The following is a 288,358-nucleotide window of genomic DNA, read 5'->3' as shown; positions in this document are numbered from 1 at the left end:
TCGATGCTCGGGTATGGGCAGGATCCATAAGTCTTATCCAAAGCTGCTCAAACTGGCGACACGACTTACGTCCTTTATGTCATAACGGGATGCACAATACAGTGAAACTGCTCTCTTATCTTCATTATTATTTGTGACCTACCAATGTCTGCAGCCAGGATCAATCGATGACAGTCCTATTACCTGCAGATATATTTAATAGATGCGATGCGTTGCACCGTTAATTCCTCCTGTTTGATAACACTGGTCAACACACTTTTTCTGGCATAAGGTATTCCAACGGTTTCATTGTAATTTTGGGGTGCTGATTCCAAATCTGGCATCAGTTTTTGTTTATCACATCAAGTTTTTGAGATATCAAATATTGCATTTTCAATAAAAACTGCAGAAGAAACATATTAAATAAATGTGGATATCTACATAAAATAATATTATAAACACACTATCCTAAAAATACAGCACCATATTTTAACACTAAAGCAGTCACTGACTCGCAACAACTTGCAATCATAAGTGACAGAGTTAATTTCGGGTAAAATCAATGAAAATGGGGTATGCCGATAGCATAAAATGAGATGTGATAGAGCAAATCTGAGATCAGATTTGGAATCAGCACCCTGAAATTAGTCTAAAACAGCTGCAAAAGTCCAGGTCAGAAAATTTTTTTTTTTGTTGACCAGTGTTAACAGCATACCGCTCGTAGCAATGCGGATAACAGGAGCGGCGACCCACTACTTTGTAGAGTCACATTGGTAAAAACGTTTGTTACAATATGAACAGCGCATTGAAAACGTGTACTATTGTATGTTCATCTGACCAACTGCCAAATCGCTGTCCGTGGTGCTGACGTTAAGAAAAAAAACGGCACTTTTTTAAATTTCCTTGCTGCGGATTTCACACCTGATGATTGCTTGTGTTGCAGTCGAAACGTCGTGATAATTTTATTGTTTGATATTTTTATTATTTTATTATTTCCCTTCTACGTGACTTTACCGAAAGAACCAATAATATGAATCCCTGCAGTCACGAAAGCTTTAAATAAAAAAAATATTTTACTCACTGTTTACAAAGTGTGTTCACAAATCCACACTGAGGAACACGATGATTGATAGAGTCGTGTAAATTATTAATTTTTTCGATAGTGTATTCAAATAGAGGTAATGCAGGTAAGTAGTTTTCAGTTTTAAAGGCATATTTTAACAAGACAACACTTGCCACCATCCATTAAACCCATTGGTGAAAAAGAGCAAACATTTTTGTTTACATTATAATATCATGTTTATGCGAGAGCCGGGGGCTTATGGGACCCCGGGGTCCCGCCATGAGGTTCAAATGTGATCCAGGGAATGTTGTTGAAGTTCCACCTATTGTGCGCTGTATTGGACTCAATATGTGCTCCACTAACAGCGCTTGCGGGAGGAGTAATGGCACAACGGTGAGCAACCATGAGCTTTGAACCCAGCAAACCCAAGTTCAATTCCCGGCTAGGGCTAACGTCAGTGGCCGAGCAATATCTGAACCTATCATAGGTGGCTTGAAAAAATTAACCAAATTGTTATTGTAATATTATTATTGCGTCCAAGTGAAGCGTTTATATGTGTTGCAAACGCTGCTTAATTACTGGTAACTTTTAGTTCTTTGGCATGCGTTGTGCGGAGTAAACATTGAAGGTTTGATTAGACTACAAATTCATGATTATGGATATCGTGAAATGTGTCTGCGTATGTTTGTAAGAGCACAGCGCAGGATGTAAAAATGTTAATGCCCGCCTTTTGTTTAAATACTTGCCAAACATCTGTTATCACGAAATGGATGCTGTTAAAGAGACATTCATTTTATAAACAAAACAGTGGTAAATTGTAACAATATTACGGCTCAATGTCAAATGGTTTATTGGTTGTCGCACGTCTAATCTATTTTCTCTGTCAATAATAATAACAACTTTTGCTGCATATGCTCTGCATTAAAACCTCGACTTGCTGTGTACAGGATGTGAATAAGCACTTAACTTGCGAACTGCAATAATAATAATAGTGCTTTGAAAACGATCGGCCCAAAACTCGCTGAAATCGAGTCCGTTGCCCAACTCGAATCGAGATCGAAATTGTTCATTCATCAGTCGAGGTGAAGAAACATCATTCAGGAAAATAAAAACACTTCGTAGATATTTAAAAGGCCGGTTTTCGTGACACGATTTTTTAAATTACTTTCTGGATTGTTATTCTGACTTTCGGGGTACGATTCCTGACGTTCTTTCAATCTTAGGCAAATTTAATTGAGGAAAGCGAGCTTAACTTTGGAAGGTGATTTGATGCAATCCATTCGTGGCCGGGCTGCGACGATTGACCCTTCGCACTTGCGAAACGAATTTAAATATTGGCGGCTGAAACTGGGCTTTAAACTCCATGGTTGTCTGCAGTGCTGGGCTCAGTGCTCCAACTCAAGGAATAATTATTGTGGAGCGTAGAAACAACATAGAGAGACAAACACATACCTGAAAACTAGACCTTTAAGAAACAAGTGTCCAACCTCAAAGAATATGCATGGGTTTTCCATTAATAATTCATTTCTCCAAGACACCCAAATGCCACGTATGGTTTAGCAATTTCCCACAACTGTGTGTTCACAAAAGCAACCATACACACGCTGACAATGAAAGCAAACAGCAAGCAAGGCATCGCGGTGGTGGTGGTGGTGGTGTTGTTCGCTGCAGTGTAGGGGATAACAGTTTTTCATTTCTCAGTCTTTTCCATTCTGTTATTTTTTCTGAACACGTTACACCCAATTTAACGCCTTGGATAGATGCGCAATTTGTATGTGTATTTTTTTTATATATATGCTATTCGTATGCAAATATGTTCACGTATGCGTCTGTTTTCCCCCCTCTCTTGTTAATTAAGACATTTTCAAGAAAAAAACGTACCTTTTGCACAAAGGTGCACAATAATAATATGCACACATCACTTTCACTTGCAAATATTTGGGTACCAATGCATTCATTGATTTATGGATTACTATCAATTCTCCAGACTCCCAATGGACAGATTTAATCGCACGTGTGAGGATTTATGCTTTTACAAGTTGTGAAATTATATAATTTGATCCCGGTCACGTGAGTTTTATTCCTTGGCCATCTATCTTAACCTATCCTGGGGGGGGGCACCCACTTCACCAATCAACTTCACCAACTCACTTCACCAACTTCACCAACTCACTTCACCAACTTCACCAACTGACTTCACCAACTCACTTTACCCACTTCACCAACTCAATTCACCAATCAAAGTCACCAACTCACTTCACCAACTCACTTCACCAACTCACTTCACCAACTCACTTCACCAACTCACTTCACCAACTCACTTCACCAGCTCACTTCACAAGCTCACTTCACCAACTCACTTCACCAATTTCACCAACTCACTTCACCAACTCACTTCACCAACTCACTTCACAAGCTCACTTCACCAACTCACTTCACCAACTTCACCAACTCACTTCACCAACTTCACCAACTCACTTCACCAACTCACTTCACCAACTCACTTCACCAGCTCACTTCACCAACTTCACCAACTCACTTCACCAACTCACTTCACCAACTTCACCAACTTCACCAACTCACTTCACCAACTCACTTCACCAACTCACTTCACCAGCTCACTTCACCAACTCACTTCACCAACTCTCTTCACCAACTCACTTCACCAACTCACTTCACCAACTCACTTCACCAACTTCACCAACTTCACCAACTCACTTCACCAACTTCACCAACTCACTTCATCAACCCACTTCACCAACTCACGTCACCAACTCACTTCACCAACTCACTTCACCAACTCACTTCACCAACTCACTTCACCAACTCACTTCACCAACTCACTTCACCAACTCACTTCATCAACCCACTTCACCAACTCACGTCACCAACTCACTTCACCAACTCACTTCACCAACTCACTTCACCAACTCACGTCACCAACTTCACCAACTCACTTCACCAACTTCACCAACTCACTTCACCAAATCACTTCACCAACTCACTTTACCAACTCACTAACCAACTCACTTCACCAGCTCACTTCACCAACTCACTTCACCAGCTCACTTCACCAACTCACTTCACCAACTCACTTCACCAACTCACTTCACCACTCACTTCACCAACTCACTTCACCAACTCACTTCACCAACTCACTTCACCAACTCACTTCACCAACTCACTTCACCAACTCACTTCACCAACTCACTTCACCAACTCACTTCACCAACTCACTTCACCAACTCACGTCACCAACTCACTTCACCAACTCACTTCACCAACTCACGTCACCAACTCACTTCACCAACTCACTTCACCAACTCACTTCACCAACTCACTTCACCAGCTCACTTCACCAACTCACGTCACCAACTCACGTCACCAACTCACTTCACCAACTCACTTCACCAACTCACTTCACCAACTCACTTCACCAACTCACTTCACCAACTCACTTCACCAACGCACGTCACCAACTCACGTCACCAACTCACTTCACCAACTCACTTCACCAACTCACTTCACCAACTCACTTCACCAACTCACTTCACCAACTCACTTCACCAACTCACTTCACCAACTTCACCAACTCACTTCACCAACTCACTTCACCAACTCACTTCACCAACTCACTTCACCAACTCACGTCACCAACTTCACCAACTCACTTCACCAACTTCACCAACTCACTTCACCAACTCACCTCACCAACTCACTTCACCAACTTCACCAACTCACTTCACCAACTCACTTCACCCACTTCACCAACTGACTTCACCAACTCACGTCACCAACTCACGTCACCAACTCACTTCACCAACTCACTTCACCAACTCACGTCACCAACTCACTTCACCAACTCACTTCACCAACTCACGTCACCAACTCACTTCACCAACTCACTTCACCACTCACTTCACCAACTCACTTCACCAACTCACGTCACCAAGCTCACTTCACCAACTCACTTCACCAACTCACTTCACCACTCACTTCACCAACTCACTTCACCAACTCACTTCACCAACTCACGTCACCAACTCACTTCACCAACTCACGTCACCAACTCACTTCACCAACTCACTTCACCAACTCACGTCACCAACTCACTTCACCAACTCACTTCACCAACTCACTTCACCAACTCACTTCACCAACTCACTTCACCAACTCACTTCACCAACTCACTTCACCAACTCACTTCACCAACTCACTTCACCAACTCACTTCACCAACTCACTTCACCAACTCACTTCACCAACTCACTTCACCAACTCACTTCACCAACTCACTTCACCAACTCACTTCACCAACTCACTTCACCAACTCACTTCACCAACTCACTTCACCAACTCACTTCACCAACTCACTTCACCACTCACGTCACCAACTCACTTCACCAACTCAACTCACTTCACCAACTCACTTCACCAACTTCACCAACTCACTTCACCAACTCACTTCACCAACTTACTTCACCAACTCACTTCACCAACTCACGTCACCAACTTCACCAACTCACTTCACCAACTTCACCAACTCACTTCACCAACTCACTTCACCAACTCACTTCACCAACTCACTTCACCAACTTCACCAACTCACTTCACCAACTCACTTCACCCACTTCACCAACTCACTTCACCAACTCACTTCACCAACTTCACCAACTCACTTCACCAACTCACTTCACCAACTCACTTCACCAACTCACTTCACCAACTCACTTCACCAACTTCACCAACTCACTTCACCAACTCACTTCACCAACTTCACCAACTTCACCAACTCACTTCACCAACTTCACCAACTCACTTCATCAACCCACTTCACCAACTCACTTCACCAACTCACTTCACCAACTCACTTCACCAACTTCACCAACTCACTTCACCAACTTCACCAACTCACGTCACCAACTCACTTCACCAAATCACTTCACCAACTCACTTCACCAACTCACTTCACCAACTTCACCAACTCACTTCACCAACTCACTTCACCAACTCACTTCACCAACTCACTTCACCAACTTAGCCAACTCACTTCACCAACTTCACCAACTCACTTCACCAACTCACTTCACCAACTTCACCAACTCACTTCACCAACTCACTTCACCAACTCACTTCACCAACTCACTTCACCAACTTCACCAACTCACTTCACCAACTTCATCAACCCACTTTATCAACTCACTTCACCAACTCACTTCACCAACTCACTTCACCAACTTCACCAACTCACTTCACCAACTCACGTCACCAACTCACTTCACCAACTCACTTCACCAACTTCACCAACTCACTTCACCAACCCACTTCACCAACTCACTTCATCAACCCACTTCACCAACTCACTTCACCAACTTCACCAACTCACTTCACCAACTCACTTCACCAACTCACTTCACCAACTCACTTCACCAACTCCCTTCACCAACTCATTTCACCAACTCACTTCACCAACTCACTTCACCAACTCACTTCACCGACTCACTTCACCAACTCACTTCATCAACCCACTTCACCAACTCACTTCACCAACTCACTTCACCAGCTCACTTCACCAACTCACTTCACCAACTCACTTCACCAACTCATTTCACCAACTCACTTCACCAATCAACGTCACCAACTCACTTCACCAACTCACTTCACCCACTTCACCAACTCAATTCACCAATCAAAGTCACCAACTCACTTCACCAACTCATTTCACCAACTCACTTCACCAATCAACGTCACCAACTCACTTCACCAACTCACTTCACCCACTTCACCAACTCAATTCACCAATCAAAGTCACCAACTCACTTCACCAACTCACTTCACCAACCCACTTCACTAACCCACTGGCCACGTTGGTGAAATATGGTCAAAACTACTCTCACCATGGCCGACACAGTATCATCATCAGGGGGCCTTCATCAAGCAGTCGATTGATAAGTGGATGCTAATTACATACCGGCGGTTACATCTTCGCTCATTGATGCAAAACACCTACAAATGAGAGAAAACAAATTAATGAGAAACGTTAGAAACGAGACGGAATGACGAGTGAAAAAAAAAGAATTATTTGGCCCAGAATTGTGGAAATTCATCGGATCGTTGGGGGAGCAGCTCGGTGAGGAGGAGGAGGGGAGTGAATCATTGTCCCGTCATCACGTGAGTAATGGCGTAGTGTGTGCTCCTTACTGTGCCACGAACCTTTGCCACCCGAGTTCGATTCCCAGCCACGCCGATGTCAGTCGCCAGCGATATCTGAACCAGGCAATTCCCCCTCACCTCCTTCACCCCCGTCACTTCTTCACCAGCCTGGCACCGTCCAGCGTGGTGAAGTATGGTCAAACACGGCAACCACAACCGACACAATGTGTGGGGAGAGGCTGTCCTACTTCAACGGTGAATTGAGAGCAGGTGGGTCACGAATGCACCGATGTCACGATGGTGCACCAAAGTGCGAGGGGTCTACGTGACTTTACCGAAAGAACCAAGAAGATGAATCCCTGCAGTCACGAAAGCTTTAAATCGAAATTTTGCGAGGGGTTGGTTCGGCGATGGTGTTAAGCATTGAGAGAGAGCGCATCGCTCTGTAATGAGAAAGCATACGCGGAGCGGCGAGTGTGCGTCGATATTGCGGCAATTAAATGGCATCAAAGGATGGCCATTTTGCGTCTTGACATTGTTCTCACGAGGTCCGACGGCTTATCGGCACAGCCAAAAAATGTGATTAATTAGTTCCGTGCCATCGCGACCTTTCAAACAATAAACATGTTTTCTTAGGTCTTACGCTCATCATGCACTCCCCCATTAAAAATGAATATTAATAATAAGAACAATACATTGATTGGCAATTGGCAGTTTTCACCACCATTCAGTTGAACCGTAAACATATTTTGGTTCATTAATTCCGTGCGCACCATAACAAGTTGAAGTGTTTTTTTTTTGGTTCTCTCGACCCGCGCTCAGTTACTAAAATAAATACTTAATACGCTTTATTCGAGGGAGCTTTGTTGTGCCCCCTAATAACACGAACATTTTTAAACGCGTAAATGCTAAGTTAAAATTATTAAGTTATTTTGGTTGAAACCTGTTTTTCTTATCTAAAAGTGCTATTTTTGTTGGTCAAATAAAAATGTGAAACATAACAAAAATACAAATTATTGAACCAGGAAAGCTTCATTGAGTTTCAAGTCCATTACAGGAATGTCCTGCACTGGGATGTTTGGCCAATTCCACGAATGACCGTTTCGGAGAAAGCCCACGGCGAAAATATCAGTCGCAAATAATTGCTAGTTGCAAACTCTCCGGGTTTTTTAAGGATCGCCCTCTTGTCGAGGAGGCAGCTGAAATGTATGAAGTCTTCCGGGGAACATGAATTGGTTACGGTTTTGATCAGTCGCGTAATGCATCCACAAATAGCCATGCCCTCTTCCCGTGCTGCCAGATATCTTACCATGAAATCTCCCGGTTTGACCAGACGTCGGTGAAAACGACCTTCATAGGTCATCGGATTTCTTAAGGAAAAAAAAAACCGATTCTGAAAGATTCAGTGTTTTTGTTTTTACCTCGTCAAGATGTGGGCAACCCTCATACACACGCACGCGCTCGATACAAAATGTCTGCGGTCGGAGCTTGACATGAACGTGAGCGGTGAGTCTCGGCTGGAGAGGCGATGAAAACAAATTGGGAAACGTTTCTTTCCGTGGCAGAGGCTTTTCTTTTGCAGCAAATGCTCACCACGTGCCCTCTGCTGCACGGATATGAAATGGCTGGCTCCAGGTCTGCAGAGTTTCAACGGACGCAAACGCCACTTAGTGGACACACGCGGTGACTGCACCGTGGCCACGCATTGCGATTTTTACTGGTAGGAACCTCCTGGTTACACCAGCCCACAGGGGATTATTGTGTCCGTCCGTCGTGCAGGGAGGGGCTGGGTGGGGAGGGGAGGGTGGGGAGGGGAGGGTGGGGAGGGGCTGGGTGGGGGAGGGTGGGGCTGGGTGGGGAGGGTGGGGAGGGGCTGGGTGGGGCGGGTGGGGAGGGGCTGGGTGGGAGGGGGTGGAGGGGTGGGGCTGGGTGGGGAGGGGCTGGTCACCCCGTGGTGCCCTTATAAAACTCAACGTTTAACCTACTCACGCCGGCTTGTGCCCGCCCGAATACACGACGCCGCCGTTGACCCTGGCCATTGACCGAGCAACCCAACGTTCCTACCAGCTCCCTCCGCAGGAATGTGTTAACTCTCAAAGATTCAACACCGATATCTTCACGAAGTAAAGTGGTGCTCGGTTTTTGACCCCCCGCTCCCGGAACGGATGATGGACTGAGTAAATCCCAAACCACGATTTGAAGTTGCAAAACTTCTCGATTGGGAGCCGCCCGCTGTTACCACTGAGTCACCTGGTCGGTGAAGAGGTCGCTAATGCTTGCCATGCAGTTACATACAACAGTGAATGACCGTGTATTAAGTAATGCCACTCACGTTATCAGAGGGCACGTAGTGGCGCAAACATTATATCTGCACATTTTTGAGGGGTTGTCTAGAGCTTCGTCAGGTTGATTTATTTTAACTTATTTCACACCGTACGTACACCGTACGTAGCCAACCACGCGAATCAGTGGAGGCCTTTTCGTCAGCAGTGGCGAGAGCGGGGAATTGCAGGGCTGCACCTTTTTACCCTTGTTACTGTCATCTCATTCCAAAATAGAGCAGCATATTAGAAAACAAAATTTCTGTACGTTTTTGTGATGTGTTTGCACATATGGGAATTTCCAACTGACGCTTGCCCAATTTAGCAATGCGTTCGCATGGATTCTGCAGTTCAGTCATGAAGACATGTTGTTGGTATATCAGTCAAGGAGTCAGCACTTCCATTCCTAACTTGTTTTCGTCAGCTGCAGGTTGCAAAAATGCATCCGAAAAATGGTTCATGTATAGAAGGTAGGGCTCATGGACATCACCGGTAATAAGCATATCTCACAATACCAGAAGTTGGGAGAACTACATGTACATGCATTTTCCCTAGTGGTGTAATATTACCCAACTGACAAAAAGCAGGAATATTAATGTCCTGGAAAGAATAAGACATTTGAAACTGTAATAATAACAACAACATATGTGCAGACCTTTGCCAATCCACTGCTTCGTGGAGTTCTCCCCATGCAGCGTCAGCCTTGGGGGCTGTTTGACCATCCTTCGCCGCACTGGGCAGTGGCGGGTTGGTGTTGGAGGCGACGTTCAAATATCACTCCCCATGGCCAGGTAATCGAACTCTGGGTCACCTGGCTAAGCACGGTTCGGTAAAGTCACGTAGGTAAAAAAAATAAAATAAAAATTAATAAAAGTAAAATAAAAATCACGACGTATCGGAGGCAACACAAGCTTCCGTCACCTGAAGACGGAATCTTGTGTTGCCTCCGAAACGTCGTGATTTTTATTTTACTTTTATAAAAAAAAAATTTTTACCTACGTGACTTTCGATTTAAAGCTTTCGTGACTGCAGGGATTCATCTTCTTGGTTTTTTCGGTAAAGTCACGTGACTTTACCGAAAAAACCTAACAGTATGAATCCTTGCAGTCACGAAAGCTTCAAATCTAGAATTAACCACTGTTCTTCCACTCCACCCTACAATTAGTGTGCTTGTACCACCGCATGGCTTGCATGCATGTATGTTGAACTTCTTTCGCACGATATGTCGCCAGCCATGATAGTAATTGCATAACTGCACCTTGTTGTTTATTTACAAGCGCCTGTGTCTACTTTCAGTAGAGCAGTGTGCGTATGCATGTTGAACTTCTGTTGCACCACACGTAGCCAACCAACCGTGGTAATCAGAGGTGCAGGGGATAGACAACAACACAAAAAAGGTGCTCTAAAGAAATGAGTTTTCAATCTGGATGTTAAAGTGCATAATACGTAGCCCTAGCGTGCTTTTACCGGCACTCGGAAGGGACATGTGGGGGCAACAGTGATCTTTTTTGGGGACAACCAGCGTGGTTCGTAGCAGAGCTGAGCATTTATCGCAGGGCATCACATACAGACGACGCCTTTTTCATATTCCCCGCTAGAGCTGTGGCCGATTTAGGTGAACGATGTTTGTCGCATATTCGTTCTGCGGGCACCCTGCACCCTGCCCCAGTGTTCAAGTCCAGGTTCAAGAATACGTCTGGAATTATAGCGGCTTCCTAGCCTTACGATACGCATGCAATGTCGCGATAAAATTATGTATTTGTTACCATTATGGTGACTGTGGATGTCCATTAGTGAGCTGCAGAGGGTCACGTGATTTCATTGCGTACAACACATGCGAATCCAAGACGTCTTCATTATTTGTACGAGATTCTCTGTATAGCTTTTCACACTTGGGCTATGTAGCCCTCTCAGATGTTTTCGAATTGTACTGCAGGAATTCATATTCTTGGTTCTTTTGGTAAAGTCACGTAATTAGAAAAAAAATATATAATAATAAAATTACAATTCAAATAATAAAAATAAAGTAAAAATAACACGTTGAAAATAATAAAAGCAATTTTTTTTAAAATACATTGAAAATAATAAAAGAAAAAACCCACGACATTTCGATCGCACCACAAGCCGTCGTCATCGGGCGCTTTTATTATTTTAAATTTATATATATATTTTTAATTTGTATTGTTACAAATTTTATTTTTATTTTATTATTATTATTCTCTTTTTTTTTCTAATTACGTGACTTTACCGAAAGAACCAAGAATATGTACTGCACTATGTTTGTCACGATTTCTCTGGTTTGTTGGAGGTGCTTTTATATTGACCCGTATCTCTCTTGAAAACGAGACTCCCTCGTCTCAATGGTCTCTCACCTGGTTACCAACAAATGAAATCTCTCCGTCTTTCTAACCAGCCCCGTGGCTCAGCTGCGGAGAGTGAAGCTCGCATTCGAAAGGTTTCCAAGTTCAAAAGCCCCTCTTATCGGGGGTTTCATTCAGTCCCATCATCATCCCTTTGGGGTGGATAAATAGGAGTACCACTTTGTGAAGAAGTCATCAGTGGTTGTCTTACAAAAATACTCGCCTCTGTCATAGGAATGTGGAATTTCCACCACTGCCCGAGCGCTGTAAACATAAAATGAACACTGCACCGTGATCAATAAAGCAGCACACAACGTAACGTTTACATTTGTCTTGTATGTATGTTGAACTTACTTCGCACCGTACGTAGACAAACGTGCTATTCATTGTTTGGCTTGAAGTTTAGGAGGAGGTATACATGGAGGTGAGAAGTAAACCATCTATTTTCTAAGGCATGTAATTGCTTGTAATGTTTAACACAGGCTGTAAGGATATCAGTGACCGGACTATATACACTGCTTGGATGAAGGCCTTCCCATAAACACAGCAATTGTCTTTAAATTTAATCACAAGGGTTACGAGTAAAACGTTTAGTCGGATAGGTTCAACCCAGCATCCTTCCAAAGATCGATAAAATGAGAAAGCACACCGTGGGAATTCAACAGTTTTGTCATAAGCCATTGGACTACGATGGGAATGAGGAATTCGCACCACTGGATTCAGGACAGCCACCCGAGATGATTACCCAAGGCTTATAATGTTTGTAACTTCCACCCTGCAGCCATAATTAACACTCATGCCTCTGCCTTGACTTCTTTGGTCTACGTCTGCGTTGGTAATGCTCCTTCCACTACGCTTGCTTTGGCTGGGTTTCCATATCTCCTTGTTAGTAATTAGTAGAATCTGTAAATTATGATGATGATGATGATAATAAGAAAAAACATCGTAATAATGCAGGCTGTAAAACCATTATTTTCAAGCAATTCACGCAGTAATTGGTCGCATTTCTTTTTTAATGAAGATCATTGGCTCATCTTGATAATTGGCACAATGTCTCAGATCCAAGCGGCTCATTCAACAACTGCATATAATGACGAATTTCATGGCGTAAGGGCACATGTCAGAGTGTAAGGGCACGTATGTTGTGACATGCCAGCGCTTAAAATATACTTGGCAAAGATGAGCCTCAAATCCAAATAGCCAGCTGCCCCTTCTGTCTGGCCTCGCTATATCTGATTCAATTCGGTTTAAGACGATTTTTTAATTACCTGTAAAATGATGGGTGCTAATGTTCGGCCATAAATAATAGGAGATTATTGGAAGTACTTTCATTAAAAAACTTTTTGCCACTTTGTAATTATGTTCAGACTCTTGTTGAATTTGAAATTTGACTTCGTTGTATGTTTTTTTTTGCCTCATGCAGTCAGTTGATGGGCTCAGTCCAGTCACGAACCAAAGCAAAATTGTCGCGACATTTTTACATCCACGTATTTTTGCACAAAAAACATAACTCTTGAGAATTCAGAATATCAGTTTGACTGTCGTAAAAACGGACACTTCTCTGCATCATAATGCATGGGGAAATTGTAGTGGTCCCTAAGTGAATTAAAAACGTCAGTTGAGAAAATATTAATGAGTAGTTTTAGGACATCACCTTCCGCAGACTCTTCTCGAACACATGGAGATCCAAATGGATCTTCGCAATGCGACACCAATTGCATAATTGGATTAAATTATGGAAAGGTATGAAGGAAACACATATTTGAAAGCATTTTGTATATTTTTATATGGTTCTATGGAGAAAAGTGTTACACATTTCAGAGCTAAATTTCACCCTTGTGTCATCATTTGAGTTATGAATGTGCATTGTCTTACACCTTATAGCCATCAAAAAGTGTTATTTATTCATGCAATTGCGCGAATTGGCTGTTGATCATTGTGCTGGCGTGTGTGAAACCGTTCTGGAATGCAGTCTCACGTGCTACGCAATAGATTATAAGCATACTCTTTGTTTTAAAGCTTTCGTGACTGCAGGGATTCATCTTCTTGGTTCTTTCGATAAAGTAACGTAGAAGGGAAATAATACAATAATACAAATAAAACATAATAAAATAATTCTCACGACGTTTCGGCCACAACGCAAGCAGCCGTCCTCAGGTGAAGAACAGGTCTGTCAGAAAGACAGCGTCTGAATGAATGTTTCATGAATGTTTCACCTGAGGACGGCTGCTTGCGTTGTGGCCGAAGCGTCGTGAGAATTATTTTATTATGTTTTATTTTTATTATTTTATTATTTCCCTTCTACGTGACTTTACCGAAAGAACCAAGAAGACATACTCTTTGTTGTTTTCGGTAAAGTCACGTAGGTAAAACAATCAATGAAATAAAATAAGTGAAAATAACTACATTAAATCACGACGTTTCGGAGGCAACACAAGCTTCCTTCATCAGGTCCTCCTTGGCTCCTCCCTCTCTTCTTACCCTATATAACAATGTCTCATCACAAATAACTCTCGCTACAGTTATTTTGCTGTGCCTTTTTTACACCTGATGAAGGAAGCTTGTGTTGCCTCCGAAACGTCGTGATTTAATTTTGTTATTTTCACTTATTTTATTTCATTGATTGTTTTACCTACGTGACTTTACCGAAAAAACCAAAGAGTATGAATCCTTGCAGTCACGAAAGCTTCAAATCTAGATCATAAGCAACCCACGTGACTAAAAAAGGGTCTGGGTTCACAGCTCGAAGTCAATATTGTGCACGTTGTATGTAAATCCATCCGTGAAATTTTTATTCGACGAGCTCACAGAGTGCCATGCTTGAATTGCTCTGTCTCGCCTGATGTAATCCCAAACAGTGCGTTCATTCTCTTGGCTGCCTTATTCCATCGCTCATTTTATTCGCATGCCGTCAACTCTTCGCCCCGTCCTTCTAAAGTCCCGCTTGTATACACCTCGCATATTTGAATGTGCAATGACCGAGGCAACAGACCGCTTACCGAAGACAATCCTACAGGCAAGACGGACAGTCAGGAAGGCGTTCACGGCCTCCGATCGGTGCAGAGAGGCCTACAAGGGTGATTGGTCGGGAGGCGAGGTTCAAAAGGGGATTGGAGGGGAGATTAAAAACGTTAAAGGTGGGAAGTGAGGGTCGACGGTTGAGGCGACGGTTGACAACCGTTGGTGGAGGAGGACGTGGATTGGCTGAAAGGAGTGGGGCGAGCGAAGCTTCCAGAGAGGGGGCACGAGGGGTATGAAAGGGGACAGCACACGGGGGATGGGGCGGATGTAGAGAAGATGGAGTTCAAGCACCAAGATACAAGCCTGGGCCTCGATAGTGCTGGGTCTGAATAAGGGCTCCTAATAAAGGACAACGTTATGAGATCTCTTTTACCAGTGGCAAAATATAGTGGTAGGTTTTGTACCAGTTTAAAAGGGTTAAAACCTACTACTAAAGGACAACGTGTGTCAGCGTCACTACACATGCATTTTATGGGGAATGGTGGAAATGAGAGGTTCGGACAGAGCCTTAGAAAACTGAAAACCCCGAGCTTCCATTCCCTGGTCACACAAGGCAATAACAAGGCAGCAGCCGTACAATATAGCTTGGGATGTTTCTCCCACATATCTAAGGATCTTTGAGTTCCTTTAATTTTTGGGGGTTTGTTGGCCATACTTCACCACACTGGACCATGCATGTTGGTGAAAGTAGAGGCCAGAATTCGCGCAGATATCACCCGTCTCTGATGTTAGTCGTCATCTGGAATCAAACTCAAGGTCACGGGTTCATAACCACTGCTCCCCGGTGCCGATACATATTACAACCATAATGCACTTAGGCTGTGTTGTGTTCTTGTGCTGTATGGATGATCCAGGTTATTTGGTATCTGAGCTGTGTCGAGATAACTTTGTGGCTTCAAAGGCTATTGCCAATCTAAGCACACTAAGCCTTCCGTTTCGAGAACCCAGTTGAATTTTAAAGACGAACAAAGGCTTTTGAAATGTGCAGACTATTTTACAATTTCAGCCCCAACACTGATAGCGCCCAAAAACATCCACTGAATTTGGTTGAAGCTTCAGCAATGAGTAATCATATTACAGATGAATTGTCATGTCACTTATTATAGTAGACTTATATGCATACGTATATATGCAGGTTTCCTTCGCTTCATGTGGGTTCGGTTGTTCAATTCTGCATATTTATGCGGCTAACCTACTTTTATGCCCATCACACCTCATGTTATCGAATAGTCACATGCAGTAATTAGAAAAATAACTGTCAAAAATGTTTAATGAATTCGGGAAGGATCGCACAGTTTCGTAAACATTGTGGCGCGTTACTTGACATAGTAACGTTTGGATCTATGAAGTGTGTGATTGCAATGCTTTATAAGGAGAGTTTGAAAGAAACGCAATGTTAGTAGGGGGTGGGAAGGTGGTCAGGAACAGAGGCAGCATGGGGAAAAGGAAATAGACGATCTTGAGCTGGGAATTCCCACATGCACAACGCCCACGACCAAATTGTCCGATAGGTGCCCGATTTCATCAGAACTCAGAATCTAAAGTATGTATGTATGTTGAACTTCTTTTGCACCGTACATAGAAAACCTTGTTCGTCAGAGGTGCGGGGGAAGGACAGCAACTTAAACAAAAAAAGCAGTTCTAACGAAATGTATTTTTAATCTAGATAATTTTAAAGTGCATTGCTCCAGTGGCATCCTAATATCGGAAGGAAGATCGTTCCAGACGGCCCGCAGAAGCGCATCTGAAAGCGCGCAATGTGGTGGCCACCGTCTTTGTTCGATGGTGAGCCAAATGCCCTTGCGAGGATGACCGGAGTTTGCGTGATAGTTTATGCTCCTTGACGAGAAACAGGCTCCAGGTTGGGAAGGTTTGGAGACCACCGAGCATAACAGGCGTTGTAGGCTGTGGGGCAACTTGATGGGATGTCGAGGGCAGTGCAGTCAAATTCAGAGTTATACTGCACTTCTACGCTCTACTTTCCCTGGCTTTACCAACCCGCACTGATCGGCGTGGCGAAGTATGGTCAAATAACCCCGACGATCCACACAAGCACAGGGAGGCCCTCATCCAGCAGTGGATTAACAAATGGCTGTGTAAATATATATTAATACATGTGCATACAATTACAAGAGCCCCTATTTTTCAGAGCATGGAGAACAAGTTTGCAGCTGGTGAAGGGGAGCAGGTAAAATAAACTGCAAGGGAGAGAGAGAGAGAGTGAGCTAGCGAGAACATTTAGCAGAGGAGAAGAGAGAAGGTCTGATCCGTAACAGGGCGTGAGTTCGATTTGAAGATGGTCGGGAATTTTAAGACAATGTAGTCCACCAGAAAAGAATGAGTGACCTCCCAATTGATTGATTGATTGATTAGGTGGTGTCAAGAGGTGTCGACAGGGAGGCCTTGATTGCAGGGGCAGAGGGCACGGAGAGAGGAGTGGAAATGAAATGAGAGGGGAGAGATAGGCGAGGGGACAGGTCTATAGAGGCTCTTGAAAACATTGAGGGCAATCGTGTAATTGATGTGGGATTGAGGTGAGAGCCAGTGCGGAAAATAAATAAAATAAATGTGTTTGGTGTTTGAAGAAGTGTTGCGATGGGTTCCCGAAGGGTGCCTCGATCTTTTTATTTCTTTCTGAGCAGCCATCGGACTGGCATGTAATGCCACCGGAAATGGAATAAAATGCTAAAATAAAAATAAAATAAAAATCTCCAGCTATGACTGTTCCGATTTAAATGAAATGTGCCCATTTCCTGGCAGTACGGCGTGAGAGAATTTGCTCTGCGCTCCAGGAAAAAGGGCACAATTGTGGAGAGTATATTAAAAGCCCATTAATCTGGGCATCGAGAGAAGAAGAGCGAAAAAAAGTGACGCAATCTCTTGCGGAAGCTGCAGGAAGCCATGAGCTGGTTTTACTGCTGCCATTCTCACCTCTCTCTCCCCCCGCAGGCGAAGAGGGAGGGGGTGACCATCTCTTTCAAGCGTCAATCATTGTCAAGCCCCGTATCGGAATGCATAAAAGATAAAGATCCCCCATAAAGCCTTAACAGACTGTAGGGGCAAGTGCTGTTAGCGAGCACCTATGAAGGCCGCAACGGTACACAAGGGGGTGTGGGTGGCCAGCACCACGCCCGACCGCCTTTGTCTCCCTAGTGGTGATGTTTACACACCGCACCGGGTACTCATTTGAGGCTGAGTCGACCTAAGGGATGCCCAGGAGCGGTTCAGCTAATCGTCACTGGTGTTGGCCGTGAGCGGGAATCGAACTCGGGTTCATAGCGCAGCGCGCAAACCGCTACACTATCGCTCCCCACAATAGGAATGCATACACACACTCACACGTGCACACACCACCACCAAGGCCTTATAGATTGTCCGGGCCAAAGTGAGCAGCTATTAAGGCCCTGTCCAGGTTTTTGGGGTTTGTAGTTCAGGTTCACGGGTAGGTTTGTGTGGGTTCGTAGTCCCGAGTATCAGGATTCTCAGCCTGGCTCCTGCGTGTAAGGGGTATCTATTGTGCAGAGTGTTAAAATCTAAATTGACATTTTTTTAACTGCTTTGTGTTTAGTTTGGTGTCCTTCCCCCGCACCTCTGTTTACACACAGGTGGAGTAAACCATGAAGGTGTTGTGGTTTCTAAAATTAGGCAAATATATATTTTTTTATCTCTTTTATATACTCTGAATTTGGTATATGTTTGCAAGAGAAGCGCTCTCTATGTACGTAGCCAGCTGGGGTAACACTGGTCTAAACATTATTTTGGACGTCGTCTGATTCAGAGATGAAATGTGTTGTTCATTATGGATTTTGATGTGCTGAATTCAAATTTGACAATTAAAACAACTGATTGGCTACTGTTCCCAAGATAAGTTTTTTTACATTTTACGTCTATGTATATTGTGTAAATAGTAGAGTTTTACTCATAAATTGTAAACCTAGGTCTTTTCATGTGTTTATGGTTGCTTTACATGGTAACATGTCACCTGGCCTGTTCATGTAACACTTAAAAAAATCAGCAAAAGGTTCTATAAATAAAATGTATTATGAAAAAAGGCAAAAAACGATTCTTTATATATAAGTACATAGTTTAGTCCTTATTCAGTGTCTTCTTGGTGCTTCTTGGCTTGTCTCTTGTATTCATTAAATGGAGCATCTCTTGTCACTGTCCAGCAAGAGTCTGCAAGCATTGATGGGCTCCGTTTGCCCTGACAGCGTTTCTCCATTTTCTTGGTTCTTTCGGTAAAGTCACGGAGAATGGAAATAATAAAATAACAAAAATAAAACAATAAAATAATTCTCACGACGTTTCGGCCACAACGCAAGCAGCCGTCCTCAGGTGGAGAACAGGTCTGTCGAGAAGACAGAGTCTGAATGACACACCCCAGGCTTGGAGCGTCTATTTAAGCTGGGATGGAGGGGGGAAGAGCGCCTTGACAAAATAATTTGCATATCAAGAGGAATTTAGCATATTTATGGGAAATGCAAATATGCGATTAGTACTACTTGTGAAATGCGTAGAAAGAACTAAGAAGAGGAATCCCTGCAGTCACGAAAGCTTTAAATTTCACAGTTTCTCCATTGTTGCAACGTCCTGGCGAAGTCGTTCACTGCTCTGCAGTTCGGTGAGAAAAAAACTCTCGATGAGACTGCAAACATTTAATTTTTAGTGACGTGTTGCAACCAAGGCTTTTGTATGCCATGAGGACGTTTTCCACCAACTCCCTGTAGTTGTCTGCCTTGTTGTTTCCGAGAAAATGTGTTGCCACGAACTGGAAGGTTTCCGTGCCGTTTTTTCCTTGCCACGCAGTGCACTGTCAAATGCAACATTTAGAAGAAGTTCATGAATCTGAGGACCAACAAAGACACCTTACGTCATCTTAGCTTCACTTAACCTTAGAAATTTACTACGGAGGTACTTGAAAGCTGCTTGTGTTTTGTCCACTTCAGCAATTGTTTCTTGTTGTGGTTGTCCCACCTGATGACGGACGCTTGTGTTTTGCGCCCGAAACGTCATGATTTATTTTATTTTATACCTACGTGACTTTACCGAAAGAACCAAAGAGTATTTTTGTCCATGACTTTGACAAAGTTCTTCATCAGACCCAGCTTGATGTGTAAAGGTGGTAACAAAATCTTCCTTGATTCAACAAGTGGTGGATGCCGAACACTTTTCCTCCCAGGCTCCAATGACTGTCGGAGTGGCCAATCTGTCTTGATGTAGTGGGAATCTCTCGCACGACTATCCCATTCGCAGAGAAAACAGCAGTACTTTGTGTATCCGGTCTGCAGACCAAGCAAGAGAGCAACACCCTTCAATTTGCCACAAAGCTGCCACTGATGTTGGTTATAGTTGATGCACCTCAAAAGTTATTTCATGCTGTCATACGTTTCCTTCTTATGGACTGCATGACCAACTTAAATTGATGGCAAAACCCTGCCATTATGCAGCAAAACAACTTTAAGACTCATCTTTCAATGAACAAATGAACAGTCGCTTCTCATCTGGATCATGAACGATGTTGAGGGCTGTCATTACACCATCGATGTTGTTGCAAGCTACATGATCACCTTTCATGAATAAGAATGGGACAATATCATTTTGACGGTCACGGAACATAGAAACTCGAACATCACCTGCCAGGAGATTCCACTGCTGCAGTCTGGAGCCCAACAGCTCTGCCTTACTCGTGGGTAGTTCCAAATCCCTGACAAGGCCTTTCAGTTCACCTTGTGCGATGAGGTGTGGTTCAGAGGAGGAGGATGGGAGAAAATCTGGGTCATGTGACCTTGAGGGTTCAGGACCATTAGTTTCATCCTCTTCCTCGTCAGACTCAAGTGAGAATTATTCTGGTGCATCAGGAACCAGCAATCCTTATCTGTGGGGTACTGGGCGTATAGCTGATGGGATGTTTGGATATTGCACAGTCCACTTTTTCTTCTTTGACACACTTTTCCCAACTGGAGGCGCGTTGCAGAAGTAACAATTGCTGATATTATCTGTTGGCTCTCTCCAAATCATTGGTACTGCAAAAGGCATAGATTTTATTTTCCTGTTCAACCACTGGTGATGATTTGTTGAACAAGTGTTGTAGCATATACATCTTTTCCTGATCTCCAATTTTGCAGCCAAAATAAAAGTGATAGGCTCTCTTAACCATAGTGGTTATACTGCGTTTTGTGATGCAAAAGTCACTTCTCAAACATAGCAGAAGTTTTCTGCTTTGTTCACACAAGTACGAGGCATCTCTGCTCACGTTGGCTAAACAGAAATGTGTCCCTTTGTAAAATCAAAGACTGACAAATAAGAGAGCACGACACTGTATGATTTCTAGAGCTGATATAGGGCAATTTGTTCAGCAGAGTTATGATTGCATCATCCATGACTTCTAGGAATAACATGATGCAATTCATATCATGTATGATGCAATACAAGGTTCAGATTGCATCATTCATTGTTTTGCGCAGAACGATGAGGTTTATTACGTCATGTGATCACTTTGACCACTGGAGCCTGCACGGCAAATGTTGGGAACGCAATGGGTTGGAGCCCGTAACCACGTCTGCGCGCCCCATTTGCATTCAAAACAGCTTGAGAGTACTGGACATTGTTTGGTTTCATGTTCAGGTTGACCTTAACGATTTACATTTTTACCAAAGCTAATCATCGTTATCGTTAAATGCTTATTTAAACCGGAGATCCAGTCTTTTGTTCCTGGGTCACGCAATTATAGTTTCGCAGTGATTTTGGTGTAAACAAATGCCAAGTGGTTAACAATAATTACCCAGAATAAACATTTGCCCGCAACACTTTGGAATTATTTAAAAATGAACATTCGGGCGGAAAGTATAAACAGACAATGTTATTTACGGCTGTTAAAAGTCCACAAAATGTTTTGTTTCACTTTAAACAAATACATGGACAGGATTCCATTTAGAAATCTAGGTCTGTATCTTGCAGCGGTACACACGTGCTATATTTGTCTTCATATGGCTTTCATGCACAAATATGAAATTCTTTGTTCATGGGCAAAGGGAAAAAATACTTTCAAGTGACTTAGAGAAGTAATAATAGAAATAAAATAAAATAATAAAAATTACGACGTTTCGGAGGCAACACAAGTCTCCGTCATCAGGTGGGACCGTCACAGCCAGATTTGCTGCGTCAAGTGATTAATTTTAATTTCATTTTTTACCTACGTGACTTTACAGAAAGAACTCAGAGTATGAATCCTTATTCATTGGCTGTGTTTGTCGACGCGTAATGGCACGAACGCTCGACACACGCTGTGGGGTACAATATACACCATGGCACACGTGCCTCCATCGCCGCCACAGCCCCAAGAGGTGCTGGCCTTCCACTCTCACAACCCCTTCGTGAGAGATGCAATTACCTCCGGGGCTTCTGTGTATGCACCGAGTAACTGTCCACTTGTCAACCAGACGGCAGCGTGACTTCTCGTGCCCACACTCCTTTCCTGTGATGGCGTTCCTGCGAGTAATCTACTTACAATTAAGAACAGCAAATTTTTTTTATTTTTTTTTAAACTCATTTATCTTAAAAAGAAAATGTCAAGATGATGAGCCCGAGTATATGAAACAATACTCATCTGGCCAGGTGGCATTGCGATTTAAATACTGTACTGAACTTGCGATCGTCAGGGTTGTGAGCTGAAATCCCGCATTGAAATCTATTTGTGCCATTATCTCTACAGGGTAAACACAAATGAGTACCACTTCGTAAGATCTTATCAGTGGTCTTCTTATGGATACTTTGGTCTAGGCCATTATAATGCAATTCTCTTTAGATTCATGCATTGCATAAATGTGACCGCATCACAAAACGCTGTGCTCATGGGAAGACGTGCATGGAGTTTAATGGAAGCAATTTATTTTTGTTTAATGGCAGGGCGGGGAACTGAATAGCAAAAGGCTCCTGGGTAGGGAAGGAAGGGAGTCGTGATGGTAAATATGCAAATTAAATCCATTCATATTGTGGGATAATCCTTCCAGTTGTAGGCAGAGGAGGAGGGGAAAGTCTTGAGCCTCGATCTGAAAATCGTCAGTGCGATGGGTTGCAGGAAGACAATTCTTCACAAAGGGGGCAGCAACGGAGATGAAGCAACTTCCCATTGAATGAAGGGGCAGTCTTGACAGTTGCTGGGCACGTGGAGGACATTGGAGTGCAGTGGGGTAGTTATCGAGTGTGCAACTGCACCGGGCCCACGGGTCAGACAGAAGGGGACCAAGACGCCGGGCTATAAAGAGGGGTACTTTTAGTTCTTTCGGTAAAGTCACGTAGGTACAAAAAATGAAATTAAAATTAATGACGGAGACTTGTGTTGCCTCTAAAACGTCGTGATTTTTTTCTTAATTTTAATTTCATTTTTTATCTACGTGACTTTACCTGAAATAACTAAGAGTATGAATCCTTGCAGTCACGAAAGCTTCAAATCTAGAAATAATATAAAGAGGGGGCCAATTGGATGACAGTTGGGAAGACCCCGTTTCATCCCTTGCAAGAGGTCCCATGCCAACCACACCACACGACTTGTTAGAGTAAGATGAGAGGGGATGGGGGGGGGGGCAAAGTTATACAGCGGCAAGTCCATGGAGGATCTTTGTAGTTGATACAGGATTCAATTGGAAGCCACAGGAGGGACGTGAGAATGGGGGTGATGTGGTCACTTTTATGAGTGTTGGTGAAGAATAAAGTCCTTCTGTGCCTCCACAAGAGACCGTTGCTGCCAACTCTCCTTTGAGCAGTGCGCCACTGTGACTTGACTTTTTTCAACAATAACAAACAATAGAATGTAAATTTCCTGACTAAGTTTATTTACTTTTTCTCAAGGCAATGGACAGGCGATGCAGTGGATTGATATGCCATGGGGGAGATTAGCGGTGGTGCGGTTATGGTAAAGTTCAAGTGGCCTGGGTTCAACTCCCAGTCATGATCGATTGCTCAGTTGTTGCTCAATTGATATGTGAACCTAGCCTTGCTTGCCTTAGGTCAACTCGGCCTAAAATGATTCCCACTTAGTGTGGTCAATAGGAGCACTGGCACAGCCTACGTGTTTCTGGCCTCTCCACTTACTCTTGCACCACCATGCAGCATTTTCATTGCTTTCATGGCTTTATTTTGGTGATTTCGAAAAGTGTATTGGTTTAGCCATGTTTGTTTGTTGTAGTACAGAGTTAGACTGATGGCCTTAATCTAAGTTGTCTTATGGTTGTTGTTGTTGTTGTTTGACTTGCATCCCACTGGGATTTTTGCACACAGCGTTGGTGTACGGTGTTTTTTCTGCAATATTTTGCTGTCTTTTCTTGGATTTTCTGTTTGCACTTCGTCACATATTCACTTTAAGATATTTTTTGTTCATGTTTTTTGTTTGTTGCGGTTGCACCCGATTCAAGAGCAGAATGGCTCACAGGGCTATACCTAATAAATTAACTTGAACTTGAACTTTAATTTAACAGGTGTTCACTAACAGCACTTGATTCAACAGCGTGCAAAGCTATCCACCCGAGCTACGTCTTACATTCAATTTGATGTCATTGCATTTAACCTCTATTTCTCTCTCTCCCTTTATCAGTCAAGGCAGCTGTGTAAACAAGCGATCGGCGAGCTTTGCACGAGGGCAATTTTGCACAAAGGCGATTTTAAAACTTGCCATCCTTGTTGAAACTGTTGGTGCCGCCAGCCGGCATTATCTCCTCTGGTCCGGCCCCACAGATTGAGCCTCACAGATTGAGCCACCCACCAAGATTCTGGCTGAATCTCGCCCAACTCAGGCCCTATTGTACTCTTTCAATGATGCCTCCTATCTGAAATATTATTCTCCCTTTTCATAAGCTGTGTGAAATTATAAAAATAGAAAATCAAACTGTGAAATTACGGAAAAAATACCACCTTCGATATGGTAAATGTACTTTCGTAATCCTGGGTATTCTTGAATTTTGAAGGTGATTTCATTTTGGTTAAATACCTCGGATCCTGTACCGATGTGTGAATCTTAAGCGCAAAAGCAATACGAGTGCTGCTTTAGGGAAATACAATCATTTTAGACGATGGGTTTTCAAATTGACTTTTGTTTTACTATCTATTTCAGATCTTGCAGCAAGATAACCACTTTCGTATTTTACTTTCTTCTTGCGGTCCAAGTATTACTTGAGATGTGGAAGCACTTAATACGCTCCCAGTGGTTGTTATAATGGCCATGGCGTCAGGAAATCTGGGATGATTGATATTCTCGTTATTTATGTTCGCTCCTTTATTTATGCAATGCACTTTTTGGAGAGAAAAAAAACCCCATCTTATAATGTCACTTTCAGGAGCTTTTGTGAGAGCATATCTCCATGCCTGACTTTATTGTACGGTGCCAATTTCTGCATGTAATCCCAGTATAGCTCTTCTCTCTTAATACGTTATGTTGATAATTTATATATATATTTTTAAGGCAATCATTTGCAAGAACTTGAATGTGTGTATCAATTTCACTGAATCGAATGCATTGTCTACAAAAGCTAGGCACAATGGTATTTTGGTATTCGTTATAACAACTGGTATAAACTAACCTTCCGGGTATTGCAGAGGGACCTAAAAAATAAGGCTGCGTGACATTGGAACAAAGATGAATACGAGCCAAACTAAAGTAATAACGAGTTCTCGAAACATAAAAAAACAATTGTAGGAGGGACACAACTGGAAAACCCAATGAAATAAGTAAAGCTATGGTAATTAATGAAGTTTAACTAGAATTAAACGATGAAATAAAGAGGCAAGGGAGATAAGCTCCCCCCCCCCTCCTCCCCCTTAACTTGTATTTAAGAACTTGCATCTTGGATTCCCTGCCTCACTTGATACAGCAAATCTAGCTGTGAAGGTCCCGCCTGATGACGGAGACTTGTGTTGACTCCGAAACGTCGTGATTTTATTATTATTTTATTTCTATTATTACTTTAATTAATTTAAATTTCATTTTTTACCTATGTCACTTTTCCGAAAAAACTAAAAGTAGGCAAGGGAGAGCTGGGTGAAGTGCTTTTGTCAAATGATATTTCATGAAATGAAAAAAAAAGTTTATATCGAGCAGTGCGCTCAATAAAGAAAGTTTTCGATCGGTGCATATTACCTCCCATAAAATGTGGATAAGGAACGTGGACTCTATGACTTGCCAAGCGCCCCAAGCGTCCACAAAGCGCAGAGAGCGACACGCGGGCGGGGAGAGTTACACCGAGAGAGCGGGAGAGGTGCACGCGGACTCTGGCGCAGAACACAAATTATACTGGTCAACACACTTTTTCTGGCATAAGGTATTCCAACGGTATTAAGGTAATTTTGGGGTGCTGATTCAAATCTGGCATCAGTTTTTGTCTATCACATCAGGTTTTTGAGATATCAAATATTGCATTTTCAATAAAAACTGCAGAAGAAAAATATTAAATAAATGTGGATATCTACATAAAATGATATTATAAACACACTATCCTAAAATACAGCACCATATTTTAACACTAAAGCAGTCACTGACTCGCAACAACTTGCATTCATAAGTGACAGAGTTAATGTCGGGTAAAATCAATGAAAATGGTGTATGCCGATAGCATAAAAATGATGTGATAGAGAAAATCTGAGCAAATCAGATTTGGAATCAGCGCCCTGAAATTAGTCTAAAACAGCTGCAAAAGTCCAGGCCAGAAAAACATGTTATTTTTTTGTTGACCAGTGTTATAGGCATCACGTTGTCGCTTAAGGAAAGTAAAGTAGGCATCCTGCTGAGATGGATTGGAGATCGGTTCAGTGGCCATGACTTCCCAACATGTTTTCTCCAAACTACCCTGCCTTTACCTCCTGCTTGCTGGTTAAAATGACCTGAGGGATGATCGCAGATGGCGTTGTCGGAGTCATAACTGCCTCGGCGGAGAGGTTCTTGGTGATTTAATGCACCTAACTCTCCGCTTTAATCTAATGCGCAATCTATAATGGGAGTGCTAATTTACTCTTAACCAAATTCCTCCCATTGAATGTTTCAAATAATTGTGTTTAACTAGGAATGTAGGGTCCCACCCCCAACGTAAAAAAAGATAACAGTTCATGTGGCAGAATGACAAATCTCCGGGTGATCCTTTCCGTGTCGATCTCGCGAATCCAAGATGCTTATTTGCGTCTGTGCAATTGCGTTTGGTTCTTTGCAGCCAGTGGCTGTTGACAAACGGGCAGAGATTCTGACTTCAAATGTTGCAGTGTGCAGACATTAAAATGGAGCCGCGGGGCAGTTATGTGTAATTTAGCCTTGTAAAGATAAATGTAACGATAATGAATAAGTTGCCGTATTGCGGATGGAGAATGCTGCATAAGCCGTCGAGCAATGCATCGTTCTGCGTGTTGTTGTTTTTTTTCCAGGAGGGGAAAGAAAACTTTGCTAAACATCACAGACGCCTCTCAGGTCAGTAGGGAAAGGAGTAAAAAGGCAAGGGGGAGGGGGGGAGCGGGAGCTGAGTCAAGTGAGGTACCACAGGAGGGAGGATCGCGGGGTGCGGGAGGGGAGAGATGGCGGGGGTCACGGAGGGTTGGAGGGGAAGGGATGGGTTGCACCGGAATAAAACACATTGTCCTGCGGAGGGAGCTGGTAGGAACGTTGGGTTGCACGGTCAATGGCCAGGGTCAACTGCGGCGTGGTGTATTCCGCAAATATGGCCGACTGTGAGGGCGGGCACAAGCCGGCGTGAGTAGGTTAAACGTTGAGTTTTATAAGGGCACCACGGGGTGACCAGCCCCTCCCCACCCAGCCCCACCCCTCCCACCCCCCACCCAGTCCCACCCTCCTCACCCAGCCCCTCCCCACCCAGCCACGCCCAGCCCCTTCCCACCCTCCCCTCCCCACCCCACCCAGCCCCTCCCCGCACGACGGACGGACGGACACAATAATCCTCTGTGGGCTGGTGTAACCAGAAGGTTCCTACCAGCAATAAGGGTTACAGAAAATAAAACGTTAACAAACTTTTGTTTTAATATAACAAAGCTAACGGGCGAATTTGAGGGGGGGGGGGGGCAACAAAGGAGGGGGGTGAAGGGGAGGAGAAGAAGGGGTCAGAGAAGTGGGATGGGGGTATATTTATGATTTAATGACCTCGAGTTGGTATAAAGAGTCTGCCTATGGTCCTGAACCAGTTGTGTTAATTCCTCAGTCCCGTGGTGATGGATGTAGTCAACAGATGACCAAACAGCTAAGCAGGTATGAGTGCGGATGTGAAACCACCTGGCAATACCAGGTATTGTAGATTCGGACAGCAATGTGGTGCGGAAATTACACGACTCAAATACATTAATGAATCTATTTGTTGGGAAATTTGTGGATTTTTTCTGCGTATGCTGGTATTCTCTTATTTGCCAAAGCATTGATGGAATTAGACAACATCCGAATGCAGGAGCCTCCTGAAAAAGGGCTATTGAGACTTCTGAGTAAGGCCTGCCTGGGTTAAAATCACAATGCGTCAGCAATATTAGGGAGGACATCTAATCAATTGCATATCCTGGTATGCGAGTAACGTGCAGTGGAAACCACTTTTCACAAATTTGCAGAGACTGGATAGATCGTCTTTGTCTTCCGGCTGAGACTGAATACATCTGCAAGACTCCATTCTTGAGTTACGATTTCCATGTTAACCAAATATATATCCTGAGTTACGTGATTTGGTCACGTATAATGAACAGCCAATACAGTGAACATTTACTTACGTACATAAACGCGCAATAAGACGGTCACTGCATCGCCGATTTGTATGTCCATATAAATGACGGTTTACAGTAATCAGCTTTGGCCTCTCGGAAATGTGTAGCTGAGTGCCCTCCTACATAAGTACATAATGGAGCATATAATAGACGTATATAATTATCCTCATTTATGTTCCTTTCAATTTTGCGACCATGACATAAGGATGCTGGTGCCAAATCGTTTATGAAGAATGCAAACAAAGGCGAAAATCCCCAGTATAGCCTTCAACAGACTGTTGGGGCAAGTGCTGTTGGCGAGCACCTATGAAGGCCGGCACGGCACACGAGGAAGTGGGTGACCAGTACCCCGTCCAGCCACCTTTGTCTATGCAGCGGTGATGTCTAAACACCATACCAGGCGCTAATTTGAGGCCGAGTCGACCTAGGGGGAGCCCCGGGAACCTGGTTGAGATATGTCACCGCTATTGGTTTTGAGTGGGAATCGAACTTGGGTCGCTGGGTTCGTAGCGCATTGCGCTAACCACTGCACCGCCACTCATACATATATCGCCGCACACAAACACACACACGTACAAATATTAAACTCATCTGTATAGCCATGGAGGCTATTGAGGGAAGTGCTGTTAGCGAGCGCCTATTTAGGGCAACACAACACATCAGGTCATGGCGTGGTCAGCACCAGATGCGGCCAACTTTGTCTCCCCAGTGCTGATCATTACACGTTAAATCAGGTGCATAGGGGGCAGCGAAGGGCCGTTTTCTGACAATCATTTGCCTGCCACTAATGCTGGCAATGGCTGGGAGTTAAACAAAGGTTAGGGGCCGTCCATAAATGACGTCACGCGATTTTTGACGATTTTTGACGATTTTTGACCCCCTCCCCCCTCGTCACACGGCTTGACGAAAAGTCAGACCCCCTCTCAAATATGACGTCACAAAGCTCTGCCCCCCCCCCCCAAAAAAAACATGCTTCAAATCGGTTTAAACTATTGTTATTGTAGTGCGTATTTAATTTGGCGCTGCACTCTGATGTTGTAGGAGAAAGCATCTATTAAAAAGTATATTTAATTAAGTAGAACGTGTTGTCTATATTATTTAAAGTTGCGCATTTTGATGTAACGTCACATATCTCAACCCCCCCCCCCTTGTCACACATCGTCACAAATGTCTGACCCCCCCCCCCCCCCAAGGTGCGTGACGTCATTTTTGGACGGCCCCTTACCGAAAGATCCAAATAATATAAAGATTATGAGATTCATAATCGAGTGCGTTAGTCAACATGCTAAAACCAATGTGCATGGACACGCACACAACAGACACTTACCCAGGTACCCCCTGGATCGATATTATCACTCATCACACAAAGGGTGTTTCAGGGCGCACACACGAAATGGTTGTGTTAGCCATCGTTCGTGGGTGTCCGTGTTTGCTAAGCGGCTGCAACAGTCATGCACATTGAGACGCGGATCCCCGATGCAGTGCTTACGACTGTTGGAATGAGTGCTGTTAGTGAGCATCTATTTAAAGCCAGCACGATGCATGAATTGGTCGTTTGGGCAGTGATACTCCCAGCTGCCGATTGTCTCCCCGGTTGCTGATGTTTGCACATTAAATCGGGCATTTGTTTAAGGCTGAGTCTACGTAGAGGGTGCCCAGGGAAGGTTTTGATGCCACTTAAGTTCGCCGTCGCGAGGAACCGAGCTCAGGTGATTTTGTAACGGAGTAGAGGGCTAATAAGCGCTAAAAAAAGTGCACCCAAAGCCAAAGCTCCCCTTGTATAGCTTTAGCGCTTTTTTAGCGAGCAGCTTAATAAAGGCCGGCACGGCACACGAGGGGGTGGGTGGCCAGCACCACGCCTGGCCGCCTTTGTCTCCCTCGTGGCGATGTTTACACACCGCACCAGAGACTCGTTTGAGTATAAACTAAAAACTTTTATTTTACCAGGTAAGGCCCGCAGAGCTGTTATATAATAGCTCTTTTTCAGAAGCGACCTGGCAACAAATGACAGCTCAATTCAGTGGCTCATCGTGTGGGAATTTCTAGCAGGCAAATACTCTAAATGCGTGTCTCTAAATTTCGGGAGAAAAACCGGCGGACCTCGGGAAAATTCAACACGACCACGGGGGAGAACACGGAAACTGAAAATAATACGACGTCGGGGTTGGGATCGAACCCTCGACCTCCTGCATAGCTGGCGAGGTAGTCAACATCTCGCCACATTGGTGAGCCGACCTTGGGGGAAAGGGCCCCAGGACTGGTTCAGATCATCGTCGCTGACGAGTTTTGCCGAGCGAATGACCACAAGTGTTTGGACAGGTGGTTAGCGCTACGCTGCGCTATGGACCCGGTCACCAGAGTTGGATTCCCGCTCACGGCCAACACCAGTCATGGTTATCTGAACCGGTCCTAGACCTCCCCTAGGTCGACTTAGCCTGAAATGAGTACCTGCTGCGGTATAGCGACTAGGGAGGCAAATGCGGCCCGGCGTGGTGTTGGCCACCCAAACCCATCGTGTGCCGTCCCGGCCTTCATAGGTGCTTGGGGCCGTCCATAAATGACGTCACGCGATTTTGGACGCTTTTTGACCCGCCCCCCCTCGTCACACGGCGTCACAAAAAGTCAGACCCCCCCTCAAATATGACGTCACAAAGCTCTGCCCCCCCTTCCCCCACAAAACCATATTTCAATTTTGAAAATAAAACATGCTTCAAATCGCTTTAAACTATTGTCATTGTAGTGTGTATTTAATGTGGCGCTGTACTCTGATGTTGTAGGAGTGTTGTTATAACAATTAGTGTTGATATGTAGGGGTGTCAGGGGAAGGATTCCCACCAATAGATGGGTTAGTGGGAGGGGTGATCGAAGAGATATAAGGAGAGAACGGGCGGGAAGAAAGGGCCTTTGGCGGGGAACGAGATTGGGACAGCTGGGGACAGGTGTGGATGGAAGGAAAGGAATAAAGGACGAGACCCCTGCAATCTGGTGTCGGCTCCTACTTTACATCTGGTGGCAGCGGTGGGATCTCATGGCTACAAAGAAAAATCCCCGCGGGAAAGAGCCAAGGGAGGAGGAAGCAGGGGCCGGGAGATCCTTCCCATCCCGGGCAACAAGGGGGCCTGCTATCAGAAGCAGCAGCAGGGGGCCCGGATCGCCTGGAGGACCCCATGGAGGACCGCATGGCCCGCGTGGAGAGGGCACTCCAGGAGCTCCTACAGAGGCTCCCTATGGGGGGCCCGCCAGCACCGGGACCCCCACTCCCACGCGTACTACGGGAGGAGAGAACACGGGACTCGGAGGCCGACCAGCCGGCCGGGCAAGAGCCGCAACCAACCTCGTCACGCCAGCCGCCGCCGGTCCCGCCAAAACCCCCAGGGCTAACCACCCAACAGGGAGAGCAGGTGGCCGGACGGCTGCGTCGGCTGGGGCCCGTCGACAAGTTCGTGGCTGAGGAAGAAGACTGGGAGGAGTTTGTCCGCCGATTCGAGGCTGCCTTCCACGCTCTCGAGTGGACAGACGAAGAGGCACTACGAGGGCTGCCATCCGTTCTGGGCAAGGAAGCACTCGCCTCTTACACCTCCCTTCCCTCGCACAGCAAGACCACGCTACAGGCGGCCTACGAGGCTTTGGGGGAGATCTATTGCCCAGCGGAAGGAGCCTTTAAACGGTTCCAGGATCACCAGCGAGGGGCTAAAGAATCCCCTTTAGCCTACAGGGGTGCACTGCTCGTGTTGGCGAGGAGAGCTTTCCCTCGCCTGGCTGAAGAAGCACTCGAGGACCTCGTGGTCGAGCACCTCATCGCCTACGCTTGCCGCGCCGGCGTTGTAATGCCCGTGGTGACGCCGGGGGAACGCACCTTGCTGTGGGCTGCCCGGACCATCCAAGCCCACGAGCAGGTCATGGGCCGGGCGCCACCCGTGGGCCCGGTGGCTGGCGCGGCGGGGGGGAACAGCCGAGCTGTTGCCGCGGCGCTACTGGGTCCAGCGACACCAACCGCCGAACCTGCACCGTCGCCACAGGCTGCCTGTGCGGCAGCTGGGGACGGACCCCCGACGTCTGAGACGGAGCCATCGCTGCGGGAGGTGTACGCGGCGATCCGGGGACTGGCGGAGCAGAGGGACCAGGGGCGCGACCAACCGCCGCGTCGCTGGCAGCCACCTCTACAACATCGCGCCGAGCCCCCCCGATGGAACGCCCCGTGGGTCTGCCACCGTTGTGGTCGAGAGGGGCATGTGGCGAGGTGGTGCCGCACAGAGCCGGAGGCCGCCAACGTCACCTGGAACCCGCCGGGGCCGAACGCCGACAGGATCCAGGCGAGTGACGCCGTCCCGCCCGGCCTCTCGGTCGGGCCGAGCAATTATAATTCCGACGCCGCGAACTTACCGGGAGTCTCCTCGGGGTGGCCGCCATCGGTGTCGTTCCCCGGTCCCCATTGTCCGGGTCGGGGGAAGGGGATCGCGCAGGGGATAGCGCCGGGGCCTCGGATTGTGTCGCGACCAGAAGTGGCGTCGCGACCCGGAGTGGCGTCGCGAACGGACGTGACGTTGCATCCGGGAGTGACGTCGCGGCCAAAAGTGGTGTCGCGGATCGCGCCGGGAATTGCGCCGGAGCCGTGGACCACGTCGGGGATCGCGCCGGGGCCGGAGACCGCGTCGGGAGTCGCGCCGGGGCCGGAAACCGCGTCGGGAGTCGCGCCGAGGCCGGGAGGGACGTCGCGGGCGGACGTGACGTCGCGGGCGGAGGTGACGTCGCGGGCGGACGTGACGTCGCGGGCGGAGGTGACGTCGCGGGCGGACGTGACGTCGCGGGCGGAGGTGACGTCGTGGGCGGGCGTGGTTTCGCGGGCGGGCGTGACGTCGCGGGCGGGCGTGGTTTCGCGGGCGGGCGTGACGTCGCCGGCGGGCGTGGTTTCGCGGGCGGGCGTGACGTCGCCGGCGGGCGTGACGTCACGGGCGGGCGTGACGTCGCCGGCGGGCGTGACGTCACCAGTTGCCTGCGACGCCGACGAGTTGCCAGGGGCAACGGCCCGGGGGCGGAGGCAGCCCACAAAATTGACAGTGCGCCCTGGAGCAGTTCCACGGGCCGCCTCACCACCGCTTTGCGGCAGAGCGAGACGGAACCAGGGGGACCACGCCCCCGTGACAAAGGGAAGGGAGGGGAGAAGGGAGGGGCTCACGGGAAGGCCCACCCCCCAGTCCCCACTGCCCCCTACAATGGGGGGGGGCCCCCCACACCACAAGGGGGGCCCATCCTACGTCACCAAAGGGGGGCAATTTGCACCACATAGAGAGCCCAGCCCGCAACCCAGGGGTAAGCCCACACTATGTAACAAGGGCGCGTTCACCCTGCTGCGACGCACTCCAAAGGGAGGAACCTCATCTTCAGTCCATTCACATCCATCCCCCATCATTTCACCATGCACCACAGGATAACGAGACGCCGCCTGGTCAGTGGCCGGACTCAGCCACACAATGGAGGAAGCTGGCAAGGCGGGTGGTAGCGGCCACGTCAGGAACCTCGGTCCTGGTCGGTGAAATCGCGCGAGTGTCGGCACGTATCTTGGTGGATAAGGGGGCATCAGCCACGATCATCTCGAGCACCATGCACGAGATGCTGCCGGATAAAATCCGACCTTTAGTCCCCGTCAAGACAACGTTCATTGCAGCAAATGGAGGCAGCATGGGCTTCCTGGGCCAGGTTGAAGCCCCGATACAGATTGGGCAGCTTTCGGTAGCAGGACCCATCCTTGTCTCCGCAACGTTGCCCGTACCCTGCCTGTTGGGGACGGACTTTCTGAGGCGGATGCCAATGAAAATCGATCTGGCCAATGGGCGGGTGGAAGTCCAGGGAACGCATCTCCATTTCCTAAAGGCGGAGGGGGCCAGCCGGGGTGTACCCTACGTGCAGGCTCTGGTCAGTAAGTCTGTCTCCATTCCCCCGGCAGCCCAGATGCTGATTCCGCTGCAATATCGGTCTCCCCTCGTGACAGCCCGACCAGACTCACCCATCCTGGTGTCTCCGGCGTCAGCTGCCATGGATCGCCATGCGCTGGTGGGAGCCGAAACTATTGTACAGAGGAACCAGCATCTGTTCATTCAGGTGCTGAACACCTCCGATAGAACAGCGACGGTGCAGGAGGGAACAGTTCTGGCCCACGTTAGTCCCTTGTCACTAGGAGCCCCAGGGACAAAGCCCGAGCTTGTAGGCAGCATCAGCCAGTCCGAGGACAGAGGGGCCGAATCGTGGATGGACCAGCTGGCGGGGCCTGAGCCGGGATTGCCGCCCGACCAGAAACAGCAGCTGCACTCATTATTGCATGAGTTCTCGGACGTGTTCAGCCGGGGACCGTTCGACCTAGGGCGCACAAATCTGTCGCAGCACCACATTAACACGGGAGATGCCGCACCCCTGCGCCAAAACACATATAGAATGAGCCCAATGGAAAAAGGGCACATTCAACAAGCGGTGCAGGAGATGCTGCGGGCCGACATAATTTCTCCATCCTCGAGTCCCTGGGGGGCACCGGTGGTCCTAGTCAAGAAGTCAGACGGGTCACTGAGATTCTGTGTGGACTTCCGACGCCTCAATGCCGTCACGCTGGCCGACGCATATCCCCTACCACGTATTGACGACTCATTGGATGCACTGGCGGGAGCAAAATTTTTCAGTACGCTGTATTTATTGTCCGGGTTCTGGCAGGTCCCACTAGACGCGGACTCCCGGCCTAAAACAGCGTTCCGGACACCGCAGGGCCTGTTCGAGTTCAACTGCCTGCCTATGGGCCTCCAGACTGCGCCGGCGACGTTCCAACGCATAATGGAGTTGGCCTTAGCAGGCCTCCAATGGGAAACGTGCCTCATCTACCTGGATGACGTCATTGTCTTCAGCCGATCATTCGAGGAACACATTGACCGATTACGTCAGGTATTCCTGCGGTTCCGGAACGCGAACTTGAAGCTCAAGCCGTCGAAGTGCCACCTTATGCAGTCGTCGGTACGCTACTTGGGCCACGTCGTCAGTGAGTCTGGAGTGGCTACAGACCCCGAAAAGATGGCCTGCGTGAGGGCCTGGGCTGTTCCCACAACGGTTCCAGAGGTACGCCGGTTTGTGGGTTTCGTTTCTTATTACCGCCGGTTCGTACCCAACTTCGCAACCATTGCCAAGCCCTTGCACGTGTTGACGGCGAATAACCAGAGGTTTTATTGGGGCCCTCTGGAGGAAGAGGCATTCCAGCAGCTGCGCTCACGTCTGACAGATGCACCACCATTGGCCTTTCCGGATTTTGGCCTCCCCTTTATCCTGGACACGGACGCCAGCGATGTGGGCATCGGCAGTGTTTTGTCACAAGTCCAGCAGGGTCGCGAGGTGGTTATCGCCTATGGTAGTCGCGTGCTTTCATCAGCGGAGCAGCGCTACTGCGTCACACGTAGGGAACTCCTGGCAGTCGTTCACTTCGTGCAGCAATTTCGACCCTACCTGTATGGTCGCAAATTTACGGTCCGCACTGACCACGCGGCCTTGCAGTATTCGCTCCGCATCGACCAGCCTTCGGGCCAGCTGGCCAGATGGATAGAGCGCCTGCAGGAGTACAGGTACCAAGTAGTGCATCGCAAAGGGACCAGACATGCCAACGCAGACGCATTGTCCCGACTGGCGCCCCAGGGCCCTTGTGCATGCACCACAGGCGGGGCACGCTGCAAGGAGGCGAGGCCGGAGGGGACAGTCATCGCTCCCGTACGCACGGCGGAGGACGCACAGGGTGAGGTCCAGCTGACCGACCACGACCTGGGGCTGACCTTGGACGATTGGCGACGGCTACAGCTGGAGGAAGCCCCACTGCGAACGCTACGCGCCTCAGCAGAGGCAGGGGGGGAGGAGTACATCGTATGGGAGGACCTCCTCATGCGATGGGACCCGACAGGGCGCCGACGATGCCTGGTAGTTCCGGAGTCGCTGCGTCAACAATTGGTTATGGACGTACACGGCCGCCAGCTGCTGCACCTGGCGGGGCGGAAGACACTGTACACATTACAGAGTCGGTACTTTTGGCCAGGTATGACCGCTGACGTGCATCGATGGGTCGCTACCTGCGTCGAATGTGCGCGGCGAAAGCCGCCACCCCGGGTAAGCCGGACGCCCCTACAGCCCATCACGGTGACCAGGGTCAACGAATTGGTTGCGTTGGACATCCTGGGACCACTGCCGGTCACGCCACGGGGAAATAAATACCTGTTGGTCGGAGTCGAGTACTGCACGAGGTAGCCGATGGCGTGGGCCCTCCCGGACCAAACGGCACAGACCATCGCCGATGCCTTCGTGGGAGGCTATGTCCTTGATAAGGGGGCACCGGAGCGGTTGCTCACGGATCAGGGCAGGAATTTCTCCTCACAGCTATTGAAGGACGTCTGCTCTATCCTGGGCACTAAAAAGGTCCGAACATCTCCGTATCATCCCCAGACCGATGGGATGGTAGAGCGGCTTAACCGCACCATAGCGGCCATGCTGTCCCAAGTGGTGGACGAAAACCATTCCGACTGGGACCTCCACATTCCATCTGTCTTAGCGGCGTACAGGGTGGCCCCACACGCGGCGACGGGGTTCTCGCCGTTTTTCCTAATGTACGGACGGGATCCCGTTCCGCCTATTGAGGTGCAGCTGACGGACATTCCCGCAAGAGCCGACGCATGGCTGAAGGCACTAAAGACCTCCCTCATTTATTTGAGAGAGGCCCGCCAAGCAGCCGAGGCCGCATCGGCCACGAGCCAAGAGAGTAATGTACGGATACGGGAGAGGACAGTGACAGCCAAGCCCTTCAAAGTCGGGGACCAGGCATGGCTACACTGTCCTCAGGTGCCGGTTGGCCTCTCACCAAAGCTGCACCGACCCTGGAAAGGGCCGGTCGAGGTCATTAAAGCACTCCGACCGCAGTGCGTCCAGGTCCAACTGGGTAAGCGACGATGGTTTGTACACCCCACCCGCCTTAAGCCATACATCTCTCCACCGTCATCTTCACCAACATCACCACCAACATCACTGCCAACGTCATCATCATCCCTACCCAGGCCAAGGTCGCCGACCACCACGCGCCGACCGGCAGGGGGTTCGGTGCCCTGTGTTCCCTTGTCACCTACAGCACCCCATGTGAGGCCTGACGGAGCGGCGGCACGAGCGGGGGCCGGAGAGACAGCGGCGCCATGCAAGGCGACACCGGCACCACCGAACCAGGGACCGCGACGAGAGGGCCTTCGAAGGAGGGGGCCGCCACGGTCATCTGCTGCCTGTGGATGTCCGGGCTGTTACGGGATGCTGGCTGGAGACCTGGGCAGGCCGCGCAATTGATTTCGTTGTCTTATATTGCATTGTATGGTTGTGGGGGGGGGGGTAAGGGCTGTCGTCACTGTCAGTGGTGGGAGGCATGGGGAGATTTAAATGGTCCATGGGGGAGGCAGAACCGAGGACGGTTATTTTTTCTCCGGGGGGGGGGGGGGTGATGTAGGGGTGTCAGGGGAAGGATTCCCACCAATAGATGGGTTAGTGGGAGGGGTGATCGAAGAGATATAAGGAGAGAACGGGCGGGAAGAAAGGGCCTTTGGCGGGGAACGAGATTGGGACAGCTGGGGACAGGTGTGGATGGAAGGAAAGGAATAAAAGGACGAGACCCCTGCAATCTGGTGTCGGCTCCTACTTTACAGATATAACAATTCTATATTCCGATTTAAAGCTTTCGTGACTGCAGGGATTCATATTCTTGATAAAGTCACGTAGAAGGGAAATAATTAACACAAGCAATCATCATCAGGTGTGAAATCCACAGCAAGAAAATGTTCTTGCTGTGGCTTTCACACCTTTGCAGTCGAAACGTCGTGATAATTTTTTTATATTTGTATTATTTTCTTTTATCATTTCCCTTCTACGTGACTTCACCGAAAGAACCAAGAATATCATTCTATATTCATTTCAAGTTGCGCATTTTGATGTGACGTCACATTTCTCAACCCCCCTTCATCTGACCTCCCCCCCTCCTTAGGTGTGTGACATAATTTATGGACGCCCCCCCTACGCGCTAACGGCACTCGCCACAACGGTCTGTTACGCGCTACACGGGGGATCTTTGTTTAGGACATGCAGAGAGGAGGAGGAGGAGCGGGTGCGAGGGTGGGAGGGAGGGAGGGTTAGAGTTGTGCGCTGGCTCCCCGCGTCGGCGTCTCGGAGTTGACAGCGCGACTCGAGGGGTGGACACACGCCGTGCATCTGTGTAGCCGGCGTAAATGACTCAGCCGGGCGAGTTCACAGCTTGGACGCGTTCTCCCCCCCCACCGCCCCCCCCCCACCCCCCGACTTCCTCCAACAACCGCGTCGAGTTGCAAACAAATAGAATATTGAAAAAAACTTTTTTTAAAACACGCTTTAATGAAATGTACCGTGGGAGTCAAAGGCAGAAATCCACGATTCCAGGAGGTGGCCCCGAAGCTTGACATAACGTAAGGGGGCCGTGGTGATTTACAGCCAACGTCAGTTGACCGTGGAGAATTAGAGCCAAGCAGAAACATAACGTATACAAAATATCGTTTAAAATATGTATTTTTTAGTGATATAATATAGTATTGTCACCATTATGACATACGTATATCAAGTTTGCAGTCGATACCACATTGGGAAGTGGGTAAAAATTTAGTTACAAGATTTGAGAAAACTACAACAACAACAGACATAGTGAGTTAAATAAAAACGTGTAAAACAATTAGACCCAAGTCGAAACATAACATAAAAAATAATGTTTTAAAATATATGTGCTTTTAATTTTTAATGATAGAATATGGTATTGTCATCAGTATGACATAAGTATACCAAGTTTGCAGTCGATAGCACATTGGGAAGTGGGTAAAAATTTAGTTACAAGATTTGATGATACAACAACAACGACAACAACAACAGACAGTGAGTTTTTTCGGTAAAGTCAAGTAGGTAAAAAATTAAAATAAATTAAATCACGACGTTTCGGGCGCAACACAAGCCTCCTTCTTCAGGTGGGGACAACTGAAGAAGGACGCTTGTGTTGCGCCCGAAACGTCGTGATTTAATTTATTATTTAAAAAAATTCCTACGTGACTTTACCGAAAAAAGCAAAGAGTATGAATCCTTGCAGTCACGAAAACTTCAAATCTCAAAGAAAGCGTGTAGTAATAAAAACATCAACGACTCAGCTTGGCTCAAGTGTCGCGCCCAAAGCCCCCAGGTACGTGAGGATGAGCACACGCGGATTTGGGCAGGTTATAAAGAGAGCTCACGGCCACCGACACCAGCGACGATGATCTGAACCGGTCCTGGGGCCTCCCCTAGGTTGACTCGGCCTCAAATTTGTTAACTCGGTGCGGTGTGAAATGATCGCCACTGGGGAGACAAAGGCGGTCGGGCGTGGTGCTGGCCAACAACACCCTCGTGTATACGTGCCGGCTTTCACAGGTGCTTGCCAACAGCACTTTCCCCAACAGTCTGTTAAGGCTATACCGATGGGGGGTGGGATCTTTGTCTTTGTACACATATATACCCATCACATCTGCTTCAAGCTTCATTGGGTATGCATCTGAAGCCCTGATAAACTGGCAGCTCATATCATATTCGGTGATCGCACCTGCATGTTTTACGGGTCCCATCGCCGTTCTATGTCTCGATCCGCCGCGAGAGGGGGCGATTCGAATTGCTTCCGTGCAGCCTATTTTTGTCGTTGCGTCTTCATCTGCGGCGTCATTCGCTTCGCGTTTTATTTTTAGGTCTAAAAACATATTTTGCGTATAGGCCGCCGGCAATGTTCCACGCCGCAATGCGTTGCAGCTTTAATTGCGAGTGCGATGGGCTCTGTTTGTAAAACACACAGACACACACACAAAAACCCAGTCTGGTCGTAGCAAACAGCAATTGGAAAGTATGGGGCCACAATCTCTGTTGCTCTCTCTATCTATCTTGGTGATATCTGTCTGCTTATATGTCTGTCTATAGTTTTCTGGTTAGAATTTTTGTCGCTGTTTCATTTACACCTGATGATGATGATTGCTTGTGTTGCAATCGAAACGTCGTATGTTATTATTTAATTTATTATTTTATCTTTATACGTGACTTTACCGAAAGAACCAAAGAATAATATGGGGCCACACTTGTGTTTAACTTATCCCTGTGCAGGTCGCGAGCGTGCGGCACACACACACATGAGGTTCACAAGGCGCCGTAGAAGCATCCGTAACAATGCCCGCTGGGACGCAGCTTAAACCCACCATCGTATAATGAAGCCCATTACGACAAGCCAAGGCTGCTCTCTTCTCCGACGTCGTTTCTACCGATCGATATGACCCCCCCCGCCCCAACTCCCGGCCTTCCCTCCCCTACGCCGAGCATGGCACTGGCTAATTTCTCCTAGTTGCCTGCTTCTTATGGCAGCCTAATTATGACAGTCGCTTGTACGCAGTGACATTATTGCTCCCCCTCCCTCTCCCTCAACCAACCCCTTGCTGTTACCCCGGCTTGCCTTACGAAACGCCGCCGCGCTGAAACGAACACGCAAACGCCTTTTACCGCCTGTCAATATTTGAACCTTCATGGTGGGACCCCGGGGTCCCGAATTAAACGGGAGTCAAAATCGTAATGAATGCATTCATTGTTTGGCGACTCCGTCCCACTTTAACACGTAGCAGGCTTTCGCGACCAATATTATTCATAATCAACGTTTTTGGGTTTAGATCGCGTTATTTATTAATGTGTCGTAACCCTCCACCACCCGACACGGCCAATCAGTAAAAAAGTGTCACGTTGACAAAAGACAATTAGTTCACTGCTTTAGCCCACCGGTGTGTTGAAGCGTGAAACCACAACAATTTACAATTTGAGTACGACGTTTCGCTGGTAATTGCATCCAGCATCATCGGGCAATTCGCCACTGCGCACACAAACGCCGGTGACCCGCCTGGCGCGGATCATTCTTGTGGTCACGTCGTGTCCCACGTGCAGCAGCGAGGACGAATGCGCTAGAAGAGCTGAACAAGCGAATGCACTCCATGCTCGGGCATGGGCAGGATCATGAGTCTTACCCAAAGCTGCTCAAACTGCCTACGCCCAACTTACGTACTTTGTTTGTCACCACGGTAGGCATAGTGCAGTGAAACTGCTCTTTAATTTTCATTATTATTTGCGACCTACTAATGTCTGCAGCCAGGATCAATCGATGACAGTCCTATTACCGGCAGATATATTTAACAGATGAGATGCGTTGCACCGTTAATTCCTCCTGTTTGATAATACTTATCTTGTCCGTATGCATCTGTGCAGATAGTTTTTTGTTGTTGTTGCGGTTAAGCCATAGTCCCCGTATACCGCTCGTATCAATGCGGATAAGAGGAACGGCGACCCACTACTCTGTAGAGTAACATTGGTATAAACGCTTGTTACAATATGAACAGCGCATTGAAAACGCGTACTAGTTTATGTACTGTTTACAAAGTGTGTTCACAAATCCACGCTGAAAAACACGATGATTGACAGAGGGGGGTGTAAAAAATGTTTTCGATAGTGTATTTAAATAGAGGTACAGCAGGTAAGTAGTTTTCCGTTTTAAAGGCATAGTTTAACAAGATGACCCTTGCCACCATCCTTCAAACCCATTGGTGAAAAATAGCAAAGTGTTTAATTTCGATTTAAAGCTTTCGTGACTGCAGGGATTCATCTTCTTGGTTCTTTCGGTAAAGTCACGTATAAGGAAAATAATAAAAAAATAAAAATTAAACATAATAAAATAATTCTCACGATGTTTCGGCCACAACGCAAGCAGCCGTCTTCAGGTGGAGAACAGGTCCTTCTACGTGACTTTACCGAAAGAACCAAGAATAGCAAAGTGTTTGTTTACATAATTTCATGTTTATGCGAGAGCCGGGGACGAATGGGACCCCGGGGTCCCACCATGAGGTTCATTTGTCGTGACCAAATGGTCATTGCTCGCTTGTCCTGACCAAATGGCCAGGAGAGACGAGCTATTCGGAGCCTCGCGCTGTAAATGTACGACGAGCTATTCGTTCCCATTACGCCGACAGACGCGGGACAAGAGCGGCCGCCTATTTTGCGGGATCGCGTGAGAATTTGGACGAATGCGACTGATTAAATTGGCACCGGCGAAGGAAGAGAGATGGGCTCGCGTGCGGTACAGACGGACGCTGGCTATGAGTGGGCTTGCTGGTTTCAGCTGCATCAGGATCAGCCCCTGTTGCGTGTACAACGGCAGGCATCTCATGAATAGCAATGCGACCCGACAGTTGCCCTCCAGCAACAACTGGAAAGAAAGTGACGCTCGTAACAATGATTAGAGCATCGGATGGATAAAAAAAAATGTATCATAGCGGGAGCAGATATTGGGGAATCTGGCAGTTACTTCGGTGTGTTAACCGATAACACGCTGGGCCTGTCCTTTCATTTCCCGTCTCGCCTGCATTTGCCATCCTACATCATCTAACAGTGCACCCAGGCTGGCACGGGCAATGTCGCTGATCCTTGTTTACCGTGGTGCAAGCTCGGGTTGTCGTTGATTTGGATGCAGTACGCGGGCCGTATTCCGTTTCAGGGTCTTGCAGTGGCTATGTTCGCGGGCGGTAATTTTTTTTATAATTTTATTTTATTTTCTTCTTCGCCGCTGCCGGCAGATGGGGAGGGAGAGTGACTGGGCTGCATGATTGCCCTCTGGGAGGGAATACGTTGTCACCGCGGCAGATGCTGCGCGTCCCATCAGCATCAATACGCCCATATCTAGGGCTTCATCTGGCCCACAGAGGAATGTATCGCTCAGCGAATGGCTGCATATGGACCCTCTAACCTAGCCGCTGATGAACTCATTTCCGTGTTTTATGGGCCGACCGCTTGTTTAATAACCCCTAAAATGCATCATCAGTTTATTTATTATTGGTGTACATTTTAGATGCGGGCACTGTATATATGTAAAATATGGTCTTACGCTCAAATGAACGCGGGGTGGTGTAAATCTCATGTTTGCAACACCGAGTCTTGTAAAAAAAAAAATGACTTACCAAGAAGTGGTGTATTTCATCAACGGCTGGATGGATGAATGGCCGAATGCCAAGCCAAAATTGTAATTGAATAATTTTATGATCACACCGGTTATCGTTGAACAATGTTTCCCGTCGGTTTTGAAATGTAATTGTTAAAAACAACTAATTTAATATTTTTGCCCGAGCTTGATTTCTGGCCATGGATAACATCAGTGGCAGAGTGATGTCTGAAGATCTGAACCCAGTTGTGGTCCCCCCCCCCCCACCCTTTCAACTCCAACCCCCCCCCCCCCCCCGCATTGACCAGCATCCTGTTATGGGTGGTCCTGATGTCTTGTGACATCTGGTTTGACTCTTAAATTTTTTTTGCCATTTGGATATTGATTTCTGTTTAAAATAAGCCATATTTAAAACATATTACGTTTTAAAGAATTAAATGGAGGTCAAAAGACATCCGAACCAATCTGTACAATACTGTACAGTATTTTGAAACCTACAAAACTGATGTGGAATAGGAAGGCCTTGAACGAGCAGTGCAATGACAAAGGGCTGTGAAAATGTATGAAGCAATGTCTAGGGGGGGCGGGGGGCGGGGTACAACGATTAATGAAACATTGATGTCGTCGATTTAAAATATTAAATACTCTACAGTATTGTTATTCATGAACGTAAGACTTGTGGAAATATCGACGTTTACAAAACATTTTGCTGAGCAATCTGGAAAATAATCAATGAATACAGATGTGATGTTTTATAAAGCGTGTACACGTTACCTTTGTTCCCTACATTCCATGGGGCAGTAGTGGCTAAGCATGCCTGTAATCCAGCACTGTGGAGGCGAGGGCTTGGTGGATCTCACCAATGTTGCGAAACTCCTTTGTCGCGGGTATAGAGGAGGAGGCCCCCGCACACTGCCTCGCCAGCAGAAGATGGCACAGGAAATGCGGACTCATAACTGTTTCCCTCTGTATGGGATTGAGCAGTGGTTTTTAACCCGGGGTGCACGGCAACCCCTTAGGAGGTGGGATATTTCCTTTCTAGGGGTGCGAGACGTGGTCAGATTTTTTTAGAAGGTAAATAATCGAAAAACAAATTAAGCACGGGCACAACTACTTTGTTTCATCAAACCGATGTATTTATGAACATTCTACTTTGTTTTACGATTGAGAACCAAAGGGGTGCAAGGCTGTAGTAAATGTGAAGAACCACTGGGATAGAGTGTTGTCCCCTCGCATGTGTAGACTTTCTCGTTGGTGCTTCCGTTTCCTCGCGCATGGCAAACGCTCATGAATTGGCGGATAACACCTCAATATGTTCAGCACTGCAGAGCTTGGATAATTGTTGGCACCGGCTCACGACGTGATTGCCTTTCCCGCTTGCCTGCGGCTCCTCGCACCTCTTGAGTCGTACCCTCCCGCGTTGAGAGTGAGCCAATACGGAGCAGCGGGTTATGCGCACTCGCTGAATTAATAAATGCACACTCAGAATACGGTCATTGTTCAGTGATCAACATCAATTTATTAATTCGTACACGTGAACAATCTTTGTGCATGGGTTGTTTAGAAAAGTAATGTTTTACAAAAAAAACGTGTAAACAATGCTGTCGACGCAGGATAATGGAACAAATGCCAACATGTTATAGAGTAACATTTCTATTGAATAAGTCGTCACTTTAAACAATTAGCCCTTTTCAATTTCGGTACTCATTCATTGTTTTAGGCATGGTGATATTTTATAAAGCAAATAATTAAATAACTCGTTTACACACAGAATGGAGCGAGCAGCCTGATGAATAAAGGCCTTTGAGATTAATAAGTGGAAAATGTACGACTTTTTTCATCATTTTATTATTGCTACGAGGCTTGTTTACCCATCTTAAGCCTCTTGTTCATGAGGGCTGTTGCCATAGGAGCTAATGTGACTGTGTGCCATTCCAATTTGAGCAATTTGCAGGTGATGTTTTTTACAACGGTGGGATGTTTTGGCGAACGTTAGCCACATTGTACGTTTCTTTTGGCTATTAGGGAGGGAATTGGAGAACCCTGGGAGGAAACACATTTACAACAGGGGGAGAACATTCAAACTCCACACTCTCACTCAGCAGATCAAGGGGAGAACATTCAAACTCCACTCTCTCTCTCAGCAGATCAAGGGGAGAACATTCAAACTCCACACTCTCTCACTCAGCAGATCAAGGGGAGAACACACGAACTCCACACTCTCTCTCAGCAGATCAAGGGGAGAACATTCAAACTCCACACTCTCACTCAGCAGATCAATGAGAGAACATTCAAACTCCACACTCTCTCTCAGCAGATCAAAGGGAGAACATTCAAACTCCACACTCTCTCTCAGCAGATCAAGGGGAGAACACACAAACTCCACACTCTCACTCAGCAGATCAAGGGGAGAACATTCAAACTCCACACTCTCTCTCAGCAGATTAAGGGGAGAACACACAAACTCCACACTATCTCACTCAGCAGATCAAGGGGAGAACACACAAACTCCACACTCTCTCTCAGCAGATCAATGGGAGAACATTCAAACTCCACACTCTCTCTCAGCAGATCAAGGGGAGAACACACAAACTTCACACTATCTCACTCAGCAGATCAAGGGAGAACACACAAACTCCACACTCTCTCACTCAGCAGATCAATGGGAGAACATTCAAACTCCACACTCTATCTCAGCAGATCAAGGGGAGAAGATTCAAACTCCACACTCTCACTCAGCAGATCACGGGGAGAACACGCAAACTCCACACTCACTCAGCAGATCAAGGGGAGAACACACAAACTCCACACTCACTCAGCAGATCAAGGGGAGAACACACAAACTCCACACTCTATCTCAGCAGATCAAGGGGAGAACATTCAAACTCCACTCTCTCTCTCAGCAGATCAAGGGGAGAACATTCAAACTCCACACTCTCACTCAGCAGATCAAGGGGAGAACATTCAAACTCCACACTCTCACTCAGCAGATCAAGGGGAGAACATTCAAACTCCACACTCTCACTCAGCAGATCAAGGGGAGAACATTCAAACTCCACACACTCACTCAGCAGATCAAGAGGAGAACATTCAAACTCCAAACTCTCACTCAGCAGATCAAGGTGAGAACACACAAACTCCACTCTCTCACACAGCAGATCAAGGGGAGAACATTCAAACTCCACACTCTCAATCAGCAGATCAAGGGGAGAACATTCAAACTCCACACTCTCTCTCAGCAGATCAAGGAGAGAACACACAAACTCCCCACTTTCTCTCAGCAGATCAAGGAGAGAACACACAAACTCCACACTCTCTCTCTCAGCAGATCAAGGGGAGAACATTCAAACTCCACACTCTCACTCAGCAGATCAAGGAGAGAACACACAAACTCCACACTCTCACTCAGCAGATCAAGGGGAGAACACACAAACTCCACACTTTCTCACTCAGCAGATCAAGGAGAGAACACACAAACTCCACACTCTCTCTCTCAGCAGATCAAGGGGAGAACATTCAAACTCCACACTCTCTCACTCAGCAGATCAAGGAGAGAACACACAAACTCCACACTCTCTCTCAGCAGATCAAGGGGAGAACATTCCAACTCCAACACTCTCACTCAACAGATCAAGGGGAGAACATTCCAACTCCACACTCTCTCTCTCAGCAGATCAAGGGGAGAACACACAAACTCCACACTCTCACTCAGCAGATCAAGGGGAGAACATTCAAACTCCACACTCTCACTCAGCAGATCAAGGGGAGAACATTCAAACTCCACACTCTCACTCAGCAGATCAAGGGGAGAACATTCAAACTCCACACTCTCTCTCAGCAGATTAAGGGGAGAACATTCAAACTCCACACTCTCACTCAGCAGATCAAGGGGAGAACATTCAAACTCCACACTCTCTCTCAGCAGATCAAGGGGAGAACATTCAAACTCCACACTCTCTCTCAGCAGATCAAGGGGAGAACATTCAAACTCCACACTCTCTCTCAGCAGATCAAGGGGAGAACACACAAACTCCACACTCTCACTCAGCAGATCAATGAGAGAACATTCAAACTCCACACTCTCTCTCAGCAGATCAAGGGGAGAACACACAAACTCCACACTCTCACTCAGCAGATCAAGAGGAGAACATTAAAACTCCACACTCTCACTCAGCAGATCAAGGGGAGAACATACAAACTCCACACTCTCACTCAGCAGATCAAGGGGAGAATATTCAAACTCCACACTCTCTCTCTCAGCGGATCAAGGGGAGAACATTCAAACTCCACACTCTCACTCAGCAGATCAAGGGGAGAACATTCAAACTCCACACTCTCACTCAGCAGATCAAGGGGAGAACATTCAAACTCCACACTCTCTCTCTCAGCGGATCAAGGGGAGAACATTCAAACTCCACACTCTCTCTCAGCAAATCAAGGGGAGAACATTCAAACTCCACACTCTCACTCAACAGATCAAGGGGAGAACATTCAAACTCCACACTCTCTCTCAGCAGATCACGGGGAGAACATTCAAACTCCACCCGGAAAGGTGCCCGAATTGGTCATCGTAAGCCATGGCCTTCTTGCTGTGGTGAGGCTCAAGTTTTACCACAGCGCCACCCTATTAAACAAAGTTGTCATCTGAAGGAAATTGAAAGTTCGTGACAAACAATATCTCCCATGTTCATTGCTCAAGACATGCAACTACTTCACATGCGTCATGCCCTCCTCCCCCAGCCCCAACAACAGATATATATATATTCATTCAACCCACGCACCTCGCACTCCTGCCACCCTGCCATATGATCGCATGTCATCATCCCACCGTGCCCACCACTTGTAGATAATTCAATTAAACGTTGCACACGTGTACGTTTGTGCATAGACGTAGGTGATTTGCCAGCTGTTGTGCATTGCCAGAAATCGTCTTCGATTGCTGGCAATGGGCAACACATCGGTTGAAAGGGATCTTTTGTCCCTTTGTCCCGTTCTCCTCGACGGTTTCCTGTAAATAAACAATCGTCAAGCAGTTCACCAGCATTGGTCCAAGCAAGTCTGGCAATGCTGATGAGACACTAAACGTCAACACGGGGCCAGGGTTTGCTTGCTTTGAACCAATTGCTGCTGAAATTATGCATGCCCACAAGGCTGTGCGGCTATCGGGATGTGTAAAATGTCACCGTTACATTTCTTCACTTGGAGGGACATCTATGGCCAAGAGTAAGTATCTGCTGATGTAATTTGCTATTAATAATCTCCACGACTGATAATAATTAGTTTGTCCATGAGGTTTAATCATCTTCACATGAGTTCCTCATATGTTGTGTAGACATCAGCACTGTGTGTTGTAAGGGCCACACCACTCCGTCCTGGACTGTGCTGCCCTTAATTGGTGCTCACTAAACATCACTTTCTCCTGCACTCTATAAGGCTAAATGGGGAATCTTTGTTTGACATGTTTTGTGTGTGTCTCTGTGCATACGGTAGGATGATACATCATTTGAAAATGCATTTTTTTTTAATGATGATGAAACAGTGTTGAAGCAGGGCCAGAGTTTTCTTGTTTTAATAAGCTTTGCTGCTGAATTATATTGATCTGGAAAGCCTGTGGGCTCATTCATTTATTACTTTAGTTTTTAATGTAGACAGATAAACTGAGGTCAGTTATTTTATCGCACATGTTGTCTGCAGCATCCGCTTAAGTTATTCGAAATTAATTGTTGCATTTATAACGTTGCATCATGCTGATTGCATGCTGCGATGTTAAATCAAATTCCAATCGCAAATATGAGAGGGATAATTAAGCAAAGTACTCTAGAAACGTTTACCATCACGTAATATTCCCCCCCCCCCCTATTTTTTTTCTTCTGACAGCGGCATTTCAATTTTTTTAGAAGGTTGTTATTGTAATTAGAAATGCTTTCTGTTCGGAGTGCTCAACTAAAGTATCTTAATTGGGCAAAATTATATCCCGCAAGACAATTCAAAAACATAACCGTCATCATTATAGCCATCATCAGCAGATTATTGCAGCTTATCATCAGATTGATGTCTGGCGAACCCGTGCCAACAATAATTTCAACGAGCAGTTAATCAAATGTATTTCTGCAAGGCATCCCCAAGATAATGCTCGCAAGTTTGAGTTGTTATGGTATCATGCACCATGTCCACTATGGTGGGACTCACGTTTTATACCTGTCAGGATTTTGTGTGCCGTGGTGACGGAATGTTATCTCCCTCGCCAGCTATGCACTTAGTCCGTGGGTTCGATCCCAGACTCTGATGATTTCTATAGTACACGTGGAGTTTGCAAATTCTCTCTCCCCGTGGTGGTCACCTGGATTGTTCTCCATATCTTCCGGTTTTGCCCCTTCACATTTTAGAAATATGTATTTGGATTATTTCGCTGCTGCTAGAAATTGCCACTTGTGAAGGTATATTAACCACTCAGCAGATCAAGGGGAGAACATTCAAACTCCACACTCTCACTCAGCAGATCAAGGGGAGAACATTCAAACTCCACACTCTCTCACTCAGCAGATCAAGGAGAGAACACACAAACTCCACACTCTCTCTCAGCAGATCAAGGGGAGAACACACAAACTCCACACTCTCTCTCAGCGTCTCCAGGTTGCCTCTGCATATGAGCTGACAGTTCCGTGGGCAGTTTGACCCAGATAGGTGGTAAATCGACATCTGTGTGCAGGTAGCAGAAATCCATTCGCTTATTAATTTTTAAGTTAGTAACCTGCAAAACTTTAATTTAAGGGCACGGAAACATAATTAACAGATATATAGAAAAGTCTTCAGATTCTAACAGAGGTTGTGAGATGCATCGATATCTGGAGGGTGGGTTGGGTTGTTGTTTTAAACTTTAATACGGTATGCGCACACAGTTTTGATTGATATAGACCAGGGGTCTGCAACCTACATAAGGAGAAGAGCCATTTTTTCTCGAATTCGGTAATAAAAAAATGGCCTCCGCCCCCCAACATCTCGAGAGCCGCAATGCATTGTGGTGAATACGAGACGGTGGCTCCTCAACAAATGATGCCACGAAGCGACTCTCCCTTAAATAGACACCACATGCGACTGCTCCAGAGCCGCAAGTTTCTTGTTGTTGTTTTTAAATCCTTTATATTAAGTTCGCTTGCTTGCTTGCGTGCTTGCATGCTTCCTTGCTTGATTACGACCGTGCAAATCTTTCGGTCGTTTTTAACCCACTTCCCGTGATTCCAATCGAGCTGACATTTGCACACAGACTCGTTGTGCGAGACAATTAATGTCCGTGAAAATTTTTTTCAAAAATGTTACACTGTTTAGGGAAAACAAATTAAATATTTAATTACCAATTGCTTAATACTGGCAGACAATCATCTGACCCATAGGTGGCAGCCATCTCAAGCCAGAGGACGAGAGGACTCTAGCCGCCACGCATATAACGGATTTATAGTGAAAAACTTTGTTTGTACGGGTTATACTTATTTTTGTTGTCAACCCGCTGAGCTAGGCTGTGACTGAGTCCCCGGAGGAGGTGGCAAGCCAAAGGTGGACCGCTACGATTTTTTGTTTTGATAATAGGTTTATCCCCTTTTTATGGTAACAAAACAGTTGTTAAGATTTTTTTTCAGACGCTGTCTCCCCGACAGACAGACCTGGTCTTCACCTGATGACAGGCTGCTTGCGTTGTGGCCGAAACGTCGTGAGAATTATTTTATTATGTTGTATTTTTATTATTTTATTATTTCCCTTCTACGTGACTTTACCGAAAGAAGCAAGAAGAAGATGAGTTGTTAAGATGTTTAAACACCAAACTGAAACCTTTTACAAGGAATCATGTCTGCATTAACCACAATGTTTGTGGTCAGAATTCAAACAAAAAAACACTGATAATATATGCATTGTGCTTGAAACTAATTGGTCCACACCAGAGACAGCTTTCTTTTGAGCCTCGTCTCAAACGGCGTTAGATAAGAGGACGCCAAAGGGCGTTTCCGACCGCAGTGCAAAGCGCCTGCAGTCGTTTCACATCATTCATCCATCGTGGCAACCCCGCGGTGGACAATGTCTCGCGCCTGTCGCGAGAAAGCATTTGCACATATTTCGGGAGTCGCTTCGATTAAGCTCACAATAACCAAACCGAACTCAACCTCCAAAAAAATAAATGAAATGCTTTGCTTTTAAGTTTAACGCGTAGGCTTAGTTTGACCTGCCCCCCGCACCTCCGGTTCAATACGGTTGGCGATGTACGGTGCGAAAGAAGTTCAACGGACTTGATACATACGAGGGTTAATGATAATGGTTTGCCAACAGGGCTTCACGCACGCATTACAAGGCGCGAGCGTGTACCTTCTGAGTCGCCGACCAGCGCATGATGATTGACTTCTAACCTTTAATAATCATAATAATAATCTCCCTTGCTCGCTTAGGTGAAACAATGGCTGTGGCAGGAACCCGTTTGACATGAAAGTCTGAATGATTACACTAAGCAGTGACTGCCCTGACCTTTTATGAAGTGCTCCGTGTATGATTTCCCTTTGCAATTTACATTAGAGCCCCCTTCTCCCCGATGAATGTAAGACATTAAAATTTTTTTTAATTCCCTTGCTCTTTGTACGCACACACTCACACTCTCTATTAGCTCTGTGCACCCATATGTAACTTTTGACACAAGTAATGAATTCGGTGGACAGCTGGGCGATGCTGCAGCTATAATGCCCTCCAAATGTTAAGAGCGACAGTTCAAAACTCTGTGCGGCAGAGTCAGACGAGCCTCCTATCTCCCTGGGGTTGGGAAGTCGGCAGTGGTTGTGATTGTATGAAGAGTCTCCCGTTGGGTTTGAGTATCCGACCCTTAATTGATTTAGGGTTCGGACATTGTAAATGATCTGTACGAATTTGTGTGGTTAAGAGCCTCCTCTATGCGACAGTAGACAAATGAATGAAATCGTCACAATGGGTGTACAGACGTTCATCAATGCACCAATTACGAGCTCACCAGTGGATTAGGGGCCGTCCATAAATGACGTCACGCGATTTTGGACGATTTTTGACCCCCCCCCCCTCGTCACACGGCGTCACAAAAATGGCGTCACAAAGCTCTGCCCCCCCCCCCCCAAAATAAAACATGCTTAAAATCGCTTTAAACTATTGTCATTGTAGTGCGTATTTAATGTGGCGCTGCACTCCGATGTTGAAGGAGAAAACATTTATTAAAAATTATATTTAGTTAAATAGAACGTATTGTCGATATTTATTTAAAGTTGCGCATTTTGATGTGACGTCATATGTCTCAAACCGTCCCCCCGTAGTCACACATCGTCACAAATGTCTGACCCCCCCCTAAGTGCGTGACGTCATTTATGGACGGCGTAACCCAAACATCCATTTCGATTCGTCATATAGGCTGCGACCGCCTACGTGTTACCTTCGACAATTTAATGTCGGTTTAAGATCTGCGAGGATAATGTTATCAGTATCTTGCTTTTAAATATCATCACATTGTGATTCTCGTATCACTCGTCTTACATATTACATTTAACGAAGAAAAAATATTATTCCCTGAATCGCAATAACCACGGTAATGAATAATTATGGAAGAAATACACATATGGGAGATTAACACATTGAATTAGTGCCTTGTAAAAACATGTCTAGAGGAAATTGATACGGCAATTATATGACGTCATGAATATCTGACATGCATGTGCGCTGCAAGCGTATTCCAGAGTTTGAATGTTCAACAATCGGATGTTACACGGCAGGCTCGTGTGAAATGACGTTAAATCATTGCATACGCACTTTTATTTGTACCCGATGTATACGCAGAGCACAGCACAAAAAGTTTAAAAAAAAAGAATAACACGCAAAAAATAAATGCAAGCCCATGTTGGAAATAATTGTCATGTGAGAAATGTAAAAATCGCATTGAGGCGAACCCTAATTATCACAGTGACCCCCCCCCCTCCCTCGCATAACAATGTATAATTTCCACAACTGCTTTCATGGGCCAAACAATGGGTATAATCGCCAGGTGTAATCGCTGCTCGCAACGTTTCTTTTTGTCCGAACAGAAAGGCGACTTGACTTTGACGTGAATGTCGGTAATGACATAGTAAAGCGATTTTTTTATTTTTTTCAAAACCTCAACAATCACCGTCTTCTTTTACAATGTTACAATACCATTTTTATTACTCTAGCCTCCTCAATGCTGCAGCTGCTGCATCACCCTGACCCCCCTCCATAATGGTGATAATTTTATCTTTTAAACCAAAAAACCCAATCACTTAATCCATCATTCGTTGTAAAGAAATTGACGAGAGACGGACAAAAGGACATTGGCAGAAGTGGGCCACTATAATTTGTGAAATAATGAATAAATATCCGCAGGTAACTATCATGTCCCTTGTTAAAAAAAAACCCCATACCGGGCTGTCACATGGATATATATAAAGAGAATACATTTGAATAAAAAATTGATTGGTGGATAATGATAGTGCTTCAGAATAGGGTTCACATTAGCATGCTGCAACTCTTGATATGAATGCTCGAACATAATTTTGGAGTGCCACTTGTGCACAAGCATCGGCAATTGCCGTTATTTTCATGTTCCCACAAGTGTCACTCTCTAGCTAAGTGTGATGGCTGTGAATAGTCGAGGAAAAATTGACACTTCCGAATCGAGAATTAATTCGTGAGGAGTCTTTAGGAATTGGGCCCTGTCTTGCTGTCATCAATCTCCTGGATTTCAATCAAATAAACTTCATTTGTAGACGTTGGAAACGCCGCCACGATATAGTGGCTAGCAACACTCCACACAGGTGGGACGGGGGGGGGTAGATTTAAGAAACTTGCACCGTAATTTTAACTGCCACGCCGGGAAATCGAACCAGCAAACCTCTGGGTAGCAATTCCAGCACTGCTTAACCATTGTACCACACCAGCATCCCGAAATACAAAATAGTTATCGTAGATTCCCAAACAATATATATTTTTTGGGGAATGTACGATTTTATGCGTGTTATTATGAGCACAAGCATCAACTTGAGTCGAAGAAATTGTGACGTACCTATTGCTTAGCCTGCCTTGTGCATATGGCGAGCTCCTGGTCGCTTATGCGTCAAGGCAGCGAGCAGTGGAACACGTGGCACGTCGGGCCTGCTGTCGCAAACACGGTGTCTTTCTTGAGGTTACTGGGACACATCTGGCAAAGGGAATTTACAGAAGGCACGGCATGTGACGGTGCGTGCACCTTAGCTTCACAACTCCCATCCTCGCATTCCTCAATCCCACCCCCATCTGTCGCTCTCCCCGTCTTTACTAATTCCCAAGCCTCTATTGAATCCGGTGTTCACGTGAGCTCTCGGTGAGCATGTAGAGGCAACGATGAGACTGGCCGATGCCGTTGCAGACATGCCATCGTGGGACTTGGGCATTGTTAGACCGTACTTCACCACGCTGGTCAGTATGGATTGGAGATGTTACTCGCCACTGATGTCAGCCGCGGATGGATCTGAGTTCGTAAAGTGCATTCCCATGACCATTGCACCATGGCTCCACTCGTGGTCAACAGTGTGCGCGGGCATTATTGGGGGCTAAATGTTGTTAACCGTCATTAATAATATAATAATGTAATGTACATTAATGCGAAAGCAAACACACCTACATAATAATTTTAGCCGTACTTATAGCTATAGTAATATGTCATTCTTTGTTTTTTTCGGTAAAGTCACGTATAAAGATAAAATAATAAATTATATTAAATACTAGCATACGACATTTCGATTGCAACACAAGCAATCATCATCAGGTATAAATGAAATAGAAACACAAATCTAGTATCCTTAGAAATGTAATGTAATACAACAGAGAGTCGGATAACATAACAGTCAACACCCTATCTGGTTGATTACGTTCTTCCTGAGAATGCTAAATTTGAGAGAGAGATTAAACACAGAACCAGAAACATAGACAGACATATAAGCAGACAGATATCACAGAGATACATAGAGAGAGAGCAAACATATGTCATATTTAGTTTTTTTTTATGCATGCAACTGTGCAATCCGCGAACACTGAGGCACGTGTAGGTTACGTTGCTGTCTGCCCGTCAATGTCTTTGTTTCGTGCGTGTGGGAGCAAACGCGGAGGAAACTAAAGCACGGCCGTTGGGGTGACTCGATCCCATACAGATGGGACAGATGGAGATAAGTCCACGCCTGCCGCTGCTGCTGCACTGCCTTCTACCGGCAAGCCAGGGTGCGGCTTACTCGACGTCCATGGCGAGGGCAGTTTCACGACACGTGTTGTGTTTGCCTATTCCCAAGAGGCATTTCACTGCTCACATAGTTGAGTGCATGACACGCACCCTGTATTTTACAACACTCGCGCGCACACATACAGACGCGCGCACACACACACAAAAAATAAAACAAAGACACAGATCTCCCACATAGCCTTCACAGACTGTTGGGGCAAGTGCTGTTAGCGAGTACCAACGAAGGCCGGAACGGCGCACGAGGGGGTGGGTGGCCAGCACCAGGCCCGGTCACCTTTGTCTCCCCAGTGGCGATGTTTACACACCAAATACTCATTTGAAGCTGAGTCGACCTAGAGGAGGCCCAGGACCGGTTCAGATAATCCTCACTATTGTTGGCCGTGAGCGGGAATCAAACTCGGGGCTTCAGGTTTGTAGTGCAGCGCGCTAACCGCTACACCACCGCTCCCCAAAGACGCGCACACACGGCCCTCTCTAGAAACATGAAATCATTGGCATACGTATTTTACGACATGCACATGCTGCATTACACCCGTGAAATCGTTTTGTTAGTGCATTTGCTTACGCACGGCACAGACACGTCTACCCCGAACCCCAGAAGAACCATATAGACTTCTGGGGGCAAGTGCAGTTCGTGAGCACCAGTCAAGGCTGGAGCTGGTATTCTTCCCCACGCACCTCCGATAAGCACGGTTGACTAGGTATGGTACGAAAGAAGTTCAACATCATACATACGTATAGCCTGCCACGTGTCAGAGATTTTACAATAGCCAGCCGCTCACTTGCCCGCCACATTTCACTGCACGCGCCCTTTGAAAAAAAAATATTTTTTTTTTCAAGAGACCGGCCATTTGGATTGCATTAGTCGTTAAGTTGCAGATTCACTTTGACAGGGAGTCAGCATTGCCTGCTGCTTCTTTTTTTGCAAAAGGCATCTGGCAAGGAGGCAAGGGGTTGGCTGTGGCATCGGGTCATCAATAAATTAAAACGCAGTCAGGAACGGAGTGGTGTTTTCCGTTAGCTTAAAAGTCAGTAAAATAAAATATACATCAATTTCCTACAGACTCTGCCGTTTCGTGCCACTGAGGGGTGCTTAATCACTTTGATTATATGCAAGGTTACCTTGCGCTAACACGCACGTATACATAATAATTTTTAATTAATTAGCACTGCAATTGTAATTCATCTTTGGATGTATAACTAAGTTTAATGCAGGATATTTGTTGTACAGTACATGGTGGCATGTATTGTGGGTGTTTTATAAATATACAGCACAGAATTCTGTAATGCTGGTGTTATGCAGAAGAAAACTGTCGAGGAATAATTTTTTTTTTTCCAAAGAACACAGGATGAGATGTTACTATCCTTTGTGCAAGCACTTCCAAGAGTTCATGAACAGTGAGCCTGGTGAAATTTGGGGAGCGCATCGTCAGTAGTGACCCTTTGGTTCCTAGGGTGTTTCGGCCTTTCATACTATACACCCTCCCCAAAGGCGGCCAGCGACAGGGTGATCAATCCTACGCTTGCATCCCATTCCCAATTAGTCATAGGAGTTGCCTTGTTGTTGGTAGCCAACATCCCATGGGACTATGCATGGCAGGGGCGTCCTCCTCCCTGAGTCAAGCATTGTTGACTGCATACCTCCTGGCCCTCTCACTTTGGGGCCCAGCTGGGGTCTTTCCTCTTCATCCAGAGCCACTGACTGCTCCCTTCTGCCGCCTCCGATACAGCTTTGATTGCCGAACGCTGGCTCTGGCCCTTAATTCCCAGGTCTCTAAGCAGTCTGGTTGTAGATGTTGCCACAGGGTAATGTAATGGGATGGTTAAATTTCTGTCCGGAGATATTTTGTATCGTGCAGCTCTGGTATAGCTTTCCAAATTCTTTTAAAACTGAAGGTTGATATTGTTTCTACTATTTTACTTTTACCAGGTAAGGCCCACTGAGCTTATATATCTATGTTTTTCAGAAGCGATCTGCCCACAAATGATAGCTCAACGAAGTGGCTTATTGCGTGGAAATGTATGGCAGGTCAAACGATACTCCGAGCGAACAACCGAGCCAATCAACACACGACACCATTCGCTGTATTTGCACAACCGTTGCTCTTTGTACACACGGAGCGTTGGCACGGAGCCACAACCAGACATCGTAGGATGCAGATAGTGGCACGGTACTGTAGGATGGAGAAAAAAAAAAACTAGGAAACGATATCAGTTTGGAATGTTCCGGCACCAAAGTGTGGATGCGGTATTCGGGGACACGTAATATTGTGCATGGCTGAACACAAAGAGACTTACGGTTCTGCCTCACTTGGGAGTGGTAGTAGTGATTTATATAAATGTATGTATGTATGCATCTACGTGTGTGCGTATATACATGCATAAGGGCGGGATATATAATGCATGCATGCACTGGAAACATTAAAATATGCACGGCAACGGAATCCACTTAAAAATGACACATTAAGTGCTATGTTATATCGTGAATATAACTATCAGTTGATGGGGAGGGGGGGGGGGGTGACAGTGGTTTGAGCACTGCACCATGAACCTAGCGACCTGAGTTTGTATGTACACGATGTATGTGTGTTGAATTTATTTGGCACCGTACGTCGCCAACTGTGTGGGGGAAGGACAACAGCGTCTCTGAAGACACGAGTTCGAAATCTTTATGGCGTGAAAGGGCATAACTCCCAGTGGCGTCCTAATATTGGAAGGAAGAATGTTCCAGACGGCCGCAGAAGTGCGTCTGAAAAGGTGCGATGCGGGGCCGTCCTTGTTCGACGGTTGGACAAAAGCCGCCACTGCTGTGACGGTCATTGGAGATTGCGTGATGGTGTACGCTCCTTGAGTGACATGGTGTGGTTGGGAGTCCTTTATCCAGCAGCGTATAATATCTAAATTACAGTCCATCAATGACCTTTATAAGAAACAATCTGGGAGACTATTGAGACTGATCGTCTCTTTTGCAGGGGAGACTTGGGGGACACATACATACGAGGAGGCCAAATGTCACAACAGAGAAAATACCACGGACGAATACAAATATTAAAGGGTATGATGTAGAAACAACACTGAGAATAATTGGTTTTGCCAACCATGAGAAAATCGCATCAATGTACGTGTAATTTTAGTGTCTACTAATACTTAGACATAGCTTCAGTCTCGATGATGTGTGGGTGAGTGATTGTACGGATGCGTCTACCTGAGCCCAATTCTCGGCCACGCCTAACATCAGTGTCCAATGATTACACTGGTCAACAACAACCAAAAACATTTTTTTTCTGGCCTGGACTTTTGCAGCTGTTTAGAGACTAATTTCAGGGTGCTGATTTCAAATCTGATCTCAGATTTGCTCTATCACATTATTTTTATGCTATCGGCATACCCCATTTTCATTGATTTTACCCGAAATTAACTCTGTCACTTATGATTGCAAGTTGTTTCGAGTCAGTGACTGCTTTAGTGTTAAAATATGGGGTTGTATTTTTAGGATATTGTGTTTATAATATAATTTTATGTAGATATCCACATTTATTTAATATTTTTCTTCTGCAGTTTTTATTGAAAATGCAATATTTGATATCTCAAAAACCTGATGTGATAGACAAAAACTGATGCCAGATTTGGAATCAGCACCCCAAAATGACATTAAAACCGTTGGAATACCTTATGCCAGAAAAGGTGTGTTGACCAGTGATTATCTATACCTGTCCTGGGTCTCCCCCTAGCTTCACGAAGTCTTAAATGAGTGCATGTGGTGGCTTGGGAACATTAGCAATGGTGAAACAAAGGCAGCCAGGTGTGGTTTGCTACCCACGCCACCCTGGTGCACGCTTCTGGCATTATCACGTGACCACTTAACAGCACTTGACCCTTGTGTCTGGCCAGGTTATGCAGGGAGTGGTCTTTGTCTTTGTTACGAACTGAATTGCGTGCATAATTGATCGTGCCCGTAGCTGCCCGAAACGATGCGCTGCCCGATTGGGTCCAAGACCGGCGGCATCTGCAGTGCTCGCACGTAAGTCAGCGGCCAAGAGGGCACGGTGTGTGTAAGTGGGGAGCGGTGGTGTAGCGATTAGCGCGTTGCGCTATGAATCCGGCGACCCGGGTTCGATTCCCGCTCACGGCCAACACCAGTGACGATTATCTGAACCGGTCCCGGGCCTCCTCTAGGTCGACTCAGCCTCAAATGAGTACCCGCTGCGGTGTTGTAAACATCGCCACTGGGGAGACAAAGGCGGTCGGGCGTGGTGCTGGCCCACCCACCCCCTCGTGTACCGTTCTGGCCTTCATAGGTGCTCGCTAACAGCACTTGCCCCTACAGTCTTTTAAGGCTATACGGGGGATCTTTATCTTTGTCAGTTTAAGTTAACCCTCCGGGACATGACCGACCAACTGCTGCCGATGCCCTCTGGAGCGCTTTGAAAAGAATACGCGCCGTCTCGGTTAAGAGTCTACGAACGCGGGCCGCAATTTTCAGGTTCAAGAGGCGCGGTCCGGCTCCTGTCACCGTCGTAGATCCTAGAATTACGGAAGGTGAAAATTGAGAGGCTTTTGGGCACCACACTTTCTCATTGGCTGTTGTCGTCGTTCTGAGGACTGCCGGCGAAGGGTTAAGGCCGCAAGATGTATATTTGATAGGACCCGCTGATGAAGTGTATTTAATAACCTTTGGAGACAAAAGACGCCACTCTAGAACGAACCTTATAGACCTCGAAATTTAGTTTGCTCCATCATTCCCTGTAGAATTAAAGAGTGGAAATGTGCTGGAATATATAAAAATACTGTTCCTGATAAAAAGTCTCCTCGCTTGCTTTTACCTCTTCAGAAAAAAAGTTTTGCACTGCGTATTATTTACGATTACTCGTTATTATCGTTTCCATGGAAATACATTTGATAATATTGTGCGAACATTCTTGTACAATTTTTTTTTATCATTGCTGTTTTTAAAACTCATAAAACCAATGTTCCTCTTGCCGAGTGATTTTGTTGTTTATGTCAATTTATTTAAATCACATTTAATTTTATTATCCCTTTTACTCTTGCTCTTCATAAATGTTGCCAAATATTAAACACAGACAATGCAAATTTAACTGTACAATTGGTATGGGTAACTTGAAAAGGATAAAATTAAAATAATGCAACTCAACAAACGCTTAAAACGGGTATATATATACATATATTTCGATGTATGTTTAATAAACTGTTGGATGAAGGCCTCCTCTATGTCGTGTTAGTCGTGAATTTTTTGTTTGACCATACTGCACCATTTTGGTCAGTGATAGCAGGTGAAGGGAGAGGATCGATGACCGGTTCAGACATCATTCATCACTGTTGGTAACTTTAGCCTGGAATCCAACTCAGGTTGCCGAGTTCAGTTGCAGTGTGCTAACCACTTCACCACCACTCACCGTACATTTACATACAAAAAAAAATCTAAATATATTTTGGGCAGCCCTGAAGCAGTTGTGGGAATTCCACGCTCCCATGACAGTGCCAGTTCTCCGATTGCTCATTGCTGACTTCACGCGAAGGAGTCCTTAAATGTTTCTGTGAACTATAAAAAAGGACCAATAAAATGCCCAAATAAAGAACCATGAAATAAATGGCCAGACTGAGTCACTCTGTTGAGGGCCAACAGGGGGCAAGAGAGATGAGGCACATCATAGAGAAATGAGAGATGGGGGAGGAGGAGAAGGAGGGGGATATGAGAGCAGAAGAGAAGTGAAAAAAACCGAGGATCCATCCACAGTGCAAATATAGAGGCGAACGGTTCCGAACTCCTACAAGCGAACATTGCAAGTTGTCCCGGATCTAAGGGATTAAAGACAACCGAGGCGACGTATTATATTCTCATGTATGTCACTCGGAGTGTGATATTATTTCGTAACGTGGCCACGATTAATTGGTCTCTGTCGGTGTGGGGGGTTCAAGGGGCGCCTCAGATTTGGGTTAAAACCCGTCCACGTCGTCCCGCGCGGTACATATATCCGTGTGTGTTGAACTTATTTCGTACCTTACGTAGACGTAAGGACAACAAACTAAACATGGGCTTTGGTAGCGGTGGCAACTCGAGCAAAATCCAGGCAAAATTACAAACCTACGTGCCTCGTGTTCCTTGCCGTGTTTCAGGAACAAGAGTCGAGCTTTTGTAGTGCAGCAGCAAAGAGGCGACATTGAAGTCAAAGATTCCTCTCTCTCTTCTCCCTTCCTCTTGGGAATTGTCCACCACTGGCTCGGGGTCTACAAAAAACAATCGCCATGAGTGAATAGGTGAAGCTTTTTGACAATGGTTTGACACGTATTGGGCCTTCCGAGACGAATATTATCCGTGAAAACAATTTGTTGGGATTGGATCGCGTGAATATAAATGTGTCGTTAAACCCGCCACCACCCGACACAGCCTATTCAAGTTCAAGTTCATTTATTAGGTATAGCCCTGTGAGCCATTCGGCTCTTGAATCGGGTGCAACCGCAACAAACAAAAAAAATGAACAAAAAACATCTTAAAGTGAATATGTGACTGAATGCAAACAGAAAATCCAAGAAAAGACAGCAAAATATTGCAGAAAAAAACACCGTACACCAACGATGTGTGCAAAAATCCCAGCAAGGTTCACCGCCGTTTTTGCTGGTGATTGAAGTTGGTTGTAATCACCAGCGGAACGTCACGTCTCGCGAATTGCAAATGTTGTGTGGTTACTCTCCGACACACTGGTGTGCTGAAGCAGTAACGAATTGGCACGTTTTGTTTACGTGACAAACCTTACTAATTGGCTGTTTCGGGTTTATATCCATGCGTTCTAACCCAAAATACCTTTATTATGGATGTTTGAAAATGGCCTTTCTTCATGACTCTGACGAAAGAACATTTCCCGAATCGTATATTATTATTATTTTGCCTGATCCGGGCAGTGTTACCAATGAGTTGAGTGTTTTTTCTTGTCCATCACTGCCAATGTTGTGCCGCAATGTTATTGTTTTCCCTTGTGCAGCACATGTGCAGGAAGGTAGAGTGGGATATTGGTTAATGTAGTTCCTGATGTGAGGTTAAGAAGGCACGTGTTTTGGGGATAAGCAAAAAAGAAACTCAGTACGTCTGGTTGAAATGACGGATTACATTGTCATGTAGACTTTGAACGTACGGGCATCGGCAGTATGCATTTTCCTACATTTTCCATCCCACCTCGGAAGCATCTTCAACATGCAGTGTAAGATAGGGGGGGGAGGCAGGGGCAGAATAATTGAATAATTGATGCACCAGTCATTAGTATAATTATTCCCATGTAGAAATTTGAATTGCGAGTGTCTGAGAGATTGCTAATGGAATCCAGCTGAAGGAGGCACTCCATGTGCTGTAGTCAACGAGCCCAAAGGCGTGTAAGATAGAAAATCTCGTTACTATTTCTAAAGCATTGCCAGTTGTGACTTCGGGAGCAAATTACAATCGAGGAGATATTTTGGGGCGAGGGGTGGAGGGGTGTGGTCGTGGTTTCTGGAACATTTGGGGTGCCGAGGAAAAGAGGCATGCTTCATTTGTAGATCAGCAATTAGGTGATTTTGGTAATACGAATATTTATTTCTTAACTCCTGGAGGCAGCGCAGTCAGATGTCCTGAACCGAACAAAGTTGATCGTTGTCAGGATTCCTCCTGCCAGCCTCGTAGGCCACGTGACGCCCTTGCCATCCCGTGCATTCGGGACAAACGAGCGAGGCCTTGCCAATCGGCAGGCGTCCAGTTGATGAATCCGTGATGAGAGTTTATACATTCTGCTACACAGGAGCATATTGAGAGGCTTTCTTAGACTCTTGTCCATAGCCGGATCTAGGACCAGGTTCCAATTTCCTCTGAATGAGGTTCTGCAGAGGGTGTAAATGGAGAATTTCAGTTAACATCTTTGAACATGGTCAAAATTATTGGGGGAGGGGGGGGGCGTCGGTTTTCAATATTGACTATTCTGTATCTGAGTCACATAGGAATCCTTCCAAGAAGATGCATTGCCCCACGGGGTCACCGGTCATTATAACTGGCTGTAAAGCCATACATTTACAGACCGGGATTGCTACCCCCCTGCTGTTAAATGCAAAGAAGAAGAGATGACCCTGCCTCACCCAAGACCCGCGTGGCTAATTGGCCTTAGGTGTCCCTCCTTAAGGGACACGAGATCTGTGTGAGCAAGCGGGGTGGTCGAACCCCGTTGACGCTAAGAGAGATGAGATGAATATGCTCTGGCTAGTGGAGCGGGCAATCCAACGTGCGTGCAATGCAATTTCGACTGCACCTGAGAATTGAACGGGGCCCATGTGAAACATTCAGGACGCGGCAGCAATGCAGTTACAGATGAATGCCTAATTTAAAAAATAACCCTTTTTTATTTCACCAGGTAAGATCCACACAGCTCTTTTTCAGTAGTGACTTGGCTATCACAAATGATAGGTCAACAAGAAGTGGCTTATCATGTGAGGCATCTATAGAAGCCAAATACTCGAAAAGCATGTTTATAAATGTGGAGAGAAAAACAAGAGGACCCGGAGAAAAATCCATTCGACCACAGGGAGAACATGCAGACACCAAATATACAGCAGGCCTAGCAGGCAGTTGATGTCTCGCCACCGCGGCACCCTATAAGTCAGAGACAGAATTGAGCTACATTCTGGCAAGACCCAATACAGGAAGACTCCTTTATCCGCTGTTCCAACCCATCGGACGTAAAGGGAGAATAAAGGAAACATAATTGAGGAGTGCGATCCGACAAGGCACTTCCGACAAACGCCGGGGAAGCCTTGTACGAGTCCTCCTTTCCACACGAGACCTGCCAAAATAAAAAAAAGTTCAACGGTCGACGGTAAATAATTGTATCTGCCACCGTGAGCCTTGAACCGTGAACGGGCGGTGAAGAGTTCACCGCTGCTTAATGGGAGACGGGTCACGAGAGGGGGCAGGAGACGGGGCAGGACATGGATGAAGAGACGGGTCAGGAGACGGGTTAGAGGACACTGGTTATCCACGTAGAAAGTCACGAACCTCCTACGATGACATTCCAGCGGCTGGTGGCTGTTGAAGGGCACTTGCCGCAGCTCGTCCAGGTAGAGCAGCCGAGCGTGAACATCCTTGTGTTCCTGCAACGAACTTCTGGAGAGGAGAGAAGCGCGGCCCTTCTCTGTGATTCCGACGGATGATGTTAATGTTCAGTGTTAATTACCTTGTTATACCCATTGGGACAAAGAGACAGTCTCTTGCATTTTATCGCCCGGCCAATGGTATCAGTAGCTCAAGAGACAAACTCGGCAATGATGAAAATTGTCTTTTGGTGCTGCGCTGTATGAGTATCCATGCCGTTATGTATCGGGTGCTGGTTGCAACCTGCTCTGCTTTGTTCCGGGATCATCCTCTTGTTGAGGTAGCTGTCCTGCTGAAATCAGCGTCGGCTCCCCAGAACATGAATATCCCCTGTTTGTCTCACAATACGCCACTCAAGACAATGGATTTGCATGGAGAGTTGTCCCATTCCGGTACTGTGAGATATTCTCATTCCCATGACAAGTCCCTTTTTCTTTGTACCTCAGAGGTAGCAAGCTGAATGGGGGGGGGGGGGGGGGGGGCACACTAGGCTTGAAATAATCGTTGACCCGAGAGTGATGGTCTTCTTCTCAGGCAGGGGGTGACGGTGCCACTGAAGGCAGGGGTGGCACTCAGAGAGGAAGCGGTCAATCCGAACATTTTTAGATTTGTGGACAGTCCAAAATTTTCGGCCAAAATTATGACATTTTTAAGTCTGTGTTTTTTTCTTCTTCTTTTACAAGAAGGTGACGTAAATGCTGCGTATTTGGCTGCTGTAACTTTCCTCACGGTGAGCCACTTCGTTTGTGGTATCATTTGTGGTGGCCAGGTCGTTTCTGAAAAACAGCTAAGTAGCTCAGTGGGCCTTACCTGGTAAAAAAACAAAAATGGTTCACATGTCACATCCACAGTCGCGCACACACAATCGGCTCAGTACAGAGCCAGCGGCGGTGTTGAATGAATGCATTTGCGGGACAATGCAATAGAACTCCTCTCATTCACGATGACGACGAAGAATATCAGCGTTGCCACTTCTTCTTGGTTCTTTCGGTAAAGTCACGTCGAAGGGAAGTAATAAAATAATAAAAATCCCTTCTACGTGACTTTACCGAAAGAACCAAGAAGATGAATCCCTGCAGTCACGAAAGCTTTAAATCGAGCGTTGCCACTTGTTTGACCCGGACAGTTCAGAAATTAATATTTGTATTCGGGTGGCGGAAATTGATTTGTATCGACATCCGGTACCGGGTTTTGTGTTGTTGAACCTTTCCAAAGTCAACTGCACGGTTTACTTTTCATAGACCAAGGCTGATTCTACGTATGTACGTATGATGAGCTTCGCTCGCACCGTACATAACCAACCGTGCAATTCTGACGTGCGGTGATTGAGAAATCCCCGGGTTTGGTCTGCGTTGGAAGAAGGTGGCAGCCGTCGGAAAGAGCTTCACAAAGGGGAGGGGGAGGGTGTGGGGGGACATTCACTTGTCGAACACCTCCCACAGTGGAGATGCCCCCCCCCCCCCCGCCCAGGTAAGGCCGTCTTAACTGACTCGTGCAGGCCGTGTGACCACCGGAGCTGCTGATGCTGCTGCTGCTGCAGCAACTCGCGCAAACGCGGGACTCTGTTCGGTTGACCGCCTTGTCTGCCGCCGAGATATGCCGATCGCGGGGTGCTTATCAGATTTCCAGCGAAGCGTCTATCTTGTTGCAGAGGTCCAAATTATCTGCCGAGCGGCTCTCCCTGGCAGCTGTAAGGGCATTCATCTTTTGCACGCGAGATGCAGGAGTGGCCCGCTGCTGATTTCACGCTGTTCTTGTGCAACTGCTCAATGTTTTTATTTTATTTACTGGTCAGTCACCTCATTATTCCTCTTTTGTTGTCACTAGCCCTGGTTGCACTTCCAAAGAACTTCACTCATCGCTTCCTCCACCCATTGCCGAGGACCCGGGTTAACCATAGTGGCTTTCATCTCACTCACACGAAACTAAACCATTTTTATCTTACCAGGTAAGGCCCATTGAGCTATATAGTTTTTCTTTTTTTTCCGAAGCTACCTGATCACAACTGATGTCTCTACGAAGTGGCGAAACACGTGGAAATGTATAGCAGCCAAATACCCTAAACGCGTGTTTCTAAAATGTGGAGGGAAAAACCGGAGGGCCCGGAGAAAAATCCACGCGACCACGGGGAGAGAGACACGCAAACTCCAAACATGCAGGCGTCGTCAGGGTCGTGATCGAACCAACGACCTCCTGTATACCAGGATAGGTAGTTAACATCTCCTAGCCGCCGTGTCCAGCCACCACACTGCAGGTCATAACAATTATGTTCTTCTTCTTGGTTCTTTCGGTAAAGTCACGTAGAAGGGAAATAATAAAATAATAAAAATAAAACATAATAAAATAATTCTCACGACGTTTCGGCCACAACGCAAGCAGCCTTCATCAGGTGAAGAACAGGTCTGTCGGGGAGACAGCGTCTGAATCTCATTCTCATTCGTGATAATTATTTTATTGTTTTATTTATTTTATTTTATTATTTCCCTTCTACGTAACTTTACCGAAAGAACCAAGAAGATGAATCCCTGCAGTCACAAAAGCTTTAAATCGAAATTTAAAATTATGTTGTTTCCTTCATTACACTGCTCGATTTTGTAATTCCTTCCCATCACCATGCCCCCCCCCCTCCCCACATCCTTACAACCTCGCTTAATACAAGAAACACAATACTTACATTCTATGGCACCTTCAGCCGTGCTATTTGTTGCTGGCCACTTGCCATTTTGGGCTGTTGGGCCCTGCTCAGCAAGCGTGATTGTAATAAAAAAAATAATACATATTTGATTAATGTCAGGAATCGCACACTCCAAATGTCTGCAAGGGCTGAATTCATCTTCGGACATTCGTCCCCGCTGCTGTTTCAAAACTGGGATGACCCAGAGACAGAGAGAGAGAGATTGGAGGGATGAGGTGGAAACGCTGGATCAATTATACATTGAATGTAGCGGCCTCGATCGTGAAACCAGTGACACGGTGATGCCAAAAATAATACGTCTATTTATATTATTTATGTATTAGAAAAGAAGCCGAGGTAACGCAACACCTTATGATAAGAACTGTAGAATATATATTCAACAAAAATATATATATCCACCTTTGAGTAATACGTTCTTATTACAATTAAAGTGTGAGTATTATTAATGCATTAGTTAATGTAAACAGTGAATTTACCTTAACTTTTCCCTTGATATGAAGGGCACTTCATTAGTTTTGTAAATATGTTGCTTTAATGTAGTGGTCAAATATGTTTTATAAATTATAAATATGCAATGCGTGTGAATAATGCACGATCATCGTCAATTCAACTGCTCGATGAATATTAACATCGGTATACATCCATAATATAGTTTTTTTTGGGTTAGATCGCGTAAATATATATGTGTCGTTAGAACCCGCCACCATCCGACACAGCCAACTAGTAAGGGTTGTTACGTAAACAGAACGTGGTAATTCGTCACCGGTACAGCACACCGGTGTGTTGGAGAGCCAAGGCACAATATTTACAATCTGAGAACGACGTGGTTAAACTGATCAGTATATATACTATACGGAATAAATTCCAGACGTGGCATTCATCTTACATGAAAGACAACAACAAAAACTCGTGACACTGCGCTATTAATGAACAGAAAAATTACTCCTCATCAAAGAGTTTTTTTTTCAATTATCAACTATTTGAAATTAGCACGATTCGGATTAAGTGTGGCATCTGCCGCCGTTACACAAAAAAAACGTGACGAACGCAACCCGTCTCTCGAGACGATAATATTTCCAAAATCAATTCCACTATGAACGTACGGCGAGCTTGTTTAATGTAATTCCTGTGCAGTGCCATTCATATGTGTCACCACCACCACCAACAACAGGGACGTCACTCGTAAAACCAGCGCGCAAGATAATTTCATCCCAGCCACCTCAACCCTCCAATTCGCCAACCCCTGTGGCGCGCACATGCACACACACACACACTCCCGCCTATGTACACTGGGGCTCTGCAGTTAGCGGCGGCGGTGGTAGTGGTGGTGGTGGAGGGAGGGGGGAGGGACTCACGGGGGGGGAGAGCGGAGAGAAGCGAGCGAGGGAGGGAGACGGTGGGAAAGGTGCAGAGTCGGATTCTGACACGCTGCGGAATCCGCCTTGCGAATGTCCCCTCGCCAGGCGGAAGGAAGAGAGAGGGGGCAAAAAAAACAAATCCACGCGCGACGGAGGCGTTCGGAAATGGGACCGTGACACCCCTAAGTACGCTTCGACGGGAGGAAGCGATGCTGTCATCCACGCAGAAAGTTTCCCCGTTCGTCGGCTGGTAATTCTGGCAAGCAAGGGCGGACCTGAGCCACTTCATCCAGACAGGTGACACGGATTAAACGTTTACACTACACACATTTGTGTCGACGCTTCATTGTTGTGTTGTACGTATGGTGTTTTGCTCGGCTGTGCTGAATTGCAGCTCTGTTAATCTGCGTGCTTAATATCCATGTCCCCCTTGTAAAAGCGACCTGCTGTGTACAAGGGCTTTGACTCCGTTAAATAAAGATCACTCACTATCGGGACTGATATGTCGATCAATTTTAATTGTTACATTTCTTGGTAAACTCTATACTTATTTACGGGTCTGTAGGGTCAATGTACGAGTCTTAATCGTGGAAGAATACATATACAGAATTTCAATATGTATGTGAATACGTATTAACATTGCCCTTTTTTATATTCAATGATGATAAGCATGTGTTGAAAGTGGCAGTGGCATGTTCATTCAATGCATATGGGGTGCGAATTATATATTCAAATGGGGCACCATGGTGGCAAGATGTTAACTACCTCGCCTGGTGTGCAGGAGGTCATGGGTTCAATCTCGACCCTGACGCCTGCTGCTGTATATTTTGAGTTTGCATGTTGTCCCCGTGCTCACGTGGATTTTTCTACGGCTCCTCCGGTTTTTCCCTTCAAATTTGGAATCAACATCATTAGAGTATTTGGCTTCTATCAATGTACCACGTGATGAGCCACTTCGTTGAGCTATCATTTGTGATATCCAGGTCGTTTCTGAAAAAGAGCTGTATATAGCAGCTCAGTGAGCCTTACCTGGTAATTATCTAAACGAGTCCTGGGCCTCCCCTAGGTCACCTCGGCCTGCAAAGAGTGTGGTGATCTCGATGTTATCCAGGGCCATCACAGTGCACACTGCGGCTCAACGCCACCCTTAAATGTACAAACTTATCCGTGTGTAACTACTCTATAGATATATAGAGACACACAGATAATTAAAATTTACCTATAAATGTGACGTGATATGGCTAAAGGAATGAATGACGGTTTTTGTAAATGATTGTTCCATTTAATAATTGTCATGAAGTTGAGTGACACTACAATTATACATCAAAGGAGGCAGGCTGATTTCGAGCATTTGTAGACGGATTAATATGATCATTATCGTTGTCGTATTAATCATGATTTCTCCACCATCAACCATTTAATCATCAGTCATTGACTACATCCGTTGCTGTATGAAAGCCTGTCCGCTCCATTCGCAATCTGCCGTGGTCCTGCCGTTTTCACGATGCATCTCTGCTGCCTCGGCCGACAGTCCTGCAAGTGCCCGTGTCCGTCACCTATCATCCTATCTCAGCGGTGTGTGTTCTGCCAAGGCCCATTTTTACTTTGCTCTCCCCCCTCGCCCACCAGCCAAACGTCAATAAGGATTCCCTTGATTTGCGCTCGTTCACCGGATCTCTGTTCCTCTCGTCCAGTCTCGCACCACGAAGTTGCCCCTCTTCCTAGATCACTCTCCTTATTTCAGCTTTTGTGACCATTCCACTTAATATTTCTCATTCGACACGACATGGTCAACTTTTGTTATTGCAAAAATACAAAAAATGCAACTGATTGACTGCCTGGTACCTTAATTATATAAAAATCCATTAAAACGGCTGATTAACTTTCAATGCGCCATCGCTTTGGAAAGCATCGCTTCGACATTAATAATTGGACAGAGATGTGCGAGTGGGTGGGGGGAGGGGGTTCTTCACGCTGGTAGAAAGAAGAAAAAAAACTGATGGGAAAAAGCTTTTAACAATAATTACGGTCTGGAATAAGTAGCCCATAAAATTAGAGGCACACTTTGCTGGCCTTTAACATTCCGGCAGTGCAGCAGGATATTGGTCGAGAAAACAGAGTTAAATGTTCGACAATAAACCACGAGTCACGACCGTTGTTAGGGTCTATGGGACCTTTTAGTTTTCTCCATTATCTCAGCAGTATATGCCATCACCAACGCAAGTACGATGGACTAGACGGACAGGGTTAGGCAGCGTCAGTTTCACATTGATTCTCTTGTTGTTATGGAGTGACTCATGCAGCCAGCTATGGCTGCAAAATAAATTAAATCACGACGTTTCGGGCGCAACACAAGCGCCCAAAACGTCGTGATTTATTTAATTTATTTTATTTTCTACCTACGTGACGTTACCGAACGAACCAAAGAGTATGGATCCCTGCAGTCACGAAAACTTCAAATATAGATTATGGCTGCAAAGTTTGGTAGTACATGTTATGTCGTTTATTGTAAAATTTCAATCACAGTTCATATGATCACTGTTACATTGCTTTTATAGCTTTATTTTGGTGATTTCGAAAACGTTTTGGTTTAGCCATATTTGTTTGTTGTAGTACAGAGTTAGACTGATAACTTTAATAAAAAAATGTCTTATGGTTGTTATTGTTTGACTTGCATCCCACTGGGATTTTTGCACACAGCGTTGATATACGGTGCTTTTTCTGGAAGACTTTGCTGTTTTTTCCTGGATTTTTCTGTTTGCGCGTAGTCACTTTAAGATGTTTCCTTGTTCATGTTTTTGTTTGTTGCGGTTGCACCCGATTCAAGAGCCGCATGGCTCACAGGGATATACAAAATAAATTAAACTGAAATTGAAACACGCGTAGGCTTCTGCGACCAATGGAATTCATAATAAAGATTTTTTTAGGGTTCGATCGCGTAAGTCTAAATGTGAAGTAGTAACTAATTTTTTTCGATTTAAAGCTTTCGTGACTGCAGGGATTCATCTTCTTGGTTCTTTCGGTAAAGTCACGTAGAAGGGAAGTAATAAAATAATAAAAATAAAACATAATAAAACAATTCTCACGACGTTTCGGCCACAACGCAAGCAGCCGTCCTCAGGTGAAAACCAGGTCCGTCGAGGCGACAGAGTGCTGTTTCATTCAGACTCTGTCGCCTCGACGGACCTGGTTTTCACCTGAGGACGGCTGCTTGCGTTGTGGCCGAAACGTCGTGAGAATTGTTGTATTATGTTTTATTTTTATTATTTTATTACTTCCCTTCTACGTGACTTTACCGAAAGAACCAAGAAGATAGTAACTAATTGGCACGTTTCGTTTACGTGACAAACCTGACTCATTGGCTGTGTCGGGTGTTGGCGGGTTCACGACACATTTATACTCACGCAACGCGTCACTACTTTTGTGGGGGAAAACACATTGTAAGTTCACAAATGTCTGCAGTTGCCTGCGTGCTGATTGCGATTTTTCTTTGATCACGTTCAAACGTTGTTTGCAGTGGTGCTCTCACAATATGAGCATTTACCACATTATTCAATAAACGTGCTCAAAAAAATTTGAAATTAAAATAAATCATAGGCGTCCTTTTTTGTCTAATGCTCCCTCTTCACAAGCACGACAAATTGATGACGTTATTGACAAATTCCACAGCATTATAACGTGTGATAACAGAATCCACAACATGCTAATGGCTTTTCTCACCACTTAAATCCACACAGGACACACTTTAATTACACATCTATGTCGCTAGCACATAATGAATGTATAGAAGATTGATACAAAACACTTGCTGTTAAAATCAGGGTAGACGTAATAATAGTCACAGTCCAGCACCAATCCACCGCTGGATGAAGGCCTTCTCATGCTAAGTCGGTCGTGCGAGTTGCATGACCATACTTCACCACGCTGGTCAGTACAGATTAGTGAATGGGGGTGGGGGTGGGTGGGGGTTGTGGGCTTGGAGGACCCAGGACTGCTTCAGAGACTGCTCGGCTACTAATGAAAGCCGTGCTTGGGAACCTTATTCCGGTTCGCTGTGGTCACGGGCATAGTGCCGCTTACCACTGTGCCACTGCTCCATCCGGTCGTTAATTTACCTTGTTCGACTCTTCGCTGCTGCGGAAAGTGTTTATGCCATCTGGGTTGACCCACGGTAGATCCGTGACGACATATTAATCCGCCACTCCGCAGTGATGTTAGCCATGGCGGATAATCAAATCTCTCGCCCCCCTTGAACGCAGCCGTGTCCTGAAGAGAGCTCGATGATCGCGCAGCCAAAAGTTGCAATCCCGCAGCTTGATCATTGCGAGCCTAAATTGCTGCAACCTTAACACGGCCGGAATCTGAATGTTGCTGTCGCAGAGACCTGGAGGTCACACCGCGTGCTCGTCACGTGACGCACACGCAGTGGCAGACAAATTCACGTGCGGCACAAATAACGGGCTTCCTCGGGGTTGTGTGAGAATTATGGTTATGAATGAAGTGGCCCCCTGCCATAGCGACGTGGTTATCACTCCAACGGTCCGGCATTTCTGTGCGATGTATTAACATTCAGAACTGGTAAGTGGATTTCTTGAGCATTCATTAGGATGAGAGTGAAGTGGTGTCGCAGCAGTTCTGATCTGAACCCGGCGAAGTGAGTTTGATTCTTGGCCACGGTTAACATCGTTGGCGAGTAATAGCCGAACTGACTGGCACTGATCAGTGGTGTGGTGAAGTGTGATCAAACAACCCCCGAGAATGACAGTGTGGAGAGAGGCCTTCATCCACCAGTGGTGGATCGATGCAAAGCTGGCATTTATGGGTGTGAATTATACGTACGCATTGTTATCAACTCTTCCACCCAGTGGATTCTCTTTGGTAAGTGCAGAGCCAAACACGATATCATTGCAGTGCTTGGAGAGATCATTGTACTTTCGCACCTAATCCTGTGTCAGGCTCAACAGAGGACAAGCTGAACGATCCAATATTTACTGCTCCATTGCTGCTTGTTGTTTTGTGTGCGTGCATAAGAGTGTGTGTTTGGGGAGCGGTGGCGCAGTAGTCGGCGCTCTGCACTATGAACCCAGCCACCCGAGATCCATTTCCGCTCATGCCTATCACCTGTGACAATTATTTGCACCGGTCCTGGGCCTCCCCTAGGTTGACTCAGCCTCAAATGAGTACAAAAAGTCTGCTACGACCTTACGGGAGGTATTTGTGGTTGGGGAGTGGTGATGCAGTAGTTAACACACTGCGCTATGAATCTGGTGGATTGAATTTGATTATCTGCCATGGCTAACATCACTGGGGAGTGCCGTATGAATCTGTCATGGATCTACCGTAGGTTAGCCCAGCCTTAAAATGTGCGCCTGGTGCCGTGTGTCAAACGCATGACTGGGGAGACAAAGGCTGATGGCTGTGGTGCGCGCGAGAATATGTCCCCTTGTGTGCCATTTTTCGGCCCTAATGTGTGCTCGCTGAAAACACCTGCAACCAACCGCCTCAAAAGGTTACACGGGGGGATCGTTGTCTGTGTGTGCTTGGGGAATGGCGATGCGGTGGTCAACAGCACCGTGAACCTGGTGCCTTGAAATCTATTCGGCCACGGCTCTCATCGGTGGTGAGTGGTGGAGCATGTCTCTAACCTGCCCGATGTGTCCTGCACCCGGTAAAAAAAGGCAAAGATGCTGCACTGCCATTGCTCGCTCATACCATTGCTGGTAGAAGGACCCCGACCAGAGGAGGCACTGGAGAGTCCCTCGAAGGTATTTTGGCCTACTCTTCCACGATAGCCAGACAACTTGCACGAGGTGGGGAGTGCCACACTTTATCCCACCACAAACAGCCTGCCAACAGACGAGCCGTTGTGTACTCATTTATTTCTGCGGGTAGAGGGGTTGGGTGGGTGAAGATTTACGAAGTCCTTGACCATTGTCTCACCTGCCGTGTCGGGTGATCGAACCAGAATTTATCTGGAGTGCAAGAGTCCAGTTGCGCCGACTGCTTCCACCAACGGGAGCGCCCCCAAATATCCGCGCTGTGTGTTCACATCGGCACCGGGGACACGAAGGCCGCTGAGTGGGATGCTAGGCAGGGTTCATCCCCTCGTGTGCTTTTACTGACCCTAATGGGAGCTTCTAGATTTGAAGCTTTCGTGACTGCAAGGATTCATATTCTTAGGTTTTTTCGGTAAAGTCACGTAGGTAAAAAAATTTAATTAATAAAAGTTAAATAAAAATAAAATAAAAATTACGACGTTTCGGAGGCAACAGCTATCGTGCTGTGACGATTCCATCTGAAGACGGAAGCTTGTGTTGCCTCCGAAACGTCGTGATTTTTATTTTAATTTTATTTTACTTTCATTAATCGTGGAAGAGTAGGCCAAAACCTACGAATACTAATGGAAGCTCACTAACAGCGCTTGCTCCAGCAGACAGTAAGACTCGGCGAGGGATCTTCGCGTTGGTGTGCGTGTGTGTGTGTGAATTTTGTGTCTATATTTCCCCAACTTTATTGCCTCTGCGCGACCAGCATCTGTTATAGGACAGAGCTACAGTCCATCATCAGAAGTGCTGACAGCAGAGACATATGCGGGTTCAGAATAGGACTACCGTAAGCCTCCTGCGAGTTTCTCATTTATTCATTGCCACTCACCTTCTTTATGTAGAACACCACCTAGCAAGGCAAGTGTTTGTGCTATCAATCATGCCCATTTTATAACCATCAGCATGGTGTGAGGCCAATCAACAGCCAGTTTTCTCTGGGTCCAGGCATCTTACAAAATACAGCACCTGAAGACGATTGCTTGTGTTGCGATCGAAACGTCGTGATTTAGATTTTTGTTATTTTTTTCTATCTACGTGGCTTTACCGAAAGACCCAAAGAATATGAATTCCTGCAGTCACGAAAGCTTTAAGTCAAGATTTAATACAGCAAATGTCTGCGAATCCAACTCGGATGAAATCAGTTTGGCCGAGGCAGTGCTATCCCTCTCTGCTTCACCATCCTCCAGCATCCCGTGACTGCATTTAAATAGTCTCTAAAACTACTCGGGAAAATTGTTGTGCATGTGTGTGCGTGTATGAATGTGTCTATATGGATGAGCATGTATGTGTGTACGTGGGTATGAATGAGCGTATATCCACGTGGGTGTTTGTGGTGTTTAGCGGACTGCATTGTGAACCCGGTGACATAAGTTTGTGTGCTAGCCGCACAGTTAAACATGAATAAATTCGACCGATTACAGATTACCACAAGTGGGAAACTCCACGTAGCACTCCACGGGAAGACAAATACCCACTCGTAGTCTGGTGCTGTGGTCAAATTGTACCACACAGGGACAGCTGCCACTGGCAGACTGCCGATCGAGATGTACTTCATGCGAGTGTAAATGTTAAGTGATGAGCCTTTTTTGCCCGTCCAAGGACGGGTGAATTGCGATAAATGTGAAACTTGCAAGCGAAAAGGCAGATCGTGACGTGATATTGATCGCATGAATGCGTGTGCAATTTGTAAGGGCGCGGTGACACAGACCTATTTCATTTGAAGGTTATAATCCCTTGTTCATCGTGACGTCCTTTTTACTCTGATGTCTCAATAGCGTTACGGAGATCACGTGATGACGTGAGTGTTCTGCCTTTGTAGTGAGGGTTGTGCAGTTGACGCCGAGGAGGGGGGAGGAGGCGCCTCGCCCCCCCCCCCCATGTGGAGTGACGTCAGCCGCTAATTATTATGAATGGGGGGGGGGAGGTGTCCATTTAGAGGACGTCACCTTATAATGATTATTAATGAGGGGGGCTGTTCGATGTGGAGTCACGTCACCTGCGCATGATTATTAATGAGGTGGGAGGGTGCTCCATGTTGAGTTACGTCACCTGCTCATGATTATTAATGAGGTGGGAGGGTGCTCCATGTTGAGTGACGTCACCTGCTCATAATTATTAATGAAGGGGGTTGTTCGATGTGGAGTGACGTCACGAGCGTTGCACACAGACATGCTTGGCTCATTATAGTAGGCAATAATAATGGAGGGGGAGGTGTCCATTTGAAGGACGTCACCTGCTCATGATTATTAATGTGGGGGGCTGTTCGATGTTGAGTGACGTCACTTGCGCATGATTATTAGTGAGGGGGGGTACTCCATATTGAGTGACGTCACCCACTCATGATTATTCATGAGGAGGGGTAAGGGGAGTGTTCATTTGGAGGTCGTCACCTGCTCATGAATATTAATGAGGGGGGCTGGTCAATGTGGAGTGACGTCACGCGTAGGTATGATGGCAATGGTAATGGCCATAATTCCACCGAAGAGTGGTAGCATTATTACCAGAATATTAATCTCAGTTTGGCCTATGCCGTTTTCTGCAATGTCCATGCAGGGCGGGCTTGTTCTTTGGATCCGATGATAGAGTTATGAATGCAGCTGCGTTCGAGAGACATTGTTTAACCCTTGGGAAATGTATGGTCTCAACCCCCGAAATCCTCAAATGTGCTGGCTCTGCACTTTTGAGCCACCCAGCCTTCTCGGATCTCGTCTTGATAGCGCAAATGCATTGGGGAGGGCAATATTTGGATCAAAATCAACAATTTTTCACAACCCCAAGAGGAGGCCGATCGTTGACCGGTTCCCTGCAGTTATTTAACAAGTATGGCTTCTTCCACTTGAATTAACCTACAGATGTGTTTGGTCCAAACAGCATGTTATTTTCGAAATGTTTCAAGTATTTATGCTACTTTATGCAACGCAGATATGTTCTAAGAGTCCCCCCTTTCCATTACATTTACCTCGATATGTTACAGTTATTTTAATTAAATGTTTTGACTTATTTCCTCTTCTTCAGCCAGCTTTTTGTGCACGTTTCACTATCTAAAATATGGTCAAATAAAAGCAAAGGCTATTAAAATTGATGGTGTGTAAGTTGTTATTGCAAACATTTGTTATAGATGTGCACAATTTTGCAGCATGCTGGGCCAGGATTCTATCACAATAAATATTGCATTTATCACTTTGCATGCAATACAATAATTGTATGCCATTTGCTATGGATTTGTTTAATGTAATGAGGCACAATTTTGGATATGAATTGATTTCTCCCCCACCCCACTGTCATATTTTACCATTTAAATAAAAGCCATCGTGGTGAGATGTTAACTACCTCGCTTGGTATACAGGAGGTCATGGGTTCGATCTCGATCGTGTCGCCTGCTGTATATTTGGAGTGTGCGTGTCTCACTCACCATGGTCGTGTGGAATATTCTCCGAGTCCTCCGGTTTTTACCTCCAGATTTAGAAACGTGCGTTTCTAGTATTTGGTTGCGATACATTTCCATGTGATAAGCCACTTCATTTGGCGATCATTTGTGGCCAGGTCGCTTCTGAAGAAGGGCTATTGTAGCTCCGTGGGCTATTCCTGGTAAAAGAAAAAAAAAGTTTAGTTCATTGTCCATGATTTTATGAAAAGGACGAATCGGGCCATTTGACGGATTTTTTTGGAGAAGTTCAGTGACAAATCTCTTCAACGATCGTGATGTTATCTCTCTCGCATGTTCTCTCCCATGGTCACATTTATTTTTCTCCGAGTTCCTGCAGTTTTAGTTGATTATGGCTGCTACTTTAAATTGTCACGTGATAAGCCACTTACATGAGCTGTCGTTTGTGGGCAGGTCAGCGCTGAAAATAAAATAGATTAGTTTAGTTTTTACTTTAGTGAGATTTACAGTTGGATTCCCCATCTTGTCTGACGTGACCTTGTAAGCATGACCGGAATAATTAGTGGAGGGGAAAATAGAAATGCCGCAAGTGTCTTCCTACTCAAACGATCATTAGATGGTGCTCATCTCTTCATTGGTAGCCCTAAACCAGTTTGGAAGAAAACAAATCCACATATAAATGGTAGCAATCCATCTTGCCACAGCATAATAATTATTGATAAGCATGCTTTGATAATGACAAACAAAAAATGTTGAAGCATTTGCATTCAAATAAAATCATTGCAATCGGGTAAATTCACCGCCTAATTACCTACAGCGCATACATAGATTCACATGGACTCTCGCACGAATGCACGTGACCTAAGCTTCGCTTAACAGGTTCGGCAATTTAACAGACATCGCAAAAAAATATATAATGCTCACAATATCTGGCAAGAAGCTAGATATATATATTTATTTTTCTCTCCTGGCCAAAGCGGTGAAACTCAAAATTCATGAGAAAAAAAAATAACGTTACGAATGTAGGGAACAGATCGTGGAGCGAGATAAATGGAGAGGAATTGGAAGACACTGATTTTTTTTTCTCCCCTTAATACATTCGGGGCCCGAGCACTGCAAGAGCACGGGAGTGGGAGCGCGATTTAAATTGAAACGTAGAAAATACATTACCGCCGTTTTAATGGGCTGGACTATATTATGAAACGCCGGAGGAAATCGCTATGTGGACCTTCGCGACGAATAACAAATTAACAGCCGTGTCAATATTTAAGGGACGGGAATGTGCAATTCTACAGGTGTAATAAATTACAATTCGCAACTTTTGATGGTATCTCCTTCTTGTGCATGCAAGGGTGGAATCTAAAGGTGAGAGCGTAAATCCACGTATGATTTAAATAGGCTTTGCAATAGGTGAGGGACAGCATTGCCGTTGGCAATAATTCAGAAATGCTGTCTTGATGGGTTGCTTCATGGGGGTTATTGTGTGTGGAATGTCAAACAGCAGCGTTCTAGACATGCCTTCTTCTGCTGGCTTTTCCCATAAAGTTAACGAATCAAGACATTACGATGTTTGCACCACTAACATTGAGTTATTTCAAGGCCCCGTCTTTACGACTGTACAAGATGTGGCGTTTGATTCGTGAATCAACAACTGTTTCAACTCAAATGAGCACGGGGGCGATGCTCATCTTCCTTGCCTGGCGCCGGAACAAGCAGTTGAAATTCCACATTTCCAAGACAGGAACGAGTCTGTCCATTGCGTCACTTCTGTCTTGCTAATGTTATTATCTCAGTAGGGATGAATTGCTTTGTATCCCTCTGCTAAAGATCCCACAATTATACTCGCAGTCTGTTGGGCCACGTGTTGCTAGCAAGCACCTCTTCATCTCAGCACGACGCACAAGGGTGCATCAGCCCCGCGGCATGCATTTGAAGGCTTGCATCAGCCTAGGGGGGGGGGGGCAGGTTTGGTTCAGAGGCCTCCCTGCACCATGTCGGTTATGGAAGATTTATCACCCATACTTCTTCACCTTGTCGGTCAGCGCATGCTGATGAATGGATGTGGGTGCGCCCCCAGGACTTTACACGGATATCACTCGGCACTGATATTAGCCATGGCCGGAAATCCAACTCGGGTAGGGTTTGGATTCATAACGTGGTGCACTAAAAACACTGCGTCACCACCGCACGTTACATATCTATACACGCACAGTCACGCTCGCTTGCTAAAATATAGATACAGGGAATGTACGTCCAAGAGATATTTACATTTTTCACAAGTATTGACGTGAGCTCAGAGGTTTTTCATCAAACGGCAAAGCCTAGAAGGGGATACCCTTAATATCAAAGCAATTTCAAAGGGAAGTCATTACCTGTGATGTTTGTTCACGTTCCTGGAGGTGTGATTTTTTTTTTCTCCGTGATGCACACCGGAAAAGTTTGCGTTCACAAAATAAACCCTGAGCAAAGTAACGGCTGATTGATCATGCGCCCACTTTTTCCACGGATGCTACGCATCGGCAGGGCTAAGTACTGTACTATGTCACAGTAACACATCAGTATTTGAATTTGGATTTCGGCCTCGTGTGATTACAGTGTATATTCAAATGTTGAGAGTTTTGTGGTCTCTGCCCAGTCACTCATGGTAAAGGTTAAAACTAAACAATTTTTTTTATTAATAGGTAAGGCCCACTGAGCTATATATCTCTTGTTCAGAAGCGACCTGGCCACAAATGATAGCCAAATTAAGTGGCTTATCATGTTCAAATGTATAGCAGCCAAATACTCTAAAGGCATGTTTCTAAATGTGGAGGCAAAACTGGAGGACTCTGAGAAAAATCGATGACACCACAGGGAGAACATGCAAACTCTAAATATACAGCAGATGCAAGGGTCAGGATCGAATCCACGATCCTCCTGTATACCAGGTGAGGTAGTTGACCTCTCGCTACTGTCGTGCCCCCTATGCAGCCCTGTAATTGAATACTACAGGGAGCTCCTCGATACAGTATATTGGCCTACTCTTCCACATTGGCCAGAAATCTTGGAATAGGTTAGAGTCCAGTATTCCCTTGTTACACAAACTTGCTATCTGCGATTTTGGCTGTCTACGAATCGCATCCTGGAACTCTGCACGACTGCATCGGGAGGCGGAGAAAGAAAGAAAATGATGAGATAACGTGATGGGAGAGAATGTGGTAGATGTCCATTGCAAATAACGAGGGGATACTGCACCGCAGGTCTATCGGCTAACTGTGGTGGTACACATTTATATTGCAAGGTGCACGAAAGTGGAGGGCGCTGTGGAATTTTAAGAAAGGGGCCCCATTGTTTCAACTGCCATGTCGTGCACAACAAACCAACGGTCTCTGGGAAATAAAGTCCAACGTATGAAAAGTGAGAAGAGGTTTTAACCCTTTCTGGCAAGATGTTCAAACACCAAAAAGAAACCTTTTGCAAGGAATCTCGTGTGCGTTAACCACACGCACTTGTGGCGAACATGCCAACGAAAACATGCTCCGATAACACTGGTCAACACACTTTTTCTGGCATAAGGTATTCCAACGGTTTTAAGGTAATTTTGGGGTGCTGATTCCAAATCTGGCATCAGTTTTTGTCTATCACATCAGGTTTTTGAGATATCAAATATTGCATTTTCAATAAAAACTGCAGAAGAAAAATATTAAATAAATGTGGATATCTACATAAAATGATATTACAAACACACTATCCTAAAAATACAGCACCATATTTTAACACTAAAACAGTCACTGACTCGCAACAACTTGCAATCATAAGTGACAGAGTTAATTTCGGGTAAAATCAATGATAATGGGGTATGCCGATAGCATAAAAATGAGATGTGATAGGGCAAATCTGAGATCATATTTGGAATCAGCACCCTGAAATTAGTCTAAAACAGCTGCAAAGTCCAGGCCAGAAAAAAATATGTTTTTGTTGACCAGTGTAATATATGCAGTGTCTTGGGAACTGATTGGTCTACGCCAGAGACAGGCTTATTTAGGGCCTAGTCTCACCAGTGTCAAACCAGAGAACGCCATAATGCGAACAGTACAAAAAAAAGGTCCCATGTTGTTCACGTCCAATGTGATAGCACCACGATACTATCCAGTCACAAATCACCTTGCAATATAGGCTTATCGTATGTCATTTGGCAGATCACTTAATTCGTCACATTCTCATTCTGCGAATTACAATATGTCATCCTGATTACCATGCCAAAGTCGCTCATTACAGGTCGCGTGTGACATGAATGTGAATACCAGGCAACAGAAGGGACCACAAGTGTGACTCAAAGATGATTCTATCAGAGACCATATTATTATACGAGGTTGGGCACAGCTTTAACACATTGTTCAAAATATACCGTATACGTATACATTTTACAACGTGAGGCTTGTAGCACAATAGAAATATAAACTAAAAATATACATTGCAAATATTTTCCAATCCACTGCTGGATAAGCGCCTCTCAAAGCTGTGTTCATCAATAGGACTATTTGACCATGCTTCACCAACCTGCTCAGTGCAGGTTGATGCAGGTGAAGCGTAGGCCTTGTTCTGATACAACTCATCAATTATATTAGCGATGGCTGGGAATCAAACTGAGGTCACTGGGTTTGTAGCACAATGCTTTCTTTGCTGCAACACTGCTCCTCCAATTGCTATATCATTATTCATTTTCTCTGCGATGATTATTTCTTGTTATGTGTTTTTTTCCCTCTCGTTATTTACGTATTATTTTTTTGGGGAGGGGATGGATAATTTATGTGCAGCGTTATGGGATGCAATTGCATGAATGACGCTCTAAAAAATGAAATCATTAACTAGTACACTCACAAGTAGAGATAAAGACAAAGATACCCCGTATAGCCTTAACAGACTGTAGGGACAAGTGCTGCTTGCGAGCACCTATGAAGGCCGGAATGGCACTTGAGGAGGTGGGTGGCCAGCACCACGCCCGACCGCCTTTGTCTCCCCAGTGGCGATGTTTACACACCGCACCAGGTACTCATTTGAAGATGATTCGACCTAGGGGAGGTCCAGGACCAGTTCAGATAATCGTCACTGGGTGTTGACTGAGAGCAGGAATCGCTCCCCACTAGCGGAGATACTCATAGAGACAGACACATCGCCTTCATTACCAGTGGGTAACTAACTCACTAACTAGTACACTAACCAGTTACACTCACTAGTACACTAACCAGTACACTCACGAGAACACTCGCCGACTCTATGTTTCGTCTCGCTGTTTATGTATTCATCTTTTAGTTTTTTAGTTGCCAATTAGTGGGGCTTTGTTTTTGGATCATCCGTGTAAGGGACCAACCAGTTGATGTGAAGCGTTGTGCGACGCAGTTGTATGAATGACGCTTTATGAAATAAAATTATTATCATTAACACTCCACTGCTGAATCAATACCTCCCCATGCCATCGTAATATCTGACAACTACATGGCGGATAATCGGATGTGAATATTTGATTATCCTGGTTGCTTCACAGGCAATTTTGGACGCTCACCTCAACCTCTCTGGCATTTGCGATCACGCTCATGTCTCTTGGTGATAGTGGTGGCAATTTTAAATTCCTATGACAAACCACTGTTTCTATACGTGGCGAAAAACGTCGCCAGAAAGGCAGCGGCTGCTGATTAATGAACCGATCGCCCCATCGAATCACGTGACAGATTTCACTGTTGTCTTTTGCTGCTCGACTGCCAGAAGCGGTGATTCAAATGTTATTGTCAAAACATTTACAACCAAAAAAAAGATGACTTTGCCCCTGGCCCATTGGACACAATAACATCAGTTCCGTAGAAGCCCAGAGCTTTGATTGCAAAAAAAAAATGTCATTCATTGTAAAAAAAAAAACGTTGACACGGGAGTCGGTTTTCTTCTCTGCCCTGTTTGCGAAAAAACTCTGCACAAAAGGAAACGTCTCAGTTCGTGCAGCGGTTCTGTGACATTTAAAACGACCCCGGGTTACGTGTGTGGCACAGTCAAATGAGACTTGTTATGAAAAGGTAATACAGAAGTAGGCAATTCAGCGAGTCCCATTTTATATAGTTATGACTTTCTTCTGAATATAATTGCAAGGTAATGCAATCACATCTAACGCAATAAAAATATGGGATGGAATTGTTTTTTCCTCTCCTCTCAAAGTTTTGAAATATCAGTGGAATGTCAGAATCTGAGACATGGCTATTGTCATTTCGAGCAAACAATGGTCAAATGTTAAAGGTGTAGCGACGAAAATTGTGACAATATTGATTAATATCAGCAATGGGAAAGAAAGAAAAAAAATGCATTTTAATGAAGAATAATTATAAGTGCAGCACAATTACTTATCACACTGCTGGTAGAAGAGCCACCACTAGAAGGACATCTAAGAGACACTCTAATAGTGTATTTGGCCTACTCTTTCACACTGGCCATATGTCTCGGAAGAGGTGGGATGTACCCATGCTTTTCCCCACCACATGTAAACTGACAATCGACTAACTGTGCAGTACCCGATAATTGTTTTTTTACCCTTCTATCTGGCAACAAAACTGACACCTTTTTTACAAGGAGTCATGTTTACATAGACCACAATACCTGCAGTCATAATGCAAAAAAAAAACATAACACTGATAATGTGCACTGTCCTTGAAGTTGATTTACTGGCAAATGAGGTTCCAATGGTGTGCAGTACTCGTTTATAATTCTGGGTCGACAAAGGCGGTGGTGGGATTTGAGAAATTTGCCAGGAGATCAAATCGAACCGGAAACCAGTGGATCGTAAGTTGTGTACTCAACTTCACACCACGACATCATTACGACCGCGAATATTTTTCTTCTTTCGTATGACATATAAGCAACATTTTGCGTAGATGGCATTGTTGAATGTTGAGGTCCTTCAACAAATACAAGGCGGCAGTAGACGCCGCATGGATTGCAGCGATACCGCCAGCGTGCGCACGGATGGCGCACTTGTCGGCAATGTGTTTGACGGTGCTAATAGTACTAATAATGCCAATTATTTTACCCATTAAAGGCTCGCTGAATCTCAGCACTCATCGTCAGTCGGGATCCCCATTGGGGTGTTAGGCCTCTGCCGTTCTTCGAGTGTTTGGCTTCACGTGGCAGGAAGCCGGAGTGGCTGGAGAAAAGCCACGCACACGCACGAATAGGCAGCACTCAGTCCTTCTAGATTTGAAGCTTTCGTGACTGCAAGGATTCATATTCTTAGGTTTTTTTCGGTAAAGTTACGTAGGTAAAAAGTTTAAATTAATAAAAGTAAAATAAAAAATAAAATACAAATCACGACGTTTCGGAGGCAACACAAGCTTCCGTCTTCAGGTGGCACCGTCACACCACGATAGCTGTTCCAATACAGCTGTATCAATACAGCTGTATCAATACAGCTATCGTGCTGTGACGGTTCCACCTAAAGACGGAAGCTTGTGTTGCCTCCGAAACATATAATACATATAATTAACATATCACGTCGTGATTTTTATTTTACTTTTATTAATTAAAATTTTTTACCTACGTGACTTTACCGAAAAAAACCTAAGAATAGCACTCAGTCCTGCCATTTCGAGGCAAACCCCATGGCTTGACACCATCGGCACGCATGCCATTGCCAGGCAGAGACGCCCCTTCAACGCACGAGCACGGCTCGAGGCTATCGACCTTGCCGAGGCCTGATGAGATTTTGACACATTCAGGCTGATTTTTTTCAGCGGTGGGTAAATTGTACGATGATTTTTTTTTGTTTTAAGTTGTGGGCCTCCCCCCCCCCCCCCCAAAAAAAAAAAAACCCTCATCGGGAGAAAACGATTGATGTCTTCGGAAAATGTCAGCGTTCAGGAGTCGCACTAAATAAGTGATCAAACGCAATGTTTGAATCGTGTCAGTGCATCCCTTAAAGGCCATGCTTGCTGGATTATTGAACGTATCGAGGATGGGTTGAGCGGGAAGGCTCATCATTAAATTTTTGTGATTTTTAGAGGAGGAAAAAAAAGGCAAAAGAGTGTATGAAAGTGCAGTGAATATGGAGAAATTGCAGTCTGGAAGCTCCCTGGAAGTGAAACATATATACAGTACATATAATTAACATATCATGTTCAAACAAACAATTGCGAAATATTTAACAACCAGTTCATCGTGCTCGTTCTCATGGATGATTCTCTGAGCCTTTGTTAGAAATTCCACGTTATTATAGCGAGGCCGAAAAAAATCATAAAACAGCTGCTGCTGACTTCTGTGTCAATAGGTTATGATTATGCTGATGGCTGTTATGCTGGGTCGAGTTCATCTTGACCCATCTCAAAATCGTAAGCCACCTTCTGCTTCAGACAAGCTACTTGCTGGACAGTACAAAGAAGACAAAGATCCCCCGTATAGACTCAACAGACTGTTGGGGCAAGTGTGGTCAGCAAGCACCTATGAAGGTGGGCACGGTACACGAGGGGGGTGGGTAGCCAGCACCACGCCCGACCGCCTTTGTCTCCCCAGTGTCGATGTTTACACATCACACGATGCACTAATTTGAGACTGAGTCGACCTAGGGGAGGCCCAGGACCAGTTCAAATAATCGTAACTGGTATTGGCCGTGAGCGGGAATCGAACTCGGGTCACCGGGTTTGTAGTGCAGCACGCTAACTGCTACACTGTGGAGAGAGTGGAGAGGTTTCCACACCTGGACAGTGTGCATTTCACCAACTCTATTTTAACAGCACTCTAAATCAGTCGAGCGGAATTTTCTTATCATCGGCTGCATAACGCTGTGCGGAAGATACCTGGTCTGTCGCTCCTCTCGAAGCTTCGGATCTTCTCGGCCACAATCATGCCCTCCCTTCTCTATGCTTGCGAAACGTGGAACCCCCTAATGGAAACATTCAGGCTGGCCTGTCTGCTAGCCATCCTGGGTTTAACCAGGCTGGATTGTGTGAGGGGCTCACAAATCCTTGAAAGATCTGGACACATACCCAGGTAAGGCTGCGTTGGCTGGGTCATGTAGCCCACATGCCCAGCCACCGCATGCCCAAATAGCTTTTGTTCGGCCAGATAGAGGGGGCTAAACAGGCGCGGCATGGGCTAAAGAAGAAATTAAATTACGTCGTATGCGAGGATTTGTAGTGGAGTGTACTTGTTAATGACGGATACCAGCTACTGGGTGGGCAAAGGAGCAACGCTCACAACAACGAGCGAAGCGCCGGACGGCTAAAACACAGCACGTTGGCACAGTCGGGGAAACAGGTGGTCTATCTGCGAGTCATTTCAGTCAGTCAACACATGGCACCTTGGTCTGTCCCGTGACCTCCTGCCAGTGAGCGTTCGACATTTTACGTGGCCTTAAAGTGCGCATCTTATCTTGGGCGTAGTGCCCCGCGAATGCCGGCTTGCTTGCGTCGCTGCTGCGTGGCTGCCGAATGTCGAAATAATAAGCAGCAGAATGGAAAGGTGCTGCCGCTGGATAAATCACGCTCCGTAATCTTCCGCCAGAATCCCAACGGAAAGTTATTCCAGCTCGATGCGTTTTATTTTGTTGTTGGCGGGAGGCGGTGGCGGGTGGGGCGATGCTTGCTCTGCTCGCAGCCCGCTCAAGAATAATTAATCGGAGCGTGTTCGTGTGTACCCTCCGCGGTTAACGACAACCACGGCGACAGCCTGCGGAGTTTAAGTCAGGCCCGCCAAACTTCGTATTGAAATTTGAAATCCGACCAGAACGCGTGGCGGGGGAAATTGCCTCGGGGAGATTATCCCACGGACAAAGCGGGGCCGGGTGCCGTCTGATCTTTCCGTCATTAGCGCCGTCTGGCCATCTCTCGATTAGATAATGCATTGCGCGGTGTGCACGTTTCTTTTTTAATGTGCGAGTGCGTCCACGTACATACGGATGTGCAGAGTCCCTGTCGCGTCGTGCGCGTAGGGAATTGAAGGCGGCGTTGGTTGGACTGACCGAGAGGCGCAGATAGAGCCGCTATCGTTTTTTGGTCATCGCAGTTGCATCGGTGCAACACTGCCTGCCAGGCTGTGCATCTTGGGATAAGGCTGCCCTGATACAGCTAAGACCGCAAAGCTGCAGCGCACACAAGACCCTGAGCTGCTGAGCTGTGCGAGTTAAAATGAGGATAAATCTGCCCTGAAAGTCTGCCGAGTGAGTAAGCCCTACAGCCCCGCACTGAGTACAGCAGATGCCTGGAGATGGGATTGCAAAGCAAATATACACGTTTCCATTTCGGAACGGACATTCAGGTTGCCCACATGTTGCCAGTTCTATTCCCTTAGCTGCTTGGTTAATTCATGCCAGAAGTGATTAGCCTGAGCTGTCTGGGCGACAAACAAAATACCAGGATATTAACAGTTAATCGACTCGTTGGTTTAGATCAATACTTAAACTCATTACGCGTGCGTAGAGTCACACGTCTCTAGGATTTGGTTAAATACCGTTCGTGCAATTTGTTTGCTGTGCGTTGCAACTGTGCTTCGAACAATAATTCACGCGAATGAAAAATTAGACGAAAACTGATACAGCGAATTTTTATAACAATTACTCACTTCTGGGCCATCCAAATGATTGGTTAGGAGTTCTAAAGCCCGCGTGGAAATGTGGAACTCCGAGTGTATTACGATTTTAAAAAAGGCCATTTGAAGGATTTTTTGCGGGAAAACATCGGATGAAACAGCGGTGCACGTTTCTAAAATACCCCCACCCCTTCCCCAACCGCCTCTGTCCACGCAGCAGCATAAACGCATTCACCGCACCGTAGTTGATCAAGAGGCTGCATACGGTGCGGCGAAGTGCGGATGCCTCCAAGCGACGTCTGGCCAGCGTGGGAAGAGTAGGTCAAATACCCTCGGGAGGATGGGCTGTCTGAAGCGCCCTCTGGTGGCGACGCTTCTTCCAGCAGTGGCGTGAGCAGGGCTGCAGCAGAGTGGACGCGATAGCAAAGTACGCAAACAAAGTGTCCGCACGTGTCAACGCATTTCGAGAAATATCTCCCGCACCTCGGGTTAGCACGGGTGTCTACGTACGGTGCGAACGAAGTTCGGCACACACACATACATGCATACACCCACGAAAAAGACACCAGACCGAGTATGTTGTTCCAAGGCCTTAATTATAATATATGTCCCCCCCCCCCCCCCCCCACTATATCGATAAAAAATTGATTTCTGTTGATGTGATTGTGGTTATGGTTGTACTTTATTAATCAAAATCTCTGCCATTACATACAATGAAACAAGAAAAGGTAAAAAAGAAAAAACAGAGCAATGTAATACAATACACTATTAGACATTATTGTAAAACATAAATAAAAAGTCCATCCTATGTGTTAGTGAATTTTGTTTTATTTTAAGCAGGAAATTAGTTTTCAAATTTCGATTTTTTTTTCTGGGGGGGGGGGGGGGGCGACCCCCAGACCCCCTGGAAGATTTGCCCCCCCGCTAATGTTGACTCCATGGCTACGGCCTTGTGTTGCTCATACAATGAGTTTGCATGCCGGCGACTCAACGCAACGAGAGACCGAACGACGCCGAGACGACATGTTCGGTGGCCGCGTGCGCGAGAGGAGGCTTCGTTTTTTTTATTTTTTCGCGCAGGACTCCGACGGGTGATGTGGCAGCGGGGGCTTTGGGACGAGGTCAAGCACAAGTGGGCAGGTGGCCACTCGCCCACGTGTTGCGGGGGTGAGAGGAGCGCTGCCGATTAGAGCTGGAGCAGTGGGATGAATCACGGCTGGTTTTTTTTGTCCCTTTGATAGCACTGTGTAACAATGTTTTTTGTTCCTGGGTAGTAAGTGTTATTTTCTAATTGCTTATGCCTCAAAAGTAGAGAAAATGGCTATTATTTCTCAATAACTTTGCTTTTGTGACCAGTACAGTGATATTTAGAAATGTACCTATTTTCAATGAGAAAACATGTGCATTTGTGTCATTCCTTCACGTAAAGTCCTGGTCACAAAAGCAAAGTTTGTGGACAATAATAGCCATTTTCTATGCTTTTGAGGCATAAACAATTAGGAAATAACACTTACTACCTGAGGAACAAAAATCGTGCTCCAATTGTGTATCGTCCGGTCGCTTTCTCTCAAAATCTGTTGGCTTTGCATTCATTTCCGTTGGCCACCGACAACGTGCGCTTCTCATTTCACCGTGCGAGAGCCAAGACGCTCATTGTGTGTGTGTGTGTTAACTTTCGACGAGTTTCTTACGCTTGTGCCGACCGGTGAGCGGTTCCTTTTGCCTCGAGGTGGCCGAGACGCACGTGGACAACTTCTTACGCTGTGAAACACGAGCACTGAGCAGGCACTGCACAGCACCTGGGTTCGAATACAGGCTTCAACCACCACAGTTGAAGGCATTAGCCCAGTCATGTGATTTTCCAAAGAAAGAAAATAATATTTGCTTTGGTGGTGTCTTTGGCATGGATGATGAATGGTATGCAATCCCCACACTCTCTCTCTCTATTCGCCTTGTCCTACATTGATTTTGTTGAGCACTCCCTGATATTTCCTTCAATGTCTTTCTCTTTTGCAATCCGCAGGTGGCCGTGAGGTGATGGTCACTGAGCTCTTCGCTCTCTACATCCCAGCTGCAGTACAATGTCACGGATCTGATTCACTGTTGGGACTGGGGTGTAGGCGGACATGTGAAAAGGTTTGATGACGCGAACGTATGTAGAGAATGACCTTTACAGTTCGTGCACGAAGAGGTCACTGGGCAAAACTAAAGCACGAATCTGCTTTAAGCATGGGGCAATGCTTCGCTGTGCTTTATAAATGAGCACACGTGCAAGATATGAAGGCTACATAACATTTCCAGTTACACCACGCATGGATACTGCACTGGGTGCGTGGGCTAAATTGGTCAGGGTGGATATGTGCCGGTCGAATATGCGATCGTAGCGTTGTGTATTTAGATTATTTGGCTGCTATAAATTTCCACGTGGTAAGCCACTTCGTTGAGCGATGATTCGTGGTCTGGTCGCTTCTGAAAAAGAGTTACATAGCTCAGTGGTTCCTTACCTTGTAAATACAAAATATAAATATGGTTTTATAGTTTATAGTGTAGTTAAATTTCGATTAAAAGCTTTCGTAACTGCAGGGATTCATCTTCTTGGTTCTTTCAGTAAAGTGACGTAGAAGGGAAGTATTAAAATAATAAAAATAAAACATAATAAAATAATTCTCACGACGTTTCGGCTGCTTGCGTTGTGGCCGAAACGTCGTGAGAATTATTTTATTACGTTTTAATTGTATTATTTTATTACTTCCCTTCTACGTGACTTTACCGAAATAACCAAGAAGAGTTTATAGTGTGTTCATGCCTCCAACAAAAATGCAATTGGGTAGTAATTATATTCTTAGTAATGTTCGTCTCGCAGGTGCTTGTGGATCAAATAATGAGATGCTGATAATGTGCATGGGAAACAATCTCCATTTCCTAGCAGTGTGCAACACATTTGTTGTCTTTGCGCAATTTGGGAATGCCCCTGCGCTCACGAGGGCATCTTGGTGGGAAGGTTGGGGGGGGGGGACTTGTACACTTTTTTTTTCAACGTTGCAGATTGTTTTAAAGTTTGAAGATAGTTACAACTTAAAAAAAATAAAAATGCGTTTTCACGGATCCAATTATATTTGAAGTGATAATACGAAACCAGTCGAAAAAAAAGATGCACGCACATTAAAAAATTGTCAAGTGTAAAATCCAATTGGGTGCAGCAAAGGAAATAAATAAAGTTCCGTGTTTTTTTTTTTTATAAATGTGGGGCGAGATAGACCGATAATGTACTCATATTTGATTATAAATGTCAATATCTTGTGAGGCGTTATCGTCCAATTTATATAATGGCATTTGTACACACGCTGCACACGCAGAGATGATGTTCTTGCAAAGCACGTTTTTTTTGTGCAAAATAAAAAGAAACGCTTTCACCTTCAACAATGAATTCAATTAGACATCAAATTAAGTGCTGAAATGAGCCATTTCGCTGAAAATTAATTCCCAATGTTAACACCGGCCCAAAACCCAGAACCAACGTCTCCAATCCCCCATCTCCTTCCCTCCAACAATAAATGATAGTTCAGTAATAGGCCCAATAAGGTTCCTCTGCCTTTGAGTCTGCCAGTAATCTGCACATTCACACCCTGCCATTGATACCTCGCTCTGCACGTTCTCATCCTTCTGTGCAAATGGAGATAGGGCCACTTTGCAATTTTCTCATTCATTCGCCCCGGTGCATGGAGACATCCCCACGGCTCTCCGATATGAGAATACAATAAATAACGAGGCGTCACATTCGGGCGCCGTGAGCGAGCCTTCGCCAACATCGCGAATGAGACAGCAATGTTTGGTGAGTGCAGATATGAATTTTTGCTAAATTATTCCTCTTGTAATGTATTGGGGCCGGCGAGATACTAATCTATGAACGTCTTCCACTATTGATGCTGCCATGGTATAATGATCAGTACACTGAACTTGCAATACTGAGGTTGTCACTTCCGTTAAATTTCCCAGCGCTTCTGGTTGAAACGTTAACCAATGAGCAAGCTACCTCGTTCTTCCCCAACCGATGTTCGACCAGCAGTATAAATTGGTTCGCCACATTTAGGCGATGTTCAGGTCGCACGTGGTGGAGTAAAGTGTGGGCAACCTCACCTCTTCGAAGATACTCTTTAGTTCTTTCGGTCAAGTCACGTGGGTAAAAAAAAAAAAAGAATATATCACGACGTTTCGATCGCAACACAAGCGGTCGTCCTCAGGTGGAAAAAAAATATCCAGCAGTGGAACTGCTGAACCAGCGAGAGAGCTGTTTTTAGAACGACCGCGTGCGTTGCGATCGAAACGTCGCGATACATTATATTTTATTTTTTACCTACGTGACTTTACCGAAATAACCAAAGAGTATGGATTCCTGCAGTCACGAAAGCTTCAAATCAAGATTTATCTTCGAAGATCTCTGGCCAGTGTGGAAGAATAGAAGGCCAAACACCCTCGAGAGGGCCTTTCCTGAGCTCTCTCAGGCAGAGGCCCTTCAGCTAGCACCGGCCTGAGCAAGCCATTGTAGGGCTGCAATGCCACTTTCACACTTTCACGTTTATAACACTGTTGTGTGGTGGGAGTGTGTGAAAACTAAACCAAACTATTTAATTTTTATTGTACCAGGTAAGGCCCATTGAGCTATATAGCTATTTTTCAGATGCGACATGGCCACAAATGATAGCTCAACAAAGTGGCTTATCCCGTGGAAACTTATATCAGATACATGCTCTAAACACAAGTTTCTAAATGTGGAGGGAAAACCGGAGGACCTGGAAAAAAAAATCTACGTGACCACGGGGAGAGATGACATGCAAACTCCAAATATACTGGCGTCAGGATTGCGATAAACGTATGACCTCTTGTATATCAGGCGAGGTAGATAACGTCTTTCCACCACAGTGATGGTGGGAGTCTGGAAGATAACACTGTTGCAGCTGCAGCAGTCTGTGTTTTCATGCGCACACGTATTTCAGAAAAGGCAAAACGCATTCTTATTTTTCGTGCTTTGGTACTGGCAAAAAGGTTGCCACGATGTAGCTGCTCACCGGAGCTGTAAATGCTCTGATACGCGTATTGTCTTTGTGCTTTTCGCCTTTTGTTATTTTGTAGTCTGACACTGGACAAACTCGGCTCTAAAGAGAAGGCTGTCTCTGGTGTATAACAATCGGTTTCAAAGACAATGCCATGTATTATCGGAGCATGTTTTCGTTTGCATACCGCGTGTGGTTAATGCAGACGAGATTCCTTGCAAAATGTTTCTATTTGGTGTTTTAACATCTTAACAACACCTGTTTCATTTCCAGAAAGGGGTATAACCTATGCTTATTTTTCATGCACATTTCAGTTTTGAATGGGGGGTGGGTGGGTTAGGAGAAGGGGCGGTGGAATGGACACTTTGCCGGTAACATCAAACGATTGCATTTGTCTATGCAGCAGCTTGCTCTTATCTCCAAGCTCTTCGGATGTACGCGAACGCATCGCCAGTATTGGCACCTCGCTCGATTGCCCATTGGCGCGCGCGCTATCACGACCGCTGCCCACCCCCACGGTGACATTCGTCCAAGAAGTCCCTTGGGATTCGCTTCTCCATCGCGATCACACCCTCCGCCAGCGTAGGGGGAGAAAGACGACGTGCTCACGTGGTCAGGAGGAGAGCGAGCCATCCAAGGCGCAGGGGTAGACGGCTTGATAGAACGTGCTGGAATGTAATCGATATGGGGGGGGGGGGGCGGGAATGATGTCCTTTTGCGGCCAGCGACGATGGTGCATGGGTCTTGCCCTTCGAAGATCTCCTCTTGTTGGTGCCCGTCACGTTAACAACACCTGCCTCGCCATTGGTGGCCACTTGACGCTGGATCACTCGTTGCTGGGACCTCGGGTGGAATGGCAACAAGTCGCTTTGGGATTTTGGCCTAAACTCCAAATCAAAGCTGTTTCCCCTTGCTCAAGTGAGCGTGGTGGAGGCTGTTGCTCATCTCAATTGTGCGACCCCTGAAGTCAGAGGGTGGAAATTCCATGGTGGGTGCCAGCTGCTTCTCCGTAGGAGAACCGCTCTTGACCCCCCCCCCGAGTGTGTTTTCAGAAGGATGACGAATGTCCGAGTTGAGCCCTCGTGGAGGGGCATTTGACCTTAAAACTTTGCCAGCCGGAATACTGACAGGTAAAGGTCCTGGACCTGAAATGTATTACTCACGTCACTGGTGGCATACAGTAAGGGCCTGCACCAGTAGTTTGCCTACTTTTCAACACACTGGCCAGATCTCTTGCAGGAGATTGAAATTCCCGCACTTCATACCACCACGTGAGGAGCTGCCGATCGATAGACTGCCGTGTAGACGGGGGTGCGGCGATGTGGGGGAAACAAATAACGCGTGCTCCTTGTTTCAGCTGCCGTGCCCGGCAGAACGAAGGCAGCGTACCTCCGGATTTACAAGTCGAACGCTCGAACCACTACGTCAAGACGGCGTCGCATGGCTTGTGCTCTCTGCACTGAGGTCCTAAAATCCGACGCCGCTCTGTGTGGCCAGGTATCTGAGGAATCAAGAGAAGAGGCCAGCATCTTGGCAATTGGGTCAAGGAGATATGGCACCCGGGTTAGCACTTGAGGTGGAAAAGCTTCACACGTTTGACGGCCATCAGTCCATTGAATGGCCATAGCTTCTAACCTTTCCTCATTTATTATTCAGCTGTGAGTTTGTGCCCGAAGAAAAACAAAGGCACCAAAGAGCGAAGTAACATCCTGTGTGACTTACTTGCGATTTTCTTCTGTATTCATTGGGGAAGCCCAATTGTCTAGAGTTGTGAGTTTCATTTTATCCTGTCGGATGGCATTGCCTCACCGTCAGGCACAAGAGCGATATTTCGTGAAAGAGAGATGTTCTGTCCGTGGGAACTGCATGCGACAGAATTGTGTCCATGTATGATGAACTTCTTTCGTGCCATATGTAGCCAACCATGCTAATCAGACGTTCGGGGAAGGACAATAAACTAAACACAAAAAGCTGTTCTAAAGAAATGTGTATTCAATATAGATGGTTTAAAGTGCATAGCTCCAGCGGCTTCCTAATATCGGAAGGAAGAGCGTTCCAGACGGCGGAAGAGGCGCATCTGAAAGCGCGCGATGCGGTGGCCGTCTTTGTTTGATGGCCAGCAGTGTGAAAATAATGAAAATACCAACAAGAACTACAGAATGTCTTCATCATCACACACACAAAAAAAATCTGCCACCATCAATTTTCTTTAGTAGTTACATAAAATCCACAGATGAGGGAATGAGACTAAAGGTTTCAGTTATTAAGATTTAAAATATCCATTGATGTTCTGCCACCTTCTCATCACCTCACAACCCAAGCCCACAACACCTGGTGTTTACAGGCAAGCTCCCACCTAAGCACAAAACCGGACCCTGCTTCGCTTCCAAGGCCTGACTTAGAGTGGTCATTCAGCTTTAAATTCTTAATTCATGGGATGTTCAAGTTCAAGTTCATTCGGCTCTTGAATCGGGTGCAACCGCAACAAACAAAAAACATGAACAAAAAACATCTTAAAGTGAATATGTGACTAAGTGCAAACAGAAAATCCAAGAAAAGATGTGTTTGTCTCATAGGGTGATCTCTGTATTTCTTAAAGTTTTGTTTTGGCACTGGAGTCAATTCCGAGTCCAAACCTGGTGGAAACAAAAATAAAAACTCCCTACTCCTAGAAGTGAATAACACTCGTGATTCCACTCGCTGTCCTGCCATCTTCTGACCACTTCGCAGCCCAAGCAAGGTTGTGAGTTTGTAAAATGTAGATGATCCACCAGACATTGCCTCCGACAGTGCTGCACTAAAAACGTTGGTGAATGTGGGACTGACTCGAGAACAGAAGATTTCGTGAAGGACTCTCAATATAGCGGCCACGTAAACCATATTGAGCACGTGGGTGAATCACAAACCTCCCACACATAATGGCTGTATTCATTAGGGCCCAATCTCAGCACTGGGACATCTAAGCCATAAGCTCAAAGACTATGAAAAAGAATGCAGCACGTACATGGGGTCCATTCCTAAACCTTCGACCTGTTTTAAATGCCTGAGCCCAGAACCGCAATGATCTGGCCAACCGCCCCAGCTACCCTCCCCTAAAGGCAATCTCTTCCTCTCCCCCACCGCCTGCTCTGATGAGTCCGGCGTGCAAGCTGATACCATCGATGCCCCTGGTAATGCCGTCCAGAACGTCAGGGTGTTGCAATGTATGATGTGAGGGAGGATGTGGAATAACAATATTTTATCTATATATATAAAATCGCAAATCTGTCTGTCTGTCTGTGTGTCGCCGGACCATACGCAGTTTCATTGGACGAAATGTGAGGGATTTGCGAGACGCGATTGGTCCGTTTGGTTTTCCACGGCGGTTGCCCCTGGCAACGGGTAGCGACGCATTCGCTGCGGGGTGGACGCCATTTTTAATTCCCGTTAAAAATATGCGCACGCATTAACACGCGACTCTGAGGTAAGTTCATCAAAGTTTCACGTCCTCTTCACTCCCCCCCCCACCCCAATGTGTGCAATTACTATTATAGGGTCGGTAGATAATGAAATTATAGCGATTAGACAGTATTATTGTAGCGCGGGGGGGGGGGGGGTGTCAACGGCCCCAGTACCCAGCCTCAGCCGGGTGGGCAATTTAGGCGAGGCCGGAGGCTCTGCACGGTACTAGGCCTCGACACCCCACCACACTATAGGCCGTACATATTACTGCACAGCGGCCGAGGAGATCGTGGCTGGGGGGGGGGGGGCAGGGGTAGCAGCCCATCTGTGTATATATGTAAGGTTATTAAGAAATATATTTTTCACCCGGGCAACGCCGGGTACTTCTGCTAGTATATATATAAAGAAAAACAGTTTGTGAATGCCCACCGCATTCAAATGCATAGTATCTGTACTTGTGTATATGTTGCAGCCTTTATCAATCCACTGCTGAATGAAGGTCTACCCCCACACGGTGCGAGTCGTGGGGGTATTTTCGACCATACTTCACCGCACTGGTCAATATGGGGGTTGGTGACAGTCCTTGCTGTCTGCATTCCACCACGTAGCCTGCTGTGCAGAGTGGTGAAGCATCCAAACACTATCCAGGTTCAAACCGGGTGATATTTCTGAGATCTAAAAATATTGGGTGCATTGCGAACATTGTCTCATGTGGATTAATTGCACTCTTTTTGGATGCTTGTGCAATGAGAAGACAAATTGGCTTTCAGTGCCTCCGGGGTTGAGTAAAAAAATGTTACGCATCGGACACCGACCCTTTAAGTAGAAGAAATGGCGACACCACAGATGACTCACCGTTGGCTCTTCATGTTTGGATAAGCCTTTCCTTTATTGTAAAAATATAGCCGCATCAAGGATGGTTGTCACAACTTGATCAATAGCATTACTGCTTGAGGTTTTTCGCTATTGCGCTCTACAACTTTCTCGTGTGTTGTGGGGTTGTACTACGCCTGTTGATCGGCACGATGTTTGATGTTTTTTTTGTTGAGCAGCTTTTTCAGGAGCATTCAGTTCCAGGATCATTCAATTCCCAACGAAGCGCCAAGCATTTGGATTGTTTTTACAGTAGACTCTCGATTATCCACGCTCATGATGGGAAATGATAAAAAAAATCGCTGATAATCCAAAAATATCAAATTTCAATGGATCTTTATGCCAAAAAACACCAATATAGGTATAAATAATGTTCAAGTTAAGACAATTGAGTTTGTTAATGAACAAAAAAAATTGTAGTCAAGAATGTATTGATCTTGTTTCATTACAAAAGACCATACAAAAACCCACTCACTTAAACAGTTGAAAAAAATCTGATTTAAAGATAAAACAACACTCTTCTATTTCTTTGCCACCAGACAGCTTCGTGAGTTAAAACTCACAAAATAAATGATCGGATAAATCACTCAACATGAAGCACCATTGACGATTTCGATTGTTACTCTTTCAATTCAGAACGAATACTAACGATGGACCGATCGATGCGCCTGCTCAGCTATAACACTTTACTGACTCCCGTGCAGAAGACTCGGGCCACTAAGTGGATAGCAGGGCCACGCCAATCAACATCAATCAAACTCCGCCCACTACTGTGGAGATATTGCAACTACTGTACTGTAGAGGCGATCACGTGGATTTCGGATTAACCGGAGAACATATTTTTCGGATTTAAGCACATGACTTGTAATTCACATTTCCAAGAATAACAACGTTTAACTGTTTTAGATGATTAATTTGGGCTTAAGGGAAAATCCATGCGTTATTAATTTGTCAAAATCTCAGGTTAATCTGCAGATATGATAAACCGCACACGGATAATCGATAGTCTACTGCATATAACCTTTTGTACCTATGATTATTTAAAATATGTTATTATATTCTACTTTATTTTACCTAACCAAGGTCACACTTTGCTAGAGAGACAAGTTAACACGTGTCTCAGTGGGACAATATTTGAAAGAGACTACATTTCATTGCTTGGTTAAAGGATCTTATTATTGTTGTTATCCTGCCAAGCAAGGGGGCAAACTGGAAACACATACGGAGGGCTATGAATAGCATTGCTGCCATTATAATGATCAAAAGAAAAAAATTTGACGTGCAGGTGCCATGTATATTGTTACATCGCAGGCTTGTGAGAGGTGGCGTTGGCTCGGAGGGGGGAGGCCTCCATCCAGCAATGGATTGATCACGGCCGGTGGGGCCAAGACGATGATGAACAAAGGTTGCGTAAATCGGTTCAACTTTACGGGCTCACGTGATGTTTTTGTTTACACCTGGATAGCTGGACAATGAAAGAAGCTAGCCAGTGGGACGCCAGGCAGTCTCCAAGCAGTCTCCAGGCAGCCAGTCACCCAGCCGCATGGCCCGTCGGAAAACGTGGAGGCAAAATGTGACTCCCGCTAAATGAGACACGCCGAGGGGGCAATTTCACAATAGCAATAACGGGATGGATGATGGCACCCGTAATGGAAGGGAACAGGTTAAGGCAATAGGAAAATAATGAAATGCAAGATAAGGTAACTGAGCAAAAACTCTCTGGAAGGATTGTTACAATATTACAGTGGAGCCGGATGTAAGCCCACCTTAAAAAACGCAGAGTTCTGATACATGCAATTCACCCTTCCATTACACTCGCAAGGTGGAGATACACTTCCAATAAAAGCTACACGGTTTCTGATATGAGTGCCACCTGGTCTTGCTCCCAAGGGCTGTATTCAGCTTCTGCTATGACACACATACATAAGACATGCCTATATATTTTCCTTTTACGTGGAGAAACATACGTACGAAGGAGACGTTGCCTGCTTCTTTTATTCATATTCTCCACAACAACGTACATTATAATGTAGAGTTGCATATTGCTCTGTCACCATGTTGTCAAACTGGGGCCCGGATCGTAAAGGGAGGGAGGGCTCTTGTCTACGAACATCTGGCAGGTCTAGATTTGAAGTTTTCGTGACTGCAAGGATCCATACTTTTTGGTTCTTTCGGTAAAGTCACAAAGAGTATCTGGCAGGTCGCTATCATTTTGGTTCAAACAAGCCTGACTGCTGATGAGACACTGCATGTCAAAACCGGTCCAGAGTTTGCTTGTCCTGAATGAATGCTGCTGAAATGAGATACTCCCAGAAGGCCGTGGCGGCCAATGCAATTGTGTGAAAAATTAAATTTTCAATGTATTTGAAGGGACAGCTATTGAAATTAGAAGTTGCTTAATGGTGGTTGGGTGAATGAGAACTGAAATGTAATAAAAATATTTTTTTTCGTGCAAGTCGTCGGGGTCCGAGCCGAGACCATTACTGTGCTCGAGAGTGCGGGTTTATCGCCGCTCGCATGTCACTGAGACCCAGATTGGGATCGAGGCTTCTCACCGGTGCTGGCTCAGCGCTTGTGACCCCAGGAGTCACTGGGCCATCTCACCCAACCCACCCCCACTCCCGCCACCGTCACCATCCCTTCTCACTTATTTTATATCACTGAAGCTATATATATATATAGAATGTGAAACTGAGATTTCCTAATGCAAAATCATCATTGAGCGTCGCTATGGAGGGAACAGACAGGGGAAGGATGTGTATTATCTGCATAATTATTTGACCATTTCCTATTAGCTGTTAGGGCATGTGATGTGATTTTCTGTTGATAATTTTGTTGCAGTAGGGTCTTCGAGATAGAACTGCACGTATGTGTATGTTGGATTTATTTCGCACTTTACAGTACATAGCCAACCGTGCTAATCAGAGGTGCGGGGGAAGGACAACAAACTAAACGCAAAAAAACATTTCCAAAGAAATTAGCTTTCAATCTAGATGTATACGTGCATAGCTCCAATTGCATCCTAGTATCGAAAGGAAGTGAAGAAGAGTAGTCCAGACGGCCGCAGAAGCACATCTGAAAGTGCGCGATGCAGTGTCCGTCTTTATTTGATGGTTAGCCAAAAAGCTTTTCGCGAGGATGATCCGAGTTTGCGTGATGGTTTATTCTCCTTGATGAGATCAGCATGATACTACAGGCACATGGAGCCAGAATGGCACATGTGCAGTAAATGTGTGGGTGCAGTAGTGCACATGCTGTTGCGAAACCTTAGACCCAATTTCAATTCCCAGACACAGCATACATTGGTGGCGAGTGATATGTGATATCTTAACCGGTCCTGTCGGCCCCCCCCCGCCCGTCTTTACCGTTGTGCATAGGACCGGTCTGGTGAAGTATGGTCAGACACAACATGGGTTGGAGGTCTATGAACCTGCGGCAGATTAACAAACCTGTTCAAGTGATAAAAGCCAGTCAATGAAAATCTCACGAAAGGCTGGTAACGCCAGAGTTTCGTCCGTCATATTTGACAATTATATTCTGAAATCATGGTAAAATCACGAATCGGAAAAGCTTGCTTTTCCTTTGCGTGCCAAAGCCTTTGTCTTTAACGCCAAAAAAATATTACCGCAAACCATACAAAGCAATGAATCCAGTAAAGACATTTCTTTGGTCTTGTGCACGGAGACTCTGTTTGTTTAATCATGAAATATATGTACAAAAAAAATATTTTCATTAGCTTTCAAAACGAGTGGCTGGCTCCCTTTCAGAGAGGAGACAACGTAGCACTGATACATCTCGCAGAGCACGGTAATGGCACATGGCACGTGTGCTTTAGAAGTGGTGGGGGTGGGGGGAGCGAAGGGTGGGGAGCAGGGAAATCAATTGCACAGCTGCTTGTGAAACAGCAGACAACTGAGCTGGTTCCCTGCGAGAATTCCTTCCCAGACAGCTGTGATGATTTGGCAGGCGTTGCAAATTTTCACCGAGAAATGTCGTCGATTGATGTGGAGGGGCCAATGGTTCACGTTCAATTACATTACCCTACGGTCAGTGGCCTGTGAATAGAAAACAGTTGTTCAATGTAACCTTGAAATGATTCTGTCCATAAATGGCAGCCTGGTTATTGATGGAGAGTCAATCGGAATATTTCCAAGGTAGTGCCGTGCCATGCCCTATTTTTGCATAATGGTCCTGCAAGATTCCGTCTGTTGGTTGGAACGTGACTTGACATTTTATAGAGCTGTTTTAATTAGCCACGTCGTGGGTCCCGGATTATAATGCAGAATTTATTGAGCAGAGAATGTAATGTTTAAAAAAAGTCTAAGTCTACATGTTCAAGCGAACATTGGACATTGGCGTTGGAATGAATTATATACATATATTCCTAAGCTAACGATATATGCAAGCAAATCACATGTGCAAGCATCAATATTTTATAAAATTCACAATATGTTATAAGTAATGGTTTTTGGTCACCACTGCAGCCACTGGAGGCGCTATCATTCATTGCGAGGAGAAAAAAAAGTACGGAATAGATTCTTGATTTATTATAATGTTGAATTGTGTGTATTGTCCCACCCCTATTGAACGGTATTCAGCTCTGCTTGTGATTCTGAGGCAGAGGTGGACATTCCACTTGCCTAATGCTGGCTTTGCAGCAAGTGCTGCATCCCTGCCAATGGGACCTATTTTAGCCACCCTAGAGAGATGATCTTAACGATGACGGTGGTAAAACGTTAATCTTGGCCATTATTTAAAATCAAGTTCGCATTTGTGGGAGCACTGTTGACTTATCAATGGAGGTACTGTACATCCAATCATTAATTGATGAATTAAAGGGGATATAAGACTTGGGATATTTAACATCCAAATGTAAAATATGATACCAGGTTAATTGTTACAATACAATGTGGCAAATTGATAGTGGTGTGGCCTGGATTCCCACTGGGCCAATCCAGCAGCATGACAAATGCCTAACTGTATTACAACAATATCAGATTATTGCCCAAGGGTAAGAGTAATACTGGTGCAGCCATGCTATATTTTGCTCATGCCGCTTCTGGCAGAAGGGTTTCAACCAGAAGGAGCTCACCCCTTTAAAGGGCATTTGGCCTACTCGTCCACGCAGGCTATGCGTCGTTGAACAGGTGAGAGTACCCACACTTTACTGTGAAACTAAACTTTTTTTTTTAATCCTTTATATTAAGTTCACTTTCTTGCTTATGTAAAGTAGTAACTCGGCAGGAGACGACTTCACGGGTAGCACACTCTTTATTTTCACCAACTTGTAGTTACACGGATGACTAACACCCTACTTCGTTACACGGGTGACCAACACCCACTTAGCTACACGGGTGACGGACACCCACTCAGCTACAACTTCGTTACACGGGTGACCAACACCCACTTAGCTACACGGGTGACCAACACCCACTCAGCTACACGGGTGACTAACACCCACTCAGCTACACGGGTGACCAACACCCACTCAGCTACACGGGTGACTAACACCCACTCAGCTACACGGGTGACCAACACCCACTCAGCTGTACTGACACGGGCTCTTACGCCCCGTAGCCTTCCGGGACACACCCAGCCGGGGTGCCCGTCTCGGCTCTGGGTACCACCGTCCCGACCCACACGGGCGTCGGACTACGGTCCCCCCAGTCTCGGCTCCGAGCCACACAGGGCCCCTACCTCCTCCACCCCGTCTTCGGTCTTCAACTGGTTAACACTGACCACGAGTGCTCTCGCGCGTCCCCCTTTATACCCCTCCTGCGGACGTCGCTGAGAGTACTCACTTATCTGACCAATCACTGCGCACTCGCTACGATCCTCTTTTCCCAGCTTGTGTGAGCGCGCCTCACCACCGGCGCGCGCGTCCATGCCACGCCCACACCGCGTGCCCAACCCCGCGCCCCGTGATCCATCACTGCCGGCGCACGTCAATACCACCACTACACTTAGGACCATGCAAATCTTTCGGTAGTTTTTTAACCCACTTCCCGTGATCCAATCGAGCTGACATTTTCCACACAGACTCGTTGTGCGTGACAATTAATGTTCGTGAAATTTTTTTTTCCAAAATTTTACACTTTTTAGGACAAAAATATAATATTTAATTACCAATTGCTTAATGGTGCAATGCAATCATCTGACCCATAGGTGGCAGCCATCTCAAGCCAGAGGACGAGAGGACTCTAGCCGCCACGCATATAAAATATTTATAGTGAAAAACTTTGTTTTTACGGGTTATACTTATTACCAAGTAAGGCCCACTGAGCTATGTAGCTCTTTCAGAAGCGACCTGGCCACAAATTACAGCTCAACGAAGTGGCTTATCACGTGGGCATTTTAGCATCAAAATACTCTGAACGCGTTTTTTTAATAAACGTCGATGGGAAAAACCGGATGGCCCCCGAGAAAAATCTACGCGACCACCGAGAGAGCACGCAAACTCCAAATATACAGACATCAGGGTCCGGATTTGACCCATGACCTCCTGCATGCCAGGCGAGGTAGTTAACACCTCGTCACTTGCACTGCCGATGGACAAAAGCGGTGGGGATGCGAGACACTTGCAGCGTTGTGTCAACGGCGGCGCCAGGAGGTCGCACCATGGAAACCCCTCGAGATTGCAAGTCCAGCGCGCTAACCGTTCCACCATGGCAGCCAACCCCACAGAGTTTACAGCAAAGGTTGTCTAAAAAATACATATTTTACAATCATTTTCTCGGGCCATGGAGGGTATGGAGAGAGTGTGGAGGGGATAAACTGGATGGGCTAAGCCCAGGGCCTCATTGCTCACAGGGTGTGGATGGGGTGAGGGGGGGGCAAGATCTGAGTCAAACTGGAACCACCCAGGGCCATTCCTGGACCTGCCGAGCCTGCTTGCCCAGTGGTCAGGGAAACATAGCGGCAGACGAGATGGACAACCTCCAGCTCATCGTGTGGATACATCGTGTTGTAGTGGCCCATCCAAGGACCGAAGATGATATTCAAAGGTTGTTTCGGTAAAGTCACGTAGGTAAAAAATAAAAAATAAAATTTATTAATTTTAATTTTTTACCTACGTGACTTTACCGAAAAAACCTAAGAATATGAATCCTTGCAGTCCCGAAAGCTTCAAATCTAGGACCGAAGCTGACCCGAATCACATTGACCTTTCTTGCTCTTGGCGAGATCTGCGGCCAGAGGGGGGGCTGTCGTGACAGGCAGTAAACATCGACGCCAACGCAGCGTCTTTGTTGTATACTCACGCTTTCCCACACTGCAAACTCAATTTTGGAAATCACTTTTGAATTGGTGCTGTGATGCGTTGTTGGCTGGACGGCACAGGAGGAGCAAGCACGTGACCCTTCGTGAGCACGTGATCATGAAACACAATCGTGCGTATGCCAGATATTGTGAAGGACTCGTGAAAATGTGGCATTTAAAAAGAGGAACAGAATTGCAAGTGCATTATTTTTCTATCAAAGATGCTATATTCAAGCTGATAATTGGTTCACAAAATGCGACTCGATGGCAATGTTCAAGAGCTGCATACTTTAAGGTTAGCTAAAATTGCAGACATTTCTCATTCGTGTCGTGTAGACAATGAAACTTTTAAGAAAAAAAAACATATGCGCATTAAGAATCATGAATTAGGCATCAAAATGGTTCACACTTTGAGGACTAAGTGTTCCGAATATATAGCGAACGCGGTAGCACACTGGTTAGCTCACTGCAAACATCAAATCGGGAAACCACAGTTCAATTCCGTAGCCATAGCTAACGTTAGATAGCGAGTGACATCTGAAATGGTGTTGGCCATCCCCTTCAGAAACTCGCATGTGAAGCAGCTTGGTGAAGAACTGCATAGGCTCGGGGCTCTTTAAGAAACTGCTTAGTTACGCGTTATTTATGAAATGACCACCGTCACGAATTCGCATATGCTTTGCGGCTCTTGAAATATAGATTTGTTTTACGGAATAAAAAAAAAAGTCTCTTCTTGTTATTTTGGTTTCCGACCCCTGGGTTAGGCCATTGCAACGAAACCCTCAACGGACGTGGCATGAGTGAACATAGGGCTAAACACATTTTTTATTATTATTATTTAAATGTATTGTTGTTGTTAACATTGTTACAAGTTATTAATAATTAAATGTGGAGCAGTATTGAATTGTCAATTGTTGTTTATTACACATAAATGTGGCATTTTTAATAATTTGTCCAAGTTATTTGAAGGCTTGAACGGATTAATAAATAGGCCCCTGACAATGCACCCACCATTCCGATTCAATTAATTCTCATTATTCAGTGTCGATGTTTACACCACCCCACCAGGTACTCATTTGAGGCCGAGTCGACCAAGGGGAGGCCCAAAACCGGTTCAGAAAATCCTCACTGTTGTTGCACGCGAGCATAAATCGAATTCGCCGTCGCAGGGTTCGTAGCGTAGCGTGCTAACCGTTGCGCCACCGCTCCCCGCAATGTTGGCACGCGCACAAATAGACGTCTTTTTTCAGTGGGGTTTGTTTGTGGTTTCACCCCGCGATTCGGAGCCTCGCTGAAATTAATGCAGCGGCCGCATTCAATGCGGGCTTGTTACTCGCCGAAGCGATTGTACAATAATCCAATTAACGGAAATAATTATTTACTTGCTTTGCCCAATTATTGACATAATTTTTTATATACTGCATAACAACCCCGAGGGCATTCGCTCCGCGTGATTATATCGAGGTCTCAGTGTTTTTTTTCTTCAAACACCCTCCACGCCCCCCGTCCATAAATTCGCTTTTGAATTGAGTTCATATATTATCCTGTGCGCGCCTTGTTAAACAATAAAAGGGACCCACGTTTTTTTAATGCTCATGTTGGGGCGAATCCCGTTAAACTGTGCGTACAACAAAATAACCTGCGCTGCACGCTCTGTGTACACCCTTGTTACCCGGTGTAGTTTGGATAGTGAATGGGTCGATGACGATATTTAAGTGTCGTCAGCTCGTGAGAATCATATTTTTTTGTTAAACAAGTTAGTAAAATAAAGAAGTGTTGGTGGCTATTTTGCTCCCAGAACTCGGAAAGGTGAACTTTTCCTCTGATGCTATCCACGTCGTGCAGAACCTGCGATATTGTTCTTTGAATTCATGCAGAGGTGGGAAAGAAGAACACTTGCTGTGACCGTAAAAGCAGCAACAACACTCCCCTCGGCACGTGGAGGATTTGACGCCTAATAACCCAGCGTCTCAGACTGTTTCCCGGGACCGACGGCCAATTACCTCGCCCCCCCCCCCCCCCCCCCCCCCCATCAAGGTACGTGGGCTAACCGATTGCTAATTAGCAGTGAACCTAAATCATTAAAAAAGGCATTTTTTTTCACATTCCATCAAAACATGTGTTCAGGTCTATTTCCATTCGTACAATACTTGCTATTGTTCTGATGATGATTTTTAAACACTAAACGCAACGCGCAATTTGACATCCCACGTCCGTTTTCCTATGTATGCGTGGAGTTCTATAAATGTATACGGCATAGGGACAATGTCGTGATGCCAATGGTTAGCACGCTGGACTTGCAATCAAGTGGTTGCCGGTTTGATTTCGCTGTGCAACAGTTGAGACAATTGGTTTCATAAATATCCCCCCCCCACCCACCCCCTGCCTCTCACCCGCCCATACTGAACATCTGTGAAAAGAGCTTTATAGCTCATCGGATTCCTCCTACTGTAAACAAATTAAGATTCTGATCAATGTATACACCACAGTTGACCGGCAGGGCGCATATTGCGGGGATAGTTATAATCATCATCATCATCATCATTCGTTTGCTTGGCACGTCTGGAACTCCTGACTCGTAAATAAAAGCTCGCGAGCTCAAATCCTGCTGTCGAGGATCATATTTCTAAGTTTACAAATCGTGTTGATGGATTTCTTGTGCTCTTATCAACACAGTTAAGTAAATGACGGCCCGGTGCGTGTAAGAAGTGATGAACAGTTGTGGACTTTAGGGGAGATGAACTCGCTCCATGGGAATGTGGAATTTCCACCGTTGCCTTGGGGAAGCCAGTGGAAATTGAGCAGTGTGCCCATTTAAAGCCGAGATATTTTTTTTTACTTTTTCAATAAAAATAGCGAAGGACGAAGGAGCGACTCCCCGCAGCTTGTGTTTACGTTTTCAACGTTTCAATTTTCCGAAAAAAAAATCGAAATTATTTCTTCTTCTTCTGAAAACCATGGACTGTTGCCTGTGGCTCTACCTTTGATACTCCGGTACAATGAAAGGGTGACTCTCCTTCTATGGAATAGCGAGTCATGCAGCGTTTGCTTCCTCTACTCACTCTCCCTCCAGACACGAATGTGATAATAACACTCCGTTACATTTTTTTTTATATATATGTGCCTGGGAGAAATAAGAGATTATATCGACAAAACAAAGCAGCGGCAATATCTTGTTGTGAACTGCACCTTTTGAGAGAAAGAAATGCATGTTTGCAAAAGGAGACTCATGCACAATTGCACACGCACAGACAAAGATCCCCCGTATAGCCTTGACATATTGTTGGGGCAAGTGCTGTTAGAGAGCACCTATGAAGGCCTGCGTGGCACACGAGGAGGTGGGTGGCCAACATCACGGCCGACCGCCTTCGTCTCCCCAGGTACTCATTTGAGGCTGAGTCGACCTAGGGGAGGCCCAGGACCGGCTTAGATAATTGTCACCGGTGTTGTACGTGAGCGGGAATCGAATTCGGATGGCCGGGTTCTTAGCGCAGCGCCACGCTCACACACACGCACAGACTCACACGTGCACACACAGACACATTCACACGAGCATGCACATACACGTGTGTCCATTTTAATAGACTTCATTAAGTTGTGCTGTCACGTCTGTTTTTGAGGGATGGCTTGGAGTGAGACAGGATTGGAGAGGGGAGGGTGTGATTTTAATCCTAAGCAGAGTGATTACAGCCACCAACTGTTGACCTTCTCAAGATTCTTAGGCATTTAAGGTTACATCCAAAGTCAAAGAAGAGGACTGTTTTGATGTGTACCTTGCTCGTGTCGAGACGGTGCATGTTATTTTTAACGAGCTGGGACAATGTCGTGCCATACCTTGTACAAGTACATACGGGCGTGATCAGATATATAGTCACTTTGTAAGAGGCTTTGCCCGCTTTATTTTGGCGTCAGAAATAGAACTGTGTCCAAAAGTCCACAATTCAGTTGTGTTTCTATCCAGATCCCTTTAAACATATTTATACAAATTTCGTAGGCCCAAGTGATGATTTAAACTAAATACATGGGGCATCCAAAATGGATTTTAAATTGAGCACCATCACGGATGTCCAGATTTAAAAACTGATTAATAGGCATATGTGTAATGTTTCTGGTTCAAATTTCGAAAATATTGGTTGTAAGGATAAACACAGCTATGTGCCAACATTTCAGCTTTCTATGCCTTTGAATGACAAGTCTCTCCCATAGTAATCTGGCATTTCTGAAATAAATCTTGCTAGAGTTGGACTTACTGCCGCGTTGTCATGAACGATGCGTTATGAGCTCTTCATCTGTGAGAATTGTGTTGAGAACAGCAATCTGGAAGGAGTGGTGGTGCAGTGGTTAGTGCACTCCGTTCCTTGGCGGTGGATTCCAGCTCATTGGAGGCTCTCAGTGGAGATTATGTTCGGATGGCAGACAAGCAACAATGTAATTATATCACAGTTGTGTTAAATAATTAAAGTAATAGACTAATTGCAATGAAAAATAATTGTTGGTATTCATTAGAATGAAGAGCTTTTAAAATGTATTTTATAAGGATCTGTGTTTGAGCTGATATTTACCTTACCCCTGATATTTGTTCTTAATATTGGTCCCGTGAGCTACGTGCATTGATTAAACTTTTACTTAGTTTGCTTATTCCTAGTATCACCGCTGAGCGCGCTGCGAACCTGCTCCTACCTGAGTTCGATTCCCTGCCATGGCTAACAGAGAGTGGCGTGCGATATCTGGTTCTTCACAGTCACCGAACCCGCCTTGACCGGTTGTTGCGAAGTATGGTAACACAATCCCTACGAACAAGCACAGGGCGGAGGATCGACTTCATGCAGCAGCAGATTTACAGGAGAGCAAGACAACGTTTAAAAATATATTTTATAAACCGGCATAATTTTATATATTTTGGAAATTTCCGTTCGTTTTCGTACGTACGCCGCTTCGCGACACATTGCAATAAAGTGACACTTTTAAATTTCATTAAAATTATTTTTACATGTGCATCAGTCAACCCTCGGTTCTAAATTATGAACACACAAGGGATCACAATGCACGAGCGATGCATGTGCTGTTATAGCCTCAATCGTGCGTTTAAAAAGAATAATGTCAGTATGAAAAATAGGAATTAGATCGTGATTTATTCAGAACAATCTCGTTGAGTCCCAAGGCTCCGTTTCAAGAGGTTCCTGCATTGGCATGTCGAGTCAGTTTAACTCGCACATGTTTCACACACAGGAGGGAAGTAGGTCTTTCCAGAGAGAGCCGAGACACGGTCTCATTTTATTTTATATTCGCCTTTGTTCAAAGGTCTGCACAGATGCAGTTAAGGATGCAATGCTATATTGCCCTCGCCTGGCGGGGCTTGCAGCCCAATTTAATGAGAATCGGAATATTGTATTTATTTACGCAGACCGGAGGAATCCGACGGGCTATGAAGCTCTTTTTCACAGATGTCCACGCGGGGCTAATCAGAACGTCGTTAAGCCCCCGGTGTTTCCGTGCGGCTTCCCATTAAGGCGTTGACAAATCTGTCTTAAGTGACCAGATCGCGTGCGGCTGATCTGTGCACTTGTAGGGTCCACAGCAACTCGACAGCCGCCACAACCAGCACAACAACAACAACATAAACAAGAGTTCCTGCTCAAATGAACATTGGTGCATTGGTTATTTTCACCTGTTTACAGAGCATTCCACAGCAGGTGGTGGAAATTCTACATTCCTATGGCGGTGGGGAGGGGGGGGGCAAGTACATCCATTTAGACACGGTGGCGAGATGGTATCTGCCTCGCCTGGTATGCAGGAGGCCGTGGGTTCGATCCCATCCCTGACGCCTGCTGTATATTTGGAGCTGTGTCTCTCTCCCTGTGGTCACGTGGGTTTTTCTCCTGGTCCCTCCAGTTTTTCTCTCCACATTTAGAAACACGCATTCAGAGTATTCGGCTGCAATACAGTTCCACGTGATAACCTATCCATTTGTGATAGCCAAGTCGCTTCTGAAAAAGAGCCACGTAGCTCAGTGGGCCTTGACTAGAAAAAAAATATATAGTTTTAAACTGCTTCACAAAGTGGTACTTCTTCTTGGTTCTTTCGGTAAAGTCACGTAGAATGGAAATAATAAAATAAAAAACATAATAAAATAAAATTCTCACAACGTTTCGGCCACAACGCAAGCAGCCGTTTTCAGGTGAAGAACCGGGCTTAGAGTACGGCTGCTTGCGTTGTGGCCGTGATAATTTTATTTTATTATGTTTTATTTTTATTATTTTATTATTTCCTTTCTACGTGACTTTACCGAAAGAACCAAGAAGATGAATCCCTGCAGTCACGAAAGCTTTAAATCGAAAGTGGTACTTATTGTATTGACTCCCGGGAAGGATGATTGACTCAGTCAACCCCCAACAAATATTTGAATTCACAAGCTTCCGCTCACTCTGCGGCCCAAGCAACGTACACAGCGAGAAAGAGGAAAGGAATGAGCGGTAGGAGATAAAACCAGGGGAAGGAAGAGGCAGTTGTTGAATGGGTTGAGCTCCAATGTCTTGCAGGGTGATTTTCACCGCAGTTGATTCACAGTTTAATTCTTATCCTTGGCCTTTGTGTTTCAGGCAATGCGATTTCTCCGTAGTGCCGTGCGATACGGTGGCAATATCGAAGGTCAGCTTCCAAGCACGCAAGAGATAAAAGCGAACAAATGCAAACGTGTACAAAAACAATATTCTCTGCTTGGCATTTCTCAGGAGAGTAATCGCTTTTAGTATAATTACATTCCTCTATCGTACCATTTACCATTTTACCATTTGTAAGCCTCCTGTCACTACGTATGTGTGTGTGGATGTATGGGGAGCGGTAGTGTAGTGATTAACACGCTGCACGACGGCACCTAGCGACCCGTGAAGATTATCTGAACCGGTCCTGGGCCTCCCCTCGGATGACTCAGCCTCAAATGAGTACCTGGCGCGGTGTGAAAAACATCGCCGCTAGGGAGACAAAGGCGGCCGGGCGTGGTGCTGGCCACCCACCCCCTCGTGTGCCGTTCCGGCCTTCATAGGTGCTCGCTTAACATCACTTGCTCCAGCGATCTGTTAAGGCTCGACGGGGGATCTTTGTCATGTATGTATGTTGAACTTCTTTCGCGCCGTACGTAGCCGACCGTGCTCATCGGAGGCTGCTGGATGAAGGACTTCCTCTGGCCGCTATAGGTCATGGGGGCTAATTCACCGCACTCCACCACAGTGGTCGGTTGTGGGCTCGGCAAAGGGTGGGTGGGAGGAGGAGGAGGAGACGGTCCTGAGACGAATTGAAACGCGACTCACCGCCGATGTCAAGCCGTGGCCCGGAATCCAACTCGTGTGGCATCGCTAGCGCCCTGTGGTATACGCGCAGCGATAGTCTCATGGGGGGCATGGCCCTGCCACAGGAACGTGGCGTCAACGACACTGCGCTCAGAGGCTGGCAAGAGAGATGCGTGCCGCGCCGTGCACATTTTAATCAGGGGGCACTTTTACATGGCCGTTTGCATTTCGAGTCATCATTGTGCTTGTAAATTGGAGGCGGTAAAGCAAGTAGGTTTTATTGACCTGTCAGAGCAGACGTGGAGCGTTGTCCCCCTCGCACGCATGAGTTTTCACCATAACCGTAATTTTAGCTCCCACGATCTCGTCCGTTTTGTACACGTGGCACGGGTACGTCCACAACTGCTCAGGTTTATTTCGCTACACTTCAAGCTGGTCAGTGCGGGTTGGCGAAGGAAGGATGCGGTGGGTGCATAGATTGGAGCGTAGTACAGGATAGCAGCGGATTTGCCTGCACCCGCTCTCTACCTGCCTATTGAACTCCATGGTAAACTACAATTCCCGTGCATTTTTATATTTTGTATTCTTGTTGTTGTCATGTACGGTGGTCACCCATTGATGTAGGATCCAGGCTCAAATCCTGTTTAGCTGCCGAGGTCTGAGGAGATCTGGCGTAATCCGGGTGGATTCTGGTCACGGTCTTCTCATGTAAATTCATAATAATAGCGATGCTCTTCACCCGGAATAGCCTCACCATACGGCATGCAATAAACACGTAATAATCATAATAATAATTCCATTTTTTTATATACATAATAGCCTCGCTAAGACTCTGGCCTCTTTATCCTGGATGGTTCTGCATTTGGGATGTTTGGCCAGTGACATTAGTGAGCCTTTTGAATTGAGTTAAATACTATTTAGCGTTATACGTTTAGGATTGTTCAGATAATATTTGCTAGCAAAAGACATCCTCATAAACTATTCAGTGTTGTGAATTGTCTGCCATAATATTTTTTAATTAAGTAATTTCAAACACTGCAGGCCCGCTGATTTTTTTATTAGATTTTCTGACATCGGACTGCTTATATTCCGGCCAAGCAGACCATTAATCAATAAATATAACGTTTTTGAAAACTACTGGAGACATTTTAATGAAATTTGCATACAATTTCGAGATATGCGTGACAAAATGAGCAAATGTTTTGAAATTAAAAAGTTGTGACTGCAACTTGCGTTGCACAGTTGCGCTGTGGTTAGATTCCTTGACTGTGAACCCAATGACCCGAATTAAATTGCCTCCTGACCACGGCTAACGTCAGTGGCGAGTAAATGCTGGACTCGTCCTGGCCACCGGCTCCTCCCTTCACCAATCCGGCGATACTGGTCGTAGTGAAGTCCGGTTGAACATCACCAATGACCGTCATGGCATTTATGGCCCTTTAGAGGGCTTCGATAGTGGATTAACAAAGGGTTGTACAGTACGTGATTTTATTATTATTATTAACCACCTTTACAAACTTTAATTTGTACAGCATCTAAAATGAACCACATTCTAAGATGATGTCTTGACAATGTCTTAATCGTGAATGAAATTGATTAATTAAAGCACCGTCTATGCCACGATGACTTTATTCGATGACTTCCAATTTCTCATCACAAACATGAATTGTATCACCGAGGGTCATAATCATCAGCCATTGTCTATCCACTGCTGGATGATGGCTTCCCACACAGGGCCTCAAAAGAGGGGCCTCACCTGCTCTTGAATTAACCAAAGTGTTTCTATTTAAAGCGTTCGTGACTGCAGGTATTCATCTTCTTGGTTATATCGGTGAAGTCACGTAGAATGGAAATAATAAAATAATAAAAATAAAACATGATAAAATAATTCTCACGACGTTTCGGCCACAATGTAAGCAGCCGTCCTCAGGTGAAGAACAGGTCACTTTACCGAAAGAACCAAGAAGACAAAGTGTTTCTGTTATCCAGAGATCCCGTGCCAAGGATATATTGTATTTTATTTGGATCTCAAAATCAACATGCCAAAGCCGTTGATGCAATCACACCCTCCCCAATTCTTTCGACACGACCTACAAGATCCTTCCGTAAGACTATCCCACCGGCTGCTCTTCTGTCTTCCCGTTGGGCTTAGGACTCATGGCGACCACTCATATACCTGTCTCAGCATTAGCCCCCGTCAAATCCAGCAGCACATAACCGTTTTATTTTGTATATAATCACGTCTTTAACCTGACACTTTTCCTTTTGGACTTTGCTCACCTTGTCGTGCCATGACATTTCTAGCATCCGTCTTTGCGGATACCTGTGCTCAAAAAGCCAACTGGAAGCTAACATTGCTATCACTGCCAAGGAACAGTTCCTGGGCGGTACACTATACATGTGCTTCACTGATCAGGCAGCTGTGGGGCCGGGCGGAGGCCCTTTCTGAACGTGATCATGAACCCTGCGCTCGGAGTTTCACATTCCCATGGCAAAAAAACATCATCAGCAGTGTCTCCAGGAGGTGGCCACTGTTGACTTGCCATGAAATAGTGTTAATTGTACGAGCTCCCCAAGGGGGGGTTCATGGCCTGTGTCAACACTCCGCCAGGATTATACGGCGATAACGATTGCTACGGCGGGTAAGTGTTTTTACATTTTGTAAAGATAATTTTAACAAGTTTTTTCTATGTATGTTGGACTTCTTTCGCACCGTACGTAGCCAACCATGCTAATCGGATGTGCGTATATATATATAGATATAGATGCCATGTTTTTGTTTTGCTACGGCTGATCCATTGGTGAGCGGTGTTACGCGTCGTGTACACTGCGTCACACACGCGCGGGTTTTTGTCAGCCTGTCTCGTTAGTGTTATTTATTTATTCAGCTCAGCCCCGGCTGAGCCAAGTGACATCGGACAGATCCGTGGCAGCGCACCCACAGAGACCCCTCTGCCTCGCTGGCAGGCGCTCCGCCTGCAAACATGTCACCAGCGCGGCCTGAAGCTCGGCAAGGAGGCCAGACGACAGAACAGGAGGCAAACGAGGCATTGTGAGGCTTACCGAGAGGAGTTATCAACGGGGGAATTTCGTGGCTCGGTCAGAGGCACCTGCGGCCGAGTCGGACACTCCGAGCGCCTCCGTTCAAGTCCCGCAGACTCAGACAAGGTACTGCAAAAAATGTTCACGCGCTATTAACCGCAGTTCCCTTGACCCTCTGTAAATCGGTCACTGATCAGGCAGCTGTGGGGCGTTACGAGGGACATCCGCCTTTGCCCTCCGTGGGGCTTGAGTCCTCCGCTTGTCCCTGACCGCTGCGAATGCTGCCTCTTTGCAGGGGCAGTGAAGCGGTGCCTCTTGATCGGGGGCGGCACACTGTAGCGTGGTGTCTGGTGTCCTTCACTCTCGGTTTCATCGACTCGTGGTTGTTGTTTTTACTTTTTGTTGTCGGCGGCTTTCCAACCCGCCCACCCTCTCGGGTGTCCTTTTGTGGCCAGAGTGAAACCAATTTCGATTTAAAGCTTTCGTGACTGCAGGGATTCATCTTCTTGGTTCTTTCGGTAAAGTCACGTAGAATGGAAATAATAAAATAATAAAATAAAACATTATAAATTATTATCACGACGTTTCGGCCACAACACAAGCAGCCGTCCTCAGGTGGAGACCAGGTCTGTCGGGGAGACAGCGTCGACAGACCTGGTCTTCACCTGAGGACGGCTGCTTGCATTGTGGCCGAAACGTCGTGAGAATTATTTTATTATGTTTTATTTTATTATTTTATTATTTCCATTCTACGTGACTTTATCGAAAGAACCAAGAAGGAGAGTGAAACCAGTTTGGTAGAAGAACCGGCAGTGACCCCCCCCCCTCCCCAAGTTGTATGAAGTTCGATTCCTAGCCGAGGTCAGCTCAGCCCATCATCCCTCCAGGGTCAGTAAAATAAGCAACCGCACGGTGAGAAACAACATCTGCTGAGCAGTCAAGAGAGTGCTTTGTGTAAAGACTGGGCACTGCCATAGGAATGTGGAGTTTATTTGTTTAGCTCGAGACTGATCCTGAAGTGAGCCCTGCCCAAACATTGTGCCGTCGGCGAAGGGAAGGATCGATTTTTACTGTGAAGAGCCCTTGTGTTTCTGATATTGCTCGTGGGTATTGTGCAGTGGGGGGATAACTATTCACTCTCCACTGGCCCACGACAATTTGATAATTTGGTGTGTCTCGTTTGTACCATCTCGTTTGCATTGTTTCTCCTAATGACCTGTCTCGTTTGTACCGTACCGGACGCTCCACCGGCCAATGAACGTAACAGGAGCAAATCATTTCCGTAACATGAAAGAATGAGTCGTACGAACGCGTTTTAATACAAGCGTCGTGAGCCTTCGGAATCAATACAAATCAATAATTGTTACAACAAGATTGTACGGCACACCTCCATCTGTTTGGCTAAATTGATCAAGATGCTTTAAATAGACACGGAATCGTTCACCTAGCATGGTCGGCTACATTCATACAATTAAATGCACTCCTGCAATTAACATGAGGCTAACGAGTGAAAACATCTGTTGTAATATTGTATTACTCTTCTTTTGCAATATATGTTTGTGCTACTGTATTGCATTTCAGTAACATTTTAAATTCTCTCACATGCTTACACAGTTTTTAAAGACTACGGATGGGTTTGGTTAAGTCTCCAAATTACCTTTTGGGATAACTTGATATCGATCCAAAAGGAAAAGTCAAGTTAAAAAAAAGTTCTTACATTTTTGTTTAATTCAGTCAGCACCAGAACCAACGTGTTTCAAAGTTTCATTGTTCCAAGCCATCAAGAGCATAGTTATACTTTTAACGCCTAAGTCCATCATGAGCAGCTGTTTAAAGTGGTCAGATGGCGTTATGGTCAGTGAATTGAACCGCCATCACAGAGTTTCTGGGTTTGAATCTGGAGCAGCCCCCTGTCATTAATAATATCCGCGAAACAATTTGTCGCGTGCACACATTTCACGAAATGGATATCTCGTTATTCTATTGCGAGCTCGGAGGTGCGGAGCACAGGCTCGCGATTCTCATGTGTGCCAGCTTGAACATGACTACTGCGGTGGCTGAGATGTTAACTACCTCGCCTAGTATACAGGAGGTCGTGGGTTCGACCCTGACGCCTGCTGCTGTATATTTGGAGTTTGCACGTCTCTCCCTGTGCTCATGTGGATTTTTCTCCTGCTCCTCCAGTTTTTCTCTCCACATTTAGAAACACGCGTTCAGAGTATTCGGCTACTCTCCATTTTGTTGAGCTATCATTTGTGGCCTGGTCGCTTCTGAAAAATAGCTACATAGCTCGGTGGGCCTTACCTGGTAAGACAGAAATCGTGTAATAGTTTCAAGTGCGGCACCTTTTGCTGACTCCTGGAGGTAGAGGGGGTTGGAATGCTTATTATGTGCAAGGGGAGAGTTCCAGGAGCCACGGAGAGTCTCCACTTCGGACTGTTAAATATTGGGTTTTCAAGTCTAGGATGTTCATATTTTCATGAATTACAACACGTAAAAAAACACCTATAGTATCAAGTTTGTTTAACACTTCTTGTGGAAAAACAATCCAGCTCTGTGGATTACAGAAAACACAACCTGGGTTTGACTGCCATGGGACGAACATCACATGATCACAATATCAATTCAATGCATAAGCTTTCACGACCAATATTATGATTCATAATTGGTTCATCTTGGCTTAGATCGTATAGGTATAATGTCAATAATATGGAGGGTTATGGTTTAACAAAAATGCATTACACCTACACGATCGAACCAAAAATAAACTAATTGTGAATTTCTCCAGCAGTGCGTGTGAGAAATTGCGGTATCCATGAAGGTATCTAAAACTAGTTCTGTGATGCCTCTGCCTGGGGGTTGTTTGCCAACATGGGGTGATGCACTGCTTCCCGAGAGAGTTTCTAATGGACATTTCCTCTAATGAGATGACACTACCGGTGCAATAATCGATGTAGAATAGATATGTAAATTCAAGTCCAGTAAAGCTCGTGTCTGTAAAGCAGCCCAAGGACTCATTTTGTGTTGGTATACAGGCATGTTGATTGGTTATGCACAAAAACAAAGACAAAGATCCCCCGTATAGCATTAACTCACTGTTGGGGCAAGTGCTGTTAGCGAGCACCTATGAAGGCTGGCACGGCACACGAGGGTGTGGGTGGCCAGCACCACGCCCGACCGCTTTTGTCTCCCCAGTGGTGATGTTTACACTCCACGGCTGAGTGGACCTAAGAGAGTCCCAGGACCGGTTATAATAATCGTCACTGATGCTGGCCATGAGCGGGAATACGAACTCGGGTCGCCTGGTTTTATAGCGCAGCGCACTAACCGCTAAGCTACTGTTCCAGACACGCAAACATACACACAAACGTCTGGACACGTTTCGTCAGCAGCTCACACGAGGACATTTTAACGAGTAGAGTGTCCTCCGAAGGTTTGCCCACTTCAGCGCCAATTTATTCCACGCAAGTACAATTTGAATAAGTGCGCCAAACACAATTAAATTGATGTTCATGATTTGTGGTCAGTGGCAATTAGGCTGACGTAATTGTTCACATGCCAAACTCTATTCAGTTTCGCGAGCATGTAGAAATGGCGTTATATAAAAAAAAAACGAAATCAACTTAGCTTGGGGTACCTTTTGTAGAATGAAATGTGCTGAATGTTTTAATAAGTCACAAGTGACAATGAGCCCCAGCTCTGGCTTAAAATCATCATCTATCTTTGTGTTCGTGTCGTAAACGCTGCCTCCGGAACGCAAATGTACCGTCACATCCCTCGAGCGCTGGATTAAAATTAAGTTCTGATTTAAGGACAGCGCATTTAGCACACGGCAGAGTGTACGTTGGTGAGTGAGAGAAAGAGACTGCCCGAAGGGAGTTCCTGGGAGAGAGAGAGAGAGAGACAGGGAGCAAGCAAGCAAGAGAAAGCATTTTCTTGCTGTGGTTGTTCCACTTGATGATGATTGCTTGTGTTGCGATCGAAACGTCGTGATTTGTTTTATTTTATTTTATTTCCACCTACGTGACTTTACCGAAAGAACCAAAGAGTAACCGCACAATGTGTTTTGGTAGCTAAGCTCATCAGTTTGCAAACTGCCTTCCACGTTTCATTCATCAGACGCGCGCGTGTGTCAAAATATGTACCTGGTGCGGTGTGTACACATCGCCACTAGGGAGACAAAGGCGGCGTGGCGCTGGCCACCCACTCCTTTGTGCGCAGTATAGGCCTTCACAGGTGCGAGTCGCAAACAGCACTCACCCCACAACTCTGTTGAGGCTATTCGGAAGATCTATATCTTTGTCCCCCCCCCCGCCTCCGCTCCAAAGGGAGAAACTGCCCAGGTTTGCGTCTTTGCGAGGCGATTGTGAAAGGGTGCACGAGTATTCATATTCTTAGGTTTTTTCGGTTAAGTCACGTAAGTAAAACATCAAAATAAAAATAAAATAAAAATAAAAATCACGACGTTTCGGAGGCAACACAAGTCTCCGTCATCAGGTGGGACCGTCACAGCCGAATTAGCTGCATCAAGTGCACGAGTGAGTGCGAATTTCAAAGCCGGCTTCCCCATGCAGCGGCACCGTGCGACAAAATCGACTTAATCCAGTGGCTCTTCACCTGGTGTGCTCCCTGCACCCCCTGGGGGTGCGAGATGCCCTCTCTGGGGGAGGTGCGAGAGAAAGCAAGATTTGTTTTTTAGAAGGCAAATAATCGAAAACACAAATTAAGCACGAACAACGTAAGTGCAAGTTCTTTGTTTCATCAAACCCGGTGTATGGATTAACATTACATATGTTTTTAACGATTGCGAACCGAGGGGGTTACAAGGCTGCAGTAAAGATTAAGAGTCACTGGGCTAAGCAATCGCTAAGGGAGGAAGGGGGGGGAGACAAGCAGCTGAGAGGGGTCCCAACAAAAAAATGGGGGAGCGGGTGGCTTCCATTGTTATGATTATAATTAATTAGCTGGCTAAGGATCGTTTGTTTTGATTGGCAATCGTAACCATCAATCACGATTCTAGTTGGGGGGGAGGGGGTTAGGCAACAGTCGCACGATGATGTGATTGATGGCCACATCGGGAAGAAAAAAGTTCCGCAAACAACACTTTCAAATGGAGACGTGCCATTGAAGTGTTTTCTTACTGTCATTATAGATTCCCCACAAGTACCGTTCATCTTATTCAACGTGGACTTTTTAAATCCTTTATATTAAGTTCGCGTGCTTGCTTGCTTTCTTAGGACCGTGCAAATCTTTCGCTCGTTTTTAACCCACTTCCCGTGATCCAATCGAGCTGACATTTTCCACACAGACTCGTTGTGTGTAACAATTAATTTTCGTGAAATTTTTTTTCTCCAAAATTTTACACTGTTTATGGAAAACTAATTAAATATTTAATTACCAATTGCTTAAAACTGGCAGACAATCATCTGACCCATAGATTGCAGCCATCTCAAGCCAGAGGACGAGAGAACTCTAGCCGCCACGCATATAAAGGATTTAGAGTGAAAAACTTTGTTTTTACGGGTTTACTTGTTAACAAGTGCATTAGTATGTCTATGGGACCTTTTTTTAGTACTTGCTGTGGTTTGTGTCAATCACGCAATTAGTGTTGTTTTTTGGCGTGTTGGGTGACGCGTGGGGATATACCCCCTCTCCCAATGAGCCAGGATCCCACCTCGCACCACCCACATTCTCAAGGCTTCTCTCGCTAAGAAACTTAGTTTCTCACTCTACCATTGGATTGTTCCTTGAACTGTGACCGACTGGGTGAAAGTGCCATACGAACTGGCCAGCACTGCTCTGGAGAGGAGTCCAATTCGGAGGCCTCTCACACGCTGGGCAAATCCTATAGATGTGTGTTTGATCTGAGCTGGTAAGCCGATTAATCCAAACGCGGAGAAAATCGCATTATCAAACTTGGGCGTCTGTCCAGTTTCATAAGTTGTTCATTTTGCTCCGTTATTAGTCGGAGTGGTTGTCACACAGCGGTGCTTGGTTTCACGCACTGTGATATGAACCCGGCTATCCGAGTTCAATCCCAGGCCACGTCTGACATCAGTGGCGACTAAAGTTCAATCCAAGTTTGATTTTTTTCTGTCGTACTGTGCTACGAACCCGGCGACCCAATTCAATTCCCGACCACGGCTCTATATCGTCGCGAACTTTATCTCAACCCATCTTGGCTCCCACGCCACCCTCCTTTCACCAACCCGTACTGACAAGCATGGTGAGGTATGGTCAAACAACCCCGTCGGTGTGGTAAGGGTTTCCATCCGTTAGCAGACTGACAAAAGGGTGTAAACATCGGGATTATTGGGTCGTGAAATGTTTGCAATCATTTTAGAGGTGACGTGTAATTACAGTCCAAAGAGTTGCTGTCGAGACGATGGAAATATATAGGCAAATGCACACGCCATGGAAGTAAGGAGCAAGTGTGCACATATACAAAACTTGCTAATCGCATGGGCAGACATCTGCTGTGATTCAAAAAGCCCTCCGATGAGTGTGATGGAATTGATTCGATGTTGGAATTAGAGTGTGCCGTGAGCAGCAAATCAGAATTAATCCTGCACAGGATATTCTTCCGAATCTGAGCTCGTGGTGTGATTAAATGGTGCGGCTTAATCGAGGGAAATGTGCAGTTCTGAGAAAAAGAGCGTATGAACATTTTTGGGGGTGAATCTTTTTCAAAAGATATAAGTAGAATCGTGAAATGGTTTCATTGAATTTTGTTGTGTTCTTTCGAGGAGCCGAACGAATAACGAAATGATTCGGAGCAATAGCGGGGTGGGACGCTTTCGTACAACAATGTTGGTGCGAATGTTGATGAGAGACAATAAAGTTACACTCATAAGGGCTATTGAGATGCCACCAGTGCAAGGCAGAAGGAGGAGGGGGAGGAGCGAGACCCGAGGGTGAGAAGGGAGGACGGCGGAGAAGTTCGCGGAAAAAGCAAAACCCCAGCAGCTGATCCCATGCAATGGAAGGACTTTGGGCTTCGAAGGAAAAGGTGACGCATATTAAGTTCATACATTTTAATTTATTCATTGCACAACAAAAAAAAGGATGACATGAAATAACCGCATTAGCTTTACATTCTAGAAATTAACGGTCACTGAAATATAGCTCGTCTATTTAAATGGCACCGTGATTTTAACTTGCTATGATGAAAACAACTGGTCATGAATTTTAGGCTTTACTCCAACCATTAATTTGCTACATCTGCCTTCCATAACCTCTTGTGTTACCCTCCACAGGAAGCAAATTACAGGAGTTGGGGATCTTACGTTTTTAAATGATTCACATGATCCATAAAGCAATTTAGAACTCAAAGCTGACCCTGCCCTAAGAGTCAAACCGCATCGAGCACCGGGCCATCATTCTTCAGGACAAAAACTGCGGTTGTAAGAATAGGAACAGCGAAAGGCATGGGCTTGACTGCATTTGTGCCACATTGCAGCCATCCAGGCCTTCTATAAATTCACAAAAATTCACGTCAATCAGTCAGTCACGCTTGCCATATGTATATACACAAAGTGGCATAATGCGTGTTGCTTTCACTGCTTTATAGGATAGTAAGGGGGTGACCTGTAAACCCCACTGCCCTATTTTTTTTGGTATTTTAAGATTCGCTCCTGCATAGGTTTCCGTGTTTGTGCTCGACAGCTCTCCGATGCGTTTGCAGGTCGTACCGTGTTGTCGTTTGTCACGATGTCCGACGTTTCACTCCACGCGCTGGGAGCTTCTTCAGTAACTGACTTGTTTCAGTTTCTTGCGGAAGCTACCAACAAGTGGAGCAAAATGCTGGACACTGCAGAATGTCATCGAAATTAAACAAATCATCTGGTGATGCTGCTGTTGGCAGTGGTGCACGAGCACAAATAATGAAAGGCTCAACAAATTCGTCAACTCCACTTACCTTGAACAGAACCAGTGCCGGCAATGGCATTTATTCACAGCACATAGACATTTCCTCTTTGGCCTCTCTGATTATTCTATACGAACAGAAAAAAAACACACGATCAGTCAGGGTTATTGATGAATGTGTTGAGTTGTTTTTGTTATATCATTTACATTTGTAAATATACATGCATATTTTGTTGTATTCTTAATGATTTCATCCAGGGTGCCTGTGCAAAAGAGGCGATGTTTCATGTAGCTCAACAGGCCCGTATATCAAAGTGACTAAACAATTTCATTACCTGGTTAAGGGATCTTATTACTATCACGTCGAACAAGGGAGAGGGGGGGACTAGAAACACATCAGGAGGGATATGAATAGCATTGGTGCCATTATGATGAAACGAAAAATCAGTTCACGTGCAGGTACTACGAATGTTATTACATCGCAAGCTTGTGAGAGGTGGCAGCAGCTTGGGGGGGAGAGGGAGGTGCCTTCATCCAGCAGTGGATTAACCACGGCTAATGGGGGCAATATCAAGATGAGCGAAATGTGCGTGAAGGTTCAACTTCACAAGGTTAAAGAAAGGAGCCAGTTACTAGCACGCCGAACAACACGTGGCACCTCAGGCTATTTATTTATTCAACGTGGAATGAAGTTAACTTATGCGTACAATGCCCTTCGGTGAACGCATGCAACAGTCAAGGTAAAAGCGCAGCCCTGAGATTTCTTGTCACGCCACCGCTGTTGGAAGGAGCTCACGGAGTGCCGCGCTCGGGGGTGATATTTTGGCTTACTATCGCACGCGAGCCCGGAGCCCCTGCACGTGTGCAGGAGGTGTATGTTGCGTGTGGAACTTCTTTCGCGCACCATACATCGATAACCGAGAAGGTAGTCGTTGCCTCGAGCATTATCCCACCACACCCGAGCCTTGCCGAAAGACTCTGGAAAACAATCTAACACGGCAGAAAATCTTGAGTAGCATATGGTGTCATTTTTTCATAAGAGGTTTTTTTGGGGGGGGGTTAGATCGCGTAAATATATAAATGCGTCGTCAAAACCCGCCATCATCCGACGCAGTCAACTAGTAAGGTTTGTCACGTAAACAGAACGTGGCCAATTCGTCACTAGTACAGCAACACCGGTGTGTTGGAGAGCCAAGGCACAACATTTACAATCTGAGTACGACGTTTCGCCAGTAATTACAACTAGCTTCATCAGGCGACAGCCAGATTTGTGGAGAAGTCCACCTGTTTCGTTCCCTTATAAAGAGGCGTAGATGTGGTGACCACGCTTCTGCGCTCTTGCGCAAAGGGGGGGGGGTGGGGGGGGTTACTGAGTCAACGCACATTATGCATGCTGCATTACGCGAGCCCTTTGATCTTACTCTTTGATTTTTTCGGTAAAGTCATGTAGGTAAAATAAAAATTAAATCACGACGTTTTGGAAGCAACACAAGCCTCCGTCATCAGGTGTAACCGCTCCAGTAAAATTGCTGTAGCGTATGAATTGTACAGGAGCGGTTACACCTGATGACGGAGGCTTGTGTTGCTTCCGAAACGTCGTGATTTAATTGAATTTATAAAAAAAAAATACCTACGTGACCGAAAAAACCAAAGAGTATGAATAATTGCAGTCACGAAAACTTCAAATCTAGAACATTTTCATCTTGTCCTTATGCTATAACACCCCAAAAGAAACTCTGTTATGGATGATATTGTTCGCGAAAGTTTGGGTGTCATTTTTGTTCACACGTTCCCGTCTTTTATCGGAGTGGGAGACCCAGTGCAAAGGAGCAGCAAACGGCTCACATTTCTATCGACGCCCTCGTTTCCAACGCAGATTTTCGCCGCCCGAGTGAAAAGCAACTCTAGTTTAAAGTCACTCCAGTGAGTGCCGCTAAAGGCACCGTCACGTCACGGGGGGCGCACCGGCGTTGGATTCATTCGCGAAACTGCATTCTTACGCTCACGATCGATGCACTGTGCTCTACCCGCCTTCACCAATCCACAGTGACCCGCGGTATGGGGAGATAACCCTGCCACGAGCCACACGGGAGATGCTCATCCAGCAGCGGGCTGACAAAGTTGCCGTACCTGTGAATTGTACGTGCATCCATACGCATCGCATGAGCGCCTGTGATGAATTGTTCAAGCCAGTTGCATGCGAATGATGCGATCGTGTTTCAATGTAGGTCAACTGAGCGAGCAAGGGTGTAAAAACAAGAGAGAATATGGGCTAAACAATACAAGCAAGATGTTCAAAAAGAGGCAATCCATTTTCTGGATTGTGTGACTGATTGCATGCCTACCGCCAACACCATCATTGTGATGCACAGTGCATGCTGGGAGACCGGACCACAGCCATGTCATTAGGCGTGGTGCATGATGGGAGAAAGCCATGTAGAAGTTCCTGGAAGTCTGAGCGTGCTGGGATTATTCATATGCGTGATGATGTCGCACCATCAGGGAGTCATTATAAAAAGTGTTTCTCATGCGAAATATCAGGGCGTTTTTATTTTAACTCGCATAATGTTTTATTTAAATTGTGCAATTGGTTTCATGTCACGAGATGAAGTGCCCCTTACAGAAGACTCATAGGGAGCTTGGCGTCACCCTGTAATAGAGAATAGCCCACGGCAGTGGATATTACAGAGCTACATCCGAGTTCCCTTCAATTGACCTCAGGTCTACATAGTAGGGAAGCAGCACATCCTCACTTGCTCGAGCTCTAATGGTTATGCTTGTCACGTAACAGTCAACCTAATCTGTAAAATATATATATTTGAGAACTGGAATTTAGCTAATTTAAATGCAGTTACAAATTCAGTGTGGTTAGGTTTTAAAATTGTGTGCAGTCATTTGGTAACTGGACTCAGACAAATGACTCGCTACACTGGCAAACCCATTTTTACCAATGCGTGGCCGAAACCCTAATTCCAACCCAGCCTGTCAGCACTACTGGCTTAGAGGTTCTGACTTCTGAGCCACACAGCCACCTAACATGTTTAGCCGTGTTTTTTATTTTTAGTTACAGGAGCCGATTTAACCTGTCACGTTGCTATGGATCAATCATGTTTTGGCACCCAAAATGAGAAACGATGCAAATTCGACTACAGCAGCAGCAAAACTAGAATAAAATAGTGTTTCGTTTGAACTGCCTTGTGGCTTTGGAGAATGAAGCAAACGAATGTAGTTGTATGTGAGACAGAGTTTGAATATTGTTATAAATCTGTTTTTATGCAGCAACACACTTGCTCTGTTGAATAATGAACTGGAAAGTGTTTGCTGCTGCTTTTTAATTAACGTCTAAACTTCATTGCATTTTATATATATCTTGAAAAGTGCATCATGTATAAAAAAACAGTGTACTTACAGGAGTATAAATTGCATACAATGTATATATGTTTCTTTTTTATATAGCATATAATCATCATATGTCCCCTTGGCTTTAGTTTGACCTTCTTTGAGACACATAGGGAAATGTGAAACACTATGTGGTCCATCATGGATATGCTGCTCCAAAAAATGTGTTTCTCAGCCTTGGGCAATCACACTGAACCGTAAAAAAATCTCAAGGGTTAGTTAGCCTGGATCTATATGAGCTTCGGGAATTAAACTCTAAACCCTAACGATCTTCAAGTTACATTAGTCTCAATTTTTGAGCCTTGGCTACTAACACTGAACCCTCGGCATCTTAAATATGGCTTTGTGTGGCTGTATGAGCCTTGGCTATGAATATTAAAATGTACCGTCAGTCTCAACGTATTCAAATCTTGAATCAAAACTCACTCGCATAATGGTTGGAATTCTTACAGCTCGCGAACATTCTAAATCTACTAGCGGTGTGATCTTGATGAGTGATGCCTTGGCCATTTGTTCCTGTTCTTGACTCCGTATAAGTATACTTGAAATTGCGTTAAACGTACATTGTATGTATTTGAGATTGTATAGGTGTAGTCATTACGTGTTTGCTTTGTGTCATGTGACACCCCAAAAACCTTTGTAAGTGAGATGTTCCACTTATTTATTGTAACACATAAGCGAAAACAATTGATACACACCCTGTCCATGCATGCGTTCTTCAATATTTGTCCCTATGTATATTATAATGCTAATTGTCTACCAAGCCTCAGGACTCTCTTTCGGGAGGGTCCTACGTTGAGATGTTTGGCCAAATCCTTTTTAACGCTTTGCACCTAAGGTTGATAGTGTTCGTTCTTGAGCTCTGTACGTCTGTCTGTCTGTATCTGGGGGTCATGATAACTCTGATAAAGATGGTCCAATGTAAGATATATCTCGTTATAAAGTTGTGTTACTATGAGGGACATATCCGATTGAAAAACAGCCAAGTTGATGAAAGGGTTTGCCCAAAACTTGGCGATTAGTTAAATAAATGTATAACGATGTCGAACGCCATATCACATGTTCATCTTCCCATGACGTCATGATGAGCAGTCATCTTGTGACACAATGTTACATGCTTTCTCCTTGTGCAGCATGGAATGTAGTGTTATTATCGATAATTAATTACTTCCAAAGCCAACTGCAGATTGAGAAGTGTTATTATAATCCATGCATATGCATTAATTGCATTTATTGTTTAAAGAGTTTTTTTTAATGAAGAAGACTAAAGCACCTTTAATATCCATTTAATTCATAATCATTAATTCCAGAGGTTCAAAGTTCAGGCAAAGTCATATCTAGAATTGTTTGTGGAGATACATTTAATTCCCAAATCTCAGGGGAACCAAACTGAACCATCTTTATAATTGTTCGCGCTCACTGTTAATGCCCGAGGCTGCTAGAGGCATGATAAGTTAACCTTCGAGATTACGAGGTTACCGTGTTAATGCCCGAGGCTCCCAGAGTCTAAGCCACCTGTACGATTCGTAAGGATTCGCCGTTAATTCCAGAGGCTCGGAGAGCCAGACAAAGGCAACCTTTGCAAATAGGTGGAGTTTTATTGTTTACGTCCCGATGTTAACAGAGCCAAGAGAAATAATAAACAACAGCAACATTAAAAAAAAACACCTACACGGATTAGCTAACAAATTAATAGTGAACTGAGAAGTGGGGCGAAAGATGAAACAAAATACGAGCGAGAGAAAAATCACGCAACGAAAAGGTTTTCACGGAAAAAAATAAAATTGGCGACGACGAAACTAAAACGGCAAAAAACAAAGCAGCATGCGAATGATTTGAGGGCAATTTGTGAAGGTGGACCGGCGATCAATTTATGGAACGGAATGAGTCGTTGAGAGTGGGGGAGGGGGTGGGGGCTCGAAAGCAGGATTGTGACATTTCACACTTGAGGCTCGCGTGTCTTCAGCAGGGATGTGAGTGATGTTTGTTGACCACGCTGTGAAACCACTCAGTGATGTGCTCAGGCATTTCCACTGCTACACGCGGTGCCTGGAAATTGGTGGCATAGCTGACAGTCAAGGTCAACGCTAAGAGGTTGTCGTGGCCAACGCTGTTGATGCCACTGCACCCCATCATTGCTGCCTTCCTCCTGATAGGGTGCGACAGTTGTGACAAAGTTAACGTTTGAGATCGACAAAAGACCACTCTTACAGTTTCATAATAATCGTCATCACCACCACCGTATGGTTTCAGGGCTTCCCCTTAATTCACAGTTAATCCATCTTTCAAGCACCACTCTTCATCATCATTTCCGCCATCTGGCTTTCGATGTTTCCCTTTGTCACTGACCAAAGTGTGTCGCTCCAATGCCTCTCGGGCTGATATGTTGCATGTATGAGTGTATGTTGAACTTCTTCTGCATCGTACATAGCCAACCGCGTAAATTGCCGGTGTACTCATGTCCCACCCATCACAACCTCACACACATAACACGTTGCCACGCTATATTTCGACCTCGACGTTGCCTACTCCTTTCCATCCACTATCCCGCACACGGGCCTCGCCCATCACAACCTCTTATTTTTAAATCCTTTATATTAAGTTCGCTTGCTTGCGTGCTTGCGTGCTTGCTTGCTTGCTTACGACCGTGCAAATCTTTCGGTCGTTTTTTAACCCACTTCCCGTGATCCAATCGAGCTGACATTTTGCACACAGACTCGTTGTGCGAGACAATTAATGTTCGTGAAAAAATTTCCAAAATTTTACACTGTTTAGGGAAAACAAATTAAATATTTAATTACCAATTGCTTAATACTGGCAGACAATCATCTGACCCATAGGTGGCAGCCATCTCAAGCCAGAGGACGAGAGGACTCTAGCCGCCACGCATATAAAGGATTTATAGTGAAAAACTTTGTTTTTACGGGTTATACTTATTTTGGATTACGTCTGCGACACGTTCTTGCCGTGCTATATCTCAAACTCCCTAGTTGCTTAGCCCGTCCTGCCTACAGAATTCCTGGCATCCCCACCCCTTGCACCTTTCGCTCAAAGGCATAGGCAGTTTATTTTCTTCGTAACTGATGGTGGCTTATAAGTTAACAGTTCGCAAGCTCGCCTTCAAGAGGTGGGATGTTTTTTCTTCTGTTCACACTCCAGCACCCCGTGATTTTGGAAGTCTATTTGGCACGGCTCTTAAAGAATTCCGCGTGTGCTCCACACTTCATTTCATGTTACAAGCTGGTGCAGCTGCAAGAGCCACAATGCAACCCATTTGAAACCAGTCAGTAAATCGCAGGCAAGGTTGAGGTAGCTTACACCTGGGATGGTGCCATCTGTCATCGTGCCACACATTTAATGGGTGAATTGATGACAGACGCTTGTGTTGCGCCCGAAACGTCTTGATTTATTGTATTTTATACCTACGTGACTTTACCGAAAGAACCAAAGAGTATGGATTCCTGCAGTCACGAAAGCTTCAAATGTATATTTTACATTTTTTTACAAATTTTATAACGTAAAATTCCGAGTGACAATTGTCCATATTACCTTACAGAGTTATTTAGCATTGCTCGCAGGTGAAACGAGGTGCCCAGGGTTTGTCTTGATCCCTGACAGGCATGCCGAAATATGTCTTTTAGGCCTCACACATCTTCGCAGATGTTTCCACAGAGCATTTTTTCGCTCTTGTCTTGATAAATTGGCCACAGACATAGCAACATGCGTCTGCCAGATGCTTGCAGCCTATTCATGCCATCTCAGAAAAATGCAGACATGTATCCACTTAGGCAGCTGGAAATAAACTGAACTGGTGGGCTTAATACTACTATTTATATTACTGCAAAGATCTAGAATGTTCTAGAAGTTACTCCAAGTTTACTCAGCACTGCATCTATCTGGAATATACAAAAGCAAAGTTTGTGGGGTATAATAGCCATTGTCTGTACTTTTGAGACATAAGCAATAAGGAAATAACACTTACTACCCATGAACAAAAAAAATATAAAAACATTGTTACACAGTGAGAATAGGTTTTCCATTTTTTTCTGGAAACACCTGTTTTGTTGCCAGAAAAGAAGGGGAAAACCTATTGTCATATTTTGGTACTGGCAAAGGAGGTCCCATGATGTAATTTTTACATGGTGTTATCATCATCATCATCAGCCATTGTCTATCCGCTGCTGGATGAAGTCCTCCTCATCAGTCTCCCACTGTCCCACGATGCCACAATTAAGCCGGCTCCTGCACACGAGTTGATCGTTTCACTGTGGTCATCATCCTCTTGGCCAACTCTTCTCTACTTTGATCGCCATTCATCATCACTGGTCCCTTCCATCATGTTTAGTTTGTTGTCCTTTTCCCCCCCCGCACCTCCTCTGAGCATCGTCGGCTTCATCCGGTGTGAGAGAAGTTCAACATACATACATGCGTACATACATCAGCCACAATTCGCTTTCGTGATGTGTCCGGCGCAAAGGAGACTTCATTTCTTTTAACAGGCAATTTGTGGTATCTTTGATTTGTATGCATTCCCTGATCCATTTGCTCCCTTTTCTGTCTCTTGTAGTAATTACAACCATTCATCTCTCCATTCTTTCTTTGGCACACTTTTCAGTGTTTGCGTTCGTTTTCCCTGCCAGTGTGTTCACGTTTCTGACCCTTATGTGCCGTAACTGTAATGTGCACTGATTTATTACGAATCGCTTAAAATGAATGTGGATTAAAATTATGACGTAAAGAGGTGAACGAGAGCAGGATGGAGTGGTTCTTTTTTGCGCTAAAATGAAATTTTGGTCGTGAAGCATGTCAATTTTTCGCGTATGAAAAATGAACATGTTAAAGTAACTCGTTCAATCTGATGTCAAGATGGTACATTTGAAATATGCAACCATAGGCATGGAGTGTGAATTAATACATAACAAGTACAAGGTCAGGCAAGCCTGAATAATTCACTGTTAATATGTACATGATCACATCTAGCATAAAAGTACTTATCGACTCTTATGATTTGCAATATTTCAAAATGATGTAATAATTTCGATTTAAAGCTTTCGTGACTGCAGGGATTCAGGTGAAGAATAGGTCTGTCGGAAAGACAGCTGTCTTTCCGACAGACCTGTTCTTCGGAAAGACAGCCGTCCTCAGGTGAAGACCTGTTCTGAGGACGGCTGCTTGCGTTGTGGCCGAAACGTCGTGAGAATTATTTTATTATGTTTTATTTTTATTATTTTATTATTTCCCTTCTACGTGACTTTACCGAAAGAACCAAGAAGATGCAATAATTGGCAACTCTTTGTCGAGCAACCTTTGCATGAAGGCACCCCCACAGCTTCTCTGTCATGTAGATGATTTGACCATGCTTCACCACGCTGGTCAGTGCAGGTTGCTGAAGTGGGATAGGCTCCTGACCGCTTCAGATATCGATCCCCGCCGTTATTAGCCGCGGTTTGGAATTCAACTCAGGCCAGGGCTGGGTTCATGACGCTCGATCGCTGGCGTCGCCAACTCCGTATAGCGTAAATGCGATTCGAACTCAGCTCGCCGGATTCAAAGCCTAGCGCGCCAGCGTTACACTTCAGGGCATAAATATCGGCGTAAAAAAAAAGTCTAATATTTTTTTAAGTGCATTCATTATTTATGTTTAATTCAGGACGACACGGCTAAATTTATTCGCGAATACACAACTCTGATTTTAATACGTGGATGCAAAAAAAACCAACCCCCAAAAAGCTATTTCAACGGCGTACATAAAACTTACCTCGGTAATACCTATTTCACATTACAAAGGTCTTGCAATCGCCACGCAGATATGTCGCCGTCATTGTGGGCGATATTTATGGCCCATATTTATTTCTCATTTTAAGGTAGGGGTCCTCGCGTTCACTTTTTACGACCATTATTACCGCGATTGATGAAGCACCCCACCCTAGTGTCAGGGAAGCAAGGCCATCGAAACTCACGCTGTCACAATCCATCCATTTGATTTAATATTTTATATTCTAATAGCTCAAAAGGGGGGAAATGTGCGCGTCAGGCGATATATATATATATTTGTTTATATATTTATCGCAGCCGTGAATAATTCAGTTTGTATAAACCGATTCCCATTTACCACAGAGGACTTATACGCTGATGCGCGGGTTTTTCGCCAAATTATACACCCACTCGTGGATCGCTCCCCCCTCGTTGACACGACATGACAGCGTCGTTCCACGATAATGAAATGCCCCCATCTTCCTGGCCCTTCCCCTTAACGCTTTGCTTCTGCGCGAAATTCTACAGCCGCGTTCATTTTTGTTATCGCCACTGCACCACGCCACCGCCATCATGGGCGCAATCAAATGGACGCGCGTGGGGATACGCGGTGGCCGTGGGTGAACGTGGCGTCTCGCGGTTTATTTTTAAGGTTGTGAGTTCAATTTCACCCCCCCCACCCCACCCACACACACCGGTTTTGGTGGTGGGGGAATGTGGGACCCCGTTTATCTCCCCAAAAAAAGTTCCGATGAAACAAATGCCGTTTACACTATGAGACATCTCCTTTACCAGTGGCAAAATATAGTAGTAGGTTTTCACCCTTTCAACTGGTACAAAAACTGACACCTTTATACAAGGTATCATGTTTGCAATAACCACAACACAAGCAGTCAAAATGCAAACAAAAAGAAACAACTCTGATAATGATGTGTGGACCAATCAACTTCAAGGACAGTGCATATCATTATCATTATCATAGTTGTTTATTTTTGTTTGCATTTTGACTGCTTGTGTTGTGGTTATTGCAAACATGATGCCTTGTATAAAGGTGTCAGTTTTTGTACCAGTTGAAAGGGTAAAAACCTATTACTAAACAAAATGCCGGTTGAAGTGCTTTGTCCGGAAAATAAAAAAAAGCAAAGCAAGCGCCTCACGCAAGAGTCTCACAACTCATTTTACAGGAGTGTCCTGCGTGTGAAATGGTTGGCCATTTCCATTATTGCAGAATGGCCGTTCCAAATCACCTGACACTCATTTACTCAATTTGGAGCTTTCGTGACTGCAGGAATTATTCTTTGGTTCTTTCGGTAAAGTCACGTATAAAGATAAAATAATAAATTTAATTAAATACTAGCATACGACGTTTCGATTGCAACACAAGCAATCATCATCAGGTATAAATTATATAGAAACACAAATCTAGTATACTTAGAAATGGAATGTAATACAACAGAGAGTCGGATAACATAACAGTCAACACCCTACCTGGTTGATTACGTTCTTCCTGAGAATGCTAAATTTGAGAGAGAGATATTTACTTAGCTAATGCTATTTCACGCGACTTCCCACAGTCAAAACACCGGATGAATTTACAACATATATAGATAGAATTTTTTTCTTTGAGGTGGATGTCAGCTCACGTAGCCACAGAGCCCCTTGGCAGCCTCTGCCTTCAGCACATGCATGGCAGCCAGCCCCCCCCCCGCCCCCCCCCCCCCCCGTGGCTCGCTCTGACGCACTTCACAGCCGACGACGACTCTCACCACGGTTTCCTGCTCCCCGCATTCACACAGTAGTGGGCACTCATTGAAGATTAATCGTATTTGAGCGTTTTCTCAAGTTGTTCCGATTGTGCTCTCAACATCATTTCGTGAGATGAACAAATTCCATTTGGAAATTTCGTGTTGCAATTGGGGGGGGGGGGGTCGGGAGGGGGCTTTTTCAGAGAACAGCTGTGGAAGATATTTTTTTTCTCAGGATTTCACTCAAAGATCCTTCAAGTGACCTCTTTATCCTTTGCAAGGGAGGGTTCAGACTTTTCCATATGCTCTGATAGGATAGTGTTTGTTTGCATGCCACTGAAGATACCTGCTAACTCTTGTCTATGACATTTTCATTGGTGCTGTTTGTTCCTGTCCATTTTGATATGTTTTGCCTTTATGGGCTTGTACTCAAGCAAACTAATAGATATTTTAATTTTCAGAACTGGTATTTAAGCAAAGTTTCGTTGCAAATTAAACGTAATATTTTTGTGTGTGCACCAATCATTGGTTATAGGGCTGTTACAATAAACTCGCTAGACTTGAGAACGTAGTTTAAAGTACCAGTGTCTGAATTCCAGATTCGAACCCAGGATCTCAGCAGTGCCAGCTTTCTGCTCTTTACCCATGCCATGTGACCACCTCCATGCCACACTCATTTAAACAGGGAACACACATTAACTGACGTGCGCTATCTCTTGTTGTCAGATGCATACCAATCCCCTGCCACGGGAATGTGGAATTTCCATCGCTGGCTCAGGGTTCGCCAACAGACGCTTTCCTTAAGCTCAGAGTCGCTTGGGTTTGACTGGGATGTAGGACTGTGACCCACAAAGGTGGAAAATACGAAGAAGCCTGCAGGGGTTATTTTCTTTTCTGGAGCTGTCGTTTTCGAGATAATCAGTGCAATGCTTTGAAAATTATTTCTGAAGGGAAGAGCCAATGGGGAACAACTTTTTTTTTAAATGACGAGCAGCAGCAAACGCCTGTCGCCACTATGTATATACGAACCTCTTGAACCAATGCCTCACATTCGAAAAGTTGAGCCCAGACGCGAGGCAAGGTCAACTGGAATTTGTCTTCAAAGTCGGACATCGTACACCCAGCCGGCAAAGAGTACCCGTCCAAGTCTACAGAGGTATCTGCAATGACGTATAAAAGAAAAAAAATAACGCGGCACAAAGTGTGACGAGGCGAAACCGTGGCCGAGTTCTCGGCTCGCGATCATGAGATCGTGACTTTGAGTACTGGTCAAGGTTCCACTTAGTCCATCGGCCCTTTATGGGGAGATAAAATGATTACGACCATTGTCAGTTACCTTATGATTTATCTGCAATGTCATAAAACCTGGACATCGCTTGCAGATGAGATGTTCGACCTCAACTATATATATTTTTTATAGGTGAAATGTTCACTAAAATGTAATGAAGGAACACAATTGTAATATACAATATATTTTTAAACGTGTTCTTATTCCCTGCAAAGCAGACAACAAAGAAACACTTTCTTTCAGAGGGCTACCACGGTGGTGAGATGTTAACTACCTTGCCTTGTATACAAGAGGTCGTGGGTTCCATCACACAAACAAATAGACGGCAAAAAACTTTTCCCGCATTGAAACGGCTGTACACCGTATGGACCTGCAAACTCAATTTCCCTGTACAAGAATACGGGTAAACCGTATGGGTTGACAGGTATGAATTAAATTGTGTATGTTCGTATCTAAACTAATTAAGACAAATTGTGGGTATACTTAATTTTTTACATGATGAGCCATTTCATCAAGCCATCATTTGTGGCCAGGTCGCTTCTAAAAAAAGAGCTGTATAGCTCAGCGGACCTTACCTGGTAAAATAAAAATAGTTTAGTTTTAAACGTTTCCCTGGCATGGGTTTTGTTCAGATGTTCCAAAGTAAATGTCCAATTTACATAGGACCGTTAACCACATCACCCATGGATCTGGCCAATCATGGCAGACCTCGGAAGCTAAGCAGGTTTGAGACTGGTTCGTGCTTTGATGGGGGACCACCATGTGCAAAATACATGCATATAAGTATGTAAAAATCATCAGCAGTCAAGACTTCACAGCTTGACTAAACCAACGCTGGTGAATTGCCAGATGCCCGATAGGCAATCACCGTCTCCATTAGCTATGTATGTATGTTGGACTTCTTTTTCACTGTACGTAGCCTACCGTGCTAATCGGAGCTGTGGACAGTGTAGGCAGGAGAGGGACACGCAGAACAATCCTTTATTGTCCTTCACTCCCACGACCTTCATCAACCGCCACTAACCAGCATGGTGAAGTACGGTTACATATCCCTCTCATGGCCAGCAATGCGTGAGGGTCTCATCCAGCAGTGGATTGACAAAGACAGACTCTACGTATACAGTCGATTGGCGATGTTGCTGCTATGTGCGATCTCAATAAAGTAATTCGCAGGTACATTTTTCAGAATTGGTATTGGCCAATAGCAGTTACGTTGGGTTTTTTTTTCTCAGCTGTGGGAGGAAACCACAGGACCCAGAGTAAAACCCAATCAGCACAGGGGCAGAACAGACAAGCTCCTCTCAGACAGATGCCCGAGTAAGGGATTCGAACCCAGGCCCTCCTTGCTGCCAAGCACAAATGTCACCGCTTCACCACCCCTACCACACTCACGAAAACCGCGCCATTTTGTATTACCTACCTACGTGACTTTGCCGAAAGAACCAAAGAGTATGGATCACGAAAGCGTCAAATCAAGATTTTTGTTTACTAGTTCTAGCCGGGTACTTCTTCAGCGCGGGCATTGCTCAGCCTCGCCACGGCGATTTCCGTTTTCACAAACGCTGCAGAAATTAAAGGCGACGACGATGAAGAAACTCCCCGCCCGACCCTCCCACGCCCTACCCCCCCGTAAGCCCTCCAGGATTTGAAAAGTCCCCCCTCCTCTCGTCGATGTGACGACGAGAGAGGTAAACGTGTCGCGTTCCGCACGGTTGGAGAAGCGACCTTTGACATAAACTCTGGGAAAACTTTGCTGCCACCCGGGGTGGATTCGTGCCATCGGCGGCCGAGATAAAATGCCAAGCCCGTAGCTTTAGGGCTGCAATCACGCCGTTCAATTACTAAGGAGCAGTCCCGTCACAAATTAAAATGTCACGTTTTTCACGGACGGTGCGTAGCAAAAATCGGCATGCTGTGAAAGTGCTCAACAATTAATGAAGACGCTAACGGCGCCGGCAACTTCGCCGGTTTGTGTGGCTCTTTTTTTGCGTTTTTATTATTTGCTCTTGGTGAGAATGGCTGCCAAAGGCGTGACGGGCAGCCTGGTCGGTTTGATGTGCCATCTCGAGTTTCTTAAATCTTCCACTGCCTCTGTCCACGCAGCAGGATAAATGGGTGGGGTCAAATGTTTGTACTCCCACCGGTCTCAAAGGTGTTCTGACTAGTGTGGAAGAATTTCGATTTAAAGCTTTCGTGACTGCAGGGATTCATCTTCTTGGTTCTTTCGGTAAAGTCACGTAGAAGGGAAGTAATAAAATAATAAAAATAAAACATAATAAAACAATTCTCATTTATTACTTCCCTTCTACGTGACTTTACCGAAAGAACCAAGAAGATAGTGTGGAAGAGTAGGCCAAATACCCCCGAGAAGTGCTCTCTAGAGCTCACTCAAGTGGATGCTCTTCTGCCTGCAGTTGTAGGGTTGCACATTTATCGATTTTATTGCTCTTGCAATTTGTTTGCCGAATATATTATTAATATTGCGATGATTTTTGCGCAGAGATGTTAACTACCTCGCCTGGTATGCAAGAGGTCGTGGGTTCGATCCCGATTATGACGCTTGTTTGCGTATTTCTCCCCACATGGTTTAGAAATATGCGTTTTAGAGTATTTGGCTGCTATAAATGTCTTTATTATTATAAGCTTGAGTTATCAAGCTTATAAAAAAACCGATGTAGCTCAGTGTGCCTTACCTTGTAAAATAAAAATTGTAAAAAAAATCCGGTAATTTGAATAGTAGGGAGCCCTGTATTACTCTGAATGTGAAGAGTGAGTGAAGGTTGGTGGCACTCACACCGTGCAAACACGCTTACTGTCCGCCTTATCGTTATGGAACTGACGAGCAGCGTTCTCGTAGCGGCGGTTGAGGGCGACATGAAAGTCAACATACGCCGCTGTCACGTCTAAATAATGCACGCTGTTGTCACACGCGGACAATTAAGGCCCGCTCGCACGCCTGCTGGACAACACCGCGTTGGCGTGCAACTCACGACAACACGAAGCGCGCACCACGGCTGCTTCACAGTACACCCTCGCTGCGCGGTTAACGCCGCACGGCTAAAGTCCGTCTGATGGCACACACACAAACAACGGCGCAGAATGGCGGTGGTTAGAGAGGATGAGTGCCGAGGCACAGGCTCAGAGTGATTGCTGTGACAAGTGGAGCATCGAGGCGGCGGTGCGTATCTCGTCGTCACGCCCCTGAGAGAGTGGTGCGGATTAGTCGTAAGGTCAGAGGGGAGTCCATCCATAGGTCAACCAATGGTTGACTCCCCCCGCGAAGTGACATTTCACTGTATTGAGGCCGGACTGACTGACGAGTCAACCCTCCCCACCCCCCAAACCAGGATCTGCCGATTGCGGGGGCCGCTCGCTCAGCCTACCGCTGTGCCACCTGGCCAGATTGCTCTGTTGAAGCCTCCGTGCTCAGTCGCGTAATGAGCGTGGGGGCAGAGGGTGCCTTGGGTCCACCCTGGTGGCCAAGGTTACGAGTTGGGGCTCCCTGACAATCACCCCGAGATATGTTTTCAACAACAGTGTAAAATAACTAAAAAGGTATTGAAAACGCGGTTTCAAGATTTTTTTAAGTGAAAATTCTTAATGATGTGATTAGGCAAGAGGAGCAGCGATAATTAATAGCCTCGAGGTGCGACCGTGCAAGACAAATCAAATATTGGGGCCCCACCTAACAGATTGCCGCACCCCCTGAACTGAGAATGTCGTTACTACGCCACTGCTCATAACCCACGTGGCAGTGCCAGTCGAGAGCTTATCGGGCCATAGGAATGTGGAATTTACACTGCTAGGTCAGGACTGTCGATTGAGATGAGGGCAGCGATGATACACTGTCGTATTCTTTGGTTATTTCCGTAAAGTCACGTAGATAGAATAAAAATAAGTTAATAAAAAATAATAAAAACAAAAACAAAAACAAAAACCACGACGTTTCGATCGCAACACAAGGGGTCGACATCAGGAAAAAGGGGGTTAGCCTCTAAAGTCAAACTGTTTATAAAGATTTAACACATTCCTTTGGAGGGAGCTGGTAGGAACGTTGGGTTGCTCGGTCAATGGCCAGGGTCAACGGCGGCGTGGTGTATTCCGCAAATATAGCCGACTGTGAGGGCTGGCACAAGCCGGCGTGAGTAGGTTAAACGTTGAGTTTTATAAGGGCACCACGGGGTGACCAGCTCCTCTCCACCCAGCCCCACCCCTCCCACCCCCCATCCAGCCCCAACCTCCCCACCCAGCCTCTCCCAACCCTCCCCTCTCCACCCAGCCCCACGACGGACGGACGGACACAATAATCCCCTGTTGGCTGGTGCAACCAGGAGGTTCCTACCAGTAACATGGGCGTAGCTCAGGTGTAGCAGCATGGGCGGGGCAGCTAATGTTAATGTGAGTGATGGTAGTGTGGGCAACGGCGGTGCTGGTGGTGGGTTTCCACCAATTAAAGGGCTGCCAGGTAATCATTGCACCTCGCTTTACACAATCACACTGTTGACGGTGTAGGTTGCTGCTAGTGGTGATGGTAGTAGTGGGTAATGATGGTCCTGGTGGAGGGCTTCCACCAATTAAAGGGCTGCCAGGTCTAAAATGTAAACATTAAAGCCAGTTATGACTGGAAATGGTTGAAATGGTCGCTTTAAAATTCACACGTTCACGAGACCAAAGCCTTTGGTTACAACATGCATTAACATATTTCATAAACAAGGTGAGGTTCTCTATGTGGAGAGCATCTATCACTATTCAAAACCTGTATTTGTCTTGGTACTTCGATTGCTGGTGGCTTGGCCGAAAATCAGAGTGTAAAGATGACATTTATAAAATGTGTCCATTCTTTCGCTCCTAATGCGTTAATCAGATCGCGTGAATGAATGGAAAGGTTAAATTCTAAATTAGTTATGTTGACCCTTGCAGTGACTAGAAGTGCTACGATGCACCACAGTTTTCGCAATTTACATTTATTCTTGAATACAATTATCGCCACCCCCCCCCCCGAATATGGACAACTCGCAGCGAACACAAAGGGGGGGGGGGTGAACTGTCAAAGACTTATCAACCCTCCTGTGGGGGGGGGGGGGGTAAATAAGGTACGAACTTGTGGAACATCGACAGCGGTTAATCCTATGCAACCCCCCCCCCCCCAGCATGGGAATGTGGAATGTCCACCTCTGACTCGAGGCTAGATATGTAAATGAGCAATGCCCCATTTCTCATTTGAGCAGCGGGACACACACATCGGCTTTGACGTATTAATGAGCACATCACATGAGCAACATTTGCAGCGCAGAAGCGTAATCTTGACGTATCGTATTATAATTTATTTGGGGCTGACTTATTTAATGATATTTTTTTTTGCTCAAGACAACGTTGGTGGTCATACGAATAGACTGGTACCTGCCATGTCTGTTCGTTTCTCAGTCCGCATGTCCTTGTCAGGGTCACGGCGGCAGCATTTTGAGTAAGGCGGTCCAGCCCTCCCTCTGGCACTACTATACTATACTTTACTCTATACACTACTATACATTACACTACACTATACACTTCTATACACATACTCTCCTCTCGAGCGACATGGTCTCGCCAGCGTGTCCTGGGCACGCCCCGGGTTCTTCGTCCCTGCCATGGGAATGTGGAATTTCTGCTGCTAATGATGAGTGCCAGCGGACGCAAATGTGACCAGAAATAACGTTGACATATTTAATTGTGATACTAATTAATTAATTCGATTAGACAGCCATTTGTAAACACACAGCTTGATGAAGGCCTCTTTGCACTGTGTGAGACGTGGGTTTTTGTTTGACCATACTTCACCACGCTGGTCAGTGGGGGTTGGTGAATGGGGTGGGAACCCAGGGACCAGGTGAGATCTCACACTCCACTCATGTTGGCTTTGACCAGGAATCAAACTTAGGTTGCCGGGTTGCCAGTTTAGTATGCTAATCAGTGGGCTACCACTACGGCCCTATGTCTAATAGTGGGTATCATTTTATAAGTATAATAAGACGGATTGTTGTTATGATTATCGTTATTACGCAAAGGCAGCTTGGTCCAGAAACGTCATTCCTAACTCAGTGTAGAGGTGACACTGAAGCACAAATACGGAAGAGACATCACGGCGGTGCACTCCGCTGCTCCTGGCCCGGTTATCTGGCTTGACGATTATCTGAACCGGTCCTGGGCCTCCCCTAGGTCGACTCAGCCTATATTGAGTACCCGGTGCGGTGTGTAAACATCGCCACTCGGGAGACAAAGGTGGGCGGGCGTGGTGCGGGCCACCGACCGCATTTCGTGTGCCGTGTCGGCCTTCATAGGTGCTCGCTAACAGCACTTGCCCCATCAGTCTGTAAAGGCTACACGGGGCTCTTTGTATGCGTGTGCATTTGGGAATGAGTCCGTGTGGGGTATGGGGAGTTGGGACGAAATTTCCCGGCAATTTCCTTTTTAGTGTCTCCTTTTAAAGGCAGTTCAAAGCACGTCGAGGGTGATGTGGCCACGACAGCTCTGCCTGCCTGATTGCCTCTGCCTCTCCAGCTGTGACGGAGGCGCAAGATCACAGGTACACAATCTAGGGCTCGGTGCACTCAGGGGAAGCCCAAGCCCCGGTGTATGCCCCAGTTGCCTCTGGTGTTGAACATCATGGCCAGGAATTGAACTCACGTTTCCAGAGTCTACTTTTTTTGCTGTCACGCACGCACACACAAGAAACCAAAACGCGAAGACAAAGACCCCCCGTGTAGCCTGGACAGACTATTGGGGCAAGTGCTGTTCGCGAGCACTTATGAAAGCGGCACGGCACACGAGGGGGTGGGTTGCTAGCACCATGCCCGGCCGCCTTTGTCTCCCCGGTGGCGATGTTTACACACCACACGAGATAGTCATTTGAGGCTGAGTCGACCTAGGGGAGGCCCAGGACCAGTACAGATAATCGTCAATGGGTTTGCAGCACGCCAACAGCTACACTACCGCGCCCCCTAAGGCACTCACATGAATACTACTTTTTTCTTTGTATATTCTTGGGGAAAGTGCTGTTACTGAGCATCTATTGAGGTCAGTTTCGTGCACAATAGGGATGTTTGCCGGCACTATGCCCAAATGCCTTTGCCTCCCGAGTGTCGGACGTTTACGCATTTAAGGCAGAGTTGATCGGAGTGAGCTCTGTACCAGTTTTACCTCTGGTCGAGAAACACATTTTGGTTTCTGGCTTTCGTAACACAATGCGCAAACTGCTGCACCGCCGCTCTCGACATGTGCTGTTTTTCAACACAAGCTGGATGCTGCCGTGGTGTGTACTGCTTCATACACTGGACCTGCACTACTTCGATTTGATCTCCCGCAGCGGCAGCTGGAACAGTGGGGCAAGTTTCTTAAATCCCGCCGCCTCTGTCCACCCAGCAAGTGTGAATTGGTTCCACCGCGAGTTAGATGAACGACAGGTCGTGTGTCGTGGGATCAAGCGTGGGTGCTACTCACCTCTTCCAAGACGTCTGGCCCACCGTGGAAGAGTAGGCCGAACACCTGCCGGAGATTCTAGATTTGAAGCTTTCGTGACTGCAAGGATTCATATTCTTAGGTTTTTTTGGTAAAGTCACGTAGGTAAAAAATTAAAATTAAAATTAATAAAAGTAAAATAAAAATAAAAATCACGACGTTTCGGAGGCAACACAAGCTTCCGAGATAACAAGGTAATACCCATCGCTTTATATATACGGAGTGGTATCTCTTGTAATCTCTCATTTACTTGATACAGCTGTCGGGCTGTGACGGTTCCACCGGAAGACGGAAGCTTGTGTTGCCTCCGAAACGTCGTGATTTTTTTTTACTTATATTAATTTAAATTTTTTCCCACGTGACTTTACCGAAAAAACCTAAGAATATGAATACCTGCCGGAGAGGCTGTCGAGAGCTCCCTCGAGTGGGTGACCTTCTGCCAGCAGTGATATGAGCAGGACATTGCAGGCCTGCTACTTTACCTTTACCAGCTTAAACATTAAGACAAAGATCCCCCTTGTAGCCGTCGACTGTTGGGGCAGGTTCTGTTAGCGAGCACCTATGAAGGCCGACATAGAACACGAGAGGTGTCGGTGGCCAGCACCTCACCCGGCCTCCTTTGTCTCCCCAGTGGCGCTACACACACACACACATTCAGCCAATGTGCATTAGTGGATGTGTCACATAAAGTTTTGAGGACAAAATACGAAAAGTAGCATGAATATTTAATGTTGGGCTTATGTTGAATTCGAATATTTATTTACGAACCATCACAGCATTGAAAATAGGTAGCATATTGATGTGCCACACTTGAAAGTCTGTTATGTTATTCCGGCATGAAATGACTAACGCAATCTCTTACCGTAACTCAAATCCCTCTTTACTCAAGCGCATATGCATCATAGTGCAGGCACGTGCATTCACACATTCGCCCTTGAGTAGCGCCATGGTGTGGCAGCGATCATGCTGGGCTCGCAATCCCAGAGGTCGACCGTTTTGATCTCCCGGAGCGGCAGCTGAAACAAGTTTTTTTCAATCCCTCTGCACGTGTCCACCCAGCAGCGTTAATGGGTAACACCACAGCGAAGTCAATCGGCAGGTCACGTGTGGTGGGTTAAAGCGTGGGTGCCTTCCCCCACCTCTTCAACAACATCTGGCCAGCGTGGAAGATTAGGCCAAAATACCCTCCAGAGGGGCTTCCCAGAGCTCTCTCTGTGCCATGAACAAGGGCCATGGCAATCTAAGCGTCGCCCATCATATATTTAAATTTCCATTTCAGCAAGTGTTACTGACGAATGTGTTACGTTTATTTTATACGTATATCTTTTTTCGAAAAGCACTTGCCCCAACAGCCTTGACGATAACAAAGAACAGCATACATTCTATTCGGGGGTAGAGCTGGTGGTGTTTGCCCCCCTCTACAGCCCTTGCTAATGATCAGAAATTCCACCCTCCCCCCAGTCAACTTGAACTGTGCCCTCCGTTCAGAGACAGATGCTGGTCCATGGGTCGCCCGCGACAGCATTTGAGGTCACATAAAAAAAAAAGTCCAATTCCATCACTTCCTTTAAATCACTTCTGGCACACATTTCGAAAGGGCACCCCCAGTGCCAGCTGTCCATGTGGGGCACGAGGTTATTTCTCGTGTGTTTAGTTTGCTGTTCTTTCCCCGCACCTCAGATTATCATGGTTGGCTACGTACGTTGCCAAAGAAGTTCAACATACATACAAGGTGACTCGGTGCCAGGCCTGAAAACTGGCATTCGCCTTGATAGTAGCGGACGATGCTTGCTATGTATAATCCCAATTGAGTCATTCGCGAGCACCTTCTCAAATTTGCCAAATTTGAACTCCTGACCAAGAGCACGCAATGTCCCGCTCCGGCGAACGACGTCGGGGGCAATCGTCAATGTCCCGCACGTGATCCAGACGGCACGCAACGGGGGCGTCGTCGCGGTCAATGCACGCTGCAGCAATCGCGCTCGGGTTTGCTGCCGCTGGATTTCGAGGGCGCGGATGCGAGTGCAACCTCGGCCACGTGGCGTTGCCCGCGTTGGCCGCGTACGCAGTGCACCGCTACACGCGACGGTCGCAAATGAAGACGGGCGCGAAGTCCAAAGGGCGGTTGCGCGAAATTCCTCGAGTGAGATTTCCACCACGTTCTCGCAGCGATTTCCCCGTCGCGAACGACGGAATGGTATCGCGTAATAAATATCGCGCGCCTGGCCACAGGCACTCTGCCCGCCGTTGTGTGTAGTTTTACGCTGCGTAAAACGCAAAGCCATTATGCAAGAAGCCAAGCCGCACTTTATTTGCCAAGGGCGAAATGTGAACACTGGAAACCAGATAAGCATGCATGTTTTATGCGTGGCAGTCAAAAGATGCATCGTTGCCTCCTGAATGTTTCACGATTTTAATGGGATCCCTTTTTGGGACACGTTTCCGTATAAGTGGCACGTTTCCACATAAGTGGCACCGATCAAAAATGTGAAGAAGAAAAAGCGTGCGCGCTTATCGACAGCATCTTCCCAATGTGTTCGTTGGGTTGTAGCTCACAATCATCACTCACACCCCGTAAGAAAAAAAAAATAATTAAACATTTACTAAATAACCCGTCTCTAAAATGTTTATACTGGCTGTCAGCTTTGGCTGGATATATATATATATAAATAACCTTGGTACAGTTTTTTTTATATGATATCATTTTTAATTAAAAATAGAGAGAGGTAATCATGCTGAAACAAGGAGGTTTAAACTATTCATTGTAGATAATTAATGAAGGCCTTGGCTTTCATTTTTACGCAATTCGTTTTCTTTTTAATACATGCAAAGTACACAACAACAAAATATCCCCTGTGTAGCCTTAACAGACTGTTGGGGCAAGTGCTGTTAGCAAACACCGATGAAGGCCGGAACGGCACACGAGGGGTTGGGTGGCCAGCACCACGCCCGACCGTCTCCCTCGTGGCGATTATTTGAGGCCGAGTCGACCTAGGGGAGGCCCAGGACCGCTTCAGATAATTGTCACTGGTGTTGGCCGTGAGTCAGGATCGAACTCGGGTCGCTGGGTTTCGTAGCCCTGCGCGGTAGCTGCTACACTACCGCTCCGCAAGCACAGACACATGCACACACACATAAGCACGCATGCCCTTGCACACGCATGCACACATTAAAAACGTGCCTGTCTGTTATATATGAGCACGCAGTGGAAACATTTATAAATGCGTGTCATATTGTGATGGACAAACACACCCAGAATAAGAACGGGTGCTATGAAACGGAACTTAATCCCATTACAACGCATAGCCCGTAAATTATGCATTGTTTATATCCATTCTTTAATATGCATCGTTCCACCGTGATGCATGGCAAGTATTACACATTAAACAGCTTCATTTGGTATCGTTTTCCTCCTCGGCGACAATGTGATCACCGCCAAAACGCCTCAAACAGTTGCATATTCACCATTACCATCATATGCAGTGACCCGAGGAAAGATGGAAACGCCAGATACCTGGCATTACATGACAGGAATGGGATAAACAGCTGAGAAGCTCAGAATAGAATGTGGCAAACAAAACGGTAGATATGATCATGAATAGTAGGGGGTTGCGATCTGTGGGTCACGTGTGGAAGTGGGCGATGGGTGAGACGCGTGTGTAGGATGCAAAAAGTCGCGTTGCAGAGAGAGAGAGGCGTTGGAGTGGCACCCAGAGAGGTTGGTGACAAAGTGAGAAAAAAAAACAATTCAAAGCAGACAGTGGGGGTGATGAGACGTGTCAGAGCAAACCTTGAAGGCCACGTGCGTCAACTTGGCACAAACGGTTGGATTTAGCAAAAAAAGCAATGAGCTGGTGGCATCCAACGGAATTGACCATCGTGACCTTTTGACCTGAAGCCTAAACGCATGAAACTGCAGTTCTATATCTGGAACCTATTGTGGCATTCCAAGACCCCTGGATCGAGTCCCCAAAGCTCCTCCTGGAAATCCAAGCCCTCGGCTTGGGTCCCAACGCTGCTCCTGACAAAACATTCAACCTTTGCCACACATTCCTTTGCCCAGGACAGACCGCTGTACATGATGCCGTTTGTGCAAACATTCACCGTGACAAAGACGCGCTGAGTACTGTAGGCACTAAAGTAAAACAAAGTGGTATGGAATGTTTAAAACATCCAATGATCTCTGTGTTCTACTGAATGCTGATGCATTGCCCATCTTTGTTGATGACGTTGGGCCATTCTACAGTCCTATGGCAGGAGCCAGTCACTCCGCAGAATAACCCACTGCTGACTTTTAACAACGCTATACTTGTTTTATCTACCCCAAAGGGAAGAAGGGCTAAGGCAATCCCTCATCCGGATTTTGAATTCTGATTATGCACCACTGTACTAACTATTGCCAAATCGATGCGAATACTCACAATGCAGGAGTTGAATATTGCAAGTAATAATAATTTGTTATAAAAAATATATAAAATTCGAATTATATACTATTGCTATTTTTAATAGTCAACGTAATATTTAACATTTTCCATAATAGAGGTTTCAGGGATAGATCGCCTAAATATTCACGCGGATTTCACCAAAAAAACACTCTATTATGGATAATATTGGTCACGTAAGCCTACGCGTGATATTTAACATTTATTGACTTAATAACGATTAAAGATTACGTGGGCTTGGGCAGGACGCATCGACTCGGAGGGATGATGGCCAACGGACAAGTTTAGTAATGGAATGACAGCCAAAGGGGAGTGTACCGTGCCCATCACGAAGACTGCCGAGGAGATGGAGCCATTTACTTCAATTCACACGCAGGAGCGAGTTAGATTGCGGTATTTTGGGTCGTGTGTATCCGTGTCTTCTTCTTCCTAGCGTTGTTCCCGCTGTGGCGCAGGGTCCGCTTTTCGGCATTGTCTTCTCCATTTGGCTCAGGTCCAGGGCATCTTTGTGTATCCGTGTATGTATAGTAAACTTTTTTCGCACCGTACGTAGCCAACCGTGCTAATCTGAGGTGTGGGGGAAATACAACACGGGTAACCGTGAAGCTTGATGATAATGGTGATGATGGATGATTATGGTGATGTTATACAATTAGGGAAATGTAAAAACGAGACCAAAAATTGTCCCATTGAATTGAATCGCGATTCTGGTTTGGGACAATTCATGGAATCACTGGGTGGATCAATTGCCTGTTGTATTTATGGAAAGTACTATAATAGTGTTAATGATGTCCAAGGCTAACATTGAATGTATTATTAAAAATAGATTGCATTAAAGGTATATTAAAGTACATGGGAGGATTATACTTTTTTAAAAAAATCTTGGGTGCTAAGAGGATTCATACCGAATGATAATTTTTTGCAATAGATTGTCGCCCTTTTAGGTGATGCCAATGGCACACTAGCCTCCGAAAAGTCATCCCTATCTCACTCGGCAAACAATTAATCCATATCTCCCACGCATAGGAGGAGCTTATCTATTCACTGGTTAAATGCAGTCGAGAATTTATTCAGCCTTTTCTGTAAATCAGACACAAGCGCCCTCTCTTCCTCGCTCCGGCATGGCAAGCGCAGACTTTTATTCCAGTGGGAAATCGCCCAAGAGAACGAGCGAGCGAGGAAGCGCAAGCAAAAAAAAAAATTATACAACACCGCACGTGATTTGTTTAATTCAACACCGCACGTGAAAAAAAATTATTCAACACCGCACGTGGAAAAAAATATTCAACACCGCACGTGAAATAAGAATAATTGAACACCGCATGCGAAAAAAAAATATTCAACACCGCACGTAAAAAAAAAAAATCAACACCGCACGTGAAAGAAAAATTGCCGCAGTGCCAATAAACGCCGCAGGACGCGACGCTGACGTTGCAGCGGACGATGAAACCTAATCAACCGTGAATAAGAACGTTACAAATTCAAAACCTTGTGCCGTGGGAAAGTAGGTCACTTTTGATTTTCAACAATATCGATTCGGCGCCCAGAGCAAGCAAGTCCTTATAAACCACACGAATCACTTTATTATTGACCTTCTGAGAAGCTCTGGGACTCTCAGCAAGACAGGCCATGGGATGGCTATTGCACGTGTAATAATAATAATAGCGTCAATTATAATTTACCCAGGAAAAGTCTCAGTGAGGATCACAATTGGTCAAATATCACCGAGATATTTGGCCAAATCTATTGAATGAAGGTTTGGCCTCACGTTAGAGGAAATCGGATTACCCGGGAAAAAACGCACGCATATGGCAGGATAATATGCAAAGCTCTGCAATCATCGATTAATGGCAACATTTCAGCTGGGTTTGTCAAATTAAGTGACCTATGAAAATATTTACTCTCCTGACACACTGCATTCTGTACACCCTTCTTTATGATTGTGGCTATTAGTCATGTGCCAACTCCAGTCGACCAGTGACCAGGAAAGGAATTCGGTGAGAAAGTAATCCCTGGTGCGGTCCAATCGCCCGACAGACCCAGTGCCCTGAGTCTATCTGTGGACCAAATGTATTGCTGTTCAATATATCGGTTTTTTTGGGTTAGATCGCGTAAATATAAATGTGTCGTTAAACCCGCCACCACTCGACACGGCCAACTAGTAAGGTTTGTCACGTAAACAGAACGTGGCCAATTCGTTACTAGTACAGCACACCGGTGTGTTGGAGAGCAAATCCACAACATGAACAATCCTAAAATGACGTTTTGCCGGCAATTACAACGAGCTTCATCAGGCGACAGCCAGATTTTTGCGATCTAACCCAAAAAACCTATATTATGGATACATTTGGGCGCGACAGCCGATGTGTTTAACTGTATTGCTGTTACATTTCGATTAAAAGCTTTCGTGACTGCAGGGATTCATATGCTTGGTTCTTTCGGTAAAGTCAAGTAGAAGGGAAATAATTTAATAATTAACATTAAACATTATACAATTCTCACGACGTTTCAGCCACAACGCAAGCAGCCGTCCTCAGGTGAAGAAACAGAGCTGTCGGAAAGACGTTCTATTAGAACGCTGTTCTATTAGAACGCTGTGAAACAGAGCTGCCAAAAAGACGTTCTATTAGAACGCTGTTCTATTAGAATGCTGTCTTTCCGACAGCTCTGTTTTTTCACCTGAGGACGGCTGCTTGCGTTGTGGCCGAAACGTCGTGAGAATTTTATTTTATTACGTTTTATTTGTATTATTTTATTATTTCCCTTCTACGTCACTTTACCGAAAGAACCAAGAAGATGTATTGCTTTTCTCTCAACTACTGGCCAGCAAGTAGACCAAGCTTACACCACCCGGTATTTCCAGGCGGTCCTTTATTCAAAAACAGACAGGGCTCAATGCTGTTCATATTTCACGACGAGATGAGATCGGTCGCATTCATGGTGCTTTGGTCATAAGCCAAAAAAATTGGTCTTGGCTGGAGCTGAGTTGGAAATGCATCACATTTTTTTTTAATGATATTTTTTGTTTGTTCAGATTTTGAGCCAGGTTTGACGTCAATGATATAATCGGTAAAAAAGAAAAATCATCAATAGTCAACCACCATGCCCAGCCTACGACTAAAAATCAGCAGCTTGTGGCTTCAATTCCTGCTTGGGAGGTTGACTCAGACAAATATCTGTCGAGGGTTGATACAATTAATGCCATTTTGCTGCAAGTCAAAGGTGGTGCTTGTAGGAGTAGACTTGTCCCTGTCATAGGAATGTGGAATGTCCATTACTGGCTCCGATCCTTGAATTGTAATAGGTGTCATCACACATGCATTTTAATAGGAATAACTTGTAAAAATGATAATAATTCACGGTCAATTGTGTATCTATTGCCGAATTAAGGCCTCCTCACGGTGTGTGGATCGGGGCGGGGTGGGTGGTTTGATTGGCCATGCATCGCGATGCTGGTCAGTGTGGTAAAGTATGATGAAGGCGGTACCAAGGACAAGTTCATCGAAATCACTCTCCATTGAAAAGTTTTTGTTTGTTTTATCAGGTAAGGCCCCCTGAGCTAGATAGAAGCGACCTGGCCACAATGTAATAGCTCAAAGAAGTGGCTTATCATGTGGAAATTGATAGCAGCCAAATACTCTAAATGCATGTTTCTAAATGTGGAGGGGATGACCGAAGGACTTGGAGAAAAATCCACTCGACCACGGGGAGAACATGAAAACTCCAAATATACAGGCGTCAGAGTCGGGATCGAACCCACGATCTCGTGTATACCAGGCGAGGTCGTTATCATCTCAGCACTGCCGTGCCATTGATGTCAGCTATGGCCGTAAAGATTTACCCAGGTCGCCGAGTTTCATAGCGCAATGCAGTATCTGCTTCAGCACTGCTCCCACGGTACACAATTATATAATTATTGTTATAACAAAGGGATTGCAGATGTAAAATGTTTCTCTTAAGAAAACAACATTACAATTTGACCCATTATAGACAACAAACGCCGAGACATTTTTATTGTCGCTGTTATTGATATCGCAATTTGACATTCAATACAGGATGCTTCATTTTTTTTTTTCAAAACATGCGCATCGTACGGCTCCTTTTGCGGTTAAAATATAAATCAACGGGGGCCCCTTCGACTCCGCGCTCGCAATCCCACCTGCACGCGCTGGGAGGTTTAACAATATACTCGCTTTCCAATTTACCAAACGCTTATCTATTCGCCTAAGCCCAATGCTATGACTGTCTTACTGTGGACATTTATATTGAGCTATGGCAGCGGTACATATAATAGCAATTGGTCTTCGGAAATCTGGCCGACCTGCTGCCATGATTGAATGCCATATCCCATTCGAGACTTCCCCTGCCCCGCGTCCTTGCACATACATTTCTTGGCTAGACATCACTCACGCGGATTTCTCCGTGCTTTTATGCACATATGCTTCGCCGCGATACGGCGCTGCGAAGTACTTGCATTAACGCCGGGGGTAATTTATTACAGCAGTAGTACAATTAAAAGTGCGCGCGAATGTAGAGAAATATACTTCTTTCATTTTTAAAACGAATGTGTTTACACGTAACAATTAATCCCCGAGCTTTAGTCCGACAGTAAAATATTGGACGCTTCATTTAGCTGATTTGTACGCGTCACGCGCGTTAAATACGCATAATGCATAAAAAGCATTGACATAATGAGCAGTTGTTGTGGCTGAGAGACGAGGTGATGGAGTTCGTGTTTGAGAAGCATGCAGCCAGCAAAAAACTGAGAAGCATGTTGGTACTTTGAAGATAATTTTTAATCCGGCATGGTTTTTTTCCCATTCAACAAGGTCAAAACTGTTCAATTTGCAAGCAAAAGCTTTGCAAATCACCGTTGCGGTAATTTCAGCTGCTGCCAAACTTTATAGGGAAGCTATATATGGATATGCATAGCACCATTTGTACCTATAATTCAACGTCGTATTCTCCGTATGGCATATACATCACGTTGCACATACACGGAGACGTTGTTTTATTATTGCTGCCGTGGTGTGATGGTGATCACGACCGCACCCACAATCCAGAGGTCGCCAGTTCAATTTGGATCACGACGTTTCGGGCACAACACAAGCGTCCTTCTTCAGGTGGGGACAACTTAGCCAAAGCCAGAAGTCGCAAACGGGTTTTGATTCCTTACCCGTACCCGGCCGCACCAGGGTCGCAAACGGGTACCCGTACCCGGCCGGGTACGGGTAGCCGGGCATCGGGTAGGGTATGGGTATCGGGTACCCGATTGCGACCTCTGGCGAAAGCACACCGCTCGTGAAAAAACAAAAATATTTGGGGGAGCTGAGCTTTCAGTTGGTGGGCGAGATGTTAACCACCCTGCCTCCTCGTATGCAGGAAGTCGTGGGTTCGATCCCAACGCTGACGCCTCTACATTTGGGGTTTGCAAGTCTCTCTCCACCTGGTCGCGTGGATTTTTCTCCCTCCACAATTAGAAACACGAGTTTTTAGAGTACTGGGCTGCAATACATTTTCACATGATAAGCCCCCCCCCCCCCCCCCCCACTTCGTTGAGCTATTATTTGTGATGGCCAGGTAGCTTTTGACAAACAGCTGTATAGCTCAGTGGGCATTCACCTGGTAAAGTAAAAATATTAATAAATAGGTGTTGAGAGGCGTCAGCGTTTGCCAGCGCCCACGCTACAGGACTGGCTATCAGCGTCACCACGGCCACCGTTGGGAAGCGCTTGCCGCGTGTGCCCTTTGTCCGCAGAGAGGGAGGTGGACACAGAGCAATTAGCCTTCCCGCACGTTAAACCGGTCACATTCTACCCCAAACGCTCTCTTTCTTTAGTTACAAACGAGATTGGTTTTCCCTTTATCTGGCCAAGCTGCTATGTGGTGTGGAAGGCAACCTCCCACCCACCCACCATGCAATTCTTGGCAGGGAGAGTGCAGTGTTTCCCAGTCTCTCTCACCACCGGTGGTGCTGGCTCGAAGCAGCCCCGACAATGACTTTTTTTTACCTACGTGACTTTACCGAAAAAACCCAAGAATATGAATCCTTGCAGTCACAAAAGCTTCAAATCTAGAATGACTTTGTCACCCAACTGCTGGCAGAAGGGCCGCCACTAGAGGGAGCGATAGAGAGCCAACCCTCCAAAGGGTGCTTGGCCTACTCTTCCACACTGGCCAACACCACGCGCGGCCACCAGGTACACATTTGAGGCTGATGCGTACACCTACACGCACTCATATAGATTTAAACGATTTGCATATTGCCACTATGACAATGGAAATTGTTGCTGCATGACACATTTCACTCTGCCCCCCGTGTGCAAGCACGTGGGTGCACACGTGACGAGCTCAATTGGGTGCAACAGAATGGTCAGGTGTGCACAACATGCCCCCCCACTCCCACCCCCCTTGAACTCAGTGATGATGCATTCAACAGAAGTGAAATTAATTCCGAGTGTCTTGACATGATTACCAGGCGTTGTGCTTCTCATTAAACAGATATGTCCGTGGAAGCCACCCGCAGCGATCATTCCGAGCGGCTTCCACGTCAGTGCAATCAGCAACGAGATGCAACAACAAAAACGTGAATTTACCACCGAGGATTTCGGTGATGAGCGACGGTGTACCGCGAGGAGTATACATATCCAGGGGCGCCTGTGTGATTTTACGTGGCGACCAAAAAAAAAATAACCAGTTTTAACACAATGATACATCCTGAGATTACAAAGTGCAGTTTGAAAAGAGACTCGGAGATTTCGAACAAAGCATCGTTTTCGATGACATCTTCCAAACATCCGAAATGTCATATTCTTGGATCTTTCGGTGAAGTCACGTAGAAGGGAAATAATAAAATAATAAAAAATAAAACGTTATAAAATTCTCACGACGTTTCGGCCACAACACAAGCAGCCGTCCTCAGGTGAAAAACAGAGCTGTCGGAAAGACAGCGTTCTAATGAACACTGCTAAGCTTGGCAGCGTATTTTAAGCTGGGTGGGAGGAGCAAAGCGCCTTGACAAAGGAGTTTACATATCAACATGCCAAATTCCTCTGCTATGTAAACTTATGTTACGTAAACTCCTTTGTCAAGGCGTTATGATCCTCCCACCCAGCTTAAAATACGCTGCCAAGCTTAGCAGTGTTCATTAGAACGCTGTCTTTCTGACAGCTCTGTTCATCACCTGATGACGGCTGCTTGTGTGGTGGCCGAAACGTCGTGAGAGTTTTATAATGTTTTATTATTTATTATTTTATATTTCCCTTCTCCGTGGTTTTCCCGAAAGATCCAAGAATATGAATCCCTGCAGTCGCGAAAGTTTTAAATCGAACAAAAAATCAGGAATGTCACTCGTGATTGCGGACACGGAAAGTAGTCAAAGCTAGTTCGCGTACAAATAGAAATGGTGGCGGCGATCATCTCCTGGTTTGGTGGAACTTCCACATTCCTATGGCAAGGGCGAGTTTATCCATAGTGCAGCCACAGAGTGGCACTCATTGTATCGACCCCGGGAGGGAGGTATGATGAGCTGAGCCAACCTCCGACCCAGGATTTGAACTCGCAACATCACCACCATTAATTAACTCGTTTGTTACGCGTGAAATGCTCCTTAGAGACCCTGGACTCATTTTCTGCAATGTTGACGTCGTTTTTGTTGTTGTTGTTGTTGTCGCTGTGCCAACGCACAACGAATCTCCCTAGCAATGTAGCCGGGCAACTGGTTAAATGGGATACATCTTAGTAATTCTTATTAGTAATAAATCTTAGTAATAAATGCAATCAGCTGAGATGTAAAACTTAGACTCTCCTCTTCTTGGTTCTTTCGGTAAAGTCACGTAGAAGGGAAGTAATAAAATAATAAAAATAAAACATAATAAAACAATTCTCACGACGTTTCGGCCACAACGCAAGCAGCCGTCCTCAGGTGAAAACCAGGTCCGTCGAGGCGACAGAGTCTGAATGAAACAGCACACGAGCTTGGAGCATATATATAAGCTGAGGTATATGGCTGGTAACAATGATGATGGTGATGATTATTGCGGCTTAAATATGACAAATCTTTAAATCTTCAGATATTATTGTCATCATAATTCAATGCTTTTTGGCGCATTATAAAATTAATAAACCCCCAAAAAATCTACAAAATGCCTGTGAAATCCATTGGATGATTATACACGATGTGATCAGCTGATCAGGACCGGATCCGATATCGATTGCACCACATTCTGATCCAATATTGATCCAGACAGCGAGTGCAGAATAAATGAGTTACCAATTACGAGTATATTCTTGGTTTTTTTCGGTAAAGTCACGTAGAAGGGAAATAATTACATCACCTGATGATGAATTGCTTGTGTTGCAGTCGAAACGTCGTGAGAATTTTATTGTTTTATATTTTCATCATTTTATTATTTCCCTTCTACGTGACTTTACCGAAAGAACCAAGAATATGAATCCCTGCAGTCACGAAAGCTTTAAATCAAAATTCAATTGAGAGTAGTTACTCATTTTAACTTCATTGAGTCTCACAAGTCAGTCCCTATCAGGAGGATCCACACATTTGGGGGAAGAGCACTTCACCTCTGCACGCAGTGGGTTTGCTACCAATTTTTCTGTGTTTGCATGTCCCTACTTGTTTTTGGCTCTTGCGTACGTAATTAAAGTACAATCCACTAGCCCCCCGACAGACGTATGCCATCACGAGATGGCATGTTAATGACTTGAAAATAATGTGGCTCAAAAATTTGCAACGGTGGCAAGTTCGATTTTTTAGCCACTTTGTGTAATTGTGAACTAATTACGAGGGACTTTGCAAAATGACAATTTGCTGGATTTTGTTAATAATATAAACAAGCATGCTTACTGGCCTTGCAAAAAATAGCGTAGAAAATATTATGTTATTAGATTATGTTGTGTCCAGATGGCACTTTGTAAATATTATTCACAAATTACACGTTTGAGCTCATTTAATGCAATTGATCTGACAACTATGCAGACACGTATTGTAATTATTGAGCAAATCTCGCCTCGATTTTAAAAGCTATGCAAATGTAGACACGTGTTGAAAAGAAACCAGTTAAATAATTTCATCCAGTGCTATAAATGTTCAATGGTTGCTATGCTTGTTCCATTATTTAATGAATTGGCCCGTATCAATCTAATGCATTAATGCTGTCTGGCTTTCTACGTCAGTAGTAGGCCAATATTGGAATATGGATGTGCAGAGTTTGGGGGCGATTTAAGATATGTTATCCGTTTCAACTGCCGTGCCAGGAGATTGAACTCGCGCCTGCCATATTCTTACCATGCCACCATGGTAGCATCTCCATTCGAACGAGTGGGACCTTTTTTGTTACAAACGTTAAAGACTTATAATCTTTTCCAGTGGGGTCATTGCCTGAGTATTTTTGGAACAACTCTGTCATAAATCTTTACGTAAGTTGTCTGTGATTGGCAAAGTCCAAGTGACCTACTTTTAGCTTATCACAGAGGGGCACATATGGATAGTTTGGGGCGATGGCCAGTTTGCAATGCAATTATGTTTTAATTGCATTGCAAACTGGCAATGCAATTAAAGTACGACATTCTTATCAACTCATATATCGCATAATACATGAATGCATGTACGGTGTAAAAAAGAATACAGAACATTTTTAATGTTACATCTGTCAGGCATTCTGATTTCAAAACACACAGCATGCATTCACACTATTATGATGACAGGTTCAGTTTTATGATTTCATTTGAATATTCTGTTTATACTGTCAAATAAGGGTCTTCCGTAGCAGCCACCTATATAGTATAAGCGACGCTACTGTGCATAGAGAGCCACTTATAATACCTGCAGTGTAATACAACAATGCATGTACTCAATAACTCATTTTGCAGCATTGTCCTGCATTGAGGTGTTTGGCGAGTTCAATTTAAAGTGTACGGCTGTTTTCATGAAATTACAGTTTACTTCCATCATCATCACCATCACCACCACCAGGCACTGGAGCATAGTAGAGTACAACAATTTGTATTTTCCCACACTGTCCTCCACTGGACCAAGTGGTCCTGAAGCAGCCCACAATATTATTTTTTTGGCGCAGCATGGCAGGTGTCCTTCCATCCACAATCCTGGCTCAACCCTGGCGTCACTTCAGAGGTCTGAAGAGATCGGCTGCATTCCGCGTGATTTGGTCAAAGGCTAAGTCACTTATAGTAGATTCCAATTTTTTTTTTCAGTTACTGGCCCAAGACCGCCAATGTGCTACCCTGGAGAGCCTGACAAAATAATGTGTGAATTCAATCTCAGTGCTCTGGATTTAAACCCTGTGCTCCAATACGGCGGTTGAATTTCCTGAGCCACCCAGCTAACAATTTATAAAGGCCCGCTGAAAGTGACTGCGTTAATGTTTTGAGACGAATTTATTTTCATATCATCATCTTTAATGCATAGTCAATGACCTCTGGGTGACCTCTGAATGCCAACATTTTTCTCCGCTACCGGGAATTATGCTCTTGCATTCAGAATCTGAATGCTTCAAAGAACATGCTTTCATCCGTTCATTCATTCATTCATTCCAAGCCCGAGTGTGCGGCATTGTTGGTTTTCCACCTTTTGTTTTTGAAGGTCCAATGCACACACAAGAGGCTCGGAGGTAGTTTTCCAGCCTCTTGAGCCAAGGATTTGGTTGGCAGCACCACAGGCAGTTTATAAAGTGCATGGTCTATTAGGGGGATCTCGAGCGAGCCCGTTTGTGCTGGAGTCACTGGCTGCCCCGTCTCACCACAAGAAGGCAGATTTGTGAATTTTTTTCGTTGCGTTTTCTGATTTTAGTTTTTTGGGTTGCTACCGTGTTGTTCGGCACGATGTCCGGCGTTTTTGTTCGTGCGCTGGGAGCTTATTCACGAACTGAAGGTCTAGTCCATAGATTGAGGATCAGAGGAGCCAACTAAATGATATGCCTCAATACTGATTGCCACTCCATCTGGGAAAATACCCAGCCTAAACTAAACTTTTTATTTAGCCAGGTAAGGCCCACTGAGCTTTATGGCACTTTTTCAGAAGTGACCTGGCCACAAATGGATGGCTCAATGACGTGGCTGATCATGTGGAAATGTATCGCAGCCAAATACTCTAAAGGCATGCTTCTAAAGGTGGAGAGAAAACTGGAGGACCTGGAGAAAACCCATGTGACCATGAGGAGAGAGACACACAAACTCCATAAATACAGGCTTCAGGGTTAGGATCGAACCCACAACATCTTTCATACCAGGCGAGGTAGTTAACGTCTCATCACCTCGGCTGTGATGTCACACACGTGTTCCTAGATGTTGGCATCACCAACTTTATACTTGTGTTTTGTTTTCTCGAACATAAAGTGCAGGTTAACCTTCAAACATCATTGTAGCTTTCTAGAAAAACGTGGAATGTCTTCAAGTGGGCAGACAGACAGACATAATCATTCCGGGCCATAACATTCAGTGGCCTTACAGCTCTCTAAAAAAACATCACTCCCCTTTATGCAAAGGATATGTATTATTTAAATTGTATTTCCAAATGAATTCAGAAATTCTCAAGCATTATTTAACGTGTGCATTTTCCCATTAACTTAGCCTATATGTTCATGGCAGCCAATGATACAATGTGTCTTCCGAACAGCAGTTACAATCCAACATTTCAACTTTATTATGCAGCTGAGAACGCGAAGGTGTAATTTTCCTTCTCTATACGTGCTATTGTAGTTTTTTTTTCGTTCTTGGGAATGTAATTAATTAACTGTCAAATTGTCCACAATTGACATTGATTAACGGATGATCTGGAATTTCCCTTCCTTTCTTTTGAATGGCTTTGATCTCCAAACTTGTGCTCCTTGATTAACGTTGCATTATGCATTCCATTCCCTCCTCTAAAGTTGTAAATTTATCACCCATCTGGTTCAGAGCGTTCTAATGAATGTATGGGCTGTTTGAGTGAATGGGGTCAACAGGCACTGGTTTGGATGGAGAATATTAAGCAGGGGAGTAGAGGACACAACGCTGAGACTCATCTTAGCTGCATAGTGGAGTCTCGCACGAAATTGAGCCAACATTCATAGTGGAGAGACCCACATTTGGAAACTGCTTAACGTGAGGACATGCCACTGATAATATAGAAATTGCGTTACTCGAGGTCACCGGGTTCCATGAGGGGCTAATGCCTTGTCAGAGACCCTGAGCTTGCACGGCCACAATCCCAGCTTTTATCTGCAGGGGCTTGAGCCACCCGTGATTAAACTGGCTTCCCAAGTGCAAGCATTACATATATCTGTTTGAAACAAGTCCCACGGTTTAGCAAATTAAATGTCAGATGAGGAGACCAGATGACCCAGAGGTCACAGCACCGAGTTGGCACTGCTGAAAATGAATCCGGGTTTCAGACGACCACGATTCTATATATTTTTTTCTCAAGTACGCAGTTAGTTGATGGTCTCAGCGCAGTCGCAAATCACTCGGTTGGATTTTTCAACCAATGTGGCAAAAGTTTGGCTCTGGGAGATATAAAATTCTATTTACCTGTCACGTGAAAAACATGCCTAGAGTAGTCCACGTCAGACACAGTAGTGCCCCTAGTGTGGATGATACATTCATTTGAAGGGATCTTACGAGTAGTTTTGTGATACCCTATTCCACGAGCCATTCTCTCACGTGGGATGACACACCACTGTGGACGTACTGCACTGAGAGTTCTTCATCACACGATGTGACGCTGATCACGTAATTAAAATAAATTGGGGATTCTTTTTTAAAGACTATCCACGCTTTGTTAATTAAATGTCAGATTTGCATTAACCTTTTAAGGAAACCAATTCGCGATATGTTTATGGAATAGTGCTCTTTTTATAGCTTTGGCCAAACGTGCAACGTTGGGGGGAGTTGGGTGGGGGGGGGGAGGCAAGGCAATGGTAACACCCGTACCTCATAATGGTAACACTCGTACCCTCACAATGGTAATACTCGTGCCTCAGAGCAAGAAGGGCCTGAGTTGGAGTTCCGACTTGGCTGCATTTCTGCACAGAGTCTGTATGCCCTCCCTCATATTCTGCACGGGTTTCAACCAGAAAATATCCACCAAAAACAATGAACCATATACTACCAGAGCATGTTTTTTGTTTGCATGTTCCCCACAAGTATATGTGGTTAATGCAGACATGATTCCTTTGCAAGAGTTTTCAGTTTGGTGTTTTAACATCTTAACGACTGTTCCGTTGCCTGAAAGGGTAAAACCTATTCTTAGATTTTAATAACTGGCAAGAGAGCTCCCATGATGATACAGAAAATCTCGAGTTTCCTCCCAACGCCTAAGCGAGTGGTATAAACTGCTCCCTTCTTTGTCAAGGGTTATTCTTTTAACAAAGAACAACTATCCACCTCCATAAAAGTGGGGCTGCTTCACTAGGTAGCTATATCTTCTTGGTTCTTTCGGTAAAGTCACGTAGAAGGGAAGTAATAAAATAATAAAAAAAAACATAATAAAATAAAATAATTCTCACGACGTTTCGGCTACAACGCAATTATTTTATTTTATTATGTTTTATTTTTATTATTTTATTACTTCCCTTCTACGTGACTTTACCGAAAGAACCAAGAAGATGAATCCCTGCAGTCACGAAAGCTTTAAATCGAAATTTAGGTAGCTATAATTTTGCTGACCACAGAGGAATTGCTGATGACAGCCTGAATTAATTTTGGCCAGAGTTTTAATTCAAGACTTCGTCATAGGGCGCGTTATAAACTTAGCTGTCAGCATGTAACAAGCATTTAACGGTGCATTGATTAATTGATTTAAAATGTATATAAAAACAACTCACGATATATGAATTGAGTGCTGCGTGTGAGAACCAGCTACTTGCAGTTCATGAAATTGACATGCAAATCATTAAATACGTATTTGGCGATGCTGCTGCTGCGTTGGCAGTGGTGCACAAGCACAAATAACAAAATAAAATAAAATTAACCCGTAAAAACAAAGTTTTTCACTATAAATCCTTTATATGCGTGGCGGCTAGAGTCCTCTCGTCCTCTGGCTTGAGATGGCTGTCACCTATGGGTCAGATGATTTCCTGCCACCATTAAGCAATTGGTAATTAAATATAATTTATTTTTCCTAAAAAGTGTAAAATTTTGGAAAAATAAATTGTCACGCACAACGAGTCTGTGTGCAAAATGTCAGCTCGATTGGATCACGGGAAGTGGGTTAAAAAACGACCGAAATATTTGCACGGTCGTAAGCACGCAAGCAAGCAAGCAAGTGAACTTAATATAAATGATTTAAAAAAACGCACTCCTCAATAATACTGCGGCCTTATAAAGAAAAAAATAGATATAATCGCTCCTTTTCTGTGTGCCATGTCCATTCTCAAAGACGTTGGCGATAATGGTCTTCCTTCTGTGTAGCTCTGCCCATGATATTTACTCAAGACCTGTACAATATACAATCCCGGTTGCATCCTATTGTTCGCCAGTCAAAACATGACGTTCAGTCTCTTGTTCTCTCATCACGTGTCCAAGAAATGTCACTTACCTTTGTATAATTATAATTTTAATTTGTACTTGCTACTTGTATTGCACGCAGTTTGTATGCCCATTAAAGTTTTACATCCTAAGGTATATGAATTGAGGTGCTGTGTGTAAGAACCCGCTACTTGCAGTTAATGAATATGACATGCACATCATAAAATACGTATTTGGCGATGCTGCTGCTGCGTTGGCAGTCGTGCACGAGCACAAATAACAAAAGAAAGAAAAAACGTAAAAAAAAAGAAAGAAAAAACGTTAAAAACGTTATGGTCACGGTCCCTTATTGATAGCCGCTCATCAAATCGTGTTGCATTCTGGCTCATAGAGAAAACTAAACTGTACTCAAGAGACAGACATTCTGCAAACTAATGCAAACGAGACAGGAAAAACACAAGGCAGGCAAATTATAGATTTTTGAATCAAATCATGATCCGAAATCAAGACACATTTCGACATCGCTTGGGAAGAGGGGACGTGGTGAACCTTGGCATGGTTTATTGATGCGCGTCATAGCCACAACTTTGTCCATGACAAAGCAATGTTTACTACATATTTAATGGCCTATTTTGACGACGAGTTTGTTTTACAGGTTCTGTAAGCCTTAAGATACACCACATGTTCATAATTAAAGCAGTAAGTCAATCATCACTTAGACACTGCTTATTCTACCTTTTTGGGTTGTGTTTACATTTTTTTCTAAATCCAGACAAAGGCAATGCAACTTCATACAGTCACATCAAGGCCGCTGTACTTACATGTGAAACGAAAATTAAACAAAGACCCCGATTTCGATTTAAAGCTTTCGTGACTGCAGGGATTCATCTTCTTGGTTCTTTCGGTGAAGTCACGTAGAATGGAAATAATAAAATAATACAAATAAAACATAATAAAATAATTCTCACGACGTTTCGGCCACAACGCAAGCAGCCGTCCTCAGGTGAAGACCAGGTCTGTCGGAAAGACAGCGTCTGAATGACGCCGTTGTGGCCGAAACGTCGTGAGAATTATTTTATTATGTTTGATTTTTTATTATTTTATTATTTCCCTTCTATGTGACTTTACCGAAAGAACCAAGAAGAAAAAAGACCCCGATGTCATGAGCTCTCTAATGCGTTTTACGATTGTACCGAATGTTGTCTAGCACAATTGGCCTTCTTCGGAAACTGAAATTATTCAATTCTGAAGAAGGTCCCAGAATATGGTCCGAAACGTCAGACATGGTACCGAACGACGCACGGTACGACCCGAGAACGCATCCGAGGGCCCTACGGCATTTTCAAAACAAACGAGGCAGTCGACTAAACTAAGCTAAAACTATTTTTTTGATTGTACCAGGTAAGTCTCACTGAGCTATACAACTCTTATTCTTAGGTTTTTTCGGTAAAGTCACGTAGGTAAAAAATTAAAATTAAAATTAATAAAAGTAAATAAAAATAACATAAAAATTAGGTGGAACCGTCACAGCACGATACATACAGCTACTTTTATTAATTTATATTTTTATTTTTTACCTACGTGACTTTACCGAAAAAACCTAAGAATATGAATCCTTGCAGTCACGAAAGCTTCAAATCTAGAACTATACAACTCTGTTTCAGAAGCGACCTGGCCACAAATGGTAGGCCAAAGAAGTGGCTTCTGTGGAAATTTATAGCAGCCAAATACTCTCAACGCATTTTCATTTGTCTTGCATGGAGGATAAAACCAGGGAACCCAGTGAAAAATCCATGCGACCACGGGGTGAACATACAAACTCCAAATAAACAAGCATCAGAGTCGGGATCGAACCCATGACCTCTCGTATACCCGTTGAGGTAGTTAACATCTCATGAGCACGGCACCCCCTTATCAACACTAGACCCCCTAATCATTATTCTCGATACGGAAACAAATATTTATCTTGCCATTCTGTGAAAATTAGTGCGTGAATAATTAATCAGTATTCGCCTTATTATTCCATGTCTTAATTATATTCCAATTGTGCAATGAGCACGATGTTGTCATGGAATAAGTACATTTCCACGTGGAACTCTTGTAATGAGCCATGCATCACTTGATCGAGAATGATTTCTGGAATACGATGTCAAATAACTACTTCTGAAATCACTTCAATATCTCATTATCAACACTCGGGGCACATCGTTCATGTGGCCTGCAAATAGTGTTTGTCGCAAATAGTGTTTTGTCAATCATACCAACATGTTTAACTCATAGAGTGGGACCATGTTGAATCAAATTTGTGTAAAACCAGATGGGACCATTAACCTCACTACACTTGAAAACTCAGTTTTAATCACAGGTGGTGCTGAAACCCGCTCTTTAAATTTAAGGATCTCAGTGCGCTGCACACCTCCGAATGTGCCTTGGTGTATCGGATCGTGATACCATTCTAATGCGGTTGTAAATATATCTCGGGCGCACACTCTCGCGGGACATCGTACGGGGTGACACTGCGTCCCAGCCCTCGCTCGCTCGTAGCGACGAGCGCAAGTGGACACGTCGCCTCCCTAAGATTTAGGGAGCGGAATTGCGATGAGAGGTCACAACTTTGATTGGGAGGGAACCTCCGCCAATGACGGGCCAACAACTGCGAGCCTGGATTGATTGATCAGTAAATAGCAGAATATTGACAGGGCAATTTCACGCTGTGGAGTTATTTGACCTCCACAATGATGCATCTATGCGGTGCATTCATCATTGACACGACGCTAGAAAAACGCCATGTGTCTGGCATTTCATTAATGTATTGATTGCAGAAATATATACACAAAATGTAAGGATTTTTTTTTTTACTTTTGTAATTATTGCGGCAACCTGAATGTAATTCCCAGCCATGGCTCATGCCTATCGTGAGTGACATTTGATCCAGTCCTTTGCCCTCCCCTTCACCAATCTACACTAACCAGTGTGGTGAAGTATGGTTTAACAACTCCCATTACGGATATAATTTTTGCGGCTAGACTGCTATCCAGATGTTTATTGTGAAATAATTTTAACTGTTCATCTTCACGGTACTCTTCATCTTCATTGTACGACTGTGTGTGTGTTCTTCGCGTCCGTGCTGTAATGCAAAACGATGTGTTTTTCACGTTGTAACGGTTTGTTTGGCACGGTGTCCGATGTTTTGTTCCACAGGCCAGCAGAGCATTTCCCAATTTTATTCCAATTGCGTTGTTACTGTCATGTCACGAGACAGAATCCATTTCAAACATTCTCAGGGCAGTCAGAACACAATTGTATGATTTGTAAGAAATTTTAAAATATTTTTCTTCTGAAAAAAAAACCTCATTAAAAATCGGCCTTTTCATTTTCACGGCACACAATTCCTCCCCCCCCCACCCCTCAACACACTCTGCTATGACGATTGCCACATGGTTGTCGAACTCATTGTTTTTTTAATTCTCAGAGCTGAAATGGAGGCAAATTAATTACAAAACCCAATTCAAGAGGATATATATTGTTTCTGTGCAGTTATTGGAGACCAGTCTGAGACCATCACCGCACCGCGCTGTAAAACCCATTTTTAAATCATTTATATTAAGTTCGCTTGCTTGCTTAGGACCGTGCAAATCTTTCGGTCGTTTTTTTACCCACTTCCCGTGATCCAATCGAGCTGACATTTTCCACACAGACTCGTTGTGCGTGACAATTAATGTTCGTGAAAAAAAATTCCAAAACTTTACACTTTTTAGGACAAAAATATTATATTTAATTACCAATTGCTTAATGGTGCAATGAAATCATCTGACCCATAGGTGGCAGCCATCTCAAGCCAGAGGACGGAGAGGACTCTAGCCGCCACGCATATAAAGGATTTATAGTGAAAAACTTTGTTTTTACGGGTTATACTTATTTATCGTACGTCGCTGAACCTCCGATTCCAACCCAGCCTGTCAGCAGTACTGGCTCAGACGCCGGACCTCTGAGTCAACCATCCTTCTCATATAACATTCCACGCATGTATTGATTGCAATATTTGCGAAAAACTTGGAATTTTTTGTTTAACCATATGGAACTCTTGCAGTGTGTGAATTGTATTACTGTATTCTAAATGCGTAATGAGTCTCCTCTTCAGTTTAGAGGCCATATATAGGTCATAACAAAACAATGCTCCGGGGAGGAGAGGAGTGGGGAAAGGAAAGAGACTGATTAACGTTGTCTTTACGTCTCTGGTGGTGCATACATAATCTGGTTACAACTCAGCCCAGCAACCCTAACCCGCTCTTTAGCCACGGCCAAGTGTAGTGAACCATTTGATCTGCGTTATTTGTTTCGCCAGTGTGCGTGCGTGCGCGAGGAGTGGTGGCACAGCAGGTCCACGCATCGCGTAAACGGTACCAGAGGCCTAGGTTCAATTTTCGGCAAACGGCTTTAAGTTTTTTTTTCCATTCAGTTTTCAGTTTCATTCATTAGGTATATAAGCCTGTGAGCCATACGGCTCTTGACTCGGGATGCAACCGCAACAAACAAAAACATGAACAAGAAACATCCTAAAGTGTCTGCAGGCAACAGAAAAAATCCAGGAAAAAACAGCAAAGTCTTCCAGAAAAAACACCGTATTTCAACGCTTGCAACATTGCACCTGTCCTGGGCCTCTCCTAGGTTGACTCGGCCCTGAACGATCGCCTGGTGCAGTGTGTAAATGATCAGCACTGGGGAGACAGAACCACAGTTGGCTGTGGTGCTGGCTAAATAACTTCCCGGTGTGCTCTGCTGGCCCAAATAGGTGCTCGCAAACAACCAATCTGTTTTGAGCAAATAAGATCTTGGAAGTCGCGTGTCTACTGTGCAGCAGCTGTGGGATCTGGTGGCGGGTAAGACGCGTTGGCAAAATGTGGTGGTGGCATCATCAGTTTTGGCCACGATAACGTCTTGATCTTGACCTTGAAAGATCACGTGCCCCTTCGGTGATGTTAAGAACAATGGCTGCAATGCCTGACGGTGCACAGCATCAGCTGTGAACCTATTCTGGGCTTCCCCTAGGTCGATTCACCTTTAAATGATTACCTGGTGCAGCGTGTCAAGATCAACACCGGTGAAACAACGCCAGCCAGGTGTGGTAGTACCTACACGACTCCCTCATGTGCCTGTTCCGGCCCTAATGGGTAATCGATAACAGTACTTGCCGTGCAATGTGTGCGGTGAAAAATTGGATATTCGTATCGCGTGCGAGTGTTGGGCAGACTTGTGCGCAATGCTCTACGAACCTCGAGGACCGGCTCTTGTCCCACGGCGAAAATCAGGAGCAAGTGTTATCTCAACCTGTGCTGGGTCTCTGCTCGGTCAACATCGCATGTAAGTCGGTGCGGGAGAGACAAAAGTGGCCAGGTGCAATTTTGGCCACACCCACCTATAGACGCTCGCTAACAGCGAATTGCCTTTCCCATCTGTAACGCTATCCAAGGGGGGGGGTCCTTTTGTTTTTTGGATGCGCATGTGTGGCCACGCGTGTGCGCGCGTGTGCGCGCGTGTGTCTTTGTGCTCTCTCTCTCTCTACTTTCAAAGCCACGCTGCTCGAATAAATACTACATTAGAAACATTCTTGGGGGTCGGGATTGTTTTTTTTAAGGATTGGTTTCGGGTCCCTGATAGGGGGCTTAGCTATCATCTGGCGCCTACCTTACTCGCCAACGAAAAGCGACACCGAGCGGCGCGTGTAAGCTTTCCGACCCAACTTGGCCTTCCGTGACCTCCGCCCGGGGACGTTTGACTTGCCGGGGCAGTGCGATGGCGCGGAACGGGGGTGGGCTACGGGGCACGGGCCAAGGGGGTGGGCCACGCGGCCCTGCCACAGGGTGGGCCATAGGGGTGGGCCAAGGGGGTGGGCCACGGAATGGGCCATGGGGGTGGGCCATGGGGTGGGCCATGGGGGTGGGCCACGGGGGTGGGCCACGGGGCCCGGGCCATGGGGGTGGACCAAGGGGGTGGGCCACGGGGTGGGCCACGGGGTTGGGCCACGGGGGTGGGCCACGGGGGTGGGCCAAGAGGCCCGGGCCACTGGGGGGTGGACCAAGGGGGTGGGCCACGGGGGTGGGCCACGGAATGGGCCACGGGGCCCGGGCCACAGGGGTGGGCCACGGGGCCCGGGCCACGGGGGTGGGCCATGGGGGTGGGACCATGGGGGTTGGCCACGGGACCCGGGCCACGGGGATGGGCCATGGGGCCCAGCAAAAGCCGCGCTGTTGACGCCGGGGCAACGCTGGAGTGGGGGGGGGTTTAGCGGAGCAGGCAAACTGTACGACCGGCTCGTTCGCTCGCCCGGCGCTGCTTTAAGAGTCGCTTAATTATTGACGACGATTTGATGCCCCCCGCCCGTGGCTGCTTGACGGCTTGTAAAGAAGAAGGAGGAGAGAAAAAAAAACCGCCTTGGTTTGATGAAGGCGCGTGGGTGCGCACCTGCGTTGCGCCGGGAGGGAGCGGTGGCGCAGCGATTATGTACGTGCTGTATGTTGAACTTCTTTCGAACCGTACCTAACCAACAGCGCTAATCGTCGCCAACCGAGTTCGATTCCCACTCACGGCCAAAACCAGGGACGATTATCTGAACCGGTCCTTGGCCTCCCCTAGGTCGACTCAGCCTCAAAGGAGTACCTGGCGCGGTGTGTAAAACATCGCCACTAGGGAGACAAAGGCGGCCGGGCGTGGTTCTGGCCACCGACCCCTTCGTGTGCCGTGCTGGCCTTCATAGGTGCTCGCTAACAGCACTTGCCCCAAAAGTCTGTCAAGGCTACACGGGGGATCTTTGTCTTGGTTGAAGTGGGGTTTGTGTGGGGAACGGTGGCGCTGACAAACCCAGTGACTTTGAGTTCAATTCCAAGCTCACGCCAAATAACAGTGGCGCATATCTGAATCGCTGCTGGGCCTCTTCTAGGTCGACTCAGCCTTAAATGAGTACCTTGCGTGGTGTTTAAATAACAACACTGGGAAGACAAAGGCAGCCTGGCGTTGTGGCAGCCACACCACCCCCCCCCCTCCGAGTGCCATATCAGCCTCAATAGGTGCTCGCTAACAACACTTGCTCTCAGCTTTTAAAGGCTACATGGGGGACCTTTGCTTATGTTTGCATGGTGGCTTTGTGGGACATCAACAGTCTGTGTTTATTTGCACCTGTCATAGGAATGAGGAATTTCCACCATTGGCCCGAGGGGCCAGTGGGCTCGGTTCCGAGTGACGATGCACAATATCGGTGACAATGTCTACCTCAGCTTAAACTGGTTATGGTACTTCGTGAAGCATCATTAACACATTCCTGCGGAGGGAGCTGGTAGGAACGTTGGGTTGCTCGGTCAATGGCCAGGGTCAACGGCGGCGTGGTGTATTCCGCAAATATGCCCGACTGTGAGGACGGACACAAGCCGGCGTGAGTAGGTTAAACGTTGAGTTTTATAAGGGCACCACGGGGTGACCAGCCCCTCCCCACCCAGCCCCACCCCTCCCACCCTCACCCAGTCCCACCCTCCCCACCCAGCCCCTCCCCACCCTCCCCTCCCCGCCCGGCCCCTCCCCACCCTCCCCACCCAGCCCCTCCCCACCCTCCCCTCCCCACCCGGCCCCTCCCCACCCTCCCCACCCAGCCCCTCCCCACCCTCCCCTCTCTACCAAGCCCCACCCCTCACATTTTTGGATGCACGACGGATGGACGGACACAATAATCCCCTGTGGGCTGGTGTAACCAGGAGGTTCCTACCAGTATAAGTGGCAGCACTGTGGAGACTTGAGCAGCAGCACCCCATCGGAGTTTTTTGCCAAAATGACCTTATTAATATGTCCTTCGCAGCTACATTCATTCCCCAGCCTACAATAAGTTCATTGCACGAGTGTGTGTATGCATTGCACGTGTGTGTGTGTGCATTGCACGTGTGTGTGTGCATTGCATGTGTATGTGTGCATTGCACGTGTGTGTGTGCATTGCACGTGTGTGTGCGCATTGCACGTGTGTGTGTGTGCATTGCACGTGTGTGTGTCTGTGTGCATTGCACGTGTGTGTGCATTGCACGTGTGTGTGTGCATTGCACGTGTGTGTGTGCATTGCACGTGTGTGTGTGCATTGCATGTGTGTGTGTGCATTGCACGTGTGGGTGTGCATTGCACGAGTGTATATGTGCATTGCACGTGTGTGTGTGTGTGCATTGTACGTGTGTGTGTGTGTGCATTGCACGTGTGTGTGCGCATTGCACGTGTGTGTGCGCACGCGTGGATGTGGCCGAGCGTGGTTCTGGGCACAAACCCCCTTGCGTGTCATCCCGGCCCTTAATAGGTGTTCGCAAACAGCACTTGCCCAAGCAGTCTGTTAACGGCTCTATGGGGGATAATTTTTTTCTCGTTGTTGGAATGAGTCTATGCATGTGTGCGTGCGTTCAAGTGGCGCAGTGGTTTGCACGCAGCGGTGCCGAATATCTGAACTGGTCCTGTCCATTCCCTATGTTGACTCGGCCTCAAATGTGTACCTGGTGTGGTGTTTAAATATCTCCACAAGCGAGACAAAGGTGGCTTTCATAGGTGCTCGCTAACAGCACTTTCCCTAACAGTATGTAGGCTATATGGGCGATATTTGTGTGCTTGTATCTCTGCAGATACGTGCGTCTGGACATAGTGGTTGGCGAGAACCACTATTCCCACTGAAGCGCGGTCACGCGACTTCGATTCTGAGCAATGGCTAACATCGGTGGCAAGCGGTGTGAAAACTTGTCACGTGCCACACATCATTAAATGATGTGCCACACTTAGCCTTAAATTAGCACCTGGTGCAGCGTTTAAACAGCAGCACTGGGGAGACAAAGGCAGCCCGGCTGGTATTGACCATATTTCCCGCTTCCGCTAAGCCAGCCTTGTATGTGTATATGTTGGTCCTCTTTTGCGTAGGGAAAGACTTAATCAGCTTCAGCCTTGACTTTTATTCACAAGCTGCGCTTGACCGCAAAAGTCTGCATGACTCTTCAGGGGATTTGAGTAGACGCGTCTGTGCCGTGTGTCAACAAGTGTACGAACAAAAACGTTGCGCACGGTTGTATAGCAGCATGTGCATGTACGGTAGTTAAATACGTGTGCAAAATGATTCAGGTTTGTAGAGAGAGGGCCGTCTGTGTGTGTACGCGCGTATTTGCGTGTGCGTGTGAGTGTTGCAAAATACAGGGTGAATGAAATGCATTAAACTATTTGAGCAATGAAATGCCCTTGGGAATAGATCAACAACTTTTTTTATGTTATTATTCAAGTCTTGCTTTCTTGTTGTAACAGACAAAACGTGTATACGGTTGTAACAGTTGTGCCGGTAAGTGCATATTGAAGATGAGTTTTAATGATTTAAGGCTTACACTGCCGTGATGATTGCGCTTTTAGAATAAATGTGTTCAAAAATTAGAAGCACTCACTTTAAATTATCTTTTTGTCCCGATGCACGAAAATACCTTTAAATATGCATTACGTACACAGTGAAGCGTGTATTTTAACATAGCAAAATGTATGAAATTAGATTGTTTTTGCAATTTCATACATTTGGCCAAAAGACAGAACACTATTTACCATTTCACTTCGGGCCTGGAAACCAAATCACTCTTCACGTGTCCAAAAATCCATTGCTGATTCATAATCAACGTTTTTGGGTTTAGATCGCATTATTTATAAATGTGTCGTAACCCTCCACCACCCGACACGGCCAATCAGTAACAAAGTGTCACGTTGACAAAAGACAATTAGTTCACTGCTTTAGCCCACCGGTGTGTTGAAGCGTGAAACCACATCATTTTACAATTTGAGTACGACGTTTCGCTGGTAATTGCATCCAGCATCATCGGGCAATTCGCCAGAATGGTGAGGCTCTGCTGTGTCTGATGATGCTGGATGCAATTACCAGCGAAACGTCGTACTCAAATTGTAAATTGTTGTGGTTTCACGCTTCAACACACCGGTGGGCTAAAGCAGTGAACTAATTGTCTTTTGTCAACGTGACACTTTTTTACTGATTGGCCGTGTCGGGTGGTGGAGGGTTACTGACACATTTATAAATAACGCGATCTAAACCCAAAAACGTTGATTATGAATAATATTGGTCGCGAAAGCCTGCCGTGTTAAACTGAGTCCATTGCTGAGTTTAACACGTAGGCTTTCGCGACCTATATCCATAATACAGCTTTTTTGTGTGAGATCTCGTAAATATATAAATGTGTCGTTAAGCCCGCCACCACCCGACACAACTATTTAGTAAGTTTTGTCACGAAAACAGAAGATGCCAATTCGTTACCAGTACAGCACACCGGTGTGATGGAAAGCCAAGCTACAACATTTACAATCTTGAGTACGACGTTTCGCTAGTTGTAATTACTGGCGAAACGTCGTACTCAGATTGTAAATGTTGTGGCTTGGCTCTCCAACACACTAGTGTTGCTGTACTAGTAACGAATCCATTGCTTGTACTGTCATTCCCTTGACTAGCTTGTGCTCCAAGCCTGCAACACTGGGTATTCCCAGGGACTGTCCTTCCATCAAACTATTAACCAGGCTCGGCTAGGTGAGCTTTGAGGCCACGTGAAGTGTCAAACGCTCTTATTTACGTTCTTGGCGATGACAAGGAATGTGTCAATTCATGGTCATGGATCTTTTCAGGAATTTTATATATAATATTTGTGTGAGCGTAGCTGTCGCTACTGACTACAAGGGTCACAGGGTCCCATGACAGTCAATACATCACCTAGAGATGTATTTATTTATTTAAACATGATATTATAATACATTACACTGATGTGAATATTAAAGCCGAAAGACAAAATAAATGGAAAATCATTGTCGCCATCGAAAACAAATATTGAGGCAGTGGCCCTCTCCATCCATTTGGCACAGCAGTGGGTTGAGTGCCGAAGGCAGGAAGAAGTTAACATCGACTCAGCCCATCATCTCTCAAGTTCAAGTTCATTTATTAGGTATAGCCCTGTGAGCCATTCGGCTCTTGAATCGGGTGCAACCGCAACAAACAAAAAACTAAAACATGAACAAGAAAACATCTTGAAGTGACTATGTGCAAACAGAAAATCCAAGAAAAGACAGCAAAATATTGCAGAAAAAGCACCGTACACCAACACTGTGTGCAAAAGTCCCAGTGGGATGCAAGTCAAGACGTACCAACTTGTGGGAAAAACACAGCAGCTGCACTGGTGGACTGACTCGCCCTGTCATGATAACGTGGAACTTCCACCTCTGTTCTCAGATTTGTTCTAGCCAAACGAGCATTATGTTTGGGGGGGGGGTGGAAGAGGTGACTGTCTCGCCCATTGGCACTCAACCACGACTGGATGGATATTCCACTTCCCTGTGGCACGTGCTCTAGTCTCAAACTACCAACAAGCATATTTTGCTCTTGCAGTCCCTACGTTACAGGGCTAATAATACAATGGCGTGGCATTTAAATAATAATGTTAAAAAGTCGCGCAGCGCCTCCAGGGACGTTTAGAGAGGTGTCGTCAGGAACTTGTAACAATATACCGGTGGTTGTAGCAGCTGGTGTGTAAACACCTGGCATTTTCCAATCCCATTATAGCCACGCTGCCGTGAGTCACTGGGCTCGCTGCCTCCTGGGTCCACAACATACAATGCCACTTTAGAGTGACTAGGGGTTCAGAGGAGGCAGCGAGACTGGCTGACGGCTACTCCACTTGTCACAACGGTGACAACCGGCAATTCGCTGTGAAGGTAAGCGGAATGTTTTAAACACGCGCCGCACTTCCTATCGCTGGCGTTATTCAGTTGTTCGTTGCGAACGAATTATGTGCAGATTGTCGGAGACTAAACACGACCGTCGGGATTGAACGACTCTTGTGTTAAAAAATACTGGGGTCGTCACATTATGGCAATGCCGTGATGTATATTAGGCGTCACGGTGGCGAGATGTTAACTGCCTCGTCTTGTATACAGGAGGTTTGTGGGTTTGATCCCGACCCTGACGATGCCTGTATTTTTGAAGTTTGCACGTGCTCTCCATAGTCGAGTGGATTTTTCTCCGGGTTTTCTGGTTTTTCCCTCCACAATTAGAATCGACTCGCGTTTCGAGTGTTTGGCTGCTAAACATTTCCACATGATACGCCACTTTATTGAGCTGTAATTTGTGGCCAGGTTGCTTCTGAAAACGAGCTATACAGCTCCGTGGGCCTTACCTGGTAAAATAAAAACAATTAGGTTTCGTTTGATAGTTTATATTGGCCGATATAAAATGCGTGACGATCGTATGTTATCTTTTGCCAAAAAATATATATATATACCGCGATGTATTGATCGTCGTTGCTCGTGAAAAAAGGTGTGTTTTACCTCCTAACAAAATAATTACGAAGTCACAAAAGCACAGCAATAACGCTTCTAGATAATCGCTCTCATCTATTAAAATGGGTGCTTTTCATACCGTTTTGTGGCGTAAACTGATGGCACACTTACGTGACACGTGCTCAGAATTTTTAGCAGTCTATTTAATTGATTCCCATTTAATTAGCAGCGTGCGAGCTCTAAGCTTCACAGGCTGTAAAGTTGCAGTGATTAAACGCCTTGTGGCAGGCTTATGTTGGGTTACCCGCGGCAAAAGCTTTCTTCAAGTTATCTGTATTGATTCTGGAAGCACAGTGATGCACGACAATAAAATATAGAGTAACACGATTACAAAGTTATGGGAAACTGATGTCTTCATAACCGTCTAATCGTGAAAATGTAAATTATTGTATTTGTGAAAAAAAATATCACGGTAATTCTACCTACAACTGCAAAATATTTTATGAAACTATCCAAAAAATCATAATACATTCCAGCAAGTGTACTTATTATTCGTAAATGTTCCATGGCGATGGCAGTAATTAGATGATGAAGCTTTTGGCCACCCTCAAAGAGTCATTGGATGCACTCGGGAGACGGACGTGGCAAATGAGATGGCATTAAATTTCGATTTAAAGCTTTCGTGACTGCAAGGCTTCATCTTCTTGGTTCTTTCGGTAAAGTCACGTAGAATTGAAATAATAAAATAATAAAATAAAACATAATATAATATAATAATCATAATACATTAGTTTGTTATGTAAATAATATAATATCATAATCATAATACGTTATTTATTTTTATTTTATTTTTTTATCATTTCCATTCTACGTGACTTTACCGAAAGCACCAAGAAGATGAGATAGCATTGTGAAGAAAAAAACCCAACAACAACCTCGATTTGGGCAGAACACACACCGCTCGCAAGGGCGACGTGGCCGATGAGACTGGCGGTGGAGTGACAGCCAAAGGAGAGGGAATGTTGAGAGGTCACCGCCGCGGAGATGGAGCGACGAGGGGTCACGGCAGTTAACGTGACGGGAGTGCGAGAGGAGCATACGGCATTGCATGATTGATTGCGATGGCATGGAAAGGCCTTCATCAAGCAGTGGATAGACAATGGCTAATGATGATAACGATATGAAGTAACGTATTTTCAGACTGTAACGTCCCACTGGTTTTGTCCTTTACATTGTTTTCAGCCAATTGCATCCAATTATTTTAATGCCATGTGTTGTGAATGTGCTGCGCATGAGGGTTTGTATATCATTAGTTTAAAATGCTCGCATGCATATGAATGTTTCTGAGTGTCTCTGGGACCAATTCACTGAGGCTTCGCTACAGAGAGCTTGTGTGTGTGTTGTTTTTATAACTGGTGCAGCAAAAAACCATTGTTGTATGATACTACCAATTCACTGAGCCTGCACTACAGAGAACCTGTGTGTGTGTGACCTGGAAAAAAATCGATGTGACCACTGGGAGAGCATGCAAACTCCAGGCATACAGGTGCCTTGGACGGCATCATACCCATGACCTCCCGTATACCAGGCGAGGTAGTTAACATCTCGCCACCGTGGTACCCTTATTGAATGGATGCTGCCGCAGCGTCGTGGTCTCAACACAGAGATCGAGCCGCCGGTTCAACCTCCAGGCGCGGCAGTTGAAAAAATGTGCAGGTTTATTATCCCCTCCCTGCCTTCACCATCCAAAACTGACCAGCAAGGAGAAGTATGGTCAAATAACACCTCTTGGCGTGGGGAGGCCTTCATCCAACAATAGATTAACAAATGGCTTTAAAGGCATTATATTTAAATGCAAAGGCCGTCCAACATATCTTTGTCATGAAACATTCTTATTTGACCTTACTTTACCTTGCTGCTCAGAGTGGGTTGGTGAAGTGGGAGAGGATGGGACCATGTAGATGTCACTCGCCACTGATGTTGACCTCGCTCAGGAATCCAACTCAGGTCACCGTGTTGTTCAAATGCGCAGCATGTGAACTGCTGCACTGACGCTGCCCAAAACATGACCCTAGCAGGGATTGGGAAATTAAAACACTTTTTTGGAAAACAGGTCTTTCAAAGTAATGTTAAGGTGCAGCCCTGCAATTTCTTGCTCAGAACCACTGCTGGCAGAAGGCTCTCCACTATAGGGTACTCTCGCGAGCCCCTCCACAGGGCATTTGACCTATTCTTCCACACTGGCCAGACGTTTTGGAATAAGTGGGAGTACTCACATTTCCCTCCACCACACGTGACCTACAATTCCTTGTTTTTTACCAGGTAAGGCCCAGTGGGCTATATAGCTCTTTTCAGAAGCGACCTGGCCACAAATGATAGCTCAACGACGTTGCTTATCACGTGGGCATTTATAGCAGCCAAATACTCTAAATGGACGTTGATTTTCGATTTAAAGCTTTCGTGACTGCAGGGATTCATCTTCTAGGTTCTTTCGGTAAAGTCACGTAGAAGGAAAAAAGAACAGGTCTGTCAAGTAGACAGAGTCTGACAGACCTGTTCTTCACCTGAAGACGGCTGCTTGCGTTGTGGCCGAAACGTCGTGAGAATTATTTTATTATGTTTTATTTTTAAAGCCTTTATATTAAGTTCGCTTGCTTGCTTGCTTGCGTGCTTGCTTGCGTGCTTGCTTGCTTGCGTGCTTGCTTGCTTGCTTACGACCGTGCAAATCTTTCGGTCGTTTTTTAACCCACTTCCCGTGATCCAATCGAGCAGACATTTTCCACACAGACTCGTTGTGACAGACAATTAATGTTCGTGAAAAAAAAAAAATTTTTTTTTACACTTTTTAGGCAAAAAAAAAATATTTTACATTTATTCAAATAGAACTCATTCATGGCTTTGGCTGAACGTCACAGTATAGGAGCCCAGAGCGTAACCCATCCACAGGCCGTGGCGGAGTAGCGCAGTTGGTAGCGCCCTCGCTTCCTATGCCAAAGGTCGCGGGATCGATCCCCGCGTCCTCCACAGGCGAATATATTTTAAATCCTTTAAATTAAGTTCGCTTGCTTGCTTATGACCGTGCAAATATTTCGCTCGTTTTTTAACCCACTTCCCGTGATCCAATCGAGCTGACATTTTCCACACAGACTCGTTGTGTGTGACAATTAATTTTCGTGAAATTTTTTTTCCAAAATTTTACACTGTTTAGGGAAACAAATTAAATATTTAATTACCAATTGTTCAATACTGGCAGACAATCATCTGACCCATAGATTGCAGCCATTTCAAGCCAGAGGACGAGAGGACTCTAGCCGCCACGCATATAAAGGATTTAGAGTGAAAAACTTTGTTTTTATGGGTTTACTTGTTATTATTTTATTATTTTCCTTCTACGTGACTTTACCGAAAGAACCAAGAAGATGGACGTTGATTCTAAATGTGGAAGGAAAAACTGGAGGACCCGGAGCAAAATCCACTTGACCACGGAGAGAACATGCAATCTACAATTATACAGCAGGCACCAGGATCGGGATCAAACTCACAACCTCATTCGTGCCAGGTGAGGCAGTTAACATCTCGCCACCATGGTGCTATCGACTAACTGGTGGTAACCCACGTGTACGGCTGGGTGGGTAGAGGCAGAGGGGGGAATTTAAGAAACCTGCACCATTGTTTTAACTGCCGCGCCAGGAGGTCGAACCCGCGGCTCAATCTCTGTGCTGAGACTACGATGCTGCGGCAGCATCCATTCAATGAGGGTACCCTGGTGGCGAGATGTTAACTACCTCGCCTGGTATACCGGAGATCATGGGTTTGATGCCGTCCAAGGCACTTGTATGCTTGGAGTTTGCATGCTCTCCCTGTGGTCACATCGATTTTTATCCAGGTCCTCCGAGTTTTCTTTCCACATTTGGAAACGTACAGTATTTGGCTACTATACATTTCCACATGATAAGCCACTTCGTCGATGTATCATTTGTGGCCAGGACACTTCTAAAAAAAGAGCTATATAGCTCAGTAGGCTTGACCTGATTTAAAAAAAAGTTTAGTTTAAATCAATAACTAACCCAATAAAGAGCCACTTTTTTTAGGAAAGTGTATGTGTCAATACACGACTATTGGAACTGTGTGCCAAAAAATATCAAAACGTCACGCTCTTCCCAGCAAATGCAAAAACAAATGCTGTTCACAATACCTTGGTATGACTGATAAAATTTATTTCCACCATCAGCGTGGAAAATGGTGCTTATGGTATTATAATTTCTACCCAATACAGAAAGGATAACAAGTGTAGCATCAAAACGCAGCCGATTGTTCTAATCTACAATCCGAATTGACTGAACAGCTTGTGGCAAACGCTGGCATTATAGTGTTTAGTTTTTAATTATCGTCAGTGGCTTGATGCTACAAAATGCTGAAATTGTTGATGCGATATTCTAAATCAGGCACTCTTTTTTCTGCCTTTGTTATGACGCTAGTCTTCAGAGTGCATTAAAATTAAACTTTTGCTAAATATGTTGCATCAATGCTGTTTATTCATATGCACAGTTAAAGACGAGCAATCGTTTGGATATATAATTGTACCGTTTCCCTGTGCGCTGTTTCCGCAGCTTCGAGGCCCGTCGCTCGGTCGCCAAAATGTCTTCCCCTGGCGCTCGAAGGCTTGCCAGCGACAGCTGCCCGCGGGCCTCCCTGCCGTGCGTGCTGCTGGCGATGGCCGCCCTGTTGATGACGGGCCGGTGCTGCCCGCCGCGCTGCGAATGCGACGTCCTCGAGAAGTCGGTGGTATGCCACCGGCGACGCCTCTCCGCCATCCCCGAGGGCATCCCGAGCGAGACGCGTGTCTTGGACCTGAGCAAGAACCGCCTCAAGTGCGTCGACACAGACGACTTTGCGGCCTTCCCCGAGCTCGAGGAACTGGAACTGAACGAGAACGTCATCGCCACCGTCGAGCCCGGGGCGTTCAACAACCTCCCCTACCTGCAGTCGCTCAGGCTCAGGAGCAACCGCCTGCGGCTGCTGCAGATAGGAACCTTCGACGGGCTCACCAACCTGACCCACCTGGACATCAGCGAGAACAAGATCGTCATCCTCCTGGACTACGTCTTCCAGGACCTCGTCAGTCTGAGGAAGCTGGAGGTCGGCGACAACGACCTGGTGTACATCTCGCACCAGGCCTTCAGCGGCCTGCAGAGCCTGGAGGAGCTGACGGTGGAGAAGTGCAACCTGACGGCCGTGCCCACCGAGGCCCTGACCCACCTGTCCAGCCTGCTCATGCTGAGGCTGCGCTACCTCAACATTGCCACGCTGCAGGACTACTCCTTCAGGAAGCTCTTCCAGCTGCAGATGTTGGAAATCGACAACTGGCCCATGCTCGAGAAGCTCTCGAAAAACAGCCTCTACGGCCTCAATGTGACGTCGCTCACCGTAACCAACACCAATCTCTCGGCAGTGCCCAGCGACGCTCTTAGGCCACTGCAGTATCTCCGATTCCTCAACCTGTCCTACAATCCTCTGGGCACGATCAAGGCGGACGCCTTTGAGACGCTACGCCATCTGAGGCACCTTTGCGTCGCCGAGGCTCAGCTCAGTAGCATCGATCCTTACGCCTTCCGGGGCCTAGCCGAGATGAAGATCGTCAACGTGTCGGGTAACAACCTGATGACGTTGGAAGAGAAAGCGTTCCACTCCGTGGACGTTTTGGATGCTCTGTACATCAACGAGAACCCGCTCGTGTGTGACTGCCGTCTGCTGTGGCTGACGAAGCGGCTCTACATGCTGCGCTTTGACGACAGCCCGCCCGTCTGCTACACCGCCGACTACTTGCAGGACATCGAGTTCGGCAGTGTCGCGTCCAACAAATTCCTCCCGTACTTCGTCTGCAAGAAGCCCAGGATTGTCGGCCCCAAGCAGCGCACCTACTCCGTCAAGGAGGGCCAGATCGTGAAGCTGTCCTGCACAGCCGAGGGTGACCCGGCGCCCCGTAAGATCTGGGAGCTGCCGCAGAGGAGAGCGGCACCAGCGCCGACGAGGCGGAATGGCCGCCTCAGCCTCCTGCCCGACGGCAGCCTCCAGATCCGGCACGCGCAGCTGCACGATGGCGGGCGGTACACGTGCGTCGCCAGCAACGTGGCGGGCAACGACAGCGCCACGGTTCACCTCCTGGTCGGCGGGTCGGGCCTGGGCTCGGGCAACGCGTCGCTGCTGGCGCACGCGGCGGCCGACATGGCGGCGGGCAACGGGAGCGGCGGCGGCGCTGGGGGGGCGACGGGCGGCCGTGGCGGGTTGGGCTTCCCGCTGGACCTCACCACGATCCTCGTGGCCACGGCCATGGGCTGCTTCACCTTCCTGGGGGTCGTGCTCTTCTGCCTGCTCATCCTCTTCCTGTGGAGCAGGGGCAAGGGCAAGCACAAGACCAACGTGGAGATCGAGTACGTTCCGCCCCGCAAGCCCGACGAGTACATGCTGGACGCCACCCGGCCGCGCCGCTACAACATGAAGATGATTTGACACAGGGGTGAGGTGGGCCCACCCCCCCCCCCCGTGCCCAGATCACTTGGTCCATGAACTCCCTCTTTCTATCTCACTATCTACCGATCTATTGCTGATTGGGCGATTACAGCGCTCTGTTTGATTTCTGGCAAGTGCGGATAGGTTTCCTGAATCGCGTCGTGCTCTTTGCGAAGGCGGGATGTGTGAAAGAACTCAAGTGTCGAGGGGAATAGGAGGTCAGTTAGCCAAGGGAGATTTGGGCTGGCCGGCTTAGTGGCAAACCCCAAGGTAATTGAAGGTGAACCAAAAAAACGAAGCAATGACAAATATCAAAGAAGATAACCTGAACTGTGTTAAGTTGTTTCCGCTGTCGTCTCTGCGACAGCTGTCATCGCCGCATCGGGCTCGCTCCCATCCCCGTGCGTATTCTCAATGTGTTTTCATCCCCTTTGACACGTGGACGGTTTTTCAAAAACTACTTCTCAATGTTGTCCCCCTATCTCACAAATGTGCGCTTGGCACAAATCAAACTCGCTCGTTTGGACAGCTCTGCGTTGTGCGTGCACGTATCTACGTCGACTGCATCTGGAGGTGCAGGAACATGGCGAAGTACTCGATAAAAGCACTTGCCCCGACAGTTTGTTAAGTCTATATGGGGGGGGGGGGATCTTTGTCTGTTGCATCGCTCATTCCGAATGAAAAATTGAACGGCTCATAAAACAGAGTTTAATTGTTATGGTCAGCTGTCTGTCAAAGTAGCATGGGAAGCATATGCATCAACTCAGTCAATGGATATTTACAGCATTCATTTCATACTGCAGATAGTTTCAACCACAGCGGTGGTATAGTGGGCAGTGTACTGAGCTTGGAACCCCGAAAACCAATGTTTGATTCCGAGCGGCAGCCAAGATCAGTTGTATGGGATATCAGAACGGGTCCTGCCTCTTCTCCCCTTCACCATCCCCGGATTGAGCAGATTGGTGAAGTATGGTAAGATAAAACTGCCACACATGGTATGGGGAGGCTTTCATAAATTGGCAGATTGCCAATGCTGGGAATGTTTTAAATGTATTTGATGTTTCACGCAATAGAAACAATATTCTAAGTGTTGGAGTACTACAAGGGTTTTCCTATTCACTTTTGCTATTCGAATAAGTGCCATTTATTCAAATAAAAGTAATATTGGGAAAATGGAAAGGGAGGGAGTGAAAAGAGTTGCATGCATCCTTTCACAATTCTTGTTCGACCTGTGAAATGAAGAGAGATGCGTGTGCCCTGCATCGTCCGTCGAATGCATTTGGGGAACAGTTTCTTTGTTAATGTTTCCATTGAAATGGAAACTGCATGTCAAGGACTACATCCAGTTATAGGCGGTTCGGACACGACTGCTAAATGCAACGCTTTGAACCGCATTTGCGCGGTGCTTCTGCCCAGCGATATCCCGTGCATTGGCAACTGCGAGGCTCTCTACTCGTACGAATGTATTTTGCTTCAAATAAGCGGAGCTATTTCTCGTGCCTCGTATTGGAAAAAAAGGCAGTGAATGAAAGGCAAAGATATATTATATTAAACATTTTCTTTTGAACTCACTCAATATTAATAATATTAATAATACAAACAGTTTCCTATAGTAGTAAAAGTTAAGTAACCTTTATGAGCCTGACGGGAAACTATCGATTATTGGAAGCTGAGATGAGTCAGAGAACGTAAGCATATTGAGTGCAGTAAATACTTTGGTTGAAGGCACACAGGAAATCTAGGGTCGAATACTTTATCCAGGAAGTCGTGATTAAGGCTCGATTCATGAGGGTGTTGAAATAAAGACAAGAAGTGATTTAATAAATGTAATTAAAAAATTTTCTTCCACTTATCGTCATCTGTTTCGGCGCAGGCTAATATGTCCTCGATCATAATTGATCATTTCACTGCGTCGTGCTGCTTTTTAGGGCGAGTGTATCAATTTATTCGATGAAAAGTGCTGCCAGCATGACATGTGGCCCGAGTGAGTGCTAGATACGACCATCACAATGACACACAAAAACAAACCCCAAATGACAAAACATAGTCGAGTGTGTGAAGGCACAGCCCAGCAATTGCTTGCTCACACCACTGTCGGTGGCAAGGCCTCCACTTCAAAGCGGGACCCTTTAGAAGGTAATTGGCCTACTCCTCCACGCTGGCCAGACCATCTTGGATAGAGGTGAGAGTGCCCTCACTTTACCCCACCACACGAGGCCCGTGAACCCGTTTGTACCGTTGGGTGGACAGACGTTTCGCCGTTGGACATTTAATAAACCTGCACCGTTTCAACTGCCGCGCCGGAGGATCGGATCTACAATCTCCGGATCGTAGCTCTATTGTGCTAAATCTTACACCCGCGGCAGCAACCTCACTCGACTGGGTTAATAATGAAGGCCCCAATGTTCCTCTGAGTGGCCACTTTATGTTAATGACTGCATCATTTCAGCTCAGTGAATTTATGGAAGAAATGAAACATAGAAGAAGAACAAGAAGAATAAATAAGAATTGTTTGTTCTACAATACCAACAACGATAATTGTTTTTTTACCCTTCTATCTGGCAACAATTTTTTTTAACAAGGAGTCATGTTTGCATAGACCACAATACCTGCAGTCATAATGCAAACAAAAAACACAACTCTGATAATGTATGCACTGTCCTTGAAGTTGAATGGTCCACACCCGAGACAGCTTTTCTTAGAGCCTAGTCTCACCTGGTGTTGGACCAGATGACGCCAAAAGGCACACAACTCAAAGACAATGCACCATCAGAGTATGAGAGCTCGGGGTAAGCATTTACACAGTGCATACATGATCAGAGTTATGTTTTTTGTTTGCATTATGACTGCAGGTATTGTGATCTATGCAAACATGACTCCTTGTAAAAAAGGTGTCAGTTTTGTTGCCAGATAGAAGGGTAAAAAAACAATTATCATATTTTTTACTGGAAAATGAGGTTCCAATGGTGGAAATGCTTACCCCGAGCTCTCATACTCTGATGGTGCATTATTTTTGAGTTGTGCGCCTTTTGGCGTCATCTGGTCCAACCCATGTGAGACTAGGCTCTAAGGAAAGCTGTCTCGGGTGTGGACCAATCAAATTCAAGGACAGTGCATACATTATCAGAGTTATGTTTTTTGTTTGCATTATGACTGCAGGTATTGTCGTCTATGCAAACATGTCAGTTTTGTTGCCAGAAAGAAGGGTAAAAAAACAATTATCATATTTTTTACTGGCAAATGAGGTTCCAATGGAATACCAACAACAATATGCGACAGAAGGCACTTTGGAATAATTACTACATCGCCGGTTAATTTATCTCGCGCATGAATTGCTGCAGTTTGTGCTTTTACTTTCAGCATTCTGCCCGAATGCGGAACCCCCCTGTGGGAATGCTAATGGTTTTGGCAACACAGTTGGGTGCAAGGAAGGACACTTGTTTTTTTCGGTTGGGCACTCATGATTATTCAACAATTCCAACGCGAGGCTGAGTAATATTTGCATACATTTGGTTTGCATGCAGAGTGTTACCAAAAGGTCATAATGGTCAAGGCTGATGATGCCACGACACCACACCATTTGCATTCTCCCCTTCTGCTACATCTCTATAGTTGTACCAAAGTTAGCACCTGTCCTGCAAAGGTCTGCTCTTGCAGTCTCATCGTACCACCGCGATCTGACTGTAGGTCTTCGCCTTGTTCAATGGTTAACACATCCTTGACGGACCACAGTCTCATCATCATCACCACCACCATCTCGCATTAGGTCTTACCATTTCTTGTCGACCTCTGGGTGCCACTTCGATGCCTGTTTTGGTGACCTGCCCTCTTCCATCCTGCAGACGTGTCCCACACATCGCAGATTACGTCTACAAAACGTTCTTTGCTATGTCCTGGTATGAACCTCCAAGGCGTTGGTCACGCTATTCTGTTTTGGAATTCATAGCATCCTCTGCATGCACCTATATTAAAAGGTTTGTACATACTGAATATGTATATACAGCGACATTTTGGATATGTGTTAATGTGTGTGTGTGTATGTGAAATGTCTGTACATTGTTGATTAGGTATAAACAATCATCTTGTTGAAACGAACAGAAGTACAGTACTTTACCGATGTTTTTGTTTATTTAGACAATGTAAAAATTGCGTAAGCTGATACACTTTAAGGAGTTTAGTACGTACTGAATGTGTATATGAATACATATATAAAAAAACTAAACATATACGTGGATTAAACAAAATGCTAAATCCTTTTTGGCAATTGGGATTACAGCTCTGTGCTCCCCGGCAAACACTTAATATGTAAATGTTGGGCTTTTTCTTTTAAATCTGCGAGCGACTGTGCGAGTTCATTCCATCACCGCTTGTGAACGTACCACGTTTTTAAAGTCTGAAGTTGGGCAAAGGACGTAATCTAGATCTGAAGTTTTCGTGACTGCAGGGATCCATACTCTTTGGTTCTCTCGGTAAAGTCACGTGGGTATAAAATAAAATAAATTAATCACAACGTGTCGATCGCAACACAAGCGACCGTCATCAGCAGGACAACTGCTGACATGCAGAGGTCGCAACCGGGTACCCGATACCCGTAGCCTACCCGAGACCTGGCTACCCATACCCGGCCGGGTACGGGTACGGGTAGCCGTTTGCGACCCTGGTGCGGCCGGGTACGGGTAGGCCGTGAGTCACCGGTGAGTAACCGTTTGTCACTCATTTCGGGTAGGATACGGGTAGCGTACGGGTACCCATACGGCCGGGTACGGGTACGGGTAAGGAATCAAAACCCGTTCGCGACCTCTGCTGACATGTCAACTGCTGCAATGTTAACCGCTGACATGTCAACTGGCTTTTGTTGTATTTTATACCTACGTGACTTTACCGAAAAAAACAAAAGAGTACTTAAGGACATCTCTGAAAAAAATTTGGCTGGAGAAATTTAAGTCACCTTTTATGAAACTTCATAAGGAGTTGAGCAAGAGAAGTCAATTTGCAGCTAACGCGCTTTATAGCTTCGCTGAGGTCAATAATGCTACAAATATTACCCGACTGAAAAGTTTGTTTTTCGTCTTGGCAAATTACACTGTCGGTGTTTACATATATAATTAAGTTTTCAACCTAAATCTTAATTAAATTCACGAAATTAATTTTCGAATTAATATTTTACTTTTAAATGGTTGCCGACTTCAAAAAATTAATGTCACCGCAGTTACAGAGGCAGGCGATACATCATGCGATCTGCAATGAATGATTGTCAGCTTAAAAAACAAACACACTTTGAAAATAAATGATTATCGTTCAAATAGACGTTGGCTTTTGTTATATTTACGACGGTGGTCTTTAGTTTCGGAGCAAGGTTTTGAGTACGCGTGCCGAACTAAACCAAGTGCCCTTCCGAAAATGAATCATCACATCTACGACTATTCGTTATGTATAATCGATGACATGGTGCTTATGTGTCTCTCCTTAGTTTGTTTTTACGAATAAAAAAAAATCTTGGGACAATTTTGAAGGTTTTGTTGTTGTTGTAACGTTCCATTTGATGATGGAAGTGGCAGCCTAAGAAATGGATCGCGCACGACAGGACGCCTGCCGAAGAGATGGAGCAGCAATGAGAAAAGTTCGTAGATTGTTACATTGCAGGGTTTCTGAGAAGGCGTTGGTGGTGGTAGCTTGCGGAAGTTTTCATCCAGCAGTGGATTGATCATGGCTGTTGATGATGATGAATATTTATTAATGTACTTTTTATTTATTTATTTTGCAGGTAAAGTTGGGAGGAAAAATTAAAGAGATTCTGTTTTGAATGCAGGCAGCCGCATTATTCATCCAGGCCCTCGGGTGTCGAGAGTTAATGGTCCTGGTCTATTTATGAATCAATGACATCGCAAGTAACAACATCATACGTTTGGTTTTAATTTACTTTAATATATTACACGAGAATATGTCCTGCATGCTGTCAATGTTATTTTAGAATGTCAGACATTCTTAACTGTGTACCCTTTCTTTCCTATTCATAGACTCATTCCTGCCATATGCATGTGGAATTTCCACAACTGGCTGTAATGAGGAGATGGGCACCACTCCAATGCTCACTTGAACAGAAAATCATGGTGACATTAATTTATATATTATTACAGATTGGCGGTGCAGTGGTTCGTGGACTACACTCTTTTTTTCAAGTAATATGCTATAGTTTTAGGAAAGATGAAATGTCTGAAAAATATATATTTATTGTACCATTAAATAGATATTTTGTGGGGTGATGGGGGGGACAGCGGTTAGCGCAATGCTGTATGAGCCAACCAACCTGAATTTGATTCCTGGCCACAACTAACATATCAGTGGCTGACAATGTTATCTCAACCAGTCCTGCCCCCCCCCCCCCAATCACCACACTGCACTGACCAGCATGGTGAAGTATGGTCGATAAGCGAACAGGTTCTTAGCCCCCCCTCCCCCACTGTACCAACCCACACTGATCAGCATGGTGAAGTATCGTCTAAAAACCCCCAAGACTGATTTGGTAAGAGGCTGGATGCATACTTTATAAGCCGAATAATCAATTTTAATCAGTTTATCAAAGCATCGTTATACTCCTAAATAAAACGTGAAACACCTTTACAAGAGTCTCTAATTAGTTCGGTTGAACTTTATCAATTTTTTTTAAAACACATTTCCCTAATTTATGCGATATAACAAAATACAACTATATTATGAACATTTCCTTATGTTTGTGGCATTCGGGGGATAGTGTAAAGTGAATGAAACCGGATGCTGAAATATGCTTGGCTCTTTCGGTAAAGTCACGTAGAAGTGAAATAATAAAATAATAAAAATAAAACATAATAAAATTCTCACGACGTTTCGGCCACAACGCAAGCAGCCGTCCTCAGGTGAAGAACAGGGCTGTCGGAAAGACAAAGAAAGAGTTCTACTGATGACACTGTATTGTGGCCGAAACGTCGTGAGAATTTTATTGTTTTATTTGTATTATTTTATTTACCTTCTACGTGACTTTACTGAAACAACCAAGAATATTAATTCTCTGCAGTCACGAAAGCTTTAAATCGAAAATCGGATGCTGAAAGATGTGCGAAGAAAGTGCGGAGAGGTTGCCTGTTGGGATATAAACCCTGAAGAGGTGGAAAAACGAACTCGTGGATCAGAGGACACATGCATCCGAGAGGCATCGCAGTGATGGTTAACAAAACGTCAATGTGATCTTTTTGAGAACCACACTGTGTTTTGGGTTCTTTCACAGTAGTACAAAAATCATAATAAAGTTTTTTTTTGGGTTAGATCGCGTAAGTGTAAATGTGTCGTAACCCTCCAACCACCCGACGCAGCCAGTGAGGTTTGTCACGCGAACAAAACGCACCAATGAGTTGCTACTTCAGCCCACCATTCACAGCTATGGAGACTGTCTAGCCGAGCGACACTTCACCACGCTGGTCAGTGCGTTCATTCAAAGACAAAGATCCCCCGTATAGCCTTAACAGACTGTAAGGGCAAGTGTTGTTAGCGAGCACCTATGAAGGCCAGAACGGTACACGAGGGGGTGGGTGGCCAGAACCACGGCCCGACCGTCTTTGTCTCCCTAGCGGCGATGTTTACACACCGCACCAGGTACTCATTTGAGACTGAGTCGACCTAGGGGAGGCCCAGGACCGGTTCAGAATATCGTCACTGGTGTTTGCCGTGAGCGGGAATCGAACCCAGGTCGCCAAGTTCGTAGTGCAGCGCGCTAACCGCTACACTACCCCCCCCCAGGCCTACACACACATGCACGTACATACACACGTACACAACAATAACGACCGCCATTCGCCACTAAGTGGTGGTGACGTCACCACGACGCTTGTGCCAGGCTATGCGCACGTTGAGGCCACGTGAAGTGTCGGAATGCCCGCTGGCAGGAGGTCACGGGGCAGACCCAGGTACTAAGGGCCGGCTCACTGAGATGACTGGTTCATGCACCACCTGTGCCCCCTACTGAGCCAACTTGCTGTGCTTTAGCCACCCGCCACTCCACTCGTTGTTGTGAGCGTCGCTCCTCCCCCCTCTGTTGTTGTTGGAAGGCGACTGCCTCAACTGCCCAGTAGCGTCCTTCACGAGTCTCCTCCACAGAGGCCGATCTTGACACCGCTGGCAACAGTCATCGGCAAGTCCACTCAGCTCCACATCCTCCTGTACCACATCACTTCATCTCTTCTTTAGCCCGTGCTGCGTCCGTTTAGCCCCCTCGATCCGGCCGAACAAAAGCTGTTTAGGCATGCGGTGGCTGGGCACGCGGGCTACATGACCTAGCGAACGCAGCCTTGCCTGCTGGAGGAGCTCAGCGATTGGACTTTGTCCAGATCTTTCAAGGATATGTCAGCTCCTCACACAATCCAGTCTGGTTAAACCCAGGATGTTTCTAACCGGCGAAAATGTTCCATTAGGGGAATCCACGTTTCGCAATCGTAGAGAAGGGAGGGAAAGACTGTGGTCGAGAAGACTTGAAGCTTCGTGCAGAGCAACAGACTAGGTAGCTTCCACACAGCGTTACGCAACCAATGAAAATATATTGCCGCTCGACTGATTCGGAGTGAGACCTCTGCTGCCAAACCAGAGCCGATCATGAGTACACTGCCCAGGTATGGGAAACTCTCCACTTTCTCCACAACTGCCCTACGTGGAGGCAGGTGCTTAGTTTTGGTGGGGCTGATGATAAGTGGCAAGCTCCCGGTTCAGCATCAGCGCCTCCAACTCCTTCTCTGAGTGAGCAGCAATGACCAGATCATCGGCATACATCACATGCTTGAGCAATAGGGGACCAACCCTTGACCACACCCGGGCATCGATCAGCCTTGCATTGCATCTGTACCAGATGGAAATTCTTCCGGTACTTCTATTGAAGGCCTCATGAACTACGTTGCCGAAATAGATGTTAAATAATGTGAGAGCCAGACGACATTCCTGTCGCACCCCAAGGTGAACAGGGAATGGCTCCGACTCCCGGCCACGTAGTTTTACCTAGGCCCGCTCACCATCATGAAGGTCCGTAATGATCGTGAGCAGCGGGTCAGGGACTACGAAAGCACGAAGAATAACCCAGAGCTCAGGCCTACTGATGGTATCATAGTCCTTGACCAGGTCAATAAAGCAGAGATGTAGGTACACATACACACAAACACGTACACACATACACACAAACACGTACACATACACACAAACACGCACACACACATACACGCACACGTACACATACACACACATACAAGTACACGCATACAAGTACACACACACATACGCATAAAGACAAACATTCCCCGTGTAGCCTTAACCGACTGTTGGGGCACCTAATTAAGGCCGACACGGCACGAGAGGAGGTGGGTGGCCACCACCACGCCCGACCGCCTTTGTCTCCCTAGTGGCAATGTTTACACACCGCACAAGGTACTCATTTGAGGCTGAGTCGACCTAGGGGAGGCCCGGAACCGGTTCAAATAATCGTCACTGGTGTTGGCCGTGAGCGGGAATCGAACTCGGGTCGCCGGGTTCATAGCGCAGCGCGCTAACCTCTACATGTACACACACGCGTACACACAAAGACAAAGATCCCCCGTATAGATTTCACAGACTGTTGGGGCAAGTGCTGTTAGCGAGCAGCACCTACGAAGGCCGACACGGCACACGAGGGGGTGGGTGGCCAGCACCACGCCACGGCCGCCTTTGTCTCCCCAGTGGCGATGATTACGCACCGCTCCTAGCTCGGCACGCACACGCATATATATAGACACAATTAACTATCGTGGACTCAGGTTACCTCTCTCCGCGTCTCGCAAATATAGACGCCCTTTCTGTCCTATCGTCCCCGGACGCAGCCATCGGGGTGCTGCGTTACAATGGATGAGTAATGTTCCCGTTGAATTCATTAGGTGCGGAACGCTCTGAATTGGCACGAAGATCACCGCCACCGCCACCACCACCAGAGCTGTCACTTTGTCAGCACACGATACACCCGCGCAAGCACCCAGCAAACTCTTAAGAGTGACACATGTGACCGAGTGTGAAACAGGCTCAAATAACATCTGCCATTGCGTGCGCTTCACAAGCCACTTGTAATGTGTCAGCTGCACAGTGTATTGCACAATTGAGGTTTTTTTTCATGTTTACAATTATTCCGCAGCTTTGATTTGTTGTCAAAATGCCGCTTGTTTCTGTCATTCTTTTGTCTTTCATGTGTATCAGGCCTCCCCTCCCCCTCTCTGCCTAATGTGTTAAGCGCTCCGTGCTGTCTTTGAGCCCCGCCCCCCTCCCTCCCGATACGTTCCATTCATTGGCTACCACATTCTGATGAGCTCCCCCCCCTCCCTCTCCTCCCCCCTCAGCTTGCTTTTAAGGGATTACATCTTGAATCATTGCCTCACTTGATGCAGCTAATCCGGCTGTGACGGTCCCACCTGATGACGGAGACTTGTGTTGCCTCCGAAACGTCGTGATCTTTATTTTATTTTTATTAATTTTGATGTTTTACCTACGTGACTTTACCGAAAAAACCTAAGAATATGTTTCTGTCAGTAACATTGCAACCGTGCTGCATGCGACGCGCAGCATTGTACCGACAATGCTCGATTACTGCAACTCACTACTCTATGGGACGTCTGGCAAAACATTACGAAGCTGCAGCGTATACAGCATTCTTTAGCACGTTTCGTGACGGGTACTACAAGATCCTAACCATGTCCGTGCAGCGGACGCTGTGCAGCATTGGCTTTGGTTACTGAACGTATACATTATACGTTCGCACTCATTATACTGGACATCTGTAAAAATAAGTGCTTTATAGCTCATAGGATTCCTCCAGTATAAATACATATTCTGCTTTCTGACATAAAGTGCTTGCCACAAATGAAGCACAATACCTTGCCGATCTCGTCGAGGAAAAGAAACCATCAGACGAACTTCGGTCATCCTGGCAGCGCCTTTTGGCGAGTAGTCGAGAGAAGACGGTGGTCATCGCGTTGCGCGCTTTCAGATGCGCTCCTGCGGCCGTCTGGAACGCTCTTCCTTCCGATATTCGGACGTCACTGGAGTTTTGCACTTTCAAATCCAGATTGGAAACGAATTTCTTTCGAACTGTTTTGCGTTCAGTTTGTTGTCCATCCCCCGCACCTCCGATGAGCATGGTTGGCTACAGTATGGTGCGAAAGAAGTTTAACATGCATACATTCAGACTTGGGAATTGATGTACTTATGCAATTTGAACTTATATAGTTTATAAATTTCTATTTTATTATGTTTTATTTTTATTATTCTATTATTTCCCTTCTACGTGACTTTACCGAAAGAACCAAGAAGATACTTTATAATTGTTTATTTATTTATATACTCATTGCGTTTGGTTTCGTATCGTTTGTTGATTCACCCCTTACTAGACGTCTGTGAGAAAAAGAAGCTTCACAGCTCATCGGATTTCTCCAAGATAAAATAAACATCATGATTCTGAAATAACGATTCTGAACCGATTATTAAAAGTAAAGAAAAGGGCTTGAGCAGGTCACGTCACGAGAAGAGGTACGATGGCCGATGTTCAGGACTAATAACCGATTGGAAACCGAGGCATGGAACTCATCCAAGAGGAGGTCCACTGAAGAGATGGAGCAATGGATTCAGCTCGGATGCGGGTTCTGGACCAATTAGTTCATCGCAGGCTCGTAAGAATCGCGAATTATAGATGCCTGCGTACAGCAGGGCCTCCGATTAGCAGGGTCGGCTGTGTACGGTGCAAAAAAAGTTCAACATACATACAGATTGGGGCACCACGGTGGCGACATGTCAACTACCTCGCCTGGTATGCAGGAAGCCATGGGCTCGATCCCGACCCTGACGCCTGTTGTATATTTGGAGTTTGCGTGTCTCTCTCCCCGTGGTCGCGTGGCTATTTCTCTGGGTCCTCCGGTTTTTCCCTCTACATTTAGAATCAACATCGCGCGTTTAGAGTGTTTGGCGATATAAATGTCCGCGTGATAAGCCACTTCGTTGAGCTATCATTTGTGGCCAGGTCGCTTATATAAAAAAGTGCAAAATAGCTCAGTGGGCCTTACCTGGCAAATCTAAATTAATTTATTTAATTTTAATCAGATTAACCATGGCTGATGGTGGATATGTCAGGTGTCATATTCTTAGGTTTTTTCGGTAAAAGTCACGTAGGTAAAAAATTAAAATTTATAAAAGTAAAATTTAAAAAATCACGACGTTTTGGAGGCAACACAAGCTTCAGGTGGAACCGTCACAGCACGATAGCTGTACTTTTTATTAATTTTAATTTTAATTTTTTACCTACGTGACTTTACCGAAAAAACCTAAGAATATGAATCCTTGCAGTCACGAAAGCTTCAAATCTAGAATGTCAGGTGTCGTGTCAAGAGATGATCGAAACCCTCATTCTTTCACAGTTCGTGGTGTAACACCTTGCAATCACAGAACAACGTGCGAAATTCCTTATCAACAGTCATACTTTGTATAATGCCTTTCAGAGAGTGCATTACACACCGATGAAACCAGAGCCTTCAATCCTCAGAGTTGGGATGAGTAAAATTAAGTGGAAGACCAAACGTAATGTTGTTTTTGTGCAAGTTATTGGTGACTTGGCTGAGGCCATGAATCAACTCGCTACGCATGTTGATGGCCCAGTTCAATCTTGCAAATGGGACACTTGCCTCGTATCTTGAGTTTTCACCAGCTTAAATCAAATAAACCGCAAACTTGAAACAACATTTAATCATGGGTTGACTCTGCGTGAATTCGAGTTCACCATCTCCGCGATACCTGCTCGGCACTCTGAGATGGCATTATTTAACTCTCTTTCTCTCTTTGAGCTGCCCATCCACCGTCGTTGGGTCCGTGGTCTTCAGTGTGCTCACCAACAGCTGGTGTAGAAAACAACTAACGTCCCTGTATGTGGTAGCAGGTCGTGTTGGGCAAGGGGAGACAATGGTGATTGGTAGATGTTACAGGTTTTTCAATCGGGTGATTCAAATCGGTGGCGCAGTCAACACAAGTGTAATAAACCTTCTTGAGACGGCTTCCGGAATCAGTCCTTTTTATTTTCAACTTCCACAGTTACACCTTACACACACACTCTCCGTTGCTGGCAGACAACGGAGAGAGGGCAGACTTCCCGCCAAGTCCCCACCGCGCACGTGGCACCCAGAGCCCCCGTACGCGCGTGACTCCTGCTCTTCTCGTTCCCAAGTCTGCTCCCGACCGCTCTCTCTCTCTCTCTCTCTTAATCCCTTCGTCACGTGGTACCCCCCAGCCAATCCTCCATAGACAGCGTTGACCGTTCCCGATGGTTCCCTGTCAATCCCGGGACCACGCCTCTGATCCGGCTCCCCATTAGCTGAGGCACCGATTGGCCAGGCCAATCACCCCTGCTAACATGCCGTGATCACGCCGAGGCCATGCTCCCTGGCTCATCCCTTGTTGGCTACAAAGCAGGACCGGCAAGCCAATCCCCACGTGAACCCTCTATGGCTGTTATTACACAAGCACTGTGACCACACCTGCAGTGCTATTGTTAAATACCGTAACGCATATTTATTGGGGCCGGCCCAGGCCACGCTGGTGGGACTATGTCGCTAAGGCTGGCCTTTGAATGCCTGTGAATTCCTCAGGAAGAGCGAGAGTCTGTGTATAGTAGTGTATCGTGTATTGTGTAGTAGTGTATAGAGTATAGTGTAGTGTATAGTGTAGCAGTATATATTATGTTGTAGTGCTATAGAGTATGTCGCCATGGAAAGGGAGGTCTGGACCACCCTACTCAACATGCTGCCGCTGCGACCCTCACCAGGACAAGCCGATTGAGAAACGAACGTGCACATAGATTGAGATACAGAGTACTGAGCTGAGCATCGCTGAGATCTTGGTTTATAATTGATGTGGGTTCTCAGGTTCAGTGAGTGGATGATCTCAGCCATGTCGCCAGAAGTCTAGTTACATTTGACATCGTCATAGTCAGCCATGCTTCGGTCTTTAGTCGGTAGTCATAGTCATCATCATTATCATCATCATCACCATCATTCCTGATGCTTGTTGGTCATCGATTACTTAACATAAAAAGTACAGGGATTCCTCTACTTACGAACAAGTGAGGTTCCAGAGGTCTGTTCGTAAGTCGATTTATTCCTAAGTTCAAATTTACTCCTGTTGATTCCAAATATGTTGTATGCCGCGTACACTATTACGGTGAATGGCTTTAAAAGCAGTATAATCTCCTCTAGATTCCACTGGTTCTTCATGTTCTTCAGATGTAGAAGCCACCACCACTATTTATTGCACGGCGTTTGAACTTACGACTCTCGGTCCAAAGAGTTCACTGGACATACGGACAGGTTTGTTCGTATCTCTGAACGTTTATAAGTCGATTGTTGCTAAGTAGAGGAGTCCCTCTATACAAATATCTTCGTTACTAACGAACTAACAATCATGTGCTCATCGGGCTACAAAGTCCGGGACTGTGAGCTCCTCAATACCGCTGGGCAGAAGGCATGTTCGCAAGGCGAATTGATCGATCGGTCACTTTTTTTCTCCCTTCGCTCTAAAAATATCCCACGCCAGGTGTGTGGCCGTATTGAACGGGGCATCTATTGGTTTACAGCCACCCTTTAATTAGCTATCGACCACACTCACTGTGCAGAACTTGTAAAATGCCTGACACAATCAAAACCAGAAGCTACACTATCTGCCTGCTCATATGTTCCATTTAGCAGTGCTTTTGTGTGGCGAACACTACACTATTGTATTTGTACACGCGTACGTTGTTTGCTTAAAGCAGATGGGACCTCACCCAGATCAAATGCATGTTTGTAAAGCAAGGCCTGGGCCACAATGGCAGAGAGGATACGCATAAATAAAAGTGTATGAAACATCTACCAGTGGATGCCCGGTGTCTGTATTAACGTTTAACGATGAACATTAAATTTAAATTGACAAAAACATTAATTGTGACAGGATATTAATAGGAACCAGTGATGGAGTATAATAATAATAAAACAAATACAAGTTTACAGCCATTCGCATGTCACTGCTGGATGTACGTTGAACTTCGTTTGCACCGTACGTAGCCAGCCGTGATGATCGGAGATGCGGGGAAAGGACAGGAAACGAAACACAAAGAGCAGTTCGAAAGAAATGAATTTCAATCTAGGTTTAAAAAAAAAAGATTAAGGCCTCCGCACATGATTTTAGTCATGAGCGTTGTTTCACCATACTTCACCATACTTCACCACAATGGTGTGGGGAGTGGAGGGGGGTCCTAGGACTGAGATGAGCCACCCGGGAATCGAACTTAGTTCACCAAGTTTACAGCACAGTGTAAGAATCACTGCTACACCACTCCCGGAGCGCAGGATACGTTTTTTTTTTTTAAATGACTTAATTTCCAGTGAGATATATTTCAGCTGTGATTCAGGCCATAGTTCAAAAGCCATTACGCTCCAAATGACCAAGCAATAAATCCAATTTCCCATTAAAATTGACTGGAAAGAAATGGTTTTTAAATGTAAGGAAAGACAATGCTGGTCTATGTAGAATTAGCATCGTGGTGTGTACTCTTGGGAACAGTGGTGCTGCGAGCCCATTGGGGAATGGATGAGAGATGTAGACAAGGGAGAGATGAATTGGCCAGTTGTTTTAATTTTCGAGCTATGTTTATTAGGATCTGCATTCAAGCTAATGTTTGGTTTACTATTATTTTTATTCATGACTTCCAAAGTGTCTCAAGCTGCTTTGGTCCATTCGCTTTTGCTTGGTTTGTTTGTATCGTGTGCCACAACAGCTGGGAAAATAACAGTACAGTAAAACCTTGGATTGCGAGCATAATTCGTTCTGGAAACGTGTTTGTAACCCAAAGCACTCGTATATCAAAGCACTCGTATATCAGTTGTGATCACGTGACGCTCGGCGGACAAAGCATATACGTACTCCTCGTATTGCAAGACCTCGCTCGTTTATCAAATTAATATTTACTTACATTTTTTGCTCGTCTTGCAAAACACTCGCAGACCATGTTATTCGCAATCCAAGGTTTTACTGTAATTCCAAAGAAAGCCTTAGATCGCTGGGATATACATGGTGGACTATTTTACAATTGCTGTAGACGAGTTATTAATTCATGCAAATTATGCATTTATTTGTCGAATGTAATCAATTCGTAAGCGTTTAATGGCGTAATTACCAATGTGTATTTTTTATTCACATATGTAGTATGTAATAGGGTCACCTAATGCAGCCTCTCGTGACGACCAATATAACAACAATATTGAAAAAGGAGGAAAATGTATTGAGTAAAATCGTCATCCTGAATTTTCACAATTCCATCAAATGTCTGGAGGGGGGGGGGGGGTAAATTATTACACCAACAAAATTGAGATCTACTTTCTATGCTGCCACTTACAGAGACCTCAGTGCCCCTTGCAATTGGGTGTCTTACCAGCCTGTGCACTATGCTACTGTACATTCAATAAAATAATAATGCCCTCTATTTACCCGGGAAAGTCTCAAGACATGTTTTTGCTGCATTGGATAGGTTTGTCTAAATTCCCCACGGTGAAGTCACCTGCCACTCAAAGGTCGGCACAGGTACCGTCTCCTGGCCACCCTCGCAGCCTGGCGGGTCGAAGGGGTTTCACGAATCTCTGCTACCCACCAAACCGTCGCCTTCAAACACAGGATTAGTGGCAGAGGTGGGACAAAGTCATTGTTATGCAAGTCCAAGTCGAGTCTGAAGTCATCAAATTCATGACTCGAGTCTGACTCGAGTCCAAGTCACATGACTCGAGTCCACACCTCAGAGGTGGGACAAAGTCATTGTTATGCAAGTCCAAGTCGAGTCTGAAGTCATCAAATTCATGACTCGAGTCTGACTCGAGTCCAAGTCACATGACTCGAGTCCACACCTCTGATTAGTGGCATGCCACCACCACACCCAGCTGCGTGTGAAAATATGGACGCGCTTGTATTTTGCCTGCTATTGCATCTGTACAGGCTTATATTTTTTTCTTCCTCTTATGCATGGTATTTCTACCTAACATTGGATTAAAACAAATATCGGTATTTATACTTCTGGTCTGACTGAGCACCGGTTGAGGCACAGAATCTACCATCAAAGCACTTCGCTAATAGCATGGATAGATCAATGTTAAAAGGCCTCCTTGCATTTGTGTGTTCCCATTCACGTACAACATTTTCGGCTTCACGAAATGAATATTCAGCCCTTTGTCAACCCACTGCTCGATTAAAGCCTTCTCAAACGGTGTCGATTGTGATGAATTTTAGACCAATTTTGACCACGCTGGTTAATGTGGGCTGGTGAACGGATTGCACGCACAGTACTTGGTAAAACATGACCACTGGTGTTAGTCGTGGCTGTGATTTGAACTCAGGGCGCCAGGTGTATTGCGACGTGCACGAACGTGTGCACTAAGCAATGCATCCACACTGGCATCCTTCTGAAAACCACTCCACTCTAACGTGGCAAAAGCAATCGACAAAATACGGCGTGGTATTATGTGCACGTATGTTGAACTTATTTTGCACCATACGTAACCAACTGTGCTAACCGGAGGTGCTGGGGTAACACAACAAACTAAACACAAAAAGCAGGTTTAAAAAATGCGTTTTCAATCTAGATTTTAAAGGGCATAGCTCCAGTGGCTTCCTAATATTGGAAGGAGGAGTGTTCCAGACGGCCGCAGAAGCGCATCGGTAAGCACGTGATGCAGTGACCGTCTTTGTTCGATCGCCAGCCAAAAACCCCTGCGAGGATGACCGGAGTTCGCGGGATGATATAATTCTACATCATGGGACCTCCTTTTCCAGTAGCAAAATATGATAATAGGTTTTCCCATTTTTTCTGGCAACTAAACCGGTGTTAAGATGTTAAAACAGAGGACGCCTTTTGGCTACTACCAGTTCTTCCAAGACGGATTTTGGCGTCCTCTGGTCTAACACCGTTTGAGACGAGGCTCAAAAGAAAGCTGCCTTTGGTGTGGACCAATCAGTTTCAAGGACAACGCATATATTAATGATCAGAGTATGTTTTTGTTTGCATTCTCACCACAAGCATTGTGGTTAATGCAGACATGATTCCTTGTAAAAGGTTTCAGTTTGGTGTTTTAACATCTTAACACCTGTTTTGTTGCCAGAAAAAAGGAGAAAAAACCTAGTATGATATAACTCCATACAATATAGTCGTGGATGATGCCGTGGTGTAATGGATAGCACACAGGACTTGCAATCCAGATGTCAGGTTCAATTCGATCTCCTGTCGTGGAAGCTGAAACAACGGTGGAAGTTTATTAAGTTCCCCCCAGCCACCACCCCATCCATGATAACCCAGCGATGTAAATGGGTTCACCATAATTCGTCAATCGGCAGGTCGCATATGGTGAGGTGAAGTGTGGCTACTACCAGCTCTTCCAAGACACCTGTCCAGCAAGGAAGATTAGGCCAAATACTCTTTGTCGGGGCTCCCTGGAGCTCCCTCTAGTGGAGGCCCTACCATCAGCAGTGGCGTGACCAAGACTTACATACCCTTATATACCTGTTGTAATTATTATAAATTCACCGTTTTAATATAAATATTACATGAGGCCTTTTTGGCAGTGCAATGTATCCACTTTAGTCATGCCGATATGGTCCTTCAGGGATCCATTAATGTCATTTCAGCAGTCCACTAATGAACACTTTATCTTGCTGCACAGTTAATAAACACGCCTGAATGTAAGCATCACTGGCCTGTTTACAAAATCAAACAGTGCTAGATTAAACTGGAAGTTAATTCTCTATCGAATAAAGGCATCAATAAGGAATTACTGTAAATACAGTCCGGTCATGGACACATTCTAAATGCAATTCCTGCCACGTGCCTTTTCTGCCTATTACCACACCACCCCACTTATTCAATTTTCATTTATAATCAACAGACAGCGAAGGGGAAAATATATATAATTTCACGTTGTTGTTATGATTACTATTACAAGTGTCCTTGTGCTGGTGAGTGGACGTTAGTGGCAATGTTTATGTCATCTGCAAGGGGTTGGTGGGTATAATTATTTTTGAAGGCGTAACATTTGCGTCAAGTTATTAAACGGAGTCGGGCAAGCAGCTCCCCGATGTGTTTTCGGGTTAGAGCGTGTGATGTCAGACGTTATGTCCGACGTTTCGTTCCACGTTGGATGGTGGTTTCCAGTACGTGGAACAAAAAACGACGTGAGCCGTAGACGCGAACTCATTTTCGTACTGCCATCAGTCATCCCCCCAAACAATATTAATTTTTTAAATGACACGCCAATTTGTTTTTATGAGAACGTCTTTAACAAGACATTGGCATATTACTGCAGGACATGGCTTCGTACACAAATTGAGAGAATGGACAAATAAAGTATAAAGTGTGTAAGGAATGAGCTCACGCAATGATATGGAACTTCCTGTGAATCCACAAGAGCCTTGAACGCAGTGTTTCTGGGAGGGTGGCAAGCCTGGGTGTTAATGCATCATCACTGCAGATGTAATCTCATCGATAAATCATCAACTCGGCGAATGTTGACATCACAAGAACAAGGAGACTTTGTGCACGAAGTAAGTCACCTTCCGTTATTTTGCTGTTTACATTTTGAGCGGGCGGTCTATTGTGAGCAATTTTTGTTGTAACAAATATCGAGTTGTGAGTGCTGCGTGGTGTGATCGGATCAGTCCAGGCGGTCGGCGACCTGCGGCTTTCGAAGCCGCACGCGGCGGCTTTTGAAGGACCACTTCTTCGCGACGTCGTTTATCAAGCAACCACCTTCTCGTGTTCACCACAGTGCATTCAAATATTGAGGTGTTTTTTTTATTACCAATTTCGAAAAAATTGCCTCCTTTCGTGACTGCAGGGATTCATCTTCTTGGTTCTTTCGGTAAAGTCACGTGGAAGGGAAAAAAATAAAAATAAATAAAACATGATAAAATAAAATTCTCACGACGTTTCGGCCACAACCCAAGCAGCCGTCCTCAGGTGAAGAAACAAAGCTGTCAGAAAAACAGCGTCCCAATGAACACCGCCAAGCTTGGCAGCGTTTATTTAAGCTGGGTCGGGGGGAGGAGAGCGCCTTGGCAAAGGAGTTTACATATCAACACCGGAATTAAGCATATTGATGGATGAATGCAGATATGGGATTAGTCACTCCTTGTGGAATGTGTAGGTGGTGGGGGGGGTGTCAAAGTCATATGATGCTAGTATATTATGTAGGATTAGCAGTGATAAAGGGAGGAAGTAGGATTAGCAATTAGTCAGACCCATATCTCAGTGGCTCCCCAACTGGCAAGTTGTGAGTTCAAATTCTGGCTGGGAGTTGGCTCGCCCCATCAGACCTCTCGGGCGATAAAAATCGGTACCACTTTGTAGTGAACATCAACAGTGGTTGTGCTTGGGAAAGATTAGCCCTGCCGTAGGAATGTGGATGGCTTAAGCCTGGAGACTAAAGATGAACACTGCCTCTAAGCTCACTTGAGCAGGACATCACTTTTCACCTGTTGTGTCATCAACAATAACTGCAATGCTAAGCTGCTGTGATTTTTTTTTCTCAGTATGGTTTTCATTTTTTTCTACAAAAATTATGATGAATAATTTGTTATTCTTTGCGCGAGATCAATTGTGCAATACTCTACCTTTAATGTTGCTTCAATAATGCCATACAATATAAATACGCGCTGTACGTTATTGTAATTACTTTCATTATTGCTGCAAACTATATAATAGCATTTCTAAATTAGATGCATTAATCGTAATTGCAGTATTGTGTTGCGTGCGATTGTTTGATCGGTCTTCGTGAATGGGAAAAGTTCAATTAAATTACGTCAGCAAATCACGTGCTGTGATGTTATGCAATTGCACCAAATGGTGTGCACTGCAATCGTTGCGTATTAGGCAGTAAAAGTTTCACTGTTTATTTCAGAAATAGTTTTGCTTACCTATTAAACTTCGAAGGCAATTATATTTTTTAAATATGTCTGAGGCTGACCTACGGACAACGTGTTATTGTATTATGCTGTGCGCTATTGAGCCAGGCTTAAAGTTAAGCATGCATTGTGTTTCAAGCATTGCCGAGAAACACACGAGATATGATGCATATTGCAGAGGGTATTTACAATGTGGGCATTTTTAATTTCCGTGAGGAACGCGATTTGTTCATATTTGTCAGCGTCGTCTGCTCTGCAGTCAATTGGAAAACGCATATGAAATCCCGGGGGGCTCTGCGTGGGACTGCTACTCGACGCGAGAGATCCATGGCAGTACGGCCAAGTATTCTTAACTCCATCCGTGGCAGTACGGCCACGGATTCTTGAATCCATCCGTGGCAGTACGGCCACGGATTCTTAAATCCATGCGTGTCAGTACGGCCACGGATTATTGAATCCATCCGTGGCAGTACGGCCACGGATTCTTAAATCCATCCATGTCAGTACGGCCACGGATTCTTAAATCCATCCGTGGCAGTACGGCCACGGATTCTTAAATCCATCCGTGGCAGTACGGCCACGGATTCTTAAATCCATCCGTGGCAGTACGGCCACTGCTTCTTAAATCCATCTGTGGCAGTACGGCCACGAATTCTTAAATCCATCCGTGGCAGTACGGCCACTGATTCTTGAATCCATCCGTGGCAGTACGGCCACGGATTCTTTAATCCATCCGTGGCAGTACGGCCACGAATTCTTAAATCCATCCGTTGCAGTACGAACACGGATTCTTAAATCCATCTGTGGCAGGACGGCCACAGATTTGTAAATGCATCCATGACAGTACGGCCACGGATTATTAAATCCATCCGTGGCATTACGGCCACGAATTCTTAAATCCATCCGTGGCAGTACGGCCATGGATTCTTAAATCCATCCGTGGCAGCATGGCCACGGATTCTTTAATCCATCCGTGGTCTAGCTTTGAGTGTTATCCCCCTGTACGTGTGGGTCTCAACGTATTTAGCAGTTTATTCGCACGTGCCAAACACTCATTGCAGTATTAGCGAAACATCGCAAAAGCAAGGACACTCCTGCAAAACAAACGCACTCTTGAGACTCTGCAGAGCTTTCGTGGATAAAAGAAAATGGCATCACGCCAAATCATTGCGACGATCGCTGGTAATACCACCACCCCTTGACATTGCTTCCTTCCTTTTGTCAAATCCCACAGACTTTGGTTCAATTGTCCGGTATATTGTGCTGTTGCCAACTCTGAGGTAAGTAATATCAAGGACATATAATAATAGGAAGGAGGGTATCAAGAATATATCACACAATACCACAAGGGTAGTGAGCTGCATGCAAATGCATTGTCTTGAGTGGTTTATTATGACACAACTGACAAAAAGTTGTGGTTTTAATGACATGAGAAGAGTTGCCGATATCCCAGGACAGCTTATAACTGGGACAGGTGATAACTCTACCCATGTATTTATAGATCGTACATGTGCATGGGCTGTGAACTTAATGCAGTGGATTTTAAAATGACACTAGTTTTGTACTGAGTACCCTGTAACGTATATTTCACTACACTTTTAATCGCAATGCCAATTTGGTCCAGAGAAGTAATGTTACAAATGTTATAATGCAGATTTTTTGTAAATTTTATATTTTACTTGGTTACATGTGAACAGAGCGTGTGTCGTTTTGTTTTTGTTCGGTACAGTTTCATATCGGTGAGGCCATTTTATGTACCAGAGCAGAATGAGAAAAGCCACAGATTATCAAGGGCCACTGCATCTTCCACGGATAATGTGTGTTTAGGGTTATAGGGTCACAGATGGAAGCAATTATCTAATGTGCCCAATCACATTGCATGTTGGAAGCTAAGCAGTTTGGAACCTGGTAACGACTTGGATGGGAGACTCCCCAAGTGTATCAGGTGTTGAAGGTCGAGGCTGCACGGTGACCAGGAGATGGTAGCGCAGTGTTGGATTCTTGAATCGATCTGTGCAGAGCTTTTCCTGTTTGTGGTTCTCTGGTTTTTTCCCACACGAAGCCATACGCTCATGAACACAGCGACTGAATTAATGTTCACGCTTGGGGCTTCATAGCTCTGGGCTGTGCTTTTGGGATGCGACACGTGGCATTTGGGATAATGTGTACGCTCCACATGCATGAGCGGCATAGACGGTGAGCTGTTCCATTCGATTTCTGAGGAAGCATGTGGAATGAAACGTCGGACACCATGCCAGACAACGCTTGGTTCAACTTGAAAACCCATTAGAGAGCCAAACATCCAAATTCCAGGACCATCCTTGAAATTTAATCTTGCCACATTCTATCAAAAGATTGAACTATAAGTACCATTATTTTGTATGAGTTGTGTTGGTGTGGACCCTACAATGGTATTATTATTATTATTTTTGTAATTTTCTAATCCAAAGAGGCAATACATTGAGCATTGTGTGTGGGTCTCCTTCCTTGGCAGCGTGTGTACGCGTGTGATGAGAATGTATGCGATTTTATCATTATTTTGTGGTGTACCATTGGGCCCTGCAATGCTGTTATTATTGTTGTTACGTTCCAATCTGGAAAGAGGGCAGCGCACGCCATTCGGCGTTGCACGCGGGTCTCCATTGCGGACAGCGTGTGTGGTGGTGATGATAATGTGCACGCCTTTCGCACGTGCCGATACGTTTAACGGCCGAGTACCAATTACCTGCAAACATTATTCAGCCTCTGCTGAAGCTTGCACACAGACGCTCTGGTTCCACATTTATTTAAAATCTATAAGCCATTGTACGGCGGCAGTTAAAGTGGGACGTTGCGGCTTTAATGGAATTCCCGCTGGTTCTAAAACCTAACCTTGAAAGTTTCATGGCCATTGTGCAAAGCCTGATTGGATTTTGTGCCATGCAATACATAAACACTGCTTTTATAGATTCCAGATGTTGAATGTTGCACCTATAAAGGTATTCCCTATTGATGACACTGCATTAAAACTGGCTTAGTTATACACCGCGAGAGCTTTAATGGCACAACGTTTCCGTAGTAAATGCACGTTGGTCGAACCTTTGGTGAATTAAGTCATAAAAAGTCGCATTAACCTAATGTTATTCTTATTTGAAGCCCTCATCTTTCACATTCTAATTGTAAAATAGAATAGGCAATTATATTGATAAATAAGGTAATTAGAGTACCACTAAGTGCATAACTGTGAATGCGTTTTAGTATATAGTATTCCGCCACTCCTATTGAGAGAATATAACGTGCATTGCATAATAATTTAGAAAATGCATATTGCCCTTTGTCAATCATTTCGGTCATGGGGCTTGTTTGACCATACTTCTCCACTGCATCGTGCAAGTTTTCAGCTGGGGGATATTTCTGCTGGTGGGATATTCCTACAATTCCATGCTGGATGATTCCTGGAGGAATCGCGATACCTACATGGGTAATCTCCATGATTAAATTATACTTTAATTGAGATTCTGATCAGGGATAGAGCATTGAAATCAGCTCGTACAAAGGAATGGCATCACAGGACCATGACGGTTGGCAAAATCTAGCGAACCCATCTGTCAGCAGTGGATAGAACATGGCTAACAATGATGGTGGTGATGATGATAATATTGTTTAAACCATAACACATCTGCAGCAGAACCATCAAATAATCGTGACCCTTAATTTTCGCGTGAAATGTGTTCATATTCATTCACGTCATTCATAATTTCCACAATGCCTTTTTAATGGGCACAGGCACTGCTTTATAAAAACAGACTGACAGAAGCTCAATATCATTTCAGAATACGATTTTCATGTCTTAACAATATGCGTGGAAGGCACGATAAATAATTCAACAATCACTCACTCTGGTCATCTCACTCATCCCGGCCTGTCAAATCAAAATACGAATATATATTTTTTTGCAAGGTTGTTAAACAATTTCCTGTTTAAGTATTCACGTGCGCATTCGCAATCAATGCCGATGTCCCTGCGGCTACAGAAATTGACAGTTTTGCATAACTGAAACGGCGATGCGGGGCGATGGTAAATGCAAGAGCAGTGCAAGTGCGGATTGGTCCCGACGAAGGTCACGTGATTAAAGATCTGCAGGGGCTCCATTATCTCTGAATGACATTTGACACCGCGATAACGCTCGTTAGCAACCGAGGTGAGCTTTCAGTCCGAAAACAAGTCAATTGATCTAGGGTAATAATTTTGTTTTAGCAAGGAGGAGATGTGGCTGGCCCCCAATGATTATAAGGGGGGGGGGGTGGTCTCTCCTGGTGGCGTGGTGGTTTCGCCCGCGTGGTTTCTGGTGGTGGCGAGTTGAAATCCCGACCGGGAGTCGCGCTCGGCCCATTGTCGCTGCATCGTTGACGGATTGAGTAGCGACGCTCTTGTGGTGTGGGAACGGTGGTCATTGTGTGATATGTCTTGCAATTGCCATGGGAACGTGGAATTTTCACATGTGGTATCATTTTACGGGGGTGGGGGGTGGGTGTAAACAGTTGAGTTTTAAACGGACGAGTTAACCGTAAAATGCAGATCGCGTGACGTTTGTCGAAAGAGGGCAGGTCGTGCGCGCCGGTGTCACTGTTCGAATTTTAAAATGACCTGATAAATGAAAATTAGAAAATCAACGTTGCCCACCCCCCCCTACCGTGTAGTAGACTAATGTCCATTTACAGGCCGGTGCGGTGTTCACCTTCACAGCTACCACTGGGGGATCCTCTTTGCTCGACTGCACCAGCTCATTTGGACGTTTGAAATCGAAACGTAAGGTGCGTCGAGATGTTGTGGCACTTGTGCTCCCGAGTTATTCAAATCTTTCGTCCTTAATTATATTTTTTCTAAGCGTGTGAAATGTGTGTTTTTGTTCTCTCTGATTTGAGATGAGGATTGCGATGAGGCTGAAGCACACCGGCCTGTCATTTCTTAAAAGGTACTTACGGGGCCTTTAACGTCCATTTACAGCAGACGGCACGCTTTGCTTAATTTCCCGCAGAAATTAATGGCCAGCTGCAGGAACGGAGCCATCAGCTCGGTGCAAACTGTTAAAGCCATAATCATTATTAGGCTGATGGGGCAATTTACTCAAGGTTTCCGTGACCTTGGCTGCGAAGAAAACCCATGAGCCCCCGACGCCTGGTTTGTAAATTTCACAAGTCTAGCATCAACATTCGTGGCGTGGAGCAACACAAAACGCATAATGCTAAAACAAATTCTGCCGTCGGGCAAAAATACAGAATCCGGTCATTTCTTTTTCATCGCGAGGAAATGTTCGTAGCAATTTTGACTTTGAGTTTGCAAAGGCCATTGCTCTCCTACTTCCCCATTTTCCCTGTAGGAAATGACCGCATGTATCAAAACTGAGGAAGAAAGGGTTTGGGTTTTTGGCACACCATCTGGTACATTACGTGAAACATTTAAATTAGCTCCAAATTCTGTGCATGCTATGGTTATTTATTTACAAAGAAAAAAATCACAATTAAACACGTGTTACCTGCAATGATATTAAAATGTTCTCTCAATTTATTATATTTTTTATAAACAATATAAAGTTGAAAATGCGTTAATACAAATAATAGCAATAATTTGCAGCTAATTTTCAATCCGCCGCTCTACAAATACCCGACCACACCACGTCAGTTATGTGGAGTGTCTTGACCATAATTCACCATGCTGGTCAGTTCAGTGTTGTGACTTTGGGGGGCCAGCGCTGATTCCGATATCACTTACCACTTATGTTAGCTGTGGCCTAGACTGAGGTTTTCAGGTGCACAGCGTAGTGCTCTAACCACTGCGCCATCGGTCCTCCCATAAATATATACTGTCACCTTTTATTTCCACCAGGTGAGAACGCAATTAAGTCATTTTATTTTTTTACCAAAGGACACTTTGGTTACAAAGCAATATGAAAACAAACACAAAATGTAACCATAAACCTGCTATGAATGCGATATTAATAATGGGCAGTTCTGTATACACCTTCTGTATGACAAATGATTAAATGTAAGCCTATTGACGTGTGTATTTAATTACGTTGCACTGTAAAATTCTGTACGGCATTTTAATGTTCATATTCTGTCGGCTTTATAAAATATACACGAATATTTATTGCATCCATGGGATTTTGATGTCGTGATGTGTAGGATGTCCATAAATGTATCGTATATTATTAAAGGATAATGATCAGGAAGCAGTTTATACTGTTTGGCAAGTTGTTGTAGTTTTTCTCTAGTTTTTTTTTTATTGAAAAGCCTGGGCGGTCTTTACCATCACACGAAGGAAGCATTGGGAAACAAAACAAAAAACACAGCCAGGATGTTGATGGACACCGGGTACTCTCGAATCAAAATCTGATGTGTCTGACCAATGCCTTCGTGGACACACGGAGCCTTATTGTGAAATCTTCATACATCCACCTGTGTGTGTGTGTGTGCATGTGTCGTGGGGAGCGGTGGTGCGGTGGTTAGCGCACTGCGCTAAGAAACCCGGGGATCTTAGTTCAAATCTTGTTCACAGGCAAGATTGGTAACAAATGTCTGAACTGATCCTGGGCATCCCCTAGATGAGCACTGTCCAGATAAAGGATGACCGAGCGTAGTGGTAGTGTTGCGGTTAGTTTTCTGCGCTACAAATCTGACAACCCAAGTTCGATTTCCGCTCACGGCCAACACCAGTGAAAATTATCTGAACCGGTTCTGGGCCTCCAACTAGGTCGACTCAGCCTTAAATGAGTACCTGGCACGGTAGGTGCACACATCGCTACGGGGGAGACAAAGGCGGTCGGCCGTGGTGCTGGCCACCCACCCCCTCGTGTACCGTGTTGGCCTTAATTGGTGCTCACTCACAGCGTTTGCCCCAAAAGTCTGTAAAGGCACTACGGGGGGGTCGTTGGCTTTGAATTTTGTTCAACCGCAACCCAAACTCCTACCCAATTATAATTCTTTAGGAATGGATTATAGCTTCGTGGACTCTCTGTATAATATATGAAATCATAAATGAATTGGATGTTTAATCTAGATTAACATCCAGTGGTTAGCACACCGTACTACGAACCAGGCAATCTTCGTGGGATTTCTGTCCGTGCTAACAGCAGTGGACAGTGATATGTGAAGCGGTCCTGAGTAACCTACCCCCCCCCCCCCCCGTGTGACACGGGGAGTCTTGTCATCCAGCAGTGGCTTGACAAAGGGCTGTACAAGATTTAACAATTTTCCATTTTGGTCATCTATAACCTGGTTGTGCGTACGGTCACGGGATTAATGAATTCATATCGTCAGCAAGGGTAACAACTCCACTGATAGCCGTGCGTTAGCACAGCTGTTCGGATCTTGTGCACTCACACAGGCCCAGACAGGTCGTATGCTATCGTTCGGCAGAGCAGGCTCATTAAAAGAAGAGTTACAATAAAACGGGAACAATATTTCTTTTATTATCCCACCCCCCACCTCCTTTGTAATGGCACTTAATGGAATACAATGTACATTTCCAAATTACACAACCAGCCCTCATTGAATTTGCATGATTTGTTTCTGGTTCGTGATGTTCTTGGTGAGATACCGTCTATTGCCCCCAATTGCACGCCGCGTAAATGTAAGAAGGCGATGATCGGGCTGGTGGGTAAAGTGCCACGGCGTTTTGTGGTTGGCACCACCATAACATTGCAGGTAATGGCACACTATCTGTGACAGCAACAACAGACTCTCAACCTTCGATTTAAAGCTTTCGTGACTGCAGGGATTCTTCTTCTTGGTTCTTTCGGTAAAGTCACGTAGAAGGGAAATAATAAAATAATGAAAATAAAACATAATAAAATAATTATTTTATTACAAAGGTGCATCCTTCATTCCCGAAAAGCCACGAGCAGATGGTTGAAAGTCTCCTCTTCTTGGTTCTTTCGGTAAAGTCACGTAGAAGGGAAATAATAAAATAATAAAAATACATCATAATAAAATAATAATTATTTTATTATGAATTAATAAAAGTAAAATAATACAAATAAAAAATTCACGACGTTTCGGAGGCAACACAAGCCTCCGTCTTCAGGTGGAACCGTCACAGCCACGACAGCTGTATCAAGTAAATGAGAGATTGCAAGAGCTACCGCTCCGTATATATAATGGTTGGAGAGGGGGGAAGGGCCAAGTACTTTTATTAATTAATTTTTTTTTTACCTACGTGACTTTACCGAAAAAACCTAAGAGTATGAATTCTTGCAGTCACGAAAGCTTCAAATCTAGAATTATTGTATTATGTTTCATTTTTATTATGTTATTATTTCCCTTCTACGTGACTTTACCGAAAGAATCAAGAAGAGGAGACTCTGAACCATCTGCTCGTGGCTTTTCGGGGATGAAGGATGCACCTTTGTAATGGCCACTCCGTCGGCACATAACTTCCACTTTATGTTGGGATGCTTGTAAATTTTTTCGCGAACATCAAATTCTATAATACAGGCAGCAAGGGACCCATGCAGTGCATTGATTTGTGAAGTTGTAAACAACCAAGCTTTTGGAGGATATTGGCGATGACGACAACAGCGAAATGGAAAGAGCTGCGTAAAGACTTCATTTACTCGGGAAATATTAAAGCGGTCCAGAGCCTCGTCGCAGGTCGAAGACACTTAGTTCCAAGTGTAAGGTTTCTTTTCATCAATATTTGCAACTGCTTTATATGCTCAAGGTTGGGTTTGGGGGGGGGAGTGGAAATTGTAGGTTTTTGTGAACCGGCTTTGCCCAATTTCCCTGAAATCCTTGCGAATTACACAGCGGACTCGGAGCTAGATTGTTGATAAACTACGCAGGTTCAGGGTAATAAATGTTATGGGATCAGACAAGGCTGCCACATTTTTGTTCTATGCATTCGTATTGTCTTTTTATCTGCCAATTGAAAGCAATTTCATTCTATCCGGCCTGGTGTTTTAAATGCATTGTTGGCGAATGTATGGGGATGGGGGTATTGCATCTTGGGACGCGGATGCATTAGGAGCTCTATATGAATCCAAATGGCATTAAATTGCATTGTATTGTGCCAAGTTATCTCGCAAATTGCTTTCGTATGGAAATTGCACCCATTTAATTAAGGATGAAATATCGATTATGTAAATAAATCAATATGTGTTTTGTGAACTGTGGCCACACTCACCGCCAAGGGGCTGAGTTAAATGTAGACAACAAAAAAACATTACGAAATAAATGGTTCTTATCTTGTAGATACACACATATAGTCTGCGTATCTCAGACTGACCAACAGACGACTGAAATGTAAGCGGTAAAAAAAATTCTAATCCATTTTCCCCAGCTCATTTTAGCAAATGAGTAATATAAAATAGCAACATGAGTCATCCCCACAACTCTTCGATACACATAAAGTGGATCTCACATGGTTTATGTCTCATTACATTGTCACCGTGCCATGGCTGTTGTACTTATTGTGGGTGCCAGCCCTACAGCTACGTCAAAAATGCAGGGCACATTGTGGGAGTCTGCGTTAAAGCTACGAATCATGATATGTGGTGCGTTATGGGAGCACGTGGTCGAGGAGTTTAAAATCTTGCTCGGTATGAAAGGTGATTTAGCCAGGGTTTCAGAGGTGAAATCGCTGCGTATTATATTCAGCGGCACATTTCAATCCACGTTGGTTTGGTGCGCGGACATGCGCAACCCGTGTGTCACTCCACTGCTGGATTAGGGACTGCCCCCCACCATGCAGGCATAACGTTTTTTTTAACATACTTCACCACGCAAGCCACTGCATGTTAAACTAAAACTAAACATTTTTGTTATTTTACCACGTAAGGCCCTGTGAGCTATATAGCTCCTTTTCATAAGCAAACCTGGCCACAATGATAGCTCAACGAAGTGGCTTATGATGTAGAAAGTTATTAGCAGCCAAATACTCTAAACGCACGTGTTTTTTTTTTAAATGTGGAGAAAAAACCCGGAGAGAGTGCACACTCCAAATGTACAGCAGGAGTCAGGGTCGACATCAAACACACGACCTCCTGGAAACCAGGTGAGGTAGTTAACATCTCGCCACCGTTGGGGTCACCCATCCAATAGCAATCCAGGCTCAAAGCCTGCTCACTCAGATCTTGCAGATGTGACGAAATCGGTGCTTTATGGGTGATTTTGGTCTAATGAATTTAGATACGAATACGCAATTTAATTCATACATTTCAACCCATACGGTTTACCCCGTATTCTTGTACAGGGAAATTGAGTTTGCAGGTCCATACGGCATACAACCGTTTCAATACGGGAATTTTTTTTTTTTTAGAATGAACGTTGTGATTTATCAAGGCACGGAGTGACCAATAAGGTCTGAATTGGTCTGTAATAAGGTAGGCACTGATAAGGGGTTGACAGGTATGGTAAGTTGGCCACATCTGTTTATTGAATTAAAATAAACAAGAGTCCTACCTTCAAATTTGTTTACATTTTGGCCAAGTTGAGCCATTCAAGAGCAAACTCCAAAAAACACGGTGTTGCAGCACTAAGTAACCATTTTCTTGGGTCTTTCGGTAAAGTCACGTAGATAGGTTCAAAGAAAATAACCAAAAAATACGACGTTTCAAATCGCAACGCAAACAATTGTCATTTTTTTTCTTCTGATGACGATCGCTTGCGTTGCGATCGAAACGTCGTAGTTTTTGGTAATTTTTTTATTATTATTTTCTTTAAACCTATCTACGTGACTTTACCGAAAGACCCAAGAATATGAATTCCTGCAGTCACGAAAGCTTTAAGTCAATCATTGAGTAACCGTTGCACGAAATGCGGTGAGAAAGAGAGCCCAGTGCATTAAAACGCCACTTTCTATTCTCATCACTTTCACGAGCTGTGAAAAAGAAAAATCTCCTTTGAGACATATTTCTTCCTCTTCTACAAAGAAGTAAAAAAAAATATTATCAGGGCCTAATTCATTTTCTTTACGTTAATCGAGCGAACGAGAAATCGGAATTGTGCAGCTTCCAATCCCCCGCTGTGCAAGCGATATTAGAATGCCCTTTTGTAGGAAACTTCAGTGGAATTAGGCTTTTGTAAGTACGCGTGTACCAGTGCTTGTTACGTCCTGCGGAGTTGAATATAGAAACGCGGTCTAAATACTATCCGTGTTGCTTTAATTTCGTGGGTGTTCCCCTAGATTAGCTCCTGTCTGAAATTTAAGTGAAACGCAATTTGGCTCCCAGTTAATTAAGTTCCCGATAATATCGAGATAAACACTGAGTTGAGCAATGTGCAAATTGGAGAGGGGTACTGCAGAGGAGTTTCCCATTGTCATGCCCATTGTTGAGCGTCCCATTGTCTCAATGTGGAAATTCGAGGGGGTGTTGCAGCCGAGTTTCCCATTGTCATGCCCATTGTTGAGTGTCCCATTGTCCCAATGTGGAAATTGGAGAGGGATATTGCAGCCTGTCCCATTGTCATATCCATTGTCGAGTGTTCAATTCTCCCATTGTCATATCACTGGCAGATGGATTCTGGCAGGTTAATACTTATTGGATGTACATTCCCTGTCATTAAAATTTCCACCAATTATTTTTACATTACATTCCGTAACACCCAGTTCATCCAGTATAGTAATAGGTTTTTACCCTTTCAACTGGTACAAAAACTGACACCTTTATACAAGGCATCGTGTTTGCGATAACCACAACACAAGCAGTCAAAATGCAAACAAAAAGAAACAACTCTGATAATGATAATGTATGCACTGTCCTTGAAGTTGATTGGTCCACACCCGAGACAGCTTTTCTTAGAGCCTAGTCTCCATTAGTGTTGGACCAGATGACGCCAAAAGGCGTACAACCTTCCATTTTACAATCCCGTGAGATTGTTGTTTATTGCTACGATGAAGGAAAAAAAAACACGAAAGATTTTTGTTGTTGTTGTAATCGGAACAGCATTTTTGCTGCTCTCTTTATATTTGCTTGTAACCTTTATAAACCTTTATAAACTCCGTGGGAGCACTTTTTCTGCATTCGGGTTATGGTAAGTTGTTTCCATTATGTATTCTTCGTGTGCCTCTGACATGCCGTGTGTGTAAAGGAGAAATAGCCTAAAGTTTGCAAACCGTTTTCTCTTAGGCTCCGGCGCTTAATCTGACAACGTTTCTGGACCTCTGGCAAGAGTCTTGTGAATGGCAAATCAAATTTGCCATTCGGCAGTGTGAAAAGTATGTGCACTGTCGCTATCTAACAAATGCTACCCCCAGCTCGCAACCACTGTAAGTTATAAATGAGTAGGATTCACCTGCCAAGCATGTGTGGAAAACAATATTAAATATATTTTTTAAAATAAAAATACAATAATGCTCCGTAAGCACATTTGAAATCATTATATTCGTCATTAGCACTGTCTCATAACAGAACAAAAAAAAAACATGAAAAACTTTTAGAATTTTTTGTGTTACAAAGCAGTGCAAATGATGAATTCAGTCGCTTTTATGTATCAATGTGTTTATGCACTACTGACGGTGCTGCCCATGAATACATTGAAATGCCCTCATCAACATTGATGGAGGAGAGTAATGCTATTTGCCCACCGTATTAACTCATGAAAATTAATTCTGTTATCCACAGTCACATGCAGATGCATGCAGATAACCGTACAAACATGCCATGCGATTTCCACCACATCGTTAGCCACGGTCAATCCACTGCTGGATGAAGGCCTCCTCAATCTGCTGTCATTTCTCACAATCATGTTACTTGATAATCCTCCCAGCGCCGGCACACGAGCTGATTCCATCGCTCCATCTCTCCGTTGGGAGTGACCCCTTGAATGCGTTCTATTCCTTAGCTGCCATTCTGTTATCGTTCTTCACCATCAGCCGTTATCCCTTCGAGCCAATACTTGTCCTGCCGTAATCCCACTCGCTTTTCTTAGCAGCTTGAACGTTGTCATGAACTCGTTGTACGTTCTCTCATCCACGAGTTCCTCTTTCTGACTCTCCACGTGTGTCCAAGCATGCATCTCCGCATGCTTCTTTGCACACTCGTCAGTTTCAGTGATTCCACTTCTCAGTTTGAAAAAGCCTGGATAACTGGGATTTATTTAGTACGTTATGGAAACCACTTCTTTGGTGACTCTTGGATCCAGATAAAAGCACAGTTAATAGGATGAATTTGCAGCACGATTTATCTTATCCGTGTCCAAACGCATTAGGTGGTTGTTTTGTCAGCATCACACCTGGCCAAAATTTGTCTACCCAATGCTGATTTTTACACCCCCCCCCCGAAAAGGACTAAGGTAGGTCCAGATACCACCTTGGTCAATGATGGAATCAAACCCAGGTCACTGGTATTGTGTAGGATAGCAAATGATTGGTGCACATGCACGTATATTTTATGACCACAATATTTTAATCTTTAAATATAGATTTAGTAATTGATCACTTCGACATCAACATTTGAAAAAATGCCAAGTGTGTGTTTCTAATAACACGTCGCAAATAAAAGTGAAAATTCGCACTCAGCGATAACTTTGCAAAGGGCAATATTTGCACGGAATCGATGCCTTCCATTGGTTGTTCATCGTATAGCATCCCTTCCCATTGGCTACATGAGGGTCACGCATGCAAAATCCCTCCGTATTTCACGGACCCATTCTGTCGAGCCAAAGTGCCAAGGTCTTATTGATGAAATTATAAAAAAGCTCCATAAACGAATCGCATCTGTGCCCTGTGTACAATGGCGCTCTGATGCACTTTATTACCCTCAGCACATCTATAAGCCTCAACCGCAAATGCTTATAGCTTAGCCCCAGATGCTTTAATCGAAATCAAAATGCCAATTCTTAACCTTGACCTTCATTAGTTTTACCCGTGCCTCAATTTAATGGTCCAGCAGGAAATACCTAACCTCAAGCATAACCCAAATGCTAATACCAACACTTACCCTGTGTCTTATCCTATCACCTGATCGTAATCTTCACTCAACTTCTAACCCTTATCTCCGCAACTAATAACACTAAAGCTAACCCTAATCCGTATCCCCCATGCCAGAGGCCACTTTTATCCTAATTCCAGCTCTATTTAAGCCTTTAAGCAAGATCTCTTAACTCTTACATCAACTGCGTATCACTAACTTCACCGCTTAATCCAAAATGACACTCTTACAAAAACAAATAGATTACATTACTGCATCATAGCCATGTCTTGAATAAACATTCTAAATCTAATTAGAAATTGATCATGTATGTGCGTGTTTATATTCTACCGAGCAATGAACATCTCGTTCTTTTGAAGATCATCCTCTCCTATTGACTCTCGCAATCGCAGCTAGCCCTGACATTCTGCCAATTCAGGCAGGAATGGAAAATCGACAATGCTGTCACATGCTGTAGAAGTGGCCACATTGCCTCTATCCGTATGCCAATCATACACTCGGAGTAAACTACGAATTAAATAGAAAACGCTCAACATACTCGTCAATAAAAACTGCGTGGCCTTAAAAGAAAACGTATAACAGGAGACATTTTTAGAATGGCCTTCTTTGCAACACATCGATAAGGCACAGATATAGAAGTGGATAATGATATTCTTAGTTTTTTTCAGTAAAGTCACGTAGGTAAAAAATTAAAATTAATAAAAGTAAAATAAAAATAAAATAAAAATGACGACGTTTCGAAGGCAACACAAGCTTCCGTCTTCAGGTGGAACCGTCACAGCACGACAGCTGTATCAAGTAAGAGAAATTCCAAGAAAACAGTCCTTGTATATATACTGGTTGAGGGTGGGAGGAGACAAGGTAAGCCCTGAATATTATTACCTACGTGACTTTACCGAAAAACCCTAAGAATATGAATCCTTGCAGTCACAAAAGCTTCAAATCTAGAATGGATAATAACAGATTGGATATTGCACTTTACACCATGGGGACTGATGATAATTACATTTTAAAATAATCGTAAGAAAACGGTTTCTAACTTGGCATATCACATTTTATGCTTATCATTTTTATTTAATATATTGTTTGTGCTTTTGCCCTGCCACCAACGCAGTACCACCAAATAATTTACAATGAAGAACTCGCGTGCGCGTGGCATATTGAGCGGGCACGACAAGGGTTGGCATGGCGTGGCATGGCAGTGTATTTCTGTAAGCGAATTGGCACGAGTTCAATTGTGCCGGTCAATCTTGCGCACGGACGCGGGTCCAAACAAGTTTTGCCGGGTGTTGAAGTGCCCGGTGGCGCTCGTTGTCTGGTAAAAACAAACCCGACCTCCTCGTTGGTGCCGGACGGCAACACGGTGGTAGGTAGTGCCGTGGGGGGAGGGTCAATTTAGATTGGCCATTCCCCTCATGGCATTTGTAACCACCACAGCGGCCAAATAGGGGTTCTGGACAGGTGCGAGGGGCTGGTAACCTCTCCACCTTCAATGCATTACCACCAAACCACGATTACAAATTTTATTTAAAATACGCTTGCGTCTATGACACACAACTTTCAATTGGTGATAGGGCAGTTGTGGAGAGAGTGGAGAGTTTCCCATAACTGGGCAGTGTGCTCATGACCGGCTCCGGTTTAACAGCAGAGGTCTCACTCCGAATCAGTTGAGCGGCATTATCTTTTCATCGGTTGCGTAACGCTGTGTGGAAGCTACTGGGTCTGTCGCTCCGCACGGAGCTTCAGGTATTCTTGGCCAGTCATTCCCTCCCTTCTCTATGCTTGCGAAACGTGGACCCCCCTAATGGAACATCTTCGCCGGTTAGAAACATTTAGGCTGGATTGTGTGAGGAGCTCACAAATCCTTGAAAGATCTGGACAAAGTCCCATCAGTGAGCTCTTCCGGCAGGCAAGGCTCCGTTGGCTGGGTCATGTAGCCCGCATGCCCAGCCACCGCATGCCTAAACAGCTTTTGTTTGGCCAGTTAGAGGGGGCTAAACGTGTGCGGCACGGGCTAGAAAAGAGATGGAGTGATGTGGTGCAAGAGGATGTGGAGCTGAGTCGATTTGCCGTTGACTGGTACCAGCGGTGTCAAGATCGGCCTCTGTAGAAGAGGCTCGTGAAGGACGCTACTGGGCAGTTGGAGGCAGTCGCCCTCCAACAACAACGGAGGGCGGAGGAGCAATGTTCACAACAACGAGCGGAGCGCCGGGTGGAAAAAGCACAGCAAGTTGGCACAGTAGGGGGCACAGGTGGTGCATCAACCAGTCATCTCAGTCAGCTGGCCCTTAGCACCTGGGTCTGCCCCGTGACCTCCTGCAAGTGGGCGTTCGACACTTCACGTGGCCTCAACTTGCACATAGCCTTGCACAAGTGTCGTGGTGACGTCACCGCCGCTTAGTGGCGAATGGCGGTTGTAGTTCTTGTTGTCGTGGCGCTCATTGAAAATTTGTGGGTTCTGCGGGCGAGGTTTTCCTCAGTAGAAAAGTTGTAATTAGCCTTTCGCACACCAACAGCTGTGCCTCCAATGCACATATTTTAGGCCAATTGAAGTGGCTATAGATGAAGTAGTTCTCATACATTCTGGCACAACGTGATGCACTGCTCGCTGTGAGTGTTCTGCATTCATCTTTTGACATGCCATCATAAGTTGGGGTAAAATATACAGAGTAAAAGACATAAGGGGTCAATTGGGGCATTGTGACTTGGCCCATTACGTCGATTATATATGAATTTGTTTGTGTGAATTTGTCTATAGTGCTACTATAACCATCACCATACATTCTGGACATTGATTCATGGGCATTGTCTCAAGGACCTTTGGAAAATATGTCTATTTTATTTATTTATATACCCTTTGGGCACAAAATATCGAGAGGAGTGAGGTCATAGAAAAAAAAAGCGAGTGAGTGTTATTTAATTGTTTTATATATATCTATAATGCATACCTGTTTTAAACAAGGCGACTTTACAGGCTGCCTTGGAACATTTCTCCCATTGCTATTACATTTCTCTATAGGTTGCCATGAATCGCAAGTTTGCGTCTAAAAAACAAATATACATTTGAATTCAATTAAGCATGTTTAAAATTTCAATTGTCATATACGCCACTAGAAACTTTGTCTGCGAGTCACTCTGTCACTCTCAACACTCAATTAATTTCCGTGGTAGCTTGAGTATTCATAAGGGGGTTTCCCACCTTCCGCAGGAAGGTGGTCAATCTTTTCAAAGGGGCGTGAGTAATCGACAACAACAAAAGATCGGAGGTTACAATTATCAGTTGACAAATTTGCTTAACTGACAATAGGGTTTTTTTCCCTTTCTTCTGGCAACAAAACAGGCGTTAAGATGTGAAAACACCAAACTGAAACCTTTTACAAGGAATCATGTCTGCATTAACCACAATGCTTGTGGTCAGAATGCAAACAAAAACAATATTTCTGCATACTGCACAGTTTTGATAGACGCCCCACCCTCCCCCCCCGGGTTGACTGAGAACACCGTTAAAGTCTAAGATGTACACGCGTACACGTGTAGAGCTGTCCAACCCGGCGCCATGCATTGCGTTGCACGGCATTTACAGTCAAGGAAAACTTTACTTTCACGACATCTTGTCACAGGAAGGGGAGAGTGAGGGAGACAATTTGTACAGCTTTCGGGCAGCTCAAAAGTTGTTTTGTGTGTGACCATGTTGGAGATATTTACATTGAGGTGTCTCCTTAGCGATAGTATTGCGACTTGATACACTCCTCTTGAGATGGCACTTTATTGAAGACACGTTCACTTGACATCAGGCGGAAATCCCACTTCAACAGCCCCGAATCTCCAGAGGTGGGACAAAGTCATTGTTATGCAAGTCCAAGTCGAGTCTGAAGTCATCAAATTCATGACTCGAGTCTGACTCGAGTCCAAGTCACATGACTCGAGTCCACACCTCTGCGAATCTCCCGCGCATCTCCACCTTGTATACCGACACGAGGCCACGCCCCCCTTCTCGATCATTCTCGCTCACTCTGGACGCTCGCTCCACCGGCAGACTCCACCGTCCTCTTCCATCACCTAACCACGCTTCCTTCTCAAACAATCCGATAGCAACCAGTCCCTTCGCGCTCACAACCGATACCCCTGTCATTACCTCCCCTGGCTACTAGTGCATTCGTACTGTAGGCTGACTCCCCTGTCATTAACTCCGGTGGTCACTAGTCCACTCACACCGCATGCACACACTATTGTCATTATATTGGTATCCATGTAAAGTGGCGGCACCACTTCTTCCCTTACTGTGAAATGCATCCAACACTTGTTGGCCTTGCTCTGAATTGAGGTGAGCCTTTTTAATAGAGAGGAAAAGTGTAACGTGAGCTGTGGTGTAGAATTACAGCCGCCAGTCGCAATCATTGAAGCAAGCACGGGTGTGTTGTTTGGTGCATAATAAGAAATGTGTACGGGTGTATTAGGTATGCTGCACAAGTTGTTATTGAGCTAATTACTATTATTAATCTTCACCCTCCACGCTGAATCCACTTCTGGATGAACACTTATATGCATGTTGAGCTTCTGTCGCGCCGTACATTGCCAACCGTGTCTCCCACGATCTTGCGATGTCATAATTCAACTAGCACCTGCATACGAGCTGATTTTCATCGCTCGATCTCTTCGGTCTGTACCCTCTTGGATGCGTTATGTTCCTTGGCTGCCACTCCGCAATCATTCTTCAGCATCGTCCCTCAATCCCTTCCAGCCACGAAGTGTACTGCTCAAGCCCAATTATTTTTAACAGTACATACCATATCTAATCCATCAGTTTCTGTCTCTCAATGTTATTCCAAACATGCAACTCTGCATGCTTCTTTGTGCACTTTACATAACAGTATTTTTGTTTGCGATTTGTGTTCACGACCCAACACTCATATGGACCATCAAGCGGTGCTCATCTCTGCATGCACGCGGTCCTGGGCTGCTTGTAGAAATTCCACATTCCTGTGACAGTCACAAGTCGCTAATCGAATTTATATTTACAAGTCGCCTTCACTCAAAGCACTTGACATGGCTTGCAAAACGGTGACAGAATATCATGATTACGACGGCAGGGGCATACAAGTATTGAGGAATGAGTGACAGCGGTAGAGGGGTACTTGGGGATCATGAAAGTGTAGCGGAGGGACGGGAACGAGTAGAGGGGCGAGGGGACCGAAGAGGAAGAGAATGGGGTCTGCAAATATTGTTCACTGTGGTGGTGTCGCCTCGCCAGTTGATGGCCATTTCTTTTTTATCTGGGCCAGCAGGGGCACTTACAGCGGTGATTGTCGCCGTTATTATTTCCATGATTGATGATGGGCTGCTGGTGACCCCGACTGAGGCTTCCGCTCACAATAAGCCTCACATTCAAGCGCTTTGCCGCTCAGCCAGCGGCATCCACTTTCTCGGGAAGGTATGTCATTGGTATGCGCTGCCATGGACGGCAGGGTGACGCGGGTTTGCCTCAAAGAAACAAGGGCCCGGGGTTCAATTGATGTCTCGCGCGCTGTGGGACAATGGAACGAGTCCGCGAAACGTCGATACATTATGCATGCATGAGCCATATCTAGCCAATGGGAAGAAGCAATGTCCCACAATTGCCAACCGATGTAAAGCGTCGATTCCATTATCTCTTCATGTGAATCGTTGCATCAATTACAAACTCATTCAATCGCTTTACAGCACCTTACTGTTTGGAGTTTGTATTATGTTGTGCACGGGTGTCTTCGGGGTTCTCCAGTTTCCTCCCGTAGCTGAAAAAAAAAACTCACAATGTAACTGGTTTTGGGAAAACATTTCACTGCCGGAATAATTATTCGAAAATTACGCAGTTTGGGACCCGACTGACCGAAAGTCCTGAGACTCAATGATCGTTTCCTGGGTATCTAAGCGGAGTAATAATAAAACATAACACTGCCATTTATTCGTGGAGTACAGTAACGCGGTGGCATATTGGTGTATTCCCTAGCGATGTGTGAAACGTGGACTCGCAACAGAGAAGAAGAAAGGAAAGTCACTGCCTTCGAAATGAAAAAGCCACCAGAGAATGACTATAATCTTTTGAAGAACAATCCAACATACGAGGAAGTCCTGGAAAGAATAGACACAGAATGAAGGCTACCGAGTCGGAGGGGATGAGGGGTGATCAAAGATGAAGGGTGACCGGCTGCGAAGGACGGTGATGGCGGTAGCACTCGGAGGTGCGAGGGGGAAGAGGAGGACCACGATCTGACTGGGCGACCAACGTCCAACACTGGACGGGATGGAGGGCATCTTGGTCGAACGATGCGGGAATGGAGAGCCGCCACACGAAGATGTTGCTGATGGGCACGCGCACGTGGCTTCTGAACGTCCGAAAATGGCCAAGGCACTAGAAGCAGAAGGTGACACTGGTAGCAGACTGCGCTTGCTAACTCGGTGGACCCGAGTTCTCTTTCTTAATCTTGAGCTAACATCGGCAGCAACAGATTTTTGGACTGCTCCGAGGTGCCGCTGCCCTTTCATCAACCCACAATGCTTAGCATGGTGAAGTATGGTAAATTAACTCCCATGCCTAGCACACTGACCTTTTAATTAATTAATCTGACAAGTTTGGGCTGCGTGTTACTTTCTGGAAGGATCTTACCATCCAAACAAACTCAACATATTCGTCGAAAACATTTCCTTCAAAAAAAACCAAAATGCACTTTGCAAAAGGTGACGTTTTGGACAATGAGCATTTTTAATGGCACGTAAATATCTGAAATGTCACCTATGTTTTATATATTTATTTCCTTTTAAGGCCACATTTTTATTGATTCATGTGAGTTTTTCTTTTTGTTAATTGCGCTTGTGCACTACTGCCAACTCAGAATTACTGGCACCTGTCTATTAGTATGTTGACCAGAGTGTAGCGCGTTACTGCCCGAAATCACACAACCAGTTTTAGCACACACTGTTGAGGGAGCGGGGGGGGGGTCACTTTGCTCCCTATGCTGTCCTATCTGAACATTTCGACCTCCGTGTAATCTCCCCTTCCTGCCACAGGAATCGGAAGAATGGAAAAAAATATACAATGTGGCCAGTTTCATATTTGGCTTCAAGTGTCAGATATGCTGAATCTGATAAAAACCCCTTTGAACGTGGATGAAAAACTCACGCATTTGTGAAGGTCTTTTTTTGACAGAGCATTCCACTGGGCTATCACCACCCCCTGGTGGACTACTCAAGCAGCAGCATTGACCCCGTCGCATACGCGCCTCTGATGAATTACACCAAGCCTGGCACGAAAACAAATGACTGTACTCCACATGGTGATCCATTAGTCACGCAAACAGAACGTGCCAAATAAGTTATTCTTAATAAGTGGGTTATCTACAAATTGTGTAATCCAGCACTACGTAACATTTTATAGGCATTGTGTTGATGGTCAAGAGCGGTGTTTCTCAAGCTTGTTTTTGCTCACGAGCCACTCAGCCGATGCAAACATTTCCTACGGACCACCAAGCCCCGCAAGACCCTGGTGACAAAACGCATTCACTTATCTCTCTAAATATACTACTAATACAAAAAGTATTCATATGATCGGAACATCACTTTTTTATGGAGGGTGGGGGGAAGGGGGGCATTTAGATCTTAGGGTTAGGGTAGTTTAATCAGGGTATTTTACCTAGCTGCATTGTTTCCATTACATTTCACAAGTAAAAAAATATTACCGTCGGAAATAAAAAGGTACTAACGTTGTCATGATCGTCCAGATCAACCTCCATTTGCATCACAGCCCCACGGACCTCCCAGCCCCCCACCCCTGGTGACAACACGCATTCACTTATCTCTCGAAATGCCACTAATACAACATGATTAATATTACTGGAACATAAAACACATTTCTTTTTTAACTCAGCTCTCGCGTTTTTTTTAGGGGGGGGGGGGGAAATTTAGATCTTGGGGTAGTTTATTAGGGGTACCTTACCGAACTAAATTTCAAAATTAAATTCTAGTTTTGAACCATATTAATAAAAAGTGTGCCATACTTGGCCCTTCTCCTCTTCAACCATTATATATACGGAGTGGTAGCTCTTGTAATCTCTCATTTACTTGATACAGCTGTCGTGGCTGTGACGGTTCCACCTGAAAACGGAAGCTTGTGTTGCCTCCGAAACGTCATGATTTTTATTTTATTTTACTTTTATTAATTTTAATTTTTACCTACGTGACTTTACCGAAAAAACCTAAGAATTTGAAAATTAAATATCGTAAGTGAAAATATACGAATTAATGTCCGAAACAAAAAGGTATAAACGCTGTTGTTACTGTCCGAATCAACCTGCATTTGCCTCGCAGTCACAGCGGACCACCTGGAGGACCGTCACAGACCACTGGTTGTGTGGGGACCAAACTTTGAGAACCATTGCTGAAGAGCAGTGGTCCTTAACCTTTACTGCAGCCTGCACCCCTTTGGTTCTCAGCTCGGGGCATCTCGCACCGCTAGGGGGTGCGTGCACCCCAGGTTAAGAACCATTGCTCTCCAGCAATGATATTCTGCCGGTGTTTATTTCTGATGACCAGATGAGAAAAAAATAGTTCCTTTTGAAATTGGGCACTCTTCTTTACAGTCAAAATGCATCTTTAGTCATCGGGTCATTCGTTCAGGTTGTAGTTTTTTTGTTCTTCCCACTCAAATTCCGACTGCTTCAGTTTCATCCCACACGCTAAGTGCTCGCTAATGGTATTGACCGTATGCAAACACAGCTCAGACGAATTACACCTCCAGTGCTTTTGATTGACCTTTCATTATACAGATGGGCCCATTGACATTGGTTCTAGCTTTTGTACGAGACCTGGGTGATTAATCGCAATTATTTGCCATGTAACAATCCATCCTCTCCCAGTGGTGTGATCCATTGAATTAATGATTGATTTTCCCTGTAATTTTTGACGTGCCATGTTTACCATCACGTTTGATTGCATCGTTTATTTGTGTTTTGTCTTGCACAGTTTCATACACTCCATCATCCTATACTCATCATGAGCTGCAGCCATTGTCTCTCCACTGCTGGATGACGGCATGGTCATGCGATGCCATATTCCATCTCGCTCCAACACACGAAATCATCACTCCTTCTCCCTGGTGGTTGCCCTTTTGGTCTTGTTCTTTCCATCGGCGATCCGAAGCCATTGGAGGAATTCCCATTCATCTTTGACGAGGATGGGCACAAATTGCTAATAATTTTATTGACTTGGAAAGATAATGGGTTGAGTCGACACCTGGCTGGGATTAGATCTCTCAATGCTTGTTATTGATATACATTTTTTGTTTTTATTTTATTTTACCAGCTACAGCACACTGAGCTACATAACTATTTTCAAAAGCGACTCGTCCACAAATGATTGCTCAACGAAGTTGCTTATCAAGTGGGTACTTATAACAGCGAACACTCTAAACGCATGTTTATGAATGTGGAAGGAAAAACCGACGGATCCGGAGAAAAATGCATGCAACCACGAGGAGAACACTCAAACTCCAAATATACAGCAGCAGGCGTCAGGGTCGTGATCGAGCCCACGACCTCCTGTACAACAGGCGAGGTAGTTAACATCATGCCACCTTGGCGCCCTTCATAGGACAGGAGTTTGCTTCATTTGTTTACCCAGAATGGTCCACAATGGTGCATCATGTGTTTTGTTTTTATCCAAAGTACATACGTTCTATTGAGGAAATGCAACGCTTCGAGAAGAATTTACCGCAAGCAGTATTTTAATTTTTTACCTACGTGACTTTACCGAAAAAAAAAACTAAGAATTTGGAGGTAGGAGTTAGTGAATCGCGTCGAGATTTGTGAATATCACCACGAGCAAACTCGGCCGTGGGTTGTGCGGGAGATGGAAAGTAAATGAGTGGCCTTCGAGTGCTCATTTATCGGCTTTGCACGAGCCCTCCGGTGTCATTGAACACACACAAAACACACTCCTCAATGCCACTTAATTGCCCCAGCTCGCCGTTGCAAAAGCGATTTGGAGTCTCAATGGGTTCCCACTTGGTATCATACAAGTACGTCAAATTGAACTGATTGGAACTGGCTAAACATAAACAATGCTGGACCCGCCTGAAAATTTTAAAACAAAACCTTGAGTCTTTACAGGAGAAATACGTAACACAAAATGTATATATATATATTATTTTATTCAAGTCGTAAATAATTACACGGCTCTTGAGCCAGACCCAACCGATAACTTACAACTGCGGGAGTGAAACACCAACTTCAACAACTGGTTTAGCAGATGAGAGCGCCACCTGCTGCCCGTGTTGGCATACACACCCATCGTCATGCAGAGGTCGCAACCGGGTACCCGATACCCGTACCCTACCCGATACCCGGCTACCCGTACCCGGCCGGGTACGGGTACCCGTTTGCGACCCTGGTGCGGCCGGGTACGGGTAGGCCGTGAGTCACTGGTGAGTAACTGTTTGTCACTCATATCCCAACGTCTTGTCTCTTCTCACAATTCAAGTTCATAGAATCAACCCACCCGCGCCTGCAACATGGCTTCATCCCAGAGGTCGCAATCGGGTACCCGATTTGCGACCCTGGTACGGGTAAGGAATCAAAACCCGTTTGCGACCTCTTTCGTCATGTCATTCTTCCCATTGCCGAACGAATTCATTTGTCGTGTGATAAAAAAATAACTCACACCGACACACTGTAACAAGTCACCTGCTTACACTTTATTCGCCTATTATTGCACCAGTTGTAGGCACTCCTATAACTATCTGTACGGTCACTTATATCTAACTTCTTCCGACGCGTATTTACTTTACACCTCACATATCCTGCACTCTGCAGCTCTGCTCTCAGCGTCTCCGCACTCAGCGTCCCACACACAGCGTCTCCGCAATCAGCGTCGTCGCACACAGCATCTCCACACACAGCGTCTCCGCACTCAGCGTCGTCGCACACAGCATCTCCACACACAGCGTCTCCGCACACAGCGTCTCCGCACGCAACAGCTCTACATCTCCACCACTGCCCTCACCTACGCTCCCTCAGACCCGCTCACCCGTCGGTCCCGGGCGGGGGGTTCGGCCAACACCCGCCCGGCGACGCGTGAGGGTTGAGCTCCGTTGATGGTTGGAGCGGCAGCGGCGAGACGTCTTTACTTTTTTTTTCGATTTAAAACTTTCGTGACTGCAGGGATTCATCTTCTTGGTTCTTTCGGCAAAGTCACGTAGAAGGGAAGTAATAAAATAATAAAAATAAAACCAAGAAGAGGGGTCTTCACTTTTGTCCCGGGCACCAATTCCCCGCTCCGCTCCCACACACGCCCTTTAAGCTCACGCCAGGCTGGCGCCTGTTTGCCCATCAATCAACCCTCATCTCCCCTCTCCCTGGCAACACCTCCGGTCTTGACATGCACAACGGGTCGACCCCGTTAGCACCCGCTTCGCCCCCTACAACTGGCAGTTTGTCCGTGCAAACCTCACGTTGCCCTCAGCTGCCCTCGGTTAACTGTGCGCACCGCGTATTTCACTCCTCTACACATTTATAAGGCAGCACTCAGTACACACGCAAAATGCTTGCCACAGATGAACCCACACAATACCTTGCTGATGCTGTCAAGATACATAAACCATCACACAAACTCCGCTCATCCTCGCAGTGGCTTTTGGCAGCGAGCCATCGAACAAACACGTTCACCGCTTCGCGCACTTTCAGATGCGCTTCTGTGGCTGTCTGGAACGCTCGTGCTTCTAATATTAGGAAGCCACTGGAGCTATGCACTTTTAAATCATCTATATTTAAAACGTATTACTTTAGAACTGTATTTTGTGTTTAGTTTGTTGTCCTTACCACACACCTCGGATTAGCGCGGTTAGCTACGTACTTGGCTAAAAACTATTTTGTATAACAGCTCATTATATGCACTGCAGTGGCGCATTCTGTGTAAACAGGTATCCAGGCGGTGCTTGGCCACGCCATGAGGATAAAAGCCGAGCCCCGGGGGAAGGGGCGGGCCGGGGTCGATTCTGCTGGAAGAAAACCTTTGTCGTCGGCGTGTCTTCAGGTCTCCTGGCGTCGCTCACGTGGACTGGCCAGCGCGTTGGCTGACCTGGTCCGGTTTGTAGGTGCCCATCCAGAATGTGAATAGCCATCTACTCCAAGTGTATATAGCTAAGTGTAGGAACGGTGGGTTACCACCTTATGTTGTTATTCCATTAAGGGTTATGTGATGTTTGTTAATAAACCGTGTTGCCTCCAAGTTCTAGTGTGCGCCTGATTGGACCCACTACAATTGTATAAGAAAACAATCTGTCTGGATGGTCTATACATTTACGTCTAAATGGGGGGGGGGGGACCTGTAAAGTAATGTCAGGTTTCTCTCATTTATGTGATTAGGCATAATTCATTCCTGTTTGCAGCCCCAAGTTGTAAACGCGACGCTCAGTGGAGGTTCAGAATTCTGCGTGTCTATGGCCAAGGGAGCGACCACTGTTGACAAGCCTTTGACTTTTAAAAAGGCGACGAAAAATAGTTTGGTGTGGAACTGTGGTCAATTCCCAAGCATAAATGCAGGTGCCTTGGCTCCTTCGCCAGCGTTGTACTGCTGTAATCACAATGGACCGATGATGATGATGATGGTGTACTACCTGCTATGACAAATGGTTCAGACACGTGGTCGTTACCTAATGCAGTGGAACAAAAAACTGAGAGATTTCTGCAAGGCGGCATAGACAGATCATCGCTCAGAATTGCTGCACATTGAGAGCCCGAAAGAGGAGCACGCAGATCAAAGAATGCACGCAGGTTAATGACATCGTTAAAACATGCTTGGTCAGGACACGCGTCACGGAAAAAGATGATGGCCGATTGTTAAGAACAATTACGGAGTGGCAGCCAAGGAATGGAACGCGTCCGAGATGATAATACCGCCGGGGAGATGGAGCGATGAAATCGGCTCATGTGCAGGTGCTGGGGTGGATCCATGCTGACTAATGGACACCTAATCTCATGGGCTTCTGTGACCGATTGCCTGGAATTATGGCAATTCCATCCGTGAAATATGAATTTTGAATAAGGGTATAGAAATAAAAATGCCACTTCACCTTGTGCTGTATGGAAGCATTCATGTCTGTAACTCAATTAAACCCAGTTTAGTTCCACATTTGATGATTATAATTTATTATTATGAAGTTTGGTAATTACACGATGCCGCTACCAGGGGCAGTATAACGAGTACATGATGGGAGACTACATTTGGGGGTTGATTCGTGAAAGTGATTTACAGTATAATCGTAAATCTCGAAAAACTACTCACTTCTAAATCTTTTGCAGTCATTTTTGTACTACTTTAGTATAAATACACGTTAATTTTGAATAATATGTTTTTTTCTGATTTTATATGAACGAAAAGACACAAATTCGCCCGTTTTCTCGTTGAAAATAAGTACATTTCAAAATATCACTATCCTGGTCACGAAAGCAAAGTTTGTGGGAAATAATAGCCATTTTCTGTACTTTTGAGGCACAAGCAATTAGGAAATAACACGACCCAGAATTTTTTTTTACAGTGTCATCATCATTTACAGCACATTCTCAATCTCCTGCTGGATGGAGGCTGCTCCACATCACACTTCATCATGATGGTGAAGGTGGTGCCCAAAAATTGGTTCAGATATTATTCGGAACTGAGATATTCACCTCAGCGGGGAATATAACTCACGTCTAGATGTGAAGCTTTCGTGACTGCAAGGATTCATACTCTTAGTTCTTTCGGTAAAGTCACGTAGGTAAAAAATGAAATTAAAATTAATAATAAAACAATAAAATCACACCATTTCGGAGGCAACACAAGTCTCCGTCATTAGGTGGGATCAAGTGATGCAGCAAATCTGGCTGTGACGGTCCCTCCTGATGACGGAGACTTGTGTTGCCTCCGAAACGTCGTGATTTTATTGTTTTATTTTTATTAATTTTAATTTCATTATTTACCTACGTGACTTTACCGAAAGAATTAAGGGTATAACTCACGTCCCCAGTTTCCTTACAAAGTGCACGAATCACTGCCGCCACTGCTTCTGCTATTATTATGGAGACGTTTGAACCATATACAATCAAAAACAAACAATTTAATAATAGTCTGAACAGCGACTCTCATAATTGCGCTTTGTCAGTTGAGTAATTATTAGAAATTAATAATGCTTAACGCAGGTAAGATTTCGTCAAGTTAGTTTTATTCTCAAATCTGGGTTGACTGCGTAGTCATCATCATCATCACGATCCTTGGGCAGATAACCCATTGGTGTCCACTGCACATTTCGTCATGTGTTTCCACTTTCCTCTCTGTCTTGTGAAAACACGCTCAAGTCGTGGCCACGTCTTTCTGGCATCGCTCTCATTTACTTGATACAGCAAGCGTGCTGTGACGGTTCCACCTGAAGACGGAAGCTTGTGTTGCCTCCGAAACGTCGTGATTTTTATTTTATTTTTATTTTACGTTTGTTAATTTTAAGTTTTTTACCTACGTGAATTTACCGAAAAAACCCAAGAATATCTATGAATCTAGCCATCGTCAATCCATTCCCTGTTAGGTCTTCCTCTCTTTCCGGTTCCTTCAATTTTTTCAAACAACAACAACACACTTTTAATCTTCCTGTTGTCGATCCTACATATTAGTAATTCGTCTTACTTGCCTTCATTTAGAAGCGCGTATCAATTACTTACATTTACAACTGCGATGGTAAGTCGGTCTAACTGGTGGACTAAAAATTTTGATTTGTGATCGATTACTCTGTACATTGGCAGCCACTAACCACATCCTCCCTCCTGAAGGCTGGAAACATCCGACAAGCCACGCTCAGAATAGCGTGCTAGACAATACAGATGATGTTACCAAGCCTTGCCCATCAACCCCTCCAGCGCCACGTGTGAGAACGCAGACCTTTTTATTCAAACAATCTACGTGCTTTACGATGAGTAGAGTTCACAAACCGATAAACGATAGCGCTCATCGATTGCTTAAACATTCGGATACCCCAACTCTGATAATTTTCAGTCGAGAAAACATGCTTTGACTTTACACAAGGGGGCATTGTTGGGCAAGAGATAATGACACCGCCTCAGCAATAGTGGATACAGCAATAAGTTCTAGCAATTCCACTTTTGTGTTCATCAGGAAGCTGTCTTTCCGACAGCTTTGTTCTTCACCTGAGGACGGCTGTCTGCGTTGTGGTCGAAACGTCGTGAGAATTTGTACGATGTTATATTTTTATAATTGTATTATTTCCCTTCTACGTGACTTTACCGAAAGAACCAAGAATATGAATCCACTTTTGTAGTTATAAAAATTGTATCGAAGCGATGTAGTGATTTTAATTGAAGTTGAAATCCTGAAACTGTTCACTACTCTGCATTATTTTTTTGCATTCTTGTGTTTGTGCCGCAACTGATTTATCATCGGATTCAGTGTCCGCTCTCACACCTCGGGGAACGGATAATTGACTATCCATGCATACGCCCAGCCTGTTGAGTGACGTCTGACCAGTATGGAAGAGTAGGCCAAATATCCCTCGAGATGGTATATTTGCTCTTGACACTAACGGATTGAGCACACCATTTCAGGGCTGCATGTTCACTCACAACTCCAATGATTTTATTTCTTTATTTTTAAAATCTCTTTTTCTATGCAGCGGCTTCTAGTAGCTGGAGGGGTAAAATTAAAATGTTTTACCTAACATTAATGCAAAGTTATAAATGATTAAACATACAATTCGATGTATGAATTGTGAGTTAGTAGAATCTACAACGATGAATGGTTACACACTTTTAAGATTTACCTTGCTTATACCCTAATGTTGTATTTATCCCAGTAACTGAATACAAGCCCAAACGTTCAAAAAACAAAGTGGCCAGGAACAAACAGCACTATCAAGTTATAATAATAGGTAGAGCTTAACCCATTTTTTGAGATTGAGCAAGATTATAAGAGCATGGGAAAAGAGAGAGCAGGTGGAAATTCCAAAGTGGAGAAATGCAAGGGACGTAGCAGAAAGAGAAAGTATCGTGACTGCAGTATGTCGAGTGAGTGAATTGAGTGTGTTGTTGTGACCTGCATTGTGGAGTGAGTGAATTGAGTGTGTTGTTGTTACCTGCATTGTGGAGTGAGTGAATTGAGTGTGTTGTTGTGACCTGCATTGTGGAGTGAGTGAATTGAGTTGTTGTGACCTGCATTGTGGAGTGAGTGAATTGAGTGTGTTGTTGTGACCTGCATTGTGGAGTGAGTGAATTGAGTGTGTTGTTGTGAGCTGCATTGTGGAGTGAGTGAATTGAGTATGTTGTTACCTGCATTGTGGAGTGAGTGAATTGAGTGTGTTGTTGTGACCTGCATTGTGGAGTGAGTGAATTGAGTGTGTTGTTGTGAGCTGCATTGTGGAGTGAGTGAATTCAGTGTGTTGTTGTGAGCTGCATTGTGGAGTGAGTGAATTCAGTGTGTTGTTGTGACCTGCCTTGTGGAGTGAGTGAATTGAGTGTGTTGTTACCTGCATTGTGGAGTGAGTGAATTGAGTGTGTTGTTGTGACCTGCATTGTGGAGTGAGTGAATTGAGTGTGTTGTTGTTACCTGCATTGTGGAGTGAGTGAATTGAGTGTGTTGTTACCTGCATTGTGGAGTGAGTGAATTGAGTGTGTTGTTGTGACCTGCATTGTGGAGTGAGTGAATTGAGTGTGTTGTTGTGACCTGCATTGTGGAGTGAGTGAATTGAGTGTGTTGTTGTGACCTGCATTGTGGAGTGAGTGAATTGAGTATGTTGTTACCTGCATTGTGGAGTGAGTGAATTGAGTGTGTTGTTGTGACCTGCATTGTGGAGTGAGTGAATTGAGTGTGTTGTTGTTACCTGCATTGTGGAGTGAGTGAATTGAGTGTGTTGTTGTTACCTGCATTGTGGAATGAGTGAATTGAGTGTGTTGTTGTGACCTGCATTGTGGAATGAGTGAATTCAGTGTGTTGTTGTGACCTGCATTGCGGAGTGAGTGAATTGGGTGCGTTGTTGTTACCTGCATTGTGGAGTGAGTGAACTGAGTGTGTTGTTGCCACCTGCATTGTGGAGTGAGTGAATTGAGTGTGTTGTTGTTACCTGCATTGTGGAGTGAGTGAATTGAGTGTGTTGTTGTGACCTGCATTGTGGAGTGAGTGAATTGAGTGTGTTGTTGTGACCTGCATTGTGGAGTGAGTGAATTGAGTGTGTTGTTGTGACCTGCATTGTGGAGTGAGTGAATTGAGTGAGTTGTTGTTCCCTGCATTGTGCAGTGAGTGAATTGAGTGTGTTGTTGTTACCTGCATTATGCAGTGAGTGAATTGAGTGTGTTGTTGTGGCCTGCATTATGGAGTGAGTGAATTGAGTGTGTTGTTGTGACCTGCATTGTGGAGTGAGTGAATTGAGTGTGTTGTTGTGACCTGCATTGTGGAGTGAGTGAATTGAGTGCGTTGTTGTGACCTGCATTGTGGAGTGAGTGAATTGAGTGTGTTGTTGTGACCTGCATTGTGGAGTGAGTGAATTGAGTGTGTTGTTGTTACCTGCATTGTAGAGTGAGTGAATTGAGTGCGTTGTCGTGACCTGCGTTGTGGAGTGAGTGAATTGGGTGTGTTGTTGTGACTTGCATTGCGGAGTGAGTGAATTGAGTGTGTTGTTGTGACCTGCATTGTGGAGTGAGTGAATTGAGTGCGTTGTTGTGACCTGCATTGCGGAGTGAGTGAATTGAGTGCGTTGTTGTGACCTGCATTGCGGAGTGAGTGAATTGAGTGCGTTGTTGTGACCTGCATTGCGGAGTGAGTGAATTGAGTGCGTTGTTGTGACCTGCATTATGGAGTGAGTGAATTGAGTGCGTTGTTGTGACCTGCATTATGGAGTGAGTGAATTGAGTTCGTTGTTGTGACCTGCATAGTGGAGTGAGTGAATTGAGTGCGTTGTTGTGACCTGCATTGCGGAGTGAGTGAATTGAGTGCGTTGTTGTGACCTGCATTGCGGAGTGAGTGAATTGAGTGCGTTGTTGTGACCTGCATTGTGGAGTGAGTGAATTGAGTGTGTTGTTGTGACCTGCATTGTGGAGTGTGTGAATTGAGTGCGTTGGTGTGACCTGCATTGTGGAGTGAGTGAATTGAGTGCGTTGGTGTGACCTGCATTGCGGAGTGAGTGAATTGAGTGTGTTGTTGTGACCTGCATTGTGGAGTGAGTGAATTGAGTGCGTTGTTGTGACCTGCATTGCGGAGTGAGTGAATTGAGTGTGTTGTTGTGACCTGCATTGTGGAGTGAGTGAATTGAGTGTGTTGTTGTGACCTGCATTGTGGAGTGAGTGAATTGAGTGTGTTGTTGTTACCTGCATTGTGGAGTGAGTGAATTGAGTGTGTTGTTGTTACCTGCATTGTGGAGTGAGTGAATTGAGTGTGTTGTTGTGACCTGCATTGTGGAGTGAGTGAATTGAGTGCGTTGGTGTGACCTGCATAGTGGAGTGAGTGAATTGAGTGTGTTATTGTGACCTGCATTGTGGAGTGAGTGGATTGAGTGTGTTGTTGTGACCTTCATTGTGGAGTGAGTGAATTGAGTGTGTTGTTGTGACCTGCATTGTGGAGTGAGTGAATTGAGTGTGTTGTTGTTACCTGCATTGTGGAGTGAGTGAATTGAGTGTGTTGTTGTGACCTTCATTGTGGAGTGAGTTAATTGAGTGTGTTGTTGTGACCTGCATTGTGGAGTGAGTGAATTGAGTGTGTTGTTGTGACCTTCATTGTGGAGTGAGTGAATTGAGTGTGTTGTTGTTACCTGCATTGTGGAGTGAGTTAATTGAGTGTGTTGTTGTGACCTGCATTGTGGAGTGAGTGAATTGAGTGTGGTGTTGTGACCTTCATTGTGGAGTGAGTTAATTGAGTGTGTTGTTGTTACCTGCATTGTGGAGTGAGTGAATTGAGTGTGTTGTTGTGACCTTCATTGTGGAGTGAGTTAATTGAGTGTGTTGTTGTGACCTGCATTGTGGAGTGAGTGTCTTGAGTGTGGTGTTGTGCTCTGCGTGCAAGGGAATGTGGCTTTTACCTGTTTGAGCTGTCTTGTGACATTGAACAGGTTGATGCCACTTTTCTGCACCGCATTCTCCTGGTAAGCCATTCAAAAATAAATTACTATTTTTATTTTACCAGGTAAGGCCCAATGAGCTGTGTAGGTCTTTTTCAGAAGTGACCTGGCCACAAATTATAAGTCAACGAAGTGGCTTATCATGTGGAAATGTAGAGTTGATAAATACACTAAACGCGTGATTCTAAATGTGAAGGTAAAAACGGAGGACCCGGAGAAGAATCCACAAGACCACGGGGAGATAGACATGAAAACTCCAAATATACTGGCGTCAGCGTCAAGATCGAGCCTTACGTCCTCCTGTATACCAAGCGAGGTAGTTCACATCTCACCACCTCAACGCCCACGAGATGGTCGTTTCAAAACACAAATCTTTGCCTCCACAGTGTTGGATTACAGGCGTGAGCCACCACTGTCGTCCCGCACATAACCCAGTGAAGTACCAGAACCAAGTGCAATCCAGCCATAATCGTCTGCTGAACCTAGACGCTGCGAGCCCTCTTTGCAATATATTGACACTGCTTATTAATTTTCACCTGCCAAAATATTATTGCCAAGCTTTTCATTCCATTCATCCATCTGCAAGTCCACGCCTTACAGTCTGTATTTATTAAAATAGTTAAACTTCATTATTGCCCTATGCCAATTATGTTTTTTTAATTGCTCCGCTGCTTGTTGACTGCACAATCATGGGTAAATTTATGCACCTGATAATAGCATTTTCGAAACTCTCTGTGCCTCTTTGCTCGTTAAGATGAACAGCGATAAATGTTTTTGGTTCAGGGAGTCTTGTTAAATAGATACGTAGAGGGTTTTTTTTTTTGGGGGGGGGCGAAACAGGTTTGTTTCAATGTCACAAGACTGTTATTATTTCTGCCTTTTAATGTACGCTTTTTTTTAATGCTCATCTCCTCAGGGCGCTAGCTACAATTATGCCTCATTATCATACGAAATGTCACATTTTTAGGTGGCATTTTAGTCAGTGACAAAAGCCATTAGCGTGACTCGCATCAGGCGTCGTTTCTCCAGAGCGACGGGGAGAATTTGCGTGTGTGCTTTGCCACTTGAACGAAGACAAAACGCTCAGCGCCCGTGAACCCTTTTAAATACATCAAGGGGGAAAGGCCCGGAATTTGTTGTTGTTGTTGTATGGAAATTGCGCAAAGACAATTACAATTCAGATTTATACCGCTGCGGTCAGCGGTCTCGGTCGTAATGGGGACTTCACATGGGAAGTACGTACGGGCATTCCCACTGCTCAGATGATCGCCGCGATGCTCTCCGACGCGCATTCGGTTCGTACCGCCTGCCGCTCGCCACGACGTTTGAAGCTTCGCTCCAACTGCTTCCTGAAGAAGCTCCCAGCACGTGGAGCTAAAACGTCGGGCATCGTGCGGAAGAACACGCTGCTACGTTCTACAACCTGAAAGCACATCGCCGCGATGTGTACTGACCACTGTGTACTATATGTATGCATTTTGAACTTCTTTCGCACCGTACGCAGTCAACCGCGCTAATCGGAGGTGATGGGGAAGCATAACAACTAAACACAAAAAGCAGTTCTCAAAAGAATGAGTTTTCAATCGAGATTTTAAAGTGCATAGCTCCAGTGGCTTCCTAATATCGGAAGGAAGAACTTTCCAGACGGCCGCTAGAAGCGCATCTAAAAGCCATGGTAACAGACTCACTTTTACCACCGTGGCAATGATTACAAGATCATGATGCCCTGTCTCGTATTCCATTGCCATGCCTAACATTGTGACCTTTTCACACATAAGCCGTATATAATAGAATATCTTGTTTATTTGTAATGTGAGGATATATCAGGCTCAATGATGTATCACAACTTGTCATGATGATTGGCTCTGCCGGTCCTGGTTTATAGCCAATGGGGAGAAGCCTAGGGGCGTGGCCCTGACGTAATGTCAAGGTGACAGCTGGAAGTAGGGAATTGGTTCTGCTGGCTTTGGCCACAGCCAATGGGGAGACGAGTCAGGGGCGTGGTCCCGGCAGCTTACGAGGGGCCCTAGAATATTCCATGGCGGCTAGCCAGGATTGGGGGAAAACGTACCACGTGACCCGGGTATCAAATAGTGGTGGAGACGAACGACACGTGGTGAGAACGGGAACGAACAGAGGAAAGGGGCCACGCGGGAGCGGGGCTCCGAGTTGCCACGTGGCAGTGTGTCTCTCTCGCTATCTGTCCCTCTCACGCTGCCTGTCAGCAGCGTGAAGGAAAAGCTGTATACAAGTTGAATAAAAGACAGATTCCAGAAGTCGTCTCAACGAGCTTTATTACATATTTATACACAGCAATGTGCTAATTCATTGCTGAATGATGGCCTCATTGTGGAGGTGATTTCATCATACTTCGCTATGCTGGTCAGTACCAGATATCATGTGATGTGAAGCGGATGGCCGATGATCAGATGAGATATCGATTTTTACTAATGTTATGCACGGTCAGGAATCAAACTCATTCTAGAAGGTTTAGAACCCACTGCTGCACTCTTATTGTTCTTCCCCCGCACCTCCGATTAGCACGGTGAGCTATGTACAGTGCGAAAGAAGTTCAACGTACATACATGTATTTAAACCACCACTTGGATGTATTGAACGTATTTGTCATATACTCATCCAGAAGGGTCTCACTGAGTCTCAGGACTCGGTGTGAGTTCTGCTTTGGAGTGTTTGGGCAATTCCCACGAGTGTTCGTCAAGGGGCAGAAAACTGGCTATGCCCAGAGAAAACCCATACAACTCAAAGGTTCATACGCATGGGTCAGGAACCCACTTTTTTGGTGAAATTTAATTAATTTCCTACGGCTTTTTTAAAATCACTGAGGATGAGATAAAAAAAACATTTTTCGGAAACACAAACTGACAATTCCCCCCCTCATGGGAAGTTAAGCAATTATCATAACAAAACGTAAAATAAGAATGCAGTTTTATTCATGGATATGTATCAATCGACTGCTGTAAGACATTCTCTCCGTATCCTGTCGGCCATGGTAGCTGTTTGCCCTGACTTCAACATGCTGGTCGGTGGGAGTGGGTATGGAGGTATTACTTTATGTGTATAAGTTTGCAAAGATTGTTTGCTACTTTCTGAATAGAACATTTGGGTTCAATGACGGAAATGAAAGGAATAATTATGAATGTAAGAATGTCTAAAGTTTTATAACAATATAAACGCATGCATGATGCTTCATTATGTTGGCATAGTTTAGTGCAATATGTGCAGTCAATTCGAGTGATTTCTCATAAATAGCTTTTCATGTTAATGATTAATGCCTTAACCAAGAGCGAGTTTATTTTTACATGCCTTCTCCGGATCTGTGGGAAATCTTGTAGGAAAACTTAGGAGCTTCATGCCATTCTAATTAATATTAATGAGTCCACAAACAGATTGTGGTGAATGTTGCTTGTTCAAAGTAATTGCCGTATATATAAATTGGCCTGTAACGAGTATACACTGTGAACGTTTGGCAGCTTTAAGACACCGTTGTGATTACTTATAGTTGACACCATATCAGTGCTAGCAATAATCGCCCATTATTTTCTTAACGCTTCTCAAACTTAATAATATAATTGTACTATCCTCAGTCTAAACATATTTTGCCCAAGCTGATTTGCACTTACAGGGAATTTCGCATTTTCTACTTATTTGTTTTGTTTTTTGTGGTAATTTATATTTGCTTTATTGCTTAGATTCTAGATTTGAAGCTTTCGTGACTGCAAGGATTGATACTCTTAGTTTTTTCGGTAAAGTCAGGTAGGTAAAAAATGAAATTAAAATTAATAAAAATAAAACAATAAAAATCACGACGTTTCGGAGGCAACACAAGCTTCCATCTTCAGGTGAAATCGTCACAGCTAAATATCTGTACCTTATATAGTGGTTGAGGGGGGAGGAACCAGGAAGGACAGCGGGGGAGGAGGAGTTGTGAAGTGGTCAATTACTGCTTTTGTTATACTGCTGGGTGGGTAAATGAATTAGATACGATTAAGCCGCTCTTTGTTATGCTGTTGTGCGCAAGTCACTGTGGGATGAAACTGTGAAAGAACGAAGAGTATTTATTGCTTAGATTTTTGTTTATTCTATATTTTTGGAAATTCGACGATCCAGGTCACTCTTGCAAATGAGACTCAGCACTGGTCTGTTACTCTGGGTTATTTACCTGGTAAAACAAATATATCTTGAACTAATGAGAATAGACACAGTGTTTATGCAACATTCTTTTGTTAAGGCGCTCTTCTTCCACCTCCAACCCAGCTTATATATAAGCTCCAAGCTTGGCAGTGTCTCATTCGTCACCTGAAGACGGCTGCTTGCGTTGTAGCCGAAACGTCGTGAGAATTATTTTATTATGTTTTATTTTTATCATTTTATTACTTCCCTTCTACATGACTTTACCGAAAGTACCAAGAAGATAACTCCAATAGGTGAAATAATGCGTTCCATTCATAATCAACGTTGTTGGGTTTAGATCGCGTTATTTATAAATGTGTCGTAACCCTCCACCACCCAACACGGCCAATCAGTAAAAAAGTTCACTGCTTTAGCCCACCGGTGTGTTGAAGCGTGAAACCACAACATTTACAATGCGTTCCAACTAAAGTCCATCATCATCATCAACAACAACATCAACATCATTACCATCTTATTTCGATAGATGAGACGAGCACCGTCTGATGAGATTTAACCACTTTCGTTTCGGAAATACCACCGCCGTTACAAAACATGGACAGATTGACTCTACCTGCCCATGTAATGATTCATCGACTCATCAACAAATGTTCTTCGGCTTATAATACATGCATCGAATCACGTGCGAGGGAATTCATTACTCTGAGATAGTTAATTTTGGAGCTTTCGTGACTGCAGGAATTATTCTTTGGTTCTTTCGGTAAAGTCACGTATAAAGATAAAATAAAAAAAATAAAAAAATATTTATTATTTTATCTTTATACGTGACTTTACCGAAAGAACCAAAGAATCTGAGCTAGTTTTTGAGGGCTCTCTCTGCTGGAGGGCCTTCCCTCAGCAGTGGCGTGAGCGAGCAATTGCAGGGCTCCGCCTTTACATTTTTCACACTCCGAGTTGTGTTGCACTTCCCACACACTGTGGTGTAAGCGTCGTCCAGAATTAGATTGTCCGTCTATCTGGCACTTGGTTTGGAACATGGAAGTTTTCTTTTTTTAAAACGTATATATTTATTTAATAAATTAGTGCATAAGTAGGGCATATGTCTCCGGTCCTTAGTAACCGGTTGCCCGAGCGCTCTTGGTTTGAAGTTGGGTTCTCTTCTTCCCAAGCGCATGGATCGGACGCCTTCCTTGCACGCACAAGGAGACAGCCTTGCGGTCTGAAATACGAACGGTTTAAAATAGCGATCGGAAAATAAAAGCAGAATTGAGTTTAAGTAAAGCTTTCCCCACTCACGAGCGCATTTGCTGGAATTATAAATTCTGTCATGTTAAGGATATTAAAAATTCAATTAAGCCATTCGTTTCTTTTTTCTTATTTAACTTTTTTTTTCATGTTAGCCCTGCAGACTTTTCACGGATTAATATTAATGATTAAAATATTGTCTGAGGTCACATTTATCATTCTTAATGTGTATGTCCTCATCAATAAATACGCTAATTAAAATAAGTGAAGGATGACATTTTAAGTTCAGCCAGGTTTTTCACTTGTCAATTCGTAGCCACAACTCCTGCCTCTATGCAGGCAGTAGAGCAAGTAGGTTGCTGACATACCGGGCTGAAGTTTGAGTGTCTTCTCTCATGTGCTTCTGTTTTTCTCCCGCAGAGTAAAAAAAATCGAACTAAAAATGTAATTGGCCAAACTACCCAGCACCAAGGAAGTAATGAATCTAACGGGATATTGTGATTGTGCCTATGGTCTATTATTTCAGGGCGGTTCACTCTAAGGGTGCCCAATCCTAAAAAAATCTACGAATATATCAAGAGCAGATTCATATAATTACGAAGCAAAATTTATAGATATACATCTCAATATACAGATAATTAACACAACACTATATGCAATATATGGTACCGGCTTTATTAATGTAACCCTGACGCCTGTTGTATATTTGGAGTTTGCATGTTCTCCACGTGGTTGCGTGGATCTTTTTTGGAGCTTTTCCGGGTTTTTTCCCCTCCGCATTTCGAAACGCGCCTTCAGAATATTGGACTGCTGTACAATTCTGCGCGATAATCCACTTCGTTGAGCGAACATTTGTGGCCGGGTCTTTTCTGAAAAAAGGAAAGCTATACAGCTCAGTGGGCCTTGCCTGGTAAAAAAAGAAAATAGTTTATAGTAGAATGTGACATTTGCCAGTGCTCTGTTAAGCATGCAGCTTTGTAAATGATGTAGCAGCTGTGAGAGGGTGAGGGAAATTGAGTGTGTGTTTGAATGAGTTGAGTACAGTTGAAATGGGCTTCTGCGAATTCCCAGGGACATAGATTCAATCATGTCCCTTTTAAAAGCAGACATTGGTTTTTGAAAATAAATATGCACTCAGAGCAATATGTACTGATTTGTTTTCTTAAATATACAGTATATACGTTTTAAGATTTTTTTTAGATGTGACACTTTTGTTACGTGCATCCAGCAATGGCTTGACAAACGGCTGCAAATATATCTTGTATATATTTTACAAGAAGTCCTAACTGTTTAATAATAGTGAATGAAGCCATGCTTGCTGTTTCCCTTTTCATTCTTTTCATGTCGCACATTTATGTTTCACATTCATTTCCTCGCACAGATCCATGTCCAACTCGCTGGGGATTGTGGGTATCGGTGGATTTGTGAATTTTTTTTGCAAAACTGACAGTAACACCTGCACAGGTACAATGTGTCGCCGGGTGAAAGAAGACGGCTTCAAACGTGGGGAAATGTTTGTCTGGAATTTACGCGAGATGAAGAATGCCATCATGGTTTGTGAAAAGGTCGGATTGGTGTAAGGGGGTGGAAATGTGACGGTCGGATATGCAGACGTTATACCGCACCTGTTATGTCATCGCAATTTTGCTCCTTTGCCGTGCGTAGCCGCGTGGGCGTCATACGTGAGCGTTGTTATCGGGCTGCGTGTCACCGCAGTCAGGGTTCTGTATTCACAATCGCAAGCTTGTGAGGTCACATCCCAGTTGCGAGCTCACGTTTTTCGAATTCCGACAGGGCGTGGATAAAAATCAGTGCCGCTTCATGGGAAACCAGGAGTGCGGTCATCCCGTGGATTGAATGGCTCTGCCACTGTCGTGATTTTGTCCGTCATCTGGTGATAATGTACCTTCAAAGTTTTTACTCCACACAGAGCACTTTTGCAGCATCAGCAGCAGCAGCATCACGTGGCCAATCCACTGCTGGATGAATGTCTCCCCAAGCCACTGCCATCTCTAACTATCCTGCGATCTCATAGTCCACCTAGCAGCTGGTTTCAACGCTCCATCTCCACTTTGGACATGCTCTAGAACGCCTTCCATGCCATAGTTACCACTGTTATTATTGTTGACCATGTGCCATTGTCCCTTCTATCAACATATCCTACCCAAAGCAACTATTGCTGACAGCAAATATGATGTATTTTAAGTATTTTGAACTTATTTTGCATGGTACGTAGTCAACTGTGCTGATCCGAGGTGTGGGGGAAGGACAACAAACCAAACACAAAAATCAGTTCGAAAGAAATGCGTTTTCAATGTTGATGATTTAAAAGTGCATAGCTCCAGTGGCTTGAGAATATCGGAAGGCAGACCGTTCCAGATGGCCGCAGAAGCGCGTCTGACAGCAAGCGATGCAGTGACCGTTTGTCCGATGGCGCGCCAAATGCCACTGTGAGGATGACCAGAGATCGCATGATGGTTTTATGCTCTTTACATGATCCAAGTGTTCCTTTTTTGGTGCCTCATTGTAATTCTAAGCATGCACGTCTCCATGCTATGTAGTGCGCTGTTCAGTTTTTTTGCAGTTTTTGTGTTGCTTGCTTATGACCATTTGACTGAGCCGTATGGCATAGCAGGAAGTAATGCACACTGACTACGCACATGTTTCTTGCGACACATCGATTGGTACGTTTCTTTGCGAAGTTCAGTTTTCCAAAAGCACTCCAACCTACTCTCGTCCGCCGATTTATTTCATGAATTTCATTCCGGCCCGAGGCTTCACACCCTCCGCTGTGTTCTCCCGTTGCGTCTCTCCGACTGATAGCTCCCATCGTTTGGTAAACTGTTATCGGGTTTGTTTTTCTTGCAGTATTATAACAACTCCGCTCATTACCAGCCACCACCGCTGAATGTGCATCTCAGCTGCCGACGTCAGCGATTATGTAAAGATCAATCAACGATTATAGTTGTGAAGACACACTTTTCACTGGCCTGTAAAAGAGATAGAAGACAAAGGAGCAGCCCTGTAATTTCTTACTTCGTGCCAATACTGAAGAAAGGCCCTTCCCTAGAGGGAGATTTTAAGAGTCCCCTCCCCGCCCCCAACACTAAGTTGTATATTGGCCTACTCTTCCAAACTCACCAGACATCTTGGACGAGGTGAGAGTTACCTACACTCGATCTCACTGCACGTGATCGAACAACATGAATGGATAACTCATTTATATTGCCGGGTGGACAAGCGATGGGGTTCAAGAAACTTGCCCTACTGTTTCAAATGCCACACGGTGAGATAGAATTCAACTATTACGCCACTCTGTGTATGTATGCTGAACTTCTTTCGCACCATACGTAGCCAATCGTCCAGCATTTTATGCTGTTTAAATAAGGATTCATCTCTCTCCGTGTGTCTTGTCATTTATCAAAGACGTTGACAATCATGGCCTTCATATTCTTAGGTTTTTTCGGTAAAGTCACGTAGGTAGAACATTAAAATTAATAAAAGTAAAATAAAATAAAAATCACGACGTTTCGGAGGCAACACAAGCTTCCGTCTTCAGGTGGAACCGTCACAGCCACGACAGCTGTATCAAGTGAATGAGAGATTGCAGGAGCTACCACTCCGTTTATATAATGGCTGTGACGGTTCCACCTGAAGACGGAAGCTTGTGTTGCCTCCGAAACGTCGTGATTTTTATTTTATTTTACTTTTATTAACTTTAATGTTTTACCTACGTGACTTTGCCGAAAAAAAACTAACAATATGAATCCTTGCAGTCACGAAAGCTTCAAATCTAGAATCATGGCCTTCTTCGATTTATCTCCGTCCATTGTATTTTACTCAAGAACCTTGCATTAGAAATACCAAGCTGCATCGAATTATTAAAATTTGCGTATCTAGTTAATTCACGGTCTTCTTGTACCTAGAGTTTTACCAGTCAAAAATAAAAATCAAACCCATACCGTAAAAATAATCATCATCATAATAGATTAATTTCATTAAGCACGCAACTTTCCACTGCCCCATATGAGTGGCCATTCAAGTCGCCATTACAATTATGAGCACGTGTCAGCCTGTCACCTCATTTATAGTTCAGCGGTAATGAGTTTGGCACAAAACGAAACAATAATTTCTTGCTTGGCAATCTCAAAGCCCCTGCCAAGCTGCGATATTAAAATAACAGAAGCTTGTCTGTTTTAATGCGATTAACTTCCATTGCTTTGCTGTGGCTGAAAGGTGGTGAACAACGCCGCTTAATAACGATTCTTAACTTTTGTCGTTTACAATAACGGAGCATTTTCGCTAAAATATATTCACGAGGTCTGTAAATGCTCTGACACGTGCATTGTCTTTGTGCTGTTCGCCTTTTGGCGTTCTCTGGTCTGGCACCGGTGAGACTAGGCCCTAAAGAAGGTTGTCTCTGGTGTAGGGCCAATCAGTTTCAAATACAATGCCCAAATATTATCAGAGCATGTTTGTTTGCATGTTCACCAGAAGTAATGTACATGTGGTTAATGCAGATTAGATTCCTTGTCCAAAAAAAAAATTGGTGTTTGAACATCTTAACACCCTGTTTTATTGTCAGAAAGGATAAAACCTATTCATATTTTTCATACTTTTGCAATGTGAGGATATATCCGGGATGCTGATGGATCACACCTCGTTACGATGATTGGCTCTACCGGTCCTGGCCTATAGCCAATGAGGGGAAGTCTAGGTGCGTGGCCCTGACGTAATGGAAAGGTGACATCTCTCTATCCCTCTCACGCTGTCTGTCAGCAGCGTGAAGGAGTAAGATAGGAGTGTTGTGAACAGTGGCGGCTCCTGCAAAATCTCTCAGGGGGGGCAAATGTCTGGATGATTGATAAGGATAAGGTCCACCCATGCAATGGATAAATTAACAGCTTAAGCATGTAAATGCAACTTCACTACTTTGATATTAATGAAAAATAAAGTGACTCTTAACAATACATATTGTTTGTTTCTATACTCACTATTATTACAATCCACTCAGTTTCTTTTATTAAAGATTCCACTAGGTGGCGACAAATAATATTGTTGACTGAAACGTGCTTACGTATGATGACGTAAGCACGTTAGTGCGAGCCCTCCCGGAAGCCATAGAGAATGCATTGGAGCACCCGCCGTTCGAAAAAAAACATCTTTGAATGTAAGTCTATGGGAACACTCTGGGCGATTTTCAGCCAGAGTGAAATCGCCCAAAAAGAGGCGGTACTCCACAGAACGTGGCATGACGCTGATTGAACTATATGCAGAGACAGTAACGCCTAGCGTAACTGTGGTTGAATGAGATTGGTGGTGCGTCGCCCAATCGCCCTAATGAAGAAACCGCCCCTGGTTGTGAACGAAAGACAAATAAAGATCGGATTCCAGAAGTCGCTTCCACGACCTTTATTACACTTTCATACTGGCAAAAAAGGGTCCCGTGAGACCTAACGTGTTACTCATCCAAGAACGAGCGATGAAGTCGCATGACTTGTTGTTTGGAGGGCACTGCTTTGGTCCCGTCAGGAAACTTCTTTAATACTTTGATGTTTTTTTTTGCGAGTGGAAAGAAACTCGTGGTGCATCGATGCATCAGATAAATTAACTGTAAGAGTTGATTACACTGTGTAACAACAACATTATTCCTGGATAGTAAGTGTTATTTCTTAATTGCTTATGCCTCAAAAGTACAGAAAATGGATAGTGTTCCCCACAAACTTTGCTTTTGTGACCAGAACACGAAAGCAAAGTTAATAATCAACTCCATTAATAACACTGTGTAAAAAATACATTTCCTGGGTAATAAGTGTTATCTCCTAATTGCTTATGCCTCAAAAGTATAGAAAATGGCGATTAATCCTCACAAACTTTGCTTTTGTAACCAGGACACAAAAGGAAAGTGAATAATCCACTACATTAATAACACTGTGTAAAAAATACATTTCCTGGGTAATAAGTGTTATCTCCTAATTGCTCATGCCTCAAAAGTATAGAAAATGGCGATTATTCCCCACAAAACTTTGCTTTTGTGACCAGGACAGTGATATTTAGAAATTTACCTATTTTTACTGAGAAAACGTGTGCATTTGTGTCTTTCGTTCACGTAAAGTCCTGGTCACAAAAGCCAAGTTTGTGGGGAATAATAGTCATTTTCTATAGTTTTTAGGCATAAGCAATAAAAAAATAACACTTCGTACCCAGGAACAAAAATTGTGTTACATTGTGTTACTGTTTACATGTAGTAAACCAGACGTTTTTTTGTATTTGTATAGCTTGGAGTTAACGGGTTTTTATGACCGAGAAACTCATTAACTGAACGCCTTGCATCATATCTCATCTCAATCATTCCAATGGTCGACTAAAGTCGATAACCATAGCCCAGGGGACCCCCGGTGGCAGCTGTCCCTATGCGGCATAAGGTGCATGCGTCGCCGGCCTGAAAGTGGGTATTGGTTTGCCAGCAAGGGAGCGATGTTGTCTGTTGCGCGTCGTCGCTTTAAGATGTTCTCTGTTCATATTTTTGTTTGTTGCTGTTGCACCTGACTCAAGAGCCGCATGGCTCACAGGGCTATACCTAATAAATGAAACTTGAAACTTGATGTAGCCGTTACCAATCAGGTAATTTGCAAATGTAGCAATTTATCAAAACGTGGACCATGACTCCGACACACGTGGCATTCTCCTTTTTCAAAGAACGTCTTCTGGGGTGGGGGGGGTGGGTTGGGTCTTGTGAAGTGGACGTGTATTCCTGGGTAATGCATTAACCAGGGCGGAGGCGACTGGGCTAGAATCAGCGTGCACCTCTGGTAACAAGCGGCAAGCGCTCTCCAACTCGGCGTTGTCACAGCCCCAGCGTGGTCCCGAGGCTGCCCGCGTGAGCACAGTCCCCTTTTAATTCGTAGAGCTCTCTTATACGCGATTGCGTGCGGACAATTCGTGCATTAACGTTGCATCACGTCATACCGTAACCGCAGGTGACCACCGCGCCCGGCGGTCACCAGAGAGTTGAAGAGACGGAAAAGCCTCCGTCGGTCTTTTCAAACGATCAATTGCAGCCCTCCGCGTGGCTGCGATGTAGATTTGTGCCTCCTTCGCACGCAACGAGATTGTGATTACGTTGGTTGGCAAGTTAGCGCTCGCTCTCGACTGCAACAAATGAGGTCTCACATGGGTGTGACCCTGCCCATATGGCAGGAGTGGAGTTTTTTTCTGTACAAGTGCTACGGTATGAAAGGGTATCCGTCCATTATTTGTGTTCGTTAATTGCCCAAGGCCGTACGGCGAGTCTTGATTTTTTTCTGCCTCGAATGACGGGACGGAGGAAATTATAAATCGATGCATTTATAAAATTAAACAAATCCCTTTTATTTCTTGCTTGCTTTGAGTATGATTGAAAATAAGTCGATAGTTGTCCCATTTTTCCCTGCTAACACAACATCTATACACATCTTTCTACAAACACCATATGAGTAACTTAATAAAGTAATTGCTTAGGACACACTCCACATCAAACGGGCAACTTCACTTCCCAATGTTCGTTCGTCCTTTAAGACTCATCTTTCTTCAAAAGCGTATCCCTCTACTACTTTCTGTCCTCGTCCTTCACCATCTCCCCCTCCCTCCCCCTTACTAACCTTTCCCCTGCCTTTTCTCTATTGTCAATCTTCATCGCCATCACTTGTCCTCCCCAACACTCAAATCCCAACCCTTTCCTCCATCAGCCAACAAATAATGCAGTATTTTTTTTATTCTTGTCAAGCGCTTTGAGAAAAAAACCCAGCAGAATATGCATACAAAGGGTAATTGACGAAATAGCATTAAAACATTGGTTATACATAATCATTTAATAATACGTAAATAATAATTAAATAGACAAACTTGGACAGTTTGCAGTGCTCTTAGAGAACAGAATTTTATCAAGAAAAGCATCCCCCCAATGTGCCCGCAGAAGAATATTCTCAATCGGTGCATCTTGCCTGCCACGACCTATGGATTGGAAACAAAGGAAAACTGGCCAAGAACATGGAGCAAGAACTGAAAGGTGCACACAGCACGAGAGATCGACGCATGCTGGATAATTACTCAAGAGAGACTCGGAGAGAGGAACGCATCCATCGCAGAACAAATGGGAGTAAGAGACAGCATGTTGATACGAGACAAGGAGGTGGGCTTAGGACGCAATGCTAAAATAAACTAAATTAAAGCTAAACATTTATTTCAATTATATATATATTATTTGGTTCTTTCAGTAAAGTCACGTAGGTATAAAATAAAATAAATCACGACGTTTCGGGTGCAACACAAGCTTATGTTACCTACGTGACTTTACCGAAAGAACCAAAGAGTATGGATTCCTGAAGTCACGAAAGCTTCAAATCAAGATTTTTTTTAATTTTACCAGGTAAGGTCGACTGAGCTAGATAGCTCTTTTTCAGAAGCGACCTGACCATCACAAATGACAACTCAACGAAGTGGCTTATCACGTGGAAATTTATAGCGGCCGATTACTCTAAACGTGTGTTGATTTCTAAATGTAGAGGGAAAAACCAGGAGGACCCGGAGAAAAATCCAAGGGGGAGAAGAACTTGCAAAACTACAAATATAAAGCAGGGGTCAGGGTCGGGATCGAACCTACGACCTCTTGTATACCAGGCGAGGTCGTTAACATCTTACCACCGTGGAACTGTGGCCCATAGGCAAGACTGGCAAGTGACATGGAAGCCAAAAGACGTAATGCTCCTTCGAAATGTCCCTGCCGTGGAATCGCCAGATTGGCTCCTGTGCAGGTGTGAGATGGATATGGTGGCATAGCAGGACCCCGAGGTATTACACGGGGAGGTCTACATTCAGCTGTGGATAAATCATGGCTGTTGATGGTGATGATGAATAAAATCAAACATCGAATTATGTACTGTTAATGTCACATTTCCACGCACGTCCACAATGATGTGGCAATTTATTATACTGACGTACAGTTGCGTTAATGTAATAGAGGTGAGTTTAATAGCGATGTTTCTTGAAAGAGTTGCGGCGAATATTTTTGTAAAGAGCGTTATTTCGCGCAATTTATTTGTAATGTGTTAAAAACAAAAAGAAGGTTTTTTTTCTTCTTCAAGAAAATAATTGGTTGGCCTCATCCTTGATGGATTTGAAACCGTTGTAGGATTAGGCAGGGATTTTCACACCGCTGGAAGTGAAATCTTGCAACAGCTTTTAATGAGAAATGAATGAAAACAAACCACCCATGTGCACTTCCGTATGGTCCATCTTCTGTCTCTTCATGTCGAACAATTCTCACCATTGAAATGTAGTTTACATATATATATATGACACGCTGTGCCAGCATCTGCTGATTGTTATACGTGCCAATTTGAGAATTACAGATTTGCAGTTTGCTTGAATAATTTTTTGGGGGTTTAGAGTAATTAAGGCAAAATTACTGAACACAGAATTATAGGGCAACTATTATTACACTAATAATTGACGGCCCTTTGTCAATCCACCGCTGGATGTCATTGGGGGGTGGGACCAGTTGAAATATAACTGATATTGCCCGTATCTGGAAATCTAACTTTGTCAGCCGCATTCATAGTGCTGTGCACAAACCACTGTGTTGCCACTCCACCCCAATCCAGTCTACATGATAATGGCAAGCGGTCATCATGGCCACTGCTGGGGATGCCTTCACACCCTGCCATTGCTTCCTTCCTTCTGCTGGGTCTCATGGTAAATGTGCAAGTGGAAATCCCATCCTAGCAAGTCAGCTCCAAAATATATGTAACACAATAGTTGTTCCTGGGTAGTAAGTGTTATTTCGGCATTGCCTAAGCCTAAAAAGTAAAAAAATGGCTATTATTCCTCACAAACTTTGCTTTTGTGACCGGAGGAGTGGCACCGGGGTGATGGATGAAGGGAGTTCCTGATACGTGATAGCAGGTGCATTCTTGCCAGTCTGACGTTTGGAAGGGTCCACCATGCAGAAGTAGCAGTTGCTTGAGTGGTCAGTGTGTTCCCGCCAAATTATTGGGATATCGAACTTCATGGCTCTCTTTTCCCCTCCGTACCATCCTACAAACATACATTTATTTCACCCATAACTAATGTGTAAGAGATTATCGCAACATTTTTCATGTATGATATATTTTTTCAACAACTTTGAAAATTGTAAAACATTGCAAACTTTGACATTTGTAATTTTTTTTACTAATTTTATAACATAAAATTCCGAGCAACAATTGTCCATCTTACCTTCCATAGTTTTTTTGCATTGATCCCAGACAGGTATGCCGGAAAAAACCTTTTAGGCCTCACACATCTTAGCAGATGCTTCCACAGGGTATTTTTTCGCTCTTGTCTTGATAAATTGGCCACAGACATAGCAAAATGCGTCTGCCGGATGCTTGCAGCCTCTTGATGCCATCTCAGAATAATGCAGATATGTCTCCACTTAGGCAGCTGGAGCTAAACTGAGCTGTTGGGCTTAAGGCCCCTGCATTTATACTACTATTTATATTACTGGAAAGTTTTAGAATGTTCTAGAAGTTACTCCAAGTTTACTCAGCACTGACTCTATCTGGAATGTTCTGGAAAATAGTACATTTCTAAATATCACTATCCTGGTCACAAAAGCAACGTTTGTGGGGAATAATATCAATTTTCTGTACTTTTGAGACACAATCAATTAGGAAATTAACACTTACTACTCAGGAACAAAAAACAATTGTTACACAGTGTTATCATCTCCACCATCTCGCTGTAGCTCTTCCCCTTGTTACACAGATGACACATCCTTCATGAGGCTCTCAGTCTCATCAGCATCATCACCACCAGCGCTTCCCATTGGTCAATGATCTCTGGCTCCCGTTCCAATGGCATTCTCTTTATCGGGCCCTCCTCCATTCTGCAATGTCGTTTGCCCATCTACTTCATCGTAGAGCATTTGCTAGTGATGAATACGTGACTCTCGCATCACATTAAGCTTTAAGCACAATGTGGCCCAAATGCAAAAGTATCAGTCATTAAATGAGACAGTGTTAATAATTCGAAGAATACACTCGAATGTGAGAGCGAAATATGAACTGCTCAGTACTGAGTGTGGATAGCAGACAATCAGAGAAGGCCAAAGTCTGCTCTTGTTCACCCATGCGTGAATCAATTGAAAAACAAACAACAATAAGTATAACCCGTAAAAACAAAGTTTTTCACTATAAATCCTTTATATGCGTGGCAGCGAACTTAATGTAAAGGATTTAAAGATATATTCGCCTGTGGAGGACGCGGGGATCGATCCCGCGACCTTTGGCATGGGAAGCAAGGGCGCTACCAACTGCTGCTACTCCTGCCACGGCCTGTGGAGGGGTTACGCTCTGGGCTCTTACACTCTGACGTTCAGCCAAAGCCAAGAATGAGTTATTTTGAATATATGTAAAAACAAAAATATTTGCCTAAAAGTGTAACATTTTGGGAATGTTTTTTCACGAACATTAATTGTCTGGCACAACGAGTCTGTGTGGAAAATGTCAGCTCGATTGGATCACGGGAAGTGGGTTAAAAAACGACCGAAAGATTTGCATGGTCGTAAGCAAGCAAGCACGCAAGCAAGCAAGCGAACTTAATATAAAGGATTTAAAAAATGTGCGTGTTTGTGTGTGCCGAGATTATGCGCGCTGGGAACACCTGGGGCAGTTGCAATCTCAAAATAAAAATAAAAGCACATCGCCCATCTGCGCCCCGTAAACTCCCCATGCAGTGGCATTAGAACCGCATGCCCCTCAACGCGGCATTAATTGTGAAGACATTTGAGTTGAATATAATGGGCAAAGGGAGTTGCGTTTCCATGCCAGCTACTCCTCAGCAGATGCTAGCATGCGATGCTCATTACTTACAACTGACTGATAAACGTTTTTTTTCTTCAGTTGTTTTCCTTCCATTTTTAAATCATTTATATTAAGTTCGCTTGCTTGCTTGCTTGCGTGCTTGCGTGCTTGCTTACGACTGTGCAAATCTTTCGGTCGTTTTTTAACCCACTTCCCGTGATCCAATCGAGCTGACATTTTGCACACAGATTCGCTGTGCGTGACAATTACTTTTCGTGAAAACACATTTCCAAAATTTTACACTGTTTAGGGAAATGTTTTTAAATATTTAATTACCAATTGCTTAATGGTGGCAGACAATCATCTGACCCATAGGTGGCAGCCATCTCAAGCCAGAGGACGAGAGGACTCTAGCAGCCCCGATGCCACGCATATAAAGGATTTATAGTGAAAAACTTTGTTTTTACGGGTTAATTTTTTAAATCCTTTATTTTAAGTTTGCTTGCTTGCTTGCGTGCTTGCGTGCTTGCTTGCTTGCTTACGACCGTGCAAATCTTTCGGTCGTTTTTAACCCACTTCCCGTGATCCAATCGAGCTGACATTTTGCACACAGACTCGTGGTGCGAGACAATTAATGTTCGTGAAAATTTTTTCCAAAATTTGACACTGTTTAGGGAAAACAAATTAAATATTTAATTACCAATTGCTTAATACTGGCAGACAATCATCTGACCCATAGGTGGCAGCCATCTCAAGCCAGAGGACGAGAGGACTCTAGCCGCCACGCATATAAAGGATTTATAGTGAAAAACTTTGCTTTTACGGGTTATACTTATTCCGTCTGTGCTATCCACACATCGTCCATTGAGATGACGAATATTTTCAAAAGCAGAGAAGAAGAGGGTGTGAAAAAAATTCCCCGGTAGCGTTAAAAAAAGTGGCCTCCACAAGGCGATGTCGCAGAGCTCCTTCTGAAATCCACTCAAGTGACGTTTTTTTTATCCCCGCAATGAAGCACACTTTCCCATAGGGCCTACTGCATAGACACGTTTGTCACGTGACAGTCTCGGAGCATGAATTTTGACCCAATTAAGTTAAAAAGCGAAATATTTTATTTTGCCGAGAGAAAATAAACCATTAACCTTGCCATGCTTGAAAACCTGGTACAAAAACACGGGCTGCTAACACTTGGATTCGAACCCAGGGCCTGCGGTGCCTGCTTAAGTGCTTTGATTCTTGAACCACGGAGCCCACCTCTCGGAGGTTATCTTGTTTTAAAGAGAATTTGTTTGGGTTTTACCATCACGTACATTTAAAGTGTCCCCTATGTGGTGTTGGTAATGGTAGTTGGGAGTGGTAGTGCCGCGGTTAGCGCTACGCTGCGCTCCGAACCCGGCGACCCCGAGTTCGATTCCCGCTCACGGCCAATACCGGTGACAATTATTTCAACCGGTCCTGGGCCTCCCCTAAGGCGACTCAGCCTCAAATTAGTGCCTCGTGTGGTGTGTGGACATCACCACTGGGGAGACAAAAGCGGTCGGGCGTGGTGCTGGCCCACCCACACCCTCGTGTGCCGTGCCGGACTTCATAAGTGCTCGCTAACAGCACTTGCCCTAACAGGCTATACGGGGGAACTTTGTCATTGGTGGTGGTAAATCTGCTGCCGAATCTATCCACTTGGGCTTTGCATTTCCCGGCAGCACGTTTTTCTAAACACTTTGTGGAACGGCAAAAAAGATTTCTGAAATCTCTGGATGTCACCCTTAACGTAATCTGTTCCGACCAGAATGGGTTGGTGAATAATTAAAGTTATGAGAGTATGTAGATGCTTAAGTGTTGGCGTGAATGGTGCATTAGCTACGGTGATATCTTCCATGATGAAGTTGCTATGCAGTTCAATTACAGCTTACTCTAGGGCTGCAATAACCATTTTTACCTATAATAATAAGGCAATCACAACATTACAACTTGCAAAATACATTTCTAGCTGCCATCTTTGGGCTACGTATGTATACATGGGGGGGGGGGGAGCAGTGGCGCAGTAGTTAGCGCATCGCGCTAGGAACCCAACGGCCCGAGTTTGATTCCTACACACGGCCAACACCTGTGACGATTATTTTGAACCAGTCCTGGGAATCGCCGAGGTCAACGGAGTACCTGGTGAAATGTCTAAACATCAGCACTGGGCAGTAAAAATGTGGCCAGGCGTGGTGCTGGTCACAATAACGCTTCGTGTGTGTTGTGCCGGAATTCCATAGGTGCCCGCTAGCAGACCTTGCCCCAGCAGTGTGTTTGGCGATAGGAGGAGGGGAGGGAGGGAGGGATCTTCATCTTGTTCTAGATTTGAAGCTTTCGTGACTGCAAGGATTCATACTCTTAGTTCTTTCGGTAAAGTCACGTAGGTAAAAAATGAAATTAAAGTTAATAAAAGTAATAATGGAAATAAAATAATAAATCACGACGTTTCGGAGGCAACACAAGTCTCCATCATCAGGTGGGACCGTCACAGCTAAAATTACTGCCTCCGAAACGTCGTGATTTATTAATTTATTTTATTTCCACTATTACTTATATTAATTTTTTATTTTATTTTTTACCTACGTGACTTTACCGACAAAACCTAAGAGTATCTTCATCTTAGTTTGTGTGCATCTGTGTGTGTGTGTGTCTGATTGTGCACCCGTCTCAAACAACACCACCAGGAACGCAGCGGAATGGTGATGGACGAATTTGTTCTATTCGTGGAAATTTCACAATTGGGTCCTTAAAAGGCAATGAGCAGCACACATCGCCACGTTCCCCGTTCGCGGCGCTGCACTACTCACAAACACGCACGCACGCGAACGCGCACGCCTGGGTACACGTACAGTGTGCATGGCGGTAATTGTCATGCTGAAAATGTATGCAGCAGTGAGCGGTCGTGTGCCGGTGCGGTGGGGCAGCGGTGCCTAACGGGGAGGCGCTGGCACATAATGGACAACTCCATTAGCCGATCGGGTCACAGGCACGAGAGCGAGATCACTCCTCTCTGCAGCAATCAAAATCACCGGGGTGCGCATTAGAAGGGTCAGCATTGCCCCTTGCTGGCACGAGTCGCCAGCGAGGTGGAGCCATATGCTCTCAAATGAGCATGTGCCACAGCAAACACCCCCCACACCCACCCATCCACATCCACGCTACCACCCCAATTCAAAGGAATAAATGTGACAGAGTAACGATTAATCCTGCTGTGATTGATGATCGGTGTTGTGTGGATGGAGAGAGGGATGCTTTGTTGATTGGCTCTGCACGAATCTCATTCATCTATCCTCCCAACACGCACACACACACAACGCATGCTTTATGAAGCAAAGCAAATGTAATTAAAGAGGAGAAAAGGATGTGGAAAAAAACGGCGAATGTAAAAGCGGGTTGCGCGGCTGTTTCATACGCAAAGATGTCAGTTTTTCAATATGGGGCCGTCCATAAATGACGTCACGCACCTAGGGGGGCGGGGGGGTCAGACATTTGTGACGATGTAAATAAATATAGACAACACGTTCTACTTAATTAAATAGACTTTTACTGGTAGGAACCTCCTAGTTACACCAGTCCACAGGGGATTATTATGTCCGTCCGTCCGTCGTGCATCCAAAAATGGGAGGGGTGGGGCTGGGTGGAGATGGGAGGGTGGGGAGGGGCTGGTTGGGGAGGGGCTGGGTGGGGAGGGTGGGGTTGCGTGTGGGGTAGGAGGGGTGGGGCTGGGTGGGGAGGGGCTGGTCACCCCGTGGTGCCCTTACAAAACTCAACGTTTAACCTACACACGCCGGCTTGTGCCCGCCCTCACAGTCGGACATATTTGCGGAATACACCACGCCGCCGTTGACCCTGGCAATTGACCGAGCATCACAACGTTCCTACCAGCTCCCTCCGTAGGAATGTGTTTAATAAATGTTTTCTCCTACAACATCAGAGTGTAGCTCCACATTAAATACCCCCTACAATGACAACAGTTTAAAGCGATTTGAAGCGTGTTTATTTTTTTTTGTGGGGGGGGGGGGGGGGCAGTGCTTTGTGACGTCATATTTGAGGGGGGGGTCTGACTTTTTGAGACGTCGTGTGACGAAGGGGAGGGGGGGGGTCAAAAATCGTCCAAAATCGCGTGACGTCATTTATGGACGGCCCCTATTCACCAGTCGCGAGTCAAAGTTGTGCCTCGCGGTAGTGGGAACCCCGTTGCGGCTCGCTGTAGTTCAGCATGACACGTGTGCGTGTAGACAGACAAACGTAACCCAGCTGTATAGACTTGACTACACAGGACAAGCGCTGCTCGCGGTCACCCAACGGGCTAGTGTGGCTGGCACCACGCCTGGCCATATTTGCCTCCCCGTTGGTAATATTTACTCACCACAAGGTACTCATTTGGGGCCGAGTCAACCTCGTGGTGGGCCCAAGGTCAGGTTCAGATTTTCGACACGAGCTTAGGGTTCATAGATCAGTGGCCAAACGCTCCGCTATTGTTCCACCCACATATATACAGACACAAGGACACGACAAAGACACCCCCCCCCCCCCCGCATAGCCTTAACAGACTGTTTGGGGCAAGTGCTGTTAGCGAGCACCTATTAAGCCAGGCACGGCACACGAGGGGATAGGTGCCCAGCGCATTTGTCTCCCCAGTGGCGATGTTTGCACAGCGCACCACATACTCGCTCGAGGCTGAGTCGACCTAGGGGAGACCCGGGACCGGTTCAGGTAATCGAATCGAACTCGGGTCGGCGGGTTCGTAGCGGAATCTGCTCACAGTGTTGCTCAACGCACTGTGGAGGCCACTTGGCCGCTGGCATCCGCAGTGCCGGATTACGAACCACAGGACACAAGCCTCCGCCAATCACGGCTAATGCACGCATCGCGAGATTCTGTGCACGTAGATCGTCGAGAATAAGAAGCAATTTTAACGGATAGCCCCCACCGTTGCGTGCGTAACACAGCCGCCGCTGTGTGATTATTACACAGAGAGGGAGGTTCGAAGTAGCCCCTGATTCGAACAGATCAACACGGATCTTGCGTGCGTACTCGAGATTTATAGATTTTTTTTTTGTTGAGCGTGTGGGAGCGCGTCCTCCGGGGTGCGTGGGTAATGCGAATGAGCGATTCTATCTTTATTTCTGGCCCGCGAGAAACATCGGGGTGATTGCACGAGCAAGGGAGCACATTCCTTTCCCATGCATCTCTCTGATGGATGCGCTATTTTTTTTTACTTTTTTTTATTTTTCTCCGAGGTACATTGCTGGTGATGTAATTGCCTGGTTAAAAAACACACACACACACAACGTACACACACAGCAGCAGAATGCGCTACTGTCTAATGCACTTTCTCTCGTGGAGAAAATTGCTGGACAGTCCGTGTGCAATGAATTATGGACGTGCAGACAGGTTATTATATATGACCACAATTATATGCACAGCGGTGCTGTTAACAAGTTATTGAAAGTGGGGTTTTTTTTTTCCTTCTATAAAATGGTGGCATTACTTCGTGACCAGGATGAAACCATCAACTCGCTGCATTTTTTAGAAGCTGCTTTTAGCACGGGCGGAATCAACAGCGCTTCAAACCCAGGATCTCAGTGGTGCTGGATCAACGATCTGACCTCTCTGAGACACTCGGCCACCGTGACAGTGAGGATGTTTATCGAGTAGAGGATGTCCCGTGAGCGACTCGTAATGTACTACTCTTGAGGCAAAAGGCGCATCCCTGCAATTACTCACTCATGCCGCTGCTGGTAAAAAAGAGTCTTAAATAGAGGGTGCTCTTGAGAACCCACTGTGCTTACTCCTACGACTGTGGTTCATGACCTCGAGGGCAGTGTTCTTCACTCATTTTCCGAGGCAGGGGACCTCTTTCGCCGATAAGACATCATCAGTGCGAGGGCCTCCACGCCGCCTATCAAGGGGTTGTTTTCACATTTGTGTTTTGTCGGGGCCGCGTGTCAGGGGCCGCACTGAAGGCAACTAGTGGCCCGCGGGCCTTGCAATGAAGAACACTGGTCCAGAAGGTATTTGGCCTACTCATCCAGACTGGTCAGACGGTTTGTGGAATAGGTGGGAGTACGCACGTTTTGTCCCCAGCACACACAACCTGCCTATCGATTAGCTTGTGACCGTACCCATGTGTACAGCTGGATGGACAGTTGGCGGGGGGAAGGGAGGAATTTAATAAACATTCACCATTGTCGTCGGAAAGACAGCAGTCTGATGACGGCTGCTTGCGTTGTGGCCGAAACGTCGTGAGAATTATTTTATTATGTTTTATTTTTATTATTTTATTATTTCCCTTCTACGTGACTTTACCGAAAGAACCAAGAAGATGAATCCCTGTAGTCACGAAGGCTTTAAATCAAAATTCACCATTGTTTCAACTTTCCGCACCAGAGATGGAATCGAACTGGCGACCTCTGGATTGCAAGTCTGGCGTGCGAGCCATTTTCCACCGCTTTGGCAGATTTTCCTCCAGGTGCCCATTGGAAAGGGGGCGGATTTTTCCATCTTCAGCGAAACTATCAATCGCTCTGTGACCCGAAACTGCAGAAAATCCCCCGAGTAACATTGGGTAGCCGTGGGTACGAAGCTTTAATGCGTACATCATTGGGATCCAGCTGGCAACTCAATGAAGGAAATGATGAGAAAATGTGTGGCTTAGACCTAAGGTGCAAGGAATGTGAAAACAAAATGTAAAAAATGGGGTCGAGCAATAATTTTGTTCCTGAAGGTTTTGGGAATTATTATTTTGAATGTGATTGAGTTTTTTTCTTTTTTTCAGGGGGTGTTACCCAAAATACGTTAGTTGAACCAGAATCGGAATCTTGATTTAGACTGGAAGAATCACGATGAGCTATGAAGCTCTATTTCACATATGTCCAACAGGAGCGGGTCAGAAAGTTACAACAACAACAATCAATGCAGAAACAGATGGGAGTGCAAAGTATAGGAAAGCTTAGCAAGTTACTGCATTAAAATGAATCACGTATATAAGTACACATTGCATAAGCACATCAATTCCTCTCCGAGTTTTCAAACCAAGGCAGCAACGTAAAAAAACAGTCCCAGACCACACCACGACAACAGAATAAAAATTGCACGTTAAAATATAACTTTAATTCACAACACATAATGCCACCGTGAGCACAATCTGGACGTCGTTAGTTCAATTTGATTTGCCGGCAGTGCAGTTGGAACATTGCTAACAGTTTTATTGTTTTGTTTTAAATCATTCCTGCCTCTGTCCACTCACCAGCATAAATGGGTACACTATGGTTGTTCGATCGACAGATCACGTGTTGCGGGTGGTGGTGTAAATTGTTGGAAGTATTCTTAGGTTTTTTCGCTAAAGTCACGTAGGTAAAACATTAAAATTGATAAAAGTAAAATAAAATAAAAATCACGACGTTTCGGAGGCAACACAAGCTTCCATCTTCAGGTGGAACCGTCACAGCCACGACAGCTGCATCAAGTAAATGAGAGATTACAAGAGCTACCACTCCGTATATATAATGGATGAAGAGGGGAAGGGCCAAGTATGGCACACTTTTTATTAATATGGTTCAAATCTAGAATTTAATCAAGTGGCTGTGACGGTTCCACCTGAAGACGGAAGCTTGTGTTGCCTCCGAAACGTCGTGATTTTTATTTTATTTTATTTTTTATTAATTTTAATGTTTTACCTACGTGACTTTACCGAAAAAACCTAAGAATATGAATCCTTGCAGTCACGAAAACTTCGAATCTAGAATTGTTGGATGTACTTGGTGATATGCCGATTATGTATGTTGATTTTTCTTACCATACGTAGCCAACCGTGCTAATCGGAGTTGTAGGGGAAGGACCACAAACTAAACACAAAAAGCAGTTCAAAAAAAAGTTTTCAATCTAGATTTAAAAGTGCATAGGTCCCAATGGCTTCGTAAAATAGGAAATAAGAGCATTCCAGACGGCCGCAGAAGTGCATCTGAAAGCTACACTCCCTCGAGATATCAACTAGATTTTGCATATTCTGCAATACCAGACAACTGGCATATATTACCGGTTGTTTCGTGACATTTTGATAAATGACAAGTGGGGGAATTTTATTAAGCGAAGCGGCGTGCGTGTGTTCATGCAGTTAAATAACTACATCTAAGCAAATGCATGACAGCATCAACAAGCCAAATGTATTAATACATCAATTAAATAATCAGTATTGGTAAATTACACGTTTGTAAGGACTCATCATGATTCCTGTTAGACGGAACATTTCGTACTCTATTAATTCCATATGTCACTAAATACCACCCAAGCAGCATTTGTGGAGAAATCCCCTTGTGTCCCGGATTAATTGCACTTGTGCCAAATCCTATGTTGGGCAAACAGGACAAATGATCAGCACGAGACTGAAAGAACATCAAAAAATATTAAATACTCCCAAATGCAACTGTTGGCAGTGGCAGAACATGTGTGCCAACAAGGACACACAGTTGATTTTGATCATGTTGAAGTTCTGTGCAAAACTAGTTACAACTGGCCAAGACTAAGTGTAAAGAATCGATCGAAATTGAGAGAAATAAAAAATATTTTCACCGTTCGGATCGCTACAGACTTCGTGCTGCTTTCAAGCAAATCATCAAATAATTAATTGTTTAAATGCATGACTATACAGGTCATCATACTTCAATAGGAATTACTGTTGAACAATAACAGGCATGGCTATTTTAGTGCACACAATCTACAGGAGGTACAAGAAAAATGGGCTTGCATAATCGGCATGCATAATGCACATTGATGACCATATAAATAACTCCACCGGCAAAGGATACCCATTGTAAATGTTATATTCACAAGGACACACAAGTGATGTCATTACATCTACCCCTCTATTTAAGGAACAAAACAGGAAGATTTTTCCACAAATCTGGCTGTCGCCTGATGAAGCTAGTTGTAATTACTGGCGAAACGTTGTACTCAAATCGTAAATGTTGTGGCTTTGGGTTGCTGTAGTCGTAACGAATGTTCTGTTTACGTGACAAACCTTACTCAATTGTCTGTGTCAGGTAGTGGCAGGTTTACTGATACATTTTTATATGTGTAGTGTGTTGTACGGAGGCACACACTGGAGTTGGAGGCAACATGTTTATTACAACACCCCAACAGGGCTAACTCAAGTTCAAGTTCATTTATTAGGTATAGCCCTGTGAGCCATTCGGCTCTTGAATCGGGTGCAACCGCAACAAACAAAAAACAAAAACATGAACAAGAATACATCTTATAGTGACTATGTGCAAACAGAAAAATCCAAGAAAAGACAGCAAAATAATGCAGAAAATGCACCGTACACCAACACTGTGTGCAAAAATCCCAGTGGGATGCAAGTCAAACAGCAACAACCACAAGACAACTTAGATTAAGGCCATCAGTCTAACTCTGTACTACAACAAACAAACATGGCCAAACCAACATTTTTTTCGAAAATCACCAAAATAAAGCCATAAAAGCAATGAAACTGTGACCGAATTTTCACAATAAACGACGTAAACAACATGTACCACCAAACTCTGCAGCCATAGCTGGCTGCATGAGTCACTCCAAGAACTGGAGAAAGCGGTACATAAACATACACTGGTTCAACACCTAAGTGATAAATATACGGTTAATTACGTGAGTAGCGGACTAACTACACTAACGGGTCAGTCAGCGTACATGCTGCCTGACCCACGATGCCGAGCGAAGCCCGAAGACCCGGAAACGACGAGACGCAGGACCCCAGGATGATTCCACAAGGGGCGTGGCCTCACTCAGGCTTCGGGCACGCCCCCTTTGAGACCTTTCCAGAAGGATCTCGACGAAGCGTCACGTGTCCCTCAAGCCCCCCTCGGCCCCCTTCCCCTACTTGTTTTATTCCCGCAACAGTCACAAAATCTACCGTTTGGCGCATGACCCTTTGCCATTCCGATGACGTACGTGTATGGAACGGGATCGGAAGAAAAAATCTATTTTAATCACTTTATTGGTGCGTCTTCAGGTTGGAAGACGTATCTGAGGCTCTCACAAGGCCATGTGGGAGGGAGTGTGGCACAGTTTGGCGCCAGCTATCATAGAGTGTGGTCGAGTCGCTGCAGTTCTCTGCGGTGAGCACAATGTATTTAAAAAGAACGGCGCTATGTCTCTGATAAAAAAAATAATACGCCGAACCGTTTGTGTGTTGTGGGATTCAGCGGTGAATGGGACACCCACCCTGCAACTTGGAAGACGTCTCGGAGCGGGAAAAGGTTACTTTGGCTAGATTTGAATTATTAATTTGATTGCAGTGTGTGTGGTGATGGAAGATGACGTTACAATGTAAAGGATAAAAAAGGCCACTAGAATAATTTTTCGGAAGAAGTCTTTTGAAAAATCTCCTATGCGGCTATTTGTTTTGACACACGTGGCATGCTGCTCTGTGAGATCTGAATGCATTCTTCATCACATGACAAGACGCTAATGGTACAAGTTAAATACATTTTGTAAGAGATCAATCAATGCTTTAAATCACAAACGGCAAATCGTTTATTATTAATTGAATCACAAGGAGTGGGGAGAAGGGGAAAAATCATTCCACTCTCGTTTTTACAATAAGTGTTATTTGTATTGTTTGCATGCGTGTATGTGTTGAACTTATTTCACACCGTGCATTGCCAACCGTGCTAATCGAAGGTGTGGGGGAAGGACAATCAACTAAATACAAAAGCAGATTCTAAGGAAATAGGTTTATAATCTCGATGCATAGCTCGAATGACTTCAGAATATCGGGAGAAAAATCGTTCCCGATGGCCGCAGAAGAGAATTCTACATAAATTAGTTTTCAATCAAGTTTTAAAAGATTGTGCACAGTGTTAAAATATAGATATATTGAATTTGATGAATATCCACCGACATGGATACATTACAAGGTATTCCATTTAGAAATGTGTTGAGCCCATCTGAAGAAGAAATATTTCCGTCGCAATATCATAAGTATATACGGATGGAATTTGTTCAGAAATTAGATCTTGTATCGCGTCGCGAGAAGGATTCTGTTTAGGGACTCGGGGTTAAGGCCTGCAGGTCTTATCGTCGACACGCACACTCCTATAATGTCCACAGGGGCAGACAGATCCTCTGTGTAGTGTGTCATTGAGAAGATTAAAAGGGCCGTGCTGTGACAGCATTGGCGCGTTATTCGTTGAAATCCTACGAGACAAGCATATTGTTCTCTGCAGGGTTGTCAACAACAACAAAAAACAATCAACTCGAACAAAACTAAATGAAGACGAGGCAGGGACGGCTGTCGGAATATTTCAGAAGCAACTGTCCTGCTGAGGAAATGCGTTCATCTCCTGTTTAAATGCCCTCTGAGCCAGTGGTGGAAATTCAACGTTCCTTTGGCCAGGGGGGGGGTGAGAAATTAATAGGCCACAACCACCTGTTGACTCCTCAACAAAATGGCACCCAATTCTATCGACCCAGAAGAAGTGGCAATGGGCTCAGGCAACCGTTCCGTACCTAATCAGGATGTGAACTCGCACCCTTCTGATCGCGAAGCACCATCTCACCGACTCAGCTCCCACAAATCACCAAAACTTAACACGTTCGTCAATAACACTGCCCAAAAAACTTGAAATATGAATAATAAGCCATGTTTAAGGCAATGGCCTTTAGTCATGGCAGAGAGATGCTCTCCTCTTAGGGCAGTGATATTGACAAATGTGTGAGTTTTTGTAATTCTCTTTTGCTTGCGCATGACCGCCAATGCGTCGGTCGCATTTTGTCGTTGTCAAACTTCAGGGCACATGCAGTTTATCGTAGGAGGCTGGCTTTAGTACGTACAGACGCGCTAACCGTGAACAAAATCTGGATGATTGTTCCGCGTGCAAACAATGACGAATACAAGGCATCCTTGTTGCTGTGATGCTCCCCTTTGCTGCCCGTCTTCCACTGGCAAAATTTTTACGAGAAAATAAACCGCGTAATAAAGGCAGCAGTCTCCCGGAATTCAATATCTCCTCATTCCCACCGCCCACTCTTGAAATATCTCGCGTGTTTTTGCACACATCAACCCTCGGCATTTTTAAAACCGACTACTCCATGGCGCCGCTTCACACTTGATTAACTTTAACCCTGAGCTTGACCCTTTATCTGTGAGCCGCAGGCGTGAATTCAAATCGTGGTCTCATCCTCGGATTTGATTTCACAACTCTGCCATCCACCAAGTATTTCATGCAGTTCCAACCTTTCGGTTCCAAAATTGAAAAATCGGGAAAGGGTCGTTTATTTCGTGCTCGGGATGCTGTCACACGGCGCAATGGTTAGCACGGTGGAATTGTAATCCAGAAGTCGACAGCTTCGATCTCCCGGCACAGCAGTTGAAACGATTGCCAAGTTTATTAACCCTCCCCCCCACCATCGCCACCGCTGTCCACTCAGCAGTATAATTGGGTTGGTCACGGTTAGTCAATCGGCAGGTCGTATATGGTGGATCAAGTGTGGGTACCTCTTCCAAGACATCTGGACGGAATGGAACAATTCGGCCAAAATACCACCGAGAAGGATTCTAATTAAGCTCCCTTTAGCAGAGGTCCTTCCGCCAGCAGTGTTGTGAGCCGTCGTGACGGGTACTGCAATATTCGACCGTGTTCGTCAAGTGCCTGGCGAGCTGCATTGGCTTCCAGTTGCCGAACTAATACATGATAAGGTCGCGCTCATTACACGTGAAGTCCTTACCACAAATTAACTGCAAACCCTTGCCGATCTCGTCAAGGAGCGTAAACGATCACGCGAGCTGCGGTCAACCTCACAGCGGCGGCTTTTGGATGGCCATTGCACAAAGACGGTGGTCGGCGCATCGCGCGCTTTCAAATGCGCTTCTGCGGCCGTCTGGAACGCTCTTCCCTCTGATATTTAGGAAGCCACTGGAGCTCTGCAATTTTAAATCTAGATTGAAAACTCATTTCTTTAGAAGTGCTTTTTGTGTTTAGTTTGTTGTCCTACCCCGCCGTACCTCCAATTTGTATGGTTGGCTGCTGTGTTTTGGCAATACCATTTATATATAAATGAAGAATGTTCTGTGTGCACTTAGATGTGATGTTGGTGTCGTTGAAGCTCACACTGCTGATATAAAACACACTGCTGTTATCGGTGCCATTCAGAAACTCGAGAAGAGGCTCGCTGAGTTAATGGGAGGTTCTGAATTGTGGTATTTGGCCAATTCCTATTTAGGGAGTGTTTGCAGTGTGTAGACTCAATAACCAGTGTAGCTGGAGAAAATATTTAGAGGTCAACCCAGATGAGTTTGCAAACCTACTTTCTGTTCTGCCATCTCCTGCTTACTTTGTAGCCCAGCTGGTTTGGTTTAAGACTGTTACAAATGTGTATGATCCACCATCAATTTCTTCAAAGCAAAAAAATCACGAGCATGGCTTATTTTGCGAGTTAATTGATATATTAATTTAAAAAATAAGACAATTGCTCCACTTCATAGGTGAGCATCTGATATCTGTACACGAAGCATTCAAATGTTAAATTTTCGTCTCACTCTTAGTGACATGGGGCAGCACTTGCCTCTGAGAGTGCATGCTTTCACGGTTGTGTGCTCTCCAACGTGATTGGGCTGTATAGCACGTGTACTTCGGCACAATAGTCCGACGTCTGACTCCACGTGCCAGGAGCCAAACAGACATGCCTTACAAGCCAGAGCCACATCGGAGAGGTACACTCATCTCCGACTCGTATCCCTGAGTGCTGAAAATTCTACTCGCACCTCCAATTAGCGCGGTTGGCTACGCTCGGTGGGAAAGACTTTCGACGTACTGTACATTCCACATCTCTAAAGTATTTAGTGAGTCGAGCAACGGAACAACCACTGCTGACTTCCTCAAAGGTGTACCTAATTTTATTGACCCTGCATGGTTGCGAGGGTTGAATCGACATGCACCCCCGCTCAATCGGGATTTGAACCCGCATCTTCCACCCGTAACGCCGCGCTCTCTCCCGCATTCAAAGGTCATTCATAAATAACTTAAATGTGAAGGCCGTGAGAGGCCGGCTTTATGCGGTGGCTGAGTGGAATGTCCATTTGCTGTCGGGAAGAAAAGAAAACCTCATAATCTGACCATTCGAGAAAAAAAAAACTTATGGATGCGTGCGCGACCTTTAGTAGCGGTGGCAGTGTGAACACCTCTTCAAGTGCGAAGCGTCCACTTGCTGCTCATTCGTGACATTAAATTGGCTCCGGTGAAAGAAAAAAAAGGTACTGTTAGCGGCGAAAGGTTGTTGGTTGAGATCTGGGTGAAAAGGTTAGTGCGTTATGTGCAAAAGCTGTCCAGGCAATTTCACCCGAGCATAATGCCCAAATCGGTTTGCAGTTGTTTCGTGGCTAATTGAACAGAGTTTTCGTTGGCAGGCTCCACAGTTGTACCGAAAGAAAAATAAAACTGTGGCTTCTTTCGTTGTTGTTTATGCCTGTGCGTTTGGCGAAGCCTATTCACATAGAATCTGCGTGGGAATCACTGCTTGTCCATTTTGTATTCATACGCAGTATTAGACTGGTAAATTGGTGAATGATCAGAATGTGTGGTCACAATCAGATTTAAGAATCGAATTTTTGTATTTAACATTGTGTTTTAGTGGCAGCAGGCCATGTATACTGTCTCACTCCCTCCCCCGCTCCCAGAAGGCATTTAGCCTTCTCTTCCGCACTCACAAGACATCTTTGAAGAGTAGGGAGTATTCGCAATTTACCCCAATGCATGCGACATGTCAATCGACTAACTGCGGATTTATACTGCTTGCCATACAGAGGTTGGAGAGGGCAGATTCCTATTGCGAGCCTGGTGTGATAACCTTCACAACACAGCAGCAGCATCACAATTTACAATACATTGCATGTTATATAATCCACTAAGCACCCATCAAAACCTCCGCATACAAGCTGATGCATGCTTAGGTACAAAAAAAGAAAACTAAAGTGTGATGCATTTTTTTTCTGGATTTTTGATGGTGAACATTTGCAATTTTATTTTTTTCTGAAAAACTCAAATCTGATGTCATAATTGGACAGAGCACCTCCCAAAACCCGAGTGCAAACTTTTGCGGGCCTACTCTCAACAAGAAAAAGTTTTTGGCAGCGGTAATATGAATAAAATAATGACGCTAGTTATTATTGTACGTAAGTATCGCCTTGGCTATATTTGGGCCAGACGTTAACTGTCTAACTCTTTCAGAATGTCATTAAAATTTACAATAAGTACTCATCCAGTCACAACTCGGATATGCTGTGTTTGTGTCAATTTGCATATCTGTAGCCCCTTTTAGAATGAAATTAGAATTTACATCAGTTGCCCTGTCACTCAGGTCCGGTTTAATGCATACGTACGGATAGTGAAAAGTGCAAAGCGCTCTTTGACTCAAATGAACATTGAGGGAATGACCTCCTCTCCTGTGTACAGCCCTGAGCCAGTGGTGAAAATGCCACATTCCTTTTGCGGGGACAAGTATGTCCAGAGCACAAGCACGTTATTGCTTGCTACAATGTGGTACTTGATGTATCGACTTTATTGGGATGATAGGTTGAGTTAGCTTGCCCTTTACCAGTATTAAAACCCATTGATCTCCCCACAATGATTGCTACTCTCCGCGTGAGCCGTGTCCTTTCTCGAAACCGTCAGCGATCGTGGCCTCCTTTCCATTTAGCTCTGCCCATGATATCACTCAATAAACTGTGCATTAGATATTTCTCCCAGTTGCATTCAATTGTTAAAACATTTCTTTCGTACTTATTTTGCTATCTCACCTGTAATTTCCCCCCATCGAAACGTTACATTCAGTCTCTAGTTTTCTTGTTACGTTTCAAAAAACAGAAATCTAGCTTGCCTCTCTGTAATTAATTAGTCTCATTAATTTTATTTTTGTACCCCGCTATCCGAAATTCATTTATGTTACTCATTATGGTATACCAACGAAAATTAAATGTTGCGTGTAAATGCTGACGAACATTAAACAATCCAGACTGAGTTGGCTGTGGTGCAAAGCACAAAGAACAAAAAAAACAACAAACAACACTCGTCAATGATAGCACGCACGTGGATTTTTCGTGCTATGAAGAAGGGTTATTGCATGAAACGTCGCCTATTATATATGTTACTTTTAAGACCACAGTATTAATGGCAAATGCGAGTTTTTTTTCTTTGTTGTTTGTACTGCACGAATGATTCCGAATAATTATGTAACCAATCGTGCACCTTTTTCGCATTCGCCTGCACAAACACGTGGCAGCAACAATGTCGTATAAAAAAAAAACACGTGGACTACTTATGCAATTTCTACAGCGATTGATCCAAACCTATTGCACGCGTCAGTTTTTCTTATTTGCTCGAACAAACTGGCAGCGTTGAATTTACCTCCACAGCTGATGACACTTACCGCTGATATGTAATCATTTTCCATTATCCTCAACCGCTTTACTATTTAACCGAGAGGGACGGGGCGGGGGGGAAAACATTGTAATTAAAGCTTCAGCGACTAAAAATATTAGTGGTAGGAACCTCCTGGTTACACCAGCCCACAGGGGATTATTGTGTGCGTCCGTCCGTCGTGCATCCAAAAATGGGAGGGGTGGGGCTGGGTGGAGAGGAGAGGATGGGGAGGGGCTGGGTGAGGAGGGTGGGGAGGGGTCGGGTGGGGAGGGGAGGGTGGGGGGGGGGCTGGGTGGGGAGGGGCTGGTCACCCCGTGGTGCCCTTATAAAACTCAACGTTTAACCTACTCACGCCGGCTTGTGCCCGCCCTCACAGTCGGCCATATTTGCGGAATACACCACGCCGCCGTTGACCCTGGCCATTGACCGAGAAACCCAACGTTTCTACCAGCTCCCTCCGCAGGAATGTGTTAAGAGGCGTCTATATTTGGAGGGCTGTTTTCTCCTCGAGTGATTATTGTTTTGACGCAAAGTGTCACGAATAAATGAGAAAAAAATACACCGTCACTCACCGTGTAAATAATAATCCCGTAAACTTGTTACAATGCTAATGGGGATTTTTCATCATAACCGACGGGATTTAGTCAAAAACTTGCCACCTTAGAAAAGCCATGAGGGGCTCCTGAAGGATGGCATATCACTTCCATCACCCAAAGCATATTATTAACCTTATGCTTCTCAATTGTGTGCGATTGCTTTTTTCATCTCAAAATATCACGAGAAGTATTTTATGTAATCGGGATTACAATTTCCCACTTTTGTATTGGTAAGGAAAATTTTGACATGTGTGCAGGCGACAATTTTTACATGTTTCCGCAGTTCACATGTTGGACAAAATGTAACGTGTTTTCGTGCAAACAAAGGTCATATTGCCCAATGGCATGTGGCTACCATCGGCAGAAAAAGAGCAGACATTACATCATGGGATGGTTGTCACCTGCCGTGATGTCACTTCCCACGATGTTTTTGATCAATCCAAAGTTGAAAAAAATCCGCGAACCGCCCGATTTTCTGATATATATTTTCTTTTTCATCCAGAAATTGGGAATGCATCTCGGTTTTGTAATTGTGGACACGGGGAGGGGGTGGCACAATCGTGGACACTAGGGGGTGTCGCGATTTCCTCTGCCATGCAATTCAATAAATTCGTAGCGATTAAAGGTCACAATTTGACGTTGATTTAAGTGTGGTTCATTGCTTCACGTTGTTGGTGCATGTTAGCAGCCGCTTGTGGCTGGAGGACTTTGTACATGTAGCCTATGCGAATCAAACCATTGATTCGAACACGCCTGAATCAATGCAAGACTGTGAGACTGAGGAATCGATGCACACATACAAGTTCGACCGTTTATTACATGTCCACAGCTGACGGATGGGTCTACTTACTCTTCCACATTGAGCAGATATGTTGGAAGAGTTTTACGTACTCACACTTTACCCGGCCACACGCTCGACCCGACAATTGCCCATTTTTGCCTAATTCCTGCTCCATATTTGCCTAAATCGTAAATTATACCGCAAATTTCTCAATTGGAATTACACGCAGCAACAATCATCGCTCCACACCGGCAAAATAATGCCCTAGTTAACTCTTGAGAACAAAACGAATTTAAAACATGGATATCTGGAGCAATACACTTATTATTTTTTACCAGGTAAGGCCCACTGAGCTATAAAGCTCTTTTAAAAAGAAACCTGGCTATCCAAAACGATAGCTCAACGAAGTGGCCTATCACGTGGAAATGTATAGCAGACACTTATTCTACTCGCATGTTTCTAAATGTGGAGGGTAACATCGGAGGACCCAAAGAAAATCCACACGATCACGAGGACAACATGCCAACTCCAAATATACTGGTGGCAGGGTTGGGATCGAATCCATGACCTCCTGTATACCAGGTGAGCTTGTTAATATCTTGCCACTGTGGTGCCCTATGGACTGTAAATCGATCTTGACAACTCATTTCATTTGAACTGTTTTTACTGGTAGGAACCTCCTGGTTACACCAGCCCACAGGGGATTATTGTGTCCGTCCGTCCATCGTGCATCCAAAAATGGGAAGGGGTGGGGCTGGGTGGAGAGGGGAGGGTGGGGAGGGGCTGGGTGGGGAGGGTGGGGAGGGGCTGGGTGGGGAGGGTGGGGTGGGCCTGGGTGGGGAGGGGCTGGTCACCCCGTGGTGCCATTTTAAAACTCAACGTTTAACCTACTCACGCCGGCTTGTACCCGCCCTTGCAGTCGGCCATATTTGCGGAATACACCACCCCGCCGTTGACCCTGGCCATTGACCGAGCAACCCAACGTTCCGACCAGCTCCCTCCGCAGGAATGTGTTTGTGTTTAGTTTGTTGTCCTTCCCCCACCACCGCTGATTGGCATGGTTGGCTACGTATGGTGCGAAAGAAGTTAAACATAATATACATAACTGTTGCAGATCTTATCTCATTTATATATATATAGTAGCTTCGTTCATGGGATCGTGTCAGGATCGTGTCAGGAACGAAGACGTTCGGAAGCGACTTGGTGTGGCCCCCATTGCGGACAAGATGCTTGAGGCAAGGCTTCGGTGGTACGGCCATGTGATGCGAAGTGAAGAGTCATCAGTGGCCAAGACTGCCGTGCGTATTGAGTCAGAGGGCCGCCGTCCACGCGGACGTCCGAAGAAGCGATGGATGGACCGAATAAAGGAAGACATGAAGACGGTCAACGCATCCCCTGAAGATGCCCTGGACCGAGCCAAATGGAGAAGACAATGCCGAAAAGCGGACCCTGCGCCACAGCGAGAACAACGCTAGGAAGAAGAAGGGCCTTCGATTAAGGTGCTTGACAACGATTCAGACAACAGTGTCAGAACAGAAATGTTTAGATGCCTGGAGCGTGCAAGGATTGATGGAATGAGTGACCGCGAGAGATGGGGCACTTGGGGATCACGGATGGGTCGGGGAACCGAACGGGAAGGAGTGGAGGGGCGACGGAAGAGAAATGGACGACGAGGGAAGAGGTGGAACTTCTTGGTCGTAAATTTCGATTTAAAGCTTTCGTGACTGCAGGGATTCATATTCTTGGATCCTTCGGTAAAGTCACGTAGAAGGGAAATAATAAAATAATAAAAATAAAACATAATAAAATAATTCTCACGACGTTTCGGCCACAACGCAAGCAGCCGTCCTCAGGTGAAAAACAGGACAGCTGCTTGCGTTGTGGCCGAAACGTCGTGAGAATTATTTTATTATGTTTTATTTTTATTATTTTATTATTTCCCTTCTACGTGACTTTACCGAAAGAACCAAGAAGATGAATTCTTGGTCGTAGGCTGCCGTCAACTTGTCCCGGACCTTGTCTCCGCTGTGTTCGGTCTAATGCCACCACTCATTGACGTTACTGTCGTGATCACGAACACGCATCGCCTTTTTGATCATCACTGCGATTGTCCTTAACGCTGCCGTACAATAATGCATAAAAAATATATATCATGTTTTTGGCATTGGCTCCTTCGTGGCAGGCTGTGGAGGCAAAGTGTTATGAGTGTATTCAAAAGCTTATCACAGTCTTCTGCCTTCTGCTCTGCCCAGATGAAGGTTTGGCTATTGCATAAAGCACAAGCTTATTATGTGTAATATGTATATAAGGTTTACATGGCAGTACGTTATAATAAGCCGTTTGCAGACCGCACAGCGTTATTGATGTTTTACTTTGGTGCCTATTCAAAGCTTATTATAATTTGTGGAATTAATTGATTGTCATACATTTGCATGTTTGCCAATATTGTGTGCCTGACTGCTCCGGTTAAGGTGCACTGCTGGTACCATTACCATCCTTCATTTGCAAACTGAGCTGTGAACCAAGCAACCCGAGTTCAATTCCTGGCCATGGTTGTTGGCGTTATTTGAATCAGTCCTGGTCACCCCTCCCCACCGATCTGTCCCTTGATGCCCCTTAAGTTGACGTTTCATTCATATTAAGCAATGCCCTATTTAAACATTTCAGGACAGATCGCTTCCCTACCTCCCTCCCCCTCTTAGGAAATGTCTCGATATGCTTCTGCTCCCTAAGCTGTTACCGACTGGCACTGACCCAGCGGTGGTGAAGTATGGTCAAACAACCTCCGTGGCTTATAAAACACAGTGCGGCGAGGCCCTCATCCAAGCAGTGCAGTGAATGCAGACCGGACGTTCTCATCGTGTGCAATTATAATTATCGTCGTTGCACTCTTTACACCGTTCTGTACTATGGCGAGGGCTTCACATGCCTTAGCGAAATTAATGTTTAATGCCACAAGGCTGTAGAAAAACAGATTTTGGAGAGAGAGAGAGAGGGCGGCTGTTACAAGCACAAGGCAGTTTACATTGTGCTTGCAGAGATATGGTAATGTGTGGGGATGTACGAGTTAATGCAGAGAGACAGTTTGAGTAAGATTCATGTGGCTAAAGCATAATTCCACATTTCAGTGGAGGACTGTATGCATATTACATCCCCCCCTTCCCGTACGTGTAGCAAATGCGATATTGTTGTGCGTACAGCGACATTGACAAACATGACATTGGATTTTATTCAATAATGTCTGCGTCTATACTAATTTGTGTGTGTGTGTGGGGGGGGGGGTAGGCTGCGATGTCGCAATCTTTAGCACAAGGCACTGAAACCTATTTCTATTCCTAGACGTGGGTTTACGTCACGGGAAAATTGTTAACATTGTGGGTTAGCGTCGTGGGTTAACATCGCGGGCAAATTTATATCTGAACTGTTGCTGGGTTCACCCCAACTGGAATCAACCAACATTGACCGGCATGGTGAAGCATGGTAAAGAAATCCCCCAACATCGAAAGTGGGGAAGCCCTCATCCAACAGGGAATTAACAAAGGTTACGATTTAATTGCTGTTAAAATTCAAAATGTATTATTATTTGAATCTGATTAGGTCGGGTAAAATCCACGAATGAGCGTGTGCATTTAGATTTTAGAGTGATTAATATAAGCCTTTTCATTTTATTTAACTATTTAGTATCAACGCAACCTGATCAGTTGTTTGTTGTTCAATTGCTTTTGCTTTGGTGCAGAAATATTTAATTAAAATATTCATTTTCCAGCACTCGAATGCCTCCTCATCTCCAGTCCTAATTCAACATGAACATTTTTTCCAGGTAATGTTCGCATGTAAAATGTACAAAATACGTTATTGTTTTTAATAAGCATACAGCCAGGGTGCATGTTTATTGTTATTTAAATTAAATTAAATTCACGTCAATAGCAAAACAAACATTATTTACTGAAACAGTTCGTGGAAAAAAAATATGTTTTACTGACGCTTATACAATTCTAGTGAAACGAATTTATATTCACCGTGACTGCTGCTGCTGCTGCGATGCAGCGGTTTATCTCACCGCACTTGAATCGTGGGTTCAATCTCTATGCGCTGCAGTTTAAGCAATGGGGAACATTTGTACCCCACCCCATCCCCGCCCATCTCTGTCCACCTCGCCCAGGAGTCGACAACCTGCAGCTCCGGTGCCGCTTCGTGACGTGATGCACGTGGTGCACGTGATGCGCACGTGGTGCACGTGATGCGCACGTGGTGCACGTGATGCGCACGTGGTGCGCGTGATGCGCACGTGGTGCACGTGATGCACGTGATGCGCACGTGGTGCACGTGGTGCACGTGGTGCGCACGTGGTGCGCACGTGATGCACGTGATGCGCACGTGGTGCACGTGGTGCACGTGGTGCGCACGTGGTGCACGTGATGCGCACGTGGTGCACGTGATGCGCACGTGGTGCACGTGGTGCGCACGTGGTGCACGTGATGCGCACGTGCACCACGTCACGAAGCGGTCTGTAGAGAGTCGCACGCGGCTCCGGTGCACGTGTGGACGTGATGCACGTGGTGCACGCGATGCACGCGTGCACGTGCATTTGCGGGCTCTTGAAATACTGAGTGTTTGGGTCGAATTCGAACAAACAATGCCCCCTCTCGTTATTTTTGGCCGCCGACACCTAACCTAGCAGAATAAAATTAGATGCGCCACAGTTTGTCGAACGGCGTAGTCGTGTGCGGTGGGGTAGAGTGTGGGTACTTCCACCTCTTAAATCACTTCTCTGCAGCGTGGAAGAATCGGCCAAAATATGCTCTGGAAGGGCACGCCATATGCCCTTCCATCAGCAGTCGAGTTACCAATAAATTGCAAGGCTCCAACTGTGCCCTTTTGAATGCAGCGCAAAAAAAAAATTCCCCACTTATGTATGAAAGCGCACAGCCACATACAAAAACGTACAGATCCCCTGCAGAGCTTTATAGATCGTACGAGCCGGCGCTTGTTATACCAAATCAACCACGTTAGGCCGTAAAGACCTCCTCCGGCTTGACAATGGCAGTCGGGCAAAGCGCCAACTCTCCCCACGTGCGCGCGCCCATACCTGTGCGTCCGCGCATACTTGAGCCATTTCTTCTCGGACGTGAAATGCTTCGTTTTAATAGTCGTCCATTCACGGCCAGTTTACGAGCGGGCCGGGTTCAAGGCTCTTCAACCCTGCGGTTTTTAAGTGACGTCTTAGCCACTCGGCATTGTGTTTTGTCAGTGGCAAATGCGCATCAAAACACGTTGGGTCTTGTCATGCCAGGTTATGAGTCACACTGACTTTGTGCAAGTACCATAGCTTTGCTTTATTTGTATTTTTGGGGGATTATTATTATTCCAGCTGTGCCATTAGCCTCATATCATGAGACAAAGTGTTCTTTCTGGCACTCTCGCACAGCGGTGTGAGAGAAGGGCCCGTAGAAGCACATGTCAATCAGCTACTTTTGAAATAATTTCAAGTGACTTTTATTTTTATACCATCACACTTAGTAGGGACAAAGATACATATCCCAAGTGTAGCCTTAACAGACTGTCGGGGCAAGTGCTGTTAGCGAGCACCTATGAAGGCCGGCACGGCACACGAGGGGGTGGGTGGCCAACAGCACGCCCGACCACCTTTGTCTCCCTAGTGGCGATGTTTACACAACACACTAGGCACTAATTTGAGGCTGAGTCGACCTAGGGGAGGCCCAGGACCTGTTCAAATAATTGTCAAACGGTGTTGGCCGTGAGCGGGAATCAAATTTGGGGTCGCCAGGTTCATAGTGCAGCGTAGCGCTAACCGCGACACTACCGCTCCCCACCATCATCACCAACACCACATAGTGAACACTTTAAATTTACATGCTGATAAAACTCAAACAAAATTACTTAAGAGGTTGGCTGCGTGGTTCAAGCATTAAAGCACTTTCACAGAGGACCTCAGAGCCTGGGTTCAAATCTAGGCTGGCACGACACACAAGAGGGTGGGTGGCCAGCACTACACCGAGCCGCGTTTGTCTCCCGAATGGCAATGTTTATGCACCACACTACGTGCTCATTTGAAGCTCAGTCGACCTAGGGGAGGCCCACAACTTCTTCAGATAATCGTCACTGGGTTGCCCGGTTTGTAGCGCAGCGCACTAACCGCTACACTACCGCTCCCCACGGTAGGGAATACACTTCTACACACACGTACTGCTGTTCATTGCATGGCAATGAACTTGATATTTTGAGTTCACAGAGAAGGAATGCGTCTAACTTCGGTTTTTAAAAATGCACACGATATTTTCTCGTGTGTTCATTGGTTGCCGGGCTGATTAGTCATTAACTCACTCGGGCATGAGAATTTGGACTCAACATGGTCACCTGCAACCCAGGTTCTAAGCGGTTCACCGACCACTGAGACACCCGGCTACTTCCAAGGTCATGGGTCACATTCCTAATGCATAATAATAAAGTTTTTTTATTGGGTTAGATCGCGTAAATATACATGTGTCGTCAACCCGCCACCACCCTACACACCCAATAATAAACGTTTGTCATATTAACAAGTCCACTTGGTAAACATTCATAATTCAGCATGAACCAAAGCATTACTTGATGCCCTGGTCGTGTGGCAAGCCTTGTCAAGATGCATGACTTGTTTTTGAATGGGGACGGAGATTATCTTAATTTATTACCGTAATAATCATCGTCAGCTATTAACTTAACCACCCCTTTGAAGTCTCAGCTGTCATCTCTCTCTCTGCACTTTTTTCCTGTCCTTTGCAGCATTCACCAGGTGTTGTAACAGCATTTCCTTGAGAGTAGCCAGTCTCTCCATTTGGACAACTACTTTTGAGTTCCCACGCTAGCAATGATAAGCCAATATTAATTAGCGTAAAAATTGCAGAAAGATCATTGAATTTCATCTACTGAGAAGTGTTTTATTTCAAATATTGTCTTTTTTTTATTACATATTTTTTTGGGCATTTCTCCAATTTTATAAAAATTTAGCTCTCGGCGTCACATCTTGAAGTGAAGGATCTTTAAAAAAACGTATCAAGCAAGAGAATAATCTGTAGAAGGAGCGATCGAAGAACTGCCTCTGAACATGTCTTCACGTCCCTTCTTATCAACACACAAGGGGGCAGCGCTTACTCCCCCATCGCACGACAGTCACCAAATCAATATTTCATTCTCATAGTTGGAATGTAACCAAAGGAGACGAACTCATTTTGACACAATTAGCTCTTTATTTTATTTGTTCTAACTCAGATAAGGCCATCAACTCGCTGCACTTGAGAACCCAGTTTTCCTGTGCAGCTCCCCAGAGTTTATCCCGGGCACTTTAGTGTTGCCAAGGCAGCGCTCCGTTCTCTAGGCCTTCCATCCACTCTGCCGGCACAAAGCGGTGGCTCTAAGGAGCCTGATTAATGAATCCTTCTGCGCTAATTGCGGCTTTCTTTTGCGCGTGTGCCATTGAGACACGTTTCTCGCTCTTAAATATACCTGGGTTATCAAGACCTGTAGCTTTGTCATCTTGTATTCATTGCAGCGAGGGGAACACTACCTTCCGGCGCAACATGATCAAGCACTTAAAATAAAGAGTAATGTAGATCTGCCACAGATGATACATAATGTCGTTAAATTGGCCTGGAGTAAAAAAAAAAACTCGCTCATTTTGTAAAAAGGCCAATTTGCCAATATCATGCTTAACGTATCGTTCCACGGATTCGTGACGGTGACGGTTCACTGTGCAGAATAATGGCGATTACACCGTGTGCTGCACATGCTTAAAATTCACAATACCTCCCTTGTCTGCTCTGCAACGTTCACAAATGTGTGTGCTTACAGGCAGCAAAAAGTAGAGACTATTAAGCTGCTCGGTGTATGAGAGATGTGTCATATGTGTACCGTTCTTTTCCCATGTATATTCATCCCGATTGTGCTGTCGGTGGCACGTCGTGAGATGATGCGTCCGTTCGGATGGCTCGCAGAGCAGTGACACTGTTCGTGTTGGAGAAATGGCCCACGTAAGTGGATATCACAGTGCTAGCTCTGAACTCCTCTCAATTGACCCAGATGTTGGCTTCTTACGGTGTGAAATGTTAGAAACATGCATTGAGATAATTTAGATAATATTGGTGCTATCAATGTCCAAATGACATTTACACATTTTTTTTCACTCTTCAACATAACGGTTGGCTAAAGAAGTGAACTATTTGTCTTTTGTTACGACACATTTATGAATAACGCGATCTAACCCAAAAACGTTTATTATGAATGATATTGGTCGCTAAAGACTACGTGTTAATTTGAAAATTCTGTCCGTGTGAAAAATGTGGGTGTATTTTCACGCGTTAAATAAGCTCACCACTTGGGCCCATTGCTGTGAGTCAACAGTCAGATGCCTGCGCTGCAGTGCATGGTAATACTACTGCGTGATGTCTTTGTCTAAGCGTGCTCTCTCCCGCATTGCAGACATTAAAACACCCTGCTACCTCATTTTGCAATGTTGTCACTTTCTAAATTTGTATGCAAGTGACAACAATTACTGTTTGTAGGATACGAGGCGCGACCAAACTGTGGCTCGTGAGCCGCACGTAGATCGCCAGCCACTTCAAGTGTGGCTCGATCGAGACGCGCCTAATCTTTCGCTTTCAACAATAACTTATTTTACTTGAAACAGGAGAAATACGCGGAAGCGGAAGTTTTCCCAGCACGTGCGCAACCTTGCTCGGACGCGAGTCCTCCCTGGACGCTTCCGCGGATGTCGAAGATGAAAAACGTCACAGCCAAGCGTTGCAAAGCTAACCAGACGTATGACCACGCCACCTCGTGACTCTCGTATATCTGAGAAAGGTCAGGAAATGTGGCCGCTCCTCGTCTTATACCCACTGTGTGAAAACGAATAAATGAGTATTATTGGAAGACCGAGAGCACTCCGGAGGAATGTGGAATTCCCGCCACCATCTCGGAGCCATGAACAAGCAACACCGGCACACGCTTGACCGTGCGTTGTGTGCGTTCCCGGTGATTGCGCTTGGCCACCCCCATCCATGCTACTTACGCGAAAATAAATAAACAAATGCCCATTATAATATTCTTATTGCTATAGGCCTGGGCACAGTATGGTGCTGCTCCCTGTGCTGTTTGTTCATTAACGACACGAAGGCAAATGTGTCACACGGGTTGACAAAGTTCATTATCTCTGAAGAGGTTTGTACGGGCAGAGCAGGCAATAAAAATTGTTCCATCCCACAAGCAGAGGTCTCGCCAGCTGATTTGTGAGGGCATGTTAACAGGCAGTGACAGTAAGGTGTTCCCATTATGTCACCAGCTCGGTCATTAGTACAAAAGCGGCTGGCGGCGATGGTTTAATTGGATTCTTAACCCCAAATCGCCTGAACTTCATGCCGCGTTACAACGGGATCTTGAAACAGCGGCTGCCCGCCTGTCTCTGTCGACGAGCTCACGCAGTCATGCGAATGCGCTGGCTTGCCAGTAAATATTAGACGTGACCAGCAAATCAATGTTCCCTACCAAGGTAAGGACTTGGTTATTTTTATTTACGTTAGCATCTTGAAAAAAAAATATCCCAAGATAGATTTGCTTCCTCTCTCCATCTCTTTCTCTCTCTCTTTGGGCATTGGCTCTGAGCCATATTTCAAAGTTTTTGTGGCACATACGGAAATTATGCCCACCAGCGTACAAAGTCCAAGTCTCTACCTGGCTCCAAACAAGCGTTGGGGTTGGGCACTCGTTTCTGACAGCAGCCCTGAGCCAGTGGCGAAATCTGTTTGCCAGTCCACTGCTTGATAAAGGCCTCCTATCACACGGTGGGTATAAGGGGTTGTTTGAGCATAAAGGCCGTCCATAAATGACGTCACGCACCTAGGGGGGGGAGGTGGTCAGACATTTGTGACAATGTGTGACAAGGGTGGGGGGGGGGGGGTTGAGAAATGTGACGTCACATCAAAATGCGCAACTTCAAATAAATATCGACAACACGTTCTACTTAATTAAATAGACTTTTAATACACGTTTTCTCCTACAACATAAGAGTGCAGCACCACATTCAATACGCACAACAATGACAATAGTTTAAAGCGATTTGAAGCATGTTTAACAAAAAATATTTTTTTGGGGGGGCAGAGCTTTATGACGTCATATTTGCGGGGGGGGATCTGACTTTTTGTGACGCCGTGTGACGAAGGCGAGGGTCAAAAATCGTCAAAAATCGCGTGACGTCATTTATGGACGGCCCCATATAACGGAATATTACTCTTGGTATTTTTCCGACCACCACAGGTTACCTGCCTTTGAGCTAAACAAAAGAGCCACCATGTGTTTGCTCTTTAACCTGGGTGAGCTGACTCAGCAGCCAGTGCGCTCACCTAAAGCAGGCTTTTGTCAGAGCCTGGCTGCACTACGAGGACACGGTGTTGTGATCTCGTCTCACGCCGACACGTGCAAGCTGACGGCATTGCAAAGTATGCTCATCATTTTTTCTTTCACTTAGCCTCGTAAACCTGTGCTGAGCAAGTGCTTGAGGACACTTTGATATAAAATACACCCTTCTGAAATGATGTTTGTAAACACACAGAGACAAAGATCCCCCCCGTATAGCCTTAACAGACTGTTGATGTTATCCAGCACCTGTGAAGGCTGGCAAAGCACACGAGCGGCTGTGAGGTCAGCATCATGCCCGGCCACCTTTGCCTCCCCTGTGGCGATGTTTACGCACTGCACCAGGCACTCATTTGAGGCTGAGTCGACCTAGGCGAGGCCCTAGGACCGGTACAGATAATTGTTATTGGTGTTGGCCGTGAGCGGGAATCGAACTCAGGTCATTGAGTTCATAGCGCAGCGTCGCGCAAACCGCTACACTGCCGCTGTAAACACGCAATCACCGTGGACACAAGCGAGGGTGGAGTGTGGGTGCAGTTCTAGATTTGAAGCTTTCGTGACTGCAAGGATTCATATTCTTAGGTTTTTTCGGTAAAGTCACGTAGGTAAAAAAATTTAATTAATAAAAGTCAAATAAAAATAAAATAAGTTACTTTTATTTTACTTTTATTAATTTTTATTTTAAAAAGTAAAATAAAAATAAAATAATTTATTTTTATTTTACTTTTATTAATTTTAATTTTAAAAAGTAAAATAAAAATAAAATAATTTATTTTTATTTTACTTTTATTAATTTAAATGTTTTACCTACGTGACTTTACCGAAAAAAAACCTAAGAATATGTGGGTGCAGTGTTTGGCGAACTGGACTCTGAGCCTCGCGCATCAAGTTCAACTCCTGGCCACGGACAGCATCTGTGGCGAGTGATGTCTAAACCAACCCAGACTGATCAGCACGGTGAGGCATAGTCATCAATCCTTGTGACTGACACAGAATGGGGAGGCCTTCATCCAGCATTGCATTGACATAGGCATGTAAAACCAAATGTTTAAATAACCCTGACAATACTATATTGCCAACAGCATTAGGACTGCTTAAAGAAATACTGTCTGTTATTCGGTTAACGATGATCGTGAATGTTTACCCTGTGAATTTGTATTGCTGCCAACTCTCATCCAAGTTGCGATAATTATCGGCACGTCCTATATTCCACGCACCCTAAGCAATCAATGCAGCCTCCAATTGCCCGCGTGTACTCCGTTGATGCGAATACTAAGAGCCATCGTGCGCATATGAAGAAGAGTCACCCAAAAATGTTGGCGAGAACAGGCCCCCTTTATCCGATCATGTCTGCGGCGAGGGAAATACCTGCACAGTGGGGATGAGGGAATACCTGGGGACCATGAGCTGAACTCCCATGGCGGCACGAATTACAGTCGTGACTAAGGCCAGAAGGGTGAGGATGGAGGGGGAGGGCAGTTTACTGAGACAGCCGATGGAGCGGCACCTGGAGGTTCTGGCCAGATTGTGGAATAATGTCAAAGCAGAGGTCTGGCGTCGGCTTTGCAACAGCTGTGTGATCTAGAAGAAGGAAGGAGAGAGTATGATGATATGTTTCGATTTAAAGCTTTCGTGACTGCAGTGATTCATCTGCTTGGTTCTTTCGGTAAAGTCACATAGAAGGGAAGTAATAAAATAGTAAAAATAAAACATAATAAAATAATTCTCACGACGTTTCGGCCACAACGCAAGCAGCCGTCCTCAGGTGAGACCAGGTCTGTCGAGGCGACAGCTGCTTGCGTTGTGGCCGAAACGTCGTGAGAATTATTTTATTATGTTTTAGTTTTACTATTTTATTACTTCCCTTCTACGTGACTTTACCGAAAGAACCAAGAAGATTATGATATGTGTTGGCATGAAGAGGATTTGGCCATAATGACCCCTTGACCTCGAGTCAGGTTAGGTCATAAGAACGTGGATGTTTCGTTTTTTGCACTGGCTCAATACCAGTAGAGGAGATGAGCACTCAGCCATGCTCGCGTGCGCGTGGATACACTTTGACTTGGACTAGAATTACTGAGAGCGTTTTTTTTTGTTCTATGAATATGAGAGAAAGAAAATAAACATTGCCTAGCAGAGCATCAGTACTTCACTGAGATTCAATACATCCTTTGCACAAAGTATGGGTATTTATTAATTCCTGGTTACTTGCGGAAAATTACAGTTTTGTGCAATGGTTTTGAATTTATGCTTAATCTTACAGGTTTCCGTCGATATGCACGGTACATTCAAAGAAGGGGCGCACAAATACAAATCGTGTCGCATGGGCCGCACAGTCACTGGACCCACAATCTACCGCCTGCCAAGCAGCGCACACAGCACGCACGTAATGTTGTACTACGTCCGACCGCATAAGTGCATATAGCTAATTTTGGGTAGAAATAGGTTAGCCGCATACACGCAAAATCGCGCAAACCGAACCTGCAGCAGGGGTGGGAAACCTGTAGGCATGAACATTTAAGTGGTGACATAATCATTTGAAAAACAAGAGATGCATTCGCGTCTCTTTACTCGAAAAAGAAAAGAATGACCAACCCTGTGAAATTCCATCGGTGGGCTCTGCAATGAAGGAGACGTAAGACGTGTACTTTGAGGCGGTATGTTCATTGTCAGCAGTGTACCATTCGCGAGAAAAATGCGATTAAATAAATGGAATGAAACAATGACTTCGTGCACGATGAACGCCACTCCTCCAATTTGGCCAGACATTTTTCTCAGCATGTACGCAGCAATACCCGGCATTCCCGCTGCCTCCCTCGGGTTACCACTGTCTCTCAAATTTCTCTTTTAATTTCTCAACATTCCTACAGTCTTCACATCGATTCAGTAGTGGACATCCTGTTGATAGCCTGCACCCCCCCCCACCGCATCAAGGGAATGTGGAATTTCCACCACTGCGCTGCCATTTAGAGGTGAACCCTCTCCTACCCAGCCGTTTTACCCAGGAACAAGCCGGGACTTTGCCCTAGACCAGGGGTCGGGAACCTTTTTGACTGGGAGAGCCATAAAAGCCAAATATTTCTCAATATATTTCATTGAGAGCCATATAGTATTTTTAACGTATAATAAATTAAATATGGTCTTACTTTTAATGCGACTTCTGGTGCTATATGGTTTTGCTGATGGCCTTGTTGTCTGGTTCATACGTGGTGAGGTTGAGCTTCATGCAGGCGTGACCCGTGAAATTTATCTTCAAAACTAATTTCTGTTTACTTTAAAATGACACCGTAGTATTAAACAATATCACAAGTATTTTAAAATCAGTTCCAAACTGATTTTTTATTTTTTTATTATTTTAATTTTTTTCAACTCAAAATTGTCTGGGAGCCATATGCCGTCACTGGAAGCCATATGGCTCGCGAGCCATAGGTTCCCGACCGCTGCCCTAGACTCTCGCGGAGTGCATTAACCAAATGTGACAGCCGCGATGAATAGGACGTGGGAGTAAATAGCGGTTACAAACGTTGTGTTGAATTGTCATAATTGCCATCATCACGTAAACACCAGCAATTGCCTTTGGACAGTTTTGCACTAAAGGAGAGATTTTGCAGACTGGCTGAGAACATCCTACACTGACCAACCGAGGATGTCAGGTGAAGCGATCGTCGTGACAATTGGACTCTCTAAGACAGGAACACAATGGCTTTCTCCTCGTGACAAGTGAGATAATTCACAGCTCCAGCCTACCGGGTGACCGAGAATGTATTTAAAACAACCGTGACAGTTTTGCAATTCAAGCTGTAACCATTATAATAGCGTTTTATATATATAGATGTAAAAAATCATAACAAATAAAAACAAATGCATGTCACCATCACCGAGAAACCACAGGCAAGCTGGAGGGCAATGCGTCGGTGAGTTGACAATACCAACAAATCCCCAAGTTCTGCACTCCTATATATATACATACATGACAATGTTTAAACCCATTAATAATAAGGTTCAATGTCAACTGAATCTTGTGTCACACGTTGACATCCGTAGCACGTGCGAGTATCAGACTGTCCCTGTTAAAACGCTGCTCTCCCTCTCTCGCCGGGCAGCCGAACATCCCGTTCAATGCAACGCCAGCTTCTCCGCACCGAGAGGCGGGGATTGGTCTTCAGGTTTTGGGGCGTCAAGAATATTAGCTGTGGTTTTCATGCGGGACACACTTTCCCTCTAAACAAAAAAAACTACATGTTTAACAGCAAATGCGAGCACAGATAGAACATTGCTTATTTGTAATCGATTGTAAGCTGTGCTTTACAGAAAAGAACATTTTGATTTGGAAGTTTGTGCGGAGTGAAAAGTAGGTGTTTGAATGGAGCGCAATTTGGAATGGTTAAAGATTACACATCAAACGCATGCGTTAATAGCAGGCAATTTTCAGAAATATCTCCGATTGCAATTCACGTGCACACATTTCTTCTGATTACGTAACATTGAATTGTATTACTTTTTTTTTTCAAAGGCTCGTTTTTTTAAACACAATTAGCCGCATTGTTGCAATCTGCTTGCCTGGCTTCTTGCCTGCTCGATCCTACAATCGATACAATTATCTGATATGTATGTATTCGTTTTGCATTCGTGGCATATGATATTTAGGACTCCAGTCGAAACTCCAGATGAAAAATCAATTGATGCATTGCATTTTTATGCACGTTGAACTTATTTTGCACCGCACTTAGCCAACCGTGCTAATGGGAACTGCGGGGGAAGGGACAACAAACTAAACAGAAAAAGCATTTTTAAAGAAATGCGTTTTCAATCTAGATAATTTAAAAGTGCATAGCCCCAGTGGCTTCGTAATATCGGATGGAAGAGCGTTCCAGACGGCCACATAAGCACATCTGAAAGCACGGAATGCCAAAAGTCACTGCTGTGAGGATGACAGGAGTTTGCACGATGGTTTATTGCTCCTTGACGAGATCAGTAAGGTATTGTGTTTCATTTGTGGCAAGCACATTTGGCCAATTCTAGATTTGAAGCTTTCGTGACTGCAGGGATTCATATTCTTAGGTTTTTTAGGTAAAGTCACATAGTCGTGATTTTTATTTTATTTTACTTTTATTGATTTAATTTTTTTTTAATCCTTTATATTAAGTTCGCTTGCTTGCTTGCTTGCGTGCTTGCGTGCTTGCTTGCTTGCTTACGACCGTGCAAATCTTTCGGTCGTTTTATAACCCACTTCCCGTGATCCAATCGAGCTGACATTTTCCACACAGACTCGTTGTGCGTGACAATTAATTTTCGTGAAATTTTTTTTCAAAATTTTTACACTGTTTAGGGAAAAAAATATATTTAACTACCAATTGCTTAATGCTGGCAGACAATCATCTGCCCCATATGTGGCAGCCATCTCAAGACAGAGGACGAGAGGACTCTAGCCGCCACGCATATAAAGAATTTATAGTGAAAAACTTTGTTTTTACGGGTTAATTTTACCTACGTGACTTTACCGAAAAAACCTAAGAATACATTTGGCCAATTCGAGCACATCTATAACAGACTATGGGGAATGATGTCACTATTCCTTTAACGTTCTCTCGTGTGCTTTGTTACGGCCCACTCGCAAAGGCCCAGCCTGCTAAGAGGGAAACGAAGCTCACACAAACAAACAGCTGTTAAATTTCGATTTAATGATTTCGTGACTGCAGGGATTCATCTTCTTGGATCTTTCGGTAAAGTCACGTAGAAGGGAAATAATAAAAATAAAACATAAAAATAATAATAAAATAAAAAATAGAATAAAATAATATTTTATGTTTTATTTGTATTATTTTATTATTTCCCTTCTACGTGACTTTACCGAAAGAAGCAAGAAGAAAAAAGCAGCTGTTACTTTGCCGCAGACGTGTTGTCAGGTTTGTTCGTCTCGAACTGTGTCCTTCATCAATGGCAACAAAACCGTTTAAAGTCACCATCGGGAGCACCGCCAACACGCCTTCTCGTGACATCCCGCCAGTGTGACCGCGATATGTTTCAGTGCAATCATGGCAACAGTGTGTATAGGGAGGCAGCGCCACAACGATGTCAGGATTGCGTGCCGCACTTTTAACTGACTCTTTAAACTACGCTTACTTTACCAGGTTAAGGCTCACAGAGCTACGTAGCTCTTTTAATGAGGCGAGCCGGGCCGCAAGTGATAGCTCAACTAAGTGGTGTGTCATGTGGAAATGCATTGCAGCCAAATACTTTGAACGCGTGTTTTGCTTCTGAATGAAGAGGACGAAACCAGAGGACCCAGAGAAAAAAAAATATATCCACACGGCCACGAGGAGAACAATGCAAACCAAAAAATATACAGGCGTCAGTGTCAGGCTTGAACCCACGACCTCGTGTATACCAGGCAAGGTAGTTAAGATATTGCCACCATGGCACGCATATTACAGCTTTGTCACGATGCATGGTCCATTGTAGGAGATGATTGTGTTTAATGGATGACGAAATGTGCCCTGGAAGACATGTAAGTGGCTGTACAACATTTGAATAACTCATTCTTCATTAATACAACGGGAGTCTATTACCCATCCACTGGCTCACTCACAAAGGAGGTTGTGGTACCCTGGTGAATGTCTAAATTACTGCCGGTGAAGAATTTAAGTGGGCAGTGACATGACTGTATGGTTCCTTATTTGACAATAGTGACTGCAATTGCACTCCGTGATACAAGGAATTATTAATAGCCCATTGGTATTGGTAACATAACAAAAAATGGTGGATTCTCATGGCGTTACCCCTTCCATTAATGATTTGCAAAACATCTCCTAATTTTCAACGTGACAGTGATGGGCAAAGTGTTTTGTTTGTTCCACTGAATATGCATGCGCTGTGGCTGATGATGCGCCTTGCTGGCATAAATAAATGTTGTCACTCTGGCCGTTCCGTCCATCACATTGCTGTGGCATCACACGCGATGTACCCTGCCAATGCGTCATCTCTGGCGGTCGTCGTGACAGCAGCGGCTTTGTCTCGAGAACGTGTTTTGTTGTTGTTGTTGTATCCAGCCACTGGCACAAACTGTTCCAGTGGAAAAGTGACGATGGCTTTCATCAGCGCTTTGCCCACTGACGCGACAGAAAGCCGCATCTAGACTCGGCTGAGTAGCGGTCAGACGCTGGCAAAGTTAATTGCTGTGCCTGGCTCTGAACTCAGCTAAAATCCGAGAGCTTAAATAACAATGCTAATATCTATTAATATTAAAATAAAAAAATATATACTGTATTCTAAAAATGGACCTCTGTATATCTCACAGTGCACAAACGGAATGTGTTGTTACACAATACCTCGCAGCGACAAATAATGCATTTTTATCAATTGATATCTCTCGTAACAATGTCAACTCGTAGCGTGACGCACAGCACCCGCTCAATCTCGCAGAGAGAGAACGACCCAGAGGTGCGCAGATGAACCACGGACGTGCAGGAAAGGCGGACAGTTGGCGAGCCAGTGCCAAAATCTCTCCCAAAGCTCTGCAGTCCTCTACATGTTAGGATGTAAGCAGCCAATGAATTGGTGTTTATATAGTATCACCACAGCAAATGGCCCACTACTCACTAAGATATAGCTCCTGGAGACCCAGTGACTGCGTCGCCGTTTGTGTTGTCTTCAGCCCGTGGTTGAACATTTTCACTTTTCAATGTTGGCGAACAGGCGCATCTCATTAATACAACACGTGCAGACGTGGTGCTTGCTAAGTGGCATTGGAATCGATGACCCCTGTTAGAGGGGTCATCGATAAAAAAATTGCGATTTGCACTTAATTTGTGT

General features: G+C 45.0%; 1 protein-coding gene and 1 long non-coding RNA gene across 5 annotated transcripts; one reads left to right on the top strand and one right to left on the bottom strand.

Annotated features, from left to right (window-relative positions):
• Window positions 1-6,776: 6,776 nt before the first annotated feature.
• On the bottom strand, window positions 6,777-14,945 carry LOC133354278 (uncharacterized). The gene is made up of 3 exons (XR_009756565.1): window positions 14,875-14,945; window positions 7,255-7,362; window positions 6,777-7,047 (listed from the first exon to the last, which is right to left on the bottom strand). It is a non-coding gene; the product is annotated as an uncharacterized LOC133354278 (long non-coding RNA).
• A 54,237-nt stretch (window positions 14,946-69,182) lies between these two features.
• Window positions 69,183-183,678, top strand: LOC133354270 (leucine-rich repeat and immunoglobulin-like domain-containing nogo receptor-interacting protein 1). Of its 4 annotated transcripts, XM_061570984.1 has the most exons (3): window positions 69,183-69,418; window positions 90,891-91,003; window positions 179,209-183,678. In XM_061570984.1, the coding sequence occupies exon 3, from the start codon at window positions 179,237-179,239 to the stop codon at window positions 181,106-181,108; it is 1,872 nt and encodes a 623-aa protein (XP_061426968.1). In that variant the 5' UTR covers window positions 69,183-69,418; window positions 90,891-91,003; window positions 179,209-179,236; the 3' UTR covers window positions 181,109-183,678. The 4 variants fall into 4 exon arrangements, with proteins under 4 accessions (XP_061426968.1, XP_061426965.1, XP_061426967.1 ...); XM_061570981.1 differs by lacking the exon at window positions 90,891-91,003; XM_061570983.1 differs by lacking the exons at window positions 69,183-69,418; window positions 90,891-91,003 and adding an exon at window positions 115,423-115,943.
• Window positions 183,679-288,358: the final 104,680 nt, after the last annotated feature.

Source organism: Lethenteron reissneri, chromosome 46 (genome assembly GCF_015708825.2).
Source record: "Lethenteron reissneri isolate LAM-NWPU_2019-01 chromosome 46, ASM1570882v1, whole genome shotgun sequence".
Lineage (NCBI taxonomy): Eukaryota > Metazoa > Chordata > Hyperoartia > Petromyzontiformes > Petromyzontidae > Lethenteron > Lethenteron reissneri.
The sequence above is the reverse complement of the archived record's forward strand: the minus strand, read 5'-3'. Positions and strand labels throughout refer to the sequence as shown.

What these genes read in the sequence shown, in the direction of transcription:
- LOC133354270 (XM_061570981.1), top strand. Translation starts at nt 179,237, where the DNA reads ATGTCTTCCCCTGGCGCTCGAAGGCTTGCCAGCGACAGCTGCCCGCGG.